General features: G+C 46.5%; 1 protein-coding gene across 3 annotated transcripts; it reads left to right on the forward strand.

Annotated features, from left to right (window-relative positions):
- Window positions 1-42,397: 42,397 nt before the first annotated feature.
- Window positions 42,398-192,912, forward strand: LOC134908963 (cytochrome P450 2K4-like). 3 transcript variants are annotated; one of them, XM_063915255.1, is made up of 9 exons: window positions 42,398-42,482; window positions 71,036-71,198; window positions 78,249-78,398; window positions 95,785-95,945; window positions 110,914-111,087; window positions 161,317-161,458; window positions 181,041-181,225; window positions 191,679-191,820; window positions 192,599-192,912. In XM_063915255.1, the coding sequence occupies exons 2-9, from the start codon at window positions 71,072-71,074 to the stop codon at window positions 192,778-192,780; spliced, it is 1,263 nt and encodes a 420-aa protein (XP_063771325.1). In that variant the 5' UTR covers window positions 42,398-42,482; window positions 71,036-71,071; the 3' UTR covers window positions 192,781-192,912. The 3 variants fall into 3 exon arrangements, with proteins under 3 accessions (XP_063771325.1, XP_063771323.1, XP_063771324.1); XM_063915253.1 differs by lacking the exon at window positions 42,398-42,482 and adding an exon at window positions 56,924-57,171 and having other exon boundaries at window positions 192,599-192,911; XM_063915254.1 differs by lacking the exons at window positions 42,398-42,482; window positions 110,914-111,087 and adding an exon at window positions 56,924-57,171.
- Window positions 192,913-288,358: the final 95,446 nt, after the last annotated feature.

The following is a 288,358-nucleotide window of genomic DNA, read 5'->3' on the forward strand; positions in this document are numbered from 1 at the left end:
CCCTGAATCCCATTGGCAGCAACTATTTGTGAGGGGGTTAGCTGGGAACTACCAGAGGCATGCCAATCTCTGTTCGGGGGATATCTTTTTGTTTCCCCTGTATGTGGCTCAAAACTCCGCCTCTGTGGACCCTGCTCCCAATGTCGTGTGTTGTGTTGTTGTCTAGGGGGTTGAAAAGATCTTTGTACATTTCTTACTCTACAGTCTCGTGCAAAGTGTCCTGGTTTGTTACAAGAAAAACATGTTATTATACTTGCCTTACCCACAGGATTCGGTGGTACATACGCAGGCTGCCTTGTGGTCAGCGCCTGTATACTTACTGACATCAACTTATCACTTTGCGACTCCCTGTGCCTAGTGATGTTTTTGTCATGATCAACAGCAGCCTCTCTCAATGTGGACACTGACAGACCTCGCCAGCATGGCTGCGTGGTCTGAACCCTAGTCTTTAATGTTTCTTTCAAACCATCCATCAGTACAGACACTGCTACTTCCCGATGGTTTGGGTTGGTCTTTATGTCCTCTATACCAGTGTACTTTGCTATTTCTGTTAGTGCCCGGTGGAAATATTCTGCTGCCGTTTCGGACTCTTTTTGCTTAATGGAAAATATTTTATTCCATTTAACAACGGCTGGGAAATACTCCTTTAGTTGTAAATTTATCCTTTTTACATTATCCTTATTGTATACGTCTGTAAGCGGTACATCTTTATCCAATTGACAGTCAGCTAAAAACTGAGTTGCGTCGACATTGGAAGGTAAACAAGCTCTTAGCAGTACCTGCCAATCCTTGTTGTTGGGCTCTACAGTGTTACCTAAATCCCTGATGTATTTTTGGCTAGCAACTAAGTCTTTCCTGGGGTCAGGAAATTCGGACACTATTGCTCTTATTTCCATTCTGGAAAATGGGGCGTACATGGCAATGTTCCTTAGGGGAGTGGCTCCAGACACATCTGTTTTTCCATTGGGAACTGCTATTACCCTTACAGGAGCAATTCTAACAGCATCTTCCTGTGTAGATTCTACAACTTGTGGTACAATGGTTTCAGTGTAGTGCATGGTGCCGTACTTACCCGTTGACACGACCTCACCTATCCCTCCGCTAGGGGCTTTCACTAATCTCGTGGGTGTCGCTGTGCCTACTGTGGTCTCTGATATGGTGGCCGCAAGAGAGAGAGCTGAAATTGTTGCCGAATCGTCTTCTTGTTCACACTCCTGAGGAAGGTTCAAAACAGGGTACAACTTGCACGGGTTAATACTTGCATGAGTTATTCGGTTAACATCATTTACATTTACAGGGTTACTAAGAGTTTGTGTTTTACAACCCAGTGCGTTTCTCTCCGCAATCAACCTCTCTCCTGCAATGTATGGTGGAGGAGGAGCTGTGGCAATCAGCTTCCTGACCGCCCCAGTTCCCGCCGCCAGAGCCAAACCTCTCTGTATCTCACCTTCCTGGTGCCATAACTGCAAGTAATCATGATGCTGAATTCGTCTCTTTGATGATTTTACGAGACATATCCTCCTCCTTAAATTTTGTAACACATCTGGACTGAAGCTACCTATTCTTGGGAACTTGTCCCTGTCTTGTACAGTCATTCTCTCCCATTCATCACATAAAACCTCTGTGTGACTACCGTATTTTTCACACATAATGTATCTTGCCGACCCGACTGGTCGGTTCTCCGAATCAACCTGAACCTGGGTTGATCGCCCCCTACCTGAGCAACTGGCCCCCATCGTCTGTAGGTGTTGCTTAGTCCTCCTTGGATTTTCTGTATCAAGGTTTTCAGCAAGCCTTTACAGACAACCAAATTACTCCACAGTAGGCCGGCGGTGGCGGTTTACCGAGTACCCCACTCACTCGCCCACCTCGACCAATACGACCTGATCACACCGATATGGTGCTGGCGTACTCGATACAGGGCCCCTATGGAACCTTCAGTTTACTGGAACATATGAGGGTTACCCGCAGGACACTTACTCTTTCCAGTAAAGTTGGGGTTGTTAGATAGTTCCTGAGTGACCAGCGAACTTCCCTTCCAAAAATAAAAAATTACACAAATCACGTCAGAATGTACAAGTAGCGTTTGTGACCACTTTTCTCTAATGGTATGAGGTCAGATTACTAACTACTGCACACAATTACGTGCGGTCCAATCGTTCAGTACGCGAGCACTATTTGTCATGTACTGAAAGATTAATGGAATCGATGTTTCCGGCTGCGATTCCTTCAACCAGAGCTTGTATGGCCTATATGGGTTCTGCACCAACACCCCAGGCGTTGTGCCACTGGACTTTTATAGCGGACCTTTTTACCTTATGACCTCCTGGTCTTGTTACCTTATGGTCCGCTATACTCTAATGCTCAAATATTATTTAACCAGGGATGCCTCCCTAGCCACCGTATATGTCACTTACACGTATGTCCCTTTACGAGTACCCGACTTTCCTTTTGGTTCCACCTTTAAAATTGTATAAACTTTTGTATACAAAACACACTCACTCAACACATGTACACTTTTGTTTCTATATCTATTTCTGCGCAGAAATTGTCTTCAGGCCAAGTGTGTTACCAATTAGGAGCAGGATCTGTTAAACTAAATTTCAGATTTTCCAAAAATAGATTTTGCGTTATTTACCGCTTCGCGTTATTTATCGCTGTGCGTTAATTATCGCTTTGCGCTAAAATCCAACTTTATCACAACTTGAGCTACGTGGGCGTAACCAGACGCTACGTTGCGTAATGTACGCTGCGTGCGTCTGCCTTTTGGATTGCGTACGCTAGTCTTTGTTAGCGACACGTGTACGCAATGCAAAGGATCCACCGTAACACAATATATATTTTATCAATGTAGATGATCCCTGATCATCTACCGCAATCCACACTGCACACTGGCTGCCTCGTCTCTCGGACAAGCCGTGTGTTGTTCTATACTTTAACTATTACCTCTATTATTAAATAACAGCAAATCTCCTTTTAGCCCTTTCTATCAACTATAAAAATGTGGCAAACAGGAATAGTGATATACGAAAAATGAAATACACAAGTGAAAAGAAATGCAGGTATATATGCGTGCGTATGCAAGACAAAAGAAAAAAATAAACAGTTTTAAAAAGACACAAGCGTTTTGTTCTTACTTCCGGTTACCGGGTTCCTTCAGCACTCTTTACCTAAGCGAAGCAGACGCTTATCCCGTCAGCAACTGCGAGACAACCTCCCACCCTTTTGCTGGGGGATAAAGTCTGCTGATCTACCTAGTGCAGATGTGAAAAGGACCGGGCGAGCCCGCAATTGACAATGCTAAATTCCTTTGTCGTATAACCAACCCTTATGAAGCTAAGAACACTGTACGCTGTTTACTTAAGAAGTACCGTAATGGTACGCTATCTGCGTAGCGATCGCTCAGCCGTAGGCGAGACGCTCAAGCGTCACGTTCGCTCGCGGCCCAGTGATCACAGGACACGTTATTGGTTAAGTCTAGGGGAAAGATTCGCTGTTACGTAGTGTACGCTAGAGACCACGAGGAGGTCACCAGCGATGCAGACGCTTACAACACTTTACCTTGATATTAAACCTTATACCAATGAAACACACAGAATACCTTAATGTGAGTACAGGGTGTAAATGCAACCTTGTGTAACCTGACTACCTACAAAGCTGTTTGAGCGTCACCGACGCTCAAATGAACACTTAACACTATAGTAAATACACAAATACTGATTTAGGGTTCCAAAGCCTATTATCTGTATTATATCTAGTATACTTGTAAAAGAGTAACACAGTACAAATGATACACTACAATATAACAAAGACTTCCTAACCAAACACCTAACTAAGGGATAAACTACAATACTATCCTGGTCTAACACAATACAATACAATACTATAAAGTTTAGTCTAGGGGAGATATGAGAGAAAAGAGAAAATAGAGAGAGAGAGAGATAGACACAGAGAGAGAGAGAGGAATTGGCTCACAGAAAGACAATGATTACGGAGAGAACTTACGCACAAAGGGTATGATCGCCAGCGCCTCGATATCCAGCTCCCGATTATCAGCAGATAACCGTTGATGAGAGAGTGAGAGCTGGATGTGGTTGGTCTGCCTATTTATGCCCCACACACAATGCAATCTCCTAGTCCCTACAATCCTACAGTTTATTGGACACAGGAATTCGGCCCTGTACTGTAACCAAAGGTCATAGGTTGATTCATACAGGTGGGCTGTGCTGATTTCCAACAGCTCAGGTGGGTGGGGAACTGGGTTTCCCGCCGCATACCTGAGTATGTGCAAATCATAGAAATGGACATAAACTTCTTATGTCCATAACTATTCGCACGAGCGATTAATACGCTCCAAACCAACACCGGAATATTGCTAATTAAATACTCTTCCGATGGGTATCAAACACTGCTGTATGACTCCTGTTAGACCCTTCGTGCAATACAAAGAGGGATTCCTCCGCTCAGGGACATTCTATCTAAACCAAACTTACAGAAACTATTGAGGGGAACATGATCTATGAAATACATTAATTGTGAATATTTGTAACGAATGAGTCGCACGCTACGATCACATAAACTCTACCGTAAATGCGCATACTGCGCGTGCGAGTGCACGCTATTGCGGGTATGCGCTTCCACGGGAGAGCGTACGCATGCGCAGCACGGACCAGTGTGCGGTGCAAATATGGCAGTGTGCATTAAGACATTTTTCTGACTTCGACAGCATGTTAACTTAAATTTTACTTTACAGGTTTTTTCTAATGGTTAGGGTACAATAAATAGCTAACAATTTTCTGCCAAATTCAAGTCTCCGTGTCATTATTTCTTGGTATTAAAGGTATTGAATGCTTTACTTTTGAATAAAGGTCCACACATTATAATTAGGAGGTTTAGGAGAGCGAAATGACAGCATAGGAATGGAGAGAGTTAAACCTCCTGTGAGGGGTGGACCTAACTGTGATGAAAAGTACAGCCAATGTTAGAGAGGGGAGGGATCAGTATATATAGGGATGTATAGCTTAGCTTGGTCTCTCTTGCTGCTGGTTTGCCTTCCCGCCCTCCCACCCCATTTGGTAGAGGTTGTGGCACGGAGTGCCTTGGCTCTGAATTGTTAGCGTGTTTTATCGTTGGCTATTTGTCGGCGGAAAAGAACGGCAGGTTGTAGTTTGACTTGTTAGTCACAGTTGTTTACAGTATTGGTGTGGTTTAGGTGCACTCACCTCCAATGACTTTTAAGGCCGCTAGATCACCCATCAGGGGGCAGCGTCAACACCCATCAGGGTGGGCAGTCAGCGTGGAGGTCTGAGTCGGGCACCTATTACCTATGTATGGTTTGTGGTAAATTAGGATCGTTTGGGTTTTAATGTTTTTTGAGGTTATCGTCAGTTGAATATAGCCGTTCTTTTTTCTGCCACCATATGCCGGCTGAATCGACATGTTAACTTAAATTTTACTTTACAGGTTTTTTCTAATGGTTAGGGTACAATAAAGAGCTAACAATTTTCTGCCAAATTCAAGTCTCCGTGTCATTATTTCTTGGTATTAAAGGTATTGAATGCTTTACTTTTGAATAAAGGTCCACACATTATAATTAGGAGGTTTAATAAAAAAAAGAGGTGCAAGATGGAATTGTCCTTGGGCCCTCCCACCCATCCGTATGTTGTATAAACAGGACATACACACTTTAACAAACCCATCATTTCAGCAACATAGTCTGCCACACGACTGTGGCTGAAATGACTGGTTGGTTTGGGCCCCCACCAAAAAAGAAGCAATCAATCTCTCCTCGCACAAACTGGCTCTACAGAGGCAAGATGTCCACCTCCTCCTCATCCTCCAATTCATCACCCTTTTCACTGTGTACATCCCCCTTCTCACAGAGTATTAATTCGTCCCCACTGGAATCCACCATCTCAGGTCCCTGTGTACTTTCTGGAGGCAATTGCTGGTGAATGTCTCCACGGAGGAATTGATCATAATTCATTTTGATGAACATCATCTTCTCCACATTTTGTGGAAGTAACCTCGTACGCCGATCGCTGACAAGGTTACCGGCTGCACTAAACACTCTTTCGGAGTACACACTGGAGGGGGGAGCAACTTAGGTAGAATAAAGCCAGTTTGTGCAAGGCCCTCCAAATTGCCTCTTTTTGCTGCCAGTATACATACGGACTGTCTGACGTGCCTACTTGGATGCTGTCACTCATATAATCCTCCACCATTCTTTCAATGGTGACAGAATCATATGCAGTGACAGCAGACGACATGTCAGTAATCGTTAGCAGGTCCTTAAGTCCGGACCAGATGTCAGCACTTGCTCCTGACTGCCCTGCATCACCGCCAGCGGGTGGTTTTGGAAATCTGATTATTTTCCTGGCAGCTCCAGTGGCGGGAGAAAATGAAGGAGGAGCTGTTGGCGGGTTACGTTCCGCTTGATTTGACAAGTGTCTCACCAGCAGGTCTTTGAACATCTGCAGACTTGTGTCTGCCGGAAAGAGAGATACAACGTATGCTTTAAACCTAGGATCGAGCACGGTAGCCAAAATGTAGTGCTCTGATTTCAACAGATTGACCACCCGTGAATCCTGGTTAAGCGAATGAAGGGCTCCATCCACAAGTCCCACATGCCTAGCGGAATCGCTCCGTTTTAGCTCCTCCTTCAATCTCTCCAGCTGCTTCTGCAAAAGCCTGTTGAGGGGAATGACCTGACTCAGGCTGGCAGTGTCTGAACTGACTTCACGTGTGGCAAGTTCAAAGGGTTGCAGAACCTTGCACAATGTTGAAATCATTCTCCACTGCGCTTGAGTCAGGTGCATTCTAGAGATGAGCGCCGGAAATTTTTCGGGTTTTGTGTTTTGGTTTTGGGTTCGGTTCCGCGGCCGTGTTTTGGGTTCGACCGCGTTTTGGCAAAACCTAACCGAATTTTATTTGTCGGATTCGGGTGTGTTTTGGATTCGGGTGTTTTTTTCCAAAAAACCTAAAAAACAGCTTAAATCATAGAATTTGGGGGTCATTTTGATCCCAAAGTATTATTAACCTCAAAAACCATCATTTCCACTCATTTTCAGTCTATTCTGAATACCTCACACCTCACAATATTATTTTTAGTCCTAAAATTTGCACCGAGGTCGCTGGATGACTAAGCTAAGCGACCCTAGTGGCCGACACAAACACCTGGCCCATCTAGGAGTGGCACTGCAGTGTCACGCAGGATGTCCCTTCCAAAAAACCCTCCCCAAACAGCACATGACGCAAAGAAAAAAAGAGGCGCAATGAGGTAGCTGTGTGAGTAAGATAAGCGACCCTAGTGGCCGACACAAACACCGGGCCCATCTAGGAGTGGCACTGCAGTGTCACGCAGGATGTCCCTTCCAAAAAACCCTCCCCAAACAGCACATGACGCAAAGAAAAAAGAGGCGCAATGAGGTAGCTGTGTGAGTAAGATAAGCGACCCTAGTGGCCGACACAAACACCGGGCCCATCTAGGAGTGGCACTGCAGTGTCACGCAGGATGTCCCTTCCAAAAAACCCTCCCCAAACAGCACATGACGCAAAGAAAAAAAGAGGCGCAATGAGGTAGCTGTGTGAGTAAGATAAGCGACCCTAGTGGCCGAGACAAACACCGGGCCCATCTAGGAGTGGCACTGCAGTGTCACGCAGGATGGCCCTTCCAAAAAACCCTCCCCAAACAGCACATGACGCAAAGAAAAAAAGAGGCGCAATGAGGTAGCTGTGTGAGTAAGATAAGCGACCCTAGTGGCCGACACAAACACCGGGCCCATCTAGGAGTGGCACTGCAGTGTCACGCAGGATGGCCCTTCCAAAAAACCCTCCCCAAACAGCACATGACGCAAAGAAAAAAAGAGGCGCAATGAGGTAGCTGTGTGAGTAAGATAAGCGACCCTAGTGGCCGACACAAACACCGGGCCCATCTAGGAGTGTCACTGCAGTGTCACGCAGGATGTCCCTTCCAAAAAACCCTCCCCAAACAGCACATGACGCAAAGAAAAAAAGAGGCGCAATGAGGTAGCTGTGTGAGTAAGATAAGCGACCCTAGTGGCCGACACAAACACCGGGCCCATCTAGGAGTGGCACTGCAGTGTCACGCAGGATGGCCCTTCCAAAAAACCCTCCCCAAACAGCACATGACGCAAAGAAAAATTAAAGAAAAAAGAGGTGCAAGATGGAATTGTCCTTGGGCCCTCCCACCCACCCTTATGTTGTATAAACAGGACATGCACACTTTAACCAACCCATCATTTCAGTGACAGGGTCTGCCACACGACTGTGACTGATATGACGGGTTGGTTTGGACCCCCACCAAAAAAGAAGCAATTAATCTCTCCTTGCACAAACTGGCTCTACAGAGGCAAGATGTCCACCTCATCATCATCCTCCTATATATCACCGTGTACATCCCCCTCCTCACAGATTATCAATTCGTCCCCACTGGAATCCACCATCTCAGCTCCCTGTGTACTTTGTGGAGGCAATTGCTGCTGGTCAATGTCTCCGCGGAGGAATTGATTATAATTCATTTTAATGAACATCATCTTCTCCACATTTTCTGGATGTAACCTCGTACGCCGATTGCTGACAAGGTGAGCGGCGGCACTAAACACTCTTTCGGAGTACACACTTGTGGGAGGGCAACTTAGGTAGAATAAAGCCAGTTTGTGCAAGGGCCTCCAAATTGCCTCTTTTTCCTGCCAGTATAAGTACGGACTGTGTGACGTGCCTACTTGGATGCGGTCACTCATATAATCCTCCACCATTCTTTCAATGTTGAGAGAATCATATGCAGTGACAGTAGACGACATGTCCGTAATCGTTGTCAGGTCCTTCAGTCCGGACCAGATGTCAGCATCAGCAGTCGCTCCAGACTGCCCTGCATCACCGCCAGTGGGTGGGCTCGGAATTCTGAGCCTTTTCCTCGCACCCCCAGTTGCGGGAGAATGTGAAGGAGGAGATGTTGACAGGTCGCGTTCCGCTTGACTTGACAATTTTCTCACCAGCAGGTCTTTCAACCCCAGCAGACTTGTGTCTGCCGGAAAGAGAGATCCAAGGTAGGCTTTAAATCTAGGATCGAGCACGGTGGCCAAAATGTAGTGCTCTGATTTCAACAGATTGACCACCCGTGAATCCTTGTTAAGCGAATTAAGGGCTCCATCCACAAGTCCCACATGCCTAGCGGAATCGCTCCGTGTTAGCTCCTCCTTCAATGTCTCCAGCTTCTTCTGCAAAAGCCTGATGAGGGGAATGACCTGACTCAGGCTGGCAGTGTCTGAACTGACTTCACGTGTGGCAAGTTCAAAGGGCATCAGAACCTTGCACAACGTTGAAATCATTCTCCACTGCGCTTGAGACAGGTGCATTCCACCTCCTATATCGTGCTCAATTGTATAGGCTTGAATGGCCTTTTGCTGCTCCTCCAACCTCTGAAGCATATAGAGGGTTGAATTCCACCTCGTTACCACTTCTTGCTTCAGATGATGGCAGGGCAGGTTCAGTAGTTTTTGGTGGTGCTCCAGTCTTCTGTACGTGGTGCCTGTACGCCGAAAGTGTCCCGCAATTCTTCTGGCCACCGACAGCATCTCTTGCACGCCCCTGTCGTTTTTTAAAAAATTCTGCACCACCAAATTCAAGGTATGTGCAAAACATGGGACGTGCTGGAATTTGCCCATATTTAATGCACACACAATATTGCTGGCGTTGTCCGATGCCACAAATCCACAGGAGAGTCCAATTGGGGTAAGCCATTCCGCGATGATCTTCCTCAGTTGCCGTAAGAGGTTTTCAGCTGTGTGCGTATTCTGGAAACCGGTGATACAAAGCGTAGCCTGCCTAGGAAAGAGTTGGCGTTTGCGAGATGCTGCTACTGGTGCCGCCGCTGCTGTTCTTGCGGCGGGAGTCCATACATCTACCCAGTGGGCTGTCACAGTCATATAGTCCTGACCCTGCCCTGCTCCACTTGTCCACATGTCCGTGGTTAAGTGGACATTGGGTACAACTGCATTTTTTAGGACACTGGTGAGTCTTTTTCTGACGTCCGTGTACATTCTCGGTATCGCCTGCCTAGAGAAGTGGAACCTAGATGGTATTTGGTAACGGGGGCACACTTCCTCAATAAATTGTCTAGTTCCCTGTGAACTAACGGCGGATACCGGACGCACGTCTAACACCAACATAGTTGTCAAGGCCTCAGTTATCCGCTTTGCAGCAGGATGACTGCTGTGATATTTCATCTTCCTCGCAAAGGACTGTTGAACAGTCAATTGCTTACTGGAAGTAGTACAAGTGGGCTTACGACTTCCCCTCTGGGATGACCATCGACTCCCAGCAGCAACAACAGCAGCGCCAGCAGCAGTAGACGTTACACGCAAGGATGCATCGGAGGAATCCCAGGCAGGAGAGGAATCATCAGAATTGCCAGTGACATGGCCTGCAGGACTATTGGCATTCCTGGGGAAGGAGGAAATTGACACTGAGGGAGTTGGTGGGGTGGTTTGCGTGAGCTTGGTTACAAGAGGAAGGGATTTACTGGTCAGTGGACTGCTTCCGCTGTCGCCCAAAGTTTTTGAACTTGTCACTGACTTATTATGAATGCGCTGCAGGTGACGTATAAGGGAGGATGTTCCGAGGTGGTTAACGTCCTTACCCCTACTTATTACAGCTTGACAAAGGCAACACACGGCTTGACACCTGTTGTCCGCATTTCTGTTGAAATACTTCCACACCGAAGAGCTGATTTTTTTGGTATTTTCACCAGGCATGTCAGTGGCCATATTCCTCCCACGGACAACAGGTGTCTCCCCGGGTGCCTGACTTAAACAAACCACCTCACCATCAGAATCCTCCTGGTCAATTTCCTCCCCAGCGCCAGCAACACCCATATCCTCCTCATCCTGGTGTACTTCAACACTGACATCTTCAATCTGACTATCAGGAACTGAACTGCGGGTGCTCCTTCCAGCACTTGCAGGGGGCGTGCAAATGGTGGAAGGCGCATGCTCTTCACGTCCAGTTTTGGGAAGGTCAGGCATCGCAACCGACACAATTGGACTCTCCTTGTGGATTTGGGATTTCGAAGAACGCACAGTTCTTTGCAGTGCTACTGCTTTTGCCAGCTTGAGTCTTTTTATTTTTCTAGCAAGAGGCTGAGTGCTTCCATCCTCATGTGAAGCTGAACCACTAGCCATGAACATAGGCCAGGGCCTCAGCCGTTCCTTGCCACTCCGTGTGGTAAATGGCATATTGGCAAGTTTACGCTTCTTCTCCGACAATTTTATTTTAGGTTTTGGAGTCCTTTTTTTACTGATATTTGGTGTTTTGGATTTGACATGCTCTGTACTATGCCATTGGGCATCGGCCTTGGCAGACGACGTTGCTGGCATTTCATCGTCTCGGCCATGACTAGTGGCAGCAGCTTCAGCACGAGGTGGAAGTGGATCTTGATCTTTCCTTAATTTTGGAACCTCAACATTTTTATTCTCCATATTTTAATAGGCACAACTAAAAGGCACCTCAGGTAAACAATGGAGATGGATGGATACTAGTATACAATTATGGATGGACTGCTGAGTGCCGACACAGAGGTAGCTACAGCCGTGGACTACCGTACTGTACTGTGTCTGCTGCTAATATAGACTGGATGATAATGAGATGTAGTAGGTATAAAGAAGAAAGAAAAAAAAAAACACGGGTAGGTGGTATACAATTATGGATGGACTGCCGAGTGCCGACACAGAGGTAGCTACAGCCGTGGACTACCAGTACTGTGTCTGCTGCTAATATAGACTGGATGATAATGAGATGTAGTATGTAATGTATAAAGAAGAAAGAAAAAAAAAACCACGGGTAGGTGGTATACAATTATGGATGGACTGCCGAGTGCCGACACAGAGGTAGCTACAGCCGTGGACTACCGTACTGTGTCTGCTGCTAATATAGACTGGATGATAATGAGATGTAGTATGTATAAAGAAGAAAGAAAAAAAAAACCACGGGTAGGTGGTATACAATTATGGATGGACTGCCGAGTGCCGACACAGAGGTAGCTACAGCCGTGGACTACCGTACTGTGTCTGCTGCTAATATAGACTGGTTGATAATGAGATGTAGTATGTATAAAGAAGAAAGAAAAAAAAAACCACGGGTAGGTGGTATACAATTATAGATGGACTGCCGAGTGCCGACACAGAGGTAGCTACAGCCGTGGACTACCGTACTGTGTCTGCTGCTAATATAGACTGGATGATAATGAGATGTAGTATGTAATGTATAAAGAAGAAAGAAAAAAAAAACCACGGGTAGGTGGTATACAATTATGGATGGACTGCCGAGTGCCGACACAGAGGTAGCTACAGCCGTGGACTACCGTACTGTGTCTGCTGCTAATATAGACTGGATGATAATGAGATGTAGTATGTATAAAGAAGAAAGAAAAAAAAAAACACGGGTAGGTGGTATACAATTATGGATGGACTGCCGAGTGCCGACACAGAGGTAGCTACAGCCGTGGACTACCGTACTGTACTGTGTCTGCTGCTAATATAGACTGGATGATAATGAGATGTAGTATGTATAAAGAAGAAAGAAAGAAAAAACCACGGGTAGGTGGTATACAATTATGGATGGACTGCCGAGTGCCGACACAGAGGTAGCTACAGCCATGGACTACCGTACTGTACTGTGTCTGCTGCTAATATAGACTGGATGATAATGAGATGTAGTATGTATAAAGAAGAAAGAAAAAAAAAACCACGGGTAGGTGGTATACAATTATGGATGGACTGCCGAGTGCCGACACAGAGGTAGCTACAGCCGTGGACTACCGTACTGTGTCTGCTGCTAATATAGACTGGATGATAATGAGATGTAGTATGTAATGTATAAAGAAGAAAGAAAAAAAAACCACGGGTAGGTGGTATACAATTATGGATGGACTGCTGAGTGCCGACACAGAGGTAGCTACAGCCGTGGACTACCGTACTGTGTCTGCTGCTAATATAGACTGGATGATAATGAGATGTAGTATGTATAAAGAAGAAAGAAAAAAAAACCACGGGTAGGTGGTATACAATTATGGATGGACTGCCGAGTGCCGACACAGAGGTAGCTACAGCCGTGGACTACCGTACTGTACTGTGTCTGCTGCTAATATAGACTGGATGATAATGAGATGTAGTATGTATAAAGAAGAAAGAAAAAAAAAAACACGGGTAGGTGGTATACAATTATGGATGGACTGCCGAGTGCCGACACAGAGGTAGCTACAGCCGTGAACTACCGTACTGTGTCTGCTGCTAGTGTAGACTGGATGATAAATAATGATATAAAAAATATATATATATCACTACTGCAGCTGGACAGGTATATATTATATAATGACGGACCTGCTGGACACTGTCTGTCAGCAGAATGAGTTTTTTAATTTTTATAGAATAAAAAAACACCACACAAGTCACACGACGAGTGTACTTTTTCAGGCAGACAATCACAATATACTATACTGGTGGTTAGTGTGGTCAGGTCACTGGTCACAGTGGTCAGTGGTCAGTCACACTGGCAGTGGCACTCTGGCAGCAAAAGTGTGCACTGTTTAATATGTACTCCTGGCTCCTGCTATAACCTATAACTGCTCCCCAGTCTCCCCCACAATTAAGCTGTGTGAACACAGTCAGATATTATACATAGATGATGCAGCACACTGGGCTGAGCACAGATATGGTATGTGAGTGTGACTGAGTCACTGTGTATCGTTTTTTTCAGGCAGAGAACAAGAACAGAACGGATTATTAAATAATAATAAATTATAAAACTGCACTGGTGGTCAGGTCACTGGTCATCAGTCACTAGTATAACTCCTCCTAAGCTCCAGTAAGTAAATGAAGTGTCTCACTCTCACTCTCCTATCTATTTTAATTTCTAAACGGAGAGGACGCCAGCCACGTCCTCTCCCTATCAATCTCAATGCACGTGTGAAAATGGCCGCGACGCGCGGCTCCTTATATAGAATCTGAGTCTCGCGATAGAATCCGAGCCTCGCGAGAATCCGACAGCGTGATGATGACGTTCGGGCGCGCTCGGGTTAACCGAGCAAGGCGGGAAGATCCGAGTCGCTCGGACCCGTGTAAAAAAACATGAAGTTCGGGCGGGTTCGGATTCAGAGAAACCGAACCCGCTCATCTCTAGTGCATTCCCCCTCCTTTGCCTATATCGTAGGCAGAAGTATAGGCTTGAATGGCCTTTTGCTGCTCCTCCATCCGCTGAAGAATATAGAGGGTTGAATTCCACCTCGTTACCACTTCTTGCTTCAGCTGATGGCGGGGCAGGTTCAGGAGTGTTTGCTGCAGCTCCAGTCTTTGGCACGCGGTGGCTGAATGCCGAAAGTGGCCCGCAATTCTTCTGGCCACCGATAGCATCTCTTGTACGCCCCTGTCATTTTTTAAATAATTCTTCACACCAAATTCAGTGTATGTGCAAAACATGGGACGTGCTGGAATTTGCCCAATTGTAATGCACGTACAATATTAGTGGCGTTGTCCTATGTCGCAAATCCCAAGGAGAGTCCAATTGGGGTAAGCCAATCTGCGATGATGTTCCTCAGTTTCCGTAAGAGGTTGTCAGCTGTGTGCCTCTTATGGAAAGCGGTGATACAAAGCGTAGCCTGCCTAGGAACGAGTTGGCGTTTGCGAGATGCTGCTACTTGTGCCGCCGCTGCTGTTGTTGCTGCGGGAGGCAATACATCTACCCAGTGGGCTGTCACAGTCATATAGTCCTGAGTCTGCCCTGCTCCACTTGTCCACATGTCCGTGGTTAAGTGGACACTGGGTACAACTGCATTTTTTAGGTGAGTCTTTTTCTGACGTCTGTGTACATTCTCGGTATCGCCTGCCTAGAGAGGTGGAACCTAGATGGTATTTGCTACCGGGGACACACTACCTCAAGAAATTCTCTAATTGCCTGTGAACTAACGGCGGATACCGGACGCACGTCTAACACCAACACAGCTGCCAAGGCCTGAGTTATCCGCTTTGCAACAGGATGACTGCTGTGATATTTCATCTTCCTTGCAAAGGACTGTTGGACAGTCAATTGCTTACTGGAAGTAGTACAAGTGGTCTTCCGACTTCCCCTCTGGGATGACGATCGACTCCCAGCAGGAACAACAGCAGCGCCAAAAGCAGTAGGCGTTACACTCAAGGTTCCATCAGAGGAATCCCAGTCAGGAGAGGACTCGTCAGACTTGCCAGTGACATGGCCTGCAGGACTATTGGCGTTCCTATCTAAGGGGGAAATTGACATTGAAGGAGTTGGTGGTGTGGATTGCAGGAGCTTGGGTACAAGAGGAAGAAGGGATTTAGTTGTCAGTGGACTGCTTCCGCTGTCACCCAAAGTTTTTGAACCTGTCAATGACTTCTGATGAATGCGCTCCAGGTGACGTTTAAGGGAGGATGTTCCTAGGTGGTTAACGTCCTTACCCCTACTTATTACAGCGTGACAAAGGCAACACACTGCTTGACACCTGTTGTCTGCATTCCTGTTAAAATAATTCCACACCGAAGAGGTGATTTTTTTTGGGAATTTGACCAGGCATGTCAATGGCCATATTCATCCCATGGACAACAGGTGTCTTCCCGGGTGCCTGACTTAAACAAACCACCTCACCATCAGATTCCTCCTTGTCAATTTCCTCCTCAGCGCCAGCAACACCCATATCCTCATCCTGATGTACTTCAACAGTGACATCTTCAATTTCAATATCAGGAACTGGACTGTGGGCGCTCCTTCCAGCACTTGCAGGGGGTGTGCAAATTGTGGAAGGCGCCACCTCTTCCCGTCCAGTGTTGGGAAGGTCAGGCATCGCAACCGACACAATTGGACTCTGCTTGGGGATTTGTGATTTAGAAGAACGCACTGTTCTTTGACTGTTCTTTGCTGTGCTTTTGCCAGCTTAAGTCTTTTCATTTTTCTAGCGAGAGGATGAGTGCTTTCATCCTCATGTGAATCTGAACCACTAGCCATGAACATAGGCCAGGGCCTCAGCCGTTCCTTGCCACTCCGTGTCGTAAATGGCATATTGGCAAGTTTACGCTTCTCCTCAGACGCTTTTAATTTAGATTTTTGGGTCATTTTACTGAACTTTTGTTTTTTGGATTTTACATGCTCTCTACTATGACATTGGGCATCGGCCCTGGCAGATGACGTTGATGGTATTTCATTGTCTTGGCCATGACTAGTGGCAGCAGCTTCAGCATGAGGTGGAAGTGGATCAAGATCTTTCCCTATTTTACCCTCCATATTTTTGTTCTCCATCTTTTAATGCGTGGAATTATATGCCAGAAATATATCAATAGCAATGGCCTACTGTACCATACTGCTATATATATTGGGCGGACTGTAGCAGTGGGTTATATCCAGATGGCTTGTCAGGAATAAAACCCTTTTTTTCTTTCACCTACTAAACGTGAGTGCTGGTCTAATAATTTTTTCTATTGTGGAAGAAGTGAGTGTTTTTATATATATATATATATATATATATATATATATATATACTGGTGGTCAGCAAAATTCTGCACTGTCCTCCTACTATATACTGCGCACAACTACAATGCAGCACAGATATGGATAGTATACTTGATGACACAGAGGTAGAGCAATGGACTACTGTACTGTACTGCTATATATATATATATATATATATATATACTGGTGGTCAGCAAAATTCTGCACTGTCCTCCTACTATATACTGCGCACAACTACAATGCAGCACAGATATGGAGCGTTTTCAGGCAGAGAACGTAGATATTTGCAGCACACTGAGCACAGATATTTGCAGCACACTGAGCACAGATATTTGCAGCACACTGAGCACAGATATTTGCAGCACACTGAACACAGAAACTAAGAGAACGCAGCCACGTCCTCTCGCTATCATCTCCAATGCACGAGTGAAAATGGCGGCGACGCGCGGCTTTTTATATGCAATACGAATCTCGCGAGAATACGACAGTGGTATGATGACGTTCGGGCGCATTCGTGTTAACCGAGCAAGGCGGGAAGATCCGAGGCTGGCTCGGAACCGTGTAAAATGGGTGAAGTTCGGGGGGTTCGGAGGAACCGAACACACTCATCTCTAATTTTAGGACACATGTTACTGTTTTAATTAATAAACTGGATGGTCATAATGTGGTAGGAGGTTGGCATTGGTGCTACCTTGTCAGATATTTCCACCTCACCAATATTGCAAAGTTGTCTGTACAGAAACCGAGAACATTGTGATATTGATCGGACAGACCATATATATGCACATATAATAAGCGGGTTGGGTATGAAATGCCAGCGGTCCGGATGACAGTGGTCACATGACCAACAGCGGCATCCCAACAGTGAGAATCCCGGCACCAGACGGGGGTGAGTATTGTACCCCTCTTCCCTACCCTAACCCTCTGGAAGTGTCAGCTACGGCTAACTATCCGGGTGTGTCGGCTACGGCTACTTCCCTCCACCCCAGGCCCTAACCCTAACCCCACCCTAGTACGCCCCTTCGGGATGTCAGCTGTCAGTATTCCGACACCTGTCTCTTGAGGGGTGTTGTGATTCCGGTATTGGTCACATGACATGGCCAAACGCATCCCTAATAAATGATTGTCTGCTAGGGACACTTCTGTTGTAGCTAGCTGCAACATATTTACTTGCATCATTGAAATATGGAAACATGCTTTAACAGAAATACACAGATAAATGTTTCTGTGTATAGTAGGGCTTCTGCCCATTCCAGAAAGCTATAAAGTGGGTACAGTCAGGGCCGGTTCTTGCCCTTGTTGCGCCCCAGGCAAAACGATAGGGGCGTGGCTTCATACGGGGGCGTGTTCAGTTACGCCCCCATTTGTGCCCCCTGTAGCGCCGCTGAAAGAGAAAAAAAAATGTATACTTAGTATCCCCGCTCCTGATTCCAGACCGCTGCAGACCTCCGCCGGCGCCGCTCCTCTCCTCGGATCGGCATAGACACTAGAGGTCAATTATGACCCCTAGCATCTGTGCCACAATGCTGTGCGGTGCGCGATGACGTCATCGCGCACCGCACAGCAAAGGTCCCCTCCACGAATGGAAACCAGACGCGTAGCGTCTGGTTCCCTTCACAGCGGGGGACCAGCGGGGGGCATAGCGGCGGGGGGGCACATTAGCGGATCTTGCCATGGTGCGGTGCCCTCCGGATGGCGCCGGCGCCCCGGGCAAAAATCCTGCTGGCCCGTGGCAAGATCCGCTACTGGGTACAGTGACGATACTGCATTTATAATCTGAGTGTCTTCCCTAATCCATTTAGTAGCATTTTATGTTCTTTATTGTAACATTTTCCTTCTCTTTGTTAGATGAATGACAGGTCACTGGGTCTGCGCTGGGGAAAATCTGGCGAAAACGGAGCTGTTCCTGTTTATTACGAGCCTGCTACAAAAGTTTACATTTCGGAAACCCCCATATGTGAATGAGGTGGACCTAACGGCAGCAGTTGGAATAACCACTCCCACCATGCCTCATAAGATCTGCGCCGTACCGCGGCTGTAAGACCCACACTAGGGATTTCTACAGTATGACACCAGAGGAATAAGTTAGATACGGGACTTGTAACAATACAGGAACACAATTGCCAGATAATCACTTTTGTTATTAGTTTCGTTTTACAACTAAGGGGTCTATTTACTAAGCCTTGGATGGAGATAAATTCGCTGGAGATAAAGGGGTCTATTTACTAAGACTTGGATGGAGATAAAGTGACTGGAGATAAGGTACCAGCCAATCTGCTCCTAACTGCCATGCCACAGGCTGTGTTTGAAAAATGACAGTTAGGAGCTGATTGGCTGGTACTTTATTTCCGACCAAGGCTTAGTAAATAGACCCCTAAGGTCTGAGGCCCTCATTCCGAGTTGTTCGCTCGCAAGTTGCTTTTAGCAGCTTTGCACACGCTAAGCCGCCGCCTACTGGGAGTGAATCTTAGCTTAGCAAAATTGCGAACGAAAGATTCTCTAAATTGCGAATAGAAATTTCTTTGCAGTTTCTGAGTAGCTCGATACTTACTCGGCAACTGCGATCAGTTCAGTCAGTTTCATTCCTGGTTTGACGTCACAAACACACCCAGCGTTCGGCCAGACACTCCAGCCACTCCCGCGTTTTTCCCAGAAACGGTAGCGTTTTTTCGCACACACCCATAAAACGGCCAGTTTCCTCCCAGAAACACCCACTTCCTGTCAATCACATTACGATCACCAGAACGAATAAAAAACCTCGTAATGCCGTGAGTAAAATACCTAACTGCATAGCAAATTTACTTGGCGCAGTCGCACTGCGGACATTGCGCATGTGCATTAGCGACTAATCGCTCTGTTGCGAGAAAAATATAACGAGCGAACAACTCGGAATGACCCCCTGAGTTCATTTCAGAATGTAGACTGTGCAAACATCTATAGAGCTATGAGAGCGGCCTGCCCAGAAATAACATGCAGTGTGAGATACAGCTGATTATTGCCGCGTGTACGAGAGTTTAGTGTTCACCATGCTTACTAGATGGAGTTTCATTTGTATCCCTTGTACTGCACCGCGGTTTGGTTGGTTGGGTGAACATTGTGCTCCTTAGCAAAATTTGCTCCTTACTGTAAATCAATCCCAAAACCGGCAACAAATAAGAGGAAAGAGCTTTGAAATGAAGGCGAGAAGGTGACGGAGGGTGAGATAATAAAAGTAAATAATAATGTAAGCAGGGCAAGAAAATGTGGTCTGACATTGCACAGCAATCACTTGCAAATTCTGCCCATTTCCTCACCCGTCTTTACTCACTATAATGTGTCCTAAATGCTGCATCGTGGTGCACAACCTTTCCTAGCCCGAGCGCTGCAACTTTGCTAAAAGGTGTGACTGGAGACAGAAATATGGGGGTCATTCCGAGTTGTTCGCTCGCAAGCTGCTTTTAGCAGCTTTGCACACGCTAAGCCACCGCCTACTGGGAGTGAATCTTAGCTTATTAAAATTGCGAACGAAAGATTCGCAATATTGCGATAAGACATCTCTGTGCAGTTTCTGAGTAACTCGAGACTTACTCGGCATCTGCGATCAGTTCAGTGCTTATCGTTCCTGGTTTGACGTCACAAACACACCCAGCGTTCGCCCAGACACTCCTCCGTTTCTCCAGCCACTCCCGCGTTTTTCCCAGAAACGGTAGCGTTTTTTCACACACACCCATAAAACGGCCAGTTTCCGCCCAGAAACACCCACTTCCTGTCAATCACATTACGATCACCAGAACGAGGAAAAAACCGTGAGTAAAATTCCTAACTACATAGCAAATTTACTTGGCGCAGTCGCAGTGCGAACATTGCGCATGCGCACTAAGCGGAAAATCGCTGCGATGCGAAGAAATTTACAGAGCGAACAACTCGGAATGACCCCCTATGTGCAGTGCCAAAGAGCAGACAGCGCCACCACTAGGGGTGTGGACATCCCATGTAACAACACATTCCCCTTTCCCCCTGCAACAGCAACACATTTCCATATCTCTGCTGCAACACTATCACATCCCCATAGCAACGCACTCTTCCTGCACTGCTACTGTACTCTCTTCATTGGACTGCTACTCCTGTAGGGTCAGTACTGCTATGGCCACACCTCCCCTGACTTGGTCACACCCCCAGTAACCAATTTAGCCATGGCCACAGTACACCTTTTGGCCATGCCCCCAGTTCCGGATTTAGCCACGCCCCCAGTACACCTTTTTAGCCATGCACCCAGTACCTGATTTATCTAATGTCTCAATACTCTATTCTCTCGTTGGCCCTAAATACTTTTGCTCCCTGTGACATTTTTTTTTGTTGCTTCAGAAATGTAAATATATGTGGGCCTGTGCGCTGTGCACATATAAGTCCCAGTCTGGCTCTGCCTATGGATATGAAAGTACATTATATAAGACTCTCTCAGATGTAACAGAAGGCAGACATTTGCTGTTAGCAGGCAATTGAGTAACTCTCTGTAATTATTTTACTTCTCTTTTAAATAAATAAACATTGCTAAATTCATTGTCTGAATGTATTAGCTTATTCCATAATGCAATACATCATAATATTGATAACGATGTAGCAGGACTAGGGCTGTGAGCAGGGATGCGCTTAGTGGCAACCTTGCGATATAATGATTACATTATCTAGAGTCAGTGTCCTTCTGATGCACTAATGTAACTTTGGGGGTCATTCCGAGTTGTTCACTCGTTGCCGATTTTCCCTATGCTGCGATTTGTTGCTAACTGCGCATGCACATGGTACGCAGAGTGCATGCGCTAAGTTATTTAACACAAAATTTAGTAGATTTGCTGGTGTTCGAGCGGCGATTTTCAGTCGCACTGCTGATAAGTAAATGATTGACAGGAAAGGGGCGTTTCTGGGTGGTAACTGAGCATTTTCCGGGAGTGTGCTAAAAAACGCAAGTGTGTCAGGGAAACGGGGGAGTGGCTGGCCGAACGCAGGGCGTGTTTGTGACGTCAAACCAGGCACTAAACGGACTGAGGTGATCGCGGTCTAGGAGTAGGTCTGGAGCTACTCAGAAACTGCAAAGAATTATTTAGTAGCAATTCTGCTAATCTTTCGTTCGTTATTCTGCTAAGCTAAGATACACTCCCAGAGGGCGGCGGCCTAGCATGTGCAATGCTGCTAAAAGCAGCTACCGAGCGAACAACTCGGAATGAGGGCCTTTATACTGTAGTGATTGTGCAGGAGGAGTTGAGATTTGTAAAGTGGCCTACAAAGTCACAAATATGCTTTGTGCTGGAGGAGAGGAGTTTCCTTTATTTTTTATTTTATTTTAAATAAAATGAAATTAAGTTTTACCACGAGATGACCTGTGCCCAATTTATCTGCATGCATGGCACTGGCAATGTGTTGTTACTAGAGATGAGCGGGTTCGGTTTGTTGAGATCCGAACCCCCACGAACTTCACCCATTTTACACGGATCCAAGGCAGCCACGGATCTTCCCGCCTTGCTCAGTTAACCAGAACGCGCCCGAACGTCATCATCCCGCAGTCGGATTCTCGCGAGATTCGTATTCTATATAAGGAGCCGCGCGTCGCCGCCATTTTCACTCGTGCATTGGAGATTGAACGGAGAGGACGTGGCTGTGTTCTCTCCCCTGAAAAGCTCCGTAATCTGTGCTCAGTGTGCTGAAAATATCTGTGCTCAGTGTGCAGCAAATAATCTGTGCTCAGTGTGCTGCACATATCTACGTTCTCTGCCAGAAAATGCTCCATATCTGTGCTCAGTGTGCTGCAAATCTCTGTGCTCAGTGTGCTGCATTGTGGGGACTGGGGACCACCAGTATAATAATATATACTATTCTATAGCTTCTATACTGCTTGTCAGGACACGTGTCACAGTTACACCGCTCTGTACTGATATATACAATAGTGATGAGCGGGTTCAGTTTCTCGGAAACCGAACCCCCCCGAACTTCACCCTTTTTACACGGGTCCGAGCCATACTCGGATTCTCCCGTAATGCTCGGTTAACCCGAGCGTGCCCGAACGTCATCATCCCGCTGTCAGATTCTCGCGAGATTCGGATTCTATATAAGCAGCCGCGCGTCGCCGCCATTTTCACTCGTGCATTGGAAATGTTAGGGAGAGGACGTGGCTGGCGTCCTCTCCGTTTATTCATTGTTGAGTTGATGCAAATATTTGTGCTTGCTTATATCATTGTGGGGACTGGGGAGCAGCTTTATATTAATATAGGAGGAGTACAGTGCAGAGTTTTGCTGATCAGTGACCACCAGTTTTATCCGTTCTCTGCCTGAAAAAAACGCTCCTTATCTGTGCTCAGTGTGCTGCATATATCTGTGCTCACACTGCTTAATTGTGGGGACTGGGGAGCAGCTGTATTATATAGCAGGAGTACAGTGCAGAGTTCTGCTGACAGTGACCACCAGTATACATTGTCTGCCTGAAAAACACTCCATATCTGTGCTCAGTGTGCTGCTTTATTGTGGGGACTGGGGAGTCGGGACCACCAGTATAATATTATATAGGAGGAGTACAGTGCAGAGTTTTGCTGACACAGTGACCACCAGTATATATATAGCAGTACGGTACGGAAGGCCACTGCTGTACCTACCTCTGTGTCGTCATTAAGTATACTATCCATCTACATTCTAATTCTATACCTGTGGTGCATTTTAGTTTTGCAGTTTGCTGACACAGTGACCACCAGTATATATAGCAGTACGGTACGGAAGGCCACTGCTCTACCTACCTCTGTGTCGTCATTAAGTATACTATTCATCTACATTCTATACCTGTGGTGCATTTCAGTTGTGCAGTTTGCTGACACAGTGACCACCAGTATATATAGCAGTACGGTACGGAAGGCCACTGCTGTACCTACCTCTGTGTCGTCATTAAGTATACTATCCATCTACATTCTATACCTGTGGTGCATTTCAGTTGTGCAGTTTGCTGACACAGTGACCACCAGTATATATAGCAGTACGGTACGGAAGGCCACTGCTGTACCTACCTCTGTGTCGTCATTAAGTATACTATCCATCTACATTCTATACCTGTGGTGTATTTTAGTTTTGCAGTTTGCTGACAGTGACCACCAGTATATATAGCAGTACGGTACGGAAGGCCACTGCTCTACCTACCTCTCTATACTATCCATCTAGATTCTATACCTGTGGTGCATTTTAGTTTTGCAGTTTGCTGACAGTGACCACCAGTATATATAGCAGTACGGTACGGAAGGCCACTGCTCTACCTACCTCTGTGTCATCAAGTATACTATCCATCCATACCTGTGGTGCATTTCAGTTGTGTGCAGTGCATTTCAGTTGTGTGCAGTATATATAGTAGTAGGCCATTGCTATTGATACTGGCATATAATTCCACACATTAAAAAATGGACAACAAAAATGTGGAGGTTAAAATAGGGAAAGATCAAGTTCCACTTCCACCTCGTGCTGAAGCTGCTGCCACTAGTCATGGCCGAGACGATGAAATGCCATCAACGTCGTCTGCCAAGGCCGATGCCCAATGTCATAGTAGAGAGCATGTAAAATCCAAAAAACAAAAGTTCAGTAAAATGACCCAAAAATCAAAATTGAAAGCGTCTGATGAGAAGCGTAAACTTGCCAATATGCCATTTACGACACGGAGTGGCAAGGAACGGCTGAGGCCCTGGCCTATGTTCATGGCCAGTGGTTCAGATTCACATGAGGATGGAAGCACTCATCCTCTCGCTAGAAAAATGAAAAGACTTAAGCTGGCAAAAGCACAGCAAAGAACTGTGCGTTCTTCACAATCACAAATCCCCAAGCAGAGTCCAATTGTGTCGGTTGCGATGCCTGACCTTCCCAACATTGGACGGGAAGAGCTTGCGCCTTCCACCATTTGCACGCCCCCTGCAAGTGCTGGAAGGAGCACCCGCAGTCCAGTTCCTGATAGTCAAATTGAAAATGTCACTTTTGAAGTACACCAGGATGAGGATATGGGTGTTGCTGGCGCTGGGGAGGAAATTGACAAGGAGGATTCTGATAGTGAGGTGGTTTGTTTAAGTCAGGCACCCGGGGAGACACCTGTTGTCCGTGGGACGAATATGGCCATTGACATGCCTGGTCAAAATACAAAAAAAATCACCTCTACAGTGTGGAATTATTTCAACACAAATGCGGACAACAGGTGTCAAGCCGTGTGTTGTCTTTGTCAAGCTGTAATAAGTAGGGGTAAGGACGTTAACCACCTCGGAACATCCTCCCTTATACGTCACCTGCAGCGCATTCATCATAAGTCAGTGATAAGTTCAAAAACTTTGGATGACAGCGGAAGCAGTCCACTGACCACTAAATCCCTTCCTCTTGTAACCAAGCTCCTGCAAACCACACCACCAACTCCCTCAGTGTCAATTTCCTCCTTATCCAGGAAAGCTAATAGTCCTGCAGGCCATGTCACTGGCAAGTCTGACGAGTCCTCTCCTGCCTGGGATTCCTCCGATGCATCCTTGAGTGTAACGCCTACTAATGCTGGCGCTGCTGTTGTAGCTGCTGGGAGTCGATCGTCATCCCAGAGGGGAAGTCGGAAGACCACTTATACTACTTCCAGTAAGCAATTGACTGTCCAACAGTCCTTTGCGAGGAAGATGAAATATCACAGCAGACATCCTGCTGCAAAGCAGATAACTCAGGCCTTGGCAGCCTGGGCGGTGAGAAACGTGGTTCCGGTATCCACCGTTAATTCAGAGGCAACTAGAGACTTGATTGGGGTACTGTGTCCCCAGTACCAAATACCATCTAGGTTCCATTTCTCTAGGCAGGCGATACCGAAAATGTACACAGACGTCAGAAAAAGAGTCACCAGTGTCCTAAAAAATGCAGTTGTACCCAATGTCCACTTAACCACGGACATGTGGACAAGTGGAGCAGGGCAGACTCAGGACTATATGACTGTGACAGCCCACTGGGTAGATGTATTGCCTCCCGCAGCAAGAACAGCAGCGGCGGCACCAGTAGCAGCATCTCGCAAACGCCAACTCGTTCCTAGGCAGGCTACGCTTTGTATCACCGCTTTCCGGAAGAGGCACACAGCTGACAACCTCTTACGGAAACTGAGGAAGATCATCGCAGAATGGCTTACCCCAATTGGACTCTCCTGGGGATTTGTGACATCGGACAACGCCAGCAATATTGTGTGTGCATTACATCTGGGCAAATTCCAGCACGTCCCATGTTTTGCACATATATTGAATTTGGTGGTGCAGAATTATTTAAAAAACGACAGGGGCGTGCAAGAGATGCTGTCGGTGGCCCGAAGAATTGCGGGCCACTTTCGGCATTCAGCCACCGTGTACAGAAGGCTGGAGCACCACCAAACAATCCTGAACCTGCCCTGCCATCATCTGAAGCAAGAGGTGGTAACGAGGTGGAATTCAACCCTTTATATGCTTCAGAGGATGGAGGAGCAGCAAAAGGCCATTCAAGCCTATACATCTGCCCACGATATAGGCAAAGGAGGGGGAATGCACCTGACTCAAGCGCAGTGGAGAATGATTTCAACGTTGTGCAAGGTTCTGCAACCCTTTGAACTTGCCACACGTGAAGTCAGTTCAGACACTGCCAGCCTGAGTCAGGTCATTCCCCTCATCAGGCTTTTGCAGAAGAAGCTGGAGACATTGAAGGAGGAGCTAAAATAGAGTGATTCCGCTAGGCATGTGGGACTTGTGGATGGAGCCCTTAATTCGCTTAACCAGGATTCACGGGTGGTCAATCTGTTGAAATCAGAGCACTACATTTTGGCCACCGTGCTCGATCCTAGATTTAAAACCTACGTTGTATCTCTCTTTCCGGCAGACACAAGTCTGCAGAGGTTCAAAGACCTGCTGGTGAGAAAATTGTCAAGTCAAGCGGAACTTGACCCGTCAACATCTCCTCCTTCACATTCTCCCGCAACTGGGGGTGCGAGGAAAAGGCTAAGAATTCCGAGCCCACCCGCTGGCGGTGATGCAGGGCAGTCTGGAGCGAGTGCTGACATCTGGTCCGGACTGAAGGACCTGCCAACGATTACTGACATGTCGTCTACTGTCACTTCATATGATTCTCTCACCATTGAAAGAATGGTGGAGGATTATATGAGTGACCGCATCCAAGTAGGCACGTCAGACAGTCCGTACGTATACTGGCAGGAAAAAGAAGCAATTTGGAGGCCCTTGCACAAACTGGCTTTTTTCTACCTAAGTTGCCCTCCCTCCAGTGTGTACTCCGAAAGAGTGTTTAGTGTAGCCGCTCACCTTGTCAGCAATCGGCGTACGAGGTTACTTCCAGAAAATGTGGAGAAGATGATGTTCATCAAAATGAATTATAATCAATTCCTCCGTGGAGACATTCACCAGCAATTGCCTCCAGAAAGTACACAGGGATCTGAGATGGTGGATTCCAGTGGGGACGAATTAATAATCTGTGAGGAGGGGGATGTACACAGTGAAAGGGGTGAGGAAGCGGACGATAAGGAAGAGGTGGACATCTTGCCTCTGTAGAGCCAGTTTGTGCAAGGAGAGACTGATTGCTTCTTTTTTGGTGTGGGCCCAAACCAACCAGTCATTTCAGTCACAGTCGTGTGGCAGACCCTGTTGCTGAAATGATGGGTTTTTTAAAGTGTGCATGTCCTGTTTATACAACATAAGGGTGGGTGGGAGGGCCCAAGGACAATTCTATCTTGCACCTCTTTTTTCTTTCATTTTTCTTTGCATCATGTGATGTTTGGGGCCAATTTTTTTAAGTGCCATCCTGTCTGACACTGCAGTGCCACTCCTAGATGGGCCAGGTGTTTGTGCCGGCCACTTGGGTCGCTTAGCTTAGTCATGCAGCGACCTCGGTGCAAATTTTAGGACTAAAAATAATATTGTGAGGTGTGAGGTGTTCAGAATAGACTGGAAATGAATGAGTGGAAATTATGGTTATTGAGGTTAATAATACTATGGGATCAAAATGACCCCCAAATTCTATGATTTAAGCTGTTTTGAGTTTAAAAAAAAAAAAAAAACACCCGAATCCAAAACACACCCGAATCCGACTAAAAATTTTCAGGGAGGTTTTGCCAAAACGCGTCCGAATCCAAAACACGGCCGCGGAACCGAATCCAAAACCAAAACACAAAACCCGAAAAATGTCCGGTGCACATCTCTAGTAGTTACCTTTACCCACTCGACCCACTGGTATTCATGCCACACCCACGACCATCAGGAGGAGAAAGAAATATATAATCCTGTACCATAGGCCATAGCATCCCAATGTTCTCATTTAGTATCAAATGGTTCACAGTAGTGATGATACACACAGGCACACGCACACATCATTTTTACGTCCGTCCTTAGACCCTCATATGGCACATATCAAATTGAAAACTTTGGGTGCGATAATTTCGGGATCTGGTCTGAAGCAACACTATCTAGGTCGACAATGTTTAGGTCGACCACTATAGGTCGACAGTCACTAGGTCGACAGGGTTGGAAGGTCGACAGGGTTTCTAGTTCAACATGTGCTAGGTCGACAGGTCAAAAGGACGACCTGAGGTTTTTTTTTTAATTATATTTTTTAACTTTTTCTTATTTAACGATCCACATGGACTATGACTGGAACGGTAATCTGTGCTGAGCGAAGCGAGGCACCTTGCCCGAAAGCGAGCTATGCGAGGGGACCCGGTGCACTAATTGGGGTTCCCGGTCACTCTACAAAGAAAACAACACAAAAAAAACCTCATGTCGACCTTTTGACCTGTCGACCTAGCACATGTCGACCTAGAATCCCTGTCCACCTTCCAACCCTGTCGACCTAGTGACTGTCAACCTATAGTGGTCGACCTAAACATTGTCAACCTAGACACCGTCGATCTAATGATTCACACCCGATAATTTCACCATCTTTGATCTGGAACCAGTAGTACAATGGATAAGATCTTGGTTGCAGGAGAGAAAACACAGAGTTGTAGTAAATGGAGTGCATTCACAGGAGGGAAATGTTACCAGTGGAGTACCCCAGGGATCTGTACTTGGACCATTGCTCTTTAATATCTTTATTGGTGATGTTGCAAATGGTATTAAAGGGAAAGTATACTTTTTTGCAGATGTCACATGAGTAAGTATGCAACAGGGTAGACACACCAGGAAGTGTCCGGCACCTGGGCTCCGGCGGTTGAGGGCCGGGGACCTAGGGCGCCATGCGGGGAGTTGCTGCGGCGGAGGGCTCTGGCAGGGGTGTGGCTTCTGGAAGGCAGGGAGTTAAGTCTGTATACTTACTCCCTGTAATGGTGTGTGTCCTCCTTGCTGGGGGCTGCCATACTGGAGACCAAGGAAGCCAATTAGCCCATCCTGCGTCCAGCCAATCCAGAGCTGTCTTCCCTTACAAAAGGGGGCTAGCCCAGAGTAGAGTGCCAGTGCTTCAAGTTGCTTACTTGTGTAAGGTGCTCTAGCTCTGTGCTCCCAGGTTGCTTCAGGTAGTACCAGGTGCCCTGGTTCCGGTTACTATCTTTCGCTGCAGCAGTCCTATTGCCTCCAGCCCGCCTCCTCTCGTAGAACTCCAGGCTGCAGAGGAATCCCGGTCACTATGGAATCTCTGCAGTTTTCAGCTCCTTGAGTCAGAGTTATTCGGACTCGTCTTTCAAGCCACAGTTCGCCATTCCACAGCTCGTTCATTTCAGCCACGTCTTTCAAGCCACAGTTCATCATTCCACAGCTCGTTCATTTCAGCCTTGTCTTTCAAGCCACAATTCATCATTCCGCAGCTTGTTCAATCCAGCCTCATCTTTCAAGCCACAGTTCATCATTCCGCAGCTCGTTCATTTCAGCCTTGTCTTTCAAGCCACAATTCATCATTCCGCAGCTCATTTAATCCAGCCTCGTCTTTCAAGCCACAGTTCATCATTCCGCAGCTGGTTCAATCCAGCCATGTCTTTCAAGCCACAGTTTATAACTCCGTAATTCTTACTCTTCAGCCTCGTCTTTCTAACTGCAGTCACAAACCCGCAGCTCTTTTCTTCAGTCCTGTTTCTTCAACGACTACTCATTGACTCCTAGCTCAGACTACGTCTTCCATTCGCCTTTGTCTCATGAGATGGAACTATATCCGGCCCCCTCGTCTTCTTCATCCACAGACAGTTGCTTCCTCTGGCAAGTCTCAGTCACCGGATCCTCAATTCCAGCCGAGCGTGACACAGATATTATGAAGGTGAAATTAGATATTTTCAATCTATGGGATGACAATCTGATGTGAGTGGACAATCTGTCTTTTTAAAAGAACAAGGATCTACCCAGGGGCATCTCTAGAGAGGAGGGGACCCGTGTGCAGACTCCGTGTGTGGGTCCCCTCCTCTCCCGAAGCCGTTGCGCCGCTGCTAGCGCTCTGAGCGCTGTAGACTCTGGCACAGTACTAGAGTCTACAGCGCATGCGCAGGACTCCAAAAAATGGGCACGCACCATTTTTTCGGGAGTCCTGCGCATGCTCTGTAGACTCAGGGGGCCCACACACGGTCAGCGATGGACTCCTGAAAGGTAAGTATAGGAGAAATGGGTGCAGTATGTGCTGTGTGAGCCTCCCATGGAATCAGGGGCCCGTGTGCACCGCACACACTGCACCCATTATAGAAACGCCAATGGATCTACCAAAGTCTGATGTTCACAACATGTTTGTGAAAGTTTATCATGTCATGAAGACAGGGCCGGCTCCAGGCCTACTAGCAGCCTGAGCGAGAAAATGGCAAAGCACCCCCTCCCATTCTCTATGCGCGCGCCCCTGGAAAAGTGGGCATGGCCTCGCAACTTCATATTATCAAACTATAAATAGATATATTTTCACACCCCCTCTACGCACACTGGCCCTCATTCCGAGTTGTTCGCTCTGTAATTTTCTTTGCATCGCAGCGATTTTCCGCTAATTGCGCATGCGCAATGTTCGAACTGCATCTGCGCCAAGTAAATTTGCTAAGAAGTTTGGTATTTATATATCTTTTTTGGCGAGATGGCGGCGCGTTCAGACGCAGCGGCTAGGAGCTCCTCTGCTATGAGGATGATAGTGGCATGCCTTTGGATTGCACTGTCCCTCCAGGGTAGCGCTATGAGGCTTACCTACCCCCGTGAGGTCTTGCTTGGCCTGCGGGGTGATGGAGGAGATGGCGTGTACGGAGGCTGGTGTGGTCGGTGTGGTGATGACGCGGCTCGTGGAGGTGCGGGGAGACTCGGCGGCGCTGCAGCCGGGGCCGGTGCCGGTGCTCTTACGGAGGGCGGCAGTACGCTCCGATTTGTCGGGGCTGAACGTGGAGCTATGGGTGCAAACGCTCTGGAGGCTGCGGGCTGTGTGTTCCGGTCCGTGGGCGCTGGTGCTGTGGGAGGTGAAGACGCTGGAGCTGGTGCCGTGGGAGTGCTTCCGGCCACAGCTTCCTCTGACCCTGCTGCTGCTGCGGATGAGGATGTGATCTCGGGCACTGCTGCTAAGGCTGTGGCGGGGGGACTGCTTTCCATGGAAGGAGAGAGCCTGAGTGATCTGGGCTCGGGGCTGCCAGGGCAGGGTTCAAATGGCCAGAGAAGAGATTACCATCATGGGCATCACTCAAATCACCACAAACAGAGGAGAGCTGGATATGGTTCCGGACGGGATAATCCAGGATGGGACCTAAAACTTGTGGGAGGCTGGAAGCGGTGTCCACGCAGGGAAAGACGGCAGAAGCGTGGAAAGAGAGCAGGAGTGAGGGTGAGACTGCAGCTTTGTCCCGTAAAGCCCCCCCTGCCCAGTTTATTTTTGGCAAATGTGCGTTCCCTGATAAATAAATTGGATGACTTTCAAGTAGAAATAGCAAACAAACGGTGCCTGAAAAATGGTTCTTTATTAATTTTTACTGAGACATGGTTGACTGAGTCTGTTCCTGATTCTGCTTTGGGACTCACGGACAGAATTTTATTTAGAGCTGACAGATCAAATGCATCGGGTAAATGTAGGGGGGGTGGGGTTTGCATTTATGTGAATACGCTATGGTGTTCTAATGCTGTCTTTGTTGAATCCTATTGCTCTGAGGACTTAGAATTTTTAGTGATCAAGTGCAGGCCTTATTACCTGCCCCGTGAATATTCTGTTATCTTGGTTATGGCTGTTTACATTTGCCCGCAAGCTACTGCAGGTTATGCACTTGACACTTTATATGATAGGTTAACTAGTTTACAGTCTAAATATGTGGATGCTGCTTTTATTATTTCCGGAGATTTTAATCAGACTGACTTACAGTCGGTCCTACCTAAATTTTATAAAAATATTCTGGTGCCCACACGTGGCGACAATATTCTCGACCAGGTGTACACAAATATGGATCTTGCCTATGAGACTGTTGTCCTCCCACATATTGGGAAATCAGATCACGTTTCCCTGTTCCTGATTCCTAAGTATATACCTCTGGTAAAACAGGTTAGGCCTATGAAGAAAACTATTACGGTTTGGCCGGAAAACGCGGTAGTAAGGCTCCAGGACTCCCTAGCTTTTACAAACTGGGAGTTGTTAATTGAGGAGTCCAAGAGGAGTGGGTCTATTGATATTGATTTATTAGCTATTTCGGTGATAGGCTACATAAACTGCTGCGTAGAAAGTGTTACATCCAAGTGGTCTTTTAAAGTTTTTGCGAACGAGAAACCCTGGTTAAACTCCGAAGTCCGTTCATTGTTAAAATCAAGGGATATAGCTTTTAAATTAGGGGACAAGGAAGCATACTCAATTGCCAGAGCGGATTTGAGGAGAGGGATAAAAAAGGCAAAAAGGGAATTTTCAATTGAAATGGAGGACAAGTTAAAGCAGTGTAATGACACAAAGAGTATGTGGCGCAGTCTGCAATATATTACGGATTATAAACCTAGAAAGGCGGTGCCAAGTGCAGTAAATAGCACTATGGCGGAAGATTTAAACATCTTTTATTCAAGATTTGATAGACATGATTCGACCAGTGTCGAAACGGTTGGGATTAGACCTGGTGAGGCCTCGTTAGTCTTGGATGAGCAAGAGGTGCTGAAGTGTCTTAGAGGTGTTAGTACGGGCAAATCTGTTGGCCCAGACGGGATTCAAGGAAAAGTTCTTAGGAAATGCTGTAATGAATTAGCTGGGATTTTTACAGTAATATTTAATATCTCTCTGCAGGTCTGTAAAATACCCAAGTGTTTTAAGTACACAGAAATTATCCCCATACCCAAAAAGGGTGTACCAAAATGTTTAGATGATTATCGGCCCATTGCGCTAACATCATTAGTCATGAAATGCTTCGAACGGCTGATGTTAAAACATATTAAATCCCACTTTCCTGCAAACTTTGATCCCTTCCAATTTGCGTATCGGCAGAATAGGTCCACAGAGGACGCAGCCCTGACTGTTTTACATCAGGCACAGACCCACTTAGAGAAGAAAGGGACTTATGTGAGAATTTTATTTGTGGATTTTAGTTCCGCGTTTAATACTATTGTACCAACATCTTTGGTCTCTAAGCTTTTTAACCTAGGCGTAAATGGGTTCACGTGCAATTGGATTTTAAACTTTTTGACAGCTAGGCCGCAAGTAGTCAGGCTTGGTAAAATTATGTCTGGTGAGATCTGTATAAGTACGGGGGTCCCACAAGGGTGCGTCCTGAGCCCGTTACTATATTCTTTATTTACGCATGATTGTTTTTCAACTACTGATTCCGTTAAAGTGGTGAAATTTGCAGACGACACGGCAGTTGTTGGTCTGATAAGTGGTAACGATGAGTCATCTTATAGATCCGAAATTTTACGCTTACTGGAATGGAGTAAAGCAAACTGTTTGGTTTTAAACGCGTCTAAAACAAAGGAAATGGTTGTTGATTTTAGGCGGGGTTGTAATAGACCATTATTTCCTGTGTCCTTGGATGGAAAGCCGATTGAGGAGGTGGTCTCTTTTAAATTTTTAGGTACATATATTACAAATGACCTAACTTGGTCTGTGAATAGTCTCTTTTTGGTTAAAAAGGCGCAGCAACGCCTTTTCTTTTTGAGGAGGCTTAGAGCTGTTTGTTCAAGCACATGCACTTTGGTTAGGTTTTATCATAGTATCGTAGAGAGTGTTTTTACGTACGGGATGATAGTGTGGTTTGGAAATTGCACTGTAGCGGAACGAATAGCTTTCGAGAGGGTGGTGAAAACTGCCAGTAGGACCATTGGGGTGCCTCTGCCAAGTATGAAAGACTTGTATATTAGAAACGTATTAAGGAAAGCTAGGAGTATACTTACTGACGAGAGTCATCCAAATTGTTTGATCTTTGAAAGACTGCCATCTTTAAAACGGTTCAGGAGTATCCGCGCTCATACAAACCGCATGTCAAATAGTTTTTTTCCAACTGCTATCCGGCTGTTAAATGATTAGTAGGTTGTGTGCAAATGTTTCCAAAATGTGGCAAAATGTTACTGTTATTCTCATGGCTTTGTGAGATTCTGATTGTATTTTCATTGACCTTTTCGTTGTCGATTTTGTTAATGACAAATAAAGTATATTATTATTATTATTATTATTTTACTCACGGCATTACGAGGTTTTTTCATCGTTCTGGTGATCGGAGTGTGATTGACAGGAAGTGGGTGTTTCTGGGCGGAAACTGGACGTTTTATGGGAGTGTGTGAAAAAACGCTGCAGTTTCTGGGAAAAACGCGGGAGTGGCTGGAGAAACGGGGGAGTGTCTGGGCGAACGCTGGGTGTGTTTGTGACGTCAAACCAGGAACGAAACTGACTGAACTGATCGCAGTGGCAGAGTAAGTATCGAGCTACTCAGAAACTGCTAAGAAGTGTCTATTCGCAATTTAGAGAATCTTTCGTTCGCAATTTTGCTAAGCTAAGATTCACTCCCAGTAGGCGGCGGCTTAGCGTGTGCAATGCTGCTAAAAGCAGCTTGCGAGCGAACAACTCGGAATGAGGGCCACAATTAGCAGCCTTACACATAACAGCCACCGTAGTGTTCCTTACACATAATGTCTCCAGTATAGTGCCAGCTACACATAATGTCTACAGTAGTGCAGTGCCAGGTACACATGATATACCCCCCAGCAGTGCCAGATAGACATGACATGCCCCGCAGCAGTGCCAGCTACACATGACATGCCCCCAGCTGTGCCAACTACACATGACATGCCCCCCAGCAGTGCCAGCTACACATGACATGCCCCCCAGCAGTGCCAGCTACACATGACATGCCTCCCAGCAGTGCCAGCTACACATGGCATGCCCCCCAGCAGTGCCAGCTACACATGGCATTCCCCCCAGCAGTGCCAGCTACACATGGCATGCCCCCCAGCAGTGCCAGCTACACATGATATGCCTCCCAGCAGTGCCAGCTACGCATGATAGTGTTCACTTAAGGATTTTTTTAGGGCAGGGTGCTGATCACAGGGAGGGCACATTTTGCATTCGGGAGGGCACATTTTTAAGTTAGAAAGGCAAAATTCTGTACATACCGTAATGCTTGGTGCTCCTCTGGCAAAACCATGGACAGTGCACGCTGAAGGCGCGCAGCAAAATTTTAGGGGCGTTGCTTCGTGGGGAAGGGGCGTGGCCACATAATAGTGGCAATTCACATTACACCACACAGTAGTGCAGCTAATACACATTGCACCAGGTAGAACCTCCTATACACACTGCGACAGGTAGAGCCAGGGACGTGCGGTGAGCTAAATAGAACTAGCACCAGTGCCAGATTTGCATGCAATAAATGGTCCGAAGCATACATCGGGGCATTATACACAGGTGCAGCAGTATAAACTCCTGGGAATTTGGTGAGTTTTGATCAGAGATGTGCGGAAAAGATACACAGGGGAGGCACTGCCTCACCTGCCATAGACTTTTTACTCCAGAGTTTTGGCTATAAAAATTATTAGAATAACGCAAAGAAGATATTTCAAACATATTCTTTGTATTTTTCATATACTTTATGCAATCAAAACTCTCGCACAAACGTTAGTATGACAGGAAAGGCTCTGCCTCACCTGCCTCACCCCACCGCACGTCACTGGTTAGAGCACATTATACTAGAGATGAGCGGGTTCGGTTTCTCTGAATCCGAACCCGCCCGAACTTCATGGTTTTTTTCACGGGTCCGAGCAGACTCGGATCCTCCCGCCTTGCTCGGTTAACCCGAGCGCGCCCGAACGTCATCATGACGCTGTCGGATTCTCGCGAGACTCGGATTCTATATAAGGAGCCGCGCGTCGCCGCCATTTTCACACGTGCATTGAGATTGATAGTGAGAGGACGTGGCTGGCGTCCTCTCCATTTAGATTATAAGAGAGAGAGATTTACTGGAGCTTAGGACTAGGAGGAGTACTGTAGAAGTGTAGAGAGTGCAGAGAGTTTACTAGTGAGTGACCACCAGACAGTGCAGTTTATTTAATATATCCGTTCTCTGCCTGAAAAAAGCGATACACACAGTGACTCAGTCACATACCATATCTGTGTGCACTGCTCAGGCTCAGCCCAGTGTGCTGCATCATCTATATATATTATATATCTGTCTGACTGCTCAGCTCACACAGCTTATAATTGTGGGGGAGACTGGGGAGCACTGCAGTGCCAGTTATAGGTTATAGCAGGAGCCAGGAGTACATAATATTATATAGTGAGTGACCACCAGACAGTGCAGTTTATTTAATATATCCGTTCTCTGCCTGAAAAAAGCGATACACACAGTGACTCAGTCACATACCATATCTGTGTGCACTGCTCAGGCTCAGCCCAGTGTGCTGCATCATCTATATATATTATATATCTGTCTGACTGCTCAGCTCACACAGCTTATAATTGTGGGGGAGACTGGGGAGCACTGCAGTGCCAGTTATGGGTTATAGCAGGAGCCAGGAGTACATAATATTATATTAAAATTAAACAGTGCACACTTTTGCTGCAGGAGTGCCACTGCCAGTGTGACTGACCAGTGACCTGACCACACTGACCACCAGTATAGTTAGTAGTATACTTATATTGTGATTGCCTGAAAAAGTTAAACACTCGTCGTGTGACTTCACTTGTGTGTTGTTTTTTTTTTTATTCTATAAAAATAAAACTCATTCTGCTGACAGACAGTGTCCAGCAGGTCCGTCATTATATAATATATAATATATACCTGTCCGGCTGCAGTAGTGATATATATATATTTTTTATATCATTTATCATCCAGTCGCAGCAGACACAGTACGGTAGTTCACGGCTGTGGCTACCTCTGTGTCTGCACTCGGCAGGCAGTCCGTCCATAATTGTATACCACCTAACCGTGGTTTTTTTTTCTTCTTTATACATACATACTACTACGACATCTCTTTATCAACCAGTCTATATTAGCAGCAGACACAGTACAGTACGGTAGTTCACGGCTGTGGCTACCTCTGTGTCTGCACTCGGCAGGCAGTCCGTCCATAATTGTATACCACCTAACCTTTTTCTTTGCATCATGTGCTGATTGGGGAGGGTTTTTTGGAAGGGACATCCTGCGTGACACTGCAGTGCCACTCCTAAATGGGCCCGGTGTTTGTGTCGGCCACTAGGGTCGCTAATCTTACTCACACAGTCAGCTACCTCATTGCGCCTCTTTTTTTCTTTGCGTCATGTGCTGTTTGGGGAGGGTTTTTTGGAAGGGACATCCTGCGTGACACTGCAGTGCCACTCCTAGATGGGCCCGGTGTTTGTGTCGGCCACTAGGGTCGCTAATCTTACTCACACAGCTACCTCATTGCGCCTCTTTTTTTCTTTGCGTCATGTGCTGTTTGGGGAGGGTTTTTTGGAAGGGACATCCTGCGTGACACTGCAGTGCCACTCCTAGATGGGCCCGGTGTTTGTGTCGGCCACTAGGGTCGCTAATCTTACTCACACAGCTACCTCATTGCGGTTCTTTTTTTCTTTGCGTCATGTGCTGTTTGGGGAGGGTTTTTTGGAAGGGCCATCCTGCGTGACACTGCAGTGCCACTCCTAGATGGGCCCGGTGTTTGTGTCGGCCACTAGGGTCGCTAATCTTACTCACACAGCTACCTCATTGCGCCTCTTTTTTTCTTTGCGTCATGTGCTGTTTGGGGAGGGTTTTTTGGAAGGGACATCCTGCGTGACACTGCAGTGCCACTCCTAGATGGGCCCGGTGTTTGTGTCGGCCACTAGGGTCGCTAATCTTACTCACACAGCTACCTCATTGCGCCTCTTTTTTTATTTGCGTCATGTGCTGTTTGGGGAGGGTTTTTTGGAAGGGCCATCCTGCGTGACACTGCAGTGCCACTCCTAGATGGGCCCGGTGTTTGTGTCGGCCACTAGGGTCGCTAATCTTACTCACACAGCTACCTCATTGCGCCTCTTTTTTTCTTTGCGTCATGTGTTGTTTGGGGAGGGTTTTTTGGAAGGGACATCCTGCGTGACACTGCAGTGCCACTCCTAGATGGGCCCGGTGTTTGTGTCGGCCACTAGGGTCGCTTATCTTACTCACACAGCGACCTCGGTGCAAATTTTAGGACTAAAAATAATATTGTGAGGTGTGAGGTATTCAGAATAGACTGAAAATGAGTGTAAATTATGGTTTTTGAGGTTAATAATACTTTGGGATCAAAATGACCCCCAAATTCTATGATTTAAGCTGTTTTTTAGTGTTTTTTGAAAAAAACACCCGAATCCAAAACACACCCGAATCCGACAAAAAAAATTCGGTGAGGTTTTGCCAAAACGCGTTCGAACCCAAAACACGGCCGCGGAACCGAACCCAAAACCAAAACACAAAACCCGAAAAATTTCAGGCGCTCATCTCTACATTATACACTCTGCGCCAGGCAGAGAACGTTATACACTTTGCAACGAGGCACAGCACGTTATACACTTTGCGCCAGGCAGAGCACGTTATACACTTTGTGCCAGGTAGAGCACTGCGACACATTGCACCAGGTATTGCACTGAGACACGGGAACACTATATGATATGCCCCCCAGCCGTGCCAGCTACACATGATATGCCCCCCAGAAGTGCCAGATAGACATGATATGCCCCCCAGCAGTGCCAGATGCACATGACATGCCCCCCCAGCAGTGCCAGATGCACATGACATGCCCCCCCAGCAGTGCCAGATGCACATGACATGCCCCCCAGCAGTGCCAGATGCACATGACATGCCCCCAGCAGTGCCAGATGCACATGACATGCCCCCCAAGCAGTGCCAGATACATAAATGCCCCCACAGTGTCAGATATGCCCCCACAGTGCCAGATACATAAATGCCCCCACAGTGCCAGATACATAACTGCCCTCACAATTCCAGATACATTAATGCCCCCCACAGTGCCAGATACATTAATGCCCCCAGTGCCAGATATGCCCCCACAGTGCCAGATACATTAATGCCCCCCACAGTGCCAGATACATTAATGCCCCCACAGTGCCAGATACATAAATGCCCCTAGTGCCAGATATGCCCCCATAGTGCCAGATATGCCCCCACAGTGCCAGATACATTAATGCCCCCCACAGTGCCAGATACATTAATGCCCCAGTGCCAGATATGCCCCCACAGTGCCAAATAGATAAATGACCCCACAGTGCCAGATATTCCCCCACAGTGCCAGATACATTAATGCCCCCCACAGTGCCAGATACATTAATGCCCCCACAGTGCCAGATATGCCCCCACAGTGTCAGATACATTAATGCCCCCCACAGTGCCAGATACATTAATGCCCCCCAGTGCCAGATATGCCCCCACAGTGCCAGATACATTAATGCCCCCTACAGTGCCAGATACATTAATGCCCCCACAGTACCAGATATGCCCCAACAGTGCTAGACACATTAATGCCCCCACAGTGTCAGATACATTAATGCTCCCCACAGTGCCAGATACATTAATGCCTCCACAGTGCCAGATATGACCCCACAGTGCCAGATACATTATTGCCCCCAGTGCCAGATATGCCCCCACAGTGCCAGATAGATAAATTACCCCACAGTGCCAGATATGCCCCCACAGTGCCAGATACATCAATGCCCCTCCACAGTACCAGATACATTAATGCCCCCACAGTGCCAAATATGCCCCCACAGTGACAGATACATTAATGCTCCCCACAGTGCCAGATACATTAATGCCTCCACAGTGCCAGATATGACCCCACAGTGCCAGATACATTATTGCCCCCAGTGCCAGATATGCCCCCACAGTGCCAGATAGATAAATTACCCCACAGTGCCAGATATGCCCCCACAGTGCCAGATACATCAATGCCCCTCCACAGTGCCAGATACATTAATGCCCCCACAGTGCCAAATATGCCCCCACAGTGCCAGATACATTAATGCTCCCCACAGTGCCAGATACATTAATGCCCCCACAGTGCCAGATACATTAATGCCCCCACAGTGCCAGATATGCCCCCACAGTGCCAGATACATTAATGCCCCACAGCACCAGATATGCCCCCACAGTGCCAGATACATTAATGCCCCACACAGTGCCAGATACATTAATGCCCCCACAGTGCCACATATGCCCCCAGAGTACCTGCTGTGCTGGCGATGAGGGAGGGGGAGTGCTGCTGTAGGCGGTCCTATGTTAAAGTGATGTGTGCGCGCTGTGCGGCGCCGGTGCCTGTAAGTGATCTGTGTGGCGCTGGTGTCTGAAATCAGACGCCGGCGCCGCACAGCACGCACAGATCACTTTAGCATAGGACAGGGCCGGCTCCAGGCTCCAACATGGTGGCGCCAGCGTGCGCCGCCTTTTAAGGGTGGCGCCCTGCACGGGTGCTCGAGACGAACATGCCTGGAGTCGGCCCTGCATGAACAAAGGAGATTTCTGAGGACCTCAGAAGAAGAGTTGTTGATGCTCATCAGGCTGGAAAAGGTTACAAGACCATTTCTAAAGCGTTCGGACTCCACCAATCAACAATGAGACAGATTATGTACAAATAGAGGAAATTCCAAACCATTATTAGTACCCTCCCCAGTACTAGTTGTAGTAGTCATGGCATGAGCAAGTCGTCTAATTGACTGCAAGGTCACAAAGGAAACCAAGGTAACTTCTAAGCAACTGAAGGCCTTTCTCACATTAGCTAATGTTAATGTTCAAGAGTCCACTGCCCCCTCCCCCCCCCCCCCCCGCGCTTCATCAAGCAGAAATTGTGGTCGCAATGCAATTTCTGCTTGATAGCAGAAATTAAGGTTGCCTCCGCGTCCGCAGGAGGCCCGCCGCCATGTTTCCGATCGCGGCGGCTGCGTGTGACGTCATGCAGCCACCATGATCACGCCCACGGCTTGCCCCTTGTTTCTAAGAGGCCGACACGGTTTGGCCGCCTCCGCAACGTCCCGTCTCCACAAACAGAGCATTGCTACCCCCCCCCCCCCCCGCCACGTGACCGCCTCTGCCTGATTATCAGGCAGATGCGATCACATTTTCTGCAGCTCCCCCCCTGCAGAAAATACAGTACAGGCGCATTCGCAGGATGGGTGCTGTGCATGCGCCTGCATCTTTTTTGTCATTTTCGCGGCTGGATCGCGTTTTGCGATCCAACCTGAATTAGGCCCATTATCTGTAGTCCTCATAATGGGGGTCATTCCGAGTTGATCGCTAGCTGCATCCGTTTGCTGTGCAGCGATTAGGCAAAAAACGGCACTTCTGCACGTGCGTATGCGGCGCAATTCGCACGCGCGACATACTTTTACAACAGCCAATGTAGTTTCACACAGTGTCTAGCGAAGCTTTTCAGTCGCACTGCTGGCCGCAGAGTGATTGACATGAAGTGGGCATTTCTGGGTGTCAACTGGCCGTTTTCAGGGAGTGTTCGGAAAAACGCAGGCATGCCAGGAAAAACGCAGGCGTGGCTGGGCGAACGCAGGGCGTGTTCGTGACGTCAAAACAGGAACTGAACAGTCTGAAGTCATCGCAAGCCCTGAGTAGGTTTTGAGCTACTCTAAAACTGCACAAAAAAACTGTAGCTACTCTGCGATCCTTTCGTTCGCACTTCCGCTAAGCTAAAATACACTCCCAGTGGGCGGCGGCATAGCGTTTGCACGGCTGCTAAAAACTGCTAGCGAGCGAACAACTCGGAATGACCACCAATATCTTTAAAAAAATCATAGCAATCTTGGAAAGTGAGAGGTCTTTACTGTCCTACAATTGCATCTCTTTCACATGGTAAAAGTTTGAATCTAATTATAAAACACAACAGAATTCTCTGCGTGATATAAGAAACTGTTAATAAATAATAAAATAATACATTTGTGACAAAGCAAAATAACCTAACATATGGTTTGATGTCACAAACACGCCCTGCGTTCGGCCAGCCACTCCCCCGTTTCTCCAGACACTCCCGCGTTTTTCCCTGACACGCCTGCGTTTTTCCGCACACTCCCAGAAAACGGCCAGTTTCCGCCCAGAAACACCCACTTCCTGTCAATCACACTACGATCACTTCAACGATGAAAAATCTTCGTTCGGACATGAGTAAATCTACTAAGTTTTGAGCTAAAATACTAACCGCATGCGCACTGCGTACCATGCGCATGCGCATTTTTGCCTTAATCGCTCCGTTGCGAAAATCGGCAACGAGCGAACAACCCACATGTGATATCTGCCTCCCCTGCAGTGCACATGGTTTTGCCCAATTGCTAACAAAGTTCCTGCTGCGATCAACTCAGAATGACCCCCTATGAACTGCAACCTGTGCACCAGTCCTCAGATGGTTCTGCTTCTTCGCTTGTGACCCTGACCTCAGATTCCCTGACTGCGTTCCAGGCTGCTGATTCTGTACTTTGCTATTGTTACACTCCCACACCAACACCTCCAGGGGAGCGACCGGCAGACTCCCGGCAGCAAAGTTCATCCTGCCGTGTGGTGGTTCTTGGCAAGGGAAGGGGGATATAACATGACATGACATATGTTATATACAGTCTGACCTTTATGCATGCCACTTACAGTATGATTGGTGAGTAACAATCTTTGCCATCCATTAGAAAAAATTTTTTAATACAGTAAATGTTTATTTCTGTTAACTAGTGTAGTGAGTTACTAAAGGTTATATATTAACTGACCTTTTTGCTGGATTATATGAATAGGGCATAGGATCAGCAGCACATGGAACAAACAGTTATCCTGTGATTGATTTGGCTGATGTGATTGATTTGGCAGATGTGCCCATGGATAAAAATGTGACATGACATGCGGGGGGACGCACAGCACAGGGCTAGTCCGCCCCGCATGTCAGTGCCGCCCCCCCAAAGAAGTGCAAAGGCATCGCACAGGGAGTGCAGCTGCTATGGGGCCCAGAGCTGAGAGGGGCCCACCTTCCCTGTCACAGTTACATGTGTTATATACAAGGGTGTAGCTACCATAGGTGCAGGGAGTGCAGCTGCTATGGGTCCCAGAGCTGAGAGGGGCCGCCTTTCCTGTCACAGTTACATGTGTTATATACAGGGTGTAGCTACCATAGGTGCAGGCAGTGCAGCTGCTATGGGGCCCAGAGCTGAGAGGGGCCACCTTCCCTGTCACAGTTACATGTGTTATATACAAGGGTGTAGCTACCATAGGTGCAGGGAGTGCAGCTGCTATGGGGCCCAGAGCTGAGAGGGGCCACCCTCCCTGTCACAGTTACATGTGTTATATACAGGGTGTAGCTACCATAGGTTCAGGGAGTGCAGTTGCTATAGGGTCCAGAGCTGGGAGGGGCCACCTTCCCTGTCACTGTTACATGTGTTATATACAAGGGTGTAGCTACCATAGGTGCAGGGAGTGCAGCTGCTATGGGGCCCAGAGCTGAGAGGGGCCACCATCCCTGTCACAGTTACATGTGTTATATACAGGGTGTAGCTACCATAGGTGCAGGGAGTGCAGTTGCTATGCGGCCCAGAGCTGAGGGGGGTTACCTTTCCTGTCACAGTTACATGTGTTATATACAGGGTGTAGCTACCATAGGTGCAGGGAGTGCAGCTGCTATGGGGTCCAGAGCTGAGAGGGGCCACCATCCCTGTCACAGTTACATGTGTTATATACAGGGTGTAGCTACCATAGGTGCAGGGAGTGCAGTTGCTATGCGGCCCAGAGCTGAGGGGGGTCACCTTTCCTGTCACAGTTACATGTGTTATATACAGGGTGTAGCTACCATAGGTGCAGGGAGTGCAGCTGCTATGGGGCCCAGAGCTGAGAGGGGCCACCATCCCTGTCACAGTTACATGTGTTATATACAGGGTGTAGCTACCATAGGTGCAGGGAGTGCAGTTGCTATGCGGCCCAGAGCTGAGGGGGGTTACCTTTCCTGTCACAGTTACATGTGTTATATACAGGGTGTAGCTACCATAGGTGCAGGGAGTGCAGCTGCTATGGGGTCCAGAGCTGAGAGGGGCCACCATCCCTGTCACAGTTACATGTGTTATATACAGGGTGTAGCTACCATAGGTGCAGGGAGTGCAGTTGCTATGCGGCCCAGAGCTGAGGGGGGTCACCTTTCCTGTCACAGTTACATGTGTTATATACAGGGTGTAGCTACCATAGGTGCAGGGAGTGCAGCTGCTATGGGGCCCAGAGCTGAGAGGGGCCACCATCCCTGTCACAGTTACATGTGTTATATACAGGGTGTAGCTACCATAGGTACAGGGAGTGCAGTTGCTATGCGGCCCAGAGCTGAGGGGGGTCACCTTCCTGTCACAGTTACATGTGTTATATACAAGGGTGTAGCTACCATAGGTGCAGGGAGTGCAGCTGCTATGGGGCCCAGAGCTGAGAGGGGCCACCATCCCTGTCACAGTTACATGTGTTATATACAGGGTGTAGCTACCATAGGTGCAGGGAGTGCAGATGCTATGCGGCCCAGAGCTGAGGGGGTCACCTTTCCTGTCACAGTTACATGTGTTATATACAGGGTGTAGCTACCATAGGTGCAGGGAGTGCAGCTGCTATGGGGCCCAGAGCAGAGAGGGGCCACCTTCCCTGTCACAGTTACATGTGTTATATACAGGATGTGGCACAGTAGCTACCATAGGTGCAGGTAGTGCAGCTGCTATGTGGCCCAGAGCGGAGAGGGGCCACCATCCCTGTCACAGTTACATGTGTTATATACAGGGTGTAGCTACCATAGGTGCAGGGAGTGCAGTTGCTATGCGGCCCAGAGCTGAGGGGGGTCACCTTTCCTGTCACAGTTACATGTGTTATATACAAGGGTGTAGCTACCATAGGTGCAGGGAGTGCAGCTGCTATGGGGCCCAGAGCTGAGAGGGGCCACCATCCCTGTCACAGTTACATGTGTTATATACAGGGTGTAGCTACCATATGTGCAGGGAGTGCAGTTGCTATGCGGCCCAGAGCTGAGGGGGGTCACCTTTCCTGTCACAGTTACATGTGTTATATACAAGGGTGTAGCTACCATAGGTGCAGGGAGTGCAGATGCTATGGGGCCCAGAGCTGAGAGGGGCCACCATCCCTGTCACAGTTACATGTGTTATATACAGGGTGTAGCTACCATAGGTGCATGGAGTGCAGATGCTATGCGGCCCAGAGCTGAGGGGGTCACCTTTCCTGTCACAGTTACATGTGTTATATACAAGGGTGTAGCTACCATAGGTGCAGGGAGTGCAGCTGCTATGGGGCCCAGAGCTGAGAGGGGCCACCATCCCTGTCACAGTTACATGTGTTATATACAGGGTGTAGCTACCATAGGTGCAGGGAGTGCAGATGCTATGCGGCCCAGAGCTGAGGGGGTCACCTTTCCTGTCACAGTTACATGTGTTATATACAGGGTGTAGCTACCATAGGTGCAGGGAGTGCAGCTGCTATGGGGCCCAGAGCAGAGAGGGGCCACCTTCCCTGTCACAGTTACATGTTTTATATACAGGATGTGGCACAGTAGCTACCATAGGTGCAGGTAGTGCAGCTGCTATGTGGCCCAGAGCGGAGAGGGGCCACCATCCCTGTCACAGTTACATGTGTTATATACAGGGTGTAGCTACCATAGGTGCAGGGAGTGCAGTTGCTATGCGGCCCAGAGCTGAGGGGGGTCACCTTTCCTGTCACAGTTACATGTGTTATATACAAGGGTGTAGCTACCATAGGTGCAGGGAGTGCAGCTGCTATGGGGCCCAGAGCTGAGAGGGGCCACCATCCCTGTCACAGTTACATGTGTTATATACAGGGTGTAGCTACCATATGTGCAGGGAGTGCAGTTGCTATGCGGCCCAGAGCTGAGGGGGGTCACCTTTCCTGTCACAGTTACATGTGTTATATACAAGGGTGTAGCTACCATAGGTGCAGGGAGTGCAGATGCTATGGGGCCCAGAGCTGAGAGGGGCCACCATCCCTGTCACAGTTACATGTGTTATATACAGGGTGTAGCTACCATAGGTGCATGGAGTGCAGATGCTATGCGGCCCAGAGCTGAGGGGGTCACCTTTCCTGTCACAGTTACATGTGTTATATACAGGGTGTAGCTACCATAGGTGCAGGGAGTGCAGCTGCTATGGGGCCCAGAGCAGAGAGGGGCCACCTTCCCTGTTACAGTTACATGTGTTATATACAGGGTGTGGCACAGTAGCTACCATAGGTGCAGGTAGTGCAGCTGCTATGTGGCCCAGAGCGGAGAGGGGCCACATTCCCTATCACAGTTACATGTGTTATATATATTTTTCTCCATTGGGTGGTACGTAGGGGGTCCTTTCAAACTTTTTCCTTGGGGTCTACAATATATCTAGGTATGCCCCTGCACCTGATCATTGTAGTGTGGTATAAAATGAACTGGAGGGCATTATAATGCTATATAATTATAATATGAACCGGGGCACTGTAATGAGGCACAATATGAACGGGGAGCACTATATATCATAATGTGAATTGGGGGTACTGTGCGGCATAATGTGTTCTGGCAGCTCTGAAATGTGACATAGGGTGAACTTAAGCACTAATACGATTCATAAAATAAACTAGGGCACTACTATGGGGCGTACAGAGGGAAAAAGGTGCAGGTGCACTGTCTCACACTAGCTCAACCTGTAATAATAACCAGAGGCATTTAGCATAATCCTGGCCAGGTCTATGAGCTTACCCACCGCACAAAGGTAGCTTCTCATTGTGTAAGTCCCTAACACTAACTACAGGGTTTCAGGTCGGGGGGCAGGACACCCCAAAGCCACCTAGCCAGACAACCCCAGGGCACCGCATGCGCACATCGCACCGGCGAACGCAAGGAGAGTGACAGGAAGAGGGCGTTTGTGGATGGCAACCGACTGTTTTTGAGGAGTGTCCGGAAAAACGCAGGAGGGACCTGTCACTGACCTGGGTTGGGGATGTTGTGGACTCGGGGGTTCTTCCGATGGTCGGGAAAAGGAACCACAGGTGGGTCGGAGCAGGGATGGTCGGATATAGGATTTCCTCATACAAGACTCTGATAGTTAGGTTAGGTGAAAGAATGCTGAGGAACTTTATTAAGGGAAGGGAGCAATACAGCGGCACATGCATGGAAGTGAACTTGTGGGCAATGTCAAAAAGTTACTGGAGAATTCTTGAGCAATGTTCAACTGATGAATGAAGAATTTGTGAGCGGTGGTAGATGACACTGAAGAATTTGTGAGCAATGTTTTAAAGACACTAATGAATGAAGAACTTGTGAGCGATGATGAAAGACACTGATGAATGAAGAACTTGTGAGCGATGATGAAAGACACTGAAGAATTTGTGAGCGATGTTTTAAAGACACTGATGAATGAAGAACTTGTGAGCGATGATGAAAGACACTGATGAATGAAGAACTTGTGAGCGATGATGAAAGACACTGAAGAATTGGTGAGCGATGTTTAAGGACACTGATGAATGAGGAACTTGTGAGCGATGGTGAATGACACTGAAGAATTGGTGAGCGATGTATAAGGACACTGATGAATGAGGAACTTGTGAGCGATGTTGAATGACACTGAACGCTGGAAACACTAAAGTTGGTTCGGCCCGCAGGCCTTGCTGAATCCAGGGAGCGCTGGCAACTGCACTGCAGAGGAACACACTAGTTGCTCGGATTACTGGAGACTGTGCTGCAGGAAGGCACCCTGAATGCTAGATGCACTGGAGTATAGCTGCTGGGAAACACACTGCGTACGGGAGCTCTGGCATCCACTTCAGAAAAGAGACGATACTCAGGCGCCGAATCTCCCGCCTCTATTGGATTGGTGAAGCGGGTTCGTGACATCACCTGCTCCCCGCCCACGTGACGCCGGCTGTCATGGCGGCGCCCACGCTCCGGAGAACCGCCGGGACCCGCGCCAGCCAGACGCCGGGACCCGAGGACCGCCGGAGACGAGGACCGCCAAACGGACCAGCAGCCACGCAGGGGTAAGCGCGGCGGCCGCTGCCCCTGGCGTGTGACAGGACCAGGCGTTTGGAGGGAGGGTTTCTGACATCAGCTCCGGCCCCGATCATCGCACTGGAAGAGTAAATCCTGGGCTGCGCAGAGACTGCACAAAATTAGTTTGTGCAGTCCCTCCAACACATCCGAATGCACACATACACAGCAATTTCCCCCTCCCCCTGTAGGCGGCGACTACCTGATCGCTAGGATGCAAAAAATGTACCCTAGCGATCAGGTCTGAATTACCCCCTTGATACACATATGATTTACAATCTGGGAAGAAACACTGTCCACACCTAGGGTTGAGGCAGCAGCACAGAGTATTTCAGCAGACAGCATAACTCTGGAATGCCTGGAGCAATTTACATCAAACTTGCTACACATATGACTTACAATCGGGGAACAAATACTGTGGGGGTAACACACACCTAGCACCCTTAGGGGTTGGACAGCAGCACAGAGTATTTCAAGAGACAGCATAACTCTGGAATGCCTGGACCAATTTACATCAAACTTGCTACACATATGACTTACAATCGGGGAACAAATACTGTGTAGGTGAGACACCCCTAGTACCCCTAGGGGTGAGGCAGCAGCACAGAGTATTTCAGCAGACAGCATAAATCTGGAATGCCTGGTGCAATTTACACCAAACGTGGTACATATATGACTTACACTCTGGAACAAACACTGTGCGGGTAACACACCACTAGCACCGGGCCAGCAGCACAGACTATATCAGGACATGCATGATATGTCAGTCACAACAGGGCTTCATGTGACAGTGACATGATGTGAGGAGGGGACTTGAGGCAGCAGAAAGCCACACACTGAATGTTATATAGTGGAAGGAGCAGGGTCCCCAGCAGCACAGAGTATATCAGGAGATGCATGATATGTCAGGCAGGACAGGGCTGCATATGACAGGGGCAGTGACATGATGTCAGGAGGGGAATGGAGGTAGTACGAAGTAGCAGGGTCACCCAGCAGCACAGAGTATATCAGGAGATGCATAATGTGCTGTGCTATATAAGAAACTGTACATAAATCGATAATTTCACAGGGGCACTGACATGATCTGAGGAGGGAAATGGAGGGAGCAAGAAGCCACAGAGTGAGAGTTGTATAGTTGGAAGGGCAGGGGTCCCTTGGGGACCAAAAAGGGGTCCCGCCACTACACAAAGTAGGTCAGGGAAGCAAGATGTCGTTATACTAGATCTACAACCAACGTAAATTAACGAACAACTATAATTCTAATTTACCATCCTCATCCCGTAGCGAAGCACGGGTATTCAGCTAGCCTATAAATATAAATAGTAGAGATGAGCGGGTTCGGTTTCTCTGAATCCGAACCCGCCCGAACTTCATGGTTTTTTTCACGGGTCCGAGCAGACTCGGATCCTCCCGCCTTGCTCGGTTAACCCGAGCGCGCCCGAACGTCATCATGACGCTGTCGGATTCTCGCGAGACTCGGATTCTATATAAGGAGCCGCGCGTCGCCGCCATTTTCACACGTGCATTGAGATTGATAGGGAGAGGACGTGGCTGGCGTCCTCTCCATTTAGATTAGAAGAGAGAGAGAGAGAGAGAGATTGACCTGATTTACTGGAGCTTAGCAGTACTGTAGAAGTGTAGAGAGTGCAGAGTTTACTAGTGACTGACCACAGTGACCACCAGACAGTGCAGTTTTGTTTTATTTAATATATCCGTTCTCTGCCTGAAAAAAACGATACACACAGTGACTCAGTCACATACCATATCTGTGTGCACTGCTCAGCCCAGTGTGCTGCATCATCTATGTATATATATCTGACTGTGCTCAGCTCACACAGCTTATAATTGTGGGGGAGACTGGGGAGCACTGCAGTGCCAGTTATAGGTTATAGCAGGAGCCAGGAGTACATATTATATTAAAATTAAACAGTGCACACTTTTGCTGCAGGAGTGCCACTGCCAGTGTGACTGACCAGTGACCTGACCACACTGACCACCAGTATAGTTAGTAGTATACTATATTGTGATTGCCTGAAAAAGTTAAACACTCGTCGTGTGACTTCACTTGTGTGGTGTTTTTTTTTTTATTCTATAAAAAACTCATTCTGCTGACAGACAGTGTCCAGCAGGTCCGTCATTATATAATATATACCTGTCCGGCTGCAGTAGTGATATATATATATTTTTTATATCATTATTTATCATCCAGTCGCAGCAGACACAGTACGGTAGTTCACGGCTGTAGCTACCTCTGTGTCGGCACTCGGCAGTCCATCCATAATTGTATACCACCTACCCGTGGTTTTTTTTTCTTTCTTCTTTATACATACATACTACTACATCTCTTTATCAACCAGTCTATATTAGCAGCAGACACAGTACAGTACGGTAGTTCACGGCTGTAGCTACCTCTGTGTCGGCACTCGGCAGTCCGTCCATAATTGTATACCACCTACCCGAGGTTTTTTTTTCTTTCTTCTTTATACATACATACTACTACATCTCTTTATCAACCAGTCTATATTAGCAGCAGACACAGTACAGTACGGTAGTCCACGGCTGTAGCTACCTCTGTGTCGGCACTCGGCAGTCCGTCCATAATTGTATACCACCTACCCGTGGTTTTTTTTTCTTTCTTCTTTATACATACATACTACTACATCTCTTTATCAACCAGTCTATATTAGCAGCAGACACAGTACAGTACGGTAGTTCACGGCTGTAGCTACCTCTGTGTCGGCACTCGGCAGTCCGTCCATAATTGTATACCACCTACCCGTGTTTTTTTTTTTCTTTCTTCTTTATACATACATACTACTACATCTCTTTATCAACCAGTCTATATTAGCAGCAGACACAGTACAGTACGGTAGTCCACGGCTGTAGCTACCTCTGTGTCGGCACTCGGCAGTCCGTCCATAATTGTATACCACCTACCCGTGTTTTTTTTTTCTTTCTTCTTTATACATACATACTACTACATCTCTTTATCAACCAGTCTATATTAGCAGCAGACACAGTACAGTACGGTAGTTCACGGCTGTAGCTACCTCTGTGTCGGCACTCGGCAGTCCGTCCATAATTGTATACCACCTACCCGTGGTTTTTTTTTCTTTCTTCTTTATACATACATACTACTACATCTCTTTATCAACCAGTCTATATTAGCAGCAGACACAGTACAGTACGGTAGTTCATGGCTGTAGCTACCTCTGTGTCGGCACTCGGCAGTCCGTCCATAATTGTATACCACCTACCCGTGTTTTTTTTTTCTTTCTTCTTTATACATACATACTACTACATCTCTTTATCAACCAGTCTATATTAGCAGCAGACACAGTACAGTACGGTAGTCCACGGCTGTAGCTACCTCTGTGTCGGCACTCGGCAGTCCGACCATAATTGTATACCACCTACCCGTGGTTTTTTTTTCTTTCTTCTTTATACATACATACTACTACATCTCTTTATCAACCAGTCTATATTAGCAGCAGACACAGTACAGTACGGTAGTTCACGGCTGTAGCTACCTCTGTGTCGGCACTCGGCAGTCCGTCCATAATTGTATACCACCTACCCGTGTTTTTTTTTTCTTTCTTCTTTATACATACATACTACTACATCTCTTTATCAACCAGTCTATATTAGCAGCAGACACAGTACAGTACGGTAGTCCACGGCTGTAGCTACCTCTGTGTCGGCACTCGGCAGTCCGTCCATAATTGTATACTAGTATCCATCCATCTCCATTGTTTACCTGAGGTGCCTTTTAGTTGTGCCTATTAAAATATGGAGAACAAAAATGTTTAGGTTCCAAAATTAGGGAAAGATCAAGATCCACTTCCACCTCGTGCTGAAGCTGCTGCCACTAGTCATGGCCGAGACGATGAAATGCCAGCAACGTCGTCTGCCAAGGCCGATGCCCAATGTCATAGTACAGAGCATGTCAAATCCAAAACACCAAATATCAGTAAAAAAAGGACTCCAAAACCTAAAATAAAATTGTCGGAGTAGAAGCGTAAACTTGCCAATATGCCATTTACCACACGGAGTGGCAAGGAACGGCTGAGGCCCTGGCCTATGTTCATGGCTAGTGGTTCAGGTTCACATGAGGATGGAGGCACTCAGCCTCTCGCTAGAAAAATGAAAAGACTCAAGCTGGCAAAAGCAGTAGCACCGCAAAGAACTGTGCGTTCTTCGAAATCCCAAATCCACAAGGAGAGTCCAATTGTGTCGGTTGCGATGCCTGACCTTCCCAACACTGGACGTGAAGAGCATGCGCCTTCCACCATTTGCACGCCCCCTGCAAGTGCTGGAAGGAGCACCCGCAGTCCAGTTCCTGATAGTCAGATTGAAGATGTCAGTGTTGAAGTACACCAGGATGAGGAGGATATGGGTGTTGCTGGCGCTGGGGAGGAAATTGACCAGGAGGATTCTGATGGTGAGGTGGTTTGTTTAAGTCAGGCACCCGGGGAGACACCTGTTGTCCGTGGGAGGAATATGGCCGTTGACATGCCTGGTGAAAATACCAAAAAAATCAGCTCTTCGGTGTGGAGGTATTTCAACAGAAATGCGGACAACAGGTGTCAAGCCGTGTGTTCCCTTTGTCAAGCTGTAATAAGTAGGGGTAAGGACGTTAACCACCTCGGAACATCCTCCCTTATACGTCACCTGCAGCGCATTCATAATAAGTCAGTGACAAGTTCAAAAACTTTGGGTGACAGCGGAAGCAGTCCACTGACCAGTAAATCCCTTCCTCTTGTAACCAAGCTCACGCAAACCACCCCACCAACTCCCTCAGTGTCAATTTCCTCCTTCCCCAGGAATGCCAATAGTCCTGCAGGCCATGTCACTGGCAATTCTGATGATTCCTCTCCTGCCTGGGATTCCTCCGATGCATCCTTGCGTGTAACGCCTACTGCTGCTGGCGCTGCTGTTGTTGCTGCTGGGAGTCGATGGTCATCCCAGAGGGGAAGTCGTAAGACCACTTTTACTACTTCCACCAAGCAATTGACTGTCCAACAGTCCTTTGCGAGGAAGATGAAATATCACAGCAGTCATCCTACTGCAAAGCGGATAACTGAGGCCTTGGCATCCTGGGTGGTGAGAAACGTGGTTCCGGTATCCATCATTACTGCAGAGCCAACTAGAGACTTGTTGGAGGTACTGTGTCCCCGGTACCAAATACCATCTAGGTTCCATTTCTCTAGGCAGGCGATACCGAAAATGTACACAGACCTCAGAAAAAGAGTCACCAGTGTCCTAAAAAATGCAGCTGTACCCAATGTCCACTTAACCACGGACATGTGGACAAGTGGAGCAGGGCAGGGTCAGGACTATATGACTGTGACAGCCCACTGGGTAGATGTATGGACTCCCGCCGCAAGAACAGCAGCGGCGGCACCAGTAGCAGCATCTCGCAAACGCCAACTCTTTCCTAGGCAGGCTACGCTTTGTATCACCGCTTTCCAGAATACGCACACAGCTGAAAACCTCTTACGGCAACTGAGGAAGATCATCGCGGAATGGCTTACCCCAATTGGACTCTCCTGTGGATTTGTGGCATCGGACAACGCCAGCAATATTGTGTGTGCATTAAATATGGGCAAATTCCAGCACGTCCCATGTTTTGCACATACCTTGAATTTGGTGGTGCAGAATTATTTAAAAAACGACAGGGCGTGCAAGAGATGCTGTCGGTGGCCAGAAGAATTGCGGGACACTTTCGGCGTACAGAAGACTGGAGCACCACCAAAAACTACTGAACCTGCCCTGCCATCATCTGAAGCAAGAAGTAGTAACGAGGTGGAATTCAACCCTCTATATGCTTCAGAGGTTGGAGGAGCAGCAAAAGGCCATTCAAGCCTATACAATTGAGCACGATATAGGAGGTGGAATGCACCTGTCTCAAGCGCAGTGGAGAATGATTTCAACGTTGTGCAAGGTTCTGCTGCCCTTTGAACTTGCCACACGTGAAGTCAGTTCAGACACTGCCAGCCTGAGTCAGGTCATTCCCCTCATCAGGCTTTTGCAGAAGAAGCTGGAGACATTGAAGGAGGAGCTAACACGGAGCGATTCCGCTAGGCATGTGGGACTTGTGGATGGAGCCCTTAATTCGCTTAACAAGGATTCACGGGTGGTCAATCTGTTGAAATCAGAGCACTACATTTTGGCCACCATGCTCGATCCTAGATTTAAAGCCTACCTTGGATCTCTCTTTCCGGCAGACACAAGTCTGCTGGGGTTGAAAGACCTGCTGGTGAGAAAATTGTCAAGTCAAGCGGAACGCGACCTGTCAACATCTCCTCCTTCACATTCTCCCGCAACTGGGGGTGCGAGGAAAAGGCTAAGAATTCCGAGCCCACCCGCTGGCGGTGATGCAGGGCAGTCTGGAGCGACTGCTGATGCTGACATCTGGTCCGGACTGAAAGACCTGACAACGATTACGGACATGTCGTCTACTGTCACTGCATATGATTCTCTCCCCATTGAAAGAATGGTGGAGGATTATATGAGTGACCGCATCCAAGTAGGCACGTCACACAGTCCATACTTATACTGGCAGGAAAAAGAGGCAATTTGGAGGCCCTTGCACAAACTGGCTTTATTCTACCTAAGTTGCCCTCCCACAAGTGTGTACTCCGAAAGAGTGTTTAGTGCCGCCGCTCACCTTGTCAGCAATCGGCGTACGAGGTTACATCCAGAAAATGTGGAGAAGATGATGTTCATTAAAATGAATTATAATCAATTCCTCCGCGGAGACATTGACCAGCAGCAATTGCCTCCACAAAGTACACAGGGAGCTGAGATGGTGGATTCCAGTGGGGACGAATTGATAATCTGTGAGGAGGGGGATGTACACGGTGATATATCGGAGGATGATGATGAGGTGGACATCTTGCCTCTGTAGAGCCAGTTTGTGCAAGGAGAGATTAATTGCTTCTTTTTTGGGGGGGGTCCAAACCAACCCGTCATATCAGTCACAGTCGTGTGGCAGACCCTGTCACTGAAATGATGGGTTGGTTAAAGTGTGCATGTCCTGTTTTGTTTATACAACATAAGGGTGGGTGGGAGGGCCCAAGGACAATTCCATCTTGCACCTCTTTTTTCTTTTATTTTTCTTTGCGTCATGTGCTGTTTGGGGAGGGTTTTTTGGAAGGGACATCCTGCGTGACACTGCAGTGCCACTCCTAAATGGGCCCGGTGTTTGTGTCGGCCACTAGGGTCGCTAATCTTACTCACACAGCTACCTCATTGCGCCTCTTTTTTTCTTTGCGTCATGTGCTGTTTGGGGAGGGTTTTTTGGAAGGGACATCCTGCGTGACACTGCAGTGCCACTCCTAGATGGGCCCGGTGTTTGTGTCGGCCACTAGGGTCGCTAATCTTACTCACACAGCTACCTCATTGCGCCTCTTTTTTTCTTTGCGTCATGTGCTGTTTGGGGAGGGTTTTTTGGAAGGGACATCCTGCGTGACACTGCAGTGCCACTCCTAAATGGGCCCGGTGTTTGTGTCGGCCACTACGGTCGCTAATCTTACTCACACAGCTACCTCATTGCGCCTCTTTTTTTCTTTGCGTCATGTGCTGTTTGGGGAGGGTTTTTTGGAAGGGACATCCTACGTGACACTGCAGTGCCACTCCTAGATGGGCCCGGTGTTTGTGTCGGCCACTAGGGTCGCTAATCTTACTCACACAGCTACCTCATTGCGCCTCTTTTTTTCTTTGCGTCATGTGCTGTTTGGGGAGGGTTTTTTGGAAGGGACATCCTGCGTGACACTGCAGTACCACTCCTAAATGGGCCCGGTGTTTGTGTCGGCCACTAGGGTCGCTAATCTTACTCACACAGCTACCTCATTGCGCCTCTTTTTTTCTTTGCGTCATGTGCTGTTTGGGGAGGGTTTTTTGGAAGGGACATCCTGCGTGACACTGCAGTGCCACTCCTAGATGGGCCAGGTGTTTGTGTCGGCCACTAGGGTCGCTTAGCTTAGTCATCCAGCGACCTCGGTGCAAATTTTAGGACTAAAAATAATATTGTGAGGTGTGAGGTATTCAGAATAGACTGAAAATGAGTGGAAATTATGGTTTTTGAGGTTAATAATAATATGGGATCAAAATGACCCCCAAATTCTATGATTTAAGCTGTTTTTTAGGGTTTTTTGAAAAAAACACCCGAATCCAAAACACACCCGAATCCGACAAAAAAAATTCGGTGAGGTTTTGCCAAAACGCGGTCGAACCCAAAACACGGCCGCGGAACCGAACCCAAAACCAAAACACAAAACCCGAAAAATTTCAGGCGCTCATCACTAATAAATAGCATAAAAACATAGACATGTATAGTAGTTACATGCTATAGGTACTCAAATGATAGATCTGCTTAGATGCAATTGCTTAAACTGACCATGACAACTACAGTAGCTTGCCAGGCTTCCTATGCAAGAGCAAATATCTCCATGTGTCAGGTGTCTGACTGCAGTGTATGAGGTTGTAAGTTCAAGTTCTGGACATGGCTTGCTGAGCAATGTGTACTTTAAATACAGGGGGATATAACTGAATAGACAAGGTGCACGTAAATCACACTGTTACTGAAAGCTCAAATGTTAAGTGTATGAATGGGTGATAGCAGGTTTGGTGTTCAAATCCTTTGCTAAGTAGTTAGTTTACTGGAAAGTGAAACCATTGCTGTTTAGGACTAATCAATATTTTATGACCAATGGTGAAAACATCGGTAGTACTTATGGTTTCTTTCTTTGTCCCATCCTTATTTACACTTGTCTAGGGAGGGGGCAATATGACGTAATTATTTTAATCATTTAGTCAATTTGGCTTCCACGCCTCTCCATACACATTACAAACCACTATATAAAGAATCCCTTAATTCTCATTCACAATCAGTAATATATTCATTGTAATCACTCTGCTCATCTCTGCATTAGAGCTTTTACTGGTGATATCGTTCCCTTTAAACTTCTTATGTTAGTAGTTATTATGAGATGTTTCCCAATGCTGCTATTTGGCAGCATCACACAGTCAGTGTCACTGAGACAAAGGTGAAGCACAAGGGTTATATACAGCTGCCTTACAGGTGCCAGTCCCAGTCCCTCTTAGGAACACTGATCACACAATGGATTTGGGGCTCTCTGTCGCTACGTACTTTGTGCTGATATTAGTGCTGTTATATATTCTGCACCGGTGGAATAAAACAAGCTCAGCAAACTTTCCTCCAGGACCGAAATGTTGGCCGCTGATTGGGAACTTACATATCATGGATTTAAACAGACCGCACAAGACGTACTTAGAGGTAAGAGAACATCATGCTATAGCAAGTGTTTATGTGACATATAATGCTACAATACGGAGGTGCTTTGTAAAGGCACCATATACACCATAAGATTGTAATACTAAAATGTCATTGTGAGTTAATATCTACTGTACATAGGGGGTCATTCGGAGTTGATCGCTCGCTAGCTATTTTTTGCAGTGCTGCGATCAGATAGTCGCCGCCTATAGGGGAGTGTATTTTCGCTTTGCAAGTGTGCAAACGCTTGTGCAGCCGAGTGGTACAAAAACATTTTGCGCAGTTTGGTCTGAACTTAGGTGGTCATTCCGAGTTGATAGCTCGCTAGCAGTTTGTTGCAGCCGTGCAAACGTTATGCCACCGCCCACTGGGAGTGTATTTTAGACAGCAGAAATGCGAACGAAGGGATCGCAGAGCGGCTGCAAAATAATTTTGTGCAGTTTCAGAGTAGCTTCAAACCTACTCAGCGCTTGCGATCACTTCCGACCATTCAGTTCCTGATTTGACGGCACAAACACACCCTGCGTTCGCCCAGCCACGCTTGCGTTTTTCCTGGCACGCCTGCGTTTTTCTGAACACTCCCTGAAAACGGTCAGTTGACACCCAGAAATGACCTCTTCCTGTCAAATCACTCTGCGACTGCCTGTGCGACTGAAAAGCATCGCTAGACCCTGTGTAAAACTACATCGTTCGTTGAAATAGTACGCCTTTGATACAGCTGCAGGACCTGCAGCAAAACACGTCAGGAAGGAGGCTATTGGGGTCACCATCCTTCTGAACTACAACTGCCCGAGTGTGCCCCAGACCGGGACCAGACCTTGCTGTCAGCAAAAGTACTGTGGTGATTATTAATAACAGGACTACCACCAATCCTCATTATTTGTAGAGAACACCGCGATGCAGTGAGGACCCACAATTACGGACTTTTTCATGAGTCAACTTCAAGGGACTTTTACCTCCAGCGGCAAAATGTGGTAAATAACTCTGTAGGACTGCGCTGTCGGTCCATGATAAATTCTACACCTATCGATTATCCGGTCTATACTAAACAGGAACGGATCACACAGAGAGAAGGCAGTAATTAATGTGACCCTTTTTAGCACCATTTGATTTTATATATATATATGTATATGTATGCTTATGTTAGAGGAGCGTCTTTTATGGTTTATTAAATAATACCAATTGGTACTCAATCCTTCTATTTTCATTAATTTTTATATTAGCGCTGCTATATGGTTCTTTTTTTGGTTTGTAATATAATTTGGATGTGACTATCCCGAATATTTAGCAGCAGCTTAGTCAAACAGCTCATTAAAGCGCCCGATCTTTTATCTTCTTGATAAATTTCTCTTTGCCGCATGCACAGAAGTGCCTTTTTTTGCCTCATCGCTGCACAGCGAACGAATGCAGCTAGCGAACAACTCGGAATGACCACCTTACTCAGCTGCTGCGATAACTTCAGCCTGTCCAGTCCCGGAATTGACGTCAGACACCCGCCCTGCAAATGCTTGGACACGCCTGCTTTTTTCCAACCACTCCCAGAAAACGGTCAGTTGACACCCACAAACGCCCTCTTCCTGTCAATCTTCTTGTGATCGGCTGTGCGAATGGATTCTTCATTAAATCCATCGGCCAGCACCGATCCGCTTTGTACCCGTACGACGCGCCTGTGCAATGCGGTGCATACGCATGCGCAGTTTTTTGCCGAGTTTTGACCTGATTGCAGCGCTGCAAAAAATAGCTAGTGTGCGATCAGGTCGGAATGACCCTTATAGAGAGGTGCAGTACAGAGCTAACGCTGTGATTCAAGATCATTTGTACTGATTCCAAATAGTTTTCCAACCACATAATGGAAAAACATTGAAGGGAAACTAGAGTTTTGCTAACAATGGGGGTAATTCTGAGTTGATCGCAGCAGCAAATTTGTTAGCAGTTGGGCAAAACCATGGAGGTCATTCCGAGTCGTTCGCTCGGAAAATTTCTTCGCATCGCAGCGTTTTTCCGCTTAGTGCGCATGCGCAATGTCCGCACTGCGACTGCGCCAAGTAAATTTGCTATGAAGTTTGGATTTTTACTCACGGCTTTTTCTTCGCTCAGGCGATCGTAGTGTGATGGACAGGAAATGGGTGTTACTGGGCGGAAACAGGCCGTTTTATGGGCGTGTGGGAAAAAACGCTACCGTTTCCGGAAAAAACGCGGGAGTGGCTGAAAAAACGGAGGAGTGTCTGGGCGAACGCTGGGAGTGTTTGTGACGTTAAACCAGGAACGATAAGCACTGAACTGATCGCAGATGCCGAGTAAGTCTGGAGCTACTCAGAAACTGCTACGAGGTGTGTAATCGCAATATTGCGAATCTTTCGTTCGCAATTTTAAGAAGCTAAGATTCACTCCCAGTAGGCGGCGGCTTAGCGTGTGCAATACTGCTAAAATCGCCTTGCGAGCGAACAACTCGGAATGAGGGCCCATGTGCAGTGCAGGTGGGGCAGATGTAACATGTGCAGAGAGAGTTAGATTTGGGTGGGGTGTGTTCAAACGGAAATCTAAATTGCAGTGTAAAAATAAAGCAGCCAGTATTTACCCTGTACAGAAACAATATAACACACCCAAATCTAACTCTCTCTGCACATGTTACATTTGCCACACCTGCAGTGCACATGGTTTTGCCCTACTACTAATAAATTTACTGCTGCGATCAACTCTGAATTCCCCCCAATATTGCTAATCTTCATTATAACCGAAGCTAGCTAATGTGATCACTTATTTCACTAATTAAACCTACACAATATAAAACAATTTCTAGGCACAGATAAATCAGCAATATCCAGTCGGGGCGATTCAATAGTTTTACGCAGCATGCCCTGTCACCCGTCACATTAGATGAGGCTATATGTAAATGTCCGGGACTGGGCGTCCATTCCTTTATCTAGCTGATCGCACCCAGAAAATAGAGCAACCATCCAAACTACTTGGTGTGACAAGGACTTTACGCCTATTTCTGCTTGGTATTCATGCCAAAATGGACCAAAAATGTAACTGATCTGTCGGGCACAAGACACCCACAAAAATGTTTAATATCCCCCAGTGATTCTATACTGATGACTTAAGTAATTGCGGCTCCTAAATAGATATTTATGATTACCAAAAGTCAAAGAAAACAGATAAATGATTAATAAATCACTAATAGGAGCAAAAACTATTTCACTAAAAACGATCAATAAAATTGATTAATCTATTATCTGATTATCATATAATAAATCAATTTTATTGATTGGGTTTAGAATACAGTTTGCGCTCCTATTAGTTATTTATTTTTCTACTTCACTAATTGTTGCACTAATCAATTCATTAATCCATGCAAATAATGTAAGGCTATGTATACACTAGGACAGAGGTTCCCAAACTGTGTGCCATGGCACCTTGGGGTGCCTCGGGACACTTGCAGGGGTGCTCTGGGTTGGTGGTCCAGGACCAATTAAAATTATTCATGGTCAATATAATAGGCAAAACCAGTACTGGTGGCTGCCAGTCATAAAATATGTGGCCAAACAGAAGCAAATCTTGTCCCTCACCACACAACTGACCCTAAGGATGACATATAAACGCAATCTACTTAATGTAATATTTCTTTCTAAATTTCTCAATAAGAAATTTTTGGCCTAGGGGTGCCGTGAAAAAAATTCTGAAATTCTAGGGCGCCGTGATTCAAAAAAGTTTGGAAACCACTGCACTAGGACGATTCGTTAAGATGCGATGTCATCTGCGACGGTACCCGGCGGTGGTGCCGGCATCGGCAAGTGCATACCGGTGCAACAAATGACAGCGGGGGTTGGGGGTATCGAGGGCCACACTTGTCAGTCACTCACAGATTTATTGGTGGTCCAGACCGGGTAAGTGATGAGTTTCATTCTAACAAACCCTGCAAGTTACCTTCATACCGCCCAGAATGTTTAGGCACAGCAGTCATAGGTTAACTTAAAACATGATCCACCCTGGAAAATAACTAATCCAATTAGTTTTTCAATTGCTCCATAAAATTTACCTAGGTTTCTTAAATAATCGAGAAGTAAGAACATTGTAGTGTGGTATTCTCTCCCCCAGACCTGCATTCACAAGTTGGAGATGACAAGGGATGGTCTGCAGGGAGGGGATGCAGTTAAAATGCAGCCGGAAAGGATACCGGCAGTCGACATACTGATGCCGGAACCCCGTCCGATGGCATAAGCCTGGCATCTAAATACCGTTAGGGGTCGAGATACTGGCGTCACTCAAAATACCGATGTCTGGAATCCTGAACGTCCTTTGAGCGGGACTTGCTAGCGTCTTGCTGTGGGAGGTGGAAGGGTAGGTTTAGGCATTAGAAGGGGGGTTAGGGTTAGGGTGCAGGTCCGGGAAGGTTAGGGTTAGGGACCGGGGAGGGAGGGTTAGAGTTAGGCACTTACAAGGGGAGGTTAGGGTTAGGCACCAAGCGGAAAGGGTTAAGTTTAGGCAGCGGAGAAGGGAGGGTTAGGCACCACCAGGGAGGGTTAGGGTAGGGGCAGGGGAGGGTAAGGTTACTTACATACATATATACATACATACTGCATATACATACATATATAAAAACATTAATCCACTGCACTCTGCCATTCCCAGGTGTGGGGTGCAAAGTGGCATGTGAACGTGTTGTAGAAATACAAATCAGGGAATGGCGAGTGCAGTGGATTAATTTTTTTCATAGATATTTTCAATTATTTTTTAATCAACCTCTTTGTGATCACATCTTTTTATGTACACCTGCGTAAACTCATTTATTGTAACTAGAGATGAGCGGGTTCGGTTCCTCGGAATCCGAACCCGCCCGAACTTCATGTTTTTTTTCACGGGTCCGAGCGACTCGGATCTTCCCGCCTTGCTCGGTTAACCCGAGCGCGCCCGAACGTCATCATGACGCTGTCGGATTCTCGCGAGGCTCGGATTCTATCGCGAGACTCGGATTCTATATAAGGAGCCGCGCGTCGCCGCCATTTTCACTCGTGCATTGAGATTGATAGGGAGAGGACGTGTCTGGCGTCCTCTCCATTAGAATAGAGATAGATTAGATAGAGAGAGAGAGATTGTGCAGAGTCGCAGACAGAGTTAGTTTACCACAGTCAGTGACCAGTGCAGTTGCTAGTTAACTTTTATTTAATATAATATATCCGTTCACTTCTCTCTGCTATATCCGTTCTCTGCCTGAAAAAAAAAACGATACACAGCACAGTCAGTCACACAGTGTGACTCAGTCTGTGTGCACTCAGCTCAGCCCAGTGTGCTGCACAGTCATCAATGTATAAATTAAAAGCTTATAATTAATTGTGGGGGAGACTGGGGAGCACTGCAGGTTGTTAGCAGGAGCCAGGAGTACAATTATATTAATTAACAGTGCACACTTTTGCTGCAGGAGTGGTGACCAGTGCCTGACCACCAGTATAGTATTGTTGTATACTACTAATATCTCTTTAAATATCAACCAGTCTATATTAGCAGCAGACACAGTACAGTGCGGTAGTTCACGGCTGTGGCTACCTCTGTGTCGGCACACGGCAGGCAGTCCGTCCGACCAGAATTGTATTATTTATTATTATATACCTACCACCTAACCGTGGTTTTTTTTTCATTCTTTATACCGTCATAGTGTCATCCTAATTGTTACGAGTATACTACTATCTCTTTATCAACCAGTGTACAGTGCGGTAGTTCACGGCTGTGGCTACCTCTGTGTCGGCACACGGCAGGCAGTCCGTCCGACCAGAATTGTATTATTTATTATTATATACCTACCACCTAACCGTGGTTTTTTTTTTCATTCTTTATACCGTCATAGTGTCATCCTAATTGTTACGAGTATACTACTATCTCTTTATCAACCAGTGTACAGTGCGGTAGTTCACGGCTGTGGCTACCTCTGTGTCGGCACACGGCAGGCAGTCCGTCCGACCAGAATTGTATTATTTATTATTATATACCTACCACCTAACCGTGGTTTTTTTTTCCATTCTTTATACCGTCATAGTGTCATCCTAATTGTTACGAGTATACTACTATCTCTTTATCAACCAGTGTACAGTGCGGTAGTTCACGGCTGTGGCTACCTCTGTGTCGGCACACGGCAGGCAGTCCGTCCGACCAGAATTGTATTATTTATTATTATATACCTACCACCTAACCGTGGTTTTTTTTTCATTCTTTATACCGTCATAGTGTCATCCTAATTGTTACGAGTATACTACTATCTCTTTATCAACCAGTGTACAGTGCGGTAGTTCACGGCTGTGGCTACCTCTGTGTCGGCACACGGCAGGCAGTCCGTCCGACCAGAATTGTATTATTTATTATTATATACCTACCACCTAACCGTGGTTTTTTTTTCATTCTTTATACCGTCATAGTGTCATCCTAATTGTTACGAGTATACTACTATCTCTTTATCAACCAGTGTACAGTGCGGTAGTTCACGGCTGTGGCTACCTCTGTGTCGGCACACGGCAGGCAGTCCGTCCGACCAGAATTGTATTATTTATTATTATATACCTACCACCTAACCGTGGTTTTTTTTTTTCATTCTTTATACCGTCATAGTGTCATCCTAATTGTTACGAGTATACTACTATCTCTTTATCAACCAGTGTACAGTGCGGTAGTTCACGGCTGTGGCTACCTCTGTGTCGGCACACGGCAGGCAGTCCGTCCGACCAGAATTGTATTATTTATTATTATATACCTACCACCTAACCGTGGTTTTTTTTTTCATTCTTTATACCGTCATAGTGTCATCCTAATTGTTACGAGTATACTACTATCTCTTTATCAACCAGTGTACAGTGCGGTAGTTCACGGCTGTGGCTACCTCTGTGTCGGCACACGGCAGGCAGTCCGTCCGACCAGAATTGTATTATTTATTATTATATACCTACCACCTAACCGTGGTTTTTTTTTTCATTCTTTATACCGTCATAGTGTCATCCTAATTGTTACGAGTATACTACTATCTCTTTATCAACCAGTGTACAGTGCGGTAGTTCACGGCTGTGGCTACCTCTGTGTCGGCAGTCGGCAGGCAGTCCATCCATAATTGTATTATTATTATAATATATACCACCTAACCGTGGTTTTTTTTTCATTCTTTATACCGTCGTCATAGTGTCATACTAGTTGTTACGAGTATACTACTATCTCTTTATCAACCAGTGTACAGTGCGGTAGTTCACGGCTGTGGCTACCTCTGTGTCGGCAGTCGGCAGGCAGTCCGTCCATCCATAATTGTATTATTATTATAATATATACCACCTAACCGTGGTTTTTTTTTCATTCTTTATACCGTCGTCATAGTGTCATACTAGTTGTTACGAGTATACTACTATCTCTTTATCAACCAGTGTACAGTGCGGTAGTTCACGGCTGTGGCTACCTCTGTGTCGGCAGTCGGCAGGCAGTCCGTCCATCCATAATTGTATTATTATTATAATATATACCACCTAACCGTGGTTTTTTTTCCATTCTTTATACCGTCGTCATAGTGTCATACTAGTTGTTACGAGTATACTACTATCTCTTTATCAACCAGTGTACAGTGCGGTAGTTCACGGCTGTGGCTACCTCTGTGTCGGCAGTCGGCAGGCAGTCCGTCCATCCATAATTGTATTATTATTATAATATATACCACCTAACCGTGGTTTTTTTATACCACCTAACCGTGGCAGTCCGTCCATAATTGTATACTAGTATCCAATCCATCCATCTCCATTGTTTACCTGAGGTGCCTTTTAGTTCTGCCTATAAAATATGGAGAACAAAAAAGTTGAGGTTCCAAAATTAGGGAAAGATCAAGATCCACTTCCACCTCGTGCTGAAGCTGCTGCCACTAGTCATGGCCGAGACGATGAAATGCCAGCAACGTCGTCTGCCAAGGCCGATGCCCAATGTCATAGTACAGAGCATGTCAAATCCAAAACACCAAATATCAGAAAAAAAAGGACTCCAAAACCTAAAATAAAATTGTCGGAGGAGAAGCGTAAACTTGCCAATATGCCATTTACCACACGGAGTGGCAAGGAACGGCTGAGGCCCTGGCCTATGTTCATGGCTAGTGGTTCAGCTTCACATGAGGATGGAAGCACTCAGCCTCTCGCTAGAAAACTGAAAAGACTCAAGCTGGCAAAAGCACCGCAAAGAACTGTGCGTTCTTTGAAATCCCAAATCCACAAGGAGAGTCCAATTGTGTCGTTTGCGATGCCTGACCTTCCCAACACTGGACGTGAAGAGCATGCGCCTTCCACTATTTGCATGCCCCCTGCAAGTGCTGGAAGGAGCACCCGCAGTCCAGTTCCTGATAGTCAGATTGAAGATGTCAGTGTTGAAGTACACCAGGATGAGGAGGATATGGGTGTTGCTGGCGCTGGGGAGGAAATTGACCAGGAGGATTCTGATGGTGAGGTGGTTTGTTTAAGTCAGGCACCCGGGGAGACACCTGTTGTCCGTGGGAGGAATATGGCCGTTGACATGCCAGGTGAAAATACCAAAAAAATCAGCTCTTCGGTGTGGAGGTATTTCACCAGAAATGCGGACAACAGGTGTCAAGCCGTGTGTTCCCTTTGTCAAGCTGTAATAAGTAGGGGTAAGGACGTTAACCACCTCGGAACATCCTCCCTTATACGTCACCTGCAGCGCATTCATAATAAGTCAGTGACAAGTTCAAAAACTTTGGGTGACAGCGGAAGCAGTCCACTGACCAGTAAATCCCTTCCTCTTGTAACCAAGCTCACGCAAACCACCCCACCAACTCCCTCAGTGTCAATTTCCTCCTTCCCCAGGAATGCCAATAGTCCTGCAGGCCATGTCACTGGCAAGTCTGACGAGTCCTTTCCTGCCTGGGATTCCTCCGATGCATCCTTGCGTGTAACGCCTACTGCTGCTGGCGCTGCTGTTGTTGCCGCTGGGAGTCGATGGTCATCCCAGAGGGGAAGTCGTAAGCCCACTTGTACTACTTCCAGTAAGCAATTGACTGTTCAACAGTCCTTTGCGAGGAAGATGAAATATCACAGCAGTCATCCTACTGCAAAGCGGATAACTGAGTCCTTGACAACTATGTTGGTGTTAGACGTGCGTCCGGTATCCGCCGTTAGTTCACAGGGAACTAGACAATTTATTGAGGCAGTGTGCCCCCGTTACCAAATACCATCTAGGTTCCACTTCTCTAGGCAGGCGATACCGAGAATGTACACGGACGTCAGAAAAAGACTCACCAGTGTCCTAAAAAATGCAGTTGTACCCAATGTCCACTTAACCACGGACATGTGGACAAGTGGAGCAGGGCAGGGTCAGGACTATATGACTGTGACAGCCCACTGGGTAGATGTATGGACTCCCGCCGCAAGAACAGCAGCGGCGGCACCAGTAGCAGCATCTCGCAAACGCCAACTCTTTCCTAGGCAGGCTACGCTTTGTATCACCGCTTTCCAGAATACGCACACAGCTGAAAACCTCTTACGGCAACTGAGGAAGATCATCGCGGAATGGCTTACCCCAATTGGACTCTCCTGTGGATTTGTGGCATCGGACAACGCCAGCAATATTGTGTGTGCATTAAATATGGGCAAATTCCAGCACGTCCCATGTTTTGCACATACCTTGAATTTGGTGGTGCAGAATTTTTTAAAAAACGACAGGGGCGTGCAAGAGATGCTGTCGGTGGCCAGAAAAATTGCGGGACACTTTCGGCGTACAGGCACCACGTACAGAAGACTGGAGCACCACCAAAAACTACTGAACCTGCCCTGCCATCATCTGAAGCAAGAAGTGGTAACGAGGTGGAATTCAACCCTCTATATGCTTCAGAGGTTGGAGGAGCAGCAAAAGGCCATTCAAGCCTATACAATTGAGCACGATATAGGAGATGGAATGCACCTGTCTCAAGTGCAGTGGAGAATGATTTCAACGTTGTGCAAGGTTCTGATGCCCTTTGAACTTGCCACACGTGAAGTCAGTTCAGACACTGCCAGCCTGAGTCAGGTCATTCCCCTCATCAGGCTTTTGCAGAAGAAGCTGGAGGCATTGAAGAAGGAGCTAACACGGAGCGATTCCGCTAGGCATGTGGGACTTGTGGATGCAGCCCTTAATTCGCTTAACAAGGATTCACGGGTGGTCAATCTGTTGAAATCAGAGCACTACATTTTGGCCACCGTGCTCGATCCTAGATTTAAAGCCTACCTTGGATCTCTCTTTCCGGCAGACACAGGTCTGCTGGGGTTGAAAGACCTGCTGGTGACAAAATTGTCAAGTCAAGCGGAACGCGACCTGTCAACATCTCCTCCTTCACATTCTCCCGCAACTGGGGGTGCGAGGAAAAGGCTCAGAATTCCGAGCCCACCCGCTGGCGGTGATGCAGGGCAGTCTGGAGCGACTGCTGATGCTGACATCTGGTCCGGACTGAAGGACCTGACAACGATTACGGACATGTCGTCTACTGTCACTGCATATGATTCTCTCAACATTGATAGAATGGTGGAGGATTATATGAGTGACCGCATCCAAGTAGGCACGTCACACAGTCCGTACTTATACTGGCAGGAAAAAGAGGCAATTTGGAGGCCCTTGCACAAACTGGCTTTATTCTACCTAAGTTGCCCTCCCACAAGTGTGTACTCCGAAAGAGTGTTTAGTGCCGCCGCTCACCTTGTCAGCAATCGGCGTACGAGGTTACATCCAGAAAATGTGGAGAAGATGATGTTCATTAAAATGAATTATAATCAATTCCTCCGCGGAGACATTGACCAGCAGCAATTGCCTCCACAAAGTACACAGGGAGCTGAGATGGTGGATTCCAGTGGGGACGAATTGATAATCTGTGAGGAGGGGGATGTACACGGTGATATATCGGAGGGTGAAGATGAGGTGGACATCTTGCCTCTGTAGAGCCAGTTTGTGCAAGGAGAGATTAATTGCTTCTTTTTTGGGGGGGGTCCAAACCAACCCGTCATATCAGTCACAGTCGTGTGGCAGACCCTGTCACTGAAATGATGGGTTGGTTAAAGTGTGCATGTCCTGTTTTGTTTATACAACATAAGGGTGGGTGGGAGGGCCCAAGGATAATTCCATCTTGCACCTCTTTTTTCTTTTCTTTTTCTTTGCATCATGTGCTGATTGGGGAGGGTTTTTTGGAAGGGACATCCTGCGTGACACTGCAGTGCCACTCCTAGATGGGCCCGGTGTTTGTGTCGGCCACTAGGGTCGCTAATCTTACTCACACAGTCAGCTACCTCATTGCGCCTCTTTTTTTCTTTGCGTCATGTGCTGTTTGGGGAGGGTTTTTTGGAAGGGACATCCTGCGTGACACTGCAGTGCCACTCCTAGATGGGCCCGGTGTTTGTGTCGGCCACTAGGGTCGCTAATCTTACTCACACAGTCAGCTACCTCATTGCGCCTCTTTTTTTCTTTGCGTCATGTGCTGTTTGGGGAGGGTTTTTTGGAAGGGACATCCTGCGTGACACTGCAGTGCCACTCCTAGATGTGCCCGGTGTTTGTGTCGGCCACTAGGGTCGCTAATCTTACTCACACAGTCAGCTACCTCATTGCGCCTCTTTTTTTCTTTGCGTCATGTGCTGTTTGGGGAGGGTTTTTTGGAAGGGCCATCCTGCGTGACACTGCAGTGCCACTCCTAGATGGGCCCGGTGTTTGTGTCGGCCACTAGGGTCGCTTATCTTACTCACACAGCGACCTCGGTGCAAATTTTAGGACTAAAAATAATATTGTGAGGTGTGATGTGTTCAGAATAGGCTGAAAATGAGTGTAAATTATGTTTTTTGAGGTTAATAATACTTTGGGATCAAAATTACCCCCAAATTCTATGATTTAAGCTGTTTTTTAGGGTTTTTTGAAAAAAACACCCGAATCCAAAACACACCCGAATCCGACAAAAAAAATTCGGTGAGGTTTTGCCAAAACGCGGTCGAACCCAAAACACGGCCGCGGAACCGAACCCAAAACCAAAACACAAAACCCGAAAAATTTCCGGCGCTCATCTCTAATTGTAACCTGTGTCAGCTGCTTTCCTAGTTGTTCTGCAGCAGCCATGCTTGGTGACTGTCTCACCTGTAAAAGCCATAAGTCAGTTGGCAGGTGAGCTATAAACCAGCTAGTATACCTTAGGTTTAATTCTGATGTGATAACAGTTACCAAGTTCTAATTCTGAGTGATAGAGTAGGACTTGCAGTGAAATTGGGTCCCTTGACGTGGGCTGCTAGCTTAAATGCATTGATCAATTCACAAACTAAATCCTCACTGTTTATTATGTTGAGTGAGTTTATTATGGTGAGTGCTGAGCTCTGTGATACATACAGTATATACAGTACTGTGCAAAAATTTTAGGCAGGTGGGGTAAATGCTGCTAAGTAAGGATGCTTTTAAAAAATAGAACTGTTAATAGGTTATTTTTATCAATTAACAAAATGCAAAGTGACTGAACAGAAGAGAAATCTAAATCAAATCAATATTTGGTCTGACCACTCTGCCTTCAAAACAGCATAACTTCTTCTAGGTACACTTGCACACAGTTTTTGAAGGAACTCGGCAGGGAGATCTTCTGTGGATGTAGGCTTGTTCAAATCCTTGTGTCTCTTCATGTAATGCCAGACAGACCCGATGATGTTGAGATCAGGGCTCTATGGTGGCCATATTATCACTTCCAGGACTCCTTGTTCTTCTTTATGCTGAACATAGGGGGTCATTCTGGGCCGTTCACACGCTCACACGCAGCGGTTCTTCGCTGCAGTGCAAACGGGTCAGAACTGCGCATGCATGGCGGCCGCATTGCGCACGCACATCGTTGCCCGGCGATGGCTGCCGCCGGGCAGCGGCCAGAACAAAGAAGAAAGTAATCGCTAGAGCGATCACAAGAAGATTGACAGCGGGAAGGCGTTCCGGGGCGTCTACTCACCGTTTTCTGGGCATGGAGAGCAGAATGCAGGCGTTTGGAGGGATGATGTCTGCCGTCAATCCCGGGACCTTCGTCGCTGGATCAGTCGCACAGGGTAAGTCTGACCCTGGTCTTGTCTTGCAGGAAACTTTTTTAGCATAGCAGAGCTTCACAAGCGATCGCAGCCCTGCTATGCAGAAATACACTCCCCCATAGGCGGAGATTAGTTGATTGCACCAGCAGCAAAAAGTTGCTACGTGCGATCAACTCGGAATGACCCCCATAGTTCTTAATGACATTGGCTGTATGTTAGGGTTCAGGTTCCTGCTGCAGAATAAATTTGGAGCCAATCAGATGCCTTCCTGGTGGTATTGCATGATGGATAAGCAGAGGAGTACCTAGAGAGGAGGGGACCCGTGTGCAGTCTCCAGGTGTGGGCCCTCTCCTCTCTCGTAGCCAGCAGCGCTGCTGTTAGCACTCTGAACACTGAGTCTCTGGCAAAGTGCCATAGTCTACAGCGCATACGCAGGACTCCTAAAAAATGCCGCTGTTAGCTCAGAGTGCTAACAGTGGTGCTGCCGGCTACAGGAGAGAAGGGGCCCACACACGGTCACCGATAGACGCCAGAAAGGTAAGTATAGAAGAAATGGGTGCAGTGTGTGCGGTGTGGGCCCTCTCTGGACGCAGGGGCCCGTGCGCACTGCACTCATTGCACCCCTAATAGATACGCCACTGTGGATAAATACCTGCCTGTATTTCTCAGCATTAAGAAAACCCTTAATCCTGACCAAATCTCCAACTGTTTTAATTGGGCACATTTCTTCAGGGAGGAAAACTCAATGATGTATCACTAGCTAAAAATAAAGTTTTGCTTCTTTTTCTCGTAGTAAGTTGTTTTTTACATTTGTATTTTATTTTGTCAAATGCATTGTATTACAGCTGGCAAAGACCTACGGCTCAGTGTTTAGCGTTCAGATGGGCATGAAAAAGATGGTGGTCCTAGCCGGATACGAGGCCGTAAAAGACGCTCTCATCAATCATGCTGAAGAGTTTGGAGAAAGGGGGATAGTTAAAATGTTGAAGGACATGGACAAGGAAAAGGGTGAGTCATTGTTATCATTTATTGTGTTTCCTGAATGCACAATTAGGCAATTTTAAGAAGAGTGTTGACCCCGCCCTGGTGTGCCAAGAAAGGAGGAACAGGTACTAATTACACGGGCATGGGTAAATTGCATGCCCGCGATGTACAGATGGGTCCACGGTTATCTTGGCTAGTTTGCTGCGCCTAGGCACACCATGGTTTATTTACATAAACCCTTCATCTATTGTTCTCAGCTGCAATACAATACAGAGAACAATACAGCAGGGGATTAAGTCCGACTGCCAAATCTCAGTTAATCCTTTTAAAGGCCAAGATAAATGTGGACCCATCTGTATGTACTGGGTAATATATACCAGTCTGTTCCTGTATTAGGTAGGCCTGTTATCATATTACATGTTATATATTACATGTTACATGTTGCCCTGCACCATCATCAGTGACCAGGTCCTGCTCTTATTGTGACAGTTTTCTTCTTGTTACTTTTCCTAAATCTTTCTTAGCTGACGATTTTTCCCTTCAAAACTATTCATAATATTGTTTTTTTAACAAACATTTTAATTAATATAGTTGAAAAAGTATTTTTAAATATATTGAAATATTATATTATTCATACCTGCAGAACGGATCTCCTTGTCAAGAACTGAGGGACACAGTGGGGCGGTGCGGTGGCATGTGACCTGACCATGCCAGTTAAGCGGTTAAGCAGTCAGTAACCGATATTTTTAATTTTTCCCATTAAAGAAAGTTTGGATAAAAGATGGGAATGAGAATGCCATTAAAGGTTACTGGTTTACTGACTGCACTGGTAGAGAGAGGTTAATAGTCAGTTTGCTATGTGTTGGTTCACAGCGGTGGAATCTCTATTTTGGAGTCTTTAATATAATCCACAGAAGGGAGTAATATGTCTCCATTTGGCAGAACTGTCCCCCATCTCAGATTTTATTAGTAGATTCATAAATTCCTTGGCCATATGTATCAAGGGGAACCAGAAGCTACATAGGGGGAGAAGTCCTGCACCCCAGGATGTCACTGGAGAAAATCCCGCTATCTGTCTGACCTTCTTCCTTCCAAACTTATCGCTCCTCTCTATCAAGTCCGAGCTTTCTCTTTTCCAAACAGTCCCACAGACGCCCACAGTGCGGATGGATGAGCGTGGCTACATCTGTACAGTACCACTGTTTGGATGTTCTTTTATCATCATGTTCATTCCTTAGGTTTTATTATAACCAGCCGCGGCTCCTACCTTTTTTGGGCAGGGGATGCTGCCACTGCCCATGCCAGAGAGGAGAGAGCCGGTCCCCATCCATCGCCTGCGCAATGGATCTGGCAGGTACTGGGATCGGTGCATGCACACAAGTGGCAGCCTGAGTGCACATGCGCAAACCCCCGGCTTCTATGGACTGCATCGACTGCAGACCATAGAAGCCGGATTGGGCTAATGATCAGGCAGGGAGTGCCTACCTAGAGGAAGTGTGGTACCCTCAGGGTACCCCTTGGAAGCAATACTCTTACTGAAATAGATGTGTTGTGAGAACAATGGACTGTAACAGCTTCTCCTAGGACGATGCCTTTATCAGCAGATCGTCTAGATATGGAATTATGTTCACTCCCTGTCTGCGGAGGGGAACCATCATTTCCGCCATCACCTTGGTGAATACCCTCGGTGCAGTGGAGAGGCCGAATGGCAGGGCCTGGAATTGAAAATGACAGTCCAACAGTGTGAATCGGAGATAAGCCTGATGCGGCGGCCAAATCGGAATGTGGAGGTACGCATCCCTGATATCCAAGGACACCATGAATTCCCCCCCTTAGAGACTCCATTTTGGACTTGAACTCTCACAGGAAGGATTCAAGTTCAGAATGGGTCTGACCGAACCCTCTGGTTTCGGTACCACAAAAAGGTTTGAATAGTAACCTTTGTTCTGCATATGGGGTGGAACAGGAACAATGACCTGTGCCTCCACCAACTTCTGGATGGCTTCCTGTAGGACAGCCCTGTCTGCCAGCAAAGCTGGCAAGCCTGATTTGAAGAATCGGGGAGGAGGGAGAACTTGAAGTTCCAGCCTGTACCCCTGGGACACAGTATTTTGCACCCAGGGATCCAGTCCGGACGCCACCCAGACGTGACTGAAATGCCTGAGTCTCGCCCCCACTGGCCCCACCGCCAGGCCGTGTGGTCCACCGTCATGCTGAGGACTTAGGCGTACCTGAAGTAGGTTTCTGTTCCTGGGAACCCGCAGCAGCAGGTTTCTTGGATTTTGGGCGACCTCCTCTAAAGAAGGTGTTGGATGGCTTGGCCTTTCTTGCCTTGGCCGTCCGAAAGGACTGTGATACAGCTGAAGAAAAGGGTATCTTCGTTCTAGGCGCAGCAGAAGGAAGAAAAGGTGACTTACCCGCAGTTGCCGTGGAAATCCATGCATCTAGCGCTTCCCCAAATAGAGCCTGACCTGTGTAGGATAGGTTCTCCACGCCTCTCCTGGATTCCGTGTCAGCAGACCATTGGCGCAGCCAGAGTCCTCTACGAGCTGAGACAGACATGGAGGGTATTCCTGCAGCTATTGAACCCAGGTCTTTCATGGATTCCACCATAAGTCCCGCAGAATCCTGTATGTTACGTAAGAACAATTCAACGTCACTTTTACAAATTTCTCAGGTAACGTGCCAGACCACTTTACTATAGCTTTAGAAACATGCACAGGCAATGGTAGGCCGTAGTATCGCCCACGAAGCCATGTATATGGATTTGAGCGTAGTGTCAATCTTGCGATCCGCTGGTTCTTGCAACGCGGCAGATCCCAGGACAGGTAAAACCACCTTCTTTGACAGTCTGGACACAGATGCATCAACTATGGGTGGGTTTTCCCAATTCTTTCCCTCAGGGAAGGGGAATGTAACCAGAAACCTTTTTGGGTATCTGGAATCCTTTCTCCGGGTTTCCCCAGGATTTTTCAAATAGCGTTTAATACTTTAGATGCAGGGAAGGTTTGCGAGGCTTTCTTATTGTCAGTGAAGTAAGCCTCCTCAACCTGCTCAGGCGACATGTCAGTAATATTTAACACATCTCTAATGGCCTCAATCATGAACTGCACCCCCTGCAAGGGGTGCCGCCACCCCAGCATGTCCCCATCCCCGTCTGCAGTCTGTGGAATAGGAGCTGCAGGCAGGAAAATGGCGCTGAACTCTGCTCTGAAGATGGCGCATCTTCCCGCACAACTTCTTTATACTGGTCTGAGGATTACGTCGCTAGCCGGGGAATTCAGTCTCCGGCTAGCGCCTGTATACTAAGGATTCTGTCGCTAGCCTGGGGATTCAGTCTCCGGTTAGCGACTATGACCAGTTTAGGGTATTTATTTAGACGCAGGCTCAGCACCGTGATTACATTTCTGTGTACATGAAATGGATTCCTCCTGAGAGGAAACATCTTCAGCAGCACATGACACCGAGTCCCTAGACATGGCCATGGAGGGTATTAAGCACCCACATACACACACACAGGGAATTGTCAGTCACAGCTCCTACCCCCCCCCCCCCCGAGTATGGCAGAGTGAGACACAGAGATTGGAGCCAACCCACACACAATGGTTTCTGAGGTAGAACAAATAAAACTACCATCGTCATCTGGGTACCTTAATAGACTACACAGATTTTACACAGCCTCCATCCCCCCCACCCCCCCCCTTCTACAACCCCCTGGTACTGCTCAGGATAGCTGGAGTTGCAGGCAGGAAAATGGCGCTGAACGCTGCTGGGTCCGCTCTGAGGAGAAGCTCCGCCCCTGAAGATGGCACGTCTTCCCGCACAAATTCTTTATACTGGCCTGAGGATTCCATCGCTAGCTGGGGGATTCAGTCTCCGGTTAGCGTCTGTGTACTGCGGATTCTGACGCTAGCCTGGGGATTCAGTCTCCGGTTAGCGTCTGTGACCAGTTTAGGGTATTTAGACGCTGGCTCAGGACGCCCCTCATAGCACCAACACCGTGTGCCGCTGAGTCTTCCCGGAGCGCAACCATTCAGAGCTGCGCTCCTACCCTTGTGCCACCATATCTCGCCATCCTCTGATCATCTGGCTCTGTAAGGGGGTGACGGCATGCTGCCGGGGGGAGAGATCCCCTGTGGCGGGGAATGATCGATCCACTCAGGAGGTCAGTGTACTGTCAGCGGAGATAGTGGCTCAGACCCTGCAGGGCGGACACTACTCCCTAAACCCCCCCCCCCCCCTCCCTACCCCCCCTCCCCCCTCCCTTAGTCCCTCAAAGCAGGGATGCTGTTGCCAGCAGCCTCCCTGTGCCTAAACTCTAAATAAAATAATAAAAATAAAAGAACTCCAATGGAGCTCCCCTAGCTGTGACCGGCTCCTCCAGCAGAGCCGGATTAAGGCTATTGGGGGCCCGGGGCACTTCAGACAATGGGCAGATGAAATATATATATATATATACATACATATATATAATACACACACATATACAGTGGTCGAAGTGGGAAGTTTGAAGTGAGGGTATGGAATTTTTTTGTGTGTATAGTGTCCTCTCCAGGGTGTACTGTTGCGCACATCAAAGGCGTGCGATCTGAAAAAGGGGTGTGTCCTTAAGAGGCACTGGATGAGAGGGAGGACACATGGTGGAGGAAGGACTGAGGGGGAAGGGGGCATTGGCTGAGATGGGGGATACAGGGTGGGAGGAGGACATATTGGGGATAGGGACACTGGGTGGGAGAGGTACATATTGTGGGGGATTGGGACACTGGGTGGGAGAGGAACATATTGGGGATAGGGACACTGGGTGGAAGAGGAACATATTGGGGATAGGGACACTGGGTGGGAGAGGGTTGCAGGGTGGGAGAGGGGCACCAGGTGAGAGGGGGGATGCAGAGTGTGAATAGGACATATTGGGGAGAGGGAAAGAGGAAGAGAATGGGAGAGGGGCACCAGGTGAGAGGGGGTTGTGCAGGGTGAGAGAGGACGCAGGGGGAGAGAGGGGGTGTGCAGGGTGAGAGAGGACACAGGGTGAGAGGGGGGTGTGCTGGGTGGGAGAGGACACAGGGTGAGAGGGGGGTGTGCAGGGTGGGAGAGGACACAGGGTGATAGAGGGGTGGGAGAGGACGCAGGGTGAGAGGGGGGGTGCAGGGTGGGAGAGGACACAGGGGGAGAGAGGGGGTGTGCAGGGTGAGAGAGGATGCAGGGGGAGAAATGGGGTGTGCACGGTGAGAGAGGACACAGGGTGAGAGGGGGGTGTGCAGGGTGGGAGAGGACGCAGAGTGATAGAGGGGTGGGAGAGGATGCAGGGTGAGAGGGGGGGTGCAGGGTGGGAGAGGACACAGGGGGAGAGAGGGGGTGTGCAGGGTGAGAGAGGACGCAGGGGGAGAGATGGGGTGTGCACAGTGAGAGAGGACACAGGGTGAGAGGGGGGGGTGCAGGGTGGGAGAGGATGCAGGGTGATAGAGGGGTGGGAGAGGACACAGCGTGAGAGGGGGGTGTGCAGGGTGGGAGAGGATGCAGGGTGATAGAGGGGTGTGCAGGGTGGGAGAGGATGCAGGGTGAGAGGGGGGGTGCAAGGTGAGAGGGGGGTGTGCAGGGTGGGAGAGGATGCAGGGTGAGAGGGGGTTGTGCAGGGTGGGAGATGACACATGGTGAGAGGGGTGTGTGCAGGGTGGGAGATGACGCAGGTTGAGAAGGGGGTGTGCAGGGTGAGAGGGGGGTGTGCAGGGTGGGAGAGGATGCAGGGTGATAGCGGGGTGTGCAGGGTGATAGTGGGGTGTGCAGGGTGAGAGAGAACGCGAGGTGAGAGGGGGGTGTGCAGGGTGAGAGGGGGGTGTGCAGGTTGGGAAAAGATGCAGGGTGATAGGGGGGTGTGCAGGGTGGGAGAGGAACATATATGATGTTTTTGATTTAATATTAAAGCCTACCAGTAAGTTCACTGAGTGGCTCCAGTGACGGCAGGAACCGGGTGCACCCCATGTAAGAGCCCGGCGGCGGCAGGAAAAAGAACAAGAAGCACCGCGGGAGGCCGGCAGCAGTAGATACGAGTGCCGGGCGCATCGCACGTGGGCGCCCGGCGGAGCTACAGCAGGGACAGGAGCAGCATCTATAAGCGCAGCAGGCTGGCCACTTCCTCCGCCTCCTGCTGCACTCAGCTGTCCTGTCCTGACTTCTATGCGGCGCCGGCGGCTACGAGTATGCCTGCCAGTGCTGAGGGGATCCTGGAGCGCTGCAGATCGGATCGGTAAAGATCCGACCTGTGGCGGATGGCAGGGGGCCCTTTTAGAAAGGGGGGCCCGGGGTACTTACCCCCAGGAACCCCCCCTTAATCCGGCTCTGTCCTCCAGGCACATTCTCTAAACTGAGTCTGGTAGGAGGGGCATAGAGGGAGGAGCCAGCCCACACTCTCAAACTCTTAAAGTGCCAATGGCTCCTAGTGGACCTATCTATACCCCATGGTACTAATGTGGTCCCCAGAATCCACTAGGACGTAAGAGAAATCCTATTTTTGTCATTCATTATTGTGGATATTTCCGTACTTTTATATTCTTCTCTGATTCTGATCCGCCATGTGTATTATACTGATACATATTATATATTACAAGCTAAGTATTTATCTGACTTATACTGGATGTGTCTACAGTATATTGAGGGTCATTCAGACCCGGCTGCTGATGCAGCCCACTGCGCAGTTTGCTGATGGCGGCAAACTGCACATGTGCAGCGGCTGCGTGGACACAAACGTTGCGGTGCCACGGGTGAACCTTAGTCTCAATGTGTCCGCAATTAGATTGCCTCACACATGCTGGGCGGCCTTGCTCTGTGCTGGGCGGCCCCCACCATGTGCAGAGATGAACGCAGACCTGGCTGCGTATGCAGCCGTCTGCGTTCATCTCTAAATACCCCCCTTTGTGTCCATACACACCTGCACTGCACACACATTCAGCATGTAGATATATCAGGTGCGTGAACATCAACCTGGCTAATACTGTATATAAAAACATGGGGCTCTGCTTAGAATGACATATGTGTGAATGTCTATAATAATACATACACTGAAACCTGTGAACATTTCAGGACTTATTTCGTCAAATGGTGAAAACTGGAAAGTAATGAGAAGATTTACAATAACCACATTACGTGACTTCGGGATGGGGAAAAGTACGATTGAAGATAAGATTGCAGAAGAAAGTGTCCACCTAACTAATCATATTGCTTCTTTTAAAGGTACAGTATAGTATGATTGTCATAGAGCCCCCATGTATGGAAACAGATGCAGAGAAAGCAGCAAGACACGTTCTGCTCTGCAACTGCAGCAAATGTGCCCGACTTATGCCAGGTGTGCAACGCTGACACTTACACCCCACTTGTACCCATGTTGTACACCATTTCTGTACATGTAACAAATGCATTTGTTATTATAAATCATTCCTGCTGCTAACACATTTCTAGTACAGCAACAACTCCCAGTCCTGTGTATGCTATAAAAAAAGAGAAATATACAGATGCACACACCTAACATTTACAGCATACATCATACACTGCAACATGCCCGCTGCGACTGAGCTGCTCCGGGTTGTGTAACATGCCCTCTTTTTGTTTAAAGTTTGCACTTTATTCGCATCACAGACGCAGCAACACAACAATACAGGTAGGCTTCAACTTTAACCATACAGGGGTTATTTTCAAACACATACAAAGCCGCAGCGTACCCCCCAACATGACCATTCCTTTAGGTGCAAAATGCTCTGTACCTGCACTTCCTTGCCAGTGGCAGTTGCAGGGCTGGGGCTACAGCACAGTCCAAAATTCAAATAGGGGAGCCACACCAACTGCCAGTGAGTCCCGGCTGGTAATGTTTGGCAACATTTGGGGAGGCAGTTGGTGGGGCTCCCCTATTTAAAGTTTAGACTGTTTTGGTTCTGGTTCCATCCTCATGTTTTGGATCTGGATTGGTTTTGCCAAAACCACCCTTTCGTGTTTTGGTTCTGGTTTTGGATCTGGATGATTTTTGAAAAAAAACATAAAACGCCTAAAATCACAGAATTTGGGAGTAATTTTGATCCTACGGTATTATTAACCTCAATATCATTCATTTCCACTCATTTCCAGTCTATTCTAAACACCTCACCCCTCACAATATTATTTTTAGGCAAAAAGGTTGCACCAAGGTGACTGGATGACTAAGCTGAGCGACACAAGTGTGCGGCACAAACACCTGGCCCATCTAGGAGTGACACTGCAGTGGCAGACATGATGGTACTTAAAAAAAAAACTAGTACCCAAACAGCACATCACGCAAAGAAGTAAAAGAGGTGCAATAAGTTAGCTGTATGACTAAGCTAAGCGACACAAGTGTGCGGCACAAACACCTGGCCCATCTAGGGTTGGCACTGCAATCCCAGTGCACTAATGGCGGATACTGGACGCACGTCTAACACCAGCATAGTTGTTATGGCCTCAGTAATCCGCTTTTCAACAGGGTATATATATATATATATATATATATATATATATATATATTCGGCAGTATCATTGGAATTATATGGCAGTACCACTGGACAGATACGGCAGGATCACTGGAATTATATGGCAGGATCACTGGAATTATACGGCAGGATCACTGGACTGGATTTATACGCCAGTACCACTGGAATTATATGGCAGGATCACTGGAATTATACGGCAGGATCACTGGAATTATATGGCAGGATCACTGGACTGGATTTATACGCCAGTACCACTGGAATTATACGGCAGGATCACTGGAATTATACGGCAGGATCCCTGGAATTATATGGCAACGTCACTGGAATTATACGGCAGTACCGCTGGACATATACGGCAGTATCACTGGACATATACGGCAGTATCACTGGACTGGACTTATGCGCCAGTACCACTGGAATTATACGGCAGGATCACTGGAATTATACGGCAGGATCACTGGAATTATACGGCAAGATCACTGGACTTATACGCCAGTACCAATGGAATTATACTGCAGGATCACTGGACTGGTCTTATACGCTAGTACCACTGGAATTATATGGCAGGATCACTGTAATTATACTGCAGGATCACTGGAATTATATGGCAGGATCACTGGAATTATACGGCAGTACCACTGGACATATACGGCAGTATCACTGGACATATACGGCAGTATCACTGGACTGGATTTATATGCCAGTACCACTGGAATTATACGGCAGGATCACTGGAATTATACGGCAAGATCACTTGATTTATACGCCAGTACCAATGGAATTATACGACAGGATCACTGCAGTTATACGGCAGGATCACTGGAATTATACGGCAGTATCACTGGAAATATACGGCAGTACCGCTGGACATATACGGCAGTATCAATAGACATATACGGCAGTATCACTGGACATATACAGCAGTATCACTGGACTGGACTTATACGCCTGTACCACTGGAATTATACGGTAGGATCACTGGACCAGACTTATTCGCCAGTACCACTGGAATTATACGGCAGGATCACTGGAATTATACGGCAAGATCACTGGAATTATACGGCAGGATCACTGGAGTTATACGGCAGGATCACTGGAATTATATGGCAGGATCTCTGGAATTATATGGCAGTACCGCTGGACATATACGGCAGTATCAATGTACATATACGGTAGTATCACTGGACATATATGGCAGGATCACTGGACTGGATTTATACACCAGTACCACTGGAATTATACGGCAGGATCACTGGACTGGATTTATTCGCCAGTACCACTGGAATTACGCGGCAGGATCACTGGAATTTTACGGCAGGATCACTGGAATTATACAGCAGTACCGCTGGACATATACGGCAGTATCAATGGACGGGTGGTCTTCAGTATGCCGGCTGTCGGGATCCCGGCGCACAGTATACCGGTGCCGGAATCCCGAAGGCAGGCATACCGACACTTATTCTCCCTCGTGGGGGTCCACGACCCCCCTGGAGGGAGATTAAAATAGCGTGGCGCTCGTAGCGCGCCACCGTGCCCGCAGCGTGGCAAGTGCAGTGAGCCAGCAAGGGGCTCATTTGCGCTCGCCACACTGTCGGTATGCCAGCGGTCGGGCTCCCGGCGCCGGTATGCTGGTCGCCGGGAGCCCGACCGCCGGCATACCATACTACACCCCAGTGGACATATACGGCAGTATCACTGGACATATACGGCAGTATCACTGGACATATATGGCAGTATCACTGGACTGGATTTATATGCCAGTACCACTGGAATTATACGGCAGGATCACTGGACTGGATTTATACGCCAGTACCAATGGAATTATACCGCAGGATCACTGGAATTATACGGCAGGATCACTGGAATTATTCGGCAGTACCGCTGGACATATACGGCAGTATCAATGGACATATACGGCAGTATCACTGGACATATACTGCAGTACCACTGGACATATACAGCAGCACAGGGACACACAGAAACTAGAGATGAGCGGGTTCGGTTTCTCTGAATCCGAACCCGCCCGAACTTCATGTTTTTTTTCACGGGTCCGAGCGACTCGGATCTTCCCGCCTTGCTCGGTTAACCCGAGCGCGCCCGAACGTCATCATGACGCTGTCGGATTCTCGCGAGGCTCGGATTCTATCGCGAGACTCGGATTCTATATAAGGAGCCGCGCGTCGCCGCCATTTTCACACGTGCATTGAGATTGATAGGGAGAGGACGTGGCTGGCGTCCTCTCCATTTAGATTATAAAAGAGAGAGATTTACTGGAGCTTAGGACTAGGAGGAGTACTGTAGAAGTGTAGAGAGTGCAGAGAGTTTACTAGTGAGTGACCACCAGACAGTGCAGTTTATTTAATATATCCGTTCTCTGCCTGAAAAAAGCGATACACACAGTGACTCAGTCACATACCATATCTGTGTGCACTGCTCAGGCTCAGCCCAGTGTGCTGCATCATCTATATATATTATATATCTGTCTGACTGCTCAGCTCACACAGCTTATAATTGTGGGGGAGACTGGGGAGCACTGCAGTGCCAGTTATAGGTTATAGCAGGAGCCAGGAGTACATAATATTATATAGTGAGTGACCACCAGACAGTGCAGTTTATTTAATATATCCGTTCTCTGCCTGAAAAAAGCGATACACACAGTGACTCAGTCACATACCATATCTGTGTGCACTGCTCAGGCTCAGCCCAGTGTGCTGCATCATCTATATATATTATATATCTGTCTGACTGCTCAGCTCACACAGCTTATAATTGTGGGGGAGACTGGGGAGCACTGCAGTGCCAGTTATAGGTTATAGCAGGAGCCAGGAGTACATAATATTATATTAAAATTAAACAGTGCACACTTTTGCTGCAGGAGTGCCACTGCCAGTGTGACTGACCAGTGACCTGACCACACTGACCACCAGTATAGTTAGTAGTATACTTATATTGTGATTGCCTGAAAAAGTTAAACACTCGTCGTGTGACTTCACTTGTGTGTTGTTGTTTTTTTTATTCTATAAAAATAAAACTCATTCTGCTGACAGACAGTGTCCAGCAGGTCCGTCATTATATAATATATACCTGTCCGGCTGCAGTAGTGATATATATATATTTTTTATATCATTTATCATCCAGTCGCAGCAGACACAGTACGGTAGTTCACGGCTGTGGCTACCTCTGTGTCTGCACTCGGCAGGCAGTCCGTCCATAATTGTATACCACCTAACCGTGGTTTTTTTTTCTTCTTTATACATACATACTACTACGACATCTCTTTATCAACCAGTCTATATTAGCAGCAGACACAGTACAGTACGGTAGTTCACGGCTGTGGCTACCTCTGTGTCTGCACTCGGCAGGCAGTCCGTCCATAATTGTATACCACCTAACCGTGGTTTTTTTTTCTTTCTTCTTTATACATACATAGTTACATAGACATCTCTTTATCAACCAGTCTATATTAGCAGCAGACACAGTACAGTACGGTAGTTCACGGCTGTGGCTACCTCTGTGTCTGCACTCGGCAGGCAGTCCGTCCATAATTGTATACCACCTAACCGTGGTTTTTTTTTCTTTCTTCTTTATACATACATAGTTACATAGACATCTCTTTATCAACCAGTCTATATTAGCAGCAGACACAGTACAGTACGGTAGTTCACGGCTGTGGCTACCTCTGTGTCTGCACTCGGCAGGCAGTCCGTCCATAATTGTATACCACCTAACCGTGGTTTTTTTTTCTTTCTTCTTTATACATACATAGTTACATAGACATCTCTTTATCAACCAGTCTATATTAGCAGCAGACACAGTACAGTACGGTAGTTCACGGCTGTGGCTACCTCTGTGTCTGCACTCGGCAGGCAGTCCGTCCATAATTGTATACCACCTAACCGTGGTTTTTTTTTCTTTCTTCTTTATACATACATAGTTACATAGACATCTCTTTATCAACCAGTCTATATTAGCAGCAGACACAGTACAGTACGGTAGTTCATGGCTGTGGCTACCTCTGTGTCTGCACTCGGCAGGCAGTCCGTCCATAATTGTATACCACCTAACCGTGGTTTTTTTTTCTTTCTTCTTTATACATACATAGTTACATAGACATCTCTTTATCAACCAGTCTATATTAGCAGCAGACACAGTACAGTACGGTAGTTCACGGCTGTGGCTACCTCTGTGTCTGCACTCGGCAGGCAGTCCGTCCATAATTGTATACCACCTAACCGTGGTTTTTTTTTCTTTCTTCTTTATACATACATACTACTACGACATCTCTTTATCAACCAGTCTATATTATTAGCAGCAGACACAGTACAGTACGGTAGTTCACGGCTGTGGCTACCTCTGTGTCTGCACTCGGCAGGCAGTCCGTCCATAATTGTATACCACCTAACCGTGGTTTTTTTTTTCTTTCTTCTTTATACATACATAGTTACATAGACATCTCTTTATCAACCAGTCTATATTAGCAGCAGACACAGTACAGTACGGTAGTTCACGGGTGTGGCTACCTCTGTGTCTGCACTCGGCAGGCAGTCCATAATTGTATACTAGTATCCATCTCCATTGTTTACCGGAGGTGCCTTTTAGTTGTGCCTATTAAAATATGGAGAACAAAAATGTTGAGGTTCCAAAATTAGGGAAAGATCAAGATCCACTTCCACCTCGTGCTGAAGCTGCTGCCACTAGTCATGGCCGAGACGATGAAATGCCAGCAACGTCGTCTGCCAAGGCCGATGCCCAATGTCATAGTACAGAGCATGTCAAATCCAAAACACCAAATATCAGTAAAAAAAGGACTCCAAAACCTAAAATAAAATTGTCGGAGGAGAAGCGTAAACTTGCCAATATGCCATTTACCACACGGAGTGGCAAGGAACGGCTGAGGCCCTGGCCTATGTTCATGGCTAGTGGTTCAGCTTCACATGAGGATGGAAGCACTCAGCCTCTCGCTAGAAAACTGAAAATACTCAAGCTGGCAAAAGCACCGCAAAGAACTGTGCGTTCTTCGAAATCCCAAATCCACAAGGAGAGTCCAATTGTGTCGGTTGCGATGCCTGACCTTCCCAACACTGGACGTGAAGAGCATGCGCCTTCCACCATTTGCACGCCCCCTGCAAGTGCTGGAAGGAGCACCCGCAGTCCAGTTCCTGATAGTCAGATTGAAGATGAAGATGTTGAAGTACACCAGGATGAGGAGGATATGGGTGTTGCTGGCGCTGGGGAGGAAATTGACCAGGAGGATTCTGATGGTGAGGTGGTTTGTTTAAGTCAGGCACCCGGGGAGACACCTGTTGTCCGTGGGAGGAATATGGCCGTTGACATGCCTGGTGAAAATACCAAAAAAATCAGCTCTTCAGTGTGGAGGTATTTCAACAGAAAAGCGGACAACAGGTGTCAAGCCGTGTGTTGCCTTTGTCAAGCTGTAATAAGTAGGGGTAAGGACGTTAACCACCTCGGAACATCCTCCCTTATACGTCACCTGCAGCGCATTCATAATAAGTCAGTGACAAGTTCAAAAACTTTGGGCGACAGCGGAAGCAGTCCACTGACCAGTAAATCCCTTCCTCTTGTAACCAAGCTCACGCAAACCACCCCACCAACTCCCTCAGTGTCAATTTCCTCCTTCCCCAGGAATGCCAATAGTCCTGCAGGCCATGTCACTGGCAATTCTGACGAGTCCTCTCCTGCCTGGGATTCCTCCGATGCATCCTTGCGTGTAACGCCTACTGCTGCTGGCGCTGCTGTTGTTGCTGCTGGGAGTCGATGGTCATCCCAGAGGGGAAGTCGTAAGCCCACTTGTACTACTTCCAGTAAGCAATTGACTGTCCAACAGTCCTTTGCGAGGAAGATGAAATATCACAGCAGTCATCCTGCTGCAAAGCGGATAACTGAGGCCTTGACAACTATGTTGGTGTTAGACGTGCGTCCGGTATCCGCCGTTAGTTCACAGGGAACTAGACAATTTATTGAGGCAGTGTGCCCCCGTTACCAAATACCATCTAGGTTCCACTTCTCTAGGCAGGCGATACCGAGAATGTACACGGACGTCAGAAAAAGACTCACCAGTGTCCTAAAAAATGCAGTTGTACCCAATGTCCACTTAACCACGGACATGTGGACAAGTGGAGCAGGGCAGGGTCAGGACTATATGACTGTGACAGCCCACTGGGTAGATGTATGGACTCCCGCCGCAAGAACAGCAGCGGCGGCACCAGTAGCAGCATCTCGCAAACGCCAACTCTTTCCTAGGCAGGCTACGCTTTGTATCACCGCTTTCCAGAATATGCACACAGCTGAAAACCTCTTACGGCAACTGAGGAAGATCATCGCGGAATGGCTTACCCCAATTGGACTCTCCTGTGGATTTGTGGCATCGGACAACGCCAGCAATATTGTGTGTGCATTAAATATGGGCAAATTCCAGCACGTCCCATGTTTTGCACATACCTTGAATTTGGTGGTGCAGAATTTTTTAAAAAACGACAGGGGCGTGCCAGAGATGCTGTCGGTGGCCAGAAGAATTGCGGGACACTTTCGGCGTACAGGCACCACGTACAGAAGACTGGAGCACCACCAAAAACTACTGAACCTGCCCTGCCATCATCTGAAGCAAGAAGTGGTAACGAGGTGGAATTCAACCCTCTATATGCTTCAGAGGTTGGAGGAGCAGCAAAAGGCCATTCAAGCCTATACAATTGAGCACGATATAGTAGGTGGAATGCACCTGTCTCAAGCGCAGTGGAGAATGATTTCAACGTTGTGCAAGGTTCTGATGCCCTTTGAACTTGCCACACGTGAAGTCAGTTCAGACACTGCCAGCCTGAGTCAGGTCATTCCCCTCATCAGGCTTTTGCAGAAGAAGCTGGAGACATTGAAGGAGGAGCTAACACGGAGCGATTCCGCTAGGCATGTGGGACTTGTGGATGGAGCCCTTAATTCGCTTAACAAGGATTCACGGGTGGTCAATCTGTTGAAATCAGAGCACTACATTTTGGCCACCGTGCTCGATCCTAGATTTAAAGCCTACCTTGGATCTCTCTTTCCGGCAGACACAAGTCTGCTGGGGTTGAAAGACCTGCTGGTGACAAAATTGTCAAGTCAAGCGGAACGCGACCTGTCAACATCTCCTCCTTCACATTCTCCCGCAACTGGGGGTGCGAGGAAAAGGCTCAGAATTCCGAGCCCACCCGCTGGCGGTGATGCAGGGCAGTCTGGAGCGACTGCTGATGCTGACATCTGGTCCGGACTGAAGGACCTGACAACGATTACGGACATGTCGTCTACTGTCACTGCATATGATTCTCTCAACATTGATAGAATGGTGGAGGATTATATGAGTGACCGCATCCAAGTAGGCACGTCACACAGTCCGTACTTATACTGGCAGGAAAAAGAGGCAATTTGGAGGCCCTTGCACAAACTGGCTTTATTCTACCTAAGTTGCCCTCCCACAAGTGTGTACTCCGAAAGAGTGTTTAGTGCCGCCGCTCACCTTGTCAGCAATCGGCGTACGAGGTTACATCCAGAAAATGTGGAGAAGATGATGTTCATTAAAATGAATTATAATCAATTCCTCCGCGGAGACATTGACCAGCAGCAATTGCCTCCACAAAGTACACAGGGAGCTGAGATGGTGGATTCCAGTGGGGACGAATTGATAATCTGTGAGGAGGGGGATGTACACGGTGATATATCGGAGGGTGATGATGAGGTGGACATCTTGCCTCTGTAGAGCCAGTTTGTGCAAGGAGAGATTAATTGCTTCTTTTTTGGGGGGGGTCCAAACCAACCCGTCATATCAGTCACAGTCGTGTGGCAGACCCTGTCACTGAAATGATGGGTTGGTTAAAGTGTGCATGTCCTGTTTTGTTTATACAACATAAGGGTGGGTGGGAGGGCCCAAGGACAATTCCATCTTGCACCTCTTTTTTCTTTTCTTTTTCTTTGCATCATGTGCTGATTGGGGAGGGTTTTTTGGAAGGGACATCCTGCGTGACACTGCAGTGCCACTCCTAAATGGGCCCGGTGTTTGTGTCGGCCACTAGGGTCGCTAATCTTACTCACACAGTCAGCTACCTCATTGCGCCTCTTTTTTTCTTTGCGTCATGTGCTGTTTGGGGAGGGTTTTTTGGAAGGGACATCCTGCGTGACACTGCAGTGCCACTCCTAGATGGGCCCGGTGTTTGTGTCGGCCACTAGGGTCGCTAATCTTACTCACACAGCTACCTCATTGCGCCTCTTTTTTTCTTTGCGTCATGTGCTGTTTGGGGAGGGTTTTTTGGAAGGGCCATCCTGCGTGACACTGCAGTGCCACTCCTAGATGGGCCCGGTGTTTGTGTCGGCCACTAGGGTCGCTAATCTTACTCACACAGCTACCTCATTGCGCCTCTTTTTTTCTTTGCGTCATGTGCTGTTTGGGGAGGGTTTTTTGGAAGGGACATCCTGCGTGACACTGCAGTGCCACTCCTAGATGGGCCCGGTGTTTGTGTCGGCCACTAGGGTCGCTTATCTTACTCACACAGCGACCTCGGTGCAAATTTTAGGACTAAAAATAATATTGTGAGGTGTGAGGTATTCAGAATAGACTGAAAATGAGTGTAAATTATGGTTTTTGAGGTTAATAATACTTTGGGATCAAAATGACCCCCAAATTCTATGAATTAAGCTGTTTTTTAGTGTTTTTTGAAAAAAACACCCGAATCCAAAACACACCCGAATCCGACAAAAAAAATTCGGTGAGGTTTTGCCAAAACGCGTTCGAACCCAAAACACGGCCGCGGAACCGAACCCAAAACCAAAACACAAAACCCGAAAAATTTCAGGCGCTCATCTCTAACAGAAACATAGAATTTGTCGGCAGATAAGAACCACTTGGCCCATCTTTAACATTATTTTTATTTCTAACCTTAGTTGATCCTTATTTCTTTGTAAGGATATCCTTATGTCTATCCCATGCATGTTTAAATTGCCCTACTGTCTTAGCCTCTACCACCTCTAATGGGAGGCTATTTCACTTATCCACTACCCTTTCTGTGAAGTAATTTTGCAGCAAATTTCCCCTGAACTCCCCCCCCCCCCCCCCTCCAGTCTCAGTGCATGTCCTCGTATCCTATTGCTTCTCTTCATTTGGAGAATGTTTCCCTCCTGGATTTTGTTAAAACCCTTGATATATTTGAAAGTTTCTTTCATGTCCCCCCTTTCCCTTCTCTGCTCCAAACTATACATATTGAGATTACTTAGTCTTTCTGGGTATGTTTTGTGATGTAGGCCATGCACCATTTTAGTTGCCCTTCTTTGTACAGTTTCTAATGCATACCTCCCAACTGTCCCCTTTCAAAGGGGACAAAGTTGGGAGGTATGTAATGTATTAATATCCTTTTGATATCCTGGACTGATGCAGGACAACACAGCACCACTGCAATGGACTGAACTTATACAGCAGCACTGGACATATGGCAGCAGAGGACACCACCACTGTGACTGGACTGATGCAACACAAGACACTACCACTGGACTGATGCAGGACAACACAGCACCACTGCAATGGACTGGACTTATACAGCAGCACTGGACATATGCAGGGCCGGCTCCAGGCATGTTCCAATAGAGCGGCCGCTCAGGGCGCCACCCTTAATGGGCGCCGCACGCTGGCACCGCCATATTGGAGCCTGGAGCCTGGTCCTGTGTCAGTGTGCAGCTCCAGCTCCGTCCCCGGCCCGCCTCCGTGTCCCACTCCCAGCCAGCAGTCAGTGGCTGACTCGGTTCTGGGGGCGGGACTATGCAAAACTACTCAGTGCGCATAGCGCGCACTGAGTTTGGTCCGTTTAGTGCGCCCAGCTGCCCACCCGCCGGAGACTGAGGGGAAGGAGAGCGCAGTGCTGCGCTCTCCTCCCCGTCCTCACAGCAGAAGCAGCAGCCGCCGCCGCCTCCTCCCCGCCCAAGAGCCCAAGAGGACCATCGGAAGCAGCACCGCGGTGAGCAGCACTTTTTTTTTTTTGGGGGGGGATACTGTGTGGGGACATGTGTTTCTGGGACTGGAGCCATATCTTGCACTGTGGGGCAGGTGTATCTGGCACTGGGGGCATATCTGGCACTGTGGGGCATGTGTATCTGGCACTGGGGGCATATCTGGCACTGTGGGGCATGTGTATCTGGCACTGGGGGCATATCTGGCACTGTGGGGCATGTATATCTGGCACTGGGGGCATATCTGGCACTGTGGGGCATGTGTATCTGGCACTGGGGGCATATCTGGCACTGGGGGGCATATCTGGCACTGTGGGGCATGTGTATCTGGCACTGTGGGGCATGTGTATCTGGCACTGGGGGGCATATCTGGCACTGGGGGGCATATCTGGCACTGTGGGGCATGTGTATCTGGCACTGGGGGCATATCTGGCACTGGGGGGCATATCTGGCACTGGGGGGCATGTGTATCTGGCACTGGGGGCATATCTGGCACCGTGGGGCATGTGTATCTGACACTGTGGGGCAGGTATATCTGGCACTGGGGGCATATCTGGCACTGTGGGGCATGTGTATCTGGCACTGTGGGGCATGTGTATCTGGCACTGGGGGCATATCTGGCACTGTGGGGCATGTGTATCTGACACTGTGGGGCAGGTGTATCTGGCACTGGGGGCATATCTGGCACAGTGGGGCATGTGTATCTGGCACTGGGGGCATATCTGACACTGTGGGGCATGTATATCTGGCACGTGGGGCATGTGTATCTGGCACTGGGGGCATATCTGGCACGTGGGGCATGTGTATCTGGCACTGGGGGCATATACTGTATGACACTGTGGGGCATGTGTATCTGGCACTGGGGGCATATCTGGCACTGTGGGGCAGGTGTATCTGGCACTGTGGGGCATTTATCTGGCACTGTGGGGGCATTTTATCTGGCACTGGGGGCATTTATCTGGCACTGTGGGGCATTTATCTGGCACTGTGGGGGCATTTATCTGGCACTGGGGTCATTTATGTAGCACTGTGGGGTCATATCTGGCACTGTGGGGGCATTTATGTAGCACTGTGGGGTCATATCTAGCACTGTGGGGTCATTTATCTGGCACTGTGGGGGCATTTATCTAGCACTGTGGGGGCTTTTCTGTATCTGGCACTGTGGGGGCATTTTCCTGGCACTGTGGGGGGAATTTATCTGGCACTGTGGGGGCATTTATCTGGCACTGTGGGGGGAATTTACCTGGCACTGTGGGGACATTTATCTGGCACTGTGGGGACATTTATCTGGCACTGTGGGGGCATTTATCTGGCACTGTGGGGGCATTTATGTAGCACTGTGGGGTCATATCTGGCACTGTGGGGGCATTTATCTAGCACTGTGGGGGCTTTTCTGTATCTACATATCTGGCACTGTGTGGCCATTTATGTATCTGGCATTGCTGGGGGGCATGTCATGTGTTGCTGGCACTGCTGGGGGGCATGTCATGTGTAGCTGGCACGGCTGGGGAGCATATCATGTAGTGTGTGGCTAGGCAATGTGTCCAACGTGCTCTGCCTGGCGCAAAGTGTCTAACGTGCTCTGCCTGGCGCAAAGTGTCTAACGTGCTCTGCCTGGCGCAAAGTGTCTAACGTGCTCTGCCTGGCGCAAAGTGTCTAACGTGCTCTGCCTGGCGCAAAGTGTCTAACGTGCTCTGCCTGGCGCAAAGTGTCTAACGTGCTCTGCCTGGCGCAAAGTGTCTAGGAGGTTCTACCTGGTGCAGTGTGTATTAACTGCACTACTGTGTGGTGTAATGCGAATTGCCACTATTATGTGGCCACGCACCTTCCCCACGAAGCAACGCCCCTAAATTTTTGCTGCGCGCCTTCGGCGCGCACTGTCCATGCTTTGCCATGTAGGTAGATGAGCAACAAGCATTACAGTATGTACATCATTTTGCCCTCCTAACTTAAAAATGTGCCCTCCCTGCCCTAAAAAGTGAACACTATCGTATAGCTGGCACTGCTGGGGGGCATATTGTGTGTAGCTGGCACTGCTGGGGGGCATATCATGTCTACCTGGCACTGCACATTATGTGTATCTGGCACTATACTGGAGACATTGGGGTAAATTTACTAAGATTCGTATTTTCCCGTTTCAGGTCAAAGTTCAATCACGAATGACATCGAAAGTGTAAAACTGCAACTTTTTGAATTTATTACGACTAATTTACTAAGCTGTCGTATTCGGGTTTTTCTTTTGTTCCGATGTCGATGTCATTCGTGTTTTTTTTTTTTTTACGGCAGTGATTAGCAAAACACTGGCGACTTTTTAAAAATGAATCTCAGTCGGATCTGTGTGATCCGTGCTGGGGTTCATTTTTTTTTTTTTTAAATTAAACAGTGTAAAATAAAAAAAAAATTGCCTGGGGTCCCCCCTCCTAAGCATAACCAGCCTCGGGCTCTTTGAGACGATCCTGGTTGCAGAAATATGGGGGAAAAAATGACAGGGGTTCCCCCATATTTAAGCAACCAGCATCGGGCTCTGCGCCTGGTCCTGGTTCCAAAAATACGAGGGACAAAAAGAGTAGGGGTCCCCCGTATTTTTAAAACCAGCACCGGGCTCCACTAGCTGGACAGATAATGCCACAGCCGGGGGTCACTTTTATATAGTGCCCTGCGGCCGTGGCATCAAAAATCCAACTAGTCACCCCTGGCCGGGGTACCCTGGGGGAGTGGGGACCCCTTCAATCAAGGGGTCCCCCCCCCAGTCACCCAAGGGCCAGGGGTGAAGCCCGAGGCTGTCCCCCCCATCCAATTGGCTGCGGATGGGGGGCTGATAGCCTTTTTTGAAAATGAAAAGATATTGTTTTTAGTAGCAGTACTACAAGGCCCAGCAAGCCTCCCCCGCATGCTGGTACTTGGAGAACCACAAGTACCAGCATGCGGCGGAAAAACGGGCCCGCTGGTACCTGTAGTACTATTACTAAAAAAATACCCAAAAAAAGACAAGACACACACACCGTGAAAGTAAAGATTTATTACATACATGCACACAAACATACATACATACTTACCTTATGTTCACACGCAGGTCGGTCCTCTTCTCCAGTAGAATCCAAGGGGTACCTGTTGAATAAATTCTACTCACCAGATCCAGGGTCCCAGGGTCCTCGGGGCAACCATTTGTAATCCTGGTACTTGAATAAAATAACAAAACGGATACCCGAGCCACGAACTGAAAGGGGCCCCATGTTTTCACATGGGACTCCTTTCCCCGAATGCCAGAAACCCACTCTGACTTCTGTCTAAGTGGGTTTCTTCAGCCAATCAGGGAGCGCCACGTTGTAGCACTCTCCTGATCGGCTGTGTGCTCCTGTACTGAGTGACAGGCGGCACACGGCAGTGTTACAATGTAGCGCCTATGCGCTCCATTGTAACCAATGGTGGGAACTTTATGCTCAGCGGTGACGTCACTTTAGGTCAACCGCAGGGCAGAAAGTTCCCACCATTGGTTACAATGGAGCGCATAGGCGCTACATTGTAACACTGCCGTGTGCCGCCTGTCACTCAGTACAGGAGCACACAGCCGATCAGGAGAGTGCTACAACGTGGAGCTCCCTGATTGGCTGAAGAAACCCACTTAGACAGAATTCAGAGTGGGTTTCTGGCATTCGGGGAAAGGAGTCCCATGTGAAAACATGGGGCCCCTTTCAGTTCGTGGCTCGGGTATCCGTTTTGTTATTTTATTCAAGTACCTGGATTACAAATGGTTGCCCCGAGGACCCTGGGACCCTGGATCTGGTGAGTAGAATTTATTCAACAGGTACCCCTTGGATTCTACTGGAGAAGAGGACCGACCTGCGTGTGAACATAAGGTAAGTATGTATGTATGTTTGTGTGCATGTATGTAATAAATCTTTACTTTCACGGTGTGTGTGTCTTGTCTTTTTTTGGGTATTTTTTTAGTAATAGTACTACAGGTACCAGCGGGCCCGTTTTTCCGCCGCATGCTGGTACTTGTGGTTCTCCAAGTACCAGCATGCGGGGGAGGCTTGCTGGGCCTTGTAGTACTGCTACTAAAAACAATATCTTTTCATTTTCACAAAAGGCTATCAGCCCCCCATCCGCAGCCAATTGGATGGGGGGGACAGCCTCGGGCTTCACCCCTGGCCCTTGGGTGTCTGGGGGGGGGACCCCTTGATTGAAGGGGTCCCCACTCCCCCAGGGTACCCCGGCCAGGGGTGACTAGTTGGATATTTGATGCCACGGCCGCAGGGCACTATATAAAAGTGACCCCCGGCTGTGGCATTATCTGTCCAGCTAGTGGAGCCCAGTGCTGGTTTTAAAAATACGGGGGACCCCTACTCTTTTTGTCCCCCGTATTTTTGGAACCAGGACCAGGCGCAGAGCCCGATGCTGGTTGCTTAAATATGTGGGAACCCCTGTTAATTTTTTCCCCATATTTCTGCAACCAGGATCGGCTCAAAGAGCCCGAGGCTGGTTATGCTTAGGAGGGGGGACCCCACGCAATTTTTTTTGAGAAAATAATCACTTTCACACCCCTTCCCACTGATATACATGCACGGATCTCATGGATCCGTGCATGCCTATCCAATCACGGATAAAAAAAAAGCAGGTCTGTTTTTTTAAAGCACTTTTTTACGAGTTGTAATTTTTCACGGCAGTGTTTTGTTTTTTTTGGCTTTGCACTTCTTAGTAAATGGCCGAGATTCATACTTAAACAGCCGCGTTTTGACCGATGGTGTATTCATTCGTGATTTTTTCCTAGGACTTCCAAATATTACGAATGCCCTCATCACTGCCGTGATCTGAGTTTAGTAAATTACCGAGATGACACTTTGATGAAAAAACGGCATCTCGGTCAAAATCGGGACCTTAGTAAATTTACCCCATTGTGTGTAGGGAACACTTCTGTGGCTGTTATGTGTAAGGCTGCTAATTGTGTGCGTAGAGGGGGTGTGAAAACATATTTATTTATAGTCTAATAATATGACGTTATGAGGCCACGCCCACTTCCCAAGAGGCCACGCCCACTTTTCCTGGAGCGCGCAGGGGGGGGGGGGGGCGCTTTTACATGTTTTCGCTCAGGGTGCTAGTAGGCCTGGAGCCGGCCCTGGACATATGGCAGCAGAGGACACAACCACTGTGACTGGACTGATGCAGCACAAGTCACTACCACTGAACTGATGCAGCACAGCACAGCACCACTGGTCTGGACTTATACAGCAGCACTGGACATATGGCAGCAGAGGACACAACCACTGTGACTGGACTGATGCAGCACAAGACACTAATACTGAACTGATGCAGGACACTGAGAACGGAGACACGTCCTCTCTCTACACTCTCCAATGCCGGAGTGAAAATGGCGGCGATGGGTCCTTATATGGAATCCAAACCCTGCGAGAATCCGACTGCGGGATGATGACGTTTTGCCTCGTCCTGGTTTCCAAGTCAGGCGGGAAAACCCAAGCCTGACTCGGATCCTGGCTCGGGCAGTGAAGTCCGGTAGGGTTCGGTCCTCAGGGATCCGAACCCGCTCATCTCTAAAAAAAAATAATAATAATAATAATATATATATATATATATATATATACGCATATCCTCCCAGGCATATCTCCCTCCAGGTCTGCATTTGCATGAACGTGCCCTTACTGTATATGACCTAGGTTTATCTGCCCCTGTCCTGCCCTGTACTGCAAATTTCAGCGCAGGCCGCTGGACACAGGCATTAGTGGCTGAATAGCAGTATCTGCATGGGTGCATATATGCATATGCCATCACACACTGTTTTGGGCGTGTCCACAGTGATGCCAGCTATGCCACGCCCACTGCAAGTTCCCTGTATCAGCCCACTAATGTCATCATAACTGTGAATGGGAAATCAATCAGAGGGGCAGATATAATAGGGTCTGAGTTTGCCAGAGGAGCAGGATGTCGGACGATCTCTTACTTTTTTTTAAAGCGGCAATCATTTGACTGATGGGCATGAAATAACTGTCAAAAGATGTACAACTGGGAAATATATCCTAAATGATAAATATTCATAATGGCCCATTGTTCTCTTCTGTCATCTGACGTGTTACACTGTATACATGTATTGCGTCATTGTTATTATTTGTATTCATTAATGTTCCAATTAGGAAAGCAATTTGATGACCTAATGATCTTGAACGCTGCTGTGGCCAATATCATTGTGGCGATATTACTGGGACATCGCATGAGCTACGAAGACCCACAATTTAAGAGACTATTAAGCCTGACAAATGAGAATGTGCGACTTTTAGGAGCTCCGATGGTTTCGGTAATATTATCATCATTATTATTATTATTATTATTATTATTATAATTGATAGTAAAGCACCTCAGTGTTCTGCAGCATGGGACAGTGGGAAAAAAGGCCACACAGAAAACATGGACATATATAGCCTGGTTCTGAATTAGACAGTCAATGACACGCCCGCATCTGCCTACCCCCCGGTTACCTCCCAGCAACACCCACACTTCCTTGTCTGACTTCATTCTGCGACTTGGTGCAGTCACTACCAGGAGGCATGCACAATGAGCAGAGCCGGCCCTAACCAATATGATGCCCTAGGCAAGATTTTGGCTGGTGCCCCCTAGCACCCCTCACCCATAGCAGTCCTTATTTTGGTGTTTGTACCCCCTATATTTTAAATAGGAACAGTTCACATATTTGGCGCACAGCCCAAAAAGGGGTGTGTTTTTGCTGGCAAAGGGCATGGCCACACAATAGTAACCCCAAATCCAATTACGCCACACAGTACTGCAACTTTATTCACATTTGATCATGCGATAGTGTCCATAATTCATATTACATCCCACAGTTGTATCACTTTACCTTATAAACATTACTCCTCACAGTAGAGCCCTTTATTCACATTACATCACACTGAATTGCTCCTTATTCACATTACACCACACCCTATTGCTCTTTATTCACATTAGACGACACAGTAGTGCCCTTTCTATACGCAACGCCACATAGTAGAGCACCTTATACACATAATGCCACACATTAGTAATGCATTTATACACCTAATTCCACACAGTAATGCCCCTTACACATATGAGACACCTTATACATAGTAACATAGTATCTGAGGTTGAAAAAAGACAATTGTCCATCGAGTTCAACCTATTTGTGGTGTCCTATGCAAGATGATTTGACTAAAATTTCTGACTGATGCTGCTGTCAGCCATTGCATTTTATCCCTATTTATAGTAACTGTAATGCATGACTATGCACCATACCCCTGGATATCCTTATCCAATAGGAATTTATCTAACCCATTTTTAAAGGTGTTGACAGATTCCGCCATTACAACTCCCTCGGGCAGGGAATTCCAAACACGTATTGTCCTTACCGTGAAAAAGCCTTTACGCCGTATTGTGCGGAATCTCCTCTCCTCTAACCTGAGCGAGTGTCCACAAGTCCTCTGTGTTGATCTAACCAAAAACAGGTCCCGCGCAAGCTCTGTGTATTGTCCCCTTATATATTTGTAGATGTTGATCATATCCCCTCTTAGTCTCCGCTTTTCCAATGTAAACATGCCTAGTCTTTCAAGCCTTTCCTTGTATTCCATCTTCTCCATGCCCTTAATTAGTTTGGTCGCCCTCCTCTGTACCTTTTCAAGCTCCAGGATATCCTTTTTGTAGTACGGTGCCCAGAACTGTACACAGTATTCAAGGTGTGGCCTCACTAGTGATTTATATAATGGGAGTATAATACTCTCGTCCCTAGCATCAATACCCCGTTTTATGCATGCTAATATCTTATTAGCCTTCTTTGCTGCAGTCCTACTTTGGGTACTACTGCTTAGCTTGCTATCTATGAGGACACCTAAGTCCTTTTCCAGTACAGAATCCCCTAATTTTACCCCATTTAATAGGTAGGTGTAATTTTTGTTCTTGTTACCACAGTGCATTACCTTACACTTGTCTCTGTTGAAGCGCATTCTCCATTTGGCTGCCCATGCTTCTAATTTAACTAAGTCGTTCTGAAGAGACTCGGCATCCTCCTCTGTATTTATAGCCTTACACAATTTGGTATCATCTGCAAAAATTGACACCATGCTCTCTAGACCTTCTGTTAGGTCGTTAATGAAAATATTGAACAATAGCGGTCCTAATACTGAGCCTTGCGGCACACCACTTAGCACTTCAGTCCAAGTTGAAAAAGATCCATTAACCACAACGCGCTGCTTCCTATTATCTAACCAGTTTTTGACCCAAGTGCATATTGTGCTTCCTAGCCCTGATTCTTGTAGCTTGTAGATAAGTCTCATGTGTGGTACAGTATCGAACGCTTTGGCAAAGTCTAAAAAGATTACATCCACGTCTTTACCCTGATCTAGGTTTGCGCTTACTGTTTCATAAAAGCCAAGTAAGTTGGTTTGACAGGATCTGTCCTTCATAAACCCATGTTGATTCCTTTTAATGACCTTATTGGTTTCAAGGAACTTCTGAATACTATCTCTTAGAATACCTTCCAATACTTTCCCCACTATAGATGTAAGACTAACTGGTCTATAATTACCTGGTTCAGCTTTACTTCCCTTTTTGAATATAGGCACTACTTCCGCTATACGCCAGTCTTTGGGAACCATACCTGATATAACTGAATCCTCAAAGATCAAAGATAGCGGTTTTGCCAGTTCAGAGTGAAGCTCCATTAGAACCCTTGGATGAATACCATCGGGCCCTGGTGATTTATTAATCTTTAAATGTTTTAATCGTCACAGACTACTTCCTTGCTTAAATAAGTACCTATCAGTGTGATATTCTCATTATTGAGATTGTGTGCCAGTCCCTGAATTGGGTCCTCTCTAGTGAATACTGTTGAAAAAAACTCATTTAGTGTGTCCGCTATGTCATTATCATTTTTGCTTAAGACACCCAACTTGTCTTTCAAAGGGCCTATACTCTCCTTTTTTAATCTCTTGCAATTAATGTATTTAAAGAATTTTTTGGGATTCGCTTTGCTTTCCTTTGCTACTAGTTTTTCAGTTTCTACTTTAGCCGCTCTTATTTCCTTTTTGCAATTTTTGTTACATTCCTTATAGTGCTGAAATGACTCTGCTTCCCCGTCAGATTTGTATTTTTTAAATGCTCGCCTTTTCTTGCCCATAAGTTCCTTAATCTTTTTGTTAAGCCACATCGGTTTATGATTTTTATTCCCTTTTTTGCTACTCATAGGAATATATTTGAGTGTATTTTTAGCTAGCAGGAATTTTAGTACCTCCCATTTCTCCGTAGTATTTTTTCCTAAAAACAAACCTTCCCATTCAATATCTCTGAAAAATACCCTCATCTTTTCAAAATTTGCTTTGCTAAAGTTTAAAGTCCTAGTTGAGCCAGTATAGGGCTGTTTGTAGAAACTGATATTGAATGTGACCATATTGTGGTCGCTGTTTCCTATGGGTTCCCCTACTATAATACCCGATACCAAATCCTGATTGTTTGTTAATACCAGGTCTAAGATTGCATTGTACCTAGTTGATTCCTCAATTAGTTGGACTAGGTAGTTATCATTTAGTGTGTTTAAAAACATACTGCCCCTAGCAGTATCACATGAATCGATTTTCCAGTTTATCTCTGGATAGTTAAAATCTCCCATCACTACTATGTCTCTTACTCTTGCTGCTTTTTCAATTTGCTTTAGTAACAATTCCTCATCAGATGCGTTGATACCAGGCGGCCTATAGCATACACCCAATACTAACTTTTTTGTTCCTTTTTCCCCGCATGCAATTTCTACCCATAATGTCTCAACAGTGTCTACAGTCCCCTCCTGAATATCTTCCCATATATTAGGTTTTAAAAACGGATTTACGTACAGACACACCCCTCCACCCTTTTTATTTAGTCTGTCTCTCCTAAACAGTGTATAGCCCTCTAGATTGACTGTCCAATCATGAGATTCATCCCACCAAGTTTCAGTAATGCCTATAATATCATACTGTTTGCTTGCTGCAAGTATTTCTAGTTCACCCTTTTTACCAGTAATGCTTCTGGCGTTTACATACATACAGCTAAGATAAGTATTTTCCCTTGCGTTAGGGACATCTTTCACCTTATGTGGCAAGGATGACCTGTAATCGTCATTGGTTAGTGCTTTGGTAAAATCCCTTTTAGTACCCATGTTAGTGACCTTACTGCCTGCTCTTACCCTCCCCCCAACTTCTCCCCCATTTCGTTTACTACCGCCATCCCCACTATTCTCACTGCATGACCCGTAGTTTCTAGCTAAACCCTCCCCCCAGGCTCCTAGTTTAAAATCTCCTCCAACCTTCTAACCATCCTTCCCCCCAGCACCGCTGCCCCCTCCTCAGTCAGGTGCAATCCGTCACGACAAAAGAGATGGCGCCTGACTGAGAAGTCCGCCCAGTGTTCCAGGAACACAAACCCCTCTTTCCTGCACCAATCCCTAAGCCACACATTTACCTCCCTAATCTCCCTCTGCCTCCCTGGACTAGCGCGTGGCACGGGTAATAATTCTGAGAATATTACCTTAGATGTCCTTGCCTTCAGTTTCTTTCCTAAGTCCCTATAGTCTTTCTTAAGGACATCCCACCTTCCGCTAACTTTGTCATTGGTGCCAACGTGCACCAAGACCGCCGGGTCTTTGCCAGCCCCTCCCAACAATCTATCTACCCGGTCCGCGATGTGCCGTACCCGAGCACCCGGGAGACAACAGACTGTACGGCGATCACGGTCCCGGTAGCAGATTGCCCTATCTGCCTTCCTGATGATAGAATCCCCTACCACCACCATTTGACTAGGTACCTCTCTATCTTTTATCCCAACCGCACCAGAGGGAGCAGTCTCCTCCGGCACCGTCATTTCTTCACTATCATCCTCCGATTCCTTGTCCAATCGGGCAAATTTGTTCGGGTTTGATAGTTCGGAGATGTCGTGCCTCCCCCTCTTTTTCTTCCTTCTAACTGTGACCCAACTGGCTACCTGATCATCATCCTCTTCTACCAGTGACCCCTCCCGCAACTCCTCCACCGTTCTGTCTAAACTACGCTCGAGATTGTGAATCTCCCTCAGTCGCGTAACGGTTTGCTCTAGATCAGTTACCTGGGCTTCCAGGGCAACCGTTCGCACACACCTCGTGCAGATATATTCACACTGGGCCGGTAGCTCCAGGTGTGCATACATCTTGCACGACATGCACTGAGTGAGGTCCTCAATCACAGCCCCTCCCATATTGTTTGCAAGGTCTAACTCCCTGTTACACTCAAAGAAAAAGCAGCAAAAATAAAAAATAGAAGACAAGCAATATCACTTATACAATAATTAAGCTGGCTTATACTTATCTATGTTTGTGCGGTTCTTGGTCCTTCACTTTCATGCAGCCGTAGTACTCTCTCCTGCGACACCTATACTCCACTTAGCAGTTGCAGTTGTTCCAGCTCACTGCTCCTCCTTTTCACTCGGCTTCCAGCTCCTGCTAAGAAAAAAAAAAGAAAAAAAAATGCCCCTCACACCCGCACAATCACAGCCCCTCTGCTACTCCAAGTAAGAGACCCTCTCACTCACAAGGTCAGCCCCTTGCAGCCTCACCAGAAGTTTAATGGTACTGTAAATGTGTGTTCCTGATTGTGTATTATAAAACTCACCTTTTTCTGTATTCTAACTCACCTTTTTGCTGTTTTCCAACTCACACTTAGAAATCCCAGCAGCACTTGGAAGAGACCAGCCACACAGAGCAGGCTCCAAGAGTCTAGTCACTGCTTATATAGGTTCACCCAGCTGCTTCAATTAGCCCCTCACCCTCCTGATTACTCCTGATTACTCACACCTGAGTTAACCCCTCTGGCTATCACCTCACACTTTGTTTTTTTATTTTTTTCCCTCCAAAAGGAAAAAAAAAAAAACAGTACAGATATATTAAAACAAAAAGAAACAGTATAGATACAAACAATCAATCAGAATCAGATTACTTTCTCTCACAAAATTGCTATTCCTATATGGATAGACAGAGATTAATCAGAGTTCACCTTTTTACTGTTTTCCAACTCACACTTAGAAATCCCAGCAGCACTTGGAAGAGACCAGCCACACAGAGCAGGCTCCAAGAGTCTAGTCACTGCTTATATAGGTTCACCCAGCTGCTTCAATTAGCCCCTCACCCTCCTGATTACTCCTGATTACTCACACCTGAGTTAACCCCTCTGGCTATCACCTCACACTTTGTTTTTTTATTTTTTTCCCTCCAAAAGGAAAAAAAAAAAAAAACAGTACAGATATATTAAAACAAAAAGAAACAGTATAGATACAAACAATCAATCAGAATCAGATTACTTTCTCTCACAAAATTGCTATTCATATATGGATAGACAGAGATTAATCAAAGTTCACCTTTTTACTGTTTTCCAACTCACACTTAGAAATCCCAGCAGCACTTGGAAGAGACCAGCCACACAGAGCAGGCTCCAAGAGTCTAGTCACTGCTTATATAGGTTCACCCAGCTGCTTCAATTAGCCCCTCACCCTCCTGATTACTCCTGATTACTCACACCTGAGTTAACCCCTCTGGCTATCACCTCACACTTTGTTTTTTTATTTTTTTCCCTCCAAAAGGAAAAAAAAAACAAAAACAGTACAGATATATTAAAACAAAAAGAAACAGTATAGATACAAACAATCAATCAGAATCAGATTACTTTCTCTCACAAAATTGCTATTCCTATATGGATAGACAGAGATTAATCAGAGTTCACCTTTTTGCTGTTTTCCAACTCACACTTAGAAATCCCAGCAGCACTTGGAAGAGACCAGCCACACAGAGCAGGCTCCAAGAGTCTAGTCACTGCTTATATAGGTTCACCCAGCTGCTTCAATTAGCCCCTCACCCTCCTGATTACTCCTGATTACTCACACCTGAGTTAACCCCTCTGGCTATCACCTCACACTTTGTTTTTTTATTTTTTTCCCTCCAAAAGGAAAAAAAAAAAAAAACCAGTACAGATATATTAAAACAAAAAGAAACAGTATAGATACAAACAATCAATCAGAATCAGATTACTTTCTCTCACAAAATTGCTATTCCTATATGGATAGACAGAGATTAATCAGAGTTCACCTTTTTACTGTTTTCCAACTCACACTTAGAAATCCCAGCAGCACTTGGAAGAGACCAGCCTTATAATCATAATGCACCTTACACATTATAACAACATTTATTAATGCCCTTTTACACATAACGTTCCTTACACATATGCCGCACATTATTAATGCCCTTTAATCTCTACTCATCGCTACAGCAACCCTGATAATCTCATTCACATCTCTCCCACAAACTCATACCCCCTATCCTGTGCCCTCTGGAATGCCAGATCTGTTTGTAACAAACTGGTCCCCACTCATGACACCTACTAGCCATTACTGAAACTTGGATTACGCCCTCTGACACTACCTCTCCTGCTGCTCTCTCTGCTGGGGGCCTCGCATTCACACACACACCCCGACCTGGGGGTCACCATGGGGGTGGTGTTGGGGTCCTTTTACCTTCTAGTTACTCCTGCCAACTTATACCACCAGAACCATCCCTTACATTCTCTACATTTGAGGTCCATGCCATACGCCTCTTTCAACCAGTCCATCTTAGAGTAGCTGTCATTTACCGCCCCCCTGGTGCTGCTTCCAAATTCATCGACAACTTTGCTTGCTGGCTTCCTCACTTCCTCTCTTCTGACATTCCCTCCATTATCCTAGGCGATTTCAACATCCCTATTGACATCCCCACACAATTCCCTGCCTCTAAACTCCTTAACCTCACCTCTTCACTTGGTCTCTCCCAGTGGACCTCCTCACCCTCCCATGTGAATGGGAGCTCACTGGATCTGGTCTTCACTCACCGCTGATATTTCTGATTTTTCCAACTCCCCATTTCCCCTCTCTGACCACCACCTGCTCTCCTTTAACCTATCTCTCTCGATTTCCCCATCTCTACCTCTTAAGGCTACCATCACTAAGCGTAACATTGAAGCTATTGACACCACATTCCTTTCCTCCCTGTTTGACTCACTTCTCTCTCCTGTTCTCTCTCTCACATACCCTGAACAAGCCACTTCCACATACAATGCATCCCTTACTTCTGCTCTTGACTCTGTTGCTCCACCAACCACTATTCACCCGTGCAAATTAACACCTCAACCCTGGCACACCAAATGCACCAGATATCTGCAAAAATGCTCACGTACTGCTGAGCGACACTGGAGGAAATCACGCTGTAAGGCAGACTTCCTCCATTTCAAACTTATTCTCTCATCCTTCAGTGCTGCCCTTTCTCTTGCTAAATAGTCATACTTCAAGAACCTCCTCTCCTCCCAGTCATCCAACCCTTGGTGCCTCTTTGCCACTCTCAACTCACTCCTCTGTCCACCTCCACCTCGTCTCCCTTCCTCACTCTCTGCTCTTGACTTTGCCACTTACTTCACATCCAAAATTGACTCCATACTGTACGTAAGGACATCACATCACACCAGACCATCAGTAACCATCTTTCTCCCATCCCTTACCACCCCTCCGCATCCCTCCCACCAACTCTGACATCTTTCTCCCATGCATCTGGAGAGGAAGTCATGGCCCTCATTCGTTCCTGTCCCCTCACCACCTCCCCACTTGACCCTATCCCCTCCCACCTTCTCTGCTACCTCTCTCCTTCTGCTTGTTCCCATCTTTCCCACCTTCTCAATCTCTCCCTCTCATCAGGCACTGTCCCCTCTGCCTTCAAGCATGCACTCATCTCTCCTATTCTTAAAAAAAATACCCTTGATCCAAACACTCTCTCCAACTACCGACCCATCTCTCTTCTCCCTTTTGCCTCCAAACTCCTTGAGCGTATTGTCTACAACCGCCTCACTGTCTTTCTTTCCTCACACTTACTGCTTGACCCATTCCAGTCTGGCTTCCGTCCTCTCCACTCCACTGAAACTGCCCTTACAAAAGTATGCAATGACCTCCATGCTGCTAAATCTAAGGGACACTACTCTATACTTATTCTACTTGATCTCTCTGCTGCTTTTGACACTGTGGACCACCCTCTCCTACTGCAAATCCTTCACTCCATTAGTGTGCGTGACACTGCCCTCTCTTGGCTGTCTTCCTACCTCTCTGACCGTTCATTCTCTGTCTCCTCTCATGACTCCACCTCCCCCTCAGTTCCACTAACTGTAGATGTACCCCAAGGTTCTGTCCTTGGTCCTCTTCTCTATTCTCTCTATACATCCTCACTAGGTAATCTCATTTCCAATATCATCTCTATGCTGATGACACCCAAGTCTATCTTTCCTCTCCAGACCTCTCCCCTGCTCTCCTCACTCGTATCTCCAACTGTCTCTCTGCTACCTCTTCCTGGATGTCCCAGCGCTTTCTTAAACTTAACATGTCTAAGACCGAGCTGATCATCTTCCCTCCCTCCTGCATAACTTCACCTCCTACAATCTCATTATCTATTGATGGCACTACTATCTCCTCTAGCCCCCAAGTGTGCTGTCTTGGAGTAATCCTTGACTCCTCCCTCTCCTTCAAACCACATTTTCAGCACCTCTCACAAACCAGCCGTTTTCATCTAAAAAATATTTCCAGGATCAGACCCTTTCTGACCCAGGATGCTACTAAGACTCTTATCCACTCACTGGTCATCTCCAGACTGGACTACTGTAATCTCCTCCTGACTGGCATTCCTGACAAACACCTCTCTCCACTCCAATCTATCCTCAATGCTGTTGCCCGGCTCATTTTCCTCACCAAACGCACTACTTCTACCTCTCCTCTCCTACTAGACTTTCACTGGCTCCCCTTCCCTTTCAGAATCTTTTTCAAGCTTCTCACACTCGCTTACAAAGCCCTCACCCACTCCTCTCCCATCTACATCTCTGATCTTATCTCCCTTTACACTCCCTCCCGTCCTCTTCGCTCTGCTAATTCACGACGACTCTCCTGCCTACGGATTACTTCCTCCCACTCCTACCTCCAAGATTTTTCACGTGCTGCACCACTTCTCTGGAATTCCCTACCTCTCCCCCTCAGACTCTCCACCTCTCTACAAAACTTTGAACGGGCTCTCAAGACCCACTTCTTCACCAAACCCAGCCAAATCTCATCCTAACCCTCTGTTCCACATTCTCTATGTACCCCATCTGTGTCACCCCTGTCTGTCTACCCCTCCCCTTTAGATTGTAAGCTCTCACGAGCAGGGCCCTCTTCCCTCATGTGCTTATCCTTTGTCTTACTTTAATAATCTTCAACTGTACCACATCCAGCAGTCTTCTGCCACCTGATACTTATTCCAGTGTCATCTGCTGATGTAACTATGTTTATTTACCCTGTACTTGTCCTATACTGTCATCAACTGTAAGTTGCTGTTTTCCTGTTTGATTATTTATGTACTTTGTAATTGGGCGCTGCAGAACCCTTGTGGCGCCATATAAATAAAGGATAATAATAATAATATACACATAATGACACACATAGTGCCTCCTACACATTTGTTGCACATTATTAGTGCCCCTGTACACATAATGACACACATACAGTAGTACCCTGTTACACATATGCCGCACATTATTAATGCCCTTATACACATGACACACATAGTGCCCCTTACACATATGTTGCACATTATTAATGCATTTTTACATGACACACATAATGCTCCTTATGCATATTCCGAACACTACTGCACAACCAACCCACTCACATGCACACAGCACTCACACTGCCACTAACACTGTGACCTCTGCCTCTGCCTGGATACAGATGTGTCCTCATAAATCTTGCCTCAATGCTAACATCGGGCATACCTTTTTTTTAATGAAAATGCATCTTATTTGCATTGCTATGTGGCTAGGATGCACAAGCAGCTTCTGCTGATTAAAATGATATGCAGCATGCCTATATACTGTGTGAGACTGTGGCTGTATCTGCATATGAAATGCTACACACAGAATATAGGCATGCCACATATCATTTTAATCAGCAGAAGCTGCTGATGCCCCTAGGCATATCAAATGCCCTAGGCAATTGCCTGGTTTGCCTATGCCAATGGCCGGCTCTGAATGCTACACACAGAATATAGGCATGCCACATATCATTTTAATCAGCAGAAGCTGCTGATGCCCCTAGGCATATCAAATGCCCTAGGCAATTGCCTAGTTTGCCTATGCCAATTGCCGGCTCTGAATGCTACACACAGAATATAGACATGCCACATATCATTTTAATCAGCAGAAGCTGCTGATGCCCCTAGGCATATCAAATGCCCTAGGCAATTGCCTAGTTTGCCTATGCCTATGGCCGGCTCTGACAGTGAGACTTGGAGGCATGCCCAATACTTACATTGGCCAGCGACTTGCATAGGCTATTAATGTAGACAAGATAAGCGCAGACAAAAAACAGGCACATGGAAGAACTTGCAATTAAGTAAGAAACTGCCAGAGATAAGACTAAATAAGGCAGTGTGGCTTGGAGTAGAGATTGGGGGCCAGATGTACTAAGCGTTGAAAAGTGATAAAGTGGAGAGAGATAAACTACCAACCAACCACCATCTGCCAGCGTCTTAGACGTGCACGCGGTCGTGACTAACAAGGCGCAACTTTGCTGATATGTAGCCACGATGAGCGTGGCTACATCTGTACCTTGGAGAGGTATTTCTCCACCCCAGCAGAGAGGCAAGGTTTCCCCAGACAGACACAAAGAATGGCAGCCAGGGCTTTGCATAAAAGAATACAATGGTTTATTCCATAACCTGGAAGTTATAGTACTGAAGGGAAAGTATTGATTCAAGCAACTTAAACACACAAACCAATAAAATCACAGACACTATACACACTTTAGGGGAAAATGGAGGTGCACAGTGGTTAGCATTAATGCCTCACAGCACTGAGGTCATGGATTTGATTCCCACCATGGTTTTGTGTGGAGTTTGTATATTATTTCCGTGGGTTTCCTCCGGGTACTCCAGTTTCCTCCCACAGTCCAAAATATACTGGTAGGTTAATTGGCTAACCACAATAATTAACCCTAGCGTGAATGTGTGTGCATGTACATGTGTTAGATTGTAAGCTCCACTGGAAGGGCTGATGTGAATAGTCAAATATTCTCTGTAAAGCGCTGCGGTATATGTGTGCACTATATAAATAACTTGTAATAAATAATAACTTTGATGTAACTACAGGGGGTCTCCATTTACACATTGGGGCCCAATTACCTTGTTAAATAGTGATATGCAGCTATAAAGCCTCCTTCCATCATGAACAAAATATTTCAGCGCTGTGTAATTAAGATGATTGTATCAAACAAACTGGAGCTGCTTCCCGTGCGAAGGCCAGTCTGCTCATTGCAGTTTTACCCAGCGGGGCCCCGGCAGTGCCTCGAAGGCTTCGCTTCCTACTGCCATGTTACAGGCTGTGTTTGAAAATGACAGTTAGGAGCTGATTGTTTGGTACTTTATCACTCATTATCACTCTCTACTTTATCACTTTTTAAGAATAAATACATTTGGGCGAGTCTTTAACCTCTCCTGTCTCTGACAGTTGCTGTGCGCTCTCTTGGCTGAGGGTGTCAGCAGGATCCCGATTTCATACCATGCAGTTCTTAAAGTGATTCTGTTACTTCAGTTGCTGTCCCGCCATTGGGGGTAATTCCAAGTTGATCGCAGCAGGATTTTTGTTAGCAATTGGGCCAAACCATGTGCACTGCAGGGGAGGCAGATATAACATGTGCAGAGAGAGTTAGATTTGGGTGGGGTGTGTTCAATCTGCAATCTAATTTGCAATGTAAAAATAAAGCAGCCAGTATTTACCCTGCACAGAAATAAAATAGCCCACCCAAATCTAACTCTTTCTGCACATGTTATATCTGCCTCCCCTGCAGTGCACATGGTTTTGCCCAATTGCTATCAAAAATCCTGCTGCGATCAACTTGGAATTACCCCCATTGTCTCTTCCTTCTGCTTACTCTCTCTGCTTATTTCAGTCTTCAGCTTATTAGTCTCCCCTCTCTCAGCTGCTAATCAGTGCTCAATTGCATCACCAGCTCTCCTCTCACAACCGCTCCAACTGTCACTCCTCAAAGCTGCCTTTTTGGGGGGGTTTTATTATATTTTTTTTGTTTAAAATGTCACAGGATGAGAATGCTTATTGCAGTGGGTCACCTAATCAGCCAGAGCCCAGACTGATCCCACCCTGCATGCAAACAGCTAATAGTGGTGGCAAGCTGTGAGACCATGGCAACCCTTGCTTCTGGCTCCCACATACAGGGGACTTTCCTGCTATCCCTCTTGCTGGCTGTGTGTGTGACAGCAGCTACTCTAGAACCGGCTCCCTGCCTGAACTGCAGCATGGCACCGGAGCTACCTCCTGGTTACAATCTAATGCCAACTTACACCACCATGGATGGAAGCCAGGGCCGTCTTTTCGTATGGGCTCAATGGGCACTTTCCCAAGGTCCCTAGGAGTCTAAGGGCCTTAGGCTGATAGCTGAGGGTCCCCTTTTTCCAGGGGTACCAGATTTTAAAAAATTGTTCCTGGGGAACCGGCGATATCTGACTTTGAAGCAGTGGTCCCCATCTAAGACTGTTAATTGCTCTTCCCAGCCAGATATCTCGGGTCCTGTCTGACTTAGAGTTTTTCTGAGGGTATTCTCCAAAAGATGCAACTCCCCCCTCTCTACTATGCCCAGGACCAGAGATATCAGGCCTTCCAGTTGCTGGTCCATGTTCCAGCTCCACACATCTGGTTTGCAGTTTTATATTTTTGCCGGTGGATTGCTCTGGCTCCTGAACTCTGATCCCCAATTCCCCAGTACCTCCTGAAAGGTGGGACTCTCTAGTCTTTTTTATCACATCAAAGCTAAGAAATCTATTTCCAGGATCTGGAGATATCTGCAGTCAAGCAGGCTGCCCTACCACTGGAAAATGGTGAATATTAAGCCCACTCCACTATCCACCCCTCCCCTGCATATTAAACGCCCCCTACCACCCTGGAAGTCATGTACCAGGGCCCCTTCATTCATCCCAATGCCCCCTTCTACAGTTTAGTGTTCTCCCTCCCTCCAGGTCCTACATGCTGAGCGGAAGATGATAGAACACCCTCACCACCCCTACCACCCCGGGACATCAAAGCTCCTGCTGATAGCACCCCCCACCCCTTCCACTGGAGGGTGGGTAGGGGCCCAGTGCATTGTTGTGCCCAGGGTCTACACTGCTGTTAAGATGGCCCTGATGGAAGCGTGCCTTGGCAGAGGGACTGGACAGGGGCTGCAGCTGTGCCCATATCATGGCCTGGGGAACCAGCACCTTGGAGAATCAGCATTACCAAGGTTATTAACCAGTTGGGCATTGGTGGTACAGCATTGGGCATATTACTGGCACTAAACTGCTCATAGCACTGGAGATGCATTGGACAGTACTGTGTATGTTGCTGGCACACCACTTAACATAGCACTGGCTCATGATTCAAAATCATCGATGGTCTATGGCTGATCTACAATAGTTTTCGCATCGGTGGGGGAGAATCAGATGGTTCCCCGCCATTGATGATACAAAGCCACCAATATTTTTTTTTCAAGGTGTCGGGACACAGAGCTTAGCTCAGGCCCCTGACAATCTTGCGAAGCTCTGCCCCCTGGCTCTCATTAGCCTGCAGCATATTGAATAGTAATGCTGGGCTGACCATCAGTGGGTGAAACCATTGATGGCTTCCTTGCAGATGGTTCCACACCATTGATCTTACCCATCAATGATACCACGGATGGTAACCCACTAATGGCCATCCCTACACAGACAGTACTGAGCATAGCAGTGGCACAGCACTGGGGGTGTACTATGATATCCTGGCTGTCGGGATCCCTGCGCCCAGCAAACAGGCACTGGGATCCCGACCGCCGGAATGCCAGCAGTGGGGTGAGTGCAAAAGAGCCCCTTGTGGGCACGGTGGCGCGCTATGCATGACACGCTATTTATTCTCCCTCCAGGGGTGTCGTGGACACCCCAAGAGGGAGAATAGTTGTTGGTACCCCGGTGGTCAGGATCCTGGCGCCGGTATGCTGAGCGCCGGGATCCTGACAGCCGGGATATCTAATGCTTCCCCAGTACTGGGTATACCAATTGAACAACACTGGTGGGGAAGTGTTGGGGGCTGTCTATTTTGTCAGTCCTGGGCCCGATAATTTCTGATAGCAGCCCATATTCTGTAATATCGTGAATTACTTTAGCTGTTTATGCTTTGTTTTTACAGCTATATAATGTTTACCCAATCCTGGGATTCCTCCCCGGCAGTCACAAAACTATTAGAAAAAATGTGGTGGAGCTGCTGGAATTTATAACACAGACGTTTGTGAAGCATCTAAAAAACTTAGATGAGAATGATCAGAGAAGTTTCATTGATGCATTCCTCGTACGACAAAAAGAGGTACAGTAACAAACACTGTCATCAGGGTTTTATTCCTTTTACTGTATAGCCAAAAAAAACAAAAAGGACCCTCCTAGAAAAGGTGCCAAGAGAGAGGGGTAGATGGTACAAATTACCCGGGCCCAGGTCTGATGGAGAGGCCCGGTGAGGGTCCAGTAGCAGTGGCGTGCGGTGAGGTCAGTGGCTGGTGAGGCACTGCAGCCATAATGTCCGCCGAGTCCTGCCAACGACACCTACCACCGCGAAACCAATGCCCGCTACTGTCCCTGAGCCGATGCCCGCTCCCACCGCCATCCCTGATGCCCGGTACCCCAACCACTAATGTCCACCACCCCCACCGATGTCTTACAAAACCGCCCACCATCAACTGCCCAGGCCCCCCGCCACTAATTTGCATCTCAGTCCAATACCGTCGCTGCCAATGCCTGCAGCCAGCCTGCTCATAAAACTTGTGGTGAGCAGGCGGCTAATATATTGTACATTTTTATAAAATAAATATTAGTGTTTGGGACTGGGGAGAGAGTGGGAGGAGGACATGAACGCAATTTTGTTGTCCAGAGCTTCCATTAACTTAATAATGCCAGGGGCACGGCGCTACTAAGTTAATGGAAGTCCTGGACAACAAAATAGCCAGCAGTGGGCGACAGGGAGACGGTGCCGCCAGGTAGATGACAGCAGTGGGTGAGAGGGAGTGGGTGTCAGCAGTGGGTGGCAGGGAGATGGTGACGACAGAGAGAGAGTGACATAAGTCGCTGACAGGGAGAGGGTGACACCAGCGAGAAAGTGACAGGAAGAGTGTGATGGCAGGGAGAGGGTGACAGCAGTGGATGACAGGGAGAGGGTGACACCAGCAGGAAGGTGACAGGAAGAGTGTGATGCCAGGGAGAGGGTGACAGCAGTGGATGACAGGGAGAGGGTGACACCAGCAGGAAGGTGACAGGAAGAGTGTGATGCCAGAGAGAAGGTGACAGTAGCAGGTGACAGGGAGTGATGCCAGGGAGAGGGTGACAGCAGCGGGTGACAGGGATTGACGCTAGGGAGAAGGTGACAGCAGCTGGTGAAAGGGAGTGACAAAAGGGAAAAGGTGACAGCAGCAGGTTACAGGGAGTGATGACAGGGTGACAGCAGCAGGTGACAGGGAGTGATGCAAGGGAAAAGGTGACAGCAGCAGGTTACAGGGAGTGATGACAGGGTGACAGCACCTGGTGACAGGGAGTGACGCCAGGGACAGGGTGACAGCAGCTGATGACGCCAGGGAGAGGGTGACAGCAGCGGGAGACAGGGAGTGACACCAGGGAAAGGGTAACAGCAATAGCAGTGGGTGAGAGTATGACAGAGAGAAGTAAAGGGTAATGGGGATAGGCAGTGAATTACATTATAGTGCTATTTACTTACCTGGTCCTGGGCCTAGAACTGCAGTGTGGCCCTTACTTCGGTGTTAACTCCAGGGATCTTGACGTCAGATCCCCAGTAGCAAAGAGCACTCTAAACAGGAATCCAGGGTCGGACAAAGAGCGAGAGAAGAGGAGAGGAGAGGAGCGGGGATTGTGGCCCATGCCCCCCCCCCCCCACACTCTGGCCGGACTGCACTCTAGTTACTAGTATCGGAGTCTGGCGAAGTATGCCAGAGACGGGCAGTGGCGGCGAGGTGTCACGGGGAGGGGGGGGGAGTGAGGTGGAAATCGGCTCAAGGTACAAGACTGGGGGCTCTCTTGCTGCGCCACGCACAATTGTCCCTGCATACCAGTGCCGTAACTAGACATTTTAGCGCTGCGTGCAAGAAACAGCATTGTCGCCCCCCCCCCTCATATTTAAAGAAGGGCCAGTGCACGCGACAAAAATATAGGGGCATGGCTTCATGGGGGTAGGGGCGTGGCCACAAAATAATACCAATGCATATTAAGCTGTACAATAGTTTCTATTATTCAAATGACACTGCACTGTAGCACCACTTACATACATTACACCAGGTAGAACCCCTGTCGCACATTACGACAGGTGGAGCTCACTTTTACACAGTACGGCAGGTATTGTCCCCTTTTACAGAGTACAGCGGGTATGGTCCCCTTTTTACACAGTACAGCAGGCATTGTCCCCTTTTACACAGTACAGCGGGTATGGTCCCCCTTTTACACAGTGCAGCAGGTATTGTCCCCTTTTACACAGTACAGGAGGTATTGTCCCCTTTTTACTAGAGATGAGCGGGTTCGGTTTCTCTGAATCCGAACCCGCCCGAACTTCATGGTTTTTTTCACGGGTCCGAGCAGACTCGGATCCTCCCGCCTTGCTCGGTTAACCCGAGCGCGCCCGAACGTCATCATGACGCTGTCGGATTCTCGCGAGACTCGGATTCTATATAAGGAGCCGCGCGTCGCCGCCATTTTCACACGTGCATTGAGATTGATAGGGAGAGGACGTGGCTGGCGTCCTCTCCATTTAGATTAGAAGAGAGAGAGAGAGAGAGAGATTGACCTGATTTACTGGAGCTTAGGAGTACTGTAGAAGTGTAGAGAGTGCAGAGTTTACTAGTGACTGACCACAGTGACCACCAGACAGTGCAGTTTTATTTAATATATCCGTTCTCTGCCTGAAAAAAACGATACACACAGTGACTCAGTCACATACCATATCTGTGTGCACTGCTCAGCCCAGTGTGCTGCATCATCTATGTATATATATCTGACTGTGCTCAGCTCACACAGCTTATAATTGTGGGGGAGACTGGGGAGCACTGCAGTGCCAGTTATAGGTTATAGCAGGAGCCAGGAGTACATATTATATTAAAATTAAACAGTGCACACTTTTGCTGCAGCAGTGCCACTGCCAGTGTGACTGACCAGTGACCTGACCACACTGACCACCAGTATAGTTAGTAGTATACTATATTGTGATTGCCTGAAAAAGTTAAACACTCGTCGTGTGACTTCACTTGTGTGGTGTTTTTTTTTTTATTCTATAAAAAACTAATTCTGCTGACAGACAGTGTCCAGCAGGTCCGTCATTATATAATATATACCTGTCCGGCTGCAGTAGTGATATATATATATTTTTTATATCATTATTTATCATCCAGTCGCAGCAGACACAGTACGGTAGTTCACGGCTGTAGCTACCTCTGTGTCGGCACTCGGCAGTCCATCCATAATTGTATACCACCTACCCGTGGTTTTTTTTTTCTTTCTTCTTTATACATACATACTACTACATCTCTTTATCAACCAGTCTATATTAGCAGCAGACACAGTACAGTACGGTAGTCCACGGCTGTAGCTACCTCTGTGTCGGCACTCGGCAGTCCGTCCATAATTGTATACCACCTACCCGTGGTTTTTTTTTCTTTCTTCTTTATACATACATACTACTACATCTCTTTATCAACCAGTCTATATTAGCAGCAGACACAGTACAGTACGGTAGTTCACGGCTGTAGCTACCTCTGTGTCGGCACTCGGCAGTCCGTCCATAATTGTATACCACCTACCCGAGGTTTTTTTTTCTTTCTTCTTTATACATACATACTACTACATCTCTTTATCAACCAGTCTATATTAGCAGCAGACACAGTACAGTACGGTAGTTCACGGCTGTAGCTACCTCTGTGTCGGCACTCGGCAGTCCGTCCATAATTGTATACCACCTACCCGAGGTTTTTTTTTCTTTCTTCTTTATACATACATACTACTACATCTCTTTATCAACCAGTCTATATTAGCAGCAGACACAGTACAGTACGGTAGTTCACGGCTGTAGCTACCTCTGTGTCGGCTCTCGGCAGTCCGTCCATAATTGTATACCACCTACCCGAGGTTTTTTTTTCTTTCTTCTTTATACATACATACTACTACATCTCTTTATCAACCAGTACATATTAGCAGCAGACACAGTACAGTACGGTAGTTCACGGCTGTAGCTACCTCTGTGTCGGCACTCGGCAGTCCGTCCATAATTGTATACCACCTACCCGAGGTTTTTTTTTCTTTCTTCTTTATACATACATACTACTACATCTCTTTATCAACCAGTCTATATTAGCAGCAGACACAGTACAGTACGGTAGTTCACGGCTGTAGCTACCTCTGTGTCGGCACTCGGCAGTCCGTCCATAATTGTATACCACCTACCCGAGGTTTTTTTTTCTTTCTTCTTTATACATACATACTACTACATCTCTTTATCAACCAGTCTATATTAGCAGCAGACACAGTACAGTACGGTAGTTCACGGCTGTAGCTACCTCTGTGTCGGCACTCGGCAGTCCGTCCATAATTGTATACCACCTACCCGTGGTTTTTTTTTCTTTCTTCTTTATACTTATACATACTACTACATCTCTTTATCAACCAGTCTATATTAGCAGCAGACACAGTACAGTATGGTAGTCCACGGCTGTAGCTACCTCTGTGTCGGCACTCGGCAGTCCGTCCATAATTGTATACCACCTACCCGTGGTTTTTTTTTCTTTCTTCTTTATACTTATACATACTACTACATCTCTTTATCAACCAGTCTATATTAGCAGCAGACACAGTACAGTACGGTAGTTCACGGCTGTAGCTACCTCTGTGTCGGCACTCGGCAGTCCGTCCATAATTGTATACTAGTATCCATCCATCTCCATTGTTTACCTGAGGTGCCTTTTAGTTGTGCCTATTAAAATATGGAGAACAAAAATGTTGAGGTTCCAAAATTAGGGAAAGATCAAGATCCACTTCCACCTCGTGCTGAAGCTGCTGCCACTAGTCATGGCCGAGACGATGAAATGCCAGCAACGTCGTCTGCCAAGGCCGATGCCCAATGTCATAGTACAGAGCATGTCAAATCCAAAACACCAAATATCAGTAAAAAAAGGACTCCAAAACCTAAATTAAAATTGTCGGAGGAGAAGCGTAAACTTGCCAATATGCCATTTACCACACGGAGTGGCAAGGAACGGCTGAGGCCCTGGCCTATGTTCATGGCTAGTGGTTCAGCTTCACATGAGGATGGAGGCACTCAGCCTCTCGCTAGAAAAATGAAAAGACTCAAGCTGGCAAAAGCAGTAGCACCGCAAAGAACTGTGCGTTCTTCGAAATCCCAAATCCACAAGGAGAGTCCAATTGTGTCGGTTGCGATGCCTGACCTTCCCAACACTGGACGTGAAGAGAATGCGCCTTCCACCATTTGCACGCCCCCTGCAAGTGCTGGAAGGAGCACCCGCAGTCCAGTTCCTGATAGTCAGATTGAAGATGTCAGTGTTGAAGTACACCAGGATGAGGAGGATATGGGTGTTGCTGGCGCTGGGGAGGAAATTGACCAGGAGGATTCTGATGGTGAGGTGGTTTGTTTAAGTCAGGCACCCGGGGAGACACCTGTTGTCCGTGGGAGGAATATGGCCGTTGACATGCCTGGTGAAAATACCAAAAAAATCAGCTCTTCGGTGTGGAGGTATTTCAACAGAAATGCGGACAACAGGTGTCAAGCCGTGTGTTCCCTTTGTCAAGCTGTAATAAGTAGGGGTAAGGACGTTAACCACCTCGGAACATCCTCCCTTATACGTCACCTGCAGCGCATTCATAATAAGTCAGTGACAAGTTCAAAAACTTTGGGTGACAGCGGAAGCAGTCCACTGACCAGTAAATCCCTTCCTCTTGTAACCAAGCTCACGCAAACCACCCCACCAACTCCCTCAGTGTCAATTTCCTCCTTCCCCAGGAATGCCAATAGTCCTGCAGGCCATGTCACTGGCAATTCTGACAAGTCCTCTCCTGCCTGGGATTCCTCCGATGCATCCTTGCGTGTAACGCCTACTGCTGCTGGCGCTGCTGTTGTTGCTGCTGGGAGTCGATGGTCATCCCAGAGGGGAAGTCGTAAGACCACTTTTACTACTTCCACCAAGCAATTGACTGTCCAACAGTCCTTTGCGAGGAATATGAAATATCACAGCAGTCATCCTACTGCAAAGCGGATAACTGAGGCCTTGGCATCCTGGGTGGTGAGAAACGTGGTTCCGGTATCCATCATTACTGCAGAGCCAACTAGAGACTTGTTGGAGGTACTGTGTCCCCGGTACCAAATACCATCTAGGTTCCATTTCTCTAGGCAGGCGATACCGAAAATTTACACAGACCTCAGAAAAAGAGTCACCAGTGTCCTAAAAAATGCAGCTGTACCCAATGTCCACTTAACCACGGACATGTGGACAAGTGGAGCAGGGCAGGGTCAGGACTATATGACTGTGACAGCCCACTGGGTAGATGTATGGACTCCCGCCGCAAGAACAGCAGCGGCGGCACCAGTAGCAGCATCTCGCAAATGCCAACTCTTTCCTAGGCAGGCTACGCTTTGTATCACCGCCTTCCAGAATACGCACACAGCTGAAAACCTCTTACGGCAACTGAGGAAGATCATCGCGGAATGGCTTACCCCAATTGGACTCTCCTGTGGATTTGTGGCATCGGACAACGCCAGCAATATTGTGTGTGCATTAAATATGGGCAAATTCCAGCACGTCCCATGTTTTGCACATACCTTGAATTTGGTGGTGCAGAATTTTTTAAAAAACGACAGGGGCGTGCAAGAGATGCTGTCGGTGGCCAGAAGAATTGCGGGACACTTTCGGCGTACAGGCACCACGTACAGAAGACTGGAGCACCACCAAAAACTACTGAACCTGCCCTGCCATCATCTGAAGCAAGAAGTGGTAACGAGGTGGAATTCAACCCTCTATATGCTTCAGAGGTTGGAGGAGCAGCAAAAGGCCATTCAAGCCTATACAATTGAGCACGATATAGGAGGTGGAATGCACCTGTCTCAAGCGCAGTGGAGAATGATTTCAACGTTGTGCAAGGTTCTGCTGCCCTTTGAACTTGCCAAACGTGAAGTCAGTTCAGACACTGCCAGCCTGAGTCAGGTCATTCCCCTCATCAGGCTTTTGCAGAAGAAGCTGGAGACATTGAAGGAGGAGCTAACACGGAGCGATTCCGCTTGGCATGTGGGACTTGTGGATGGAGCCCTTAATTCGCTTAACAAGGATTCACGGGTGGTCAATCTGTTGAAATCAGAGCACTACATTTTGGCCACCATGTTCGATCCTAGATTTAAAGCCTACCTTGGATCTCTCTTTCCGGCAGACACAAGTCTGCTGGGGTTGAAAGACCTGCTGGTGAGAAAATTGTCAAGTCAAGCGGAACGCGACCTGTCAACATCTCCTCCTTCACATTCTCCCGCAACTGGGGGTGCGAGGAAAAGGCTCAGAATTCCGAGCCCACCCGCTGGCGGTGATGCAGGGCAGTCTGGAGCGACTGCTGATGCTGACATCTGGTCCGGACTGAAGGACCTGACAACGATTACGGACATGTCGTCTACTGTCACTGCATATGATTCTCTCACCATTGAAAGAATGGTGGAGGATTATATGAGTGACCGCATCCAAGTAGGCACGTCACACAGTCCATACTTATACTGGCAGGAAAAAGAGGCAATTTGGAGGCCATTGCACAAACTGGCTTTATTCTACCTAAGTTGCCCTCCCACAAGTGTGTACTCCGAAAGAGTGTTTAGTGCCGCCGCTCACCTTGTCAGCAATCGGCGTACGAGGTTACATCCAGAAAATGTGGAGAAGATGATGTTCATTAAAATGAATTATAATCAATTCCTCCGCGGAGACATTGACCAGCAGCAATTGCCTCCACAAAGTACACAGGGAGCTGAGATGGTGGATTCCAGTGGGGACGAATTGATAATCTGTGAGGAGGGGGATGTACACGGTGATATATCGGAGGATGATGATGAGGTGTACATCTTGCCTCTGTAGAGCCAGTTTGTGCAAGGAGAGATTAATTGCTTCTTTTTTGGGGGGGGTCCAAACCAACCCGTCATATCAGTCACAGTCGTGTGGCAGACCCTGTCACTGAAATGATGGGTTTGTTAAAGTGTGCATGTCCTGTTTTGTTTATACAACATAAGGGTGGGTGGGAGGGCCCAAGGACAATTCCATCTTGCACCTCTTTTTTCTTTTATTTTTCTTTGCGTCATGTGCTGTTTGGGGAGGGTTTTTTGGAAGGGACATCCTGCGTGACACTGCAGTGCCACTCCTAAATGGGCCCGGTGTTTGTGTCGGCCACTAGGGTCGCTTATCTTACTCACACAGTCAGCTACCTCATTGCGCCTCTTTTTTTCTTTGCGTCATGTGCTGTTTGGGGAGGGTTTTTTGGAAGGGACATCCTGCCTGACACTGCAGTGCCACTCCTAAATGGGCCCGGTGTTTGTGTCGGCCACTAGGGTCGCTTATCTTACTCACACAGTCAGCTACCTCATTGCGCCTCTTTTTTTCTTTGCGTCATGTGCTGTTTGGGGAGGGTTTTTTGGAAGGGCCATCCTGCGTGACACTGCAGTGCCACTCCTAGATGGGCCCGGTGTTTGTGTCGGCCACTAGGGTCGCTAATCTTACTCACACAGCTACCTCATTGCGCCTCTTTTTTTCTTTGCGTCATGTGCTGTTTGGGGAGGGTTTTTTGGAAGGGACATCCTGCGTGACACTGCAGTGCCACTCCTAGATGGGCCCGGTGTTTGTGTCGGCCACTACGGTCGCTAATCTTACTCACACAGCTACCTCATTGCGCCTCTTTTTTTCTTTGCATCATGTGCTGTTTGGGGAGGGTTTTTTGGAAGGGACATCCTGCGTGACACTGCAGTGCCACTCCTAAATGGGCCCGGTGTTTGTGTCAGCCACTAGGGTCGCTTATCTTACTCACACAGTCAGCTACCTCATTGCGCCTCTTTTTTTCTTTGCGTCATGTGCTGTTTGGGGAGTGTTTTTTGGAAGGGCCATCCTGCGTGACACTGCAGTGCCACTCCTAGATGGGCCCGGTGTTTGTGTCGGCCACTAGGGTCGCTAATCTTACTCACACAGCTACCTCATTGTGCCTCTTTTTTTCTTTGCGTCATGTGCTGTTTGGGGAGGGTTTTTTGGAAGGGACATCCTGCGTGACACTGCAGTGCCACTCCTAAATGGGCCCGGTGTTTGTGTCGGCCACTACGGTCGCTAATCTTACTCACACAGCTACCTCATTGCGCCTCTTTTTTTCTTTGCGTCATGTGCTGTTTGGGGAGGGTTTTTTGGAAGGGACATCCTGCGTGACACTGCAGTGCCACTCCTAAATGGGCCCTGTGTTTGTGTCAGCCACTAGGGTCGCTTATCTTACTCACACAGTCAGCTACCTCATTGCGCCTCTTTTTTTCTTTGCGTCATGTGCTGTTTGGGGAGTGTTTTTTGGAAGGGCCATCCTGCGTGACACTGCAGTGCCACTCCTAGATGGGCCCGGTGTTTGTGTCGGCCACTAGGGTCGCTAATCTTACTCACACAGCTACCTCATTGTGCCTCTTTTTTTCTTTGCGTCATGTGCTGTTTGGGGAGGGTTTTTTGGAAGGGACATCCTGCGTGACACTGCAGTGCCACTCCTAAATGGGCCCGGTGTTTGTGTCGGCCACTACGGTCGCTAATCTTACTCACACAGCTACCTCATTGCGCCTCTTTTTTTCTTTGCGTCATGTGCTGTTTGGGGAGGGTTTTTTGGAAGGGACATCCTGCGTGACACTGCAGTGCCACTCCTAAATGGGCCCGGTGTTTGTGTCGGCCACTAGGGTCGCTTATCTTACTCACACAGTCAGCTACCTCATTGCGCCTCTTTTTTTCTTTGCGTCATGTGCTGTTTGGGGAGTGTTTTTTGGAAGGGCCATCCTGCGTGACACTGCAGTGCCACTCCTAGATGGGCCCGGTGTTTGTGTCGGCCACTAGGGTCGCTAATCTTACTCACACAGCTACCTCATTGCGCCTCTTTTTTTCTTTGCGTCATGTGCTGTTTGGGGAGGGTTTTTTGGAAGGGACATCCTGCGTGACACTGCAGTGCCACTCCTAAATGGGCCCGGTGTTTGTGTCGGCCACTAGGGTCGCTAATCTTACTCACACAGCTACCTCATTGCGCCTCTTTTTTTCTTTGCGTCATGTGCTGTTTGGGGAGGGTTTTTTGGAAGGGACATCCTGCGTGACACTGCAGTGCCACTCCTAGATGGGCCAGGTGTTTGTGTCGGCCACTAGGGTCGCTTAGCTTAGTCATCCAGCGACCTCGGTGCAAATTTTAGGACTAAAAATAATATTGTGAGGTGTGAGGTATTCAGAATAGACTGAAAATGAGTGGAAATTATGGTTTTTGAGGTTAATAATAATATGGGATCAAAATGACCCCCAAATTCTATGATTTAAGCAGTTTTTTAGGGTTTTTTGAAAAAAACACCCGAATCCAAAACACACCCGAATCCGACAAAAAAAATTCGGTGAGGTTTTGCCAAAACGCGGTCGAACCCAAAACACGGCCGCGGAACCGAACCCAAAACCAAAACACAAAACCCGAAAAATTTCAGGCGCTCATCACTACTTTTTACACAGTACGGGAGGTATTGTCCCCTTTTTACATAGTACGGCAGGTATTGTCCCCCTTTTGCACAGTACGGCAGGTATTGTCCCCTTTTTACTAGTGATGAGCGGGTTCGGTTTCTCGGAAACCGAACCCCCCCGAACGTCACCCATTTTACACGGGTCCGAGGCAGGTTCGAACCTCCCCGCCTTGCTCGGCTAACCCGAGCGCGCCCGAACGTCATCATCCCGCTGTCGGATTCTCGCGAGATTCGGATTCTATATAAGCAGCCGCGCGTCGCCGCCATTTTCACTCGTGCATTGGAGATGATAGGGAGAGGACGTGGCTAGCGTCCTCTCCGTTTATTGTAGAAGACAGTTGATTCTTGTTTGTTTTTTATTGCTTAATTGTGGGGAGGATTGGGGAGCAGCTGTTAGGAGTACAGTGCAGAGTTTTGCTGATAAGTGACCACCAGTTTTTTTTATCTGTTCTCTGCCTGAAAAAAACGCTCCATACCATATCTGTGCTCAGTGTGCTGCATGATATATCTGTGCTGAGTGCTCACACTGCTTAATTGTGGGGACTGGGGAGCAGCTATAGCAGGAGTACAGTGCAGAGTTTTGCTGACAGTGACCACCAGTATACGTTGTCTGCCTGAAAAACACTCCATATCTGTGCTCACAGTGTGCTGCTTTATTGTGGGGACTGGGGACCACCAGTATAATTAATATTATATAGGAGAAGTACAGTGCAGAGTGCACTGCTGTACCTACCTCTGTGTCGTCACTCGTCATCCATTAAGTATACTATTCATCTACATTGTATACCTGTGGTGCATTTTAGACTAGTTTAGCAGTTTGCTGACAGTGTCCACCAGTATACTATATATAGCAGTACGGTAGGCCACTGCTGTACCTACCTCTGTGTCGTCACTCGTCATCCATTAAGTATACTATCCATCTACATTGTATACCTGTGGTGCATTTTTTTAGACTAGTTTAGCAGATTGCTGACAGTGTCCACCAGTATACTATATATAGCAGTACGGTAGGCCACTGCTGTACCTACCTCTGTGTCGTCACTCGTCATCCATTAAGTATACTATCCATCTACATTGTATACCTGTGGTGCATTTTAGTTGTGCGCAGTATATATAGTAGTAGGCCATTGCTATTGATACTGGCATATAATTCCACACATTAAAATATGGAGAACAAAAATGTGGAGGTTAAAAAAATAGGGAAAGATCAAGATCCACTTCCACCTCGTGCTGAAGCTGCTGCCACTAGGCATGGCCGAGACGATGAAATGCCATCAACGTTGTCTGCCAAGGCCGATGCCCAATGTCATAGTAGAGAGCATGTAAAATCCAAAACACAAAAGTTCAGTAAAATGACCCAAAAATCAAAATTAAAAGCGTCTGAGGAGAAGCGTAAACTTGCCAATATGCCATTTACGACACGGAGTGGCAAGGAACGGCTGAGGCCCTGGCCTATGTTCATGGCTAGTGGTTCAGCTTCAAATGAGGATGGAAGCACTCATCCTCTCGCTAGAAAAAAGAAAAGACTTAAGCTGGCAAAAGCACAGCAAAGAACTGTGCATTCTTCGAAATCACAAATCCCCAAGGAGAGTCCAATTGTGTCGGTTGCGATGCCTGACCTTCCCAACACTGGACGGGAAGAGCTTGCGCCTTCCACCATTTGCACGCCCCCTGCAAGTGCTGGCAGGAGCACCCGCAGTCCAGTTCCTGATAGTCAAATTGAAGATGTCACTGTTGAAGTACACCAGGATGAGGATATGGGTGTTGCTGGCGCTGGGGAGGAAATTGACAAGGAGGATTCTGATGGTGAGGTGGTTTGTTTAAGTCAGGCACCCGGGGAGACACCTGTTGTCCGTGGGACGAATATGGACATTGACATCCCTGGTCAAAATACAAAAAAAATCAGCTCTTCGGTGTGGAATTATTTAAACACAAATGCGGACAACAGGTGTCAAGCCGTATGTTGCCTTTGTCAAGCTGTAATAAGTAGGGGTAAGGACGTTAATCACCTCGGAACATCCTCCCTTATACGTCACCTGCAGCGCATTTATCATAAGTCAGTGACAAGTTCAAAAACTTTGGGTGACAGCGGAAGCAGTCCACTGACCACTAAATCCCTTCCTCTTGTAACCAAGCTCCTGCAAACCACACCACCAACTCCCTCAGTGTCAATTTCCTCCTTACCCAGGAAAGCCAATAGTCCTGCAGGCCATGTCACTGTCAAGTCTGACGAGTCCTCTCCTGCCTGGGATTCCTCCGATGCATCCTTGAGTGTAACGCCTACTGCTGCTGGCGCTGCTGTTGTTGCTGCTGGGAGTCGATCGTCATCCCAGAGGGGAAGTCGGAAGACCACTTGTACTACTTCCAGTAAGCAATTGACTGTCCAACAGTCCTTTGCGAGGAAGATGAAATATCACAGCAGTCATCCTGCTGCAAAGCGGATAACTGAGGCCTTGGCAGCCTGGGCGGTGAGAAACGTGGTTCCGGTATTCATCGTTAATTCAGAGCCAACTATAGACTTGATTGAGGTACTGTGTCCCCGGTACCAAATACCATCTAGGTTCCATTTCTCTAGGCAGGCGATACCGAAAATGTACACAGACCTCAGAAAAAGACTCACCAGTGTCCTAAAAAATGCAGTTGTAACCAATGTCCACTTAACCACGGACATGTGGACAAGTGGAGCAGGGCAGACTCAGGACTATATGACTGTGACAGCCCACTGGGTAGATGTATTGCCTCCCGCAGCAAGAACAGCAGCGGCGGCACCAGAAGCAGCATCTCGCAAACGCCAACTCGTTCCTAGGCAGGCTACGCTTTGTATCACCGCTTTCCAGAATAGGCACACAGCTGAAAACCTCTTACGGCAACTGAGGAAGATCATCGCAGAATGGCTTACCCCAATTGGACTCTCCTGGGGATTTGTGACATCGGACAACGCCAGCAATATTGTGCGTGCATTACATCTGGGCAAATTCCAGCACGTCCCATGTTTTGCACATACCTTGATTTTGGTGGTGCAGAATTATTTAAAAAACGACAGAGGCGTGCAAGAGATGCTGTCGGTGGCCCGAAGAATTGCGGGCCACTTTCGGCATTCATGCACCGTGTACAGAAGACTGGAGCACCACCAAACATTCCTGAACCTGCCCTGCCATCATCTGAAGCAAGAGGTGGTAACGAGGTGGAATTCAACCATCTATATGCTTCAGAGGATGGAGAAGCAGCAAAAGGCCATTCAAGCCTATACATCTGGCCACGATATAGGCAAAGGAGGTGGAATGCACCTGACTCAAGCGCAGTGGAGAATGATTTCAACGTTGTGCAAGGTTCTGCAACCCTTTGAACTTGCCACACGTGAAGTCAGTTCAGACACTGCCAGCCTGAGTCAGGTCATTCCCCTCATCAGGCTTTTGCAGAAGAAGCTGGAGACATTGAAGGAGGAGCTAAAACAGAGCGATTCCGCTAGGCATGTGGGACTTGTGGATGGAGCCCTAAATTAGCTGAACCAGGATTCACGGGTGGTCAATCTGTTGAAATCAGAGCACTACATTTTGGCCACCGTGCTCGATCCTAGATTTAAAACCTACGTTGTATCTCTCTTTCCGGCAGACACAAGTCTGCAGAGGTTCAAAGACCTGCTGGTGAGAAAATTGTCAAGTTAAGCGGAACGTGACCCGTCACCATCTCCTCCTTCACATTCTCCCGCAACTGGGGGTGCGAGGAAAAGGCTAAGAATTCCGAGCCCACCCGCTGGCGGTGATGCAGGGCAGTCTGGAGCGAGTGCTGACATCTGGTCCGGACTGAAGGACCTGGCAACGATTACTGACATGTCGTCTACTGTCACTGCATATGATTCTCTCACCATTGAAAGAATGGTGGAGGATTATACGAGTGACCGCATCCAAGTAGGCACGTCAGACAGTCCGTACGTATACTGGCAGGAAAAAGAGGCAATTTGGAGGCCCTTGCAGAAACTGGCTTTATTCTACCTAAGTTGCCCTCCCTCCAGTGTGTACTCCGAAAGAGTGTTTAGTGCAGCCGCTCACCTTGTCAGCAATCGGCGTACGAGGTTACTTCCAGAAAATGTGGAGAAGATGATGTTCATTAAAATGAATTATAATCAATTCCTCCGTGGAGACATTCACCAGCAGCAATTGCCTCCAGAAAGTACACAGGGACCTGAGATGGTGGATTCCAGTGGGGACGAATTAATAATCTGTGAGGAGGGGGATGTACACAGTGAAAGGGGTGAGGAATCGGAGGATGATGATGAGGTGGACATCTTGCCTCTGTAGAGCCAGTTTGTGCAAGGAGAGATTGATTGCTTCTTTTTTGGTGGGGGCCCAAACCAACCAGTCACAGTCGTGTGGCAGACCCTGTCACTGAAATGATGGGTACGTTAAAGAGTGCATGTCCTGTTTATACAACATAAGGGTGGATGGGAGGGCCCAAGGACAATTCCATCTTGCACCTCTTTTTTCTTTCATTTTTCTTTGCATCATGTGCTGTTTGGGGACAAAATTCTTTTGAAGGGCCATCCTGCCTGACACTGCAGTGCCACTCCGAGATGGGCCAGGTGTTTGTGTCGGCCACTTGTGTCGCTTAGCTTAGTCACACAGCGACCTTGGTGCGCCTCTTTTTTTCTTTGCATCATGTGCTGTTTGGGGACAATTTTTTTGAAGGGCCATCCTGCCTGACACTGCAGTGCCACTCCTAGATGGGCCAGGTGTTTATGTCGGCCACTTGGGTCGCTTAGCTTAGTCACACAGCTACCTCATTGCGCCTCTTTTTTTCTTTGCATCATGTGCTGTTTGGGGAGTATTTTTTTGAAGTGCCATCCTGTCTGACACTGCAGTGCCACTCCTAGATGGGCCAGGTGTTTGTGTCGGCCACTTGTGTCGCTTAGCTTAGTCACACAGCGACCTTGGTGCGCCTCTTTTTTTCTTTGCATCATGTGCTGTTTGGGGACAATTTTTTTGAAGGGCCATCCTGCCTGACACTGCAGTGCCACTCCTAGATGGGCCAGGTGTTTGTGTCGGCCACTTGTGTCGCTTAGCTTAGTCACACAGCGACCTTGGTGCGCCTCTTTTTTTCTTTGCATCATGTGCTGTTTGGGGAGTATTTTTTTGAAGGGCCATCCTGTCTGACACTGCAGTGCCACTCCTAGATGGGCCAGGTGTTTGTGTCGGCCATACAAACACCTGGCCCATCTAGGAGTGGCACTGCAGTGTCAGGCAGGATGGCCCTTCAAAAAAATTGTCCACCATCTCAGGTCCCTGTGTACTTTGTGGAGGCAATTGGTGAATGTCTCCACGGAGGAATTGATTATAATTAATTTTGATGAACATCATCTTCTCCACATTTTCTGGAAGTAACCTCGTACGCCGATTGCTGACAAGGTGAGCGGCTGCACTAAACACTCTTTCGGAGTACACACTGGAGGGAGGGCAACTTAGGTAGAATAAAGCCAGTTTGTGCAAGGGCCTCCAAATTGCCTCTTTTTCCTGCCAGTATATGTACGGACTGTCTGACGTGCCTACTTGGATGCGGTCACTCATATAATCCTCCACCATTCTTTCAATGGTGAGAGAATCATATGAAGTGACAGTAGACGACATGTCAGTAATCATTGGCAGGTCCTTCAGTCCGGACCAGATGTCAGCACTTGCTCCAGACTGCCCTGCATCACCGCCAGCGGGTGGGCTCGGAATTCTTAGCCTTTTCCTCGCACCCCCAGTTGCGGGAGAATGTGAAGGAGGAGATGTTGACGGGTCACGTTCCGCTTGACTTGACAATTTTCTCACCAGCAGGTCTTTGAACCTCTGCAGACTTGTGTCTGCCGGAAAGAGAGATGCAACGTAGGTTTTAAATCTAGGATCGAGCACGGTGGCCAAAATGTAGTGCTCTGATTTCAACAGATTGACCACCCGTGAATCCTGGTTAAGCGAATTAAGGGCTCCATCCACAAGTCCCACATGCCTAGCGGAATGGCTCTGTTTTAGCTCCTCCTTCAATGTCTCCAGCTTCTTCTGCAAAAGCCTGATGAGGGGAATGACCTGACTCAGGCTGGCAGTGTCTGAACTGACTTCACGTGTGGCAAGTTCTAAGGGTTGCAGAACCTTGCACAACGTTGAAATCATTCTCCACTGCGCTTGAGTCAGGTGCATTCCCCCTCCTTTGCCTATATCGTGGCCAGATGTATAGGCTTGAATGGCCTTTTGCTGCTCCTCCATCCTCTGAAGCATATAGAGGGTTGAATTCCACCTCGTAACCACCTCTTGCTTCAGATGATGGCAGGGCAGGTTCAGGATTGTTTGGTGGTGCTCCAGTCTTCTGTACGCGGTGGCTGAATGCCGAAAGTGGCCCGCAATTCTTCGGGCCACCGACAGCATCTCTTGCACGCCCCTGTCGTTTTTTAAATAATTCTGCACCACCAAATTCAATGTATGTGCAAAACATGGGACGTGCTGGAATTTGCCCAGATGTAATGCACGCACAATATTGCTGGCATTGTCCGATGTCACAAATCCCCAGGAGAGTCCAATTGGGGTAAGCCATTCTGCGATGATCTTCCTCAGTTTCCGTAAGAGGTTGTCAGCTGTGTGCCTCTTCTGGAAAGCGGTGATACAAAGCGTAGCCTGCCCAGGAACGAGTTGGCGTTTGCGAGATGCTGCTACTGGTGCCGCCACTGCTGTTTTTGCTGCGGGAGGCAATACATCTACCCAGTGGGCTGTCACAGTCTTATAGTCCTGAGTCTGCCCTGCTCCACTTGTCCACATGTCCGTGGTTAAGTGGACATTGGGTACAACTGCATTATTTAGGACACTGGTGAGTCTTTTTCTGAGGTCTGTGTACATTTTCGGTATCGCCTGCCTAGAGAAATGGAACCTAGATAGTATTTGGTACCGGGGACACAGTACCTCAATCAAGTCTCTAGTTGCCTCTGAATTAACGGTGGATACCGGAACCACGTTTCTCACCGCCCAGGCTGCCAAGGCCTGAGTTATCTGCTTTGCAGCAGGATGACTGCTGTGATATTTCATCTTCCTCGCAAAGGACTGTTGGACAGTCAATTGCTTACTGGAAGTAGTACAAGTGGTCTTCCGACTTCCCCTCTGGGATGACGATCGACTCCCAGCAGCTACAACAGCAGCGCCAGCAGCAGTAGGCGTTACACTCAAGGATGCATCGGAGGAATCCCAGGCAGGAGAGGACTCGTCAGACTTGCCAGTGACATGGCCTGCAGGACTAGTGGCTTTCCTGGGTAAGGAGGAAATTGACACTGAGGGAGTTGGTGGTGTGGTTTGCAGGAGCTTGGTTACAAGAGGAAGGGATTTAGTGGTCAGTGGACTGCTTCCGCTGTCACCCAAAGTTTTTGAACTTGTCACTGACTTATGATGAATGCGCTGCAGGTGACGTATAAGGGAGGATGTTCCGAGGTGGTTAACGTCTTTACCCCTACTTATTACAGCTTGACAAAGGCAACACACGGCTTGACACCTGTTGTCTGCAATTGTGTTGAAATAATTCCACACCGAAGAGCTGATTTTTTTTGTATTTTGACCAGGCATGTCAATGGCCATATTCGTCCCACGGACAACAGGTGTCTCCCCGGGTGCCTGACTTAAACAAACCACCTCACCATCAGAATCCTCCTTGTCAATTTCCTCCCCAGCGCCAGCAACACCCATATCCTCATCCTGGTGTACTTCAACAGTGACATCTTCAATTTGACTATCAGGAACTGGACTGCGGGTGCTCCTTCCAGCACTTGCAGGGGGCATGCAAATGGTGGAAGGCGCAAGCTCTTCCCGTCCAGTGTTTGGAAGGTCAGGCATCGCAACCGACACAATTGGACTCTCCTTGGGTATTTGTGATTTAGAAGAACGCACAGTTCTTTGCTGTGCTTTTGCCAGCTTAAGTCTTTTCATTTTTCTAGCGAGAGGATGAGTGCTTTCATCCTCATGTGAAGCTGAACCACTAGCCATGAACATAGGCCAGGGCCTCAGCCGTTCCTTGCCACTCCGTGTCGTAAATGGCATATTGGCAAGTTTACGCTTCTCCTCAGACGCTTTTAATTTTGATTTTTGGGTCATTTTACTGAACTTTTGTTTTTTGGATTTTACATGCTCTCTACTATGACATTGGGCATCGGCCTTGGCAGACGACGTTGATGGCATTTCATCGTCTCGGCCATGACTAGTGGCAGCAGCTTCAGCACGAGGTGGAAGTTGATCTTGAGCTTTCCCTATTTTAACCTCCACATTTTTGTTCTCCATTTTTTAATGTGTGGAATTATATGCCAGTAACTATCAATAGCAATGGCCTACTACTATATATACTGCGCACAACTGAAATGCACCACAGGTATGGATGGATAGTATACTTGACGACACAGAGGTAGGTAGAGCAGTGGCCTTCCGTACCATACTGCTATATATACTGGTGGTCACTGTCAGCAATCTGCAAAACTAAAATGCACCACAGGTATAGAATGTAGATGGATAGTATACTTAATGACGACACAGAGGTAGGTACAGCAGTGGCCTTCCGTACCGTACTGCTATATATAGTATACTGGTGGTCACTGTGTCAGCAAACTGCAAAACTAAAATGCACCACAGGTATAGAATGTAGATGGATAGTATACTTAATGACGACACAGAGGTAGGTACAGCAGTGGCCTTCCGTACCGTACTGCTATATATAGTATACTGGTGGTCACTGTGTCAGCAAACTGCAAAACTAAAATGCACCACAGGTATAGAATGTAGATGGACAGTATACTTAATGACGACACAGAGGTAGGTACAGCAGTGGCCTTCCGTACCGTAATGCTATATATTGTTTACTGGTGGTCACTGTGTCAGCAAACTGCAAAACTAAAATGCACCACAGGTATAGAATGTAGATGGGTAGTATACTTAATGACGACACAGAGGTAGGTACAGCAGTGGCCTTCCGTACTGCTATATATAGTATACTGGTGGTCACTGTGTCAGCAAACTGCAAAACTAAAATGCACCACAGGTATAGAATGTAGATGGATAGTATACTTAATGAAGACACAGAGGTAGGTACAGCAGTGGCCTTACGTACCGTACTGCTATATATAGTATACTGGTGGTCACTGTGTCAGCAAACTGCAAAACTAAAATGCACCACAGGTATAGAATGTAGATGGATAGTATACTTAATGACGACACAGAGGTAGGTACAGCAGTGGCCTTCCGTACCGTACTGCTATATATACTGGTGGTCACTGTGTCAGCAAACTGCACAACTTAAATGCACCACAGGTATAGAATCTAGATGGATAGTATACTTAATGACGACACAGAGGTAGGTACAGTAGTGGCCTACTGTACCGTAATGCTATATATATTATATACTGGTGGTCACTGGTCAGCAAAACTCTGCACGGTACTCCGCCTATATAATATTATACTGGTGGTCCCCAGTCCCCACAATAAAGCAGCACACTGAGCACAGATATGGAGTGTTTTTCAGGCAGACAACGTATACTGGTGGTCACTGTCAGCAAAACTCTGCACTGTACTCCTGCTATATAATACAGCTGCTCCCCAGTCCCCACAATTAAGCAGTGTGAGCACAGATATATGCAGCACACTGAGCACAGATATGGAGCGTTTTTTTCAGGCAGAGAACGGATAACTGGTGGTCACTGATCAGCAAAACTCTGCACTGTACTCCTCCTATATTATACAGCTGCTCCCAAGCCCTCCCCACAATTAAGCAATAGTGCACAATCAAGTTCAACAATAACGGAGAGGACGCCAGCCACGTCCTCTCCCTAATATTTCCAATGCACGAGTGCAAATGGCGGCGACGCGCGGCTGCATATATAGAATCCGAATCTCGCGAGAATCCGACAGCGGGATGATGTCGTTCGGGCGCGCTCGGGTTACCCGAGCCATACGGGAGAATCCGAGTATGCCTCGGACCCGTGTAAAATGGGTGAAGTTCGGGGGGGTTCGGTTTCCGAGGAACCGAACCCGCTCATCACTACTTTTTACACAGTACGGCAGGTATTGTCCCCTTTTTACACAGTACGGCGGGCATTGTCCCCTTTTACACAGTACGGCAGGTATTGTCCCCTTTTTACACAGTACGGCAGACATTGTCCCCTTTTACACAGAATGGCAGGTATTGTCCCCTTTTACATAGTACGGCAGGTATTGTCCCCTTTTTACATAGTACGGCAGGCATTGTCCCCTTTTACATAGTACGGCAGGCATTGTCCCCTTTTACATAGTACAGCAGGTATTGTCCCCTTTTACATAGTACAGCAGGTATTGTCCCCTTTTTACACAGTATGGCAGGTCAGAGCTGGATTAACGCTTCGGGGGGCCCGGGGTACTTAAGACAGTGGGGCCCTAAAATCTAAATTTAAAATCATAACATCTTCAATCAATACAAAGAAAATTACAACTAGGTGGTAAATTTTAAAGAATCTTTCAAATAAGAAGCACACAGATGTTTATATATAATATACACACACACACACACACACTGGTCGAAGTGGAAATTTTGAAGTGGGGGTATAGAAAAGTGAAGGCTGTTGTTAAGTGTGCACCATGCTCTGGAAAAGGGGGTGTGGTCACTCAAAACGGGACGTGCGCTTAAGTGTAGTGTACCACACCATATACCTATTATACACATTATGCACCACAATAGTAGGACCACTTATACTATCTAGTAATGGTGCTCCTTACACATTACACATTATGCCACATAGAATGAGCCAATATTCACATGGAATGAGCCAAAATTCACATTATGCCACATGAACTGAGCCAAAATTCACACAGAATGAGCCAAAATTCACATTATGCCACATCGAATGAGCCAAAATTCACATTATGCCACATAGAATGAGCCAAAATTCACATTATGCCACATGGAATGAGCTAAAATTCACACAGAATGAGACGAAATTCACATTTTTCCACACGGTATGAATCAAAATTCACATGGAATGAGCCAAAATTCACATTACACCACACAGTATGAGTCAAAATGAACATTTTACCATACGATATGAAACGAAATTCACATTACGCCACATGGTATAAGCCAAAAATCACATTACGTCACATGGTTTAAGCCAAAATTCACATTACGTAACATGGTATGAGCCAAAATTTACATTACGCCACACAGTATGAGCCAAAATGTACATTACGCAACACAGTATGAGCCAAAATGTACATTACGCAACACAGTATGAGCCAACATTTACATTACGCCACACCGTATGAGCCAAAATTTACATTACGCAACACAGTATGAGCCAAAATTGACATTGCGCCACACGCCAAGAGATAAAATTCACATTAAGCCATACTGCATGAGCCGCAATTCACATTACACCACACGGTATGAGACTAAATTTACATAACGTCACACGGTATGAGGCAAAATTCACATTACGCCACGTGCGAATGAGCGGCTGCGGCCCGGCCTGAATAGACTCCGTAGTACCCCCCAAACACATTATATAATACACAGTGCCCCCAAACACATTATGTGACACATGGTGCCCCTCCAAATACATTATATAACACACATTATACTTTACTTGTGGGTGCAGTCCTGTTCATATGTGGGTTCCGGTAGCAGGTGCTGCTGACAAATGTACCCTCCACTTCCCCTGCAGCGGCATGTCTGTCGCCAGGCCTGCTGACCGGGCATAGAGGGCGAATGTAGAGAGGGAAGGGTCGGGTGGATGAGGGGCGCGGTGTAGAGAGCGGGTGTGGGCGGGCGTAGCGAGCGGCCGTAGGTATCGGGATGTCTCTGCACGCAGGAAGTCTGTGCGGGCGGACGGCCGTAGAGAGCAGGCTGTCAGTGCTGCCGGGCGTAGAGCGTGTGCAGGCGTACAGTGTAGTCACAGTCAGGAATAGAACTGCACGCTCGGCAATGAGTCAGCTACAGTCGTGTGGAGGGGGTGCTGGACATTAGGGGGTGCCTGTGTGCACCCCCTAATGTATATATATATATACACAACACACATATATATTCACATATATATATATATATATATATATATATATATAATCTCCAAAGTCGGTATACCACGGCACTCACAGGGTTTGTAATAAGCAAAATAGTTGGTTTATTAAAGTGACGTTTCGGAGCTAATAGCTCCTTCTTCCAGACCACACCAAGTAAAAAGAACAAACAAACACTTACCCCTTGAAATACCATCCCAAATCAGCGCTGCACGCCGCGCCCGGCCGCACCTGAGTTTCGGATCCCGTCCCAGTGACGAACTTCCGGTTGGATACTTCCGGTTGTTGTCATAGAGACCACCCGGCTTGCGTTCCATCCCGGAAGTCGCCATGGTAACCCGATCTCCAGCGCTCGTCAGCGCGTACCAGCAGCGGCTGAAAAATATTTAAAACAACAACATTAGTTCAGTGACATGATTATTAAAAGCAACATACCATCCAAGGGAGAACATAAACCTCGTATCCGAGGTATGATTATATAGAACAAATCATATTCTGCATTAGTTAACCATACTCCTGGGCAAATGGTGATTACTAGTGCACCCCTCATTCTAATTTAAATCTACCACAATTAACTGTATCATATCATACAACCTAAAAATCTTATATAGACTATATGAAATAACAGATCTCACATTAAACTATTCCAATTGATTTTTTCATTGAGGCCCAGTGGAGCCATGGTGTTCAACCTGAACATCCACCTGGCCTCACATAGTAGCAGTGCTTTACCGCGGTCCCCCCCTCGTAGGGATTCTGGAATGTGATCGATCATAAAGTAACGTAGCTCTGATAACACATGGCCATGCTTCTTAAAGTGTCTCGCTACCGGTTGATCAATTGATTTGCCTGATAGTGATAGGTCAATACTGGAGCGATGGAGAGCCATACGCTCCCTGAAACTCTGCGTGGTCTGTCCCACGTAATATAATCCGCAGGGACAGACAACTACATATACCACGTGCGTGCTCTTGCACGTCATTACATGACGAATCTCAAACATTTTGTCAGTGTGAGGATGTTTAAAGCTCATACAAGGAGACATATACTGGCACGTGACACAATTAAAGCAGCTGTAGCAACCGGGTTTCTTAAAGTGTACATTAGGGTGTCTAGGGATACCTCTGCCCGAAATGTTGGTTTTCACCAACCTGTCCTTTAGATTAAGACCGCGTTTAAACGCGGCCATAGGTCTAACATCTCTGAAACACGGTAGATCACTATCAGATTTCACAATCGGCCATAATGCTTTTGTGGCCCGATCGATAATGGGGCTTACCACCGAAAAGGTACTCACCCATGGGATTACCTTCTCATCTTTCTTTTTGTTTGATTTAAGTAATTCAGACCTCGGCATCCCTAACACTTGCTGCTTTTGTGATTGCAATAAAACAGGATCATACCCACGGGCTCTAAACTTGTCAATCAGTATATCCAAACTGTCAGACATTTTTGATGTGTCACTGGTGATTCTCGCCACCCGTATCATCTGTGACAATGGTAGTCCTCGTTTCAGGGACGCAGGGTGGTGGCTCCCTGCCAAGAGGAACGTGTTGCGATCCACATCCTTGAAATGGACGCCGGTCTCAACACGACCCCCACTGACCCGGACCACCACATCTAAAAACTGAATCTCCTCCACACTATGGGAATACGTAAATTTAATGGTTGTGTCCATCCTATTTACTTCCTGCATCAATTGTTCAAAAGTATCAATACCACCGGTCCATAGAATGAAAATATCGTCTATGTACCGGGTGTATCTAAGTATATTGCAACTGACCTCCGGCCTATTCAGAAACATCATGTCCTCTATGTCAAACATATATACATTCGCGTACGCCGGGGCCACTGCCGACCCCATTGCGCAACCGCATAGTTGTACATAATACCTGCCATCATACAGAAAATAATTATTTTTTAGAGTTAACTCGAGTAATTTCAAGAACAAACAATGATTGAATACAGACTCATCAAGAAACTGATGCAGAAACCGCCTCATCGACGCCAGCCCCCCAATATGGGGGATTGACGTATACAGGCTAGACACATCAAGGCAACACAGTAACGTCCCCTCTGGAATTGTATCAATCTCCATCAGTAACTTAATAAAGCTAGTCGTGTCTTTGAGAAAAGAATTCTTTAGTGGTAACAGTGGCTGTAGAATAAAATCTAGCAGTTGAGCAACCGTTTGTAGCAGGGATTCACGGGCGGAGATAATCGGCCGGCCTGGGGGATTTTCCATGTTCTTGTGCAACTTCGGCAGTGTGTACAGAACTGGTATCTTAGGGAATTCTTTATAAAGAATTTTCTGCAAAGCTGGAGAAATAGCACCTTCTGAAACCGCCTCATCCAGAATCTCACGTAATTCTGCCTGGAATTTCTTGGTCGGGTTAAAGGACAATTTTTTGTATACATCTATTTCCCTTAATTGCCTTTCAATCTCCTGCCGGTACTCCTGAATTCCCTGAATCACGATGGCCCCGCCTTTATCGGCGGGCCGGATGATGATGTCTTCATAACTGGCCAGATCTTGAAGCGCTGCGGTTTCTGCTCTAGATAAATTTTTCTGCACTTTACCAGGAGCCAATCTGAACCTATTCACGGAGTCATCCAATAAGCGGTTAAAGGTTTTGAGCGAGGGGTTAACTGATGGGGGGTCATATGTAGACCTGGAAGCTGTTTTCATAAATCTTTCAACAGGGGTTGTCTCCAGTTGCATAGGTTTATTTTGGAAGTGTTCTTTCAAACGTAAATTACGTGCAAATCTGTGGTGTTCTCTCGTCCACTCAAACTCATTATGCATATTCGTGGGGACAAAAGAGAGACCCCGCTGTAGTACCCCAATTTCCACCTCCGTCAATGCTCTTTCTGACAGGTTAATTATAGCAGTTTCTTCGCTGCTTTTCTTGTGGTTGCCCCTTTTGTTTTGTCCGCCCCTGCGGGTGGCCGTTCTTTTACTGGTTTTTCCACCCCTGGGGGTTTCCCTAAAGGGATCCTCGTTGATGTACTTGGTTCATCTGACTCCGATATCCCAAAGTCACTGTCACTGTGGCTCAAAGACGTATCCGTTTGATTGCGGGGGCGTGATGCCTCCTTCTGCCATGGCCTGCGTCTGCGGTTCTTATCACTACCCCGCCGCGAGGTCTCACCACCAGAAAGCCATCTATAGACTCTATTTTCCTCGTAGTCGTTGTCCACCGTGTGTTTCTTGTTACGTTTAAATTTGAGTAAATCACGTTTGTATTGGTCACATTTCTGATCCAATTTTGTTAACCAGCTTGTATTAACTGGATCTTCCAACACTCCTTTGAAGTCTTGTTTTAATTTATCAATTTTTGAGCGTGTTAGGTCTAGTTCACGTCTGGACTCCTCGATCACGAGGACCATTAGGTCCAGGGCACATCCGTTCAGTATGCCGACCCATTTCCTGACAAAGTCAGGGTTATTACGGCCAATTGTAGGGATATTTCTGGAGCGGAAACCTCTTGGAATTTTCTTCTCTCGGTAATATTCCGAGAGGGAAGAGGCATGCAGTAAATAATCAGTCTCCCGTCTTCTTAGCTTAAAAAGCTGAAAATAAATGTCCTCCATACTCTGTGCCTCATCTTTTTCATTTATAGGTTCATGCAATAGAATTCCCTCAATTTGCTCAGGAGTGAAGCCAAATACCTCCCCCGGTGGAACTGTGAAATTGAGACAACCCGCCACCTCCTGGGAGGCCAACGCCCCCTGTGGTATCTCCATTCTCACAACACGAGATACACAAAAGAAATGCTTGCCTTTCAGCACTGTACTAGCAAGCACAGAAGATTACTGGCGGGGTGTTCAGGATATAATGCAAAAGGGTACTTCCATCAAAACATTTTGTAATCAGGTGCCATACCACACACTGCTCAATGCAGTGTATACAGTCCTCCAATTCAGTCGGCACTCCACAACAATGCAACGTCCCCCGGTGCCCGAATCCTTGCTTGTATAAATCTCCAAAGTCGGTATACCACGGCACTCACAGGGTTTGTAATAAGCAAAATAGTTGGTTTATTAAAGTGACGTTTCGGAGCTAATAGCTCCTTCTTCCAGACCACACCAAGTAAAAAGAACAAACAAACACTTACCCCTTGAAATACCATCCCAAATCAGCCTCGGACACGAGGTTTATGTTCTCCCTTGGATGGTATGTTGCTTTTAATAATCATGTCACTGAACTAATGTTGTTGTTTTAAATATTTTTCAGCCGCTGCTGGTACGCGCTGACGAGCGCTGGAGATCGGGTTACCATGGCGACTTCCGGGATGGAACGCAAGCCGGGTGGTCTCTATGACAACAACCGGAAGTATCCAACCGGAAGTTCGTCACTGGGACGGGATCCGAAACTCAGGTGCGGCCGGGCGCGGCGTGCAGCGCTGTTTTGGGATGGTATTTCAAGGGGTAAGTGTTTGTTTGTTCTTTTTACTTGGTGTGGTCTGGAAGAAGGAGCTATTAGCTCCGAAACGTCACTTTAATAAACCAACTATTTTGCTTATTACAAACCCTGTGAGTGCCGTGGTATACCGACTATGGAGATTTATACAAGCAAGGATTCGGGCACCGGGGGACGTTGCATTGTTGTGGAGTGCCGACTGAATTGGAGGACTGTATACACTGCATTGAGCAGTGTGTGGTATAGCACCTGATTACAAAATGTTTTGATGGAAGTACCCTTTTGCATTATATCCTGAACACCCCGCCAGTAATCTTCTGTGCTTGCTAGTACAGTGCTGAAAGGCAAGCATTTCTTTTGTGTATCTCGTGTTGTGAGAATGGAGATACCACAGGGGGCGTTGGCCTCCCAGGAGGTGGCGGGTTGTCTCAATTTCACAGTTCCACCGGGGGAGGTATTTGGCTTCACTCCTGAGCAAATTGAGGGAATTCTATTGCATGAACCTATAAATGAAAAAGATGAGGCACAGAGTATGGAGGACATTTATTTTCAGCTTTTTAAGCTAAGAAGACGGGAGACTGATTATTTACTGCATGCCTCTTCCCTCTCGGAATATTACCGAGAGAAGAAAATTCCAAGAGGTTTCCGCTCCAGAAATATCCCTACAATTGGCCGTAATAACCCTGACTTTGTCAGGAAATGGGTCGGCATACTGAACGGATGTGCCCTGGACCTAATGGTCCTCGTGATCGAGGAGTCCAGACGTGAACTAGACCTAACACGCTCAAAAATTGATAAATTAAAACAAGACGTCAAAGGAGTGTTGGAAGATCCAGTTAATACAAGCTGGTTAACAAAATTGGATCAGAAATGTGACCAATACAAACGTGATTTACTCAAATTTAAACGTAACAAGAAACACACGGTGGACAACGACTACGAGGAAAATAGAGTCTATAGATGGCTTTCTGGTGGTGAGACCTCGCGGCGGGGTAGTGATAAGAACCGCAGACGCAGGCCATGGCAGAAGGAGGCATCACGCCCCCGCAATCAAACGGATACGTCTTTGAGCCACAGTGACAGTGACTTTGGGATATCGGAGTCAGATGAACCAAGTACATCAACGAGGATCCCTTTAGGGAAACCCCCAGGGGTGGAAAAACCAGTAAAAGAACGGCCACCCGCAGGGGCGGACAAAACAAAAGGGGCAACCACAAGAAAAGCAGCGAAGAAACTGCTATAATTAACCTGTCAGAAAGAGCATTGACGGAGGTGGAAATTGGGGTACTACAGCGGGGTCTCTCTTTTGTCCCCACGAATATGCATAATGAGTTTGAGTGGACGAGAGAACACCACAGATTTGCACGTAATTTACGTTTGAAAGAACACTTCCAAAATAAACCTATGCAACTGGAGACAACCCCTGTTGAAAGATTTATGAAAACAGCTTCCAGGTCTACATATGACCCCCCATCAGTTAACCCCTCGCTCAAAACCTTTAACCGCTTATTGGATGACTCCGTGAATAGGTTCAGATTGGCTCCTAGTAAAGTGCAGAAAAATTTATCTAGAGCAGAAACCGCAGCGCTTCAAGATCTGGCCAGTTATGAAGACATCATCATCCGGCCCGCCGATAAAGGCGGGGCCATCGTGATTCAGGGAATTCAGGAGTACCGGCAGGAGATTGAAAGGCAATTAGGGGAAATAGATGTATACAAAAAATTGTCCTTTAACCCGACCAAGAAATTCCAGGCAGAATTACGTGAGATTCTGGATGAGGCGGTTTCAGAAGGTGCTATTTCTCCAGCTTTGCAGAAAATTCTTTATAAAGAATTCCCTAAGATACCAGTTCTGTACACACTGCCGAAGTTGCACAAGAACATGGAAAATCCCCCAGGCCGGCCGATTATCTCCGCCCGTGAATCCCTGCTACAAACGGTTGCTCAACTGCTAGATTTTATTCTACAGCCACTGTTACCACTAAAGAATTCTTTTCTCAAAGACACGACTAGCTTTATTAAGTTACTGATGGAGATTGATACAATTCCAGAGGGGACGTTACTGTGTTGCCTTGATGTGTCTAGCCTGTATACGTCAATCCCCCATATTGGGGGGCTGGCGTCGATGAGGCGGTTTCTGCATCAGTTTCTTGATGAGTCTGTATTCAATCATTGTTTGTTCTTGAAATTACTCGAGTTAACTCTAAAAAATAATTATTTTCTGTATGATGGCAGGTATTATGTACAACTATGCGGTTGCGCAATGGGGTCGGCAGTGGCCCCGGCGTACGCGAATGTATATATGTTTGACATAGAGGACATGATGTTTCTGAATAGGCCGGAGGTCAGTTGCAATATACTTAGATACACCCGGTACATAGACGATATTTTCATTCTATGGACCGGTGGTATTGATACTTTTGAACAATTGATGCAGGAAGTAAATAGGATGGACACAACCATTAAATTTACGTATTCCCATAGTGTGGAGGAGATTCAGTTTTTAGATGTGGTGGTCCGGGTCAGTGGGGGTCGTGTTGAGACCGGCGTCCATTTCAAGGATGTGGATCGCAACACGTTCCTCTTGGCAGGGAGCCACCACCCTGCGTCCCTGAAACGAGGACTACCATTGTCACAGATGATACTGGTGGCGAGAATCACCAGTGACACATCAAAAATGTCTGACAGTTTGGATATACTGATTGACAAGTTTAGAGCCCGTGGGTATGATCCTGTTTTATTGCAATCACAAAAGCAGCAAGTGTTAGGGATGCCGAGGTCTGAATTACTTAAATCAAACAAAAAGAAAGATGAGAAGGTAATCCCATGGGTGAGTACCTTTTCGGTGGTAAGCCCCATTATCGATTGGGCCACAAAAGCATTATGGCCGATTGTGAAATCTGATAGTGATCTACCGTGTTTCAGAGATGTTAGACCTATGGCCGCGTTTAAACGCGGTCTTAATCTAAAGGACAGGTTGGTGAAAACCGACATTTCGGGCAGAGGTATCCCTAGACACCCTAATGTACACTTTAAGAAACCCGGTTGCTACAGCTGCTTTAATTGTGTCACGTGCCAGTATATGTCTCCTTGTATGAGCTTTAAACATCCTCACACTGACAAAATGTTTGAGATTCGTCATGTAATGACGTGCAAGAGCACGCACGTGGTATATGTAGTTGTCTGTCCCTGCGGATTATATTACGTGGGACAGACCACGCGGAGTTTCAGGGAGCGTATGGCTCTCCATCGCTCCAGTATTGACCTATCACTATCAGGCAAATCAATTGATCAACCGGTAGCGAGACACTTTAAGAAGCATGGCCATGTGTTATCAGAGCTACGTTACTTTATGATCGATCACATTCCAGAATCCCTACGAGGGGGGGACCGCGGTAAAGCACTGCTACTATGTGAGGCCAGGTGGATGTTCAGGTTGAACACCATGGCTCCACTGGGCCTCAATGAAAAAATCAATTGGAATAGTTTAATGTGAGATCTGTTATTTCATATAGTCTATATAAGATTTTTAGGTTGTATGATATGATACAGTTAATTGTGGTAGATTTAAATTAGAATGAGGGGTGCACTAGTAATCACCATTTGCCCAGGAGTATGGTTAACTAATGCAGAATATGATTTGTTCTATATAATCATACCTCGGATACGAGGTTTATGTTCTCCCTTGGATGGTATGTTGCTTTTAATAATCATGTCACTGAACTAATGTTGTTGTTTTAAATATTTTTCAGCCGCTGCTGGTACGCGCTGACGAGCGCTGGAGATCGGGTTACCATGGCGACTTCCGGGATGGAACGCAAGCCGGGTGGTCTCTATGACAACGACCGGAAGTATCCAACCGGAAGTTCGTCACTGGGACGGGATCCGAAACTCAGGTGCGGCCGGGCGCGGCGTGCAGCGCTGATTTGGGATGGTATTTCAAGGGGTAAGTGTTTGTTTGTTCTTTTTACTTGGTGTGGTCTGGAAGAAGGAGCTATTAGCTCCGAAACGTCACTTTAATAAACCAACTATTTTGCTTATTACAAACCCTGTGAGTGCCGTGGTATACCGACTTTGGAGATTTATACAAGCAAGGATTCGGGCACCGGGGGACGTTGCATTGTTGTTGAGTGCCGACTGAATTGGAGGACTATATATATATATATATATATATATATATATATATATACCATAGTTCCCAATGCTTACCCTGAAAGGGTTTAGACAAAAGGAGACCAGCACACCACCATATGAAAAAATATGAAAAGCATTTAATGAATCAGTAGCATTATCAGGCCTTTTGAAAAAAAATTTTAGTACTCATCATGAGGCTTTCAGCAGTATTCAAGCAGAACAGCCATCCCAACGGCCCGTTTCGGTTGTCACACCTTCATCATGGGGTCAGCTACAACATAGTGTTCAAACAGAGAACCTTATAAAGCTGTGCAATTTGCATAAATCAGATACACCTGTTTTGCCCAATCACCAGTGATTCAAAAACCTCCCAGGGGTATGTGAACAGACCAGTGTGGAACTACAAAAGCAAGACAAAGTTGCCCAGACCACTATCAACAGTTCCGTTGTACCGGAAGTGACAACACGCGACCGCGTTTGTCAACATCCGCCATGTAACGGAACTCAAGTGCCGGGGTACATTTCCACGGCACTAGCATAAGTACCGCTGTGCCGGAAGTGATGTCGCGTCATCGCGACAATCAACTTCCGCCAATACAAAAACCGGCCTCAGATCACTGGCAATGTCACCGCCTATGTGTTCAAGGTACACAACTTGTCACATACATTAATCTGTACATAAAAATAAAAATAAAAAATACAGCATAAGAATATCAAATGAAAAAAGAAAATAACACATAATAAAAAGTATATTATAGGACATAATGAAAAATAACCTGTATGTCGATACTTATTCTACGGGCCAATAGGTCCTATATAAATATCATCTTAAACAGGCATACAAAGCCGCATTAGTAGGAGAATATCGACATAGAGGCTAATTGATCATAAAAAACAAATTATATAAAAAACACAAAAATAGAAATGGTAGTAAGTTGCATTAGTGGCATTGTCAACAGCGATCCCAGATAGAGACAATTTGACATAAAGTATACTATCTTGGTCAGTTGACTGTAAAACAGTAGTACCAATGAAAATTCAAATGAAAGGAGTCAAAATAAGTTCTTCATTCAAACCACTGGGCGCAGTTGAATTTAACTTGTAGATCCATTCACATTCACGTTGCAGAAGTAACCGATGTCTATCGCCTCCCCTACGTAGTGGGGGGATGTGATCTATTGGCATACATCTAAAGTCAGCCATAGTGTGACCACTAGTAACAAAATGCTTGGCTACTGGTGGTGTGCTGGAATCTAAAGCTGTAAAGGCCTTCTTGATTGAACTCCTGTGCATGGATATACGTTCCTTTAGCATACGGATAGTTTTACCCACGTAGTGTTTATTACATGGACAGAGAATGATGTATACCACATAGCGAGAATCGCACGTCAGTCGATGTCTTATAGTATAGCTACTTTTGGTAATTGGATGTGTAAAGGTTTTTCCCAACAAGAGAAATCTGCAATTTGCACAGCCCGCACACTTATAGGCTCCTTTTTGCAGTGAAAGCCAATGCAAATTAGTGTGTATACCTAGACTAATGTCAGAGAATGTGATGCGTTCTCTTAAGTTGCGACTTCTCTTATAGCTGAAGAGAGGTGGATTCGTGCAACTAGGTCCAAGGATCGGGTCAGCTTGTAGTATGTGCCAATGCTTAGTAATGATCTTCCTAATTAAACCAGAGGAAGTGCAGTAAGTCGTAGGAAAAACCAATCTGTCAGAAGTAGCATCGACACGTTGTGTAGATAGAAGATCATCCTGTTTCAGCAGCAAACATCGATCTATTGCTTCATCGACTTCATCTTTACTGTACCCCCGCTGGATGAAGTTATCACCCATTTTGTGTAGGGCTATAGTGAGCTTAGAAGGATCTGATGTTGTTCTAACAACTCTAACGAGTTGTGAGTAGGGGAGTCCTTTCTTCAAGGGCCGTGGATGAAAGCTGTCTGCCAAAAGTAGTGTATTTTTGTCCGTGGGTTTTTTGAATAATTCCGTATGGAAGGAGTTATTTTTAATAGATACCAAAACGTCCAGGAACTCAATACTGTCGGCACTACTCCTGCACGTGAAAGTGATGTTCTCAACCTTATGGTTTAATTGCTCCACAAACAATTCTAGATCTACAATTGTCCCTGACCAAACAAAAAATAAATCATCAATATACCGAATATAACAACTTATAAATTTGGAGAAAAGTGGATCTGATGTGATATATGTGGTCTCAAAATCATACATAAAAATATTGGCATAAGACGGTGCCATGTTTGAACCCATGGCGGTTCCTTGAAGCTGTAAAAAAAATGCATTATTAAACAAAAAATAATTTTTATGCAAAATAAACTCCATAAGCAAAATCAAATAATCAACAGGTGGACCTCTATAATGGGGATTAAGCATCAATACACGGCGCACTGCCTCAATGCCTGCATTGTGTGTAATATTCGTATATAGACTGGTTACGTCCAAGGAAACCAAAAGACAGTTAACAGGTGGTATCCCAAACTGTTTTAATTTCAACAAAAAGTCAGTAGTATCTTTCAAATGATAGGGATTTTGTAGTACCACGGGCTGCAAAAAATAGTCACAATATTGTGAGAGGGTTTGACATAAAGAGCCACGTGCCGAGATTATAGGTCTGCCAGGCGGCAGACTGAGAGACTTATGTATCTTCGGCAGAATATACAGAAGAGGGATTTTGGGAAAATCCTGTATCAAAAAGTTCTTGGTGTGTACATCAATCCATCCATTAGTGAAACCACGTTCAATGATGGAATCAATTTCTCTTTTATATAAACCAGTAGGGTCAAAAGATAATTTTTTATAGCAACTCTGAATGGACAGTTGCCTGTCCACCTCCCTGATGTAGTCATCCCTGTTAAGGACAACAATACCACCGCCTTTATCGGCGGGGCGAATTATGATTTGTTGGTTATTTTTCAAGGACTGTATTGCTTTAATTTCATTAGAAGTTAAATTTTGAAAGTGTTTTTTCTTGTGTCTGATCTTAGGTATTGTGTCCCTCTTAACTAGGCGTATGAAGGTTTCTATAGCAGAGTTATTACTAGGTGGATCAAATGTACTTTTTGCTGAAAAAGGTAAATGTCTAGCAGTACTGGTTGTGTTGCCTTGTCTAGAAAAAAAGTCTTTTAGTCTAAGTTGTCTGTGAAATCTATATAATTCAGTCTCCCATTGGAAGTCAGTTTGTTGAAAGGTCTGTACAAAGGTTAATCCTTTAGTTAACACTGCATGTTCCGGCTCACTGAGAATATAATCAGAGAGATTAAAAACAACTATTTCTTCAGTGTTTTTGGTAATCTGTCTGGGCCCCTTCTTATGTTTGACCCCCCCTCGTCTGCAGGGTCTCTTTCTGTGTGATTTTTGTTGCGTGTAAGTGTCTGCTCCCTTAAAAAAGATTTCTTGGAGGAGGAGGACTGATCTGAGTCACTTTGTGATGTGTGTGACTCTATGTCTGTAAATGTCCGATTCTGTCTATATCTATTTGTTTGTGCACCTCTCCAAACCCTTCGGGTACTTTGATTCAAAAGCCAATAATAGACTCGTAAGTCTTTGTAGTCATCCTTGACTTTTCTATATTTGATTTTTTTAAAGGCTATTAGTTCATTTTTGAACTTTAGTATATTTTCATTCAGTTTGGTGAACCACTCAGTATTACTGTCTTTTTTTAAAACATCAGTTCCACTTTCCTCACAAGCACTAATGTCCAACTTGAGACTCTCCATTTCCGTATTCACTTGCTGTATAACTAATATCATCAAATCAAAGCTGCACTGGTTTAAGATCAGGCACCACTGACGGCAAAATTCCTTGTTATTGCGACCGATCGTAGGCTGGTTTTTGATGCGGAAGCCACGTGGAATCAATTTGTCTTTGTGGTATTGTGAAAGTGTCAAACCGTGGAGTTCTAATTCCACGAGACGCTTATTTAGTTTAAGCAGATAAGAATAAACATCGTTGGGGCTATCCGCATCAAAAGCCAGCTGCTCTGTATCTTTAAACAGAATTTTGGATATGTCTTTTTCTAAAAAACGCTTGGTGCCAGTGAGGTCGCCAAAATCTGAATCCATAGCAGCTTATCAATGGACAAAAGTGGTATATCAACCACTGCAAAAAACAAAAAAAATTTAACAATAAAAAAGTAAATACATTTCTAACTAAACAATAACTGTTTGTGGTGCAATTCACAAAACCAAAACATATGGTACTAGATAAAGTCCAGAGGTGAAGCGCACACACTTAAAGGATGTTAGAAGGGTGCCGTGTCAATTGTTATTGATACCATAGTTCCCAATGCTTACCCTGAAAGGGTTTAGACAAAAGGAGACCAGCACACCACCATATGAAAAAATATGAAAAGCATTTAATGAATCAGTAGCATTATCAGGCCTTTTGAAAAAAAAATTTAGTACTCATCATGAGGCTTTCAGCAGTATTCAAGCAGAACAGCCATCCCAACGGCCCGTTTCGGTTGTCACACCTTCATCATGGGGTCAGCTACAACATGGTGTTCAAACAGAGAACCTTATAAAGCTGTGCAATTTGCATAAATCAGATACACCTGTTTTGCCCAATCACCAGTGATTCAAAAACCTCCCAGGGGTATGTGAACAGACCAGTGTGGAACTACAAAAGCAAGACAAATTTGCCCAGACCACTATCAACAGTTCCGTTGTACCGGAAGTGACAACACGCGACCGCGTTTGTCAACATCCGCCATGTAACGGACCTCAAGTGCCGGGGTACGTTTCCACGGCACTAGCATAAGTACCGCTGTGCCGGAAGTGATGTCGCGTCATCGCGACAATCAACTTCCGCCAATACAAAAACCGGCCTCAGATCACTGGCAATGTCACCGCCTATGTGTTCAAGGTACACAACTTGTCACATACATTAATCTGTACATAAAAATAAAAATAAAAAATACAGCATAAGAATATCAAATGAAAAAAGAAAATAACACATAATAAAAAGTATATTATAGGACATAATGAAAAATAACCTGTATGTCGATACTTATTCTACGGGCCAATAGGTCCTATATAAATATCATCTTAAACAGGCATACAAAGCCGCATTAGTAGGAGAATATCGACATAGAGGCTAATTGATCATAAAAAACAAATTATATAAAAAACACAAAAATAGAAATGGTAGTAAGTTGCATTAGTGGCATTGTCAACAGCGATCCCAGATAGAGACAATTTGACATAAAGTATACTATCTTGGTCAGTTGACTGTAAAACAGTAGTACCAATGAAAATTCAAATGAAAGGAGTCAAAATAAGTTCTTCATTCAAACCACTGGGCGCAGTTGAATTTAACTTGTAGATCCATTCACATTCACGTTGCAGAAGTAACCGATGTCTATCGCCTCCCCTACGTAGTGGGGGGATGTGATCTATTGGCATACATCTAAAGTCAGCCATAGTGTGACCACTAGTAACAAAATGCCTGGCTACTGGTGGTGTGCTGGAATCTAAAGCTGTAAAGGCCTTCTTGATTGAACTCCTGTGCATGGATATACGTTCCTTTAGCATACGGATAGTTTTACCCACGTAGAGTTTATTACATGGACAGAGAATGATGTATACCACATAGCGAGAATCGCACGTCAGTCGATGTCTTATAGTATAGCTACTTTTGGTAATTGGATGTGTAAAGGTTTTTCCCAACAAGAGAAATCTGCAATTTGCACAGCCCGCACACTTATAGGCTCCTGATGTGCGATTCTCGCTATGTGGTATACATCATTCTCTGTCCATGTAATAAACTCTACGTGGGTAAAACTATCCGTATGCTAAAGGAACGTATATCCATGCACAGGAGTTCAATCAAGAAGGCCTTTACAGCTTTAGATTCCAGCACACCACCAGTAGCCAGGCATTTTGTTACTAGTGGTCACACTATGGCTGACTTTAGATGTATGCCAATAGATCACATCCCCCCACTACGTAGGGGAGGCGATAGACATCGGTTACTTCTGCAACGTGAATGTGAATGGATCTACAAGTTAAATTCAACTGCGCCCAGTGGTTTGAATGAAGAACTTATTTTGACTCCTTTCATTTGAATTTTCATTGGTACTACTGTTTTACAGTCAACTGACCAAGATAGTATACTTTATGTCAAATTGTCTCTATCTGGGATCGCTGTTGACAATGCCACTAATGCAACTTACTACCATTTCTATTTTTGTGTTTTTTATATAATTTGTTTTTTATGATCAATTAGCCTCTATGTCGATATTCTCCTACTAATGCGGCTTTGTATGCCTGTTTAAGATGATATTTATATAGGACCTATTGGCCCGTAGAATAAGTATCGACATACAGGTTATTTTTCATTATGTCCTATAATATACTTTTTATTATGTGTTATTTTCTTTTTTCATTTGATATTCTTATGCTGTATTTTTTATTTTTATTTTTATGTACAGATTAATGTATGTGACAAGTTGTGTACCTTGAACACATAGGCGGTGACATTGCCAGTGATCTGAGGCCGGTTTTTGTATTGGCGGAAGTTGATTGTCGCGATGACGCGACATCACTTCCGGCACAGCGGTACTTATGCTAGTGCCGTGGAAACGTACCCCGGCACTTGAGTTCCGTTACATGGCGGATGTTGACAAACGCGGTCGCGTGTTGTCACTTCCGGTACAACGGAACTGTTGATAGTGGTCTGGGCAACTTTGTCTTGCTTTTGTAGTTCCACACTGGTCTGTTCACATACCCCTGGGAGGTTTTTGAATCACTGGTGATTGGGCAAAACAGGTGTATCTGATTTATGCAAATTGCACAGCTTTATAAGGTTCTCTGTTTGAACACTATGTTGTAGCTGACCCCATGATGAAGGTGTGACAACCGAAACGGGCCGTTGGGATGGCTGTTCTGCTTGAATACTGCTGAAAGCCTCATGATGAGTACTAAATTTTTTTTTCAAAAGGCCTGATAATGCTACTGATTCATTAAATGCTTTTCATATTTTTTCATATGGTGGTGTGCTGGTCTCCTTTTGTCTAAACCCTTTCAGGGTAAGCATTGGGAACTATGGTATCAATAACAATTGACACGGCACCCTTCTAACATCCTTTAAGTGTGTGCGCTTCACCTCTGGACTTTATATATATATATATATATACATATTATATACACACATATATTTATATATACACATATATATATATATATATATATATATATATACATACTTTAAAAAAAAAAAAATATATATATATATATATATATTAAAACCCAGAACATACTGTAATGCAGCCTTACGTTTTTTGATGTGCTTTTGCACAGGTACAGGTAGCCAAGGAGTCCCCTGAGCTGGCTGAGAACGGGTGCTGGGCTGGCTGCTGCCTCCACGGAGTCCACGCGCGGCTGTCCGACTCCTCCCTCCTCCTTCCCTGCAGCCTGCGCGCCCAGCTAATGACTGAGCCGCAGGCTGCTGCTTCCTCACACTATTGGACAGCTGAGCCGTCGCTCAGCTGTCCTTCCATCACAGGCAGTGCAGCCAGTGGAGCCGCCGCCAGGAGCCGGGAGCCAGAGGCACCAGGGACAGCAGTCGCTGAGCTGCCCTGCTGCTGCGTGTGGCGCCGGCTCCCGGGAGCGCAGCGCAATACGGCAGATTGGATCTCTGTTCCGATCTGCGGCAGCGAAGGGGGGCCCTTTGAATAAAGGGGGCCAGGGGTTCTTATCCCCGGGACCCCCCTCTTAATCCGGCTCTGCGGCAGGTATTGTCCCCTTTTACATAGTACAGCAGGCATTGTCCCCTTTTACACAGTACAGCAGGTATTGTCCCCTTTTACACAGAACGGCAGGTATTGTCCCCTTTTTACACAGTACGGCAGGCATTATCCCCTTTTACACAGAATGGCAGGTATTGTCCCCTTTTACATAGTACGGCAGGCATTGTCCCCTTTTACATAGTACAGCAGGCATTGTCCCCTTTTTTACATAGTACGACAGGCATTGTCCCCTTTTACATAGTACAGCAGGCATTGTCCCCTTTTTTACATAGTACGGCAGGCATTGTCCCCTTTTTTACATAGTACGGCAGGCATTGCCCCTTTTACATAGTACAGCAGGTATTGTCCCCTTTTTTACATAGTACGGCAGGCATTGTCCCCTTTTTACACAGTACAGCAGGCATTGTCCCCTTTTACACAGAATGGCAGGTATTGTCCCCTTTTACATAGTACGGCAAGCATTGTCCCCTTTTACATAGTACGGCAGGCATTGTCCCCTTTTTTACATAGTACGGCAGGCATTGTCCCCTTTTACATAGTACAGCAGGTATTGTCCCCTTTTTTACATAGTACGGCAGGCATTGTCCCCTTTTTACACAGCACAGCAGGCATTGTCCCCTTTTACATAGTACGGCAGGCATTGTCCCCTTTTACATAGTACGGCAGGCATTGTCCCCTTTTTTACATAGTACGGCAGGCATTGTCCCCTTTTACATAGTACGGCAGGCATTGTCCCCTTTTTTACATAGTACGGCAGGCATTGTCCCCTTTTTTACATAGTACGGCAGGCATTGTCCCCTTTTTACACAGTACAGCAGGCATTGTCCCCTTTTACACAGAATGGCAGGTATTGTCCCCTTTTACATAGTACGGCAGGCATTGTCCCCGTTTACATAGTACGGCAGGCATTGTCCCGTTTTACATAGTACGGCAGGCATTGTCCCCTTTTACATAGTACGGCAGGCATTGTCCCCTTTTTTACATAGTACGGCAGGCATTGTCCCCTTTTTACACAGTACAGCAGGTATTGTCCCCTTTAACACAGAAAGGCAGGCATTGTCCCCTATTTACACAGTACAGATTTGGGGGATGCGAGGGTCTGCAGAACCCCCTGATTAGCAGCTAACACTGTGTCTGTGAATGGAGGGGGTGGGGGCAGGAAGCTGGGGTAGTATGTGTAAGCTGTGGGGAGTGAGAAGGGTGGAGGAACAGGGGCAGCAGAGCCCGCACTCACCTCATGCTCCCCCAGCCATGCTGCTTGAAGTAGGTGGAGAGGAAGATGGGTCACCACCGTTCTGGAGTTCCACTGCTACAGCTCCTGCCCCACGTGGATGGCCTCAGTGGTGAAAATCCCTCGGGGAGCTGTTGTCTGGTGCTCCGCGTTGCTGTGGCCAGATGTGGTGCGGGCACTGCAGGGGCTCTGGCCAGCGCTGTCCCAGCATTGACCAAGGGCGGAGACGTCATCACCGGGAGACGGGGCCGCCGGCTGATGTCTCCGGCCTGGCTAAGCCCCGCATCCATGCAGAAGTGGCCTGCGAGAGAGAGAGTGATCGGCCAGCAGCCCTGCCTACATACACTTCCATGGTCCGGCGGCACCCCCCTCTACCGGGTCTGTCACTATTGGGGGGGGGGCAGACTGCACGATGGGCTGGGGCGTGGGCTGGCGGGGACGGCAACAGTATTATCGAAATCTAATCATTTACTAGATGACAGGGTGGGCATGTTCCTTGGTGCCCCCCTCACAAATCGACCACTGACCAATCAATTTTGACTAAGTGACAGGGGCGTGCTTTCATATGGGCTGAAAGCACGCCCCTGTCAAAGCGGCACTTGGACTAAGTGCCGCTTACAGGGTTTTTTCCAATGTGTTTTTGCTATCCAATGCTTGGCCCCGCCCCCCGCTTCCGGCCCCTTCATACTGACATTGGGAGGCACCGAGAGCGGTGCCTCCAAAACAGTTTTAAAACCGTTTTTTACAAAGATAATAATGATTAAAATAATCTAAAGGCTACAGCAGATACTTATGACACAGAATATGTGTCATAAGTATATTCTTTGGATTATTTTAATCATTATGACAGGGGAGGCACTGCCTCCTCTGCCTCCCCTGCCTCCCCTGACTGCACGTCCCTGTCCAGTAGGGGCCCAGGCCACCACCCCCTTACCTAGCAGCAGCAGATGCAGCTCTTTTCCTTAGCCCATCGCACGCCGCTGTGTACTGGGCTGCAGTGTGGCCATGGAGGTGCTTAAATTACTATTTTTTTCAGTGTTTTTTTCTAAGGGTACATGACCACACCTCCTGTGATTAGGCCACGCCCCTTGAAAAGTACCTGGGCCCATCCTGGCTCTCGACTGCCCTGCCTCCTAGTGCAATATTTTTCATAAGAACATTCTGTATTCCATGTGGACCCGTTCCAAATATAACTTGCGATAGATTGGATTTTCATAGACAAAACCACTCAAAACAGTCAACTGTGGTGGTCATTCCGAGTTGTTCGCTAGCTACATTCCTTCGCTGTGCAGCGATGAGGCAAAAACCGGCACATCTGCGCATGCGTATGCGGTGCAATGCGCACACACGACGTACTATTACAATGAACTACTGTATGTAGTTTCACACAGATCTAGCGAAGCTTTTCAGTCACACTGCTAGCCGCAGAGTGATTGATAGGAAGTGGGCGTTTCTGGGTGTCAACTGACCATTTCCAGGGAGTGTTCGAAAAAACGCAGGCGTGCCTGGAAAAATGCAGGCGTGGCCGGGCGAACGCAGGGCGTGTTTGTGACGTCAAAACAGGAACTGAATAGTCTGAAGTGATCGCAAAAGCTGAGTAGGTTTTGAGCTACTCTAAAACTGCACAAAAAAACGTTGTAGCCGCTCTGCGATCCTTTCGTTCGCACTTCGGCTAAGCTAAAATACACTCCCAGTGGGCGGCGGCATAGTGTTTGCACGGCAGCTAAAAACTGCTAGCGAGCGAACAACTCGGAATGACCACCTGTGTTCTGAAGCTACCTGGTGATAACACCACTATGAATTCTACACTTCTATGAAGGGTGAATTATCTAGAGGTGGAACTTTATCAATTGATTTAATTATATAGAATAGTATATCCAGGGGCGGATCCAGAAGAAAATGATAGGGGGGGCACCATGGAAGGGGCAAGTACATTTGCGTGCGGCTTCGGTGCATGTGAGGTGGCGCTTCTTATACAATGCCAACAGTTGTAGCGCTCATTATGCAATGTCCACTGTACTGGTAGTGCCCCTTATATAGACCCCATAGTAGTGGTGCCCCTTATGCAATGCCCGTATTGCCCCCAGTAGTAATGTTGACTGTAGTAATGCCCCCAGTCATTTAGCGCCCTAGTAGTTATGCCCCCAGTGGTAATCCCCATGCAGTTATGACCCCAGTAGTTTACCCCTGCCCCCTTTAGTTTAGCCTCTCAGTGGTAATGCCCCCAGTAGTTTGCCTGCTTGTAGTTTAGCCACCAGTAGTAATGCACCCCTGTAGTTATGCCCCCCTTGTAGTTTAGCCCCAGTAGTAATGCCCCCAGTAGTTTGGCCCCTGTAGTTATCCCCCAGTAGTTTGGCCCCTGTAGTTATGCCCCCAGTAGTTTGGCCCCCCTGTAGTTTAGCCCCCAAGTAGTAATGCCTCTGTAGTTAAGCCGCCAGTAGTAATGCCCCTGTAGTTACACCGCCAGTAGTAATGCCCTCCTGTAGTATGCCCCCAGTAGTTAGCCCCTTTGTAGTTGGCCCCCAGTAATAATGTCCCCCAGTAGTTTGCCCCCAGTAGATGCCCCCCAGTAATAATGTCCCCCAGTAGTTTGCCCCAAGTAGATGCCCCCCAGTAATAATGTCCTCCAGTAGTTTGCCCCCAGTAGTAATGCCCCCTAGGAGTTTGCCCCCAATAGATGACCCTCCAGTAGTAATGCCCCCAGTAGATGCCTCCCAGTAATAATGCTCCCAGTAAAAATGTCCCCAGTAGCTGCCCCCAGTAGTAATGCCCCCAATAGATGACCCCCCAGTAGTAATGCCCCCAATAGATGCCCCCCAGAAATAATGCCCCCAGTAATAATGCCCCAGTAGTAATGCCCCCCCAGTAGTAATGCCCCTTGTTGATGCCCCCCCCAGTAGTAATGTCCCCCCATAGTTTGCCCCCAGTAGATGCCCCAGCTGCACTAAGGAAGAAAAAAACATCATACTTACCGAGCCCCGTTCCCGCTTCCAGACCGCTGCAGTCCTCCTCTTGGCGTCCGCTCCTCAGCACTATGAGAGAGACGTCATGACTGATGTCTCTCCCATAGCGCACGCCGCACAGTGACAGCGCCGGAAGCCGGAGCTCAGTACTGAGCTCCTGCCTCCGGCTACTGCTGTGCAGGGAGACGGGCGCCCGCTGGTAACACAATCTCAGCAGGCGCCCGTCATCTCCCGGGAGGGGACGGAGGCCACAAATGACAGTGGGGGCACGGGCCCGAGTGCCCCCCCTGGATCCGCCACTGAGAATATCAATACTGTGTTAATCATGTTCATTGTAATAAATTGTACTATAATATTATAAAAGTGTCAATAGATCTATTATGTATTTTAAATTTTAATTCAATTTAAATAATCCAGAACACCTTAATGGTGAGTCCAATAAACACACACATATTTATCTTTCTCTCTCTCTCTCTCTCTCTCTCTCTCTCTCTCTCTCTCCTCTCTCTCTCTCTGTTATGGGGGTTATTTAGAGTTGTTAGCAAACCAAAAAAGTTAGCAATTGGGTAAAACCATGTGCACTGCAGGTGGGGCAGATGTAACATGTGCAGAGAGAGTTAGATTTGGGTGGGGTGTGTTCAAACTCAAATCTAAATTACAGTGTAAAAAGAAAGCAGCCAGTATTTACCCTGCACAGAAACAATATAACCCACACAAAACTTAAGGTGCATACACACGGTGTGATGTGTGCTTATGATTTTGACTATATAGTCGAAATCGTAAGAAAAGTTAGCACATATCCCACCGTGTGTATACAGCTTGCGATACCGATGCGCGTTCCCGTGGGGTCGGTACGCAAGAAAAAATAGACTGTGCAGGCAAGGCAATTTTGACTATATTGTGTACAATCTAGTACATAGTATAGTCAAAATTGCCACTTAGTCAAAATCTCACATAGTCAAAATCGGTGGTTCTGGGCTCCGGTGAGTTCAAGGAAAATCGCAAAGTCAAAATTGGCACTTAGTCAATGCACCTTAAAACTCTGTGCACATATTACAGCTGCCCCACCTGCAGTGCAGCATGGTTTTGCAAAATTGCTAACTTTTTTTGTTTGCTAACAACTCTGAATAACCCCCTATATACCCCCTATATAACCTGTTCATCTTCGAGTAGCTGTCATTTACCGCCTCATCCCCTCCCGGCATGCCCTCCAAATTCCTTTGCTTCCTGGCTTCCTCACTTCCTCTCCTCTGACATTCCCTCCATCATCCTGGGTGATTTTAACATCCCTATTGATAACCCCACAAAATCACCTGCCTCTAAACTCCTTAACCTCACCTCTTCACTTGGTCTCTCCCAGTGGACCTCCTTACCCTCCCATGTGAATGAGAGCTCACTGGATCTAGTCTTCATTCACTGCTGTGATCTTTATGATTTCTCTAACTCCCTGTTCCCCCTCTCTGACCTTCACCTGCTCACCTTTAACCTATCTCTCTTTGCTTCTACCTCCTAAGACTACCATCACTAAGCATAACATTGAAGCTATTGACACTACGTTTCTGTCCTCCCTGTTTGACTCATTCTTCTCTCCTATTCTCTCTCTTGCCCTGAACAAGCTACTTCCCTATACAATGCATCCCTCACCTCTGCTCTAGACTCTGTCGCCCTACCGACCACTATTCACCTTCGCAGATCAACACCTCAACCCTGGCACATCAAATACACCAGATATCTGCAATAATTATCACGTACCGCTGACCGACAGTAGAGGAAATCACGCTCTAAGGCCAACTTCCTCCACTACAAATTTATGCTCTAATCCTACTTTGCTGCCCTTTCCCTCTCTAAACAATCTTACTTCAAAAACCTAATCTCCTCCCAATCCTCAAACCCCCGGCTCCTCTTTGCCACTGTCAACACGCTCATCTGCCCACAACCACCTCAACTCCCCTCTTCACTCTCTGTTCTTGACTTTGCCACCTACTTCACATTCAAAATTAACTCCATTTGCCAGGACATAATATCCCACCTGAACTTGAGCAGGCCCTCTCCTCCATTCCCCGACCTTCCCTCCTACCAATTCTGACATCTTTCTTCCCTGTATCTGGAGAGGAAGTCATAGTACTCTCCAATCCTCACCCCCCTCCACCTCCCCGCTTGACCCTATTCCCTCCCTCCTTCCCACTTCCTCTCTTCTTCTGCCTGTTCCTGTCTTACATACTCGGTGAGGTTGAAAAAAGACTAGTAGTCCATCTAGTTCCACCAGAATTATATTGCATTCCCTATTCTATTTAGGTTAAAGGCTATGGGGGTCATTCCGACCCGATCGCAGCGTGCTTTCGTTCGAACAGCTGCGACCGGGTCACTACTGCGCATGCGTGGGGGCTGTAATGCGCACGCCGCTGGGCAACGACGATGACTACGAAGAAAGCAGTGGCAGCAACGACCGCAAGAAGATTGACTGCAGGAAGGCGTTCCGGGGCGGCAACGCACCATTTGGAGCCGTTTTCGGGGAGTGGTAAGGAAAACGCAGGCGTGTCCAGGCGAACGGTGGGCGGATGTCTGACGTCAAAGCCGTGCCCATCATTGCTGGATCCGTCGCATAGGGTAAGTATGTCCAGGGCTGGTCTTGCTTTGCAGGAAACTTTTTTAGTATAGCAGGGCTGCACAAGCGTTTGCAGCCCTGCTATGCTAAAATGTACTCCCACATATGTGGAGATTAGTTGATCGCACCAGCAGCAAAAAGTTGCTTGGTGCGATCAACTCGGAATGAGGTCCAATATCCTTGTATATTTTTTTTCATTAGAAATCTGTCTAACCCATTTTTAAACGCATTGACTGAGTCTGTCATTACAACCTTCTCTGGCAGTGTATTCCATATTCGTATTGTCCTTACAGTGAAGAATCCCTTCCTGCACTGAGTATGAAATTTCCCCTCCTCAAGCCTTAGCTGGTGTCCGCACGTTTTGTGTAGAGGTCACTTAGTAAACAACTCACTTGATAGCTCCGCATATTACCCCTTTATATATATGTAAATATTAATCATATCTCCTCTTAGTCATCTCATTTCTAGTGTAAACATATCTAATCTAAAAAGCCTCTCCTCATAGTCCAGTGTCTCTAACCCCTTAATCAATTTGGTAGCTCACCTCTGAACCTTTTCAAGTTGTCCATCTTCTCATTCTCTCACTCTCATAAGACACTGTCCCCTCTGCCTTCAAGAATGCACTTGTCAACCCTACTCTTAAAAAACCTACCCTTGATCCAACCACTCTCTCCAACTACCGACCCATCTATCTCCTCTCTTTTGCCTCCAAACTCCTTGAGCATATTGTCTACAACCGCTTCACTATTATTCTTTCCTCCCACTCACTGCTGACCATTACCAGTCTAGTTTCCGTCCTTTGCACTCCACTGAAACTGTCCTCAAGAAAGTCTGCAACGACCTCTTTGCTGCTAAATCCAAGGGCCAATACTATCTACTTGTTCTCCTTCACCTCTCTGCTGCTGTTGACACTGTGGACCACCCTCTCCTCCTGCAAATCCTTTACTCCCTTGGTCTTCGTGATACTGCTCTCTCCTGACTGTCCTCCTACCTTTCTGACCATTCCTTCTCTGTCTCCTCTCATGGCTCCACCTCTCCCCCCCACTTCCTCTACCAGTAGGTGTCCCCCAAGGTTCTGTTCTTGGGCCTCTCCTTTTCTCTCTCTACACATCCTCATTAGGTGAGCTCATTAGCTCTTTTGACTTACAATATCATCTCTACGCTAACGAAACACAAATCTACCTTTCCTCCTTTGACCTCTCCCCTGCTCTCATCACTCGTATCTCAAACTGTTTCTCTGCTATCACTTCCTGAATGTCCCACCGCTTTCTTAAACTTAACATTTCTAAGACTGAGCTGATCATCTTCCCTTCCTCCCGCATAACCTCACCTCCAACAATTTCAATATCCATTGATGGCACTACTATCTCCTCTAGCCCCAAGTGTGCTGTCTTGGAGTAATCCTTAACTATTCCTTCTACATCAAACCACACATTCAGTACCTCTCACAAACCTGCCATTTCTATTTCAAAAACATCTCCAGGATCAGACCCTTTCTCACTCAGGACGCTACTAAAACCCTCATCCACTCACTGGTCATCTCCAGATTGGACTACTGTAATCGCCTCCTATTTGGCCTTCCTGAAAAATGCCTCTCTCCGCTCTAATCTATCCTCAGTGCTGCTGCCCTAATCTTCCTCACCAAATGTAATATGTTCACCTTCCTTCTCTTGCTGGACCTTCACTGGCTACCCTTCCCATTCAGAATCCAAGTCAAGCTTCTCACACTCACCTACAAAGCCCTCACTCACTCTTCTCCCTTTTACATCTTTTTTTAATCTCTCTTACATTCCCACCCATCCTCTTTGCTCTGCTAATGCACACCGTCTGTTCTGCCAACTGATTACCTCCTCACACTCCTACTGTACCTACAAGATTTTGCATGTGCTGCTCCCTATCTCAGGAATTCTCTACCTCTCCCCATCTCACTCTTCACCTCTCTACAAAACTTCAAATGCGCTCTCAAGACTCACTTCTTCACCAATCCCAGCCAACTTTCCTCCTAACCCTGCTATCATTCATTCTTTCTTTCTTTCTTCTCTTTCTTTCTTTCTTTCTTTCTTTCTTTCTTTCTTTCTTTCTTTCTTAATGTGTAAAAAGGGGGACGCTGTCTGCCGTAATGTGTGAAAAGGGGGACGCTGTCTGCCGGAATATGTAAAAAGGGGACGCTGTCTGCCGTAATGTGTAAAAAGGGGAGGCTGTCTGCCGTAATGTGTAAAAAAGGGGACGCTGTCTGCCGTAATGTGTAAAAAGGGTGACGCTGTCTGCCGTAATGTGTAAAAAGGGGGACGCTGTCTGCCGTAATGTGCAAAAAGGGGACGCTGTCTGCCTTAATGTGTAAAAAAGTGGACGCTGTCTGCCGTAATGTGTAAAAAGGTGGACGCTGTCTACCGTAATGTGTAAAAAGGGGGACGCTGTCTGCCGTAATGTGCAAAAAGGGGACGCTGTCTGCCGTAATGTGTAAAAAGGGGAGGCTGTCTGCCGTAATGTGTAAAAAAGGGGACGCTGTCTGCTGTAATGTGTAAAAAGGGGACGCTGTCTGCCGTAATGTGTAAAAAGGGGACGCTGTCTGCCGTAATGTGTAAAAAGGGTGACGCTGTCTGCCGTAATGTGTAAAAAGGGGGACGCTGTCTGCCGTAATGTGCAAAAAGGGGACGCTGTCTGCCTTAATGTGTAAAAAAGTGGACGCTGTCTGCCGTAATGTGTAAAAAGGTGGACGCTGTCTACCGTAATGTGTAAAAAGGGGGACGCTGTCTGCCGTAATGTGCAAAAAGGGGACGCTGTCTGCCTTAATGTGTAAAAAAGTGGACGCTGTCTGCCTTAATGTGTAAAAAGGGGGACGCTGTCTGCCGTAATGTGTAAAAAGGGGAGGCTTTCTGCCGTAATGTGTAAAAAGGGGGACGCTGTCTACCGTAAAGTGTAAAAAGGGTGACGCTGTCTGCCGTAATGTGTAAAAAGGGCATGCTGTCTGCCGTAATGTGTAAAAAGGGGGATGCTGTCTGACGTAATGTGTAAAAAGGGGGATGCTGTCTGCCGTAATGTGTAAAAAGGGGATGCTGTCTGACGTAATGTGTAAAAAGGGGGATGCTGTCTGCCGTAATGTGTAAAAAGGGGACGCTGTCTGCCGTAATGTGTAAAAAGGGCATGCTGTCTGCCGTAATGTGTAAAAAGGGGGACGCTGTCTACCGTAACGTGCAAAAAGGGGACGCTGTCTGCCTTAATGTGTAAAAAAGTGGACGCTGTCTGCCGTAATGTGTAAAAAGGTGGATGCTGTCTACCGTAATGTGTAAAAAGGGGGACGCTGTCTGCCGTAATGTGCAAAAAGGGGACGCTGTCTGCCTTAATGTGTAAAAAAGTGGACGCTGTCTGCCTTAATGTGTAAAAAGGGGGACGCTGTCTGCCATAATGTGTAAAAAGGGGAGGCTTTCTGCCGTAATGTGTAAAAAGGGGGACGCTGTCTACCGTAATGTGTAAAAAGGGGAGGCTTTCTGCCGTAATGTGTAAAAAGGGGGACGCTGTCTACCGTAATGTGTAAAAAGGGGACGCTGTCTGCCGTAATGTGTAAAAAGGGCATGCTGTCTGCCGTAATGTGTAAAAAGGGGGATGCTGTCTGACGTAATGTGTAAAAAGGGGGATGCTGTCTGCCGTAATGTGTAAAAAGGGGACGCTGTCTGCCGTAATGTGTAAAAAGGGCATGCTGTCTGCCGTAATGTGTAAAAAGGGGGATGCTGTCTGACGTAATGTGTAAAAAGGGGGATGCTGTCTGCCGTAATATGTAAAAAGGGGATGCTGTCTGCCGTAATGTGTAAAAAGGGGATGCTGTCTGCCGTAATGTGTAAAAAGGGGGACGCTGTCTGCCTTAATGTGTAAAAAGGGGACGCTGTCTGCCGTAATGTGTAAAAAGGGGGACGTTGTCTGCCTTAATGTGTAAAAAGGGGACGCTGTCTGCCGTAATGTGTAAAAAGGGGAATCTGTCCGCCGTAAGGTGTAAAAGGGTCTCTACCTGGTGTAGTGGTGCTATTGTGTGGCATAATTTGAATAATGGAGACTACTGTGCACCGTACTGTGAATTGGTATTATTTTGTGGCCACACTCCTTCCCCACGAAGCCACGCCCTATATATTTTTGAGTGCGCCTACCGCGCGCACTGCCCCTGTTTTGCATGCAGGGGTGGGGCTCCGATACCGTTTTTTGTACACAGTGCTAAAATGTCTAATTACGGCACTGTTGCTAGGTATTCATTTCTCTGGCCCTGAGCAGGTCCCCCTCACCAGATCCTCTCCAGGGGTGAGGGGGTGGACTTGGATGGGATGAGAGGCGCCCAAAGCATTTTGTCGCACCTGGGCCCACCGCTCGCTAGTTCCGCCACTGCCACTGAGCATTTTCCCTGTACCTCTGTGGGCCCGTCTGACCCTGTTACTGGGGAAATAACAGATTTGATTGTGTTGTTAGAAGCTTGTGAACCCATATGGTGAACATACATTATGGTGTGACTTACCCCTCCGCGCCCTTGATTGTAAGCACCTACAGTGAAGCCATTTTCTTTTTTGTGACCCTTTCAAAACAAATGAGCTGCAATGTGCTGTATTACCATTAGGTGCCAATAGCTCACCCTGTGCTATGACTGTGATTTGCAGGATGCAGAGAACTCTCAGACATATTTCCACAATGATAATCTAAGAGTATTGGTGAGAAACCTGTTTACTGCAGGAATGGAGACAACATCTACAACACTGTCCTGGGGTCTTCTGCTGATGGTAAAATATCCAAAAATCCAAGGTACAGCGATTCTTTATTACCCTTAACACAATTAATAATATGTTCTAGTCAGGGCTGCCATCAAGGGGGTGCCCTGTGTACACTTGTCCTGGGCCCGGCCACTCTGACAGAGAGTGGAGGCCCGGGCTGCTGAAAGAGCCTGCCCTAGCTATTCCAGCTGGTGGCCCCCGGCGGTTGGACTGACCGCAGATGTTAGCACCCTAAACAGCCTTTCTAATCCCGGCAGCCCGCCGTCGCCCGCCGCAGATCCGCATCGCCCGCCACTGATCAGAATAAGCAAGCTGCAGCTTGCTGTTTAACAAAGTCTGTTGGAGCCGGGCGCGGCGTGACGTCATGATGTCATGCTGTGCCAGTGAAGTGAAGAGGAGCCGTTCAGCCGCCATGCTGGACAACGAACTGAAGAGCTCAGGAGGGCAGGAGCAGACAGAGTGGGTGAGAGGACGGGTTTGCAAAGGGTAAGTATTATGTATGTGTTATGTGTTTGTGTGATTGATGTGAGTGACACTTAAGAAAGGATGGCCCCTCCCCCTAATGTCAGTACTGCATCCCCTGACTGTGCCTCCTCCCCCATTGGCAGGTTTTATATATATATATATATATAGAAGGATAGAAATAAGGCGGCACTCAGGAGACTTGTACGTGGTGAAACCAACAGGTGCTTTTATCAACGTTTCGGGGATCGTGACCCCGTCTTCAGAAGACGGGGTCACGATCCCCGAAACGTTGATAAAAGCACCTGTTGGTTTCACCACGTACAAGTCTACTGAGTGCCGCCTTATTTCTATCCTTCTGTATACACGGGCTGTCGGCCTGGCTGGAGGACACCGGAGCGCCTTTTACCATTTGCTATCTACCGTTGAGTGCCGGACCAGTACTCCCTATATATACAGTATATATATATATATATATATATATATATATATATACATACTTACCTACTTTGCTGCCCCCTCCTCCGGGAGGAGGCAGCGTTTTAGGTGCATGGGCGCGTGGCTGGCAGCAGGATGAGCTGTCCAGGGGGCGTGGCCAAAGGGAAAGTTGCCAGTCTGGGGGCATGGCATCAGGGTTGTGTCATCATGGCTCCGCCCCCCGCTGTGCAGTGTGAGAAAAGAGGCGCTGTATAGTGGTGGGCGGAGCTACGATGACGCAGTTCAGCACGAATCGCATCATTGGACCCCCTCGCACCGCCCACTTGTTCTCTGCTGCAGGCGGCCGAGGAGGGTCGTGGAGGGGCTGCAGGGAAATGCGGGAGGCTTGCCCACCTTTCCGAGGGGCCGGGAGGGCCACCCGATTTTTGGGAGCCTCCCGGCCATTCCGGGAGAGTAGGCAAGTATGAATATATATATATACTGTATACTGTATATATATATATATATATATATAGGATTCTGTATGGAACGGCACTCAGAGGCTTTGGTAAATACAGCAAGCGTGTATTAAGAATCAATGATACATCATTTCATATATCAACGTTTCAGTGCCAGCATGCACCGTCGTCAGGATATGATGTAAGATACAGATATATCCTGACGACGGTGCATGCTGGCACCGAAACGTTGATATTTTGAAGTGATGTATCATTGATACTTAATACACGCTTGCTGCATTTACCAAAGCCTCTGAGTGCCGTTCCATACAGAATCCTATGTCAGCGGCAAACACTGCATCGGATCCAGGACACCGGGCTGATTGAATTTGTTTATTGAGTGCCAGACCCAGCTTGCTTATATATATATATATATATATATATATATATATACAAATTGCAATATACAGAGGCACTCCCGGACTTCCAACTTGGTGAAACAAATGCGGTGATTTAATTCAACGTTTCGGGGAACTGCCCCCTGTCATCAGGACACACACATGTGATGTGTGTGTGTCCTGATGACGGGGGGCAGTTCCCTGAAACGCTGAATTAAATCACCGCATTTGTTTCTCCAAGTTGGAAGTCTGGGAGTGCCTCTGTATATTGCAATTTGTATTGAGGGATCTGTTTGACCCAAAGGAGAGCACCCTGGCAAGGTATCAGTAAGCTATCCAGGGAGTGCCAGCTGATGGAAAATGTTATATATATATATTTTTTTTTTTTAATAAGGTGTTAAATACATTATCAAATGTGATGGAGGCTTATGAAATATTTAAGAGGTGGGGCAGCATTAAATAAGGGGTGAGCAAGGGTCATTATTATATAAGAATAAAACAATATGTGTATTCACACACACACACACACACACACACACACACACACACACACACACACACACACACACACACACATATTCTATTGTTCTTATATAATAATGACCCTTGCTCACCCCTTATTTGATATTCTCCCACCTCATAAATATTTAATGATTCCCCCACCAATTAAATATTTTATGAGCCCCCATCACGTTTGATTAAGCATACATTTTTATTTTTTTTAAGAAGGTGCTAAATATTTTTTTCATGTGTGTATGTGGGGGGGGGGGGTTGTGTGTGTGTGTGTGTGTGTGTGTGTGTGTGTGTGTTTGTGTTTGTATGGGCGGGCTGCCTATATTGTCAGTCCCAGGGGGCCACAATTTCTGGTGGCAGCCCTGGTTCTAGTCATGTTCTGTGCATGTAATATGTGAAGTAAAATTTGTATGCACACTGTGCACCTTATTACATTATTATTGGGTAATGCTGAGAATCAGTGCATATCTCACTCATTGCAAACCCAGAGATATATGTAAGCATTGCCCTTCTTGTTTTTGGCTTGGGTTTAATTAAAAATGGTCAAAAAGAGATACAATTGTTGAATGTGGATCTGTTTCTGTTCCTACGTTAATATAAGAACAAGAGAGCAGGTGCACCGTACAACCATTAGAATTATAATAAACTAGGTAAACCTCATATAGTCTGAGGATTGTCCGTAAACTTAAACCATAACATCTTAACACTTAACTATAATAAATAAAGACACGGAGACTTGAATTTGGCAGAAAATGTTAGCTATTTATTTAAATGAACCATTAACTGATGAATAATTAAAATAAAGTATGGTGGCCAGAAAGAACGGCTAAAACAACCCTATCCCATGAACAAAAAACCTATCTTATAAAAAACTGACGTAAACCTTCCAACAAACAATAGGTATCCGCTCAACCTCCATCTTGACTACCCACCCGTGAAGGTGATGAGGCTGCCCCCGTGAAGGTGGTCCAGCAGATGTAATACCAGTAAACGAAGGAGAGCGCACCTAAAAAACCAACCACCAAACAACCTCCAATCAACTCCTTTAATACAACAAAAGTTAACTTGCTGTTCTTTCCCGCCACAACAAAACCGGGACAACCCAGACCACGGAAATAGCCAACGCACACAGCACAAGAAAACAAACACAACCAGTAGGGAGGGAGGGTGGGACGATTACAGCAGAAGAGGCTGACCCAGCCCCTTTACCAGGCTTAAAAACCCTTTCCACCTACCCCCAACATTCCTATTGGCTAACAATAAACTCCCATAATGCCTTACCGTCCTGCCCCCCAGACTAGCTGAGGTTTAACCCACTCCTCTCCTATTCTGTCAATTCGTTCTCCAAAACCTCATATAGTCTGAGGATTGTCCGTAAACTTAAACCATAACATCTTAACACTTAACTATAATAAATAAAGACACGGAGACTTGAATTTGGCAGAAAATGTTAGCTATTTATTTAAATGAACCATTAACTGATGAATAATTAAAATAAAGTATGGTGGCCAGAAAGAACGGCTAATAAACCTATCCCATGAACAAAAAACCTATCTTATAAAAAACTGACGTAAACCTTCCAACAAACAATAGGTATCCGCTCAACCTCCATCTTGACTACCCACCCGTGAAGGTGATGAGGCTGCCCCCGTGAAGGTGGTCCAGCAGATGTAATACCAGTCAACGAAGGAGAGCGCACCTAAAAAACCAACCACCAAACGACCTCCAATCAACTCCTTTAATACAACAAAAGTTAACTTGCCGTTCTTTCCCGCCAACAGCGAAGTTCTGCCCAACAGCAACTACGCTCCGCCACCATACCCCTAACCCAAAGAACCAACCACCGATCACAGATCTTCAAGGAAAATACCTAGTCCCTGCCTAGTCAAATGAACCCCATCCGGTCTAAACAAGTTGAAGAACCGAAACTTGATCCGCTGGTGCCACACCACAGCACCGCCAAGAGCTACCACAAACTTAGCAACTGCGGAATTGACCTTCCGCCGAGAGGCATCGATTGCCCTACAGTCCGCAACTCCACGGCAACACAACCGCGGCACTATACAGGACCAGACAAGTCTACAGCCCGGCCAAGCACCCGCAATCACCTGTAAGTCATGAACAATGGCCAATCTAAGATTCACTGTCTTCCTCTTACCCAGATCGTTGCCACCTAAGTGAATCACCAAAAATCTGGGCTGCCCAAAACGCTTAACCTGCTCCAAAAGGGTGACCTTCAGATCCTGCCACAACATCCCCCTAACTCCTATCTACCTCACGTTATCCGACCCAACAAAGCCAGGAGCCCCCTCCGAAGCCACCAACTCGGCTGCCCAAAAAACATCGGAGTGACCAATCACCCAGACACTAAACTCATCCTCTCACCAACCTATAAGGGAAAAAAACAGACAAACAATCGTGAATATACAAAGGAAAGCAAAAACCCCAGACTAGAACAGGAACCAACTACTAGAACGAGGATCTGCCAAAAAGAAAAAATTGAATAGAGGACTATGAATTTCCTCTCGGACAAGCTTCAGGCCAATCGAAGCAACAAAAAGAAATGGAAGGAAAACTTAAAATAAGAAAAAGGGGAATTGGGGGGGGGGGGTTGTTAGGGAGTGGAGGGGGGGTATGGGGTCACACAGAATATCTCGTCTGGAGGTGAAACGTAAAAACCTGCTGAGGAACTTGTAATTAGATGTCAATTAGCCGAATTGAATGAATTAAACCAAATCAGTCCGTCAGTTCAGGCAAAAAATCGCAAAGCACTCCAGACCCCACTGCCAGCAGTGGCGAGTAGCTAACCATCCGAGTAGGGAGGACAGGGGAGACAAACAATACAAACGAACAAACTGAACCGAAACGTAGAAACAGTAAACGAACAAAATGTTAGTAGAATAAACAACTCGCTCATGCAACAACGGGCCGAATGTAACGCTTATAAGCCGTCGACTTCCAGCGGCCCAGAGCCTTATTTTCGTCCACTGCGCGCCCCGTAGCTGCTGCAGAAGTGGCGGCCCCAATTCTAAATGAATGTGAACCAAAATCCCGAGGGGAGAGGCCCAAACTGGACAGGCAGCGCCACATCATCCAAGTAAATTGGTATTTCGTTAATGGCAACCCATCATAGTGCAGAAGCCAAGATCCTTCTAACAAGGGCCTGACCTCCGCATACCGATTAGCCAATGCCACCGGACAACAGGCCCCATTACCTGATGGTGCCAAAGTGATCCAATGACCTCTACCCATCTGATCAGTTTTGGAGCTGCACAGCACAGACCCCACCCCACGACAACATCCGCGCGCCGCATAATGGCATCTGACTTTTTAGAAGCCGCGACCAACTCAGAGACCCTAAACGCTCCATTGTAAGCCATGGAAAAAGCCAACTGAAATAAAAGCATTTCAAAATGGGAGTCCACCACCGCCGCCACCGGCCCCATGAGGGAAGAAAGCAGGGACGCATCGATAGGGCGCCGACTATCAGGAGGCACCGGCGTAGAGCGCGCCCAACCTTTAAGCGCCTTCGTCAGCAGGAAACGCTTCGTAAAATCCGGAACACCCTTCAACTTTGAATAAAAGGATATTCCAGCGAGGTATCGAGACACCACGGCTCTCGATCTACCCGTCACGAAGAGTTGCCAAACAAAGTCCAGAAACATTCCCTGACCCCTCTTACCTCTAGGCCCTTGGTCACAGGAAAAGTCTTCCCATTCCTTCCAGGGCTGACGGTATCCCGTGAGAGTGGATGGAGCCAAAGATAGCTCGGCTAGCCCTTCCAATCCGCCATGATGACCTGCCAAACATAAGAAGGGCAGGGCAAACCCGCTGAATCAGCCTCCGGGGCCAATAAACGGAACCTATCCCACTGCTCCCTGGACAATGCATCGGCGATCCCATTATCAACCCCGGGGACGTGCTGAGCCCGAAACAGAATATTACATCGCATACAAGTCAGCACGAGTCGCGACAACACCCGGAGGACCCGCAGGGCTTGAGCCCTTTGGTTGTTAACCGCGTGCACGACCCCTAAATTATCGCAGTTAAAAGAATACTGCGATCACGAAGGCGCTCCCCCCAAACCTCCAAGGCCACCATGATGGGAAAGAGCTCCAGCAACAACAGGTCGCTGGTCAGCCACTCCCGCGACCAAGACTGGGGCCATGAAGCCGCGCACCAAGCCCCGTCGAGATAACAACCGAACCCCGGCGAGCCCGCCGCGTCCGTGAACAACTGCAGGTCGATGAGCGGGGCCATTCAGATCGGCACACCATTGAAGTCCGCCAGAAACGAAACCCACACAGCGAGGTCTCTCCTAATCTCAGCCGAGAAACGGACAAAATGGTGCGGCCTGGACACCCCAGCCGTGGACCTCTCCAACTTCCGACAAAAAACTCTGCCCATGGGAATCACCCAACAGGCAAAGTTCAACAGCCCGAGGAGGGATTGAGCCTCCCGCAATGTCACCTTACGCCGCTCCAAGCACCGCGCTATGGACTCCTGAAGCCTCGCAACCTTGTCCCGAGGCAGCCGGCAAGCCCCTGCGACAGTATCGATCTCGATACCCAAAAAGGACAAACAGGAGAGAGGACCCTCCGTCTTGTCCTCGGCCACAGGAACGCCAAAATGCTCCAATAAGGCACGCAGCAAAAACAACAGGAAACCACAGCGAGGAGAATGCGCGGGCCCATACACAAAAAGTCGTCAAGGTAATGCGCGATCCCGCTACCTCCGCAAGAAAACTCCACACACCAATGTAAAAAGGTGCTGAACTTTTCGAAAAAGGCACACGAAACGGAACACCCCATAGGCAGACACTTGTCTACAAAGTATTCCTCCCCGACGCGGAAACCCATGAAACGAAACGACTCCGGGTGCAAAGGGAGCAAGCGAAAGGCCGATTCAACATCAAGCTCAGCCATGAGGGCCCCAGGGCCGCAGCCCCGTACCATGCCCAGAGCATCCTTGAAAGACTGATAAACCACCGAACAACACTCCCGTGGAATTGCATCGTTAACCGAGGACCCCGATGGATAAGACAAATGCTGAATGAGCCAAAACTTACCCGGGGCCTTCTTGGGCACGACCCCCACCGGGGAAATAATCAAATCCTCGACAGGCGGCAGTGCAAAGGGGCCCGCCATTCTCCCCAGGCGAACCTCCTGCTCGACCTTTTCCTGCAGCACGTCGGGGAAATCCCGAGCAGACTGCAGGTTCCTGGCGGCCCAAACTAAAACTTCCCCCTCCACCGGCAAACGAAATCCCGACGCAAAACCATCATGCAGAAATTTAGCGTCGTCTGTTTGGGTACCACCCCAACCATTTGAGCATGGCCCCCAAACGAACCGGGGGCATCGCCCTAACTAGCGGCTACCCCCCCAGTTGGTTTTCCGGCCGCGCCCCCGGCTGCCTTAGCTCCCGGCCGCCCCACACGAAAGCAATTGGAAGCCGGGTGTGATCCATTACATTGCAAGCAAAGGTGTCGAAAACGACATTGTTGACCAAGGGGGCACGCGGAATTGTTGAACGCGAAGCACTTCCCCTTCGCCGGCACCTGCTGCGCAGAACGGGCCGCACTCCAAGGGCGGCGCGGCGCAGCCTTAAAGGCGGTCCGGGTCTGATTCGCCACCGCGGTCTGAGCCATGGACCCCCTTTTGCCACCATTTTCATATCCTGCGCCCGTGTGACCCGAAGCCATAGCTCCACATCTTTGCACCCGAAGTCAATGATGTGCAGGCAATCGTGCTTCTGATGGAACTGCTTATCATAATGCAGCCACGTATCGTCCTTAGACTGACGCTGCATGTCATGCACGAGGTGAATGTACCTGATGACGTTGATGTGCTCATCAGGGCGATCCTCCAAGTAGCATGCCGCGAACACACAGAAACCCGCCAACCAATTGTCGTACGAGTGAAAGGCCTCCGCCCCAATACCGCCCTTCGCAAGCACCTCCTTACCTCCCCTCTTGGTGTCCTCCGTCAATGTGAAAAGGTCGACGTATTCCCCCGGCCTAATCTTCTTCCTGCAACTCTCACGCAACCCCCACAACACCGCCGTGTAATCGCAGCGAACAACACCCGGCAAATTACGCCGCCTTCTTTCCCTACGGGAACTGCTACCGCTCTTCATAGACCGCTTATCCCGGTGCCGCGCCTCACGCCGCGCGTACTTGCAAGCCCTCTTTTTAGCCTTCGTGGAGCTACTAGCTGCCGACTGCAACGAGGAAGAAGAGGAAGAAGACCTACTGGACCTACTGCCAGAAGAGGAAGAAGAAGACCCACGAGACACAGTAACTGTATCGGTGCCCCACTCACCGGTTGGCCCGCTTCCTGAAGGCAAAACGTCCGCCACGACCGGCTCCTCTTCCCGATCATCACCAGTATCCGAATCTGAAAAAGAAGGGAAAGCCGCCACGGGTGCCGAAGCCCCCCCGGCGGGGATGAAAGCAGACGCCCCTGCGAGCGACAGGGCAGTGCCACCCAGCAACGCAGCGGCGGAGCCCATAGCGCGACACGCCTGGAGAAACTGCGCCATGGAGGGGCCAGAAGCACCAGGGAGAACGGCCGCGTCGACCGAAGCGGGAGCCACGGAAACGCCACCCGGGGACAAAGCCAACAAAAATGGCGCAAACGCCGCCGTCATCGCCGTCATCGCCGACAACGGCAGAGTGATCCGGAGCCGCAGCCCCAAAGGTCCCCCCGCTCCCCGGGTCCACAGCAGGGACGGCCCTCTCGTAGCTGCCGCGCCGTCCCGGTGGGCCCCATCTGGGACCGGCGCCAGACGGCCTCCGCAGACCCGCAATGTCCTGCGATGCGCCAGCCGCCCCCTCACCGCCCCGGCCCCCACTGACCCTGCCCACATGGGGAACCGGATGGCCACCGTTCCCTGACCGCACCTCCCCTCTCTGGCCCAGCACTGTGATGACAGAAGAATCCGGGGAGCCCCGCCCGCTGGAGCGGGGTGAGCTCCTAGGAAGCACGAGCGCCAGCTGCGGACGCGGGCACGCGAAACAGGAGCTGCCTGGAAGGGGCGGCCAGTGGATGAGCCACTGGCCGCAACCCTAACCAAAACCCCCTCATCATCTGGGGGCCTCGGAGTGACTCTCAGCAGTGGAGGGTGCGGGGACCGCGCCGCCGCAGCCGAAGAGGGATTCCCGCCAGCGGGCACCCCCGCTGGCTCCACCCTCCGACCGCCCAATCTCGTCCTTCACCGTCCAGCGCCCCGTCCATCACCAGCCGCCGCTGCGCCGGGAGAATCCCCCGGCACCCGCGGCACAGCCAGCGTGGGAGCGGACGCACGCACCGCCGCACGTGCACACTGACGGGCACCCGCAGCGTCGCCAGGAGACTGAGCCCCGGCTGTGAGCGCAGCGCTCAGGCCCGGGGCCCGAGATGGAGAGGGGGCAGCAGCAGCATAACGTGAAGGGGCACCAGCAGAGCGGCGGGTACGGGACATGGCGGCCAGCACGAAATAACCAGGAGGTAATGGGCAACAGAAAGGGGGACACTAAGGTGGGCACAATATAAAATGCACCCAGGCCAGGCAAGTGAGTAAAAACAATAAGGGGCAAGCAGCACGAACACAGGAGAAAGGGGGGTGAAGAGCACTCACCCCTACCACGATTACAGCAGAAGAGGCTGACCCAGCCCCTTTACCATGCTTAAAAACCCTTTCCACCTACCCCCAACGTTCACTCCTATTGGCAAACAATAAACTCCCATAATGCCTTACCGTCCTGCCCCCCAGACTAGCTGAGGTTTAACTCACTCCTCTCCTATTCTGTCAATTCGTTCTCCTGATTTATCGCGCCCTATGGGCGCTCTTCACACCGTCGTAAGGGGCTACACCCCCTTAACCCTTGCACGCCCTTGTGGTGTGCAATATTTGTATTATATGGAGTATTACCTCCAATCATAATTGTGTGAGTGGTTATATATTGCACAGACAAAGCGCGTGCGATGGTTAAGGGGTCGTAGCCCCTTGCAACGGTGTGAACAGCACACGCAGGGCCTGATGAATCACCTAGTAGATGCTGTGGTTGGGAGAGTGGCGGGTGCGGAGGAGATACGGATAGGGGAGGGGGTCCGGGGGTGCCACGGATGGAGGAGGGGTGGTAGCGGGTGGGGGAGTGGCTGGTGTGGTGGTGACATGGGTGGGGGAGTGGCAGGTGAGTGGGTGCCGTGGGTGGGGGTCTGGAGCCACCGTGGGTGGGGGAGGAGCGGTTGTGGGGGTGCCGCAGGTGGGGGAGGGGTGGGTGCAGTCAGGGGCAAACACAGGATTTACTCAGGGGGGTTTCCGAGGGTGTGTATCTGTGAATGTGTATATTATATAATAAATATACATATTTATATATATATATATATATATATATATATGGGATTCAGTCAAAATGGTGGCTATCGGGATCCCGGTGTTCGAGAGACTGACATGTCAAAATCCGGACAGCCGGTGAAATACCGACGAACGGAATCCCGATATCCACAGGGTATTCCCACTCGGTTAGTTGCTCCATGCCACCAACTGAGTGGGAATATCACCTGTGGTGACCAAAGTGAGCAACCGGGCCCGCAGCAAGCCCACAAGGAGTCTCGCCGCCTCGCTTCCGACAGACGGGATGCCACTGTTGGTATACTGACAGCCGGCATCCCGTGTGTTGGTAAAATATAGTGGTATTTTTTAGTGATGAGAGGGTTCGGTTCCTCGGAATCCGAACCCCCCCAAACTTCACCCATTTTACACGGTTCCGAGGCAGACTTGGATCCTCCCTCCTTGCTCGGTTAACCCGAGCGGGCGCGAACGTCATCATCCCGCTGTCGGATTCTCACGAGATTCGTATTCTATATAAGGAGCCGCGCGTCGCCGCCATTTTCACTCGTGCATTGGAGATGATAGGGAGAGGACGTGCAGCGTTCTCTCAGTTTCTGTGTTCAGTGTGCTGCAAATATCTGTGCTCAGTGTGCTGCAAATATCTGTGCTCAGTGTGCTTGCAAATATCTGTGCTAAGTGTGCTGAAAATATCTACGTTCTCTGACTGAAAAACGCTCCATATCTGTGCTGCATTGTAGTATATAGTAGGAGGACAGTGCAGAATTTTGCTGACCAGTGACCACCAGTATTATATAGCAGTACGGTACAGTAGTCCACTGCTCTACCTACCTCTGTGTCGTCAAGTATACTATCCATCCATACCTGTGATGCATTTTAGTTGTGCGCAGTATATATAGTAGGAGGACAGTGCAGAATTTTGCTGACCACCAGTATATAATATATAGCAGAACGGTACAGTAGTCCACTGCTCTACCTACCTCTGTGTCATCAAGTATACTATCCATCCATACCTGTGGTGCATTTTAGTTGTGCGCAGTATATATAGTAGGAGGACAGTGCAGAATTTTGCTGACCACCAGTATATAATATATAGCAGTACGGTACGGTAGGCCACTGCTCTACCTACCTCTGTGTCGTCAAGTATACTATCCATCCATCCATACCTGTGGTGCATTTTAGTTGTGCGCAGTATATATAGTAGGAGGACAGTGCAGAATTTTGCTGACCACCAGTATATAATATATAGCAGTACTGTAAAGTAGTCCACTGCTCTACCTACCACTGTGTCGTCAAGTATACTATCCATCCATACCTGTGGTGCATTTTAGTTGTGCGCAGTATATATAGTAGGAAGACAGTACAGAATTTTGCTGACCACCAGTATATAATAAATAGCAGTACGGTACAGTAGGCCACTGCTCTACCTACCTCTGGTGTCGTCAAGTATACAATCCATCCATACCTGTGATGCATTTTAGTTGTGCGCAGTATATATAGTAGGAGGACAGTGCAGAATTTTGCTGACCACCAGTATATAATATATAGCAGTATGGTACAGTAGGCCACTGCTCTACCTACCTCTGTGTCGTCAAGTATACTATCCATCCATACTTGTGGTGCATTTTAGTTGTGCGCAGTATATATAGTAGGATGACAGTGCAGAATTTTGCTGTCCACCAGTATATAATATATAGCAGTACGGTACAGTAGGCCATTGCTATTGATATATTACTGGCATATAATTCCACACATTAAAAAATGGAGAACAAAAATGTGGAGGATAAAATAGGGAAAGATCAAGATCCACTTCCACCTCGTGCTGAAGCTGCTGCCACTAGTCATGGCCGAGACGATGAAATGCCATCAACGTCGTCTGCCAAGGCCGATGCCCAATTTCATAGTAGAGAGCATGTAAAATCCAAAAAACAAAAGTTCAGTAAAATGACCCAAAAATCAAAATTAAAAGCGTCTGATGAGAAGCGTAAACTTGCCAATATGCCATTTACGACACGGAGTGGCAAGGAACGGCTGAGGCCCTGTCCTATGTACATGGCTAGTGGTTCAGATTCACATGAGGATGGAAGCACTCATCCTCTCGCTAGAAAAATGAAAAGACTTAAGCTGGCAAAAGCACAGCATAGAACTGTGCGTTCTTCTAAATCACAAAAATCCCCAAGGAGAGTCCAATTGTGTCGGTTGCGATGCCTGACCTTCCCAACACTGGATGGGAAGAGGTGGCGCCTTCCACCATTTGCACGCCCCCTGCAAGTGCTGGAAGGAGCACCCGCAGTCCAGTTCCTGATAGTCAAATTGAAGATGTCACTGTTGAAGTACACCAGGATGAGGATATGGGTGTTGCTAGCGCTGAGGAGGAAATTGACAAGGAGGATTCTCATGGTGAGGTGGTTTGTTTAAGTCAAGCACGCGGGGAGACACTTGTTGTCCGTGGGACGAATATGGCCATTGACATGCCTGGTCAAATTACAAAAAAAATCACCTCGTCGGTGTGGAATTATTTTAACAGAAATGCGGACAACATTTGTCAAGCCGTGTGTTGCCTTTGTCAAGCTGTAATAAGTAGGGGTAAGGACGTTAACCACCTCGGAACATCCTCCCTTATACGTCACCTGCAGCACATTCATCATAAGTCAGTGACAAGTTCAAAAACTTTGGGTGACAGCGGAAGCAGTCCACTGACCACTAAATCCCTTCCTCTTGTAACCAAGCTCCTGCAAACCACACCACCAACTCCCTCAGTGTCAATTTCCTCCTTACCCAGGAAAGCCAATAGTCCTGCAGGCCATGTCACTGGCAAGTCTGACGAGTCCTCTCCTGCCTGGGATTCCTCCGATGCATCCTTGAGTGTAACACCTACTGCTGCTGGCGCTGCTGTTGTAGCTACTGGGAGTCGATCGTCATCTCAGAGGGGAAGTCGGAAGACCACTTGTACTACTTCCAGTAAGCAATTGACTGTCCAACAGTCCTTTGCGAGGAAGATGAAATATCACAGCAGTCATCCTGCTGCAAAGCAGATAACTCAGGCCTTGGCAGCCTGGGCAGTGAGAAACGTGGTTCCGGTATCCACCGTTAATTCAGAGGCAACTAGAGACTTGATTGAGGTACTGTGTCCCCGGTACCAAATACCATCTAGGTTCCATTTCTCTAGGCAGGCGATACCGAAAATGTACACAGACCTCAGAAAAAGAGTCACCAGTGTCCTAAAAAATGCAGTTGTACCCAATGTCCACTTAACCACGGACATGTGGACAAGTGGAGCAGAGCAGACTCAGGACTATATGACTGTGACAGCCCACTGGGTAGATGTATTGCCTCCCGCAGCAAGAACAGCAGCGGCGGCACCAGTAGCAGCATCTCGCAAACGCCAACTCATTCCAAGGCAGGCTACGCTTTGTATCACGGCTTTCCAGAAAAGGCACACAGCTGACAACCTCTTACGGAAACTGAGGAAGATCATCGCAGAATGGCTTACCCCAATTGGACTCTCCTGGGGATTTGTGACATCGGACAATGCCAGCAATATTGTGCGTGCATTACATCTGGGCAAATTCCAGCACGTCCCATGTTTTGCACATACATTGAATTTGGTGGTGCAGAATTATTTAAAAAACGACAGGGGCGTGCAAGAGATGCTGTCGGTGCCCAAAGAATTGCGGGCCACTTTCGGCATTCAGCCACCGCGTACAGAAGACTGGAGCACCACCAAACAGTCCTGAACCTGCCCTGCCATCATCTGAAGCAAGAAGTGGTAACGAGGTGGAATTCAACCCTCTATATGCTTCAGAGGATGGAGGAGCAGCAAAAGGCCATTCAAGCCTATACATCTGCCCACCATATAGGCAAAGGAGGGGGAATGCACCTGACTCAAGCGCAGTGGAGAATGATTTCAACGTTGTGCAAGGTTCTGCAACCCTTTGAACTTGCCACACGTGAAGTCAGTTCAGACACTGCCAGCCTGAGTCAGGTCATTCCCCTCATCAGGCTTTTGCAGAAGAAGCTGGAGACATTGAAGGAGGAGCTAAAACAGAGCGATTCCGCTAGGCATGTGGGACTTGTGGATGGAGCCCTTAATTCGCTTAACCAGGATTCACGGGTGGTCAATCTGTTGAAATCAGAGCACTACATTTTGGCCACCGTGCTCGATCCTAGATTTAAAACCTACGTTGGATCTCTCTTTCCGGCAGACACAAGTCTGCAGAGGTTCAAAGACCTGCTGGTGAGAAATTGTCAAGTCAAGCGGAACGTGACCCGTCAACATCTCCTCCTTCACATTCTCCCGCAACTGGGGGTGCGAGGAAAAGGCTAAGAATTCCGAGCCCACCCGCTGGCGGTGATGCAGGGCAGTCTGGAGCGAGTGCTGACATCTGGTCCGGACTGAAGGACCTGCCAACGATTACTGACATGTCGTCTACTGTCACTGCATATGATTCTCTCACCATTGAAAGAATGGTGGAGGATTATATGAGTGACCACATCCAAGTAGGCATGTCAGACAGTCCGTACGTATACTGGCAGGAAAAAGAGGCGATTTGGAGGCCCTTGCACAAACTGTCTTTATTCTACCTAAGTTGCCCTCCCTCCAGTGTGTACTCCGAAAGAGTGTTTAGTGCAGCCGCTCACCTTGTCAGCAATCGGCGTACGAGGTTACTTCCAGAAAATGTGGAGAAGATGATGTTCATCAAAATGAATTATAATCAATTCCTCCGTGGAGACATTCACCAGCAATTGCCTCCAGAAAGTACACAGGGATCTGAGATGGTGGATTCCAGTGAGGACGAATTAATAATCTGTGAGGAGGGGGATGTACACAGTGAAAGGGGTGAGGAATCGGAGGATGATGATGAGGAGGACATCTTGCCTCTGTAGAGCCAGTTTGTGTAAGGAGAGATTGATTGCTTCTTTTTTGGTGGGGGCCCAAACCAACCAGTCATTTCAGTCACAGTCGTGTGGCAGACCCTGTCGCTGAAATGATGGGTTCGTTAAAGTGTGCATGTCCTGTTTATACAACATAAGGGTGGGTGGGAGGGCCCAAGGACAATTCCATCTTGCACCTCTTTTTTCTTTCATTTTTCTTTGCATCATGTGCTGTTTGGGGACAATTTTTTTAAGTGCCATCCTGTCTGACACTGCAGTGCCACTCCTAGATGGGCCAGGTGTTTGTGTCGGCCACTTGTGTCGCTTAGCTTAGTCACACAGGGACCTTGGTGCGCCTCTTTTTTTCTTTGCATCATGTGCTGTTTGGGGACAATTTTTTTGAAGGGCCATCCTGTCTGACACTGCAGTGCCACTCCTAGATGGGCCAGGTGTTTGTGTCGGCCACTTGTGTCGCTTAACTTAGTCACACAGCGACCTTGGTGCGCCTCTTTTTTTCTTTGCATCATGTGCTGTTTGGGGACTATTTTTTTAAAGTGCCATCCTGTCTGACACTGCAGTGCCACTCCTAGATGGGCCAGGTGTTTGTGTCGGCCACTTGTGTCGCTTAGCTTAGCCACACAGCGACCTTGGTGCGCTTCTTTTTTTCTTTGCATCATGTGCTGTTTGGGGACAATTTTTTTGAAGTGCCATCCTGTCTGACACTGCAGTGCCACTCCTAGATGGGCCAGGTGTTTGTGTCGGCCACTTGTGTCGCTTATCTTAGTCACACAGCGACCTTGGTGCGCCTCTTTTTTTCTTTGCATCATGTGCTGTTTGGGAACTATTTTTTTGAAGTGCCATCCTGCCTGACACTGCAGTGCCATTCCTAGATGGGCCAGGTGCTTGTGTCGGCCACTTTTGTCGCTTAGCTTAGCCATCCAGCGACCTCGGTGCAAATTTTAGGACTAAAAATAATGCTGTGAGGTGTTCAGAATAGACTGGAAATTAGTGGAAATTATGGTTATTGAGGTTAATGATACTATGGGATCAAAATGACCCCCAAATTCTATGATTTAAGCTGTTTTTTAGGGTTTTTTGAAAAAAACACCCGAATCCAAAACACACCGGAATCCGACAAAAAATTTTCGGTGAGGTTTTGCCAAAACGCGTCCGAATCCAAAACACGGCCGCGGAACCGAATCCAAAACCAAAACACAAAACCCGAAAAATGTCCGGTGCACATCACTAATTCATACATACACAAACACACATGCATACATACACAAATGCATATACTGTACATCCCTGTAAATACATACATACATACACATACCCTTGTATACAGTATAGGTGGTATACATACCAAGAGGGGCTGGGAGCTGTGGGAGGCACGAGCAGACTATTCTGTGAGGAGGGAGAGAGCTGCTGCGGCTGAGCATGCGCAGCCAGCAGCTCTCCCCGGACTTTATGCAGTAGCTCCGTGGTCGCTGTTGCGATCGCGGCTATTGCTGAGACGGAGACACTGCTGTCTCCGTCTCACAAATAAGCATTTGGCTCATCAGGGGGGGTTTCCAGGTACTCGGAACCCCCCCCCTGCATGCGCTACTGGGTGCAGTGGTGCTGCAGGTGGGGGAGGAGCGGGTGTGCTGCGGGTGGAGGAGGGCTTTCAGAGCCACTGTTGGTGGTGAGGCGGGGTGTGGGGGTGCCACGGATGGAACCCGGAGGTACTGCGAGTAGGGAAGGGGCGGGTAATGCTTCTCCTCCTGGAAGCAGCTAAGCTGCTGTCCTCCCTTTGGCAGTGGCTCTCCCGGAGACTTGCACAGCAGCCAAGAAGCCAGTCACTACTGTTAACGCCGGTGTCCCAACGCGCCACATTACAGGGAACAAGATGCACTCAATGAACTACTGCTCCCAGCAGGCCTTAGCGCCGGAATGCTTCGGCGCTAAGGGCTGCTGGGAGCTGTAGTTTATTTGGTGCGTCTACTTCCCTGTAATGCGGCGCGTTGGGACACCGGCACTAACAATAGTGACTGGCTTCTTGGCTGCTGTGCAAGTCTCCGGGAGAGCCACAGAACTGACTGACTCACTGACTCACTGAATCAATGTAAAAGGTAAGAGTGCTGTGCAGTGTCAGTGACACTGCACACCCAGTTCACTGCACAGCACTGTCACCTGTTACATTGATTTAGCGTCCAGACATTACCCTCCGCGATATCACCCACTGTATTCATTTCATTAGCCATCTCGGGACTTCTAGGCCCCGGCATGCCAGGTGCTGTGTTGCAGAGTGAGGGCCTCTGGGAATCTGGGCGCGGCTGTGGCGGGGAGGGACTTCTGTGACATCACGCGCAGAGGAGGCTCCGGGGCTCAGAGAGTATGCGGCGCAGGGAGGGCTATGAAAGCCTTCCGCTGCGCCGCTTTCATACACATCTATGCCGGTGGCCGCAGCAGCTTTTGTTCCACCTGCGCCGCGGCTAGGGAGTGGGGATTGTTGATGTCGGAGGGGGCAGGCGGACTGGCAGCAGGATAGAGGACGCTGAAGTGAAATAATTTTTTTTCCCCCTATCTACAGTGCAGATACTTGCTAGAGATGCAGTGGCATACCTTCCAGCTGGACCTTTTTGGCAGGTACAGGACCATTTTTTATGGTCAGTACCGATTTTTGGCTTTCCAAACTTCCATTGAAAGTATAGGAAAAGGGGTATGGCCACGCCACTTTAACCGTGGCCATGCCCCCTTTTCGAATTTGTAGTGATTTTTATGTGTAGATTGTTGGAGGGTATGTTGATGCAGATGCAGTGGGCCTATTTTGGAGTGTGGATCTGGAGCTGCAGCTCCATCAGCCCCATTGTTGTTCTTGCTCTGGTAACACACAGCAGCCAAAGGGCAGAGCCTCCCATTGGATGTAACCTGTGTGGGAGGGCGTTTCTCGCCCAATCAGCTGTGGACTGGGTGTGATAAACCAATGAAAGCTTCTAGCCACGCCCAGCGTTAAACACACAGGCACAGAGTCACAGATCTGGGCTATTATATAGGAGATGTGATTATAAATTATATCTGATGTTCTTGGAATAAATTGGCCAATATATGAGCCTGCCCACAATCGTCAAGATGACCTCATTGGATAGGTCCCTAACATTACGGAGGTTAATCTCTACACCCCCAAACCACCCCAGGGTATCGCAAAAATAAAGGAGAGCAGTAACAAAAATCAGAGTGTTAAGCAAGTGAAAGTAGCTGCTGAGTATATAAGTGTAACAAATAAATGTGAAATAGTGATGCCCCAAAGTGGCCCAGCCAGAGCAATCCACACTAGTGTGTACGTGTGTGCATATACGTGGTTAGGGCAGACTAGATAAACCAAGTGGTTCTTTTTTCTACCGTAAAAGTCTGTTTCTATGTTACATGTACACACACACACACACACACACACACACAAACACACATACACACACACACACACACACACACACACACTCACACAGTGCCAGATTAAGGTCTTGCTGCACTGGTCGTCAACATGCAGCGTATACAGTGGACCTATTTTCATGGGGGCCTGGAGCTGCAGCTCCACCCGCCCCATTGTTAATCTGGCAGTACTTTCTCACTACGGATACTCTTTGTCACAAGCCAGTTAACCTAGCAGTATATTTTTGGATTGTGGGAAGAAACCGGAGTACCCAGAGGAAACCCACTCAAATGTGGAGAGAATATATAAACTGCATACAGTTAGGGCCATGGTGGGAATCGAGACAAACACCTCCGTGCTGTGAGACAGTTATGTAACCAATTCATCAACCAAGCAACAACTCTTTGCCCCAGTAGTGTCCTGGTGGCCATGTTGGTTATGCACTCAGAGAGTAAAGACACACTTTTGCAGTGCTCCAGAGTCCTGTCATGTTTTACACACAGACCACATTACAGTTTATGTCCCTCTCATAGCGTTGTTACCAATCACTATTAAGGTTCAAATGAATGCAGACACCAGACTTGTCTGAGCACACACTCAGGCTCGCAAGACTATACTCATGTGCGGCTAGTGGTAGCCTGCTCCAACCCTACACTCTATCTTATCCATAGGTTGGTCTATTTTTACTTCGGGGTGCCTCCAAAATATATATTATCTCAGACATGTCTGTTTATAATTTATCCTAATTAGAAAAGGTCCAAGAAGAGATCTCCAGAGTGGTTGGATCCGCACAACCTTTGTACAGCCACCGGGGGCAGATGCCTTTTACCTACGCAGTCGTACATGAGATCCAGAGGTTTTCTGACATAATCCCGCTTGGTGTGATCCATGAGACATCTAGAGATGTGACCTTTAAGGGATATTTTATTCCAAAAGTGAGTATTTGATATGCTCTACATTGCTTATATTTGCATCATCTGCAAAGATATTTTTTTATGTATTGTTACAGCTTTTTATGTCAAAATTGTTGTACTGCTCAATGAATCCTTATTATCCAAATTATCATCCAAATTATTCATCTTTGCTCATTCAGCTAATACAGTAATGTGAACATAACTTCCATTTCCAAATTCTATAGGTTATTGTTACTAATGAGAATTCTGATATTAACGAGAAATGAATGATTCATTGAAACAATTTATTTAAGGGGACATTTCCTGACATAGTAATAAAAATGCAAATTTTAGGGAAAATAGGCTCCAGAACAATAAAATTTAAAATAACCAGAAATACAGAAAATACTCTAAAAGAAAAGAAAATGATTAATTGTCAAATTGTATTAATTTATTTATTTATTGTAATATTTAATTTACATAGATAAATAACTATAGTAAATCTATTCATTATTTTTCATTGTGTGGGAAATATAGTACAGGTTGAGTATCCCATATCCAAATATTCCGAAATACGGAATATTCCGAAATACGGACTTTTTTGAGTGAGAGTGAGATAGTGAAACCTTTGTTTTTTGATGGCTCAATGTACACAAACTTTGTTTAATACACAAAGTTATTAAAAATATTGTATTAAATGACCTTCAGGCTTTGTGTATAAGGTGTATATGAAACATAAATGAATTGTGTGAATGTACATACACTTTGTTTAATGCACAAAGTTATAAAAAATATTGGCTAAAATGACCTTCAGGCTGTGTGTATAAGGTGTATATGTAACATAAATGCATTCTGTGCTTAGATTTAGGTCCCATCGCCATGATATCTCATTATGGTATCTAATTATTCCAAAATACGGAAAAATCCCATATCCAAAATACCTCTGGTCCCAAGCATTTTGGATAAGGGAGACTCAACCTGTAATGCTTTTTTTTTATTCACTGTAATAATATTGAAGTTATTATAATCAGTATCTTCATTCATGGAATGTAGATTTCTTCTGCTTATTAAGATTAAATGTCCAGAGGCAATATGTTACTGTTAAGCTATGTACACACTATCCAATTTCTGGACCAATTTCCCTATAATCGGGCGCTAACCCTGTTTGATTGTATGATGTATGAATAATCATTTCTGATTTTCACCAATAAACCAGGGCCTAATTCAGACTTGATTGCAGCAGCAAAATTGTTCTCTAATGGGTAAACCATGTACAGTGCGGGTGGGCAGATATTACATGTGCAGAGAGAGTTAGATTTGGGTTTTGCTGCTGCGATCATGTCTGAATTAGGCCCTCAATCTCATGATATCGTGATGTGTGGGCATTCTTGATAATCTGACCTATTCATGAAGCAGTGAAATGAGAGGAGAGGTGAGCCTTGTGGAGAAGTTGCCCACGGAAACCAATCAGCTGCTCCGTACAATTGTATAGTATGCAAATGATAAATGTTAATTCAATGCTGATTGGTTGCCATGTGCAACTTCACCACTGGCTCACTTCTCCACTCTTTTCACTGCTTCATGAATAGACCCCTCAGTGTGTAACTCAGGTACTGATGCCATCGATTTGCCAGAAAATCACCTCGATTGTTGAGATGACAAAAAAATTGGACAGTGTGTACCCTTCTTTAGTGAGCTACCTGAAGCGTAGGCAACAAAAATGTCTCTATATGTTCGGTCAACGTTATATGCTGTAATAAATGGGTTTTTTTTTAGTACAATTGGGTGAATAATGAAAGCAGGAAAATTATCTGATGAGAAAATGATCACTTTTTAAACAACTTTACTGGCTGGTAACAGTCCAACATCAATGCAAGTAATTTACTTGTACAGAACCTAGGCCCGGCGCTACCCGCTCAGCAGAGTCTGCAAAGCAGGTTGGCGCCGGGCATGAGAGGCGATTTCCCTGCTCTCTCTGTGATCCTGCTGCTGCCGGATGCCACAGCGCCTGTCAGACTGTATGACAGGCAGTAGTGGCGGAAATCTGGGAGGAAAAGGAGTCATTCGCAGCCGGGCTCCAGCTATAAGAGGGGGGCACAGAGGAGCAGGCTGGGCTGGGCGGCAGGGTGGAATATACCCCCCCTTCCCCTGGGGACAGCCATATACACGCTGACTGAGTCGGGATGGCATTTGTACTGAGCCACACCGCACGCTGTCACTCACAGTAGACAGAAAGTCAGCGACAGGCTGGCTGGCAGCGTGTGCGTCCCATGGCCAATTATCACAGGCACAGCATGTAAGCATACAAGCCCCAGGATCACCTCCATTTCCGCTTCCTCTCATCCCCCCCTGCTATCCCGATTGGATGGGTGCACCCTACTATCGCGGCCAAACTAATGTGGTAAGCACAAAGTGGGGGTTGAAGCACTAGACGGACCGCCTCCCGCCAGCTGCCGCAGTGTTTTAAATGCATTTGTTTCTAACTTCTACAACTCTGTCAGCGTCTCACATCAGCCATTGCTACCAGGAGCCGAATTGGAGTTGGAGGTTTTTTTTGGGGTTTTTTTTTTGGGGGGGGGGGGGTGTTCTGTGAGAGTGCACAGCTGCCCACATCACCTCCTTTCCTCTAACCCTCTCCTCACCCACCAAGCTGCTCAAACTGTGCCCCCCTTATTAATTTCCTTCCTCACCCACCCAGCCTGCTGCTCAAACTACCCCCCTATATCACCCCATCTCTTCTATTCGTTTCCTTCATCATCTACACCGCCTACTGCCCAAACTACTCCCCTATATCACCCCTTCTCTTCTATTCATTTCCTTCCTCATCCACACAGCCTGCTGCCCAAACTACCCCCCTATATCACCCCTTCGCTTCTATTCATTTCCTTCCTCACCCACACAGCCTGCTGCCCAAACTATCCCCCTATATCACCCCTTCTCTTCTATTCATTTCCTTCCTCATACACACAGCCTACTGCCCAAACTATCCCCCTATATCACCCCTTCGCTTCTATTCATTTCCTTCCTCACCCACACAGCCTGCTGCCCAAACTACCCCCCTATATCACCCCTTCGCTTCTATTCATTTCCTTCCTCACCCACACAGCCTGCTGCCCAAACTATCCCCCTATATCACCCCTTCGCTTCTATTCATTTCCTTCCTCACCCACACAGCCTGCTGCCCAAACTACCCCCCTATATCACCCCTTCTCTTCTATTCATTTCCTTCCTCATCCACACAGCCTGCTGCCCAAACTATCCCGCTATATCACCCCTTCGCTTCTATTCATTTCCTTCCTCACCCACACAGCCTACTGCCCAAACTATCCCCCTATATCACCTCTTCTCTTCTATTCATTTCCTTCCTCACCCACACAGCCTGCTGCCCAAACTATCCCCCTATATCACCCCTTCTCTTCTATTCTATTCATTTCCTTCCTCACCCACACCGCCTGCTGCCCAAACTACCCCCCTATATCACCCCTTCTCTTCTATTCATTTCCTTCCTCATCCACACAGCCTGCTGCCCAAACTACCCCCCTATATCACCCCTTCGCTTCTATTCATTTCCTTCCTCACCCACACAGCCTGCTGCCCAAACTATCCCCCTATATCAACCCTTCTCTTCTATTCATTTCCTTCCTCATCCACACAGCCTACTGCCCAAACTATCCCCCTATATCACCCCTTCGCTTCTATTCATTTCCTTCCTCACCCACACAGCCTGCTGCCCAAACTACCCCCCTATATCACCCCTTCGCTTCTATTCATTTCCTTCCTCACCCACACAGCCTGCTGCCCAAACTATCCCCCTATATCACCACTTCGCTTCTATTCATTTCCTTCCTCACCCACACAGCCTGCTGCCCAAACTACCCCCCTATATCACCCCTTCTCTTCTATTCATTTCCTTCCTCACCCACACAGCCTGCAGCCCAAACTACCCCCCTATATCACCCCTTCGCTTCTATTCATTTCCTTCCTCACCCACACAGCCTGCTGCCCAAACTACCCCCCTATATCACCCCTTCTCTTCTATTCATTTCCTTCCTCACCCACACAGCCTGCTGCCCAAACTATCCCCCTATATCACCCCTTCGCTTCTATTCATTTCCTTCCTCACCCACACAGCCTACTGCCCAAACTATCCCCCTATATCACCTCTTCTCTTCTATTCATTTCCTTCCTCACCCACACAGCCTACTGCCCAAACTATCCCCCTATATCACCTCTTCTCTTCTATTCATTTCCTTCCTCACCCACACCGCCTGCTGCCCAAACTACCCCCCTATATCACCCCTTCTCTTCTATTAATTTCCTTCCTCACCCACACAGCCTGCTGCCCAAACTACCCCCCTATATCACCCCTTCGCTTCTATTCATTTCCTTCCTCACCCACACAGCCTGCTGCCCAAATGAACCCTCCTTCCATATCACCCCTCCTCTTTTATTAATTTCCTTCCTTTCCCCTACTTGCCCTTCCTAAGCAATATTTCCTTCCACAAAAATCTACCATTTTCCTCTTATAGCTAAATGCCACCAGCAATTGAATAATAGCAGTTCATTTTGCCCCTCTATAGATGCCTTTGAATTTTACCCTGCCTGTCTGTTATTGCTACATATTGTGTTTGGGGAGATATTCATTGCTGTAAATTTTGCCAGGATTTTGCTAGATTTATCCTACTGGTGCTATAACTTTTTGATATATGGCATGGTGCAGATTTTTTTCCCCAGATAATATAATGTAAAACAAATGCATTATTTGTCTAGCTGGAACTGGGGAGACACTGGAAGGCTTGAGCTGCAGAAACACGGGGGGATTCAGGTTGCAGAAAACTGGTGGGAATTGGCTGGAGATTATCTACAATTTGTGCCACTGTGCATACACTGTGCCACTGTTCATACATTGACAGATTGTGTATAAGCGGCACTGGCACTGATACCTTGGCCATTTGAATAAGCAGCACTGGTACCATGGGCATGTGTACAAGCGGCACTGATACCGTGGGCATGTGTACAAGAGGCACTGATGCTGTGGGCATGTGCATAAACAGCACTGCTACCATGGGCTTTATTATGTGTATAAGTGGCACTGCTACCCTGGGCATTATTATGTGTATAAGCGGCACTGATATTGTGTGGCCATGCCCCTTCCTTGTGATTCCACACCTGTTTTTTGCAATGTGTGCCTTCAGTGTGCATCTGTTCCTTTAGACAGTATAGGGGTTAGGGCACTGTAGTTTGCAGAGGGCGCCGAACACCCTACTATCGGCCCTGGCACGAGTAATGGGAAGGGAGAAGGTGGTGTTAGATTCAAATTAATTTCTAATAAATACTTAAAATGCCAGTGCTAATATCTGTTGCAGACGCAAGGCGCATCTTATTACCATATATGATAAAAGTGCGCTCTACGTCGCAAACACTACATCCCTTAAGAGAAAACAAGTATACGCACTCATTTTGGCTGAGGTCCAACGCTCATTGATGTATATATTGGATATTAAAAGGATATGTATACAATATATCACATGTACAGTATGTATATGGTTACAAATTTACAATTACATAGGAAGCAGTTGTTACAAAAGAATCCATACAGTTACAGTCACAGCCACAGCATACAATTACCATTTCCCTGTCCCTCTATGCACACTTCGCTCCATTTCCTCCATCTCTGGATCTGACTCAACACCAGCTAACAGCAACTGCAAAGACAGCATCTCGAACAGCACCCAGCAAAACAGAACTTCTTGTGTCTGGGATCAGCTATACACTGTGTATGTTGGGGGAGTACATGTCTTCTGTTATTGGTCCAGGGGAGGGAACTTTCTCATTCATGATGAGTCATTGGTCAGTTCATATGCAAGCCTTGAAGATGACATCATAGGGGTTGGCCTCTGGCTTCCTGGCCACATGCTTCCTTTCAGGAATATCCCTTTGTTCCAATAAGAGTGACTTCATATTCCTACATTTAATCATAACTACTTATTGCAATGTGCTACAATCCAACCACAGGCACCAAACAAATCCACTCATTCCTCTGATCATTTTGACACCAAGCACGACATGTCCATCTTGCTCCGCTCCAACAATACACATACATGATATTATACTCCATTATATAATTTAAAACCTTATAATGTCTCGTGCTTGACATGTTTAATTTATGTGTGGTATGATATATGTGTTGACTAGATCCTTGTGGCTTGTCTGTGTGAATGAATATGCTACCATATATCCTGTGCATGCTGCATGTATTCGCACGCACAGCGACTCATCAGTGTGGAGTTTACATGTGCTGTGTATGTAATATTTTTTTGACTTCGACAGTGGCAAGGGAAATGAGTTCCACAACCTCTCCAGGACCACTTTATGCCCTGAAGAAGAGGCTCTACTGTGTATTGTAAAGTAGTGTAATATGGATCAAGAGCACTGTATGCAGTGTAATGTGAACTAGATTGTGCTACTGTGTGGCGTAACGTAAATTAGGGGTACAATTGTGTGGGAACACCCCTTCCTTGTGAAACCACAACCCTTTTTGCTGTATGCACCTTCGGTGGCACACTGTCCCTCTCTTAAGTATGGGAAAGGGCACAAATTTACAGTTTGCAGAGAGGCGCCAAACATCCTAGCACCGGCCCTGACAGAACCCACCCAAATTATCCCTTGTTTTGTTTTTTGTTTTTTAATCAGAAGAGTTTGATCCATAGCAGATAGCATCAGTTTGTTTATTCCTCCTGACAAGACAAATAAAAATTTGCCCACATTTTTTTTTTTGTATTGAAATTGAAAGAATCCAAACCAAATGTAATTGTATCAGACTTGCCTACCCTACAGGAATGGCCAGGAGGCCCTCGAAAAATTGGGTGACCCTCCCGGCCCCCCAGAAAGGCAGGTAAATTTCCCTGATCTGGCCTGCACTCCCCTTCATCTTTTAGTAAAAGTGTGCAGTGAGGGGGGGGGGGGGGGCAGTGATGTGATTAGTGCTGATCTCGTCATCGTAGCCCTGCTCTACAGTTTCCTCTGCACTGTAGAGTGGAGGTGGAGCACAATGATGCATTCCTGAGGCCATGCCTTTGGCATGCCCACCATCCAGCCGACCACACCCCCGGTAAGCCCAAAACCCGCTGGTCATGCCCTCTATGCACCATCCGCGCTGCCCCCTCCTGGAAGAGGGTGCAGTCAGGTCGGCAAGTATTAATTGTATTTGTGTTATTTCCTAAACAAAACTTGCTTTGGCATAAATTCACCTTCTAAAACAGAGAAAAAAAGCCATATACTGCACACGAATTTCATAATAATATCTGCACTCGAAAAATGTACATTATGTTTTTTAATGAAATGCATAGAATATGTTGGAATACTATGGGTCACCCAATAAGGCACTCCATATTAAAAAAACAGACATCCTACAGTAATGCATAAATGAGGGGTCCACTGATTATACTGAAGCCTGGAAGCGGGGACTCCCTTATTTACAAAAAGAAATGCCACTGAGTCTCTAGATAACAGGATGAAGGATATTTTTAGGACCCTGGCCACATGTCCTGAATCTGTTATTATTTCTGTAGTGTACCAAAAGTTTTGAGAATAACACAAGTATTGGTTTTCACAAAGTTTGCTGCTTCTGTGTTTTTAGACCTTTTTGTCAGATGTTACTATGGTATACTGAAGTAAAATTACAAGCATTTCATAAGTGTCAAAGGCTATTACTGACAATTACATTAAGTTTATGCAAAGAGTCAATACTTGCAGTGTTGACCCTTCTTTTTCACGACCTCTGCAATTCGCCCTGACATGCTGTCAATCAACTTCTGGGCCACATACTGACTGATGGCTGCTCATTCTTGCCTAATCAATGCTTGGAGTTTGTCAGAATTTGTGGGTTTTTGTTTGTCCACCTGCCTCTTGAGGATTGACCACAAGTTCTCTATGGGATTAAGGTCTGGGGTGTTTCATTGCCATGGACTCAAAATTTTTATGTTTTGTTCCCTGAACCACTTATGGTAGTTGTCACTTTTGCCTTATGGCAAGGTGCTCCATCATGCTGGAAAAGGCATTGTTCCTCCCCAAACTGTTCTTAGATGGTTGGGAGAAGTTGCTCTTGGAGGATGTTTTGGTACCATTCTTTATTCATGGCTGTGTTCTAAGGTAAAATTGTGAGTGATCCCGGTCCCTTGGCTAAGGAGCCACCCCACACATGAATGGTCTCAGGATGCTTTACTGTTGGCCTGACACAGGACTGATGGTAGCGCTCACCTTTCCTTCTCTGGACAAGCGTTTTCCAGATGCCCCAATTCATCAGAGAAAATTACTTTACCTCAGTCCTCAGCAGTCCAATCCCTATACCTTTTGCAGAAAATCAGTCTGTCCCTGATGTTTTTCCTAGACAGAAGTGACTACTTTGCTTCCTTTTTCACACCAGACCATCCTTCAAAAGTATTTGCCTCACTGTGTGGCAGATGTATTAATCCTGGAGAAGTGATAAAGCAGTGATAAGTGCAAGGTGATAACGCACCAGACAGTCAGCTCCTAACTGTCAATTTACATATTGGAGCTGATTGGCTGGTGCGTTATCACCTTGCACTTATCACTGCTTTATCACTTCTCCAGGCTTAATACATCTGCCCCTGTGTGTGTAGATGCACTCACGCCTGCCTGCCACCATTCCTGAGCAAGCTCTGCACTGGTGCTGCTTCAATCCCACAGCTGAATCAACTTTAGGAGACGTCCTGATTCTTGCTGGATGTTCTTGGGTGCCCTAAAGCCTTCTTCACAACTATTGAACCTTTCTCCTTGAAGTTATTGATAATCCGATAAATGGTTGATTTAGGTGCAATCTTACTAGCAGCAACATCCTTGCCTGTGAAGCCCTTTTTGTGCATAGCAATGATGACTGCATGTGTTTCTTTGCAGGTAACCATGGTTAACAGAGGAAGAACAATGATTTCAAGCAACACCCTCCTTTCAAAGTTTCCAGTCTGTTATTCTAATTCAATCAGCATGACAGAGTGATCTCCAGGCTTGTCCTCGTCAACACTCTCACGTTAACGAGAGAATCACTGACATGATGTCAGCTGCTCCTTCTGTGGCTGGGCTCATATGCAGTGGAAATTTTTGTTGGGGATTAAGTTCATTGTCATGGCAAAGAGGGCATTTTGCAATCAATTGTAATTTATCTGATCACTCTTCACGACATTCTGAAGAATATGCAAATTGCCATCATAAAATCTGAGGCAGCAGAGTTTGCGAAAATTAATATTTGTGTCATTCTCAAAACGTTTGGCCATGGCTGTAGGGTGCCATCGTGTGATCACATGGGCAATATAATATGAGAGAAGACTCTTCTCTTTGAAATGACAGTGCTCCTAACTTTATTAAAACCAGGGTGGGGATGATGGATTCAATTCCAACCAGGGCACTATCTGTGTAGAGTTTGTATATTCTCCCCATGTCTGTGAAGGATTACTCTTGTTACCCTGGTTTCCTCCTACAACACAAAAATATGCTGGTTGCTCAATTGGCTGATAGGTGCTGATAAAATGAACCCCGTGTGTGTATGTTTATGTGATAGGTAATATAGGCTGTAAGCCAGAGGTTCTCAAACATGGGTACCATAACAGTCCAGGTTTTAACTTTAGCCGTGCTTGGTCACAGGTGACTTAATAAGCATCTCAGTCAATTTGATTTAACCATCTCTGCTGAGCCATGTGGATATACCTAAAACCTAAACCGTTGGGGTGCCTTGAGGACTGCATTTGAGATACTCTGCTGTAAGTACCAGTGGAGCAGGGACTGATGAGACAGCGCTGTGTAATATGGTGGCGATATATAAATACACAATAATAACATCCTTCATGTGACCGGCAAGTAATTGAAGCTTTCAGGATAGTTACTGGCTAACATATCATTGGGGGTCATTCCGAGTTGATCGCTAGCTGCCGTTGTTCGCGGCGTAGCGATCAGTGTAAAAATCGGTTAATCTGTGCATGCGTATGCACCGCAATGTGCACGCGCGACGTACGGTTATAAAGAGAATTGTGGTTTTGCACAGGTTCTAGCAACGTTTTCAGTCACAGTGGCGGCCGCAAGAAGATTGACAGGAAGGGGGCGTTTACTGGGTGTTAATTGACCATTTTCTGCGAGTGTTTGGAAAAATGCAGGCGTGCCAAGGAAAATGCAGGCGTGCCAAGGAAAATGCTGGCGTGGCTGGGTGAACGCTGGGCGGATGTGTGACGTCAAAAGCCAACCCTCCAACGTTAGAATCAACGCACACGAAGAGTAAGTCCAGGGCTGGTCTTGCTTTGCACAAAATGTTTTTGCAGGCGCTCTGCTGCACAGGCGTTTGCACTTCTGCAAAGCAAAAATTCACTCCCCGGTGGGCGGCGACAATGCGTTTGCACGGCTGCTAAAAACTGCTAGCGAGCGATCAACTCGGAATGACCCCCTTTGTCCCAGCTGTTCATCCTTTATACACAAGTGTCTCTCATCCTAGGGAACCTTCATAATCCCACTACTCACATCTGTGCTGAAAGACAAGACCCAATTTGAGAAACCTGATGAGTTTTACCCAAATCATTTTCTTGACGCCAAAGGAAATTTTATCAAGAAAGATGCGTTTCTGCCATTCTCTGCAGGTATGTACTGTGTGCCCGGCCTTTGTGCTGTATTATATTAATGTTACTAAAACAATGGCACCACAGTCAGGGCTGTGCCAAGCTTAATTTTTTTGGTAAGCAAATAGAAATTGTGGTGCCCATTGATGGGATAAACTTTTTAAATGGACAGCAGAGACACTCCACAAAAGGGGTGTGGTTTCACAAGAAAAGGACGTACTCACACAATTGTACCCCCAAGGGTACAGGGAGATAGTAGGTGACAAGGAGATAGTTTGTGACTGATGAGACAGGGGTGACAGGTAGATAGTGGGTGACTGGGGAGGCAACGGGGACAGGTAGATAGTGGGTGACTGATGAGACAGAGGTTACAGGTAGATAGTGGGTGACTGGGGAGGCAGCGGTGATAGGTAGATGGATGACTGGGGAGGCAGGGGTGACAGGTAGATAGAGGGTGAATGGAGAGGTAGGGGTAACAGGTAGATAGTGGGTGACTGGAGAGGCAGGGGTGACAGCTAGATAGTGGGTGACTGGAGAGGGAGAGGTGACAGGTAGATAGTGGGTGACTGGAGAGGCAGGGGTGACTGGTAGATAGTGGGTGACTGGAGAGGGAGAGGTGACAGGTAGATAGTGGGTGACTGGAGAGGCAGGGGTGACTGGTAGATAGTGGGTGACTGGAGAGGCAGGGTTGACAGGGAGATAGTTGGTGACCGAGGAGACAGGGGTGACAGGGAGATAGTAAGTCACTGGGAAGGCAGGGGTGACATATACGTATCGCTAATTGTCTTCTGTCTTTTAGGTCGCAGAGTCTGTGCTGGAGAGAATCTCGCAAGGATGGAGCTCTTCATCTTCTTTACAAGCCTGTTACAGAAATTCACATTCTGCTTGCCCCCTGGCATTGGTCATGTTAACATGACCCCTGGAGTTGGAATTACAAGTACACCAATGAAGCAGATGATATGCGCTGTGCCTCGCTTCTGAAATCCATTACATGTGCACCAAACACTAAAGGTCCATACACACTTAACGATATAATGAGCGACGTCGCTCATTTTCCCCCTCCTTGAGCGACGTCGCTCATTATATCATTAAGTGTGTATGCCGCCAGCGACGACCGCTGTCGGTAGGGCATGCATGAAGGATGTGGACTGTCGTCCACGCCCGTCATGCAGGGCTGGCGGGGGCGTGACGTCACTGAGCAATATGAGCGGTCATATCGCTCAGTGCGTACAGGCGGCCGCCGACCGGCCGGCCAGGGAGGGGGAGACGTTAGACGATGTCGCTCACAGAGCGACATCGTCAAGTGTGTATGGGCCTTAAGAGTCACATGTTTCATCAGATCAGAGATAAAGTTACAGTACAATGACATCACTGATCACTGACACTTTACATCTTTCCCATCACATCAATAGCTGCTTAATAATTCCCATATATATCTGAGAGAATCACACCCCATCCCCTGTGCAATGTCTGACTCATTCAATTTCATAGCATCTGAAAGATGTATTACTCCATATACTGTAGTACTAATAACAGTAATGCTGTATTCTGTAGTGTTTTGTACATTTTGCCAGCTTTCGTTATGTCAACAGAAGAATTTCAAAATAGTTGTAATGCCGACATGCAGCATGTCATCATAATTGGCATTAACATTAACCCCATTGATATTCATCATGTTGACACAGTGAAAATGTTGATGTGATTAAAATGTGGACAAAACAGACCTGGGGTCTAGTAGTGACATACCTGATTTGGCAGGTCTGGCAGCTCCAGCAGTGTCTGCTGGGTCTGGCTAACCCTAACCTGCCCTCATGCAGCCTAACCCTAACCCACCCCTCCCATAGCCTAACCCTATCCCTCTGCTGCCACAGCCTAAGCCGAACCTCCCTTCCTGCAGCCTAACACGAACCCTTCTCGACTCACATAGCCTAACCATAACCCTCTGCTGTTGCAGTCTAACCCTTTCTTATGATAGCCTAACCCTCTCATAGCCTAATCCTAACCCTCTGTTGCTGCAGTCTAACCCTCCCCTCCCATAGACTAACTCTCTGCTGCTGTAGCCTAACCCTATCCCGCAGCTGTTGTAATCTAACCCTCCCCTATGGCCTAACCCTAACTTTCTGCTGACAGAGCCTAACCCTCTGCTGATACAGCCTAACACTAACCCTCTGCTGACACAGACTAACCCTAACCCTCTTCTGACACAGCCTAACACTAACCCTCTGCTGACAAAGCCTAACCTTAACCCTCTGCTGACACAGCCTAACCCTAACCCTCTGCTGACACAGCCTAACCCTATCCCTCTGCTGACACAGCCTAACCCTAACCCTCTGCTGGCAAAGCCTTTCCCTGGCCCAGGGTCGGACTGGCCCACAGGGGTACCAGGGAAACCACCAATAGGCCCCACTGCCTGAGGGCCCACTCCTTCCTCTAGGGATCAGGTTCCAGACTGTGCACTTGTATTATACATGGTAGATATGTAGCATTACACTGCACTAAACTATTGTGTATTCCAAGCCTCTGTGGAGGCTGGCCACACCACCTTTGTAGGCTGGCCACACCCCTAAGTATGGGCCCCTATCATTGCATTCCCCCAGTGGGCCCTTCATGCCCCAATCCGACACTGCCCTGACCCTCTGATTCATGCAAAATTCAATATTTCACATGTCAGCACTCTGCAGATGTGGTCAAGCCACATATCGGCATTTCAACAATGTCATCATTTTAACTGACCGCATTTTTACCGCTTCTCATTCTGTGTTATCAGTGACATCAAGTGTAGGGTCGTACTGATAACAATAGGAAAATGTTGCGTACACACAGGTGTGTTCCTGCATATATGAAAAGATGATTTTAACTATGTTTTTTTTGCAATGAATATAAATGTATATGAATAACTATAAATATAAAAAATTAATACAAATTAAATGAGTAACTAAACTCCCAGTAACCAGGGTGTGCACAGAATCTGTGTGTTACGATTCTTTGACTTACTATAGAAGCATCACAAAAGAGAAGTCCAGGAACCACAAAGAAGATACAGAGGAGTATCTAGAAGGTGGAACTTGAGTGAAGTAAGATAATTCACTGTGTGTGGTTTGAAGAAAGAAGACTAGTCGTGGTACTGTAATCCATCTAATTCAGACCTGATCGATGTTGTGCGAATTCGCAAGGCAGCCGATTATCGATAGACTACGCATACATATGGATCGTAATACGCACGCGCGAGGCCAAACTGCGAAAAAATCAGCGTCTTTTTTGATCTCTAGGCTTCCGCAGGTTGATTGACAGGAAGCGGGTGTTAAGGGGTGGTAACTGGGCATTTTCTGGGAGTGTCAGGAAAGATGCAGGGATTCCCAAGCATTGTCAGGGAGGGTGTGTGACATCAGCACTGTCCCCGGTCAGCCTGTTTCTAACGCACAGTCGGAGTAAGTCCTGGTCTGTGCACAGACTACACACACTGGAAAAATCATTCGATGGTGAGTGTGGTGTGAACGGATTTGCAGTTGACCGGCATTCATAGAGAATTCACATGGCGTATGCAGACTTGCACGGGGTGGGTTGTCACTCTGTCGGGGCAGCGACTATCTGATCGCAAATTAGCAGAGGAGCGATCAGGTCTGAATTAGGCCCTCAGTCACAATGATGTAACTCACCCCAGAGATGAGACTTAGGACACTATCCAGTAAGGATTGCAAACTCTGCTTTTAAGTAGAATTTGCAATCCTTTGCCTCGCATGCTGGGGGTCACCCATTGCAGTGCAAGGCCGCCCAGCATGCTAACCGCTGCCCCCCTCATCTGCAACCCGCACTAGTTGCAATCGCACTGCAATTAGTGCGCGGTCACAGAAATTAGAGAAGCCTCCTGCCGGCACAGTGACAGGTGGCCCGCCGCCATATTTTTGATTAGATCAGCTGCACGTGACATCATGTAGCCGCCCCGATAATGCCGCCACCACGCCCCCGTTCAGAAGCCTCCGCAACGCTACTGCTCCTTCTTGTTAATGGTAATAAATGTTGTGCCCATTGTACAATTATCATTTGTTACACCTACAATAACATTATTATGTAGTTGGATTAGGAGTCTCCCAATCATTATACAAGTTGAGCACCTCTAGAATAGGATGTCCATGAAATGGGACAATGTGGAAAATATTGGAATATTGGAAAATAAATAGGAATCTGTTAAATCTAAAATTACATAAAACAATTATGTGACTAATTTAGAGATTAGTGGATCGAATTAGGGAGAATCCAACAGAACAGACTTTAAGGTTTTAAGTAAAACATTGCCTGGACTTGGGTCTTCCCACCAAGGTTGGTTCTCAAAATGAGGCAAAACATAATTTTACCAGAAATCTATGGCCTCGCATGTTTTGAATTACATATAAGCCCCTCCCTCATCATTTGATATGCCATTTCACACAGGAGAGTGCCTGGAGAAGGTTGTGGGTGAGGTCGGTAGTGGGCTTTAATGGTCTGTAGCTGTGCTATAATTAGAAAGTGTACTGTAGGTACAGTAAATGAAAGCAGGCTTCTTTAGGGGGGTATCCAATTAGAAGTGAAACAACATCATTATCTCCTGAAAACATACAGGTTCAGTGAAACTGACCAGCTAGCAGAAGTAGCAGGCTGGTAATGCAGGGAGGGCACCGCGGCCAGGGAACTGGCACTAGGTGCTGTGATTCATTGCGGGGAATCCGGGGCAGCACTGTGACCGGCATCCCCCATCTTCCTCCGCCCCTGTCAGTGGTCACATGACAGCGGAGCAGTCATGTGACCGGGGGGAGCCAGAGATGCAGCGCGGCACCGGGAGCTGTCAGCAGCTAGCACCCGGTGCAGCAACAGGTAACCCCTGATAAGCCACTGCTCGTGCCAGCTTATCGAGGCCAATAGAATAGCCCCCATTGGGATAATTAGCCCTGGTAAATTACCGGGGCTAATTGAATATCCCCCTTAGTCTGTTTGTCTGTGAGGATCAGGCACTAGCAAGCAATCAGCAATACAGGCTCCTGTTCGTTGAAGTGGGCATCACAAAGGTATCGCTATCAACTACACTGCAGTAGAGATTGTATATTAGAGGTACAGGCAGTACGGTGATTGCAAGCTTAGTTTACCATATAATACTGTGCTGCGTCTGAATGAGCAGCACTCCAAAGAAAAATATGTTTCTGGTTGAAAAAAATTTCTCAAGTATTAATTCAATTACCATATTTAAAGGTGTGTTTTTGAGATGCTGCACATATTACTGTACTTACTGAGTATTGCGACCCCCTCAGCTGCACCCCATAATAGCAACTTTAAAAATACAATTTTTCAATAAAACTGCATTGGAAAGGCAACAGTCCCTCATTTACCTATCTCATTGTACATTCACTTCATGTGGTGGCAGTTACAAGTACATCCACTTGATGTGGTGGCAGGTGCAAGTACATTCACTTCATGTGGTGGCAGTTACAAGTACATTCACTATGTGTGGTGGCAGTTACAAGTACATTCACTAGGTGTGGTGGCAGTTACAAGTACATTCACTTAGTGTGGTGGAAGTTACAAGTACCTTCACTTTATGTGGTGGCAGTCACAAGTAAGTAGAGAAAGACCACCTTTCTGTCAAAGTGACAGGTACCACACCCCCTTTCTCCTGGGTAACGCCTCCTTTAATATTAATTTATAGTGTTTGATATCGCTTTTATATAAAATTTTATATAAAATTTATAGAGTTTGATATTAAACTGTATTAAAAGATAATGGCTTTGAAAAGAGTGTCACGTAACACCAGTCGCAGAATACGCCATAAAGCTGTATCACAAAACAGCTTGTGATGAAAAAATTCACTATTTTGACTTTACCAGCCTATACCCTTTTGTTAACAAAACATTACACAGTGTTATAGTTCTCACATTCCAGCAGTTGAAACTTCATGCATGGCACATATGGTACTATTTAAAAATCATACTATGTCACACATGGTACTGGTTTAAAAATCATATTGATTTTAATGACCATGTCCATTTTCTTAGACGCACGGAAGCGTCACACATGGCATTGATTTAAAAAGCATATTGATTTTAATGACCATGCATGATTAATGATGACAGCGCAAATTTCAAAATTTGACATTCTCACACGTTATGTTTTGCAAACATATGTAGAAACAGCGTATTTGGTTTTAAATTGAAGAATATTTAAAAAGCTTAACTGTATATTACAGCATATATATCATTGCATACATGACATATGTTACTGTGTGTTAAATAGCACTAAAAAGTTTATCTTTGTTGTGGCCGATCGCTGAACTTTGATTGCAAGCAGACATGACCAGACTTGTCGGTATTACAGCGTGACATGTCCAGACCTGTATATTAACGAAAAAAGATTTACACCAAATACCACATATTACTGTGTATTAAACCGTTTATATTGCTGCATACAGAACATATATTACTGTGTATTACAGAGTGTATAGCACTCTATACAGACCACATATTACAGTGTATTACAACGTGTATAACGCTGCAAGCATACCACATATTACTGTGTATTAAACCGTTTATATCGCGGCATACATGCCATATGTTACTGTGTATTAAACAGTGTGTATATTGCTGCATACAGAACATATATTACTGTGTATTACAGAGTGTATAGCACTGTATACAGACCACATATTACAGTGTATTACAATGCGTATAACGCTGCAAGCATACCACATATTACTGTGTATTAAACCGTTTATATCGCTGCCTAACATAGATTACTGTTTATTACAACATATATATAGCTGCATGCATGCCATATGTTACTGTGTATTAAACAGTGTGTATATCGCTGCATACAGACCACATATTACAGTGTATTACAGAGTGTATAGCACTGTATACAGACCACATATTACAGTGTATTACAACGTGTATAACGCTGCAAGCATACCACATATTACTGTGTATTAAACCGTTTATATTGCTGCATACATGCCATATGTTACTGTGTATTAAACAGTGTGTATATCGCTGCATACAGACCATATATTACTGTGTATTACAGAGTGTATAGCACTGTATACAGACCACATATTACAGTGTATTACAACGAGTATAACGCTGCAAGCATACCACATATTACTGTGTATTAAACCGTTTATATCGCTGCATACAAGCCATATGTTACTGTGTATTAAACAGTGTGTATATCGCAGCATACAGACCATATATTACTGTGTATTACAGAGTGTATAGCACTGTATACAGACCACATATAACTGGGTATTACAACGTGTATAACGCTGCAAGCATACCACATATTACTATATGTGGTTTGCTTGCAGCTATATTAAACCGTTTATATAGCTGAGCACCATATATTACTGTATATTACATCATGACATGTCTAGACCTCATACAGCTCGAGGACTGAATGTTCACCTCCCCATGTTTTAACGATGATCTAAGAACTAATGACCACAATGAGCCATGAGGTAAAACATGCCTCTGTGGCATAACTAGTTAACAAATTGATGGGCGAATTGGAAATGATCTAGGAACTAATGACCACAATGAGCCATGAGGCACTACATGGCTCTGTGGCATAACTAGTTAACAAATTGATGGGCGAATATTAGAATTCTGCCTTTACATTATCTAGGAACTAATGACCTCAATGAGCCATGAGGCACTACATGCCTCTGTGGCATAACTAGTTAACAAATTGATGGGAGGCCGAATATTAGTTTCTGTTTATAATGATTAAAACATATCATTTAGAGGGTTACTTACCTTTTGGTAAATTGGGCTGAACAGGGTTATCCCTGATTAGTGAATACATACCAAAATGCTTACACAACCAATGAAGCAAAACTTTTTGGTAAATTGGGTTTGAACAGGGTTATCCCTGCTTAGTGAATACATACCAAGATGCTTACACAAACAATGATGCAAAACTTCTGCAGGGCATAAATAAATAAATATATATATATATATATATATATTGATTTTATTACGACTTAAACAGCATTTAGAAAATTCTAATTTATATCATACAACAGCGGGGTAGCAAATATTTTAGTACACACTGTATCAAAACCCCATAGATTTTTATTTGTCCTTGAATTGACTTACCTTGAGCTTTGTAGCTGTAAAATCACAAATGACATGTTTAAAATAAGGTAATTTTCAGGCCTGTTTCCTATATGTATACATATATATTTACAATTTCTTTATTATTAAAATGTACCTTTTGGCTGCGCACGGCAGCTGCCATTATCTCTGCTCTACCAATATTGATAAGAATTCAGCCTTTCCATTATCTAGGAACTAATGTCCTCAATAAGCCATGAGGCACTACTTTGATATAACAAAATGCTTACATCAACAATGAAGCAAAACAGTTGCAGGGCATGCAGGTATGTGTAGTTCAACAACAGCTCGAGGACTGAAGGTTCACCTCCCCATGTTTTAAAGATGATCTAGGAACTAATGACCACAATGAGCCATGAGGCACTACATGCCTCTGTGGCATAACTAGTTAACAAATTCATAGACGAATTGGATATGATCTAGGAACTAATGACCACTATGAGCCATGAGGCACCACATGGCTCTGTGGCATAACTAGTTAACAAATTGATGGTCGGATATTAGAATTCTGCCTATCCATTATCTAGGAACTAATGACCTCAATGAGCCATGAGGCACTACATGCCTCTGTGGCATAACTAGTTAACACATTGATATAGCAAAATGCTTACATCAACAATGTAGCAAAACTGTTGCAGGGCATGCTGGTATGTGTAGTCCAACAACAGCTCGAGGACTGAAGGTTCACCTCCCCATGTTTTAAGGCTAATCTAGGAACTAATTACCACAATGAGCCATGAGGCACTACATGCCTCTGTGGCATAAGTAGTTAACAAATTGATGGGCAAAATCTTTCATTTTTGGTCGACGCGGGCTGCGTTTGTTCGGGTTGATACAGCCGTGATGTATCCACATAGCCAACGCAAAACAACAATTCGCACAACCGTCGCTTAAACGGCGAACGAACAATTTGCAATGCCCTCGATCGGACATAACAGCCTAAAGAATAATGCTAGTCCGTTGGCTATGTGGATACATCACGGCTGTATCAACCCAAACAAATTGTTATCTAGTTATGCCACAGAGGCATGTAGTGCCTCATGGTTCATTGAGGTCATTAGTTCCTAGATAATGTAAAGGCAGAATTCTAATATTCGCCCATCAATTTGTTAACTAGTTATGCCACAGAGCCATGTAGTGCCTCATGGCTCATTGTGGTCATTAGTTCCTAGGTCATTTCCAATTCGCCCATCAATTTGTTAACTAGTTATGCCACAGAGGCATGTAGTACCTCATGGCTCATTGTGGTCATTAGTTCTTAGATCACCGTTAAAACATGGGGAGGTGAACCTTCAGTCCTCGAGTTGTATGAGGTCTGGACATGTCACGATGTAATATACAGTAATATATGGTGCTCAGCTATATAAATGGTTTAATACACAGTAATATGTGGTATGCTTGCAGCGTTATACACGTTGTAATGCCCAGTAATATGTGGTCTGTATACAGTGCTATACACTCTGTAATACACAGTAATATATGGTCTGTATGCTGCGATATACACACTGTTTAATACACAGTAACATATGGCTTGTATGCAGCGATATAAACGGTTTAATACACAGTAATATGTGGTATGCTTGCAGCGTTATACTCGTTGTAATACACTGTAATATGTGGTCTGTATACAGTGCTATACACTCTATAATACACAGTAACATATGGCATGTATGCAGCGATATACACACTGTTTAATACACAGTAACATATGGCTTGTATGCAGTGATATAAACGGTTAATACACAGTAATATGTGGTATGCTTGCAGCGTTATACACGTTGTAATACACTGTAATATGTGGTCTGTATACAGTGCTATACACTCTGTAATACACAGTAATATGTGGTCTGTATGCAGCGATATACACACTGTTTAATACACAGTAACATATGGCATGTATGCAGCGATATACACACTGTTTAATACACAGTAACATATGGCTTGTATGCAGCGATATAAACGGTTTAATACACAGTAATATGTGGTATGCTTGCAGCGTTATACACGTTGTAATACACTGTAATATGTGGTCTGTATACAGGGCTATACACTCTGTAATACACTGTAATATGTGGTCTGTATGCAGCGATATACACACTGTTTAATACACAGTAACATATGGCATGTATGCAGCTATATATATGTTGTAATAAATCTATGTTAGGCAGCGATATAAACGGTTTAATACACAGTAATATGTGGTATGCTTGCAGCGTTATACGCGTTGTAATACACTGTAATATGTGGTCTGTATACAGTGCTATACACTCTGTAATAAACAGTAATATATGTTCTGTATGCAGCAATATACACACTGTTTAATACACAGTAACATATGGCATGTATGCCGCGATATAAACGGTTTAATACACAGTAATATGTGGTATGCTTGCAGCATTATACACGTTGTAATACACTGTAATATGTGGTCTGTATACAGTGCTATACACTCTGTAATATACAGTAATATATGTTCTGTATGCAGCGATATAAACGGTTTAATACACAGTAATATGTCGTATTTGGTGTAAATCTTTTTTCGTTAATATACAGGTCTGGACATGTCACGCTGTAATACCGACAAGTCTTGTCATGTCTGCTTGCAATCAAAGTTCAGCGATCGGCCACAACAAAGATAAACTTTTTAGTGCTATTTAACACACAGTAACATATGTCATGTATGCAATGATATATATGTTGTAATATACAGTTAAGCTTTTTAAATATTCTTCAATTTAAAACCAAATACGCTGTTTCTACATATGTTTGCAAAACATAACGTGTGAGAATGTCAAATTTTGAAATTTGCGCTGTCATCATTAATCATGCATGGTCATTAAAATCAATATGCTTTTTATATCAGTGCCATGTGTGACGCTTCCGTGCATCTAAGAAAATGGACACGGTCATTAAAATCAATATGCTTTTTAAACCAGTACCATGTGTGACATAGTATGATTTTTAAATAGTACCATATGTGTCATGCATGAAGTTTCAACTGCTGGAATGTGAGAACTATAACACTGTGTAATGTTTTGTCAACAAAAGGGTACAGGCTGGTAAAGTCAAAATAGTGAATTTTTTCATCACAAGCTGTTTTGTGATACAGCTTTATGGCGTATTCTGCGACTGGTGTTACGTGACACTCTTTTCAAAGCCATTATCTTTTAATACAGTTTAATATCAAACTCTATAAATTTTATATAAAATTTTATATAAAAGCGATATCAAACACTATAATTTAATATTAAAGGAGGCGTTACCCAGGAGAAAGGGGGTGTGTGGTACCTGTCACTTTGACAGAAAGGTGGGCTTTCTCTACTCAAGTACCCTCACTAAGTGTGGTGGCAGTTACAAGTACATTCACTTGGTGTGGTGGCAGTTACAAGTACCTTCACTTGGTGTGGTGGCAGTTACAAGTACCTTCACTTGGTGTGGTGGCAGTTACAAGTACCTTCACTAAGTGTGGTGTGAGTTACAAGTACATTCACTAGGTGTGGTGGCAGTTACAAGTACATTGACTAGGTGTGGTGGCAATTACAAGTACATTCCCTTAGTGTGGTGGCAGTTACAAGTACCTTCATTTTATGTGGTGGCAGTCACAAGTACCCTCACTAAGTGTGGTGGCAGTTACAAGTACATTCACTTGGTGTGGTGGCAGTTACAAGTACCTTCACTTGGTGTGGTGGCAGTTACAAGTAACATAGTAACATAGTAACAGTAATTGAGATTGAAAAGAGGCAAAATGCCCATCGTGTTCAACCTGTATTAAATTGTGCTGATTATAATGTACCTGTTGGAGTAATGTTTTATGACTATTTAACAACTATAAATCATGTTACACCCAGATTAACAATGTCATTATTTTAAATGTTATAACCTTGGATATCCTTTTCAGTCCAAAATTTAGTTTTTTTAGAAATGTATCCAATCCTTTTTTAAATGAATTTACAGAGTCCGCCATTACTACCTTCCCTGACAATGAATTCCAAGTCCTTATTGCCCTAACAGTGAAGAACCCTTTCCTCCGTTGCGTACGGAATTCCCTCTCCTCCAGCCTCAGCGAGTGCCCACGTGTCCTAAACAGTATTCTTTTAATAAATAATTCCTCTGATAACTCTTTGTAATGCCCCTTTACATATTTGAAGATATTAATAATGTCTCTTCTTAGATGCCTCTTTTCCAGTGTATACATATTCAACCTAGTTAGCCTTTGCTCATAGTCCAGTCCCTCTAGCCCTTTTATCAATTTAGTAGCTCGTCTTTGAACCCTTTCGAGTTCACCGATATCTTTTTTATACAGTGGTGCCCAAAACTGAACACAATATTCCAGGTGCGGACGTACCAATGCTTTATACAGCTGCAGGATTACATCCTTGTCCCTTGTCTCAATTCCCCGTTTAATGCACGCTAGCACCTTGCTTGCCTTCTTTCCTGCGCTTTGACATTGTGTATGGTTATTAAGCCTATTATCAATGAGAACTCCCAAATCTTTTTCCAGTACTGTTACCCCTAGACTTTCCCCGTTTAATATGTAGGATGCAAGCTTGTTTTTAGTCCCGAAATGCATAACCTTGCATTTTTCTATGTTGAACCTCATTCTCCATTTAGTCGCCCAGGTTTCAAGTTTATATAAATCATTCTGCAGAGACTCCACATCTATTTCCGAATTAATTACCCTACACAGTTTAGTATCATCTGCAAAGATTGATACTGTGCTGTACAGGCCTATTTCTAGGTCATTGATAAATATGTTGAACAGTCGTGGCCGAGTACGGACCCTTGTGGTATTCTGCTGACTACTGGGGTCCAGCTTGAGGACTTCCCATTGACCATTACTCTCTGTACCCTATTATCCAGCAAGTTACTTATCCATGTGCAGACAGTTTTTCCTAGGCCAAGCTCCTTTAATTTGAAGATCAGTCTCCTGTGAGGCACTGTATCAAAGGCTTTTGCAAAATCTAAGTAGACCACATCCACTGCTTTTCCTTGGTCGAGATTAGTGCTCACTTCCTCGTATGATCTGTCCCTCACAAACCCATGCTGGTTCTTGCTAATAATCATAGCGGTCTGTAGATACTCCTGTATGCTATTCCTTAGAATTCCTTCCAATATTTTCCCCAGTATAGACATCAAACTAACTGGTCTGTAGTTACCCGGGTGATTTTTGGATCCCTTTTTAAATAATGGCACTACCTCAGCTATACGCCAATCCTTTGGTACCATGTCTGATCTGATTGAACTATTGAAAATCAAGTATAGGGGTCTTGCTAGTTCTGACCTAAGCTCCATAAGAACCCTCGGGTGAGGTCCATCAGGACCAGGTGATTTATTAATCTTAATTTTGCTTAGTCTCACCCGGACTACTTCTTCACTTAAACAAGTATCTAACCCCCAATCATTACTGTCACTGTCGTTATGCACTCCTCCCACCATCAGTTCTTCTCTGGTGAACACTGATGAAAAAAATGTATTCAGTATTTCCGCTTTTATTTCGTCGTCATATATCAATACTCCAAATTCATCTTTTATAGGACCTATGTTCTCCTTTTTTAACCTTTTGCTGTTTATGTATTTAAAAAACTTTTTAGGATTGGTTTTACTCTCTATAGCGATTTGCTTTTCATTATCCATTTTAGCTGCTCTTATTGCATTCCTTGTAATACTTGAATGACTACTCCTTTCCATTAGATTTAAATGCTCTGAAAGCATGCTTCTTGTTATCCATTTCTACCTTTACCTTCTTGTTAAGCCACATTGGTTTCAGTTTAGTACTCCAGCGTTTACTGCCCATAGGGATACATTTGTAATATTGCTATCTACTGTAGCAACCCTTTTAAAGCAAACCACATTTCCAAAGTGTTCTTGTTATGAAACAAAACTTCCCACTCAATGTCTTTAATTGCACATCTCAGCATAGTGAAATTATCCTTCCTAAAGTTAAATGTTTTGGTTGAACCCTTATAACTATGTTTCCTGAAACTGATGTCAAATGTGATCATATAGTGATCACTGTTACCCAAAGACTCCCCAACTTTGGTATTTGATATAATATCCGCATTATTAGTAATTACTAGATCTAGAGTAGATTTACCCCTAGTTGGGTCCTCGACTAATTGGGACAAGTATTGATCCTTTAACATATTTAAGAACCTGTTGCTCCTCGCTTTAACACAGGAATTGTTACTCCAATTGATATCAGGATAATTAAAATCCCCAATCACTATGAAGTACCTTCACTTGGTGTGGTGGCAGTCACAAGTACCTTCACTAAGTGTGGTGGCAGTTACAAGTACCTTCACTTGGTGTGGTGGCAATTACAAGTACATCCACTTGGTGTGGTGGCAGTTACAAGTACCTTCACTTGATGTGGTGGCAGTCACAAGTACCTTCACTAAGTGTGGTGGCAGTTACAAGTACATTCACTTGGTGTGGTGGCAGTTACAAGTACCTCCACTTGGTGTGGTGGCAGTTACAAGTACATTCACTTGGTGTGATGGCAGTTACAAGTTCTTTCACTTGGTGTGGTGGCAGTTACAGATGTAGCCACGCTGATCGTAGCTACATCTGCACTAAATGAGCACTCTCAGCACGGCTAGGTGCACCTGCGATTGGCCGTGCCGAGCTGCAGCATTTGCCGCTCCCATTCATGTGAATGGGGCGAGTGTGTGTAAAAATCGTGAGCCCTAGAGTTACACGCTGTCACGTCTAACAAGGCACGATCACTGTAAGATGTTGCCACAATGAGTGTGGCTACATCTGTACAAGTACCTTAACTTGGTGTGGTGGCAGTTACAAGTCCAAGTAGCTTTACTCCTGTCCTGGTATAAATCAATCATAAATCAGTCTTTAGAAGAGCAGGAGCAACTCAGTACTTATGCTGGCAGTCATATTACTTTTTCACTATCTCATTTTTAAGGAGGTCAATGGGTAAAAAGGTGCAAGAAAGTGCACTACAAATCTAAATAATGTCTGACAATCTTTGAGGAAACATCACCTCTAACTTTGAAAGGAAAAGTTACTGCCGAAAAATGTAGAATTGTCAACATGCCATATACTACACGCAGTGACAAGGAAAGTTTCATACAAAGACCTTTATTTGTGTGTTGTGGTTCCGATATGTGTTCTGAGAGTGTATTGTTAACAGGTAGCACTGCACTGCACTGCTACAGTTCTCTCTATCTTCTTCATATGCCAGAGAGGTAAGGAGGATTACTCCAAACGGAATTGTACCCTAAGTTTTATTGCTATAACCTGAATGGTTACAAATTACTATCACCAAAATATTTATCTACTTACACAACTGTCATAACAATACTAATTACACTTTTCATCATATCAGTTACAATAGATGCACAATAGATGACAATAAAGAGTGACTATACATGCATAAACATAAACATTTTTAGATTATCCTCCAATAAACTCTATTACTGCAGTCTAAAACCCCCAATCTATTTAGTGTCCTTACTCTATCAATGTTGTTGCAACATTGGTGGTGCACATGTACGTTTTTAGATGCTACTGTAAGCCCAGGCTTGGAAAATGGCTGAATATTGCACTGCAGAGTCTATGAAGTTGGTTTTAGCATCAGAGTAATAAATAATTATAATATTACTGTACAGTATCCAGGTAGTAGAGCAACTAGTTAATTATTTTCCATAGAAATAAGCATGTTCACAGTAAACTAAGTTTGCCTACTGTAGGTTGTGTTTAATCTTATTTATTTTATGGAAAGTTCCCCTTAGGGAGTACAGACTGACCAGAGCCTGATAATTTAGCTGTGACTAAAGGCCACTACTCACTGGCTGATGCGGGAGACATGTGTGCTGAGCGAACCGCTCAGCACACATCTCTCCCGCCGCTCAGCACAGCGCGATGTGTGCTGAGCGTGCGCGGGGAGACGGGGGGGGGGCGCTCATTTCACCCAGCTGGTGAAATGAGCGACCCGCTAGATTGGCCTGCACGGCAGGCCAATCTAGCACCAGCGATAGCGATGCGCGGGGCTGCACATCGCTATCGCTGTAGGGGGTACACACGGAGCGATCAGGCTTAAAATCTATGCAATCTAGTTAGATTGCTTAGATTTTAAGCAGCGATCGCTCCGTGAGTACCCCCCTTTAAGCTGTTTTGCTAGATACGCTTTGAAAAGATGCATTACATAATGCTGTAGCTACTGTAACTCTTGCAGTCACCAGCTATATTTTATTAACAATATATAATTCTAATTTCTAAATGTTATTTTGTAAGATCCAGTATGGTCAAAAGATACCTTTATATTGAAATACCCAGTGCTTATAATGGCCCTTGAGAGGTGGTGGAACTCCCCCCCCCCCCTGTTCTAAAGGGATTGCTAGAAAAGGGGCATGGTTCAAAAAAGAAGGCGTGGTCTCAAAAAGGGGAATGGTCATCCAATAGTATCCCCAATTCAAATTACGCCGCACAGTAGCACAATCTTATTCACATTACACCACATAGTAATATTCATGTTATGACACACATAAGTGCCCCTTATACACAAAGTCCTCAGTAGTAGCACCCCTAATACACATAATGCCCACAGTAATAGCACCCCTAATACACATAATGCCCACAGTAGTAGCATCCCTAATACAATGCCCACAGTAGTAATGCCCTTATGCAATGCCCACAGTAGTAGCACCCCTAATACACATAAAGCCCACAGTAGCACCACCCCTAATAAACATAATGCCCACAGTAGTAGTACCCCTAATACACATAATGCTCGCAATAGTAGCACCCCTAATGCACATAATGACCACAGCAGTAGCACCCCTAATACAACGCCTTCCGTAGTACTGCCCCTTATGCAATGCCCACGGTGGTGGTAGTGCCCACAGTTGTAGTGCCCCTTATGTAAAGTAGAGATGAGCGCCTGAAATTTTTCGGGTTTTGGGTTTTGGTTTTGGGTTCGGTTCCGCGGCCGTGTTTTGGGTTCGAACGCGTTTTGGCAAAACCTCACCGAATTTTTTTTGTCGGATTCGGGTGTGTTTTGGATTCGGGTGTTTTTTTCAAAAAACACTAAAAAACAGCTTAAATCATAGAATTTGGGGGTCATTTTGATCCCAAAGTATTATTAACCTCAAAAACCATAATTTACACTCATTTTCAGTCTATTCTGAATACCTCACACCTCACAATATTATTTTTAGTCCTAAAATTTGCACCGAGGTCGCTGTGTGAGTAAGATAAGCGACCCTAGTGGCCGACACAAACACCGGGCCCATCTAGGAGTGGCACTGCAGTGTCACGCAGGATGTCCCTTCCAAAAAAACCTCCCCAAACAGCACATGACGCAAAGAAAAAAAGAGGCGCAATGAGGTAGCTGTGTGAGTAAGATTAGCGACCCTAGTGGCCGACACAAACACCGGGCCCATCTAGGAGTGGCACTGCAGTGTCACGCAGGATGGCCCTTCCAAAAAACCCTCCCCAAACAGCACATGACGCAAAGAAAAAAAGAGGCGCAATGAGGTAGCTGTGTGAGTAAGATTAGCGACCCTAGTGGCCGACACAAACACCGGGCCCATCTAGGAGTGGCACTGCAGTGTCACGCAGGATGTCCCTTCCAAAAAACCCTCCCCAAACAGCACATGACGCAAAGAAAAAAAGAGGCGCAATGAGGTAGCTGTGTGAGTAAGATTAGCGACCCTAGTGGCCGACACAAACACCGGGCCCATCTAGGAGTGGCACTGCAGTGTCACGCAGGATGTCCCTTCCAAAAAACCCTCCCCAAACAGCACATGACGCAAAGAAAAAAAGAGGCGCAATGAGGTAGCTGACTGTGTGAGTAAGATTAGCGACCCTAGTGGCCGACACAAACACCGGGCCCATCTAGGAGTGGCACTGCAGTGTCACGCAGGATGTCCCTTCCAAAAAACCCTCCCCAATCAGCACATGATGCAAAGAAAAAGAAAAGAAAAAAGAGGTGCAAGATGGAATTGTCCTTGGGCCCTCCCACCCACCCTTATGTTGTATAAACAAAACAGGACATGCACACTTTAACCAACCCATCATTTCAGTGACAGGGTCTGCCACACGACTGTGACTGATATGACGGGTTGGTTTGGACCCCCCCCAAAAAAGAAGCAATTAATCTCTCCTTGCACAAACTGGCTCTACAGAGGCAAGATCTCCACCTCATCTTCACCCTCCGATATATCACCGAGTACATCCCCCTCCTCACAGATTATCAATTCGTCCCCACTGGAATCCACCATCTCAGCTCCCTGTGTACTTTGTGGAGGCAATTGCTGCTGGTCAATGTCTCCGCGGAGGAATTGATTATAATTCATTTTAATGAACATCATCTTCTCCACATTTTCTGGATGTAACCTCGTACGCCGATTGCTGACAAGGTGAGCGGCGGCACTAAACACTCTTTCGGAGTACACACTTGTGGGAGGGCAACTTAGGTAGAATAAAGCCAGTTTGTGCAAGGGCCTCCAAATTGCCTCTTTTTCCTGCCAGTATAAGTACGGACTGTGTGACGTGCCTACTTGGATGCGGTCACTCATATAATCCTCCACCATTCTATCAATGTTGAGAGAATCATATGCAGTGACAGTAGACGACATGTCCGTAATCGTTGTCAGGTCCTTCAGTCCGGACCAGATGTCAGCATCAGCAGTCGCTCCAGACTGCCCTGCATCACCGCCAGCGGGTGGGCTCGGAATTCTGAGCCTTTTCCTCGCACCCCCAGTTGCGGGAGAATGTGAAGGAGGAGATGTTGACAGGTCGCGTTCCGCTTAACTTGACAATTTTGTCACCAGCAGGTCTTTCAACCCCAGCAGACTTGTGTCTGCCGGAAAGAGAGATCCAAGGTAGGCTTTAAATCTAGGATCGAGCACGGTGGCCAAAATGTAGTGCTCTGATTTCAACAGATTGACCACCCGTGAATCCTTGTTAAGCGAATTAAGGGCTCCATCCACAAGTCCCACATGCCTAGCGGAATCGCTCCGTGTTAGCTCCTCCTTCAATGTCTCCAGCTTCTTCTGCAAAAGCCTGATGAGGGGAATGACCTGACTCAGGCTGGCAGTGTCTGAACTGACTTCACGTGTGGCAAGTTCAAAGGGCATCAGAACCTTGCACAACGTTGAAATCATTCTCCACTGCGCTTGAGACAGGTGCATTCCACCTACTATATCGTGCTCAATTGTATAGGCTTGAATGGCCTTTTGCTGCTCCTCCAACCTCTGAAGCATATAGAGGGTTGAATTCCACCTCGTTACCACTTCTTGCTTCAGATGATGGCAGGGCAGGTTCAGTAGTTTTTGGTGGTGCTCCAGTCTTCTGTACGTGGTGCCTGTACGCCGAAAGTGTCCCGCAATTCTTCTGGCCACCGACAGCATCTCTTGCACGCCCCTGTCGTTTTTTTAAAAATTCTGCACCACCAAATTCAAGGTATGTGCAAAACATGGGACGTGCTGGAATTTGCCCATATTTAATGCACACACAATATTGCTGGCGTTGTCCGATGCCACAAATCCACAGGAGAGTCCAATTGGGGTAAGCCATTCCGCGATGATCTTCCTCAGTTGCCGTAAGAGGTTTTCAGCTGTGTGCGTATTCTGGAAAGCGGTGATACAAAGCGTAGCCTGCCTAGGAAAGAGTTGGCGTTTGCGAGATGCTGCTACTGGTGCCGCCGCTGCTGTTCTTGCGGCGGGAGTCCATACATCTACCCAGTGGGCTGTCACAGTCATATAGTCCTGACCCTGCCCTGCTCCACTTGTCCACATGTCCGTGGTTAAGTGGACATTGGGTACAACTGCATTTTTTAGGACACTGGTGAGTCTTTTTCTGACGTCCGTGTACATTCTCGGTATCGCCTGCCTAGAGAAGTGGAACCTAGATGGTATTTGGTAACGGGGGCACACTGCCTCAATAAATTGTCTAGTTCCCTGTGAACTAACGGCGGATACCGGACGCACGTCTAACACCAACATAGTTGTCAAGGCCTCAGTTATCCGCTTTGCAGTAGGATGACTGCTGTGATATTTCATCTTCCTCGCAAAGGACTGTTGAACAGTCAATTGCTTACTGGAAGTAGTACAAGTGGGCTTACGACTTCCCCTCTGGGATGACCATCGACTCCCAGCGGCAACAACAGCAGCGCCAGCAGCAGTAGGCGTTACACGCAAGGATGCATCGGAGGAATCCCAGGCAGGAGAGGACTCGTCAGAATTGCCAGTGACATGGCCTGCAGGACTATTGGCATTCCTGGGGAAGGAGGAAATTGACACTGAGGGAGTTGGTGGGGTGGTTTGCGTGAGCTTGGTTACAAGAGGAAGGGATTTACTGGTCAGTGGACTGCTTCCGCTGTCACCCAAAGTTTTTGAACTTGTCACTGACTTATTATGAATGCGCTGCAGGTGACGTATAAGGGAGGATGTTCCGAGGTGGTTAACGTCCTTACCCCTACTTATTACAGCTTGACAAAGGGAACACACGGCTTGACACCTGTTGTCCGCATTTCTGGTGAAATACCTCCACACCGAAGAGCTGATTTTTTTGGTATTTTCACCTGGCATGTCAACGGCCATATTCCTCCCACGGACAACAGGTGTCTCCCCGGGTGCCTGACTTAAACAAACCACCTCACCATCAGAATCCTCCTGGTCAATTTCCTCCCCAGCGCCAGCAACACCCATATCCTCCTCATCCTGGTGTACTTCAACACTGACATCTTCAATCTGACTATCAGGAACTGGACTGCGGGTGCTCCTTCCAGCACTTGCAGGGGGCGTGCAAATGGTGGAAGGCGCATGCTCTTCACGTCCAGTGTTGGGAAGGTCAGGCATCGCAACCGACACAATTGGACTCTCCTTGTGGATTTGGGATTTCGAAGAATGCACAGTTCTTTGCTGTGCTGCTTTTGCCAGCTTGAGTCTTTTCATTTTTCTAGCGAGAGGCTGAGTGCTTCCATCCTCATGTGAAGCTGAACCACTAGCCATGAACATAGGCCAGGGCCTCAGCCGTTCCTTGCCACTCCGTGTGGTAAATGGCATATTGGCAAGTTTACGCTTCTCCTCCGACAATTTTATTTTAGGTTTTGGAGTCCTTTTTTTTCTGATATTTGGTGTTTTGGATTTGACATGCTCTGTACTATGACATTGGGCATCGGCCTTGGCAGACGACGTTGCTGGCATTTCATCGTCTCGGCCATGACTAGTGGCAGCAGCTTCAGCACGAGGTGGAAGTGGATCTTGATCTTTCCCTAATTTTGGAACCTCAACATTTTTGTTCTCCATATTTTAATAGGCACAACTAAAAGGCACCTCAGGTAAACAATGGAGATGGATACTAGTATACAATTATGGACTGCCTGCCGACTGCAGACACAGAGGTAGCCACAGCCGTGAACTACCGTACTGTACTGTGTCTGCAGCTAATATAGACTGGTTGATAAAGAGAAGATGTCTATGTAACTATGTATGTATAAAGAAGACTGAAAAAAATCCACGGTTAGGTGGTATACAATTATGGACGGACTGCCTGCCGAGTGCAGACACAGAGGTAGCCACAGCCGTGAACTACCGTACTGTACTGTGTCTGCAGCTAATATAGACTGGTTGATAAAGAGAAGATGTCTATGTAACTATGTATGTATAAAGAAGAATGAAAAAAACCACGGTTAGGTGGTATACAATTATGGACGGACTGCCTGCCGAGTGCAGACACAGAGGTAGCCACAGCCGTGAACTACCGTACTGTACTGTGTCTGCAGCTAATATAGACTGGTTGATAAAGAGAAGATGTCTATGTAACTATGTATGTATAAAGAAGAATGAAAAAAATCCACGGTTAGGTGGTATTACAATTATGGACGGACTGCCTGCCGAGTGCAGAGACACAGAGGTAGCCACAGCCGTGAACTACCGTACTGTGTCTGCTGCGACTGGATGATAAATGATATAAAAAATATATATATATCACTACTGCAGCCGGACAGGTATATATTATATATTATATAATGACGGACCTGCTGGACACTGTCTGTCAGCAGAATGAGTTTTATTTTTATAGAATAAAAAAAAACACACAAGTGAAGTCACACGACGAGTGTTTAACTTTTTCAGGCAATCACAATATAAGTATACTACTAACTATACTGGTGGTCAGTGTGGTCAGGTCACTGGTCAGTCACACTGGCAGTGGCACTCCTGCAGCAAAAGTGTGCACTGTTTAATTTTAATATAATATGTACTCCTGGCTCCTGCTATAACCTATAACTGGCACTGCAGTAGTGCTCCCCAGTCTCCCCCACAATTATAAGCTGTGTGAGCTGAGCAGTCAGACAGATATATAATATATATAGATGATGCAGCACACTGGCCTGAGCCTGAGCAGTGCACACAGATATGGTATGTGACTGACTGAGTCACTGTGTGTATCGCTTTTTTCAGGCAGAGAACGGATATATTAAATAAACTGCACTGTGTGTCTGGTGGTCACTCACTATATAATATATTATGTACTCCTGGCTCCTGCTATAACCTATAACTGGCACTGCAGTAGTGCTCCCCAGTCTCCCCCACAATTATAAGCTGTGTGAGCTGAGCAGTCAGACAGATATATATAATATTATATATAGATAATAGATGATGCAGCACACTGGCCTGAGCCTGAGCAGTGCACACAGATATGGTATGTGACTGACTGAGTCACTGTGTGTATCGCTTTTTTCAGGCAGAGAACGGATATATTAAATAAACTGCACTGTGTGTCTGGTGGTCACTCACTATATAATATATTATGTACTCCTGGCTCCTGCTATAACCTATAACTGGCACTGCAGTAGTGCTCCCCAGTCTCCCCCACAATTATAAGCTGTGTGAGCTGAGCAGTCAGACAGATATATATAATATTATATATAGATAATAGATGATGCAGCACACTGGCCGGAGCCTGAGCAGTGCACACAGATATGGTATGTGACTGACTGAGTCACTGTGTGTATCGCTTTTTTCAGGCAGAGAACGGATATATTAAATAAACTGCACTGTGTGTCTGGTGGTCACTCACTATATAATATATTATGTACTCCTGGCTCCTGCTATAACCTATAACTGGCACTGCAGTAGTGCTCCCCAGTCTCCCCCACAATTATAAGCTGTGTGAGCTGAGCAGTCAGACAGATATATATAATATTATATATAGATAATAGATGATGCAGCACACTGGCCTGAGCCTGAGCAGTGCACACAGATATGGTATGTGACTGAGTCACTGTGTGCTGTGTATCGCTTTTTTCAGGCAGAGAACGGATTATAAAGTAAACTGCACTGTCCTCACTAGTAAACTCTCTCCATTCAGTCTCTACACTTCTACAGTAACAGTACTCCTCCTAGTCAGCTCCAGTAAATCTCTCTCAGTCTCTTATAATCTAAATGGAGAGGACGCCAGCCACGTCCTCTCCCTATCAATCTCAATGCACGTGTGAAAATGGCGGCGACGCGCGGCTCCTTATATAGAATCCGAGTCTCGCGATAGAATCCGAGCCTCGCGAGAATCCGACAGCGTCATGATGACGTTCGGGCGCGCTCGGGTTAACCGAGCAAGGCGGGAAGATCCGAGTCTGCTCGGACCCGTGAAAAAAACCATGAAGTTCTGGCGGGTTCGGATTCAGAGAAACCGAACCCGCTCATCTCTAATGTAAAGCCCATAGTATTGGTGCTCCTTAGACAGTGCCCCCAGTAGTAGTGCCCCTTATGTCCCCAGGAGTGATGCCCCTTATTACGTGCCCCCTATGCAATGCCCTCATTAATAGTGCCCCCGTAGATATGCCCCCAGTGGTAATGCCCATGAAGTATTGCCCCCAGTAGTAATGCCCCTGTAGTTATACCCCATGTAGAGATGCCCCCAGTAGAAATGCTCCTGTAGAGATGCCCCCAATAGAGATGCCCCCTGTAGAGATGCTCCCAGTAGAGCTGCCCCCTGTAGTTATGCCCGCAGTACAACTGCCCCCTGTAGAGCTGCCCCCAATAGAGATGCCCCCTGTAGAGATGACCCCAGCACAGATGCCCCCTGTAGTTATGCCCCCTGTAGTTATGCCCCCAGTAGAGCTGCTCCCTGTAGAGCTGCCCCCAGTAGAGATACCCCCTGTAGAGATGCCCCCAGTACAGATGCCCCCTGTAGTTATGCCCCCAGTACTGATGCCCCCTGTAGATGCCCCCTGTATAGATGCCCCCAGTTGAGCTGGCCCCAGTACAGATGCCCCCTATAGAGATGTCCCCTGTAGTTATGCCCCCTAGTAGTGCCACTTACACACACACAAAAAAACCAATACAATACTTACCAGCCCCGCTCCTGCTTCCAGACCGCAGCTCTCCGCCTGGCCGCTCGCTCCTCAGAACTATGGGAGAGCTCAAGAGTGAGCTCCGACTGCCGCTGAGGGGAAGGTGCCGGTGCCCGCTGGTCACACAACCCCTCCAATTGGAACTGACAGAACACAGTTCCGCCCCATTCCGACTCACTTTAACCTCTAGAAAAACCTGATAACTGATCAATAAGGAGCGCTATGCAAGAGATATACAAAAAATGTAGATTACAAATATCACACAGAAAGAAATGATGAAACAAAAAATGTATAAATGCACACAATATATAAAATGATCTCAAGCTGTTGTAGATGTTACCCACAATAGATAATTGAATAACTTACTTAGGAATCACCCCTGCAGTAGGTGTCCCAAATCCTAATCAAGGAGTGCACAGGTAGCAAAAATCTGTAGTAGTGATATCAATATTAGTACTAGAGATGTGCACCGGAAATTTTTTGGGTTTTGTGTTTTGGTTTTGGATTCGGTTCCGCGGCCGTGTTTTGGATTCGAAACGCGTTTTGTCAAAACCTCCCTTAAAAATTTTTGTCGGATTCGGGTGTTTTTTTTCAAAAAACCCTCAAAAACAGCTTAAATCATAGAATTTGGGGGTAATTTTGATCCTATAGTATTATTAACCTCAATAACCATAATTTACACTCATTTCCAGTCTATTCTGAACACCTCACACATCACTATATTATTTTTAGTCCTAAAATTTGCACAGAGGTCGCTGGATGACTAAGCTAAGCGACCCAAGTGGGCGGCACAAACACCTGGCCCATCTTGGAGTGGCACTGCAGTGGCAGACAGGAGGGCAGATATAAAAAAAAGGCCCCTAACAGTACATGATGCAAAGAAGAAAAAAAGGTGCACCGAGGTTGCTGTAGGCCTAAGTTAAGCGACACAACCACCTGGCCTATCTAGTAGTATCACGCAGTGGCTGAATGTCAAGAGTGGGCCGCAATTGTTTGGACTAATACAGCAGTACCCCATGACTCATACGGCAGTGTCACACAGGATGGCACTTTTCAAAAACTAGGCCCCAAACAGCACCTCATGCAAAGATGTCAAAGAGGTGCAATGAGGTAGCTGTATGACTAAGCCAAGCGACACAAACAATTCCAAATAGAATTATACGTCCAAATCACTGGAATTAAATGGCAAGATCACTGTAATTAATAATTATAAATTACTGGAATTAATTGGCAAAATCACTGGAATTATACGTCCAAATCACTGGAATTTAATGGCAAGATCACTGTAATTAATAATTATAAATCACTGGAATTAATTGGCAAGATCACTGTAATTAATAATTATAAATCACTGGAATTAATTGGCAAAATCTCGCTATGGCCTGCCTAGTGAGGTGGAATCTAGATGGGATTTGGTACCGGGGACACAATAACTTCATCAATTGTCTAAATCCCACTGCACTAATGGTGGATAATGGGCACACGTCTAACCGCACTAAGTATACTGAGCACTGATTTTACTGAGCACTGATTATACTGAGCACTGATTTTACTGAGCACTGATTATACTGAGCACTGATTTTACTGAGCACTGATTATACTTAGCAATGATTATACTGAGCACTGATGATACTACGGAGAACTGACACTGAGCAGCACGATGCAGCACAAGACACTGTACTAGTATTAGTGAGCAGCACAAAAGCCCTCTGGAATTGTCACCCCCCAGATACCACTGTGACTGGAATGATGATGACCTATGCACAGTGACAGGACACTAACACAGCACACTACAGCAGCAAGATGCAGCACAAGACACTGGATTATTAGTAATGTACTGTAGTATACTGAGCACCACAATGCAGCCCAAGACAATGAGCAGTGATACTGAGCACTGATGAGGATACTAGAACTGACACAGAGCAGCAAGATGCAGCACTGGACTATTAGTAATGTACTGTAGTATACTGGTCACCACAATGCAGCACAAGACAATGAGCAGTGATCCTGAGCACTGATGAGGATGATAGAACTAACACAGAGCAGCAAGATGCAGCACTGGACTATTAGTAATGTACTGTAGTATACTGGTCACCACAATGCAGCACAAGACAATGAGCAGTGATACTGAGCACTGATGAGGATACTAGAAATGACACTGAGCAGCAAGGTGCAGCACTGGACTATTGTACTGTAGTATACTGGTCACCACAATGCAGCACAACACAATGAACAGTGATACTGAGCACTGATGAGGATACTAGAACTGACACTGGGCTGCAAGATGCAGCACTGGACTATTGTACTGTAGTATACTGGTCACCACAATGCAGCACAACTCAATGAACAGTGATACTGAGCACTGATGAGGATACTAGAACTGACAATGAGCAGCAAAATGCAACACTGGACTATTAGTAATGTACTGTAGTATACTGGTCACCACAATGCAGCACAAGGCAATGAGCAGTGATACTGAGCACTGGTGAGGATACTAGAACTGACACTGGGCTGCAAGATGCAGCACTGGACTATTGTATTGTAGTATACTGGTCACCACAATGCAGCACAAGACAATGAGCAGTGATCCTGAGCACTGATGAGGATACTAGAACTGACACAGAGCAGCAAGATGAAGCACAGGACTATTAGTAATGTACTGTAGTATACTGGTCACCACAATGCAGCACAAGACAATGAGCAGTGATACTGAGCACTGATGAGGATACTAGAACTGACACTGAGCAGCAAGATGCAGCACTGGACTATTGTACTGTAGTATACTGGTCACCACAATGCAGCACAAGACAATGAACAGTGATACTGAGCACTTATGAGGATACTAGAACTGACACTGGGCAGCAAGATGCAGCACTGGACTATTGTACTGTAGTATACTGGTCACCACAATGCAGCACAAGACAATGAGCAGTGATAATGAGCACTGATGAGGATACTAGTACTGACACTGAGCAGCAAGATGCAGGACTGGACAATTAGTAATGTACTGTAGTATACTGGTCACCACAATGCAGTACAAGTCAATGAACAGTGATCCTGAGCACTGATGAGGATACTAGAACTGACACAGAGCAGCAAGATGCAGCACTGGACAATTAGTAATGTACTGTAGTATACTGGTCACCACAATGCAGCACAAGACAATAAACAGTGATACTGAGCACTTATGAGGATACTAGAACTGACACTGGGCTGCAAGATGCAGCACTGGACTATTTTACTGTAGTATACTGGTCACCACAATGCAGCACAAGACAATGAGCAGTGATAATGAGCACTGATGAGGATACTAGAACTGACATTGAGCAGCAAGATGCAGCACTGGACTATTGTACTGTAGTATACTGGTCACCACAATGCAGCACAAGACAATGAGCAGTGATACTGAGCACTGATGAGGATACTAGAACTGACACTGAGCAGGAGAGACACACTAATAGTATTACTGAGCAGCAATAAGTAAGCACTGATACTGAGCACTGATATTGAGATTTCCACTGAGAGAACGTAGCCACGTCCTCTCCGCTCTCTCTACAATGCACGAGTGAAAATGGCGGTGACGCACGGCTCTTTATATGGAATCCGAATCTCGCGAGAATCCGACAGCGGGATGATGACGTTTTGCCTCGTTCGGGTTTTCCGAGTCAGGCGGGAATAACTGAGCCAGGCTCGGAACCATGTTTGACACGTGGAGTTCGGTAGGGTTCGGTTCTCGGCGAACCGAACCCGCTCATCTCTAATAGTGATGTGCATCCCCGCACGTTGCTATCGCCCGTCTAGATAGTTCAAGCATGCTTGAAGATCTAGTCATCTTCCGTGCTTTCTCTATTGAGAACACGGGCAATAACAGATCGCTCAGCACACATCGCTGGTGCAGCTCTGTGTGCTGAGCGATCTCGCTGAGCGATCTAGCATCGTTCAGATCGCTGACAGCAGTCAACCCGTGTGTAAGCCCCATTTTTCAGCAGCAGAAAAGAAAAGTGTCATATATCCATTGCATTAAAGAGAAGCAATAGGTTATAGCAATACAGTAACTGAGACAATGTATGCTCTATTCATGAACCCATAATAATCTCTGGATTACACACTGAATTGGAAAAAAAAAAACCCAAAACTGCTTTCTCTCCCTCTTTCATCATCAAATGCTGTTCATACTTATAGTAGGTAGGGATGAGCGGTCTCAGATCTACAAGATCCGAGCCGACACGAACTTCCCAATCCTGGATCAGAGTCCGGCTCGAGTTTTCCTACCAGACTCGGATCCAGGAACGAGGCAAAACGTCATCATCCCTATGTCGGCTTCTTGCGAGAACCGGACTCTATACTATTCCACACTTCTTGCCGCAATCATCAGTCCAGCTTTGGAGAGGGAGCAGGACGGACGTGTCTGTTGTCTGTCTGTGGGAGTGTGGCGGGAAGGGTGGTGTGGGGCGGGTGCTGGTTCTGCTGTCGGTGCTGTTGTCCTGAGCTGTCACAAATCAGTCAAGTGCTGGGGCTGTGCTGCCATAATAAGTCACTGGGTGTTCTGTCTGCCATACAAGTGGGTGCTGCACCTGTCTTCCACAAATCAGTCCAGTGCTGGGGCTGTGCTGCCATAATAAGTCACAGGGTGATTTGTCTGCCATACAAGTGGGTGCTGCACCTGTCTGCCACAAATCAGTCCAGTGCTGGGGCTGTGCTGCCATAATAAGTCACTGGGTACTCTGTCTGCCATACAAGTGGGTGCTGCACCTGTCTGCCACAAATCAGTCCAGTGCTGGGGCTGTGCTGCCATAATAAGTCACTGGGTGCTCTGTCTGCCATACAAGTGGGTGCTGCATCTGTCTGCCACAAATCAGTCCAGTGCTGGGGCTGTGCTGCCATAATAAGTCACTGGGTACTCTGTCTGCCATACAAGTGGGTGCTGCACCTGTCTGCCACAAATCAGTCCAGTGCTGGGGCTGTGCTGCCATAATAAGTCACTGGGTGCTCTGTCTGCCATACAAGTGGGTGCTGCGTCTGTCTGCCACAAATCAGTCCAGTGCTGGGGCTGTGCTCCATAATAAGTCATTGGGAGCTCTGTCTGCCATACAAGTGGGTGCTGTGCCTGTCTGCCATAAATCAGTCCAGTGCTGGGGCTGTGCTCCATAATAAATCACTGGGTGCTCTGTTTGCCATACAAGTGGGTGAAGAAACTTGAGGCCCAGGGCCTGATCAACCAATAGGCTGATTAGGCTGCAGAATGAAGGTCTGGGTCATGGGAAGGGGGGGGGGGGGGGTGCAGCACCAGCACAATAGATGCTTAGGCTCTACCTACTACAGGAAGCCGCAGCGGTGTGAGGGGGGCCAGGTCTCTGCAGATTCCATGCGGACGGCATGGAAGACGGCCTTTTAAAAATGGCAGCTGCCTTCTAGGAGACAGATGCTAGAGGTATTACTAGACCAGTGGTTTGGGAACAGGGGCAAATTACCCCAAATGGGGTAAAAATGAAATTCCTGGGGGTAGTGGATGGTCGCACTGCCGAGACACAGCCCCCGTCCAGCTCGTGAAGGGACGTGCCCGTCCAGCTCGTGAAGTGACATGCTGATGTCACACCATGCTCCCTCCTGCCCGCCCTGTGCTGTGCTCCTGGCCGCCCTGTGCTGTGTTCCTGGCCGCAGTGTGACGTGCTTATGTCACACCGCAAGCCCTCATGCCTGCTCGTCCTGCGCTGTCCTGTCCTCCCGCCTGCGGCATGCCAACCCACACAGAACTTTAAGTGTTCTGTGGCTGACCGCTGGCGGAGTTCCGCAGGATCAGACAGTGGCCCACATAACAGTGGGAAATTCCCACTGACATTACTGAGGTGAGGATGTGACCATCTGTCTCCTAAAAGTCGTGTCCCCCCTTCCCCCCTCATCCATCTTTCTTACATTCATTCTGGTGTTTTGGGTAGAAAGTGTTAATTAACCCATTCATTGCCAAAATATAATTGGCGAAAATAATAATATTAATAATAATAAAAAAAAATATATATATATGTATATATATATATATACACACACACACACACACACACACACACACACACACACACACACACACACACACACACACACAGAGTATCTCAGAAATGCCATATAAACCAGTATATATACCTGATAATCAGTATATATGCACAATAATATATGATTTCCTTCCTTTAAAATCAAGGGGGTAACGTAGGCATATCTAAATATATTTTGGGGTAAAAGGTAAAAAAGTTCCCTGACCCCTGTACTACACCATTAACCAGCATGTACCGGAATGAGCATGTAACCCCCTGGCACTGAGTATGTAATCTCTATGGCAATGATTTAAAAAAAAATTAAGGTCACCTCTGCATCACTATACTGTAATTGTGTATGGATTGTACAAAGCATCCAAGTGATTGCATTCATTTTCTCCACTTACAGTATGTTTATACTATTTGGAAATATTTTATCATTGCAAAATCTTATAATATGTTCTGTTACTCTGTAGCACTATTATGTTTTTCTTAATTTATTCTTTAATTTCACTTTAGACTTCATTCACCTCTGTGCTCTGAGCAACATAACATCCCCCAGCCAGGATACATGTTTTCTGTACCCCTCAGTGGGGTATATTTACTAAAATTCGTATTTTCCCGTTTGAGGTCAAAGTTCAATCACGAATGACATCGAAAGTGTAAAGTTGCAACTTTTTTAATTTATTACGACTAATTTACTAAGCTGTCGTATTCTGCATTTTCGGTTTTACCGATGTCGATGTCATTCGTTTTTTTTGGCAGTGTTTTACGTGAGTGACTTGTAAAACACTGCCGACTTTAATACAATGAATCTCGGCCGGATCTGAGAGATCCGTGCTGGGCTTCATTGTGCACCTTTGTAAAAAATTAAATCAGTGTTAAATTAAAAAAAAATTGCGTGGGGTCCCCCCTTCTAAGCCAAACCAGCCTCGGGCTCTTTGAGCCGGTCCTGGTTGCAAAAATATGGGGGGGGAAATGTCAGGGGTTCCCCTATATTTAAACAACCAGCACCGGGCCCTGCGCCTGGTCCTGGTTCCAAAAATACGGGGAACAAAAAGCGTAGGGGTCCCCCGTATTTCTGAAACCAGCACCGGGCTCCACTAGCCAGATACATAATGCCACAGCCGGGGGACACTTTTATATAGGTCCCGGCGGCCCTGGCATTACATAACCAACCAGTCACCCCTGGCCGGGGTACCCTGGAGGAGTGGGGACCCCTTCAATCAAGGGATCCCCCCCCTCCAGCCACCCAAGGACCAGGGGTGAAGCCCGAGGCTGTCCCCCCCATCCAAGGGCTGCGGATGGGAGGCTGATAGACGTTTTGTAACAAAATGAATATTGTTTTTAGTAGCAGTACTACAAGTCCCAGCAAGCCTCCCCCGCAAGCTGGTACTTGGAGAACCACAAGTACCAGCATGCGGTGGAAAACCGGGCCCGCTGGTACCTGTAGTACTACTACTAAAAAAATACCCCAATAAAAACATAAGACACACACCTTGAAAGTAAAATTTTAATGCATACATCCACACCTCCATATACACATACTTACCTATGTTCACACGAGGGTCGGTCCTCTTCTCCATGTAGAATCCATGGTGTACCTGTTGAAAAATTTATACTCACAAAATCCAGTGTAGATGGCTCCTCTTTTAATCCATTTGTAATCCAGGTACTTTGCAAAATAACAAAACGGACACCCGACCTCGCACTGAAAGGGGCCCCATGTTTTCTCATGGGACCCCTTTCCCCGAATGCCAGAAACCCCCTCTGACTTATGTCTAAGAGGGTTCCATCAGCCAATCAGGGAGCGCCACATTGTGGCACCCTCCTGATTGGCTGTGTGCTCCTGTACTGTATGACAGGCAGCACCCGGCAGTGTTACAATGTAGCGCCTATGCGCTCCATTGTAACCAATGGTGGGAACTTTGTGGTCAGCGGTGAGGTTACTTTCGGTCAACCGCTGACCACAAAGTATTAATTTTGTTACTAAACGGCTATCAGCCTCCCATCCGCAGCCCTTGGATGGGGGGGACAGCCTCGAGCTTCACCCCTGGTCCTTGGGTGGCTGGAGGGGGGGACCCCTTGATTGAAGGGGTCCCCACTCCTCCAGGGTACCCCGTCCAGGGGTGACTAGTTGGTTATGTAATGCCAGGGCCGCCGGGACCTATATAAAAGTGTCCCCCGGCTGTGGCATTATGTATCTGGCTAGTGGAGCCCGGTGCTGGTTTCAGAAATACGGGGGACCCCTACGCTTTTTGACCCCCGTATTTTTGGAACCAGGACCAGGCGCAGAGCCCGGTGCTGGTTGTTTAAATATGGGGTGAAGGGTTAACTCTTCTGTGCTTTGTAAATATTACTTTTTATATGATCAATTTCCTCATAATAGTTACAGTGTAAAAGTGAATATTTCTACTTCCCTAATGAAGGGTTAAAACATGCTATATGAACTGTTATGTGCTTGCATAGATGCGTGCTACCCTGTGCTGGATACCTTTATCTCCTCATACAGATACCAGGCCTGTGTGGGTCTGGCATCCAAGGTCAGTTCCATACCAGATGAAACTTGTTCTTTCTACCCAAATATACTGTGTTACAAAAACTTTGTTAAATGTTTGAGAAACTTGTAGAAAACCCATATATGGACATCCGCCTTTTCTGTTCTGCCTGGTAACTATTAACGAGCCAATGGGAGTGTAACGACATGTCAGTTACACCCATATGCATTGTCTTATATACTTTTGTTAACTTCATAATAAACAGTGTGAATTTTTACTGCTTGTGTTGTGCATGTACCTTGTGGCTAAAAGTTCATACTCCAGACGTCTAAGAGGCCATCACATCGAGGGTTAAGAATATAAGGGCAAATCCTTACAGCTGGGGGCTATGTCCGGAATTCAGTGATCGTCCCTGAATGGTAAGATAGAGAATTTATTGTCTGTCTTTGCCATACAGGATTGCGGTCATACACTGAAGCTGAATCCGTGTCAGTGTTCCGGGAACACGTGACAAGGTAATATTTAAGTCCGGGACTTAATATTACGAAGTTTTATGTAAAAGCATAAAACAGGTATCAGGGATACCATAGAACAGGGGTGGCCAACCAGTCCGAGTCAAAGAGCCAAAAAATCTTGTTAGGTATGTCAAAGAGCCGAAGGTGAGCATGCAAAAATGGGGTGTGGCCTTGTGCCCGCTAGGCCACGCCCCGGTATAATATGCACTGAAAGATCCACATAAATACATTTTTGAAGCCAGATCCAACATAAAATACATTGATGAAGTCACTTCTGCATAAAATAATTGAAAAAGCCAGATCCATATAAAATATAATGAAAGATTATTCACATAGTACACTTCAGCTCTCCAATGTGTCACTTCAGCCAGCACCCTGCTGTGTCACTCCAGTCAGCTCCCCAACGTGTCACTCCTGCTAGTACCCTCCTATGTCACTTCATCCAGCTTTTCCATGTGTCACTCCTGCTAGAACCCTTATGTGTCACTTCAGAGCCCCCCCCCCAACTCATACCATTGTAGCAGCTCCTTATTACCCCTTTCACACCGCACAAATATCCCGGTATCGACCCGGGTTGGTGTGCGATGTGAATGGACCGTGGTCGAATTCCTGGGTTGCCTGATCCGGTAATTCAACCCGGGTTATAAGCAGTGTTATTTCTGGGTTGAATACAAGGTCAGTGGCAGCGTAAACGAGTTCCCAGGTCGATGGGACCAGTTTACTACATAGGGAGAGGTGGCGCGGAGATGATCTCATCGCCCAACGTCGCCTCCACCCCCGCTGCTGCACCCCCCCCACCCTCCCCTGCAGCTATGGCATCCGACCCAGCAAATTGCCGGGTGGAGAAGCCACCTGTTAGGGTCCAATGCCGGATCCCACCCGGGAAAGACTGTTTCTAATTCCCGGGTGGGATCCTGCATTGGCGATGTGAAAGGGGCTTAAGGATCCTCTGTTTGACGGTGGGTGTTTTATCTCTAGTATCTGGCTTCCTCAGTCCACAGCCCTCGTAGTGCTTCCGCGTGTCTTTCTGGAGTGCAGTGGTTACCGGATCTATTGTGGTAATGTGACTTCACGTGTCGGGAGCCACATTTAAAGAAAGAAAGAGCCACATGTGGCTCAAGAGCCACAGCTTGGCCACCCCTGCCATAGAATCTTTAATGTCTGGGACTTAAAGATACGTCTGAGAAAGGACCCGGGGTCCAAGCGCAATTCTCCAAAGACGTCAGTATCTGGGATACTTAAAAATAGACCTGGGGTCTATACGTAACGTAGAGAATACCTCGATTTGATCGTCTATATTCTTGTATGTTTGTAGTGAGATAAGTTCTTATATTTGGTCCAGACGGCTGGTAAGTTTTCGTCTGCCAGATATCTTTACTCAAACACTTTTCTTGCTTCCTGTCTAAAACGCTGTATTTTTCTGACATCTTGTACGAATGGTAAGTATCGTACCGTCAAAAGATTTCATGTTCTCACTATACAGATAATATTGTGATATTGTCAATGACTAATTAACTGGTTAGCTGATGCATGTATAGTAGAGTTGTAAATTTTAGATATTTTCCTTTAAAGTTGTACTGTTGATTTATATTACTGTCTGACAATGGGCTCTAGTCAGAGTAAAAAAACCTGCATATTCCCCGCCCCTCCCTGGTGAGACATGCAAGATGTATGTCGCCCGCAACTCTACCTCAGAGTATTACTTAGTTAACCCATGGGTGGATAATTTAGCGGGATGGATAGAGAAAGCAGGACAGGACCCATTCCTACGGGAAGGCAGTAATTACCCTTTCTATATGGAGATTTAAGAAAAAATGTCAGTTTCCAACAGCACAGAAGCGAGGCAGTGAGAAACTGTATCCCTCTCCCTCCCCCTTGCATTCCAATGTATCCTGCGCTCAGAGACACAAATCTCTTGGCAGCAGTAACCCTTTCACACTAAATGGGATTGCCTCCAGCTCCACTGCTGGAGGGTGCGTCCACTAGCTCTGTCCCTAACGCACCAATAACCCAGAGTTTAGATAATAGTAAAACACTGTCCCAAGCCCACTATTACCCTCGATGGCTGTATATCTTATTTGCGCAAAGCTTGCAAAGGACGCAGCTATACATTTATATGAGAAAGAGGCTGCAGGGTGTTTTGATGTAAAAAGAAACCTGCACTCACTCATACCTATCAGAACTCCAGACGCTTTGACAGACAGAACCAACCCCGCAGTCAGGGAACATTCCAAAGACCCCGCGCACTGACGGGGCCCGGAGGAGGATATCCCAGCCTTTATTCAACTCTCCCGTCATAGTAAAAATATTCACCTCTGCTGCCACTTATTATAAATGGAAGTAAAATTCCCTTTTTAGTGGACAGCGGTGCAACAACCAGTGTTTTGTGTTCTGACCTATGCAGTATCCCCTCTCACCAGAAAAGATAGAAGGTCTCCGCCCCATGATACAGCAATTCTTACAACAGGGTATTCTCAGACATATTGTATCACCATACTGTACTCCTGTGAACCCTGTTGCCAAAGCTGATGGCAGTATAAGATTTGTACAGAATCTCAGAGCGATCAATCAGTTAATTGTCCCAATTGCACCAATTGTTCCAGATGTAAACTCACTCATTTCTGCAATCCCTGCAGATGCTGCGTTCTTCTCTGTAATTGATTTGAAGAATGCCTTTTTTCAGCATACCTGTAGATTCACAGACACAATTACTTTTGCCTTTTCTTTTGAGGGTAAACAACTTACCTGGTGCAGATTATTGACGCACCTGTTGTCTCCAGGCCACATTGGGGCCCTGGCAAACTCACCATGGTTCAGTCCTGCTACAGTATGCGGATGATCTGCTGCTCTGTAGTAAAACTGAGGAGGCCTGCCGAGAGGATGGTGTTTCATTACTAAACTGGCTTTGTGAATGTGGACACAAGGTGTCCAAAAATAAAAATGCAATGGTGTAAAAAGCATGTTGATTACTTAGGTTTTGTGCTCACTCAGGGAGAGAGGAAAGTCAGTCCACAACGCATACAGTCTGTATTGGGCCTGGTCACCCCAACTACCCAGAAGGAACTATTGTCCTTCCTGGGTATGGTAAATTACTGCAGACAGTGGATATCTGATTGCTCTTATTATGATAACATTTTGAGACAAGCCACACTGAAGGACAAACCTAAAACTGTACAATGGTCACAAGAAATGTTAACTGCATATGAAAGTTTAAAATGTATGTTGATAAAAAGTCCGGCACTTGGCCTCCCCAATTATGTACTACCTTTCCATCTATATGCAAGGGACAATTGTAAAACCATGGCGGGGGTGCTCACACAGTTTCATGGAGGGAAGTTGCGCCCCGTGGCATTTTTTTTCCAAAGTCATGCCAGTGTCTGTGCAAGGTATGCCTGCCTGCCTCAGGGCTTTGGCAGCCTGTGCAATGGTTGCAGAAATGGCCACTACCCTCACTTTAGGCCACATCACAGTACTCCACACCACACATGATGTCCTGGCAATACTTAGAGGCTTACACACACAGCACATGTCAGCACAACGCCTTAGTGGATATGAAGTACTCCTTTTGAGTAACCCTACCCTTACCATCAAGTACACTGCTAGTTCTTCTGGCCCTGCACCCATTCTCAATGCCCTTTTAGGCTTGAAAGGTCCCGAGGATGAACCACCCGACCTACATGACTGTGCTGCTTCTATTGACGCTGAAACTTCTCCCAGACTTGACATGTCTCCCGTTCCCATGCCAGGCGCGGACATTGTTTTTGTTGACGGCTCCTGTAGTGGGCCCAGTGACAATACATGCCAGGCTGGCTATGCCATTGTCACCCTCCCTGACACTGTGTTGGAAACCCTACCAATACCTTATCAGTCCGCGCAAGCTGCAGAACTCATTGCACTCACTAGAGCATGTCCCTCCCTTGACAACGTCCATCTGCTCACTCAACTTCAAGCTGCTGCGACAAATACTGATCTCTCCGACTGGACTTACCCAATTCTGCAGAAAAAATCCTAAATCAGGATTAATCTGCAAAGAGGGGAAACCCTGTATACCCCAGTCCAGTGCCCCTTTGCTCGTTGCCCAGTGCCGTGGTGTTGGTCACCGTGGTGAAGCCACAACACTCCTCCTACTAACCAATGATTTTTATGTTACTAATGCCAAATCACTTGTGGACCAGTATGTTAGCAGATGCATCACTTGCCTCAGGAACAACCCTAATAAAGCTAAACACCAGCATCTTGAATACCCCACAGAAAACTCTAGGATACTCACCCTTTGAAATACTAATGGGTAGACCCTTTTCCTACACCCTGGGCTAAGAAACCACTAGTAGTACAGGAAGGAGATCTAGAACTCATCAGAGAAGAGTATGTCAGGTCCCTGATAACAAAACTGAATGAAATTGAACATGAGGTTGTTTGTAAAAACCCTTTGAATCCACAGGAACCTACACACCCCTTTAAAGTCAGAGACAGAGTCGTGGTGAAGGTGCTCCCCAGGAACAAGAGCCCAGGAGACTTCACCTATGGTCCAGAGACAGAGGTCGTAGCAGTTACCCGAACAGCAGTCCTGACAGAGGAAAGTCCTACCTGGATCCATGCATCCCGAGTAAAAAAGGTTCCTAGACCAGACCTAGAGAGGGAAGCAAGTGATTCCAGTGAGGTACGAACCGGGGCGGACAGCCCTGACCTCCCACCTAGCGAAGACAGAAGACCAGAGGAGGATGAAGAAAATGCCCCCTATCTTTATCCTGGGGACTACCTTGATAGCCCTACTGGCCTTCACTCACCACACAATATGTGAGGTTGATATTACAAACAAATGGGATCCCCACCTTGTGGTATAATTCCTCTAACACACACGTAGCCACATATATCCTTGACTATTTTATGTTCCCCAAAATTGCTGATGACAAATATTATATACAACACAGGAGGAAATCAGGAATGTCTGAGACAGTATATATTTGTGTTACTGACGAATGGTACTATGACATTAGATATTATGGATCTAATTGTAATTCCTGGGAAGCTGTGGGGTGGCAAGCAGGATACTATAGTGCAAGACAAAGGTTTTATTTGTGGGACATGTATAAAAACCCAAAATACCAGCCTAAAATTGCTCCCCAAAACAAACCTTTAAAGCCCCATACTGCCACTTTTAAAGATATGGTGGCTATTACTAACCCTACCTTTGAAGACACCCTAGCTATTGAAACTGGTTTCTCTGACATTAATTTTTGGTTGGAATGGATGAAGTATAGTGCTAACAAACACAATAAAAGCAACTGTTATGTCTGTGGCAAATCTAGGCCCCACCTAGGTACAGTGCCCCTTAATATACCCCTAGAACAAGAAAATTGTTTTTTCAGCCTTTTTAATGACACCAAAACAAATGACAGTCAGTGCGAAATGTGGAAAAGGGAATATCCCATATTGTCAAAAAATCCCAACCCAGGAAGCACCATAACCATATATCCTGGAAACTATACCTGTTATACATCTAACACCACCACAGGGAGAAATTTAAAAACCTTCCCACCAGGGTATTGTGCAAATAAGCATATTCATACTTGTAACTTTAATTCTTGTAGGCATTATAGTTTATTGTGTAATTCCCTGTGGAAAGAAACTTACCTCCAAAGGCATTGATAAGGCCCTGATGTATTATGATATAACCACCAGTCCTGTCACCTCCTCTGATAGTGAGGGACCCGACGATTATGTCCAATATCTCAAGAACTGGAGGAACAAGAAAGGAGCCTCACTCAAGAATCATGTCATATAATAATCATGATTCTAAGAGGGGATTGAAGGGTTAACTCTTCTGTGCTTTGTAAATATTACTTTTTATATGATCAATTTCCTCATAATAGTTACAGTGTAAAAGTGAATATTTCTACTTCCCTAATGAAGGGTTAAAACATGCTATATGAACTGTTATGTGCTTGCATAGATGCGTGCTACCCTGTGCTGGATACCTTTATCTCCTCATACAGATACCAGGCCTGTGTGGGTCTGGCATCCAAGGTCAGTTCCATACCAGATGAAACTTGTTCTTTCTACCCAAATATACTGTGTTACAAAAACTTTGTTAAATGTTTGAGAAACTTGTAGAAAACCCATATATGGACATCCGCCTTTTCTGTTCTGCCTGGTAACTATTAACGAGCCAATGGGAGTGTAACGACATGTCAGTTACACCCATATGCATTGTCTTATATACTTTTGTTAACTTCATAATAAACAGTGTGAATTTTTACTGCTTGTGTTGTGCATGTACCTTGTGGCTAAAAGTTCATACTCCAGACGTCTAAGAGGCCATCACATCGAGGGTTAAGAATATAAGGGCAAATCCTTACAGCGGGGAACCCCTATCATTTTTTATCCCATATTTTTGCAACCAGGACCGGCTCAAAGAGCCCGAGGCTGGTTTGGCTTAGGAGGCGGGACCCCACGCAATTTTTTTATAAAAAAAAAAACACTTTCCCACCCCTTCCCACTGAAAAACATGCACGGATCTCATGGATCCGTGCATGCCTATTCAAACACGGGGGAAAAAAGCAGGTCTGGTTTTTTTTAGCACTTTTCCACGAATTGTATTTCAGCACGGCAGTGTTTGGCTATTGTCGGCAGTGTTTGGCTATTGTCGGCAGTGTTTGTGATTTGCACTTTTTAGTAAATTACCGATTTCTACCAAATTGCAGGCATATTTGGCCGATGGTGTATTGATTCGTAATTTTTTCCTAGGACTTCCAAAATATTACGAATGCCCTCATCACTGCCGAGATTTTTGCTTACTAAATTCCCGAGATGACACTTTGAAGAAAAAACGGCATCTCGGTCAAAATCGGGACCTTAGTAAATATACCCCAAGGAGTCTACTTCAAAGCCCTCTCACACTGAGATTTTCACACCTACACAATTAGGAATTAGACTCTAAAGCTGGCCATACATCAGAACGACCTGCATACGATCAGATTACAGTATCTGTTCTACAGCAAATTTAGGTGGAAAGCTACGTTACATGATGCACTGGCCACCCAGTGGTGAAACTATAAATTGTCATGGCACAACATCATAGCACAACAACACAAGGAATTGATGTCCTGCCAAATTGAGTGCCATGGCACTGTTTTCAGAAAGGTAATCGTGGACACTTCTGTACAGTACATCTCTTCACTCATCTCAAAATATCTCCCTACCCGACCTCTCCACTCTGCACAAGATCTGCGTTTCTCATCCACACGTATTATTTGTTCCCACTCAAAGTTACAGGACTTTTTCCAGGCTTCACCCACTCTGTGGAATGCCTTCCCATGCACAATAAGACTCACCTCTAGTATGCACACCTTTAAACATTCCCTAAAAACTCACCTCTTCAGACAAGCCTATCAAATTCTAGACCCACCGACATAACCTTCAGTGCTTCCCTATCTAATTACATCCTTTGTACAGTACACATAAGATTACATATTTTTCTTTCTTTACTCTCACACCCTCCTGACACTTGGCCAACATTGCTGGGTGATCATATCACACAACCCTTTAGGAACCTAGCAATCTGGTGGACCATTATGCAATAGGTAGCACCTATCCTTTGTGTATCAATGCCTATTTCCCTATAGATTATAAGCTTGCAAGCAGGGCCTTCCTACCTCTGTCTATCTGTTTTTTGCCCAGTTTTGTTCTATTACTGTTGTTCTAATTATAAAGTACAACAGAATATGCTGCGCTATATAAGAAACTGTTAATAAATAAATAATATACAATTCAGAGTAATGCTGTCCCTGACTAGAGGATTTCTTCTCGCACCCCTCTGGGGGTGTGAGCAGAAATCCGATAAATCCTAAAAGTTTAAAGGTTCTTTCTATTGTTTATTGAGCTTGGAGTGAGTAAGCCTTGCCAGTACCATTGCTCTCTGTTACCCATATTCATTCTATCAACCAAACCTAAATTGGGAGGAAGAAGCAAGAATAGCTTTGAAGAAAAGGAAGTTAGTCCTGGTATTGTAGTACTCCCTTCCTCCAGGGTGTTACATCTGGCAGCACAACATTCCAAATTTGTGCCTGTTTGCATGCAGATGTACAGTACGTGCAGAAAAAGCACCTCATCGTTGTTCATGTGACTGTGACAGAGACCACATTTTCCTCATATGCAAATTGGACATTGTGCCAACTTTAAGTTTTTGAGTACACCTCCATCATCAGGGCCAGTCCCCACCAGGGGGTCATTCCGAGTTGATCGCAGCTAGCAACTTTTTGCTGCTGCTGTGATCAACTAATCCATGCCTATGGGGAAGTGTATTTTAGCATAGCAGGGCTGCGATCGCTTGTGCAGCCCTGCTATGCTCAAAAAGTTTCCTGCAAAGCAAGACTAGCCCTGCAGCTACTTACCCTGTGCTATGGATCCAGCGATGAAGGTCCCGGTACTGACGTCAGACATCCACCCTCCGTTCACCTGGACACACCTGCGTTCTTCTTACCACTCTCCGAAAATGGCCTCCAACGGTGAGTATCCACCCTGGAACGCCTCTCCACTGTCAATCTTCTTTCGTCCAGCACTGCGTCTTTTTTTGTTCGCTGGGCGCTCCGTTGCCTGGTGACCTCTGTCGTCGGGCAATGACGCGCGTGCGTGCGAACGGGTCAGAATGACCCCTGAAAGGCGGCTGCACATCTTCCTCAGGACTGCTCCTAAACATTTCTGCTCTGTACACTGGGCCTAATTCAGACCTGATCGCTCGCTAGCTATTTTTTGCTGCGCTGAAATCAGATAGTCGCCGCCTATAGGGGAGTGTATTTTTGCTTTGCAAGTGTGCGATCGCATGTGCAGCCGAGCGGTACAAAAAAGTTTTGTGCAGTTTCTGAGTACCCCAGAACTTACTCAGCTGCTGCGATCACTTGAGCCTGTCCGGGCCCGGAATTGACGTCAGACACCCGCCCTGCAAACGCTTGGACACGCCTGCATTTTTCTAAACAGTCCCAGAAAACGGTCAGTTGACACCCACAAATGCCTTCTTCCTGTCAATCTCCTTGCGATCGGCTGTGCAAATGGATTCTTCGTTAAATCCATCGCACAGCAACGATCCGCTTTGTACCTGTACGACGCACCTGCGCATTGCGGTGCATACGCATGCGCAGTTCTGACCTGATCGCAGCGCAGCGAAAAAACCTAGCATGCGATCAGGTCTGAATGACCCCCCACTGTCCTCCTCCCTTGCAACACAAAACAAAAAGCACAGACATAATAACACACTAAATAAACCCTACTCTACCACTAACCACGCACTCCTCACACATACACCAACACACACAAGTACTGACCAAGCGAAAAAGACACCGGACAGAGATGTAGACAGACACAGAAAACAAACAAGACAACAAATTAAGACAACTTTCTATATCATATATTCAGTAACACAAATGCCGTATAATTATTTTTCACATTCATTTATACTTTTAAAGATAAACAGAGGAAAAAACATAAAATCACACAAATCGGGGTAAATCTGCAGGAGCAACTTATTCGCTATCTAAAATACACAGCGGCAATGAGCACCTGTAGACATACCAGTAAATATAAATTAGTGTATTCTGACGCAACTAACTATTCGAGCAACACAGTACTGTAGATCATCAGCATTAGCCCACGATGCTGCATGGAAGATTCACAAGTTCATGTGTAAAAGTACTGCAAAGAGCGATTCCTTCCCATTGGTGTTCGTTTATGCCGGTAGGGGACTCGGACACTTACTTAGTGCACTGTACATACTTTAAAGTCAATGAACTACATTATTCCTTTCACACATGCCTTAGGGGACTCAGATGCTCATACTGTATTTCAAAAGCATGGTATTTTCCACTGCCTCCCCCTACCCCCATTGTCCTTCCCCACTGGGAGCCTGCACAGTTCATGCAGTAGACAGGTCAGGTTACAAGACATGTGCTACAGTATACTGTGTATGAAAATCACATAGAGAACAGCAGTTGCATTGATACTGTAGATGTGTAAATGGTACAGTAGCAGTGATCCCTTCTCATTAAGCACAACACAGTTTCTCACAACACAGATTCTCTAACGCTGACAATCTTCAGTACTGTGTTGCTCGAACAGTTAGTTGCATCAGAATACACTAATTTATATTTACTGGTACTGTATGTCTACGGGTGCTCATTACTGCTGTGTATTGTATATAGCGGAATGAGTCGCTCCTGCAGATTTACTCTGATTTATGTGAAACCTGTGTGCACCCTTCCATTGAATGTATTACAAAGAAAATAATAATAATAAAGTGAATGTCATAGGAACACACACACACACACAAAAAAAAGATTTGCACTTTGGGTATCGAACCTGGGACTCTCGGCATGGGAGGTGGGAGCCTTCATCGCTAGCCCACAAAACTGCATAGCAGCCTTACAAGTTCATGTGTAACAGTACTGCAAAGAGCGATTCCTTCCCATTGGTGTTGGTTTATGCCTTAGGGGATTCGGACGCTCATATTTAAAAAGCACGGTATTTAGTGCACTGTACATATTTTCAATGAGCTACATTATTCCTTTCACACATTAGTTGCGTCTGCATACACAATCTTTAGTTGCTTCTGCATACACAAGTGTTTTAACATGTTTGTTTGTATCTGTATAAACTATTTTGGTTTTTTTAACTCTCTCCAACTGACCATTGGTCACCATCTGTGTGTACAGTATGCAGCACAGGACTGTATATTAACATTACAGTCATCACTGACCATTTGCCAGAGCATGTAGATCAATCCGCCGCTATTCCATCTAAATCACTGGATTAGTGGAGCATTAGCCACCCAGTGGTAGAGATGTGTATTGCATGCTTAGTATCTAGTCATGCCTCAACACGCCTGTCCGTGATTAAGCTCAAAAACCTAAGCTATCGCCTAGGCGTGACTAAACCTCCGTCTAGGCACAGAAAGAGCCAAGATAACAGAGGACCCATCTGTATGTACTGTACAGTATGACTGGCGTCTGTGAGATACTGTATTGTACTGTATGGGATGCAATCAATTTGCTGGCTGATGGCATCCCAGCGGTCAGGATACTGATGCTGGAATCCCAACAGCTGACAATGCAGACAGCCGGAATCCCAGCGCTCAGGGTCTATTCCCACTCATGGGTGTCCTCGACACCCATGGAGAGAGAATAGAACCTGTGGCAAGTGCACCGAGCCACCAAGCCCACAGCGTGGAGAGCACAGCGCTTGCCCTACTGCCGGCATTCTGGCTGGTGGGATGCTGCTTTCGGGATTTTGACAGCCGGCATCCCGCCCACCAGTAAATAGTATGGGTGGTATTCATGTGACCGCCGGTCAGCTGACCGACAGTCACATGACCTCCTCCACCAGCCCGATGGGTCACTGTCCCAATGGTCGGCATGCCGACCAACAGGGACTATTTCCACTCGTGGGTGTCCACGACACGGTCACCACCGTGCCCACAAGGGGCTTGCTGCACTCGCCCCTCCCCGCCGGGATCCCGGCATCGGTATGCTGCCAGGATCCTGGCGTCGGTAAGCTGACCGGCGGTCAGGAGACCGCCGGTCAGCCATACTACACCCAATAGTATGTATACTGTACTGTATAACTGTTACTGTACCAAAGACAGCACAGTACAAAATGCTGTTTGTTCCTGTCAATATTGATGGTATAGCTGGAATAAGACCTTAAAAGGCTCTTGCATTAGTTGGTTCCCCGCCCCCTTCCCTATCCTGCAAAGAGTCATTTTCCAAATAAACCTGTAGAGAGCAGATATGTGGGGAATACAAGAGACAGGATGGTAAGTAAAGAGGAGAAAGGAGTACAGAAGGCAGGAGTGGAGGGAAAGCACATCTCTGGTAGGGGCTGGCCACTTTAGTACAGGACTGGGCCTGATGGTACAACCCAAATCAGGCCCTCAGGTTCAACACAACCACTGTTACAGTACATCCCAATACCTGGGGAATATCTACTAATATTCGATTTTGGAGTTTCAAGGGAATTGGCATTCGATTTCCATTCGATTTGGACTTAAGAGATTTACCAAAAACCAAACTGAATGTCAAATCGATTGTAAAGCCAAATTCAACTGACATCCCAATAGAAATCAAATTTCTGAAAAACATAAATTTTTCCCATAGCCCAACATAAAATCCCCTCATTTACTAAAATCTGATTTTAGATTTTAAAATCGATATAAGATCCAACTTAAAATCGAACTTAAAATCTTAAATGTTTAGAATGTTAGACATTCACTTTTGGCTTCTAAACACCTTTCCAATGGTAAGACATTGATAGTGATGAGTTTTTAAGTATCCAAAAGCATGTAGCGCAGTTTGGCAGTAGTAATAATGGATGCCCACTGTCATGGTATGTTGTGCACCTACCTGCACAATGCAAATCACCACCTGACTGAGATAACCCTGGAGGATCAATCAGAGCACCATCAGCAGCTTCATAATAAGATTTTACTCACCGGTAAATCTATTTCTCGTAGTCCGTAGTGGATGCTGGGGACTCCGTAAGGACCATGGGGAATAGACGGGCTCCGCAGGAGACATGGCACTTTAAGAAAGAATTAGGAATACTGGTGTGCACTGGCTCCTCCCTCTATGTCCCTCCTCCAGACCTCAGTTAAGGAAACTGTGCCCGGAAGAGCTGACAGTACAAGGAAAGGATTTTGGAATCCAGGGTAAGACTCATACCAGTCACACCAATCACACCGTATAACTTGTGATAACATACCCAGTCAACAGTATGAACAACAACAGAGCATCAGTTCAACCTGATGCAGCCATAACATAACCCTTATATAAGCAATAACTATATACAAGCATTGCAGAAGAAGTCCGCACTTGGGACGGGCGCCCAGCATCCACTACGGACTACGAGAAATAGATTTACCGGTAAGTAAAATCTTATTTTCTCTAACGTCCTAGTGGATGCTGGGGACTCCGTAAAGACCATGGGGATTATACCAAAGCTCCCAAACGGGCGGGGGAGTGCGGATGACTCTGCAGCACCGAATGAGCAAACACAAGGTCCTCCTCAGCCAGGGTATCAAACTTGTAGAATTTTGCAAAAGTGTTTGAACCCGACCAAGTAGCTGCTCGGCAAAGCTGTAATGCCGAGACCCCTCGGACAGCCGCCCAAGAAGAGCCCACCTTCCTTGTGGAATGGGCTTTAACTGATTTTGGAGGCGGCAATCCAGCCGCAGAATGAGCCTGCTGAATCGTGTTACAGATCCAGCGAGCAATAGTTTGTTTTGAAGCAGGAGCACCCAGCTTGTTGGATGCATACAGGATAAACAGCAACTCAGTTTTCCTGACTCCAGCCGTTCTGGCTACATAAACCTTCAAAGCCCTGACTACCTCTAGTAACTTGGCATCCTCCAAGTCACGAGTAGCCGCAGGCACCACAATAGGTTTGGTTCAAATGAAAAGATGACACCACTTTTGGCAGAAATTGCGGACGAGTCCGTAATTCTGCCCTGTCCATCTGGAAAACCAGATAGGGGCTTTTATGTGACAAAGCCGCCAATTCTGACACACGCCTAGCCAAAGCTAAGGCCAACAGCAGGACCACCTTCCACGTGAGATATTTTAACTCCACGGTTTTAAGTGGCTCAAACCAGTGTGATTTCAAGAAACTCAACACCACGTTAAGATCCCGAGGTGCCACTGGTGGCACAAAAGGGGATGAATATGCAGCACTCACTTTACAAACGTCTGAACTTCAGGAAGAGAAGCCAGTTCCTTTTGAAAGAAAATGGATAGGGCTGAAATCTGGACCTTAATGGACCCCAATTTTAAGTCCAAAGTCACTCCCGACTGTAGGAAGTGAAGGAAACGGCCCAGCTGGAATTCCTTTGTAGGGGCATTCCTGGCCTCACACCAAGCAACATATTTTCGCCATATACGGTGATAATGCTTAGTCGTCACGTCCTTCCTAGCCTTTATTAGCGTAGGAATAACCTCATCCGGAATGCCTTTTTCTGCTAGGATCCGGCGTTCAACCGCCATGCCATCAAACGCAGCCGCGGCAAGTCTTGGAACAGACAGGGCCCCTGTTGCAACCGATCCTGTCTGAGAGGCAGAGGCCATGGGTCCTCTGTGAGCATTTCTTGCAGTTCCGGATACCAAGTCCTTCTTGGCCAATCCGGAACAATGAGTATTGTTCTCACTCCTCTTTTTCTTACGATTCTCAGCACCTTGGGTATGAGAGGAAGAGGAGGAAACACATAAACCGACTGGAACACCCACGGTGTCACTAGTGCGTCCACAGCTATCGCCTGAGGGTCTCTTGACCTGGCGCAATACATTTGTAGCTTTTTGTTTAGGCAGGATGCCATCATGTCCACCTGTGGCAGTTCCCAACGACTTGTAATCTGTGTGAAGACTTCTTGATGAAGTCCCCACTCTCCCGGGTGGAGGTTGTGCCTGCTGAGGAAGTCTGCTTCCCAGTTGTCCACTCCTGGAATGAACACTGCTGACAGTGCTTTTACGTGATTCTCCGCCCCGTGAAGAATTCTGGTGGCTTCCACCATCGCCACCCTGCTCCTTGTGCCGCCTTGGCGGTTTACATGAGCCACTGCGGTGATGTTGTCTGCCTGAATCAGCACCGGTTGGTTGCGAAGCAGAGGCTCCGCTTGACTTAGGGCGTTGTATATGGCCCTTAGTTCCAGGATATTGATGTGCAGACAAGTCTCCTGACTTGACCACAGACCCTGGAAATTTCTTCCCTGTGTGACTGCCCCCCACCCTCGGAGGCTTGCATCCGTGGTCACCAGGACCCAGTCCTGAATGCCGAACCTGCGACCCTCGATAATGTGAGCACTCTGCAGCCACCACAGAAGAGACACCCTGGCCCTGGGGGATAGGGTGATCAGCCGCTGCATCTGAAGATGCGATCCCGACCACCTGTCCAACAGATCCTACTGAAAGGTCCTCGCATGGAACCTGCCGAAGGGAATGGCTTCGTATGACGCGACCATCTTTCCCAGGACTCGCGTGCATTGATGCACCGACACCTGTTTTGGTTTTAAGAGGCCCCTGACCAGAGTCACGAGCTCCTGATCCTTCTCCGCCGGGAGAAAAACCTTCTTCTGGTCTGTGTCCAGAATCATGCCCAGGAAGGGCAGACGCGTCGTAGGAATCAGCTGCGACTTTGGAATATTCAGAATCCAGCCATGCTGTTGCAACACTTCCCGAGAGTGTGCTACGCTGATCAGCAACTGCTCTCTGGACCTCGCCTTTATGAGGAGATCGTCCAAGTATGGGATAATTATGACTCCTTGCTTTCGCAGAAGCACCATCATTTCTGCCATTACCTTGGTAAATATTCTCGGTGCCGTGGACAGACCAAACGGCAACGTCTGGAATGGGTAATGACAATCCTGTACCACAAATCTGAGGTACGCCTGATGAGGTGGATAAATGGGGACATGAAGGTATGCATCCTTTATGTCCAGAGACACCATAAAATCCCCCCCTTCCAGGCTTGCGATGACCGCTCTGAGCGATTCCATCTTGAACTTGAACCTTTTCAGGTATATGTTCAGGGATTTTAAATTCAATATGGGTCTGACCGAACCGTCTGGTTTCAGTACTACAAACATGGTTGAATAATAATCCTTTCCTTGTTGAAGGAGGGGAACCTTGACCACCACCTGCTGAAGATACAATTTGTGAATTGCAGTTAACACTGTTTCCCTCTCATGTGGGGAAGCCGGCAGGGCCGTCGGTGAGGGGACATCTTCTCAAAGTCTAGCTTGCATCCCTGAGACACAATATCTATTGCCCAGGGATCTAACAGGGAGTGAACCCACTTGTGGCTGAACTTACGCAGGCGTGCCCCCATCGGGCCTAGCTCCGCCTGTGGAGCCCCAGCGACATGCAGTGGATTTTTGTAGAGGCCGGGGAGGACTTCTGTTCCTGGGATCTAGCTGTGTTGTGCAGCTTCTTTCCTCTGCCCCCGCCTCTGGAAAGAAAGGACGCACCTTGGACTTTCTTGTTTCTTTGTTCTAAAGGCTGCATTTGATAATGTCGTGCTTTCCTAGGCTGTGCAGGAATATAAGGCAAAATATCAGAATTACCAGCTATAGCTGTGGAGAACAGGTCCGAGAACCCTTCTCCACACAATCCTCAGCCTTCCATATGCCTCTTAAGTCGGCATCATCTGTCCATTGCATATTCTACAGGACACGTCAAGCAGAAATCGACATAGCTTTGTCTCTAGGACCCAGTATACTCATGTCTCTTTGGGCATGTTTTTTATATATATATATATATATATATATATATATATATATATAAAAAAATCTCTTAAGACAGCATCTTTAATATATATATATATATACATATATCTATATATATATCTACATACTAGGGTCTCAATCTCTGCTGATAAGGTACCTGTCCACGCTGCCCCAGCGCTACAAACCCATGCTGACACAATCGCCGGTCTGTGCAGGATCCCTGAGAATAGCTGCTACGACAGGTTACCTTTTCGGCAAACGTGACACCCTAGGGGAAGATTCCCATCGTATCCTGGCCCTAGTGGGGAAAGGATACTGCCTGAGAATTCTTTGTGGGAAACTGCAGTCTCTTGTCTGGAGATTCCCGCTCTTTTTCCTCATGAGAGGAGGGAAATTTACCTCAGCTTTCTTCCCCTTAAACATGTGTACCCTTGTGTCAGGGACAGATGAGTCATCAGTGATATGCAAATTATCTTTTATTACAATAATCATATATTGAATACTTTTCTGTCATTTTGGCTGTAACTTTGCATTATCGTAGTCGACACTGGAGTCAATCTCCGTGTCGACATCAGTGTTTATTATTTTGGATAGTGAGCATTGAGAGACACTGAAGGTCTTTGCGACAGAGGGACAGACATGGGTAGATTTCCTGTCTGTTCTCTAATCTTTTGTGCAATAAATTCACCTTAGCACTTAATTACACATATCCAACAGGTGTCGGCGTTGTCGACGGAGACACCCTCACACACACATATTTGCTCTATCTCCTCCTTAGGGGAGCCTTTTACCTCAGACATGTCGACACACATGTACCGACACACCACACACACAGGGGATGCTCTATTTGAAGACAGTTCCCCCACAAGGCCCTTTGGAGAGCCAGAGAGAGAGTATGCCAGCACACACCCCAGCGCTATATGACCCAGGAATCACACAGTAACTTAGTGTTAACCCAGTAGCTGCTGTATATATTGTTTTTACGCCAAATTTATGTGCCCCCCCTCTATTTTTCACCCTCTTCTATCGTGCTTCTGCAGGGGAGAGCCTGGGGAGCTTCCTCTCAGCTGTGGAGAGAAAATGGCGCTGGTGAGTGCTGAGGAAGAAGCCCCGCCCCCTCAGCGGCGGGCTTCTGTCCCGCGATTTTGTGTAAAAATAATGGCGGGCGCTCATGCATATTACAGTGCCCAGCTGTATAGCTGTATATATGCTGCTTTTTGCCAGGAGGTACTCAATTGCTGCCCAGGGCGCCCCCCCCTGCGCCCTTCACCCTACAGTGACCGGAGTGTGTGGGTTAGTGTGGGAGCAATGGCGCACAGCTGCAGTGCTGTGCGCTACCTCATATGAAGACAGGAGTCTTCTGCCGCCGATTTTGACGTCTTCTTGCTTCAACCCGCCGGCTTCTGTCTTCTGGCTCTGCGAGGGGGACGGCGGCGCGGCTCCGGGAACGGACGACCAAGTTAAGTTCCTGTGTTCGATCCCTCTGGAGCTAATGGTGTCCAGTAGCCTAAGAAGCGCAACCTAGCCGCAGTTAGTAGGTTTGCTTCTCTCCCCTCGTAGCAGAGAGTCTGTTGCCAGCAGAAGCTCTCTGAAAATAAAAAACCTAACTAAAATACTTTCTTAATAGCAAGCTCAGGAGAGCTCACTAAAATGCACCCAGCTCCTGCCGGGCACAGATTCTAACTGAGGTCTGGAGGAGGGACATAGAGGGAGGAACCAGCGCACACCAGTATTCCTAATTCTTTCTTAAAGTGCCCTGTCTCCTGCGGAGCCCGTCTATTCCCCATGGTCCTTACGGAGTCCCCAGCATCCACTAGGATGTTAGAGAAAAGATAATTTAATTTTCTTTCGGGACAAATGCCAGAGGGATGGTTGTTGTGTAAGATACCAGTATGTGCTAATAAAGCAGATAATAGTAAATGTTATTATATTGTTCTAAATTGTTCTACTTCCACTAAAAAAGGTTATTTAAGCTATGGCTGTTGCTCTTGGTTTCTGACTCCATTGTCAGATCCACAAACTCCTGCTGAGCATAAGTATAGTGAGGCACATATAGCCACCAAATCCTTGTCAGAATCCACCTTTGGGCAATTAGAAACAAGTTTGTTAATTCAGGAGGCATATTATTATATAATTTATCAAAACTACCCGATATTGTGCTATGCTGCAGTCTATTGCATAATCACACATTAAATAAACCACTCCCTCCAAATCATGCAGATGTTTTATTAACAACAACTGACTTTTTGAGCACAGAAAGTGGAAGGCAGGCTATTTCCAAATATTTCAGCTGTAAGGTTTTCATGTATAAAACAGTGAAAAGAGAGAGCTTCCCCTTTAATTAGTGTGCATATTATACATTTGAACCAATAGGAAGCAATGAGTTCTGCTCGATCTTGCGTTTGATTTTGCTGGGGATTTTAATGGGGATTTGAGGTTCGAATTTGGAAGGGATTTCATAAATTCAACTCTAAATCCCTTCCAAACATGAATCAACATTAAATTCGATTTGAAAATTGAGTGCAACATCGATTTTTATTAAATGTGGGATTTTTTAAGTATTTTAGAAAATCAAAAAGAATAGATTTCAATCAATTTTGAAGTTTCATAAAGATGCTTCCAAAATCGAATTTTAGTAAATATACCCCCTGGGGTCCCATTCAAAACAAGTGAGTGTCCAAGTAGAGTATTGAAAATGCTTGGGGGTAGGTCCTCAGGAGGCACTGTGGCCTAGGCGGGAGCCTGGATAGAATAGCGGGAGACCCGGCCCTGATTTATAGATTACCAGACTGACTGCACTGTGGCTTTACAATGTAAGTAATGGAATACTAATGCCCTAAAACATTACTGAGCAGTCAAATATTCTACCATTGTACATGAATTAGCCAACTTTATCATATGGCTGAATCTGGTTTGTGGTGTTGACTCCCACCAATGGTAACCACCATCCCAGCTAAGTGTGGTTTACTTACAGGTACTCAGATGATAAATTTGCTTAGCTGCAATGGCTTAAATTGAGCATTACAACTAGCTTGCCAGGCTTCATATGGAAGGGCAAATACTGTATCTCAATGTGTTAGGTGTCTGTCTGCAGTGTATGTGGTTGTGAGTTCAAGTCTTGGGCATGGCTTTCTGAGAAATGTGTTTTTAAATAGAGGGGGATAAAATGGTCAAGGTGCACATAAATCACACTTACTGAAAGCTCATAAGTTAGGTGTAAGAATGTGTCATAGCTAGTGATGTGCACCGGAAATTTTTCGGGTTTTGTGTTTTGGTTTTGGATTTGGTTCCGCGGCCGTGTTTTGGATTCGACGCGTTTTGGCAAAACCTCCCTGAAATTTTTTTGTCGGATTCGGGTGTGTTTTGGATTCGGGTGTTTTTTTTACAAAAAACCCTCAAAAACAGCTTAAATCATAGAATTTGGGGGTCATTTTGATCCCATAGTATTATTAACCTCAATAACCATAATTTATACTCATTTTCAGTCTATTTTGAACACCTCACACCTCACAATATTATTTTTAGTCCTAAAATTTGCACCGAGGTCGCTGGATGGCTAAGCTAAGCGACACAAGTGGCCGACACAAACACCTGGCCCATCTAGGAGTGGCACTGCAGTGTCAGGCATGATGGCACTTCAAAAAAATTGTCCCCAAACAGCACATGATGCAAAGAAAAAAAGAGGCGCACCAAGGTCGCTGTGTGACTAAGCTAAGCGACACAAGTGGCCGACACAAACACCTGGCCCATCTAGGAGTGGCACTGCAGTGTCAGGCAGGATGGCACTTCAAAAAAATAGTCCCCAAACAGCACATGATGCAAATAAAAAAAAGAGGCGCACCAAGGTCGCTGTGTGACTAAGCTAAGCGACACAAGTGGCCGACACAAACACCTGGCCCATCTTGGAGTGGCACTGCAGTTTTCTAGCGAGAGGATGAGTGCTTCCATCCTCATGTGAATCTGAACCACTAGCCATGAACATAGGCCAGGGCCTCAGCCGTTCCTTGCCACTCCGTGCCGTAAATGGCATATTGGCAAGTTTACGCTTCTCATCAGACGCTTTCAATTTTGATTTTTGGGTCATTTTACTGAACTTTTGTTTTTTGGATTTTACATTCTCTCTACTATGACATTGGGCATCGGCCTTGGCAGACGACGTTGATGGCATTTCATCGTCTCGGCCATGACTAGTGGCAGCAGCTTCAGCACGAGGTGGAAGTGGATCTTGATCTTTCCCTATTTTAACCTCCACATTTTTGTTCTCCATTTTTTAATGTGTGGAATTATATGCCAGTATCAATAGCAATGGCCTACTACTATATATACTGCGCACAACTGAAATGCACCACAGGTATGGATGGATAGTATACTTGACGACACAGAGGTAGGTAGAGCAGTGGCCTTCCGTACCGTACTGCTATATATACTGGTGGTCACTGTCAGCAAACTGCAAAACTAAAATGCACCACAGGTATAGAATCTGGATGGATAGTATACTTGACGACACAGAGGTAGGTAGAGCAGTGGCCTTCCGTACCGTACTGCTATATATACTGGTGGTCACTGTCAGCAAACTGCAAAACTAAAATGCACCACAGGTATAGAATCTAGATGGATAGTATACTTGACGACACAGAGGTAGGTAGAGCAGTGGCCTTCCGTACCATACTGCTATATATACTGGTGGTCACTGTCAGCAAACTGCAAAACTAAAATGCACCACAGGTATAGAATCTAGATGGATAGTATACTTGACGACACAGAGGTAGGTAGAGCTGTGGCCTTCCGTACCGTACTGCTATATATACTGGTGGTCACTGTCAGCAAAACTCTGCACTGTACTCCTCCTATATAATACTGCTGGTCCCCAGTCCCCACAATAAAGCAGTGTGAGTACAGATATATGCAGCACACTGAGCACAGATATGGAGTGTTTTTCAGGCAGACAACGTATACTGGTGGTCACTGTCAGCAAAACTCTGCACTGTACTCTTCCTATATAATATACTGGTGGTCCCCAGTACCCACAATAAAGCAGTGTGAGCACAGATATATGCAGCACACTGAGCACAGATATGGAGTGTTTTTCAGGCAGACAACGTATACTGGTGGTCACTGTCAGCAAAACTCTGCACTGTACTCCTCCTATATAATACAGCTGCTCCCCAGTCCCCACAATTAAGCAATAAGCACAAATATTTGCATCAAGATTAATAAACGGAGAGGACGCCAGCCACGTCCTCTCCCTATCATTTCCAATGCACGAGTGAAAATGGCGGCGACGCGCGGCTGCTTATATAGAATCCGAATCTCGCGAAAATTCGACAGCGGGATGATGACGTTCGGGTGCGCTGGGGTTAACCGAGCCATACGGGAGAATCCGAGTATGCCTCGGACCCGTGTAAAATGGGTGAAGTTCGGGGGGGTTCGGTTTCCGAGGAACCGAACCCGCTCATCACTAGTCATAGCAGGTCTGGAGTCTTTTCAAGTAGTTAGTTTACTGGAAACCATTGCTGTTCTTGAATCAGTGCTTAGGACTAATCAATGTTTCATGACAATTGTGAGAACATCAGTAACTACTGATGGTTTTCTTTCTACAGATGTAGCCACCTTTATCTTGAGTGGCTGAGGCGTTTGTCCCGATCGAGCATATGCAGCGTAGGGAGGCGCGCCTAGTCACAGAGAGGCGTACCTAATCTCACGGAGGCAGACATGGCGTTTGGCGTTACATTTACGTGTAATACCTGCGATCAGCCACCAGATGTCGCTTTTTACAATCACCACTACGCATGCGTGTGGTCTCCCATAAAATACAATACTGAAATACATAATAAGGACTACTTTACTAAGGCGTCTCATTACGCTGCATACAGTAAATACTCATTACGCTGCATTATTTAATACAGTACTGTATATACTGTACAGTACGACACAGACGCAAATAGTACAGCATACAGTATATGATCCATCTAAAATACTTTATGAATACTGTATGTGAGCGTCCAAGTCCCGCAGACAAAACATACTGTAAAACCAGTAGTGTACACTGTCGCAAATGGATGTGTGTTAGAAATTCACTATTGCCTCTCAAGATTAGGAATTTTGTACAGTATGTTATCGTCCTAATCCCGTAGCCATTACAGCATAATCAAAAGCAATGGATTTATACATTTGTCTGCGGCAAAGTGTTGAAGTGTTTCGCTTCCTATACTCAGAGTCCCGGGTTCGATTCCTTAAGTACGAATGCATGTTAGTTTTTTTCAGACACTTTATTATTTTTTTTATTCACATAAAACAGGGCAAAGCTGCATGAGCGGTTCTATGCGATCGAGTCCGGTGTACCATAATGTGCAGGTTCTATGCAGGTTAAGGTTCTATGCTCCGTACAGTACACATACAATTCTGTAGCTGGTGTCAAAGTCAGAAAAATATCACGCTGCACGTTGCCATATATGCACCTCATGTGTGTGCACGCTACATATTTAATCAAAATAATGTATTTTATAAGTTAATATTCCCCTGAGTCCAGCAGGTATCAGTGGGTCTCAAATGGCTCTTTGACCTTAGAGATTCCCCAAACAATAGTTTGCATGTTGGGAGGGCTTCACATCTTCATATGCATAGGTAAGCACAGGAATAGTAATTGAAGATTAATTGTATTCCAAATCAGTATCTTTCCCGCAGACGGAGTACAATAGCCTTTAATTACACTGAGCTTTGAGACTCAATGAGGAGGGCCAACACCTGTGTTTACAAATGGGGCTGGATTTGTCTCCAGAAGAATGATTGCTGAGATGTCATTGTCTCAACTGAGAGTGGACAGTGAGATAGTATTCGCCAAACAATAGCTTCCCACAAGACAGGAATGTGTTGGTCATCACCCATTGTTTTGCATAACCAAGGCCACTGATGCAGCTGGCTCACATGCTGTGAGGGACACACACATCTTGTTGTTGACACACCCCCGCAGCTGGAATGAGGGTATGATATACCCACTGGAGATCACAGGGCTCACTCACTCACTCAGAACTAACCTTGCACACAGCAAGCATGGCTGGATCATCACCAGGCTCCTTACAAAAGGCTAAGTATCATAATCTCAATATCTCATGGCTGATTGGCATAGAATAGTTTTAAATATGTGTTTGTGGTAAAGTAATTGTAGAATGATAGGTAAGCATAGATTAGTTAGTTTGGAGATACAAATGGCTTAAGGTTAACGAGGTTTGGGCAGTTGTGTGATTGTTGGGTGTTTGTGTTGATACTCTGTGAAGTCTGTGATGAATTGGAACATTAGACAACCTGTAGCATAGCATTTGTGGTATTTGTTTGCCTATGGTGATTTAAAATAGATTGTGCTGGTTAGTTATAATATATCTTGTGAATCATAAATACCACCATGCAGTTACGTTTGAACATGTGCTTGTAGCAATGGCAGGCTGATATGTGTGGTTACATTGTGATCTGGTCTTGTGATGAATATGCTCTGGTTATTGAGATACTGAAGTTGTTTGGAATGTGAAATTGAATAAGATGGTTCTAGGAAGTTGGATTGGAATGTGGAATAAGATTAGTGGTTTGAGTAAAATGGCTGCTGTTGGGTATTTTCCCCTCCCCCTTTCAACCATGTGGTGCAGTCTTTGGAATCATGGGAGTTTTCCCAAAATGGAGTCTAGCTTCTGTCCCATGCGGTATTGTAGGGTTGTGTATATAGGGACAGCCAGTATGGGTAAGGTCAAGTATTTTCTCCACAAAGATTCTCAGCATTGACTAACTGCGCAGCGATTGTTCCTCACATGTGTAAGCTTCTCTGGAATCATATTGTTCTTATTGTTATTGTGAGCCATATCTCTCTCTCTTCTCCTCTTTCTCCCTCATTTTCCCTTAAACGTAAATTGTATTGTATTGTATTTTCCTGTGTAGTTATCTGGTTAGTTAGTCTATGTTATATTGGTAGTGTATAATTGTATTGTATTATTCTTTTGCAAGCATACCATCCATAATATATATATAAGGCGTTAGACCCTAAGCCCAGGTATCTGTGTATTTCTTATAGTGTTAAGTATTCTCAGAGCGTCGGTGACACTCAAACAGCTTTTAAGTTAATAAGGTTACACTGTGTTGCATCTACACCCTATCTCTACACTAAGGTTTTACTGCATATTACATTGTTTATGGTTTAGATATTAAGGTTTAACATTGTGAGCGTCTGCGCCGCTGGTGATCGCCTCGTGGTCCCGAGCGTCCGCTACGCTATAGCGAACCATTACGTTAGTCAGCAGCCAATAGCGTGCCTGCCTGTGATCTCTTGGCCGTGAGCGAACGTGACGCTTGAGCGTCTCGACCACGGCTAAGCAATTGTTACGCAACGTGCGTACCCTTACGGTACTCCATACGTAAATAGCGTACAGTGTTCTTAGACCTCATAAAGGGTTTTCTCTATCGTCCTAGTGGATGCTGGGGTTCCTGAAAGGACCATGGGGGGAATAGCGGCTCCGCAGGAGACAGGGCACAAAAAGTAAAGCTTTAGGATCAGGTGGTGTGCACTGGCTCCTCCCCCTATGACCCTCCTCCAAGCCTCAGTTAGATTTTTGTGCCCGGCCGAGAAGGGTGCAATCTAGGTGGCTCTCCTAAAGAGCTGCTTAGAAAAGTTTAGCTTAGGTTTTTTATTTTACAGTGAGTCCTGCTGGCAACAGGATCACTGCAACGAGGGACTTAGGGGAGAAGAAGTGAACTCACCTGCGTGCAGGATGGATTGGCTTCTTTGGCTACTGGACATTAGCTCCAGAGGGACGATCACAGGTACAGCCTGGATGGTCACCGGAGCCTCGCCGCCGGCCCCCTTGCAGATGCTGAAACAAGAAGAAGGTCCAGAATCGGCGGCATGAAGACTCCTCAGTCTTCTTAAGGTAGCGCACAGCACTGCAGCTGTGCGCCATTTCCTCTCAGCACACTTCACACGGCAGTCACTGAGGGTGCAGGGCGCTGGGAGGGGGGCGCCCTGGGAGGCAATGAAAACCTATTTTTGGCTAAAAATACCTCACATATAGCCTCCGGGGGCTATATGGAGATATTTAACCCCTGCCAGAATCCGTTAAGAGCGGGAGACGAGGCCGCCGAAAAAGGGGCGGGGCCTATCTCCTCAGCACACAGCGCCATTTTCCCTCACAGAAAGGCTGGAGGGAAGGCTCCCAGGCTCTCCCCTGCACTGCACTACAGAAACAGGGTTAAAACAGAGAGGGGGGGCACTAATTTGGCGTTAAAAATATATAAAAAAGATGCTATAAGGGAAAACACTTATATAAGGTTGTCCCTATATAATTATAGCGTTTTTGGTGTGTGCTGGCAAACTCTCCCTCTGTCTCTCCAAAGGGCTAGTAGGTCCTGTCCTCTATCAGAGCATTCCCTGTGTGTGTGCTGTGTGTCGGTACGTGTGTGTCGACATGTATGAGGACGATGTTGGTGAGGAGGCGGAGCAATTGCCTGTAATGGTGATGTCACTCTCTAGGGAGTCGACACCGGAATGGATGGCTTATTTAGGGAATTACGTGATAATGTCAACACGCGGCAAGGTCGGTTGACGACATGAGACGGCCGATAAACAATTAGTACCGGTCCAGACGTCTCAAAAACACCGTCAGGGGTTTTAAAACGCCCGTTTACTTTAGTCGGTCGACACAGACACAGACAGGGACACTGAATCCAGTGTCGACGGTGAATAAACAAACGTATTCCTTATTAGGGCCACACGTTAAGGGCAATGAAGGAGGTGTTACATATTTCTGATACTACAAGTACCACAAAAGAGGGTATTATGTGGGATGTGAAAAAACTACCGTAGTTTTTCCTGAATCAGATAAATTAAATGAAGTGTGTGATGATGCGTGGGTTCCCCCCGATAGAAAATATGGGCGGTATACCCTTTCCCGCCAGAAGTTAGGGCGCGTTGGGAAACACCCCTTAGGGTGGATAAGGCGCTCACACGCTTATCAGAACAAGTGGCGGTACCGTCTATAGATAGGGCCGTCCTCAAGGAGCCAGCTGACAGGAGGCAGGAAAATATCATAAAAAGTATATACACACATACTGGTGTTATACTGCGACCAGCGATCGCCTCAGCCTGGATGTGCAGAGCTGGGGTGGCTTGGTCGGATTCCCTGACTAAAAATATTGATACCCTTGACAGGGACAGTATTTTATTGACTATAGAGCATTTAAAGGATGCATTTCTATATATGCGAGATGCACAGAGGGATATTTGCACTCTGGCATCAAGAGTAAGTGCGATGTCCATATCTGCCAGAAGATGTTTATGGACACGACAGTGGTCAGGTGATGCAGATTCCAAACGGCACAAAGGTGTATTGCCGTATAAAGGAAGAGGAGTTATTTGGGGTCGGTCCATCGGACCTGGTGGCCACGGCAACTGCTGGAAAATCCACCGTTTTTACCCTAAGTCACATCTCTGCAGAAAAAGACACCGTCTTTTCAGCCTCAGTCCTTTCGTCCCTATAAGATCATATCTGTCCAGGGATAGAGGAAAGGGAAGAAGACTGCAGCAGGCAGCCCATTCCCAGGAACAGAAGCGTTCCACCGCTTCTGACAAGTTCTCAGCATGGCGCTGAGACCGTACAGGACCCCTGGATCCTACAAGTAGTATCCCAGGGGTACAGATTGGAATGTCGAGACGTTTCCCCTTCGCAGGCTCCTGAAGTCTGCTTTACCAAGGTCTCCCTCCGACAAGGAGGCAGTATGGGAAAAAATTCACAAGCTGTATTCCCAGCAGGTGATAATTAAATTACCCCTCCTACTACAAGAAAAGGGGTATTATTCCACACTATATTGTGGTACTGAAGCCAGAAGGCTAGGTGAGACTTATTCTAAATCTAAAAATTTTTTGAACACTTACAAAGGTTCAAATCAAGATGGAGTCACTCAGAGCAGTGATAACGAACAGGAAGAAGGGGACTATATAGTGTCCCGGGACATCAGGGATGCTTACCTCTATGTCCCAAATTTGCCCTTCTCACTAAGGGTACCTCAGGTTCGTGGTGCAGAACTGTCACTATCAGTTTCAGACGCTGCCGTTTGGATTGTCCACGGCACCCCGGGTCTTTACTAAGGTAATGGCCGAAATGATGATTCTTCTTCGAAGAAAAGGCGTCTTAATTATCCCTTACTTGGACGATCTCCTGATAAGGGCATAGTCCAGGGAACAGTTGGAGGTAGGAGTAGCACTATCTCGGATACTGCTACAACAGCACGGGTGGATTCTAAATATTCCAAAATCGCAGCTGATCCCGACGACACGTCTGCTGTGCCTAGCTGTGGACGTTCTGGTAACACCGTGGGTGTACCAGTCGGTGTATGTGTTCCATCCTCTGCTTTTCATACCTAAGGTACTGAGAATTATAAGACGTAGAGGAGTAAGAACTATACTCATGGCTCCGGATTGGCCAAGAAGGACTTGGTACCCGGAACTTCAAGAGATGCTCACAGAGGACTTATGGCCTCTGCCGCTAAGAAGGGACTTGTTTCAGCAAGTACCATGTCTGTTCCAAGACTTACCGCAGCTGCGTTTGACGGCATGGCGGTGGAACGCCGGATCCTAAGGGAAAAGGCATTCAGGAAGAGGTCATTCCTACCCTGGTCAAAGCCAGAAAGGAGGTGACCGCACAACATTATCACCACATGTGGCGAAAATATGTTGCGTGGTGTGAGGCCAGGAAGGCCCCACGAAGAAATTTCAACTCGGTCGATTCCTGCATTTCCTGCAAACAGGAGTGTCTATGGGCCTCAAATTGGGGTCCATTAAGGTTCAAATTTCGGCCCTGTCGATTTTTCTTCCAGAAAGAATTGGCTTCAGTTCCTGAAGTCCAGAAGTTTGTCAAGGGAGTATTGCATATACAACCCCCTTTTGTGCCTCCAGTGGCACTGTGGGATCTCAACGTAGTTCTGGGATTCCTCAAAACACATTGGTTTAAAACCAGTCAAATCTGTGGATTTGAAGCATCTCACATGAAAAGTGAACATGCTCTTGGACCTGGCCTGGACCAGGCGAGTGTCAAATTGGTGGTTTTTTTCTCAAAAAAGCCCATATCTGTTTGTCCATTCGGACAGGGCAGAGCTGCGGACTCGTCCCCAGTTCTCTCCCTAAGGTGGTGTCAGTGTTTCACCTGAACCAGCTTATTGTGGTGTCTTGCGCCTACTAGGGACTTGGAGGACTCCAAGTTGCTAGATGTGGTCAGGGCCCTGAAAATATAGGTTCCAGGACGGCTGGAGTCAGGAAAACTGACTTGCTGTTATCCTGTATGCACCCAACAAACTGGGTGCTCTTGCTTCTAAGCAGACTTTTGCTAGTTGGATGTGTAATACAATTCAGCTTGCACATTCTGTGGCAGGCCTGCCACAGCCAAAATATGTAAATGCCCATTCCACAAGGAAGGTGGGCTCATCTTGGGCGGCTGCCCGAGGGGTCTCGGCTTTACAACTTTGCCGAGCGGCTATTTAGTCAGGGGCAAACACGTTTGTAAAATCCTACAAATTTGATACCCTGGCTAAGGAGGACCTGGAGTTCTCTCATTCGGTGCTGCAGAGTCATCCGCACTCTCCCGCCCGTTTGGGAGCTTTGGTATAATCCCCATGGTCCTTTCAGGAACCCCAGCATCCACTAGGACGATAGAGAAAATAAGAATTTACTTACCGATAATTCTATTTCTCGGAGTCCGTAGTGGATGCTGGGCGCCCATCCCAAGTGCGGATTATCTGCATTACTTGTACATAGTTACAAAAATCGGGTTATTATTTGTTGTGAGCCATCTTTTCAGAGGCTCCGCTGTTATCATACTGTTAACTGGGTTCAGATCACAGGTTGTACAGTGTGATTGGTGTGGCTGGTATGAGTCTTACCCGGGATTCATAAATCCTTCCTTATTGTGTACGCTCGTCCGGGCACAGTATCCTAACTGAGGCTTGGAGGAGGGTCATAGGGGGAGGAGCCAGTGCACACCACCTGATCCTAAAGCTTTACTTTTTGTGCCCTGTCTCCTGCGGAGCCGCTATTCCCCCCATGGTCCTTTCAGGAACCCCTGCATCCACTACGGACTCCGAGAAATAGAATTATCGGTAAGTAAATTCTTATTTTATATAAGATAAATATTTAGCTTTATCAGATTGGCGGCTCGTCCTGTCCTTCACATATCTCTGCTAGGTAATTTCAGCAGACATTATCCATCAGCAAAGGGCGGGAGATCATATTCTTCGCAGTGCTGACGGGATAAGCGTCTGCTTCGTGTGCTGAGGGAATCCGGAACCGGAGGTAAGAACAACACGCTAGTGTCTTTTAAAACTGTTTATTTCTATCTTGCGTACGCACACACGCATATCTGCATTTCTTTTTCGTGTATTTTCATATATCACTCTCCTGTTTGCCATTTTATAAATTGATAAAACGTGCTAAGAGAGATTTGTCGCTATTTCATAGTTAAAGTGTAAAAGTAATGCATTAAGGGATAAAGTGTAAAGCACACACGCAGCTCTACCTAAAGGTACAAGGAGAGATTGGTGTGGGGTTCAGTAGAGGATCGAGGATCATCTACATTAATAAACGTGTACATTGTGTTACGGTGGACATTGGTTTTGTGTACACGTGTCTCTAACAAAGGGCTGAGACTCGCGTACGCAAAAGCCGACGCACGCAGCGTAAATTACGCAACGGAGCGTCTGGGTACGCCCACGTAACTCAAGTCACACGATAGTGTTGATTTTTAACAAGCGAAAAGGTGGCAAGGCGATAAATAGCGCAACAGGCGATAAATAGCGCAACAGGCGATAAATAGCGCAATAGGCGATAAATAGCGCAAGTTTATTTTAATATCCGAAATTTAAATTAACAGATCCTTCTCCAAATTTACAACACATCTGGTTTAAAGAAAATTTCTGCTCAGAAATAGAAATAGAAACAAAAGTGTATATGTGGCGAGTGAGTGTTTGTTTTTACAATTTTGGGGATTGAACCACAGAAATCATCGAGTTCTCGTGAAGGTACATACGTGTAAGTGACATGCACGGTGGCTAGGGAGGCATCTCTGGTTAAACATAAAATTTGAGCAATAGAGTGTAGCGGACCAGGAGGTCGTATAACAGACCAGGAGGTCGTATAACAGACCAGGAGGTCATATAACAGACCAGGCGGTCTAGGTACAAAGAAGTCCGCTATAGAGACAAGGCACAACACCAAGAAGGGTTGGTGCAACACCCATATAGGCCATAAAAGCTCAGGCTGAAGGAATTTGCAGCTGCCGAATGTCGATTCCACTGGTCGCTCCGTACATAAGATTAGTTGCTTATGTGCTGAACGACTGTACCGCACGTAATTGTGTGCATTAGTTAGTAACCTGACCAGTACCATTTGTGTACAAACCCGGTCACAAACGCTATTTGTACATTCTAACGTGATTTGTGTAATTTTTTATTTTTTCAAAAAGGGAAGTTCGCTGGTCACTCTAGAACTATCCGACAACCCCACCTTTACTGGAAAGGGTTAATGCTCTTCGGATCATACCTACATGTTCCAGTAAACTAAGGTTAATAGGGGCCCTGGGTCGAATACGCCAGCACTATATCAGTGTGTGGGCATATTGGTCGGCGTGGGCGAGTGAGTGAGGTGCTCGGTAAACTTCACCGTCAACCTATCTTTGAATATTTTGGTTTTTTGTAAGGGTTCGCTGAACACCCTGATATAAAGGTCAGAGGTAGAGCAAGCAACACCTGCAAATTATGGGGGCCAGTTGTTCAGGAAGGGGGCGATCAACCTCGGTTCGGGTTGATTCTGTAAACCGACCAGTCGGGTCGGCAAGGTATGTAATGTGTGAAAAATACGGAAGACACACAGAAATTTTATGTGATGAATGGGAAAGAATGACTGTACATGACGGGGAGAAATTCCCAAGAATAGGTAGCTTTAGCCCAGAAGTGTTACAGAACCTAAGGAGAAGGATAGGTCTCATTAAATCAGTAAAGAGACGGATCAAACATTATGATTGTTTAAAATTGTGGCAACAGGAAAGTGAAATGCAAAGAGAGTTAACTGACATATCTGACCCTCATCTTGGGAAGAGAGACATGGCAATGGAGAGGATTATGGTTGCAGAGAAATGGCACAATGTTGTACGATAAAAATGCACTTAGTAACTGTATTAAGAACGAAAGTAACAAATGTAATAATGTTTATAAAAATGAAAGTGTAAAAATCACAAATGTTAACCTGTGCAAGTCGCACCCCATGTTAAACTTCCCTCAGGATTATCAGCAAGAAAGTGAGCCCAGAACGATGTCGGCATCTCTTCCAGCAGCCAGCCTACAAGACATCCAGGTGGACGCGACCAAATTGGTAAAGGCAATAATCAAACCCCCTAACGGAGGGTCAGGTGAGGTCGTGTCCACAGGTACGTACAATGTTTTATATCACGCACAAACAAATGTACCCCATATTGTAAGACCAAAACAAGGTGATGTAATTGAGTTTAGTCCTGTCAGGGTGATCACAGTCCCCAATGGGAAGACTGACGATCAGGGAACCATTCCCGTCAAGGACAGTGCAATGCGCCATCCCTGGTCCCGGACCGAATTGAGATCAATTATGTCTGAATTTCCTGATCCTAGGAAAAATCTAGTCGCATGTCAAAAGTTCATTAAAGAACTAGGAAACTCAACAGAACCCACCAACAAAGATTGGCGGACAGTGCTGAGGGCATGTTTGCCCTCCAGTGTTGACCCTGCGAAATTTATTACTGATTGCCAATTAGACACAGAAGTACCTCAAACGGAGGAACACAATCAGGAATGTATTAGGCAGATAAACCAACAGTTTGAAGTATATTTCCCTGCCGTTGTCAAGTGGAATGAAATCTTCTCCATAAGACAAAACGAAAGGGAAAGTATTTCCAATTATTTCAATCAAGCACTGCAAGTAATGGCTAGGAACACTGGGATCACAGACATCAAAACATGCGCACAGCATAGAGAAATAGCGGTTAAGGTATTAATGAATGGTTTAAAGGAGGTATTGAGAACAAGGGTACAGACCACCAACCCAAACTGGGGAAATATCTCAGTGGCCGCATTAAGAGAGGCCGCTATTGATCATGATCGAAATATCACCAGACACAGGGAGTCACAAAGTGATAAGTTAATGGCCGCAAGTATACAGGCCTTAACCACAAGACCACTCCAGCATAAGCCCCAAACCCCTGCGAGAAATTCAAATGTGGAAATCTGTTATAATTGCCAGAAGGAAGGCCATTATGCAAGAGATTGTAGATCAAGAAATTTACAGAAGGTATATAAACCCCCTAGACAACGACATAATCATGGTATCCAAGGAATCAGGGAAGCACAGGGAAAACGGTTGATGGTGATGAGCATCCAAGCGTTTGAGGAGGCATCAAATCAACCAAGACCCCATTTCACTGACACTTGGAGGAAGCCCAGGGTTTGTGATCTTTGCAAAAGAGAAGGGCATTATGCCAGTAACTGCAACAGCCCACATAAAGTCAGACCCCCTAGACATGAATATGAGCATTAATATGACACACCAAATTATAATCAGGGATCATATAGGAAGAATTTTGGGCCACACCCATAATATATAGTCAGGAAAGGGGATCACTAGGACTGATAGTAAGCCTGAGGTTACAGTTAATGAAATGGGAGGTCAGTTCCTTGCAGGCACAAGGACGGCCGGGTAGACGTTGTAATTTATCTGTAAATGTTCTTTTCCCCATCTCTGACGTTCATCGGCAGGACCCAAATATCACATAGCTATTTGGTCCTTGCAGAAGTCTACCACACCCCAGTATGACCTGCCAGCATCGATGTATCCTGGCCAGATACAGTGTAGGTATGGAAATGCTGGTGGGAGAGACTATGCAAGGATACCATTGGACATGTAGATGTGACAGCCTGATGGTGAACGGAAGATCTGACAATGTTTTTTTTTCTTTCCTGAAGAAAAAAAAAATGTTTGAAAAATGCTTTTTTCTGTTGTTGTTTATTGTTGATTTATGTGATGCATATATATATATATATATATATATATGAACGGTTCTCTCTCTCGTTGTTTTTTTCTCTCTCTTTCTTCTTTCTCATGTTCTCATAACGTTACAGATGGTATGTCCCACAGTAGTTAGACAAATGGTAATGCCAGATTTTTGCTCCTTACAGAAAGATCGCTTGGTGGGAAGGAATATTGTATCACCAGAATGTTCGTTTGGAATACTGAGAGACAACACCTTTGAGATGACAACAGAACAGGAAGAACGACAAAGACTAGAGAACTTAATTATCGTAACAAGTTTCTCTCCCCCTCAAACTGATTTTCTGTACCCCCATTACAAATTTCTTCTTTTCTCCTCCTGTAAGATGGACTTGCCCAAAGAGACTGTGATATGGATTTTCCTGTTGACCATGATGTTGACCAGAGCAGTCTGTTCCGGCGAGAGTACCAGGGAGGTCGAGAAAGGATCTAGAAAGGTTCCGATGACTGAGACGGAGGTGTAAATTTCCAATAACAACACAACCACCAAGCAAAAGGCGAGTACCGGAAACGATCTAGCAGCCATGTTATTTGTAAACATTGTTAGCTGAAAAAAGAACTGTATCTGTAGGCTTTGTGACAATGTAGTTGAGGATGGGTGCATTAAGAAATGCCAATCCAGTTTTAATATCCACATGGACCGGCATCCATTGAGTGACTATCACTCCTTAGTGGGTAGTGTGTTAAATAAGACAGATTGTTGGGTATGCTCTCAAGTACCTCAAGGTCATAGCAAATCAGGGCTAGTACCATTTCCTTTAACGGTAGGGGAGGTACTTGAGCTAAAGGGTGGGAGACCGGTGGACAGGAGGTTTAATATCTCCTGTCCTCCTAGCTTGAAGCTCCACCAATATGATGTGGATAGATCCCTAATATGTTTTAACATTTCCAATCCCCGAAAGCCGGGAAATTGGGAAGTGTCATGGAGTAACAAAACCATGACCTTTTCACATAGAGCCGATAGAATGCCTACAGATACAGAACTTATACGCCACATAGCCGGTAAGGAAAAATCTTTCCGATATAGGTATACCCTAGGAAATAGGATCACGAGAGTTGGAGAGGTATCACCAGGATACTGTGCACATATCGTACAAACTGATACGTGTACTAGACAGATGGGAGAATTAGGGGTAGGAGATTTCACATGGAGGATGTGTAATATGGTTATGTCCTACTCCGTCCCATATGTCCTCCCCGATGATGCATATTTCATATGCGGGAGGAAGGCGTATAAAGTGGCTTGCCCCAAACTCTGAAGGATTGTGTTATATTGGAAAAGTACTACCTGAGGTAATGAGTCTAAGGAGTGAGGAAATTGTAATTCCAATGGATTTAATTTATGACCAAAATGTAGAAACAATGATGTGATGAAAATGCGATTTCTACGGTCCGTTTCTTTCACCTGTTTTTCTGGTTTTTCCAAGGTAAAAAGACCCACTTGGACGAGGAATTTGATGATCCTGTATACAGACAACAGATGGATTAAAGAAGAAGTTTTGACAACCTTATACACAGATTTTTGATGAACTATGCCATAGACCCCCAGTTTCCCTAGAAATTTTAAAATTACGCTAGCCCAACACTTTTGTAAGCCTATGGACATTGACAAAGCTTTTGGCTCGCACCTTATGGGCAAAAGCACAAAGAAGACTGAAAACAACAGACACCGAACAAGACTTCAACCGACAAATGTACATTAACCTGACATAGAATACCACTGCATTTACCATAAGTGTTCTTTATCTTCATTTCTACAACCCTCAGGTAATGACACACATAGTCGATAGGGAATACAGGCACAGATATCAGCAACCACATACCTCCCCCATTCATGTATCATCAACTAAAATGTGCTTCCCCATTTTGTTACAACCACAGCCGAAAAAGAGCTCGGTAAAGTTTGACAGCCCATCCACAGACCCGTACCGCGGGATAAGAAGGAATTCAAATGTATACTTCGCAATACCTTGAAGCTTGATTTAAAACACGTACGGCACGATGATACATGACCCCCCCCAAACATGGATTCATACACGCATGCTTCTGCTATCTCACTAGGTCATACCCTTTTCCTACCTTCTTCTCTCCTCCCTTACCCAATCATAGAAATGTATTTACATATGACATATATTTTTCTCTTTTTGAACTGTTTTCGGAAGTGGCAGTTATTGGTGACTGCCAAAGGGTGGACTGTCAAAGTCAGAAAAATATCACGCTGCACGTTGCCATATATGCACCTCATGTGTGTGCACGCTACATATTTAATCAAAATAATGTATTTTATAAGTTAATATTCCCCTGAGTCCAGCAGGTATCAGTGGGTCTCAAATGGCTCTTTGACCTTAGAGATTCCCCAAACAATAGTTTGCATGTTGGGAGGGCTTCACATCTTCATATGCATAGGTAAGCACAGGAATAGTAATTGAAGATTAATTGTATTCCAAATCAGTATCTTTCCCGCAGACGGAGTACAATAGCCTTTAATTACACTGAGCTTTGAGACTCAATGAGGAGGGCCAACACCTGTGTTTACAAATGGGGCTGGATTTGTCTCCAGAAGAATGATTGCTGAGATGTCATTGTCTCAACTGAGAGTGGACAGTGAGATAGTATTCGCCAAACAATAGCTTCCCACAAGACAGGAATGTGTTGGTCATCACCCATTGTTTTGCATAACCAAGGCCACTGATGCAGCTGGCTCACATGCTGTGAGGGACACACACATCTTGTTGTTGACACACCCCCACAGCTGGAATGAGGGTATGATATACCCACTGGAGATCACAGGGCTCACTCACTCACTCAGAACTAACCTTGCACACAGCAAGCATGGCTGGATCATCACCAGGCTCCTTACAAAAGGCTAAGTATCATAATCTCAATATCTCATGGCTGATTGGCATAGAATAGTTTTAAATATGTGTTTGTGGTAAAGTAATTGTAGAATGATAGGTAAGCATAGATTAGTTAGTTTGGAGATACAAATGGCTTAAGGTTAACGAGGTTTGGGCAGTTGTGTGATTGTTGGGTGTTTGTGTTGATACTCTGTGAAGTCTGTGATGAATTGGAACATTAGACAACCTGTAGCATAGCATTTGTGGTATTTGTTTGCCTATGGTGATTTAAAATAGATTGTGCTGGTTAGTTATAATATATCTTGTGAATCATAAATACCACCATGCAGTTACGTTTGAACATGTGCTTGTAGCAATGGCAGGCTGATATGTGTGGTTACATTGTGATCTGGTCTTGTGATGAATATGCTCTGGTTATTGAGATACTGAAGTTGTTTGGAATGTGAAATTGAATAAGATGGTTCTAGGAAGTTGGATTGGAATGTGGAATAAGATTAGTGGTTTGAGTAAAATGGCTGCTGTTGGGTATTTTCCCCTCCCCCTTTCAACCATGTGGTGCAGTCTTTGGAATCATGGGAGTTTTCCCAAAATGGAGTCTAGCTTCTGTCCCATGCGGTATTGTAGGGTTGTGTATATAGGGACAGCCAGTATGGGTAAGGTCAAGTATTTTCTCCACAAAGATTCTCAGCATTGACTAACTGCGCAGCGATTGTTCCTCACATGTGTAAGCTTCTCTGGAATCATATTGTTCTTATTGTTATTGTGAGCCATATCTCTCTCTCTTCTCCTCTTTCTCCCTCATTTTCCCTTAAACGTAAATTGTATTGTATTGTATTTTCCTGTGTAGTTATCTGGTTAGTTAGTCTATGTTATATTGGTAGTGTATAATTGTATTGTATTATTCTTTTGCAAGCATACCATCCATAATATATATATAAGGCGTTAGACCCTAAGCCCAGGTATCTGTGTATTTCTTATAGTGTTAAGTATTCTCAGAGCGTCGGTGACACTCAAACAGCTTTTAAGTTAATAAGGTTACACTGTGTTGCATCTACACCCTATCTCTACACTAAGGTTTTACTGCATATTACATTGTTTATGGTTTAGATATTAAGGTTTAACATTGTGAGCGTCTGCGCCGCTGGTGATCTCCTCGTGGTCCCGAGCGTCCGCTACGCTATAGCGAACCATTACGTTAGTCAGCAGCCAATAGCGTGCCTGCCTGTGATCTCTTGGCCGTGAGCGAACGTGACGCTTGAGCGTCTCGACCACGGCTAAGCGATTGTTACGCAACGTGCGTACCCTTACGGTACTCCATACGTAAATAGCGTACAGTGTTCTTAGACCTCATAAAGGGTTTTATATAAGATAAATATTTAGCTTTATCACTGGGCAGACTGAATAGAAATTGCTACCACCTATGACTCCTTGCCCCACAGAGGCCCTAGGCTACGGAGCAAGTAATACTATAGTCCAGATTGTACAGACTATGGGGCAATGCTGAAGGAGCGTCACAATCCCCTAGCTAAAATACACAGTATGCACATTATGGTACACCGGACTCGATTGCATAGCACACTGGCAAAATGGCCGCCGCCCCTGAACCCTTGTGCAGGTTATGGGGCAATGCTGAAGGAGCGTCACAATCCCCAAAATACACAGGGGCGATGAGGATAAGCTACTGTAGGATTGCATACAGTATTACGGTACACCGGACTCAATTGCATAACACACTGTCAAAATGACCACTACCCCTGAACCCCCACCTCCTGAACCCCCACCTCGTGGCAGGCAGCAGTCGGGTATGGAATGAGAAATGGCATAAGCTGTGCAGGCTACGGGGCGATGCTGAAGGAGCGTCACAATCCCCTAGCCAAAATACTGTACACAGAGATAAGCGAGGTCTATGCACATTACAGTACGTTACACCGGGCTCGATCGCATAGCAAACTGACAAAACACAAGGTTTACATAAAGCAGGCCAAAGCTGCAGGAGAGTTTCTACTGTAAAGGTTCTATGCACCGTATGGTACTGTACACATACAATTCTATAGCAGGGCAGACTCAATTGAAATGGCTACCGCCTGTGACTCCTAGCTCCTAGGAGGCACTCAGCTATGGAGCAAATAACAGCACAGATTTTGCAGGCTACGGGGCGGTGACTGAGACACTCTTTTATTCACATTACATACAGTAAGGGGACAATACACTGTTTAGATTTTGGAGTCCTTTTTTTACTGATATTTGGTGTTTTGGATTTTACATGCTCTGTACTAAGACATTGGGCATCGGCCTTGGCAGACGACGTTGATGGCATTTCATCGTCTCGGCCATGACTAGTGGCAGCAGCTTCAGCACGAGGTGGAAGTGGATCTTGATCTTTCCCTATTTTTGGAACCTCAACATTTTTGTTCTCCATATTTTAATAGGCACAACTAAAAGGCACCTGTTAGGGTCTCCTGCCCTGTGCTGCCACGTCGTCATGGCAACCGGGAGACAAGTGCTAGTGGAGTAACCTGAGCGCAGCTGATACTCCGGTTCGGGTCTTTTGCTGTGCAGTGGTTATAGGCTCGGTGCACGGCAGGGGATCCGGTGCTGGTTTTTGTGCTCACAGTCTGTGAGGTCTGAGTGGGGCGTGGACAGCACCTGCTTTATAAGGCCTCTTTTCAGGGTAAGCAGATGCTGCTGAATCTTTGTTGGTTAGTCAGTTCATGAAAGTTAGCCAGTACTGTGTAGCTTTGTATTTGTTTGTTGCTTACTGCAAATAGGCCTGGGGATTTGGTATTACACTCTGCCAATCCAGACCTAGCAGTAAGACTGGAGTCAGTCGTTTAGCTTGCTGGGGTTCTGTTACTACTCTGTGAACTTAGCAAGTTTGCGGCTGTATTCTAAGACTTGCCTGTCTAATCCTGTCTAACTGTGCTAGGTGTCAGGGGTCAGTTTAGTGGCAGTAAGCTAAAACCTGTGCACTGCAAGTGAGAATTAGGATTGTGGAGATTCTCCTTGTGTCTATCATTCCATCTCTGACCAAGGAGTTTACTGCCACACCCGTTGGTAACCCTTTAGGGTTTTGCTGTTGCCCTTAGCAACAGCATTTCGGGTTCTCTACGTATTAAAACACAACATCTTGCTTTTCCATCTGAGCAGTTCTAATACAAGGGAGATACCCAGTTCCTTAGCCTCTGGGCTTCTCTGTTCACTTTGTGTGTATTTTGTTACCCTATCACCTTCTGTGTACATTATGTCATATCCCCCAGTTTGTCTGTGAGTCCATCTGTTTTGCATAACAGTTCAAACACCAGTACATTCCTGCAGACACTGGAGTGCATAACAGTTCTGACACCAGTACTTTCCTGCAGGCACTGGTGTGCATAACATATTCAGCAGCCTAATACTCCTGTTGAAATTTTGTGGGAATATGGAGCATACCCCTCAAAATACGTTGCAACAGGTGGTCGATCAGGTGCAGGTCCTGACTCGACAATTTAATGATTTGTCCATTAAAATGCACACCTCCCAGGCTGCTGGCGGAGCTCCCGCAGCAGCAGCACCTGCAGGGGTTAAGGAGCCGAAAGTAAATCTCCCGGATCGTTTTTCTGGAGATCGCTCGCAGTTCTTTTGTTTCAAGGAGAGCTGCAAGCTATACTTCCGGCTTAGGCCTCAGTCTTCTGGGTCGGAGATTCAGCGGGTGGGCATAGTGATTTCCTTGCTACAAGGAGACCCACAGGTCTGGGCATATGGGTTGCAGCCTGACTGTCCGTTGCTTAAAAGTGTTGATGCTTTTTTTACGGCACTGGGCATGTTGTATGATGACCCTGACAAGACGGCCTCAGCCGAGGCTCAGATTTCGATCCTTAAGCAAGGGCGAAGGCCAGTTGAGGTTTACTGTACGGAGTTTCGGAGGTTGGCCCATGATACCCAGTGGAATGACCCAGCCCTGAGACACCAGTACCGAAGAGGTCTTTCTAACCAGATAAAGGACCAACTGGTACAATATCCCTTGCCTGATAGCTTGGATCAGCTCATGCAGTTATCCATCCGGGTGGATAGACGGCTGAGAGAGCGTAGGCTTGAAAGGGAGACTGAGATTTCCTTCCTTCCCAAGGGAACCTCAGACTCTGAGGAATTTTCTGAGGAGCCTATGCAGATTGGGGCTACCCGCCTCTCCTCGCGTGAGAAGACGCGGAGGAGACAGCAGGGGTTGTGTTTGTACTGTGGGAATAAAGGTCATGTGGTAGTATCATGCCCAGAAAAGCCGGAAAACTTCAGGGCCTGAGGGTGATGGGAAATATCCTGTCAGGCCAGAAGTCAGAATTTCCCAAGAAGACTTTTATAATTCCGGTGACCTTGAAGATCCTCGGTCAAACTGTCAAGACTGAGGCCTTTGTGGACAGTGGGGCCGACGGGGTTTTTATGGACCGCCAATTCACCCTGAAACACTCTGTTCCCTTAGTACCCTTGGCATCGGAAATTGAGATTTGTGGGTTAAACGGGGAACCATTATCCCAAGGTAAAATTACCTCTTGCACTAGCCAGATTTCTTTGTTTATTGGAGCCACACACTCTGAAAAATTGTCCTTTTATGTGACTGTCTGTACTTTTGCCCCATTGGTGTTGGGGTTACCCTGGTTAAGGGCCCACAATCCTCAATTTGACTGGGTCTCTGGGGAGATTCTTAGTTGGGGTACTGATTGTTTCAGGAGTTGCTTGAGCCTTCCAGTCAGGCTCTCGCAGCTAAGTTTGCCAGGATTGCCAGGGTGTTATGCAGATTTTGCGGACGTGTTCTCCAAAAAAGTTGCAGAGGTACTACCTCCCCATCGCCCCTATGACTGTGCCATTGATTTGTTGCCAAATGCTAAGCTTCCCAAGAGCAGGTTGTACTCCCTGTCACGTCCTGAGACTCAGGCTATGGCAGAGTACATTCAGGAGAACTTGGCTAAGGGATTTATCAGACCTTCACAGTCTCCAGTTGGGTCGGGGTTCTTCTTCGTGGGTAAAAAGGACGGTTCGTTGCGACCCTGCATCGACTTCAGGGAATTGAACCGTATCACGATTAAAAACTCATACCCACTGCCTCTCATTTCGGTCTTGTTTGACCAGCTTCGTACTGCCACCATTTTTTCTAAGATTGACCTACGCGGTGCGTACAATCTAATCCGAATAAGAGAGGGGGATGAATGGAAGACTGCCTTTAATACCCACTCAGGGCATTATGAATATTTGGTGATGCCTTTTGGGCTCTGTAATGCCCCGGCAGTCTTCCAGGATTTCATGAATGATGTGCTCAGGGAATATTTGGATAGATTCTTAGTTGTATACTTAGATGACATCCTAATCTTCTCCCATTCCCTGGAGGAACATCGGAAGCATGTACGCTTAGTCCTCCAGAAACTCAGAGACCACCGGCTTGGGGCGAAGCTGGAGAAGTGCGAATTTGAAGTTCAGCAAATCGCATTTCTAGGATATATTATCTCCCCAGAAGGTTTCCAAATGGAGGGTTCCAAGGTACAGGCAGTCCTGGATTGGGTGCAGCCCACTAGTTTGAAGGCGCTTCAGCGTTTCCTGGGCTTTGCGAATTTTTATAGACGATTTATCGCTGGATTTTCGTCTATAGTGGCGCCCTTGGTGGCCCTCACTAAGAAAGGGGCGGATGTTGCTCACTGGTCTTGTGAGGCTAAAGCGGCTTTTGCCCGTCTCAAAAGGGCATTTGTTTCGGCCAAGGTGCTGCGACACCCAGATCCAGAGCGTCCTTTTGTGGTGGAGGTGGATGCCTCTGAGATGGGTATTGGGGCAGTGCTTTCTCAGATGGGAGTGTCTGATAATCGCCTTCATCCCTGTGCTTACTTTTCCCGTAAATTTTCGCCTGCCGAGATGAATTATGACGTGGGTAACCGGGAATTGTTGGCTATTAAGGATGCACTCGAGGAGTGGAGACACTGGCTTGAGGGGGCTAAGTTTGTGGTCTCAATTCTCACTGACCATAAGAATCTGGCATATTTAGAGTCAGCGAAGCGTCTCAATGCCAGGCAGGCACGATGGGCTTTGTTTTTTGCTCGCTTTAATTTTTTGATAACATATCGCCCTGGGTCAAAAAACATCAAGGCTGATGCGCTCTCGCGGAGTTTTGCTCCAATCCAGGAGACCACCGAGGAGCCGTTGCCCATTGTTTCCCCATCATGTATTAAAGTGGGCATTACCCAGGACCTCTTATCATTAGTCCTTAGAGCACAGGAGCAGGCTCCTCCAGACCTTCCGGTAGGTCTTTTGTTTGTGCCTCCTAGGTTAAGACAGCGAGTGTTCCTGGAATTCCATGTCAAGAAGTCGGCAGGTCACCCGGGTATTGCCAGAACTCGGGAGTTGCTATCTAGGGCGGTGTGGTGGCCCTCGGTGGCTAAGGATGTGGATCAGTGGGTTCGGGCATGTGACATCTGTGCCCGAAATAAGACTCCTAGAGGGGTTCCTGTTGGCCCATTACATCCACTCTCTATCCCATCTAAGCCATGGACCCACATTTCAATGGATTTTGTGGTGGACTTGCCCAAATCCTCGGGGATGACAGCCATCTGGGTTGTCGTTGACAGGTTTTCGAAGATGGCGCACTTCGTTCCACTGGTTGGGCTGCCATCAGCCAGACGCCTGTCTGAATTATTTATGCTGCATGTTGTGCGTCTCCACGGGTTGCCACTTGATGTGGTCTCTGACCGCGGATCCCAGTTTGTGGCCAAATTCTGGAGGGCATTTTGTTCCGATCTCCAGATTTCTGTCAGCTTGTCGTCAGGCTACCATCCGCAGTCTAATGGGCAGACTGAAAGGGTGAACCAGTCCTTGGAGCAGTTCGTCAGGTGTTATGTCTCCAAGTGTCAGACTGACTGGGTTGCTCATCTGTCCATGGCGGAGTTTGCCTATAACAACGCGGCTCACTCTGCTACAGGGATCTCTCCCTTCCTTTGTGTGTATGGGCATCATCCTAAGGCCAATTCTTTTGACCCCCTGGACTCCACGCCTGGTGGTTCCTCTGTGGTTTCGGTCCTTAGAGGTATTTGGCGGAAAGTGAAGAAAGCCCTTGTGTCTGTGTCATTAGTGACCAAAAGGGTTTTTGATAAGCGGAAAAGACCCTGCAGCTTCAAATTAGGAGACTTCGTCTGGTTGTCTACCAAGAATTTGAAGTTGAGACAGCCATCTCATAAGTTAGGGCCCCGGTTCATCGGCCCTTATAAGATCACCAGGGTTATCAATCCGGTGGCATTTCAGTTAGATCTGCCCCGTTCTTTGGGTATCAATAAAACATTTCATTGTTCCCTTTTAAAACGGGCGATTAGTAATCCTTCTTCCAGTGGAAGACCTTCCCCTCTTCTGATACGTGGCCAGAGGGAGTTTGTTGTTGAAAGGATTCTTGACTCCAAGGTGGTTCGGGGTCGGCTGTCATTTTTGGTGCACTGGAAGGGGTATGGCCCGGAGGAGCGGTCGTGGGTGCGCAGTTGTGATCTTCATGCCCCCAGACTGATACGCTCTTTCTTCTCGCAGTTCCCCGATAAACCCGGTGGTAGGGGTTCTTTGACCCCTCGTCAGAGGGGGGGTACTGTTAGGGTCTCCTGCCCTGTGCTGCCACGTCGTCATGGCAACCGGGAGACAAGTGCTAGTGGAGTAACCTGAGCGCAGCTGATACTCCGGTTCGGGTCTTTTGCTGTGCAGTGGTTATAGGCTCGGTGCACGGCAGGGGATCCGGTGCTGGTTTTTGTGCTCACAGTCTGTGAGGTCTGAGTGGGGCGTGGACAGCACCTGCTTTATAAGGCCTCTTTTCAGGGTAAGCAGATGCTGCTGAATCTTTGTTGGTTAGTCAGTTCATGAAAGTTAGCCAGTACTGTGTAGCTTTGTATTTGTTTGTTGCTTACTGCAAATAGGCCTGGGGATTTGGTATTACACTCTGCCAATCCAGACCTAGCAGTAAGACTGGAGTCAGTCGTTTAGCTTGCTGGGGTTCTGTTACTACTCTGTGAACTTAGCAAGTTTGCGGCTGTATTCTAAGACTTGCCTGTCTAATCCTGTCTCACTGTGCTAGGTGTCAGGGGTCAGTTTAGTGGCAGTAAGCTAAAACCTGTGCACTGCAAGTGAGAATTAGGATTGTGGAGATTCTCCTTGTGTCTATCATTCCATCTCTGACCAAGGAGTTTACTGCCACACCCGTTGGTAACCCTTTAGGGTTTTGCTGTTGCCCTTAGCAACAGCATTTCGGGTTCTCTACGTATTAAAACACAACATCTTGCTTTTCCATCTGAGCAGTTCTAATACAAGGGAGATACCCAGTTCCTTAGCCTCTGGGCTTCTCTGTTCACTTTGTGTGTATTTTGTTACCCTATCACCTTCTGTGTACATTATGTCATATCCCCCAGTTTGTCTGTGAGTCCATCTGTTTTGCATAACAGTTCAAACACCAGTACATTCCTGCAGACACTGGAGTGCATAACAGTTCTGACACCAGTACTTTCCTGCAGGCACTGGTGTGCATAACAGCACCTCAGGTAAACAATGGAGATGGATGGATACTAGTATACAATTATGGATGGACGAGCGACTGCCGACACAGAGGTAGCTACAGCCGTGGACTACCGTACTGTGTCTGCTGCTAATATAGACTGGATGATAATGAGATGAAATTAATATACATATATATATATATATATAATATCACTAGTACTGCAGCCGGACAGGTATTTATATTTATTATGTAATGACGGACCTGCTGGACACTGTCAGCTCAGCACCGCAGACTGCTACAGTAAGCTACTATAGTAGTATGTATCAAGAAGAAAGAAAAAAAAAACCACGGGTAGGTGGTATACAATTATGGATGGACGAGCGACTGCCGACACAGAGGTAGCTACAGCCGTGGACTACCGTACTGTGTCTGCTGCTAATATAGACTGGATGATAATGAGATGAAATTAATATATATATATATAATATCACTAGTACTGCAGCCGGACAGGTATATATATTTATTATGTAATGACTGATGATGGACCTGCTGGACACTGTCAGCTCAGCACCGCAGACTGCTACAGTAAGCTACTATAGTAGTATGTATCAAGAAGAAAGAAAAAAAAAAACCACGGGTAGGTGGTATACAATTATGGATGGACGAGCGACTGCCGACACAGAGGTAGCTACAGCCGTGGACTACCGTACTGTGTCTGCTGCTAATATAGACTGGATGATAATGAGATGAAATTAATATATATATATATATATAATATCACTAGTACTGCAGCCGGACAGGTATATATATTTATTATGTAATGACGGACCTGCTGGACACTGTCAGCTCAGCACCGCAGACTGCTACAGTAAGCTACTATAGTAGTATGTATCAAGAAGAAAGAAAGAAAAAAAAACCACGGGTAGGTGGTATACAATTATGGATGGACGAGCGACTGCCGACACAGAGGTAGCTACAGCCGTGGACCCATTGGTGTTGGTTTACAGTATGCCGTAGTGGACTCGGACGCTCATGTAATTGCATTTCAAAGGCACAGTACAGTACGGTATTTCCCATCGTCTCCCCCTACCCCCATCGCCCTTCCCCCCTGGGAGCCTGCACAGGGAGGGAATTCAGGTCATGTGCAATACAAAAACGCTGAAGATCTACTGTACAGTACTGTTTTGCTCAGTTAGTAGTGTCAGAATACCCTCATTTCATTCCCGCTGTTTAGTTGCATTTAGCGTAAAGAATCGCTCCTGCAGATGTACTCTGATTTATATGTAACTTGTGTGCACCTTTCCATTGACTGTCTTACAATGTAGATAAAATAATACAGTGTATTATTACAATAACAAAAAAAAAAAAAAAGGCACATCACGTCTCAAACCCTGGACCCCCAGCGTGGGAGGTGGGAGGTGGGAGCCTTCACCCCTAGCCCACGACGCCTCATGAGAGACTCCCAATTTCATGTGTGAAAGTACTGCAAACAGCGCCCGGCCCCCACCCCATTGGTGTTGGTTTATGCCTTAGAGGACTCGGACGCTCGCATTTGTGAAGCACGGTATTTTCCACCGCCTCCTGCTAACCTATTGCCCTTCCCCCCTGGGAGCCTGCACAGATCATGCAGTAGACAGGGAGGGAATTCAGGTCATGTGCAATACACAAACGCCGAATATCTACTATATAGTACTGTTTTGCTCACTTAGTAGCGTCAGAATACACTCATTTCTACTCATTGCCGTTGTGCAGTTGCATTTAGCGTAAAGAATCGCTCCTGCAGATGTACTTTGATTTATGTGAAACCTGTGTGCATCCTTCCATTGGATGTATTAGAGAGAAAAAAAATTTTTTTTTTTAAATGAATGTCACGGGAACACATAAAAAACATGGTTGGCATTTCCTTCCCATTGGTGTTGGTTTACAGTATGCCGTAGTGGACTTGGACGCTCATGTAATTGCATTTCAAAGGCACAGTACAGTACGGTATTTCCCATCGTCTCCCCCTACCCCCATCGCCCTTCCCCCCTGGGAGCCTGCACAGGGAGGGAATTCAGGTCATGTGCAATACACAAACGCTGAAGATCTACTGTACAGTACTGTTTTGCTCAGTTAGTAGTGTCAGAATACCCTCATTTCATTCCCGCTGTTTAGTTGCATTTAGCGTAAAGAATCGCTCCTGCAGATGTACTCTGATTTATATGTAACTTGTGTGCACCTTTCCATTGACTGTCTTACAATGTAGATAAAATAATACAGTGTATTATTATAATAACAAAACAAAAAAAGGCACATCACGTCTCGAACCCTGGACCCCCAGCGTGGGAGGTGGGAGCCTTCACCCCTAGCCCACGACGCCTCATGATAGACTCCCAATTTCATGTGTGAAAGTACTGCAAACAGCGCCCGGCCCCCACCCCATTGGTGTTGGTTTATGCCTTAGAGGACTCGGACGCTCGCATTTGTGAAGCACGGTATTTTCCACCGCCTCCTGCTAGCCTATTGCCCTTCCCCCCTGGGAGCCTGCACAGATCATGCAGTAGACAGGGAGGGAATTCAGGTCATGTGCAATACACAAACGCCGAATATCTACTGTATAGTACTGTTTTGCTCACTTAGTAGCGTCAGAATACACTCATTTCTACTCATTGCCGTTGTGCAGTTGCATTTAGCGTAAAGAATCGCTCCTGCAGATGTACTTTGATTTATGTGAAACCTGTGTGCATCCTTCCATTGGATGTATTAGAGAGAAAAATTTTTTTTTTAAATGAATGTCACGGGAACACATAAAAAAAAATGGTTGGCATTTCCTTCCCATTGGTGTTGGTTTACAGTATGCCGTAGTGGACTCGGACGCTCATGTAATTGCATTTCCAAGGCACAGTACAGTACGGTATTTCCCATCGTCTCCCCCTACCCCCATCGCCCTTCCCCCCTGGGAGCCTGCACAGGGAGGGAATTCAGGTCATGTGCAATACACAAACGCTGAAGATCTACTGTACAGTACTGTTTTGCTCAGTTAGTAGTGTCAGAATACCCTCATTTCATTCCCGCTGTTTAGTTGCATTTAGCGTAAAGAATCGCTCCTGCAGATGTACTCTGATTTATATGTAACTTGTGTGCACCTTTCCATTGACTGTCTTACAATGTAGATACAATAATACAGTGTATTATTACAATAACAAAAAAAAAAAAGGCACATCACGTCTCGAACCCTGGACCCCCAGCGTGGGAGGTGGGAGCCTTCACCCCTAGCCCACGACGCCTCATGAGAGACTCCCAATTTCATGTGTGAAAGTACTGCAAACAGCGCCCGGCCCCCACCCCATTGGTGTTGGTTTATGCCTTAGAGGACTCGGACGCTCGCATTTGTGAAGCACGGTATTTTCCACCGCCTCCTGCTAGCCTATTGCCCTTCCCCCCTGGGAGCCTGCACAGATCATGCAGTAGACAGGGAGGGAATTCAGGTCATGTGCAATACACAAACGCCGAATATCTACTGTATAGTACTGTTTTGCTCACTTAATAGCGTCAGAATACACTAATTTCTACTCATTGCCGTTGTGCAGTTGCATTTAGCATAAAGAATCGTTCCTGCAGATGTACTTTGATTTATGTGAAACCTGTGTGCATCCTTCCATTGGATGTATTAGAGAGAAAAAAAATTTTTTTTAAATGAATGTCACGGGAACACATAAAAAAAATGGTTGGCATTTCCTTCCCATTGGTGTTGGTTTACAGTATGCCGTAGTGGACTCGGACGCTCATGTAATTGCATTTCAAAGGCACAGTACAGTACGGTATTTCCCATCGTCTCCCCCTACCCCCATCGCCCTTCCCCCCTGGGAGCCTGCACAGGGAGGGAATTCAGGTCATGTGCAATACACAAACGCTGAAGATCTACTGTACAGTACTGTTTTGCTCAGTTAGTAGTGTCAGAATACCCTCATTTCATTCCCGCTGTTTAGTTGCATTTAGCGTAAAGAATCGCTCCTGCAGATGTACTCTGATTTATATGTAACTTGTGTGCACCTTTCCATTGACTGTCTTACAATGTAGATAAAATAATACAGTGTATTATTACAATAACAAAAAAAAAAAAAGAAGGCACATCACGTCTCGAACCCTGGACCCACAGCGTGGGAGGTGGGAGCCTTCACCCCTAGCCCACGACGCCTCATGAGAGACTCCCAATTTCATGTGTGAAAGTACTGCAAACAGCGCCCGGCCCCCACCCCATTGGTGTTGGTTTATGCCTTAGAGGACTCGGACGCTCGCATTTGTAAAGCACGGTATTTCCCACCGCCTCCTGCTAGCTACTGTAGCCCTCCATTCCCAGACGCTCATGTATTTTAAAAGCACGGTGTTTATACATTGTCCTGTACATTCTTCCTTTTACACAATTACTGTAGTTGCGTCTCCATACACATACTGTACAGTACTCCATACTTTTTCCACCGCCTCCCGTTACGCCTACAGTATTGCCAGAGCTGTAGATCAATCCGCCGCTATACTGTACGATCGAAAGTACTGGATTGGTGGAGCATTAGCCACACAGTGGTGGAGATGTGTAATGCATGATGAGTATCTAGATCACCTCAACGCGCCTACCTGTGATTAAACTCAGCTATCGCCTTAGCGTGACTAAACGCCCGTCTCGGCGCAGAAACAGTCAAGATAAAGGTGGCTACATCTGTATGTCCTTTCCTTATTTACAGTTGTCTAGGAAGGGAGGAGGGGGTAACCTGACAAATTTGTAATCTTTTCAATTTCCCCACCTCTCCATACACAGATATGAACCACAATATGAGGTTTCCTTAATTCTCATTCACAAACACTCCTAATCAGTAATATTTTCATTGTAATCACTCTGCTCATCTCTGCATTAGAGCTTTTACTGGTGATATTGTTCCCTTTAAACTTCTTATGTTAGTAGTTATTATTATAGTGAGATGTTTTCCAATGCTGCTATTTGGCAGCATCACACAGTGAGTGTCACTGAGACAAAGGTGAAGCACCAGGGTTATATACAGCTGCCTTACAGGTGCCAGACCCAGTCCCTCTTAGGAACGCTGATCACACAATGGATTTTGGGCTCTCTGTCACTTCGTACTTTGTGCTGATATTAGTGCTGTTATATATTCTGCACCGGTGGAATAAAACAAGCTCAGCAAACTTTCCTCCAGGACCGAAATGTTGGCTGCTGATTGGGAATTTACATATCATGGATTTAAGCAAACCGCACCTGACGTATTTAGAGTTAAGAGAACATCATGCTATTTCAAGTGTTTATGTGACATATAATGCTACAATATGGAGGTGCTTTTTAAAGGCACCATATACACCATAAGATTGTAATACTAAAATATAATTGTGAGTTAATATCTATTTATAGAGAGGGCTGCAGTACAGAGCTAATGCTGTGATTCAAGATCATTTGTTCTGATTCCAAAGAGTTTTCCAACCACATAAAGGAAATACATTGTACAGAAACTAGAGTTTGCTTACATATAATAATATCACTACTAATCTTCTTATACTGCATTATAACCCAAGCTAGCCAATGTGATTGCTTATTTCACAAATTAAACCTATATAAGACAATTTCCAGGTTCAGGTTAATTAGCAATACCCAATGGGGGTGATTCAATTGTTTCAGTGCATCCTGTCGCCTCCGTATTACCCGTTACGTTAGATGGGGTAGAATGCAATTGTTGTTCCGGCAATGGGCGCCCATTCCTTTATCTCGCTGGTTGCACCCAAATAAGCTGACCTGTCCAAACTATTTGGAGTGACAAGACAACTTAATTGTTCTGTCGGGCGCAAGGGATCCAAAAAATTTTTTTATTTAAACCAGAGATTCTATACTGATGAATTAATGTAATTGCGGCTCCTAAATAGGTATTTCTGATTACCAAAAGACAAAGAAATTTATAAAATAGGCCATTTCTTTGCAATGATAGGTAATTTTCTGCGCTGAACAATAGGCAACTATTTGAACAACTTTTGATTTAGCTGATACCCCGGTGTCAGTGTTCTGTTGTTCTGAGATTCCGAAAGAGGCGACTTTTAATATAATGTACTATGGTGTATATCTAACTTTCTGGGGATGTCGGGAGACACAGGTTGTTTATCTCTTAGCCGAAGGAAAATAATAATCTGACAATTAAAGGAGAGCAACATACAGTACACGGGCAGTGACTCTGACTGTTGAAGCAGTGGCGTAAGTTCGTCCCAGTCACCCGGAGGCATGATAAATGTTGGTGCCCCCCTACATTTACACACACATACCATATGTAACTATCCGGAACTCAGGGTGAACAGTAGCAGCGTGCTCAGGTACCTTTCCCAATAGTAATATAGATACACATAGAAAGTGGATGCACTCCAAGTCAGTCATTACAATAAAACAGACACCAGCATACCTTTATAGTACACCTACAGTGCTCCCTCACCCGCCAGCGGATCTCGATGGAGATGCTTTGGCGCAGCGGTGTGCCGATATAATTAGTGTTCACTCTAGGATTTTTTTAGGGCAGGGCGCTGATCATGGGGAGGGCAAATTTTTCATTCAGGAGGGCACATTTTTAAGTTAGATGGGTAAACTTGGGTACATACTATAATGCTTGGCACTCCCATTCCTACAGGCCAAAGCACGGACAGTGCGCGCAGAAGGCGCGCAGCAAAAGTTTAGGGGCGATGTTTCGTGGGGAAGGGGCGTAGCCACATAATAATGGCAATTCACATTACACCACACAGTAGTGCACCTAATAGACATTGCACCAGGTAGAACCTTCTATACACACAGCGCCAGGTACAGCACGTTATACATATTGCACCAGGTAGAGCACTGAGGCACACTGCACCAGGTAGAGAGCACTGAGGCACACTGTACCAGGTAGAGAGCACTGAGGCACACTGCGCCAGATAGAGCACATTATACACATTGCACCAGGCAGAGCACTGAGGCACACTGCACCAGGTAGAGAGCACTGAGGCACACTGCACCAGGTAGAGAGCACTGAGACACATTGCACCAGGTAGAGAGCACTGAGACACACTGCACCAGGTAGAGAGCACTGAGACACATTGCACCAGGAAAAGAGCACTGAGACACATTGCACCAGGTAGAGAGCACTGAGACACACTGCACCAGGTAGAGAGCACTGAGATACAGTGCACCAGGTAGAGAGCACTGAGACACATTACACCAGGTAGAGAGCACCGAGACACATTGCACCAGGTAGAGAGCACTGAGACACACTGCACCAGGTAGAGAGCACTGAGACACATTACACCAGGTAGAGAGCACTGAGACACATTGCACCAGGTAGAGAGCACTGAGACACACTGCACCAGGTAGAGAGCATTGAGACACACTGCACCAGGTAGAGAGCACTGAGACACACTGCACCAGGTAGAGAGCACTGAGACACATTGCACCAGGTAGAGAGCTCTGAGACACACTGCACCAGGTAGAGAGCACTGAGACACACTGTACTAGGTAGAGAGCACCGAGACACATTGCACCAGGTAGAGAGCACCGAGACACATTGCACCAGGTAGAGAGCATCGAGACACACTGCACCAGGTAGAGAGCACCGAGGCACACTGCACCAGGTAGAGAGCACTGAGACACACTGCCCCAGGTAGAGAGCACCGAGACACATTGCACCAGGTAGAGAGCACTGAGACACATTGCACCAGGTAGAGAGCACCGAGACACATTGCACCAGGTAGAGAGCACTGAGACACATTGCACAAGGTAGAGAGCTCTGAGACACACTGCACCAGGTAGAGAGCACTGAGACACATTGCACCAGGTAGAGAGCACTGAGACACACTGCACCAGGTAGAGAGCTCTGAGACACACTGCACCAGGTAGAGAGCACTGAGACACATTGCACCAGGTAGAGAGCACTGAGACACATTGCACCAGGTAGAGAGCACTGAGACACACTGCACCAGGTAGAGAGCACTGAGACACACTGCACCAGGTAGAGAGCACTGAGACACACTGCACCAGGTAGAGAGCACTGAGACACATTGCACCAGGTAGAGAGCTCTGAGACACACTGCACCAGGTAGAGAGCACTGAGACACACTGCACCAGGTAGAGAGCACCGAGACACATTGCACCAGGTAGAGAGCACCGAGACACATTGCACCAGGTAGAGAGCACCGAGACACACTGCACCAGGTAGAGAGCACTGAGACACACTGCACCAGGTAGAGAGCACCGAGACACATTGCACCAGGTAGAGAGCACCGAGACACATTGCACCAGGTAGAGAGCACTGAGACACATTGCACCAGGTAGAGAGCACTGAGACACATTGCAGCAGGTAGAGAGCACCGAGACACATTGCACCAGGTAGAGAGCACTGAGACACATTGCACCAGGTAGAGAGCACTGAGACACACTGCACCAGGTAGAGAGCACTGAGACACATTGCACCAGGTAGAGAGCACTGAGACACACTGCACCAGGTAGAGAGCACTGAGACACACTGCACCAGGTAGAGAGCACTGAGACACATAGCACCAGGTAGAGAGCACTGAGACACATTGCACCAGGTAAAGAGCACTGAGACACACTGCACCAGGTAGAGAGCACTGAGACACATTGCACCAGGTTGAGAGCACTGAGACACACTGCACCAGGTAGAGAGCACTGAGACACACTGTACCAGGTAGAGAGCACTGAGACACATTGCACCAGGTAGAGAGCACTGAGACACACTGCACCAGGTAGAGAGCACTGAGACACACTGCACGAGGTAGAGAGCACTGAGACACATTGCACCAGGTAGAGAGCACTGAGACACACTGCACCAGGTAGAGAGCACTGAGACACACTGCACGAGGTAGAGAGCACTGAGACACATTGCACCAGGTAGAGAGCACTGAGATTGAAGTTTACAACTGTAGTACTTACAAGGTAAATTTAGCCCAGGACACAGAGGGGGAGCGCTGATCACCGCCACACTTGCGGAGCTGCATTAAAGATGGCGACCTGTTGATCCTCCCTGGCGTCTATGAGTCCTTTTAAACATTCATACACAGGAGGGCTGGGTTTGCCTCGGCGGGAGATGCAAACCCAGCCTTCCTGTCACACCAGATCATGAGCAGACCTATAGTCAGTCACTGTGTCAGCGCAAGGCTGAGACAGCGGCAGCTGACAGCTACGGACAGGCGGGGCGGGCCACGGGGAACTCTCATGTGCTTACCCGGTCCGGCGGTGCATGGCTGGGTTCGGCGGGCAGCAAATGGCGGGGCGGCAGGGCGCACAAAAACGGGCCGGGCGGGATTTAGCTGTCTAAAAAAAGGGGCAGGGCGCAGCGCCCTTTGAAAGACACCTAGCGTGAACACTAGATATATATAAAAAAAACGCCTCATTCACTTAAAAACACACGCTGCTTTCACTTAAAACACACATGCCTCTTACACACACACACACACACACACCGACACACACACACACACACACACACACACACACACACATGCCTCCTTCAATTAAAAACACACATGTCGCTTTCACTTACCCACACACACACTAGTGATGAGCGGGTTCGGTTTCTCGTAAACCGAACCCCCCCCCCCCCGAACTTCACCCTTTTTACACGGGTCCGAGCCATACTCGGATTCTCCCGTATGGCTCGGGTAACCCGAGCGCGCCTGAACGTCATCATCCCGCTGGCGGATTCTCGCGAGATTCGGATTCTATATAAGCAGCCGCGCGTCGCCGCCATTTTCACTCATGCATTGCAAATGTTAGGGAGAGGACGTGGCTGGCGTCCTCTCCGTTATTGTTGAATTTGATTGTGCATTATTGCTTAATTCATTGTGGGGAGGACTGGGGAGCAGCTGTATAATATAGGAGGAGTACAGTGCAGAGTTTTGCTGATCAGTGACCACCAGTTATCCGTTCTCTGCCTGAAAAAAACGCTCCATATCTGTGCTCAGTGTGCTGCATATATATCTGTGCTCACACTGCTTAATTGTGGGGACTGGGGAGCAGCTGTATTATATAGTAGGAGTACAGTGCAGAGTTTTGCTGACAGTGACCACCAGTATACGTTGTCTGCCTGAAAAACACTCCATATCTGTGCTCAGTGTGCTGCTTTATTTTAATGTGGGGACTGGGGACCACCAGTATAATTAATATTATATAGGAGGAGTACAGTGCAGAGTTTTGCTGACAGTGACCACCATTATATGTTGTCTGCCTGAAAAACACTCCATATCTGTGCTCAGTGTGCTGCTTTAGTCGGGACCACCAGTATAATATTATATAGGAGGAGTACAGTGCAGAGTTTTGCTGACACAGTGACCACCAGTATACTATATATAGCAGTACGGTACGGAAGGCCACTGCTGTACCTACCTCTGTGTCGTCATTAAGTATACTATCCATCTACATTCTATACCTGTGGTGCATTTTAGTTTTGCAGTTTGCTGACACAGTGACCACCAGTATACTATATATAGCAGTACGGTACGGAAGGCCACTGCTGTACCTACCTCTGTGTCATCATTAAGTATACTATCCATCTACATTCTATACCTGTGGTGCATTTTAGTTTTGCAGTTTGCTGACACAGTGACCACCAGTATACTATATATAGCAGTACGGTACGGAAGGCCACTGCTGTACCTACCTCTGTGTCGTCATTAAGTATATTATCCATCTACATACTATACCTGTGGTGCATTTTAGTTTTGCAGTTTGCTGACACAGTGACCACCAGTATACTATATATAGCAGTACGGTACGGAAGGCCACTGCTGTACCTACCTCTGTGTCGTCATTAAGTATACTATCCATCTACATTCTATACCTGTGGTGCATTTTAGTTGTGCGCAGTATATTTAGTAGTAGGCCATTGCTATTGATACTGGCATATAATTCCACACATTAAAATATGGAGAACAAAAATGTGGAGGTTAAAATAGGGAAAGATCTAGATCCACTTCCACCTCGTGCTGAAGCTGCTGCCACTAGTCATGGCCGAGACGATGAAATGCCATCAACGTCGTCTGCCAAGGCCGATGCCCAATGTCATAGTAGAGAGCATGTAAAATCCAAAAAACAAAAGTTCAGTAAAATGACCCAAAAATCAAAATTGAAAGCATCTGAGGAGAAGCGTAAACTTGCCAATATGCCATTTACGACACGGAGTGGCAAGGAACGGCTGAGGCCCTGGCCTATGTTCATGGCTAGTGGTTCAGCTTCAAATGAGGATGGAAGCACTCATCCTGTCGCTAGAAAAATGAAAAGACTTAAGCTGGCAAAAGCACAGCAAAGAACTGTGCGTTCTTCTAAATCACAAATCCCCAAGGAGAGTCCAATTGTGTCGGTTGCGATGCCTGACCTTCCCAACACTGGACGGGAAGAGCTTGCGCCTTCCACCATTTACACGCCCCCTGCAAGTGCTGGAAGGAGCACCCGCAGTCCAGTTCCTGATAGTCAAATTGAAGATGTCACTGTTGAAGTACACCAGGATGAGGATATGGGTGTTGCTGGCGCTGGGGAGGAAATTGACAAGGAGGATTCTGATGGTGAGGTGGTTTGTTTTTGTCAGGCACCCGGGGTGACACCTGTTGTCCGTGGGACGAATATGGCCATTGACATGCCTGGTCAAAATACAAAAAAAATCAGCTCTTCGGTGTGGAATTATTTCAACACAAATGCGGGCAACAGGTGTCAAGCCGTGTGTTGCCTTTGTCAAGCTGTAATAAGTAGGGGTAAGGACGTTAACCACCTCGGAACATCCTCCCTTATACGTCACCTGCAGCGCATTCATCATAAGTCAGTGACAAGTTCAAAAACTTTGGGTGACAGCGGAAGCAGTCCACTGACCACTAAATCCCTTCCTCTTGTAACCAAGCTCCTGCAAACCACACCACCAACTCCCTCAGTGTCAATTTCCTCCTTACCCAGGAAAGCCAATAGTCCTGCAGGCCATTTCACTGGCAAGTCTGACCAGTCCTCTCCTGCCTGGGATTCCTCCGATGCATCCTTGAGTGTAACGCCTACTGCTGCTGGCGCTGCTGTTGTAGCTGCTGGGAGTCGATCGTCATCCCAGAGGGGAAGTCGGAAGACCACTTGTACTACTTCCAGTAAGCAATTGACTGTCCAACAGTCTTTTGCGAGGAAGATGAAATATCACAGCAGTCATCCTGCTGCAAAGCAGATAACTCAGGCCTTGGCAGCCTGGGCGGTGAGTAACGTGGTTCCGGTATCCACCGTTAATTCAGAGGCAACTAGAGACTTGATTGAGGTACTGTGTCCCCGGTACCAAATACCATCTAGGTTCCATTTCTCTAGGCAGGCGATACCGAAAATGTACACAGACCTCAGAAAAAGACTCACCAGTGTCCTAAAAAATGCAGTTGTACCCAATGTCCACTTAACCACGGACATGTGGACAAGTGGAGCAGGGCAGACTCAGGACTATATGACTGTGACAGCCCACTGGGTAGATGTATTGCCTCCCGCAGCAAGAACAGCAGCGGCGTCACCAGTAGCAGCATCTCGCAAACGCCAACTCGTTCCTAGGCAAGCTACGCTTTGTATCACCGCTTTCCAGAAGAGGCACACAGCTGACAACCTCTTACGGAAACTGAGGAAGATCATCGCAGAATGGCTTACCCCAATTGGACTCTCCTGGGGATTTGTGACATCGGACAACGCCAGCAATATTGTGCGTGCCTTACATCTGGGCAAATTCCAGCACGTCCTATGTTTTGCACATACATTAAATTTGGTGGTGCAGAATTATTTAAAAAACGACAGGGGCGTGCAAGAGATGCTGTCGGTGGCCCGAAGAATTGCGGGCCACTTTCGGCATTCAGCCACCTCGTACAGAAGACTGGAGCACCACCAAACAATCCTGAACCTGCCCTGCCATCATCTGAAGCAAGAGGTGGTAACGAGGTGGAATTCAACACTCTATATGCTTCAGAGGATGGAGGAGCAGTAAAAGGCCATTCAAGCCTATACATCTGGCCACGATATAGGCAAAGGAGGGGGAATGCACCTGACTCAAGCGCAGTGGAGAATGATTTCAACGTTGTGCAAGGTTCTGCAACCCTTTGAATTTGCCACACGTGAAGTCAGTTCAGACACTGCCAGCCTGAGTCAGGTCATTCCCCTCATCAGGCTTTTGCAGAAGAAGCTGGAGACATTGAAGGAGGAGCTAAAACGGAGCGATTCCGCTAGGCATGTGGGACTTGTGGATGGAGCCCTTAATTCGCTTAACCAGGATTCACGGGTGGTCAATCTGTTGAAATCAGAGCACTACATTTTGGCCACCGTGCTCGATCCTAGATTTAAAACCTACGTTGTATCTCTCTTTCCGGCAGACACAAGTCTGCAGAGGTTCAAAGACCTGCTGGTGAGAAAATTGTCAAGTCAAGCGGAACGTGACCCGTCAACATCTCCTCCTTCACATTCTCCCGCAACTGGGGGTGCGAGGAAAAGGCTAAGAATTCCGAGCCCACCCGCTGGCGGTGATGCAGGGCAGTCTGGAGCGAGTGCTGACATCTGGTCCGGACTGAAGGACCTGCCAACGATTACTGACATGTCGTCTACTGTCACTTCATATGATTCTCTCTCCATTGAAAGAATGGTGGAGGATTATATGAGTGACCGCATCCAAGTAGGCACGTCAGACAGTCCGTACGTATACTGGCAGGAAAAAGAGGCAATTTGGAGGCCCTTGCACAAACTGGCTTTATTCTACCTAAGTTGCCCTCCCTCCAGTGTGTACTCCGAAAGAGTGTTTAGTGCAGCCGCTCACCTTGTCAGCAATCGGCGTATGAGGTTACTTCCAGAAAATGTGGAGAAGATGATGTTCATCAAAATGAATTATAATCAATTCCTCCGTGGAGACATTCACCAGCAGCAATTGCCTCCAGAAAGTACACAGGGACCTGAGATGGTGGATTCCAGTGGGGACGAATTAATAATCTGTGAGGAGGGGGATGTACACAGTGAAAGGGGTGAGGAATCGGAGGATGATGATGAGGTGGACTTCTTGCCTCTGTAGAGCCAGTTTGTGCAAGGAGAGATTGATTGCTTCTTTTTTTAGTGGGGTCCCAAACCAACCAGTCATTTCAGTCACAGTCGTGTGGCAGACCCTGTCGCTGAAATGATGGGTTCGTTAAAGTGTGCATGTCCTGTTTATACAACATATGGGTGGGTGGGAGGGCCCAAGGACAATTCCATCTTGCACCTCTTTTTTCTTTCATTTTTCTTTGCATCATGTGCCGTTTGGGGACAATTTTTTTGAAGTGCCATCCTGCCTGACACTGCAGTGCCACTCCTAGATGAGCCAGGTCGTTGTGTCAGCCACTTGTGTCGCTTAGCTTAGTCACACAGCGACCTTGGTGCACCTCTTTTTTTCTTTGCATCATGTGCTGTTTGGGGACAATTTTTTTGAAGTGCCATCCTGCCTGACACTGCAGTGCCACTCCTAGATGGGCCAGGTGTTTGTGTCGGCCACTTGTGTCGCTTAGCTTAGTCACACAGCGACCTTGGTGCGCCTCTTTTTTTCTTTGCATCATGTGCTGTTTGGGGACAATTTTTTTGAAGTGCCATCATGCCTGACACTGCAGTGCCACTCCTAGATGGGCCAGGTGTTTGTGTCGGCCACTTGTGTCGCTTAGCTTAGCCATCCAGCTACCTCGGTGCAAATTTTAGGACTAAAAATAATATTGTGAGGTGTGAGGTGTTCAGAATAGACTGGAAATGAGTGGAAATTATGGTTATTGAGGTTAATAATACTATGGGATCAAAATGACCCCCAAATTCTATGATTTAAGCTGTTTTTTAGGGTTTTTTGAAAAAAACACCCGAATCCAAAACACACCCGAATCCGACAAAAATATTTTGGTGAGGTTTTGCCAAAACGCGTCCGAATCCAAAACACGGCCGCGAAACCGAATCCAAAATCAATTCACAAAACCCGAAAAATGTCCGGTGCACATCACTAACACATACACATGCCTCTCACACACACACACATTCAGAAACAGACACCCCTCCATATATTTGTAAGGTAGCGTGTACCCAGACCAGGTGTGTGCCTCCTTTAATCCTTGCCTCTCACACACATACCTCTCACTTACACACACACACACACCTCTCACACACATGCCACTCACTTACACACACACACACACACACACACACACACACACACGTCTCTCACATACATGCCACTCACTTACACACACACATGCCTCTCACACACATGCCACTCACTTACACACACATGCCTCTCACACACACATGCCTCTCACACACACATGCCTCTTTTACTGGAACACACAACTTTCCTTAAACACACACACACACACACACACACACACACACACACACACACACCTCACTTAAAAACATGCACACACAAAACACAGTGCTTCCAACATTTATTAAAGCCCCCCCAGCACCCCCAACTACACCTCTCCCCCACCCCCCACACAGTGCCTACCTTTGGCTATCATCAGGCTGACGGAGAGAGCTTCTCCGGGCTGGCTTGCTTGACTGGCAGGGCCCGGGAGGAGCTGCGCTCTGGAGCTCCCCCTAGCTGCAGCCAGTGCCAGCTCTCTCTATATACAGGAGGCAGCTTCCGTATCACTGACACAGCTCTTCCGTCTGCAATAGCAGCGAGCGATCGTCAGGCAGGGGGAGACAGTGGAGGAGATGTGCCCCCTTGTGGTCAGGAGCCCGGCGGCAGCCGACTCCACTGCCTCCCACAGTTCCGCCACTGTGTTGAAGAATTATAAGGTTACTTCCCTCACTTGGAACAAACACTACAAGGATGAGACCACAAACTAATATGTAGATAGATAGATAGATAGATAGATAGATAGATAGATAGATAGATAGATAGATAGATAGATAGATAGATAGATTAGATAGATAGAAACTGACTTACTGCAGATATTCCATTTCAGTACTGGTTAATAAGATCCTGGTTAATAAGTTTTGGCATGATGGTCTATTTTAAAATGAATAGCCCTGTAAATAAACAATGTCAGCTAGTTGACATGTAGTTCATCCATAGCAGCCACTAATTATTTACTTGAAGCTGGCAAAGTGGGTTATTCAGCATTATTAGCAAACCAAACAAGTTAGCAATTGTACAAAACCATGTTGCACTGCAGCAGGGCCGTCTTAACAGAAGTAGGCCTCTGGGCAAAGCAATGCACTGGGGCCCCTACCCATCCTCCAGCGGTAGGGGTGGGGGGTGCTATCAGTGGCAGCTTTGATGTCCCGCGGGTGGTAGGGGGTGTTCTATCTTCCACTCAGCATGTAGGACCTGGAGCAGTAATTTCTGCTAATTAGTAATTACTCATTTACTGCACAGATGGTGGGAGATGGGGCAGGAGGGAGAACACTAAACTGTAGAAGGGGGCATTGGGCTGGATGACGGTGCCCCGGTACATGACTTCTAGGGTCGTAGGGGGTATTTAATACTCAGGGGAGGGGTGGATAGTGGACAGGGCTTAATATGCATCATTTTTCGGGGGGGAGGGCAGTTTGCTTGACTGCAGGAACTTGGTGATCAGAGTTCAGGAGCCAGAGCAATCCACAGACGAATATAAAAACTGCATACCAGACGTGTGGAGCTGGAGCAGGGACCAGCTGCTGGAAGGCTGATATCTCTGGTTCTGGGCACAGTAGAGACAAGCTGCTAGTGTCCACCGATAGGGGAGAGTCCCAGCTTTTGGAGTATACCGTCAAAAAATTAAAAGTCAGACAGATCCCAAGAGATCTGGCTTTGAAGAGCAATTAACAGGCTCGGATGGGGACCACTGCTTTGAAGTAGGATATCTCCGGTTCCCTAGGGCTGATTTGTACTCCTGGGGCCCTTGGGCAACTGTTCACTGAGCCCATATGATAAGACAGCCCTCCATTGCAGGTGGGGCAGATATAACATGTTCAGAGAGAGTTATATTTGGGTGGTGTGTGTTCATACTGAAACAATTTAACCCACCCAAATCTAAATATCTCTGCACATGTTACATTTGCCCCACCTGCAGTGCAACACGGTTTTCCCCAATTGCTAACTTTTTGATTTGCTAACAACTCTGAATAACCCCCAAAATACAGGTAATATTTAGAGATGAGCGGGTTCGGTTCGTCGAGATCCGAACCCCCCCGAACTTCATGTGGTTTACACGGGTCCAAGGCAGCCTCGGTTCTTCCCACCTTACACACAAAACCCGAACGGGGGAAAACGTCATCATCCCGCTGTCAGATTCTAGCGAGATTCGGATTCCATATAAAGAGCCGCGCGTCGCCGCCATTTTCACTCGTGCATTGTCGAGATAGCGTGAGGACGTGGCTACGTTCTCTGCCTGAATAGCCCAATATCAGCTAAATATCAGCTCAATATCTGTGCTCAGTATCAGTGCTGCATTGTGGTGACCAGTATATGGTAGTACAGTACAGTAGTCCATTGCTGTATTTTGCTGTTCCGTGTCAGATCTATTATCCTGAACAGTGCTCAATATCTGTGCTCATTATTTTCATTGCTGCATTGTGGTGACCACTTATCAGTATATAGTAGTACAGTACAGTAGTCCAGTGCTGTTCTCGCTGCCCAGTGTCAGTTCTATTATCCTGAACAGTGCTCAATATCTGTGCTCAGTATTATCATTGCTGCATTGTGGTGACCACTGTCCAGTATATAGTAGTACAGTACAGTAGTCCAGTGCTGTTCTCGCTGCCCAGTGTCAGTTCTATTATCCTGAACATTGCTCAGTATCTGTGCTCATTATTATCATTGCTGCATTGTGGTGACCACTGACCAGTATATAGTAGTACAGTACAGTAGTCCAGTGCTGTTCTCGCTGCCCAGTGTCAGTTCTATTATCCTGAACAGTGCTCAGTATCTGTGCTCATTATTATCATTGCTGCATTGTGGTGACCACTGACCAGTATATAGTAGTACAGTACAGTAGTCCAGTGCTGTTCTCGCTGCCCAGTGTCAGTTCTATTATCCTGAACAGTGCTCAATATCTGTGCTCATTATTATCATTGCTGCATTGTGTTGACCAGTATATGGTAGTACAGTACAGTGGTCCATTGCTGTATTTTGCTGCTCCGTGTCAGTTCTATTATCCTGAACAGTGCTCAATATCTGTGCTCATTATTATCATTGCTGCATTGTGGTGACCAGTATATGGTAGTACAGTACAGTAGTCCAGTGCTGTTCTCGCTGCCCAGTGTCAGTTCTATTATCCTGAACAGTGCTCAGTATCTGTGCTCAGTATTATCATTGCTGCATTGTGGTGACCAGTATATGGTAGTACAGTACAGTAGTACAGTGTTGTTCTCACTGCTCAGTGTCAGTTCTATTATCCTG

This window comes from Pseudophryne corroboree, chromosome 4, assembly GCF_028390025.1.
Source record: "Pseudophryne corroboree isolate aPseCor3 chromosome 4, aPseCor3.hap2, whole genome shotgun sequence".
Classification (NCBI taxonomy): Eukaryota; Metazoa; Chordata; class Amphibia; order Anura; family Myobatrachidae; genus Pseudophryne; species Pseudophryne corroboree.

What these genes read in the sequence shown, in the direction of transcription:
- LOC134908963 (XM_063915253.1), top strand. Translation starts at nt 56,995, where the DNA reads ATGGATTTGGGGCTCTCTGTCGCTACGTACTTTGTGCTGATATTAGTG. An exon ending in AAAATATCCAAAAATCCAAG is followed by an intron (nt 161,459 to 181,040) that starts GTACAGCGATTC and finishes TATCCTAATTAG; the next exon opens with AAAAGGTCCAAGAAGAGATC. An exon ending in AGGGATATTTTATTCCAAAA is followed by an intron (nt 181,226 to 191,678) that starts GTGAGTATTTGA and finishes CTCTCATCCTAG; the next exon opens with GGAACCTTCATAATCCCACT.